This window comes from Schistocerca americana, chromosome 9, assembly GCF_021461395.2.
Source record: "Schistocerca americana isolate TAMUIC-IGC-003095 chromosome 9, iqSchAmer2.1, whole genome shotgun sequence".
NCBI lineage: Eukaryota > Metazoa > Arthropoda > Insecta > Orthoptera > Acrididae > Schistocerca > Schistocerca americana.
In genome coordinates this window covers 149,140,758-149,349,898 of record NC_060127.1, presented here as the reverse complement: position 1 = coordinate 149,349,898, position 209,141 = coordinate 149,140,758, and the positions used below count along the sequence as shown (strand labels likewise).

Sequence of the window (209,141 nt, the reverse complement as noted above, 5' to 3'; positions counted from 1 at the left end):
TTATAATGGGAAGTCCTACCCCACCTTCCGTATACTCCAGACATAGCTCCCTCTATCACTTGTTTGGATCAATGGCACATGGCTTGGCTAACCAACACTCCCGATCTTATGAAGTCACAAATTGGATCGATTTGTGGATCGCTTCAAAAGATGAACAATTCGTACACTACCCAAACGATGGAAGAAAGTAGTGGCCAGCGATGGAAAATACGTTGAATGATACATGTGCAACCAATTTGTTTCATTAAAGCCTCAAATGTTGGGGAAAAAATGATGGAAGCAAAGTTGTACACCTTGTAAACGAGTCCCTGATGAGTATTTTGATTCGTATTATGTACATTGAGAAAATTGAAGAGGGGACCCTATATTTAACTTTTACCACATAAATAGTTATTTCCCACATTTTCCAGCTTTCTACACCGTTTTTAAAAGCCCTTTAAAAGTGTAAAATAAATTAGGCATGCACGGCTACATTGTGCCAGCTGAATACACAGTGCTGGGCCTGTACTACTGCAGGTAGACAAGAGGAGGGATGCTTTATACAGTGAAGTGGGTGGGGGGGAGAAAGGAGACACGGAGCACTAAGGATGGGTGGCTGACGGCTGAAAGGCAGTAGGTGTACACAATAGGAATGAAACACACAGGTGCCAGCACCAGTCAGTTCGTGCAGTACACCATGATGTGATGCAATGGAGAAGAGAGGATGTGGGTGCAGGATGCGTGAAGTTAGGGTCCCAAGACAAGGCAGAGGTGGGTGTGGGTCTAAGGAGCTCGGTGGAGACTGTGGTCAGGGATTCTGGTGGCGAAGGACACATTGCGTGGATAATTCCCATCTATGTAGTTCAGAGAATATGATGGTGGTCAGGGGAGTACATGTTGTAAAGCAGCCACTGATATCGAGCATGTTGTGTTCAGCAGTGTGTGCTGCCACTGGATCCTTCTACGTATGAGAGAGTGAAACAAAATCATTTACAAAGAAAAGTGAATAAGGTCTGCTCTCAGATACAGTTTGGCTGAGGTCATTCATTCAGTTGGTAGGTGATCATGTCCACATAAAATTCTGTTCAGAAATGGCAGCAGTGCTGGTATATGACATGGGTGTTTTACCGTTGAGATGGTTAAGCATGTCATGTGAATGGAGTAGAATGTGGTTGGTGGATGAATTGATCAAATCTTGTCCACGGGTCTTCCACAGGGGTACGACCCAACTGGCATGGCGTGAGAGCAGGTGTGATACAGGATGAGGATATTGCATAGACTGGGTGGGAGGCCGAGTACCACCTACACAGGAGTGGGAAGGACTGTGGGTAGGGTGCTCCTCATTCCTGGGCACAATGATAGTCAAGACCATGTGTGTATCTTTTAATACAAATTGTTGGTTTATTTGACAAGTGATATTTCTGATTTTTTAGATTTGTGTGTGTAAAATTAAAGTTACACACTCGGTCCTAAATAGCAATGGTATTGCCATATAAACAATGAGCAAATAGATATTACTCCATGGAACTAAGTCGACACAAATTTCTCTTACAATATAGCATTCAGCTGTCTTGAAATTAGTGTGTCAAGATCCTTCTCTGTGTTCCAATGGGAACAGTTACTAGCAAAGACTAAAAAAGATAACTTCCATCTTGAAGATTAAATGCATGGAAGGAAATCTGAGGTTTTCACATTTGGCACCATTAAAAAATACATGTTTGTACTGTGTACTGTGCTGCATGGTGTAGTGGTTGCAAAGATGGACGTCAGGAGTGAAGTTGCGCATCATGCAGCCTATAGCACACAGTTTGAGTTGTAACATGATGTCCTGTGGCTGCACGAAAAGCATTATTCAACATGGTGGTGTTGCCGTCAGGGTTCCTCCGAGCCGTAATCTGTAGGCAGCGGCTGTCCACTGCAGTTGTAGCCCTTGGGCGGCCTGAGTGAAGCATGTCATAGACAGTTCCTGTCTTTCTGTGTCCCCTCCATGTCCGAACAACATTGCTTTGGTTCACCCCGTGACACCTGGACACTTCCCTTGTTGAGAGCACTTCCTCGCATGAAGTAATAATGCGGATGCGATCGAACTGCGGTACTGACCATCTAGGCACGGTTTAACTACAGATAACATGAGCCATGTACCTCCTTCCTGGTGGAATGACTGGAACTGCTCGGCTGTCGGAGCCCTCTGTTTAACAGGTGCTGCTCCTGCATGGTTGCTTACATCTTTGGGCAGGTTTAGTGACAGTCAAAGGGACTGTCTTTCATACAATATCCAGAGTCATCATGGAAAATCATCTCGGTCCGCATAATAGTTCTATGAAAGATTGCTTACAAAATACTAGTGAGAAAAGATCGACACAATGAGCAGTATGGCACATTACTATCTGGGATTAAGCAGTTATGAAATAACTGACTTCATACGAATACAAGATGAAGATGTTATGGTACATTTTAAAATAAGGATTAACTCTAAGAAAACATTGTACAAGACGAGAGCCCCGTTTCCGTAATTGTAACGAAAAGAAAATGCAGAAACAATGATGTGAAAGTAATATGGTCAATTTAAAAAATAAAAACAGATTTTATCTCAACTATTCATTACTTTCCAAGAGATATCAGACCATTCCCCTCCCCCCCCCTCCCTCCCCCTATTCCACCAGTGCGTGGCAGAAATCTTTAGAATCTATATGATCTTGAGAGGAAGCAAAATGTTGTATCTTCAGGAGTTCTGGGAACAGGGATGATGCACAACTTTTTTTGATGTGTGTTTTTTATACTAAGAACACAAGGAAAAATTTAAACAAAATATTGTTTCAATCATCAGAAAAATAATTCACACCTTCATTCATTTTCAAGATGAGGTTTATCATGTTTCAAGTTGTAAAAGTTGTGGTAAACAGTTGGTATATCATCCCACATGGTAGTAATAAATCTGAATTTTTTTCCCCTCTGTAACTGGTAGTGGCAATGATTATGCAAATAACTATGTATCTGGATGTTCCATACGTGACCTGCAATCACGAAAGTTATGCATTAAATGGACTGCTTTGTACTCTGCAACATATTCATATTTGGAAAATGACCCACGGTTTTATCTTTCTTCACCATCAAAACTTCATACCATCTCATTCTTTCTTAGTTTTCTGTTGCCCGATTTGTGACCTTAGATGATGCCTCTTTGAGGAAGGTAACTGATTAAGTTTATAGATTATCCACACTGAAGAGATACATGAAAAAATGGTTTAGATTCTGGCCAGCACAATTATTAGAAGAGAGAGAAAATGTCCGACAGCCATTCAAATATGCAGCATCGAGAAGTATATATATACACCTAGCTATTTCTAGGTTTCCTCTGTGTACAAACCCACATTCCACGTGAAACATTCTCCTTTGAAGTTCCCTGTGTTATGGTGGTAAAATTTTAAGTGCTAAGTTTTCATTTGTAGTAAGGAGAAGTTATGTCAAAGTATGGCATGTTACATACCTGTTGGAGATCAAAGTAAGCAAACAGGAATGTATATTCATTGTAAGCCTTTACCTTGTGAGCACATTTCTCTGCACAGGCTATATCTTCATTTGATAAATGTTTATATCTCAAACAATGGCAAGTGCAGGTAGGAATATCAACAATTTTATGAAAATAATAGATTTCTACTCACTATAAAGATGACAGATTGATTTGCAGGCAGACACAGTGAAAAGACCATTACACATTGAACTTTCGACCAAAGCATTTTTCAGGAAGGAAAACCACACACACACACACAAAAACAAGCACATCTCACATGTACACGACTGATATCATCAGCCAGAATGTAACTGCATCAAATGAAAACAGCAATGTGGAGTGGGGCAGGAAAGGTGGAGGGATAGCACAGTACAGCTTTCTCTGCACAGGCTATATCTTCATTTGATAAATGTTTACATCTCAAACAATGGGAAGTGCAGGTAGGAATATCAACAATTTTATGAAAATAATAGATTTCTACTTACTGTAAAGATGACAGATTGATTTGCAGGCAGACACAGTGAAAGACCATTACGCAATGAACATTCGACCAAAGCGTTTTTCAGGAAGGAAAACTACACACACACACACAATAACAAGTGCATCTCACACATACATGACCGATATCATCAGCCAGAATGTAACTGAATCGAATGAAAACAGCAATCTGGAGTGGGGTGGGAAAGGGGGAGCGATAGCACAGTACAGTTGGGCGGGGGGGGGGGGGTGCTGCTGGTGAATCATGCATGGATTAGATGGGGGTAAGACAAGGCTGCAAGTGCAGCATTGGGAGGCTGTGGGGGAAGAGGAATGGTAAAGATGAGGAACAGAGAAGATGACACTGGGTGCATTGGTCCAGAGCAGCATGTAATAACAATGAGGGTACGGAGGGGGTGGAAATTATCAAGCGGAGAGTATGGGGACGGTTGGTTGACCCGGAATAATTTTGGGAGCATAGAGTGTGTTGTAATGGTAACTCCCACCTATGCAGATCAGAAAAGCTGATGTTGTATGGGAGGATCCAAACAGCCCGCATTGTGAAGCAGCCATTTAAATCAAGCATGTTATATTCAGCTGCATTTTGAGCAACAGGGTGGGTTAACTCAATCTTGACCGTAGTTTGACAGTGGCCATTCGTCCTGGTGAACAGCTGGTTGGCAATCATACCAGAATGAAAAGCTGTGCAGTGATTGTAACAGAGCTGATACATGACATGGTTGCTTCCATCGGTGGCCCAGCCTTTGAATGGGTAGGATAAGCCAGTAACATGACTGGAAAAGGTAGGCTGTGTGGGTGTGTTGGGGCAGGTTTGGGGGTAGTGCCTGTCTGTGAAGGTCTTGGTGGGACCTTCAACATACTGGGCAATGGAGTTCTTGTCACTTCAGATAAGCCATCCTCGGGTAACCAGGCTGTATGGGAGCGATTTTTTGTTGAGGAAGGGATAGCTACTGTCAAAATGAAGGTATTGTTGGTGGTTGATGGGTTTAATGTGGACAAAGGTGTGGATGGAGCCATCAAAGAGGAGGAAGCCAACATCAAGGAAGGAGGCATGCACTAATGAGGAGGACCACGTGAAGCAGATGGGAGAGAAGGTGTTGAGGTTGTGAAGGAATGAGGATAGGGTGTCTTGGCCCTGAGTCAAGGTCATGAAGATGATGTCAATGAACCTGACCTGACCACAAGTTTGGGGTTTTAGGAGGCTGGGAAGGTTTCCTAGCCCATAAACAGGCCAGCATAGAAGGCCCCCATGCAGGTGTCCATGACTGTGCTGCAGATTTGTTTGTATGCCTTCCTTTCAAACGAGAAGTAATTGTTTGTTGTATAAAGTTAGAAAGATGTATGAGAAATGGTGTAGTGGGTTTGGAGTCTGAAGGATGCTGGGAGAGGTAGTGTTGAATAGCAGTAAGACCACAGGCATGAGGGATGTTGGTGTATAGGGAAGTGGTGTAAATAGTGATGAGTAGGGGTTCAGGAGGTAAACGGGTGGGGATGGCAGAGAGTTGGTGAAGTAAGTAGTTGGTGTTTTTGACATGGGAGGCTAGATTTTAAGTAGCTGATTGGAGGTTTCAGTCAGTGAGTTACTGTGTGTTGTACACAATACATCTTCCACAATCCTACTGCAAACTGACATTAGTGATGTTTGTCTGTAATTCAGTGGATTACTCCTATTTCCTTTCTTGAGTAGTGGCACAACCTGTGCAACTTTCCATTGCTTTAGTACAGATCTTTCGTTGAGTGAGTGGTTGTATATGATTGCTAAGTATGAGGCTATTGTATCAGCACATTCTGAAGGGAACCTAATTGACATACCATCTGTACTAGAAGACTTGCCTTTATTAAGTGCTTTAAGCTGCTTTGCTACACTGAGAATATCTACTTTTTAGTTACTCGTGTTGGCAGTTGATCGCAACTTGAATTCTGGAATATTTACTTTTTATTCTTTGGTAAAGGAATTTCAGAAAACTGTGCTTAATATCTCCACTTTAGTGATGCTGTCATTCATCATTAGTGAATCATAAGTGAAGTTATTAATTTGTCTTGTTGCTGGTGTACTTTACATGTGACCAGAATCTCTCCAGATTTTCTTTCAAATTAGGCATGCTTTTTTTGTTGTGTCTGTAACATTATTTTGTGTACCATGGAGGATCAGTGCCATATTTTATTAATTTATTCAGTATAAATCCTCAACTGCCTCAGATGCTATTTCTTCAATTTAAGCCACATCTGGACTACACTTACATAGTTAGTTGGGAAAGAGAGGAGACTGCATCTTAGGAAGGTGTTGATCAAATTTTTATTTGCTTTTTTAAATAAGTGTATCATGAGTTTACTTTGGTGGATTCGGATGTTGTGGTTGTCAATGTCACTAGAATGACCTTGTAGTCACCAATCCCTGTATGCATCATGGCATTCCCTATTTGCTCAGGATTATTTGTTGCTATTGGTTAAGTATTTTTTCACAAACATTTACGCTCTTGAGTGGTTTCCTGAGGTAACTGCTCAAAATAATTTTCACAGAAAGCATTTAGTACAATTTCTGACAATGTTTTATACCTACCAGTGGCTTTTAAAATATATTTTCGCCAACATTTTGAAGGTAGACTGAAGTCACCATCAGCTGTTGTTATATGAGTGGGTACCTATTTGTGACAATACTCATGTTTTCTTTGAACTGTTCAGCAACTGAATCATCCAAGTTCGGGGTTCAGTAAAAGGAGTGAATTATTAAATTATTCCAGGTGTCAAGTGTAACCTCTATCTGTACTAACTCACAGGAACTAATCTACTTCAATGTCACTGCAACATAAACTACTTCTAACAGCAACAAAGACGCCACCACCAGCTATACAGAGGGGTCCAAAAAATGTATCCACTGTTTAAAAGTTCATAACTTGCAAACTCATTTTTGGTGAAAGTGTAGCTTAACGTCCAACTTAAAGATATCACTGTAGGTGTCCGAAATGGTCGCCTTTAACATCCACACACAGACAATGCTGCCGAACTGCAGCACGAACTACTGACTGCAACATGTTCATTTGGATATTTGCACATGAATGTATGATGGATTCTCAAAGTTCATCCAATGTGCGTGGCTATTTCGATAAACGACATCCTTCAGTGTTCCTCACAGGTAAAAGTCCAGAGGAGTTAGGTCTGGGGAACATGGTGGATACTCCACAGCACCTCTACGGCCTATCCATCTTCCTGGTAGATTTTCATTGAGATACGCCCTAACACGATTTTGGTAGTGTTCTGGGGCACCATCTTGTTGAAGACAAACTCTTCCATCTCCATACAAGTCTCAGATGGCAGGTAAAATGGATGTCTGAAGCTCATTGAATGTAAGCCTTGCACCAGCCATGTTTACTCGAGTAACTAGGTGCAACTAAGAACTGTTAGATCCTTTGTAAAAGTTCCATCTGAACTTGTCTCCAAATTCAGCCAACTTTCGGTAGCTATAATGATTTGAGCTTCAATGCTTTCTATTAGTGCTTGAAGCTTGGGTTTTTCCTTAGTGCTTTCTATTAATGCTTGAAGCTCTGGTTCCTCCCCAACACAGCTACCGTACAAAAATTTACAACTACAGTATCGATTGTTGCCACGTCTATGCTCTTCTCGTATTCACCCTGCACCCTTTGAAACTGAAGCATTTTCTACACTTTTCCAAGACTCACTAACCTTAAATGCACCCAGTCCATTCCACACAGCCACTGCCACTGACATAGTTGCCTCCCGCATGTCGTGAACATCTGCTCTATTAAGAGAAACCGAAGCCCCACTACCCCGAGGTGCAAGTCAAGAAACGTGCAACCTATACAGTCGCTTCCGATTCAGACCCTTCATTTAGCTCTGTAACAAAGGTCTGCAATTGGTCCTGTTAATGATGCTACAGATTGTGAGCTCTGAATTCATCTCTCAAGCAATACTGGCAGTCTGTACCAATTGAGCTTTCCATCCAAAACTGGAGAGAATCTCTCCTGGTCTGAAGTGACACATATTGTTAGTACGAACACGAGCCACCACCTGCTAGTGGCTGCACAGCTCTTCGTGGCATCCAGAAGCACTCGTTCAACATCTGGAGTGACCCTTTTCAGTGTGCACACAAAGTGCACAATGGATTTTCCCCCTTCTTGGAAGCTATAGCCCTAAGGAATCCCATTATACACTTGACATTGAGTTCCCAGCTACTAGTAAACCCACCCTCTATTAATGTCTACACGTTGCAGGCCTAGGAGCTTCCTCTGGAACAGGGTGAGCGGTTGCATCTGGTTCAGCATATCTGTCAGCTCAGAACTGCACCTGAAACCCATTCGTCAGACAAACAGGGGTGGCCCCTCAATCGGCCCCCCAGAAAGTCTTCTGCTACCTGCCAGACCTCGAAATGACCTTCCAATTGACTGCGAGTGAGGGATCATCCTCAATGCAGGCAGTACCCGAGGTGGTCACAGTAGTGGACCGATCATGGGACACGAGGGATGTGCTGGACTTCCCTGCATCCCCACATCCGGCTACCCAGGCAACAGTGTCAAGTTACACGACCGAAGCCAGCGCCAAGTAGAGTTGTGACCGGAGGGTCACCAACTCAGCTCCCATCTGAACACAGCAATCACAGTCCCTATCCACACTACAGACAGAGGAACTATAGAATAAACTCTAATTAAAATTTGGATTTCATAAACGAAATGCCGTGCCGTGCTCTGAAGTGCAGCTGCCAGGATGGGAACTGCTGCCCAAATAACAAGTTCTACAGTTGTAATGACTGACACAAAACAGACTGTGGAAATAGACACTACACAGCAATCAAAACATGAAACTGTGGCTACCAGAAACACAAATATGCAAGTAATTTTAGATTTTAGACTGAAATGCACACAGTAAATAAAACTGTAAGTCACTTCTTATTGTTTGGAGCTTGTGCTCTCAACTACAGCTGTCTGGACAGAAGCTGCTGCCCAACTAAGCTGTAACTGCTGTGCTGCATTATGGGTGGTCATGAAACTAACAAGCTGTGTGTCTGCAGGAAAGGTCACCAACAAATTGTGGCCAAGAGACAGCTGGACCACCCAGTTGCTGAATGTGCTGTCCAATGCGATGTGCTTCTCTTCAATAACTCCTTCACAGCCTGCTAGCACCAGCTTTCTTGAATTTCTTAGTCTCCCTACAATATATCTTACATTCCCTTAACCCCTCTGGCCTCAGCTTTCACTAGTCCTTGTCCTTCATCCACTTGTCTCCTTCCTCACTCCCACTCTATCACTACACAACCTTCTATTCTATCAATGCAACCGCTAATATTTTTTACCCTTCTCTCATTTGCCACTCCCCTTCCACTCCCTCCCCCCCCCCCCCCCCACCAATCCCCACCTCCACTCCACCCTATCCCCAAACAACCCAACTACACCTTACAGCCGTACACTGTACCCACCACATCCCTGCGTGCTCACATAAGCAACACTACACCTTCCCTCACCCCTATCCTGCTATATCTACTGCTCCCCACCCTGTGACTCCTCCTTAACCTCCTACCCCCACGCCGTTCACCTTGTCAAGGGCAGTTGCAGTTGACTCTCCACTACAACAGCTGGAGGCTCAGAGAGAGAGAGAGAGAGAGAGAGAGAGAGAGAGAGACAGAGAGTGTGTGTGTGTGTGTGTGTGTGTGTGTCTCTCTCTCATTTTGGGAACAAGGTCTTTCGGCCAACGGCTTAAATATATAGCTGTTTTCATTGTGCCCGCCTATGACTCAGGGTCTCTTTTGTATAGTGAGCAGCAATGTATTCCTTTAACAATTTATAGTGTAAGTCTTGTTCTACAAGTATTCAGCAAGTACCTAGCTGAATTCATTTCAGCTGTAGAGGGCAAGAAAAATATATTATATTGTCAGTCGGCAGCAGAATTTATTAAAATTATACTGAGATTCTGGAAGATATTAAATGTCAAACTGGTTCATACAGGCTTTTGATGGAATGCTCTTTTCCAGGGAACAATCCCAAGTCTATATGGAGGAAAAGGGGTTTTATACAGAAACATTTCATACATGACTTGACATCTGGAAGCACAAGTCCTTTCATATGATACCAACATAACTCTGGTACACTATGTGATCAAAAGTAACTGGACATCTGGCTGAAAATGACTTACAAGTTTGTGGCGTCCTCCACCTGTAATGCTGGAATTCAATATGGTGTTGGCCCACTCTTAGCATTGATGACAGCTTCCACACTTGCAGGCATATGTTCAGTCAGGTGTTGGAAGGCTTCTTGGGGAATGGCAGCCCATTCTTCATGGAGTGCTGCACTGAGGATAGGTATCGACATTGGTCGGAGAGGCCTGGCACGAAGTCAGCATTCCAAAACATCCCAAAAGTGTTCTATAGGATTCAGGTCAGGACTCTGTGCAGGTCAGCCCATTACAGGGATGTTATTGTCATGTAACAACTCTGCCACGGGCCGTGCATTATGAACAGGTGCTCGATCGTGCTGAAAGATGCAGTCGCCATCCCCGAATTGTTCTTCAACAGCGGGAAGCAAGAAGGTGCTTAAAACATCAGTGTAGGCCTGTGTTGTGATAGTGCCTTCCAAAACAATAAGGGTTGCAACCCCCCTCCATAAAAAACTCGACCATACCATAACACCACTACCTCCGAATTTTACTGTTGGCACTACACACGCTGGCAGATGACGTTCACTGGGCATTCGCTATACCCACACCCTGCCATCGGATCACCACATTGTGTACCGTGATTCATCACTCCACACAACATTTTTCCACTGTTCTGTCATCCAATATTTACACTCCTTACACCAAGCAAGGCATCGTTTGGCATTTACTGGTGTAATGTGTGGCTTATGAGCAGCTGCTTGACCATGGAATCCCAGTTTTCTCACCTCCTGCGTAACTGTCATAGTACTTGCAGTGGATCCTGATGCAGTTTGAAATTCCTGTGTGACAGTCTGGATAGATATCTGCTTATTACACATTACGACCATCTTCAACTGTCAGTGGTCTGTGTCAGTCAACAGACAAGGACAGCCTGTACACCTTTTTGCTGTACGTGTCCCTTCACATTTCTACTTCACTATCACATTGGAAACAGTGGACCTAGGGACATTTAGGAGTGTGGAAATCTCGTGTATAGATGTGTGACACAAGTGACACTCAATGACCTGACCACGTTCAATGTTTGTGAGTTCTGCAGAATGCCCCATTGTGCTCCCTCACGATGTCTAATGACTACTGAGGTTGCTGATATAGAGTACTCGACAATAGGTGACAGCACAATGCAGTTAATATGAAAAACGTGTGTCTTTGGGGGTGTCCAGATACTTTTGATCACATAGTGTATTCAAGCTTTATGGCTTGATTGAGGTGACCAAGTACTGACTAATGAGCTCGATTTCACATACATTTTACTCAAAGTTCACATTTATACTCTGGAAACAGGATCTGTATTTATTGATCAATTTCAGGTCCTCATATCTATGAGACATATGTTTAAGGTGGAAGCCAAGAAGAGAAGGAAAAAGTTGTAACCATTCCTGATGAGTTTTGCATAAACCTGCCTGTTGCTGCCCTCGCAAGTGACTCACCTTGAGAATGGCTAAAAGTTATCAGCCAGATTATTGATACAAGAATTAATAATATCCCAGATACACTCCCAAAAATATTGGCACATTCAATCTGCCAGGAAAACTTCAAGAAACACAAGAGGTAGTAATGTTTCTCTGAGGTATAGGATTTTATTAGTCTTTTGTTTCATACTGCAAGGTTGTATAAATCAATTAAGCCTATCATTTTCATGACAATGGGTTCAGTTAAATCGTTACAGCTTCCTTTTGATGTAAAGTTTGTAGAAATAATGCATCCATGAGGGTCACATCCAAACAGCTATTAATTTTTTTCAGTTTTTCTAACAATATAAAATTAAAATATTTCAAATAAGTATTTCATTTTTATTTTAATACATTTGAACACACATTAAAAGGACACAAAATGTTGAATTGTAAACACGTTATTTAAAGATCACCACCAGCTTTCATAACAGTGGAAGGGCAATTTTTATAATGTATCAATATCTTTGAATATATCTGAAAAAAATTTTTGTGATTCATAACAGTGGAAGGGCAATTTTTATAATGTATCAATATCTTTGAATATATCTGACAAAATTTTTGTGTAGCACATAGCATGGAACTGTTTTGAGTGTGGGTGTAAAGTTCAGTTATGTGCTCAGAAGTAATATTTTATAGCTCAAATTAAATAAACTAATGTCAGTAACAAAAATTCTGGAGAAATCAATTTTTAAGAACACCAGAAATCACTTATTGCACTCACAGCATAAAAAAATGAAGAAGAATATAGGACAAAATTGGTATCTTCACATCATCAGCCTGCAATGTACTTTCAAGAAAACCAATAATATGAATGACAAGCAAAATAATAAACTGTGCGTCATGTTTTCAAACCACTTTTAAAACATTGCAATGTACCCATTATTTTGACATAATATGCAGTTAGAAATCTCTAAATATATTTAGTACTCAAGAACTCAAGCAGTGGGAGTGTTTCAGTGTACAGTTAGTTATCTGTTACTGACTCATCCCATCAGCTCACTGATACCTTGTATGGCTTCAGGATGTACGGCTACAGTCTCAGCCCATCCTCTTGTGCGCATCACCTCACACAGATTGTGTCTGATGAAAACGATAGCACGATCCCATAGCAGGTCGCAGGAGAAAACAGATGCATTGGCTGCAGTTGCTGCGGCATTGTCCACATTCAGACAGCTGGCGATGTGGGTCTCACACTGACGCTTTAGCTGGTGCAGCTGGTACTTCTCAGCAGCCATCAACAGCTCTAACGGCATGTCCTTGAGAGCTGGAGCTACTCCTGTGTACATGTACAGCAGAACCTGCTATAGTACTTCTGGCGCTACATCTGTGAAAACATCTCATCCATGGCCTTCACTATACCATCTTGTGGTTCTGATGTGCATGGCACAGGCAGCTCATCCTGAATAATGCACTGCATGCAGATTTCGCACCGGAGTACTATCTCATTTTCACTGTAGTCATGTCCAACAGCATCCACCTTCTTAATGATGTGCGTTTCTGATTTTTCTCCCTCCTCCAGATGATACCATTTGCATGGAAATACTTCACGTATTGCACCAGTGGGAAGAATCTCGTCAGCTTTCAGCTATGCTCTCAGTATCTTATTGTCTTCACTCTTTTTTAACAAAAAACACAAATGAAGTTCATTGGCTTTCTTTGTAAGTACTATGCACCATTTACTGGAATTCTGATGGGTTAAAGGAGCAGACTGAATACTTGCTGTTCCTTCAAACAGTGTCTTCAAACCCATCACAGTCCAAGTGTGGACAGATGAAAAGTCCTCAAATCTTGTAACACTTGAGTACTTGAGAACAGTTGGTATATGTGCTGCTACTCTGGCCATATCACTCATTTCTGCAACAAACAAATATCATCAAACTGTGTCGGACAAGGTAACGTGGCCACCGTCACACAAGCAATATAGCAAAGATGAAGGTAAGTATTAGGTCGGCGCGTAAGATCACAGAATTTTTCCATGAGTTTAATAAACACAACAAATACACATAACAGATTTTGGTCATCAATAATATATTCTCCTTCACTATTTATAACAGTCTGCCAATGCTGGGGTAACTTTTCTATTGTGCAACTGCAGAAATCATGTAGTTTTGAGGTGAAAAACTCATTGAGCCATGTTTGGAATGCATTTTCACCCAGAAAAAGTTCCTTGAATGTTGTTCCATAGAGAGCAGAAAAGGTGAAAATCTGAGGGTGCAAGATTAGGTGAATGTGTTGGGTGCAGAATGAATTCCCAGCCCATCTCCTGTACAGTGTTCTTTGTCAGTGTAACAGAATGTGGGCAGGTGTTATAATGGAGTAGCATCACTGCACGCAGTCTTCCTGGTTGTTGTTCTTGGACTGTGTCTGAAAGACACCTCAGTTGTTGACAATAAATGTCAGAGGTGATGGTTACACCTCAAGGAAGCAATTTGTAGTACACCACAATGTCACTGTGCCACCAGATGCGTAACAATACCTTTTCTTCATGCGCACAGGTATTTGTACCGGGAGTTGCTGCTTTGTTTGGGCTCAACAATTCCTTTCTTTCCTTATGTTAGCATAAAGATGCCTCTCATCATCCCCAGCAATGATACAGGGTAGAAATGGTTGACATTGTACACAAGCTAATTGATGATGAGCAAGCAGAGATGCATGTATTGCTACCTGTTAACTTTTGCGATTTTGGATTAGGGCATGCAGTACCCATACCCCCAATTTTTGAACCTTCCCCACTGCATACAAATGTCATATGATGGTGGGTTGATCACGGTTCACAATATCTGACACTTCTCTAGTACACTCATTTGGATCATTGTGGATTAATGTGTTTAAGCAATCTTCATCCAACCCCAGAAGATATTCCTGAATGTGCAGAGTCACCAATGTCAAAACAATCCTCCTTAAAATGAGAAAACCATTTTTTTGCTGTGCTCTGTCCAATGACATTATCCCCACACACAGCGTCAATCTTTCTGTCTGACTCCACTGCTATCACCCCTGTACTGAACTCAAACAGAAGAATATGTCAGAAATGTTCCTTTTCTCCACTCAGCACTACATTTTCTAGAATCCACAGCTTCACTCATCATCTCCAAATGAAAAAATGACAATATGTAAACTCATGTACTACATATAAAAAGTGGCAATAGATAAAAAGAAAAAAAAAGCATACCAACTGGAATACCAACAGGCAAAGCAGAAACTTAATGAGTTTGTGCGCCAGTCTAATATTTTCCAATTAAGGTATTCATACTGGGTTATTCACCCAATGCGACTACAAATAAGTTTAATGGACAAAATATTAGTTGTCCACTTAAAAATACACAATGGCAGCTTTTGAGCACCGAATGAGTGCGAGCGCCTGTGATCTAGGTGTAGCGTCTTCAATTACCAATCGAAACATCTTTGGACCTGGGTTTAAACTGCACCACTGCTTAAATTTTGAATAAAAATCGTCAGCAATGGCAGCTGAAGATTTCTGGCATAAGAAGTCATCCTCACTCAGCCAATGGGCTTGTCAAAGAGGGTGGAGGAGTGGACTGAGGTTCAGAGCACCCTCTTGCCCTCGGGGTGGGAAACTGTTCCTAAAAGGCAGAACAATCAGCAATAATAAATGGCATGAGGATGCAGAAGGTAATGGAAACCACTTATTTAAGACACATAATGTGTATCCACAGGACATGTGGCCATAACTGAAAAAGTGGCTTCATGATCTCTCTATTGGCAAAAGATTCTGGAATAGTCCCCCATTCAGATCTCTGGGAGAAGACTGCCATGGCGGGTGTGACCATGAGAAAAAGACTGAATAACCAGCGAAAGGATAATGTTCTACTAGTCAGGGCATGGAATGTCAGAAGTTTAAACATGGTAGGGAAGCTAGAAAATCTGAAAAGGGAAATGCAAAGGTTCAATCTAGATATAGTGGGCATCAGTGAAGTGAAATGGAAAGAAGACAAAGATTTCTGGTCGATTAGTATAGGGCAATATCAATGCAGCAGAAAATGATATAACATGAGTAGGATTCATTACGAGTAGGAAGGTAAGGCATAAAGTGAGTTACTGTGAACAAATCAGTGATAAGGTTGTTCTCATCAGAATCTACAACAAACCAACACAGACACTGATGATATTTCAGATATATATGCCATGGGTAATTCAATACATAAAGGGAGACGAAAATCTAATAGTCGTGGGGGATGGGAAAGCGTTTGTAGGGGAAGGAGTAGAAGAAAGGATTACGGAAGAATATGGGCTTGATACTAGGGATCAGAGAGGAGAAAGACTAATTGAATTCTGCCAATGAAGTTCAGCTAGTAATAGTGAATACTGTGTTCAAGAATCACAAGAGGGGGAGGTATATCTGTAAAAGACCAGGAGATACGGGAAGACTCCAGTTAGATTAAATCATGGTTAGTCAGAGATTCCATAATCATATACTGGATTGTAAGGCATACCCAGGAGCAGAAATAGACTCAGATTACAATTTGGTAGTGATGAAGAGTGGGATGAAGTTTAAGAGATTACTCAGGAAAAATCAATGCACAAAAAAGTGGGATATGGAAGTACAAGGAAGTGAAGAGCTATGTTTGAAGTTCTTTAAGGCTACACATACAGCAATAAGGAATAGCTCAGTAGGCAGTACAGTTGAAGAGGAATGGACATCTCTAAAAATGACCATCACAGAAGTTGGGAAGGAAAACATAGGTACAACAAAGGTAACAGGAAAGAAACTATGGATACTATGGATAATAGAAGAAATACTTCAGTTGATCAATGAAAGAATGAAATTCAGAAATGTTCCAGGAAACTCAGGAATACAGAAATACAAGTTGCTTAGAAATGAAATACATAGGAAGTACGGGGACACTATGGCGACACGGCTGCCCAAAAAATGTGATGAAATTGGAAAAGAAATGATTGTCAGAAGGAACGACACAGCATATAGAAAAGTCAAAACAGCCTTTGGTGAAATTAAAAGCATGGATGGTAACCTTAAGAGTGCAATGGGAATTAAAGTCTTAAATGCAGAGAACAGAGCAGATATGTGGAAAGAGAACACTGAAGGCTTCTATGAGGTGGAAGACTTGTCTGATGTGAAAGAAAAAGAAACAAGAGTTGATGTAGAAGAAATAGGGGGATCCAATATTAGAATCAGGACTTAAAAGAGCTTTGGAAGACTTAAGATCAAGTAAGGCAGAAGGGGTAGATAACACTCCATCAGAATTCCTAAAATCATTGGGGAAGTGGCAAGAAAATGACTATTCACACAGTTGCACAGAATGTATGTGTCTGGCTATACAGGGTTGTTCATTGATAGTGACTGGGCCAAATATCTCATGAAATAAGCATCAAACAAAAAAACTACAAAGAACGAAACTCGTATAGCTTGAAGGGGGCAACCAGATGGCGCTATGGTTGGCCCACTAGATGGCGCTGCCATAGGTCAAATGGACATCAACTGTGTTTTTTTAAATAGGAACCCCCATTTTTTATTACATATTCATGTAGTACGTAAAGAAATATGAATGTTTTAGTTGTACCCCTTTTTTCGCTTTGTGATTGATGGCGCTGTAATAGTCACAAACGTATAAGTACGTGGTATCACATAACATTCCACCAGTGTGGATGGTATTTGCTTCGTGATACATTACCTGTGTTAAAATGGACCATTTGCCAATTGCAGAAAAGGTCAATATCATGTTGATGTATGGCTATTGTGATCAAAGTGCCCAACAGGTGTGTGCTATGTATGCTGCTTGGTATCCTGGACGACATCATCCAAGTGTCCGAACCGTTCGCCAGATAGTTACGTTATTTAAGGAAACAGGAAGTGTTCAGCCACATGTGAAACATCAACCATGACCTGCAACAAATGATGACGCCCAAGTAGGTGTTTTAACTGCTGTCGTGGCTAATCCGCACATCAGTAGCAGACAAACTGCGTGAGAATCAGGAATCTCAAAAACGTCGGTGTTGAGAATGCTACTACATCAACGTTGATTGCACCTGTACCATATTTCTATGCACCAGGAATTGCATGGAGACGACTTTGAACTTCAAGTACAGTTCTGCCACTGGGCACAGGAGAAATTACGGGATGATGACAGATTTTTTGCACGCGTTCTATTTAGCAACGAAGCTTCATTCACCAACAGTGGTAACATAAACCGGTATAATATGCACTATTGGGCAACGGAAAATCCATGATGGCTGCAACAAGTGGAACATCAGTGACCTTGGTGGGTTAATGTATGGTGCGGCTTTATGGGAGGAAGGATAATTGGCCCCCATTTTATCGATGGCAATCTAAATGGTGCAATGTATGCTGATTCCCTACGCAATGTTCTACCGATGTTATTACAAGATCTTGCACTGCATGACAGAATGGCAATGTACTTCCAACATGATGGATGTCTGACACATAGCCCCCATATTTCTTTCTGTGGGGAAAGTTGAAGGATATTTGCTATCATGATCCACCAACAATGCCTGACAACATGCATCAGCGCATTGTCAATGCATGTGCGAACATTATGGAAGGTGAACTACTCACAGGTTGATGGACATCATTTTGACCATTTATTGCATTAATGGGGTATTTAAAGGTAATCACACTGTAACAGCATGCATTCTCAGAAATGATAAGTTCACAAAGGTACATGCATCACATTGGAACAACCAAAATAAAATGTTCAAACGTACCTATGTTCTATATTTTAATTTAAAAAACCTGCCTGTTAACAGCTGTTCATCTAAAATTGTGAGCCATATATTTGTGACTATTATAGTGCCGTCTATCACAAAGCAAAAAAAGTGGTCCAACTAAAGCATTCATATTTCTTTACGTACTACATGAATATGTAATAAAAAATCGGGGTGCCTATTTTTAAAATATGCAGTTGATATCCGTTTGACCTATGGCAGCGCCATCTAGCGGGCCAACCATAGTGCCATGTGGTCTCCCCCTTCCAGCTAGACAAGTTTCGTTCTTTGTAGTTTTTTCGTTTGACGCTTATTTTGTGAGATATTTGGCCCGGTCATGATCAATGGACCACCCTGTATATCATCTGACTTTCTGAAAAATAACATCCACACAATTCAGAAGACTGCAAAAGCTGACAAGTGTGAGAATTATTGCACAGTCAGCTTAACAGCTCATGGATTCGACTTGCTGACAAGAATGATATATGGAAGGATGGAAACAAAAATTGAGGATGTGTTAAATGATGATCAGTTTGGCTTTAGAAAAGAGAAAGGCAACAGAGAGGCAGTTTTCACATTGCAGTTGATAATGGAAGCAAAACTGAAGAAAAATCAAGATATGTCCATAGAATTTGTCAACCTGGAAAAAGTGTTCGATAATATCAAATGATGCAAGATGTTCAATATTCTGAGGAAAATAGGGGTAAGCTGTAGGGAGAGACAGGTAATATACAACATGTACTAGAACCAAAAGGGAACAATAAGAGTGGGTGACCAAGAACGAAGTGTTCGGTTTTTAAGGGTGTAAGACAGATGTAGTCTTTTGCCCGTACTGTTCAATCTATACACTGAAGAAGCAATGACAGAAGGCAAAAAAATGTTCTGGAGTGGGATTAAAATTAAAGGTGAAAGGATATCAATGATTAGATTTGCTGATGACATTGCTATCCTCAGTTGAAGAAGAGTTACAGGATCTGCTGAATGGAATGAACAGTCTAATGAGTACAGAATATGGATTGACAGTAAACCAAAAAAGGATGAAAGTAATAAGAAGTAACAGAAATGAGAAAAGTGAGAAACTTAACATCAGGAAGTAGATGAAGTCATGGAATTCTACTACCTATGCAGCAAATTTATGCATGACAGATGGAGCAAGGAGGACATAAAAAGTAGACTAGTACTGGTAAAAAGAGAGTTTCTGCCAAAGAGAATTCTACTAGTATCAAACATAGGCCTTAATTTGAGAAAGAAATTTTTGAGAATGTATGTTGGGAGTATAGCTTTGTATGACAGTATAACATGGAATGTGGGAAAAGTGAAGAAGAAGAGGATTGAAGTATTTGAGATGTGGTGCTACAGATGACTGTTGAAAATTAGGTGGACTGATAATGTAAGAAATGAGGAGGTTCTGCACAGAATTGGAGAGGAAAGGAATATATGGAAAACACTGAAAGAAAAAGCGACAGGATGATTGAACATCTATTAAGATATCAGAGAATAATTTCTATGGTACTAGAGGAAGCAGTAGAAGGTAAAAACTGTAGAGGTGGAGAGAGACTGAAATACATCCACCAAATAATTGAGGATGTATGTTGAAAGTGCTACAATGAGATGAATAGGTTGGCAGAGGAGAGGTATCTGTGGCGAGCTGCATCAAATCGATTACAAGAGTGATGGGGAAAAAAAGAAGAAGAAGAACTGGTCATGTGACTCTCCACTGCTGAGGTAAATCATAGTAGTGATGTGGTGTCTACTGTGAATGAAGTTACCGAATTTTTTTATGTATCAGTGTGGACTCTTCAATGTGTCTGCAAAGAATGGTGTGACACTTGTGGCCATGTAACACATTGTAAGGACAGTAGTCATGAAAAGATGACAAAGGACTGGGGCTCGGGACAAGTGTCGCTCCTTGTAAATGGCAATGGATTACAAACTGATGGAAACTGCTGCTGTCGGTGAATGCAGGTCCATCTCAACCAGTCTCAGAGTGAATATTGCAGAGGGATTGCATGTAACGGATATCTTGAGTCTGGTATTACACACACAAGTAAAACTGCACGTCTTCATTGGGCCAAGCACTCCAGTAACTGGACAGCAGCTGACAGAAAGCATTTAATATATTCCATTGAGCCATAATTTTCTCTTCAAACTACTTAAGGCTTAGAGTTGACCAACAGCCCAATGAGTCACCGAACCATCAGTCTTTGGGAACTGTAATTTAGACCATAGGAGATTCTGCGATGTATTAGGGGGATTTTTCTTACAGTGATTTGGCTCACTCATCCTAGTGCCAAACAGGAAACCAGTATGAAACTTCCTGGCAGATTAAAACTGTGTGCCGGACCGAGACTCGAACTCGGGACCTTTGCCTTTCACGGGCAAGTGCTGTGAGGACGGGGCGTGAGCTGCGTTTGGGTAGGTCAGTTGGTAGAGCACTTGCCTGCGAAAGGCAAAGGTCCCGAGTTCGAGTCTCGGTCCGGTATGCAATTTTAATCTGCCAGGAAGTTTCATATCAGCGCACACTCCGCTGCAGAGTGAAAATCTCATTCAGGAAACCAGTATGTTTATTTCAAAAATCTCAGTGACCAAGTGTTGCCCTTCTTCTATATCTCCATGATGAGTATACTCTGGATACTCCTGCTTTCCGAGATGACACCAGCAATCATTTTCCCTGGATGATGGTTGAAAGCTGAAACCATTCAGAATAAATATGTAAAATTCTATACAGCAAAGTTAACATGCATTTGCTAAAAAAAATGTGTACATCATTGGAGGGTTGCAATCAGGCATTCTTGGTTTCACCACACTATTGCACCTCTTGTGGCCAGCTAAATTACCCAGTTTTAGTCCCATTAACAATGTCAGGGACTATTTGTAACAGTGTACCAGCTGAAATGTAGCAGTCAAAATTATCACAGTTTGGTAGTTTTGTGGGATATAATTATCAATGAACAATATCAGCTGGATATGGCATTGATGAAGAGACATATGGACTCTCTTCTCCATGGAGATAAGGTCATTGTAACTGCGAAGTCTTGTGGGGTAGATTATTTTTTTGTCCAGTGAACTTATTTCTATAACTAAATTTGGGAGAGGCATTCAGTATGTAATGCAACACATTTTTTTCTGAAAGTAGATTGGTTTTATTCAGGATTCCAGTACACCACACTATTCCACACTATTTTGGTTCCAAATCCTATTTTTCAACACAGAATCCACCAATGTGATGGGCTTATGCCACGTTACTGGGAAGGCCTGTTTGCTTGTCCGGTACCACTCTGCTGATTGCCTTTGGAGCTAAAGTCTTGCTGCATTAGTAACCACCCCTTCATCTACAAACTGCTTTCTATGCAGTGCATCCTTTAGTTGGCCAAACAGATTAAGTCAGAATGTGTGAGGTCTGGGCGGTAAGGTAAGAGAGGAAGAATAGTCCAGTCAAGTTTTGCGAACTCCTACTGGGTGCGCAGACTTGTGTGAACCCTCATGCTGTCATGGGGAAGAAGCTCATTTGCATTTTTGTGACAACAAACAAACTGAAGTAGTTTCTTCAATTTCCTGAGGGTAGTACAGTACACTTCAGAGTTGGCTGTTGCATGTTGAGGGAGGACATCAAACAGAATAACCCTCCAGAGTCCCAAAAGACTGTTGCCATGACTTTACTGGCTGAGGGAGCAGCTTTGAACTTTTTCTTTGGAAGAGAGGCGGTGTGGTGCCTTTCCATGCATTGCTGTTTTGTTTGCAGTTTGAAATTATGAACCCACGTTTCATTGCATGTAATGATGTTTGACAAAAAATTGTCGCCATCAGACTGGTAATACACAAGCAATTCCTCACAGATGGTCCTTCTTTGTTCTCTAGAGACTTCTGTCGGGCACTGAGGAATCCGGCGAGCACACACCTCTGAGTACCCCAGCTGGTGGACGAGTGTGTCAGCACTACTGAAAGAGATGTCCAGTTGAGCAGTGAGATGTTTGATTGTGATTGGTCAGTCACCTAGAATGAGTGTGACCACGTGTTCCAACATTGCATAGGTCATAGCTGTGTGTGGCCAGCCAGCACATGGGATACTGGACAGGTCTGCATGATGTTGTTGCAGTGATGACAGACACCTTGCCCAACATCTCATTTTGCTTTTGAAACTTCCTGGCAGATTAAAACAGTGCGCCGGGCCGAGACTCGAACTCAGGACCTTTGCCTTTCGCGGGCAAGTGCTCTACTAACTGAGCGCGAATCATGCTTGGCCAGGAAGTTTCATTTCAGCGCACACTCTGCTGCAGAGTGAGAATCTCATTCTGGAAACAGCCCCCAGGCTGTGGCTAAACCATGTCTCCGCAATATACTTTCTTTCAGGAGTGCTAGTTTTGCAAGGTTCGCAGGAGAGCTTCTGTAAAGTTTGGAAGGTAGGAGACGAGGTACTGGCAGAAGTAAAGCTGTGAGGAAGGGGCGTGAATCGTGCTTGGGTAGCTCATTGGTAGAGCACGTGCCTGTAAAAGGCAAAGGTCCCGAGTTCGAGTCTCGGCCCAGCACACAGTTTTAATCTGCCAGGAAGTTTCATATCAGTGCACACTCTGCTGCAGAGTGAGAATCTCATTCTGGAAACATCCCCCAGGCTGTGGCTAAGCCATGTCTCCGCAATATACTTTCTTTCAGCAGTGCTAGTTTTGCAAGGTTCGCAGGAGAGCTTCTGTAAAGTTTGGAAGGTAGGAGACGAGGTACTGGCAGAAGTAAAGCTGTGAGGACGGGGCGTGAATCGTGCTTGGGTAGCTCAGTGGTAGAGCACTTGCCCGTGAAAGGCAAAGGTCCCGAGTTTGAGTATGTATAACACAGAACATTTTAGGAAGGGTTGCATGGATACAATATAAGCAATGTCCTTTGTACACTGATTGTATTTTCCCAAAAACTGAAGAATGAACCAAAGTGTGGCACCTCCTCTACCTTTGACTGAGCCTATGAGACAATTACATTTTGTGTCACTATGCATTGTTACACAAGACCTAGTTGTCATCAATTGTTTCATCCAAATTTATAGTATATGCAGGGCTTGGCCAGGAATCACATGTTAGTTCTGGAAGGCCAAACACTTAGAAAAATATAGAGTTTTCGGCCTGGGTCAGGTGAACCATGGGCCATTTATGTGAGCATAGGTTGCAGGAAGCAGTTGACAGAGTGGAAAATAGCACAGAATGGTAAGTTGAGTGTTGTTGGATTGAGCATACTGCAAATAAAATGAGATAGTGCTCAGTATATTGTATTTACTAATATTTTGATGAAAAATATGAAGAGTAGTCAAAAGCTATTAAGCTCTGTAGTCATAGGTAGATTTGTCCCCAATGGCTGATGAGCAGATTGTACCTTCACTGGGAACCTGTTGTTTGTGTGCAACTGTTGGACTGCTAGAAGGTCAAAATGGAACTAATGGAATACGAATTCCTGTATGCTTTAATTGCAATCCATTCTTGTAAAGTTATTTGCAGAGTCCTCAAGAAAGTCGTAAGCACAATTCTTTCTCAGAACATGGCTGTTTATATTACAAAATTTTATACACGCAGATCACATGAAAATACAGAATGGTTACTAATTTCAAGGCGATTCACCTGCCTCAAATCATTTGTATGGAAAAAAATTTTTACACGGCCAGTCTACTTCATTGATGTGCTCATTAATTAGAAACAACTGTAATGTGCATAAAGGAACAATTATGGAAATTTCTAATGATAATCCAACTTAAAATGGATACAAATTCAAAGTAAACCTATGTTATGGTGACAATAGTCCATAGTAAAATAATAGCTGTGTGAATAGAGCCCAATAATCATATTGAAAATACAAAAGACATGCATAAAAACCTTTCATGTTGTGTCCTTATTGATGAGCCGTATGTGGATCGTGTTCCCATCATGTATTTTACACCCTGTTTTTAATGTACTTCCACCTCACTACATTAATTTAAATTACTGCTGTCACTGAGTTGCTGCTTTGCCTGACCGTGAGCGGCGCTAGCAGCGCGTATCGATATATCCCCTCTCGTAGTATCTTTGCTCGACTGCTATTACTTCCCGGTCATTGTTAGTCATAAGCAGTTTGGATAGGCAGTTTGTTGCAATTTGTGTCGCGAGTTCAGGTCTGCCAGTCAGTTGGAACGTGCCTGGAGCACAGTCTGGACCTGCCAGTCGGCAGTTGCAATGCGGTACTAGTGCAGTCGGCTTGGAGCAGCAGTTAGGTCTGCGTCGACATGGCTCACCTGACCATTGGCACGACGCATCACTTGAGCCGGGCCACTGTCTCGGAGGATTGTCGGTGGGTCGTAATACTTGATGACGCATCTGGGCTCGCCGATCGTTCACGAGTCGACTGTGTGCGTGTGCACATCGACTCCCGATTTGTATACATGAACGGTAGATTACAACTGAAGAAACTTCAAAAAGGTGGGAATTTAAGGAGATGGGACCTGGATAAACTGACAGAACCAGAGGTTGTAGAGAGCTATGGGGACAGCATAAGGGAACGATTGACAGGTATGGGGGAAAGAAATACAGTAGAAGAAGAATGGGTAGCTTTTAGAGATGAAGCAGTGAAGGCAGCAGAGGATCAAGTAGGTAAAAAGACGAGGGCGAGTAGAAGTCCTTGGGTAACAGAAGAAATATTGAATTTAATAGATGAAAGGAGATGCAGTAAACGAAGCAGGCAAAAAGAAATACAAATGTCTCAAAAACGAGATCAACAGGAAGTGCAAAATGGCTAAGCAGGGATGGCTAGAGGACAAATGTAAGGATGTAGAGGCTTATCTCACTAGGGGTAAGACAGGTACTGCCTACAGGAAAATTAAAGAGACCTTTGGAGAAAAGTGAACCACTTGTGTGAATATCAAGAGCTCAGATGGAAACCCAGTTCTAAGCAAAGAAGGGAAAGCAGAAAGGTGGAAGGAGTATACAGAGTGCCTATACAAGGGCAATGTACTTGAGGACAATATTATGGAAATGGAAGAGGATGTAGATGAAGATGAAATGGGAGATACGATACTGCGTGAAGAGTTTGACAGAGCACTGAAAGACCTAAGTCGAAACAAGGCCCCAGGAGTAGACAACATTCCATTAGAACTACTGACGGCCTTGGGAGAGCCAGGCCTAACAAAATTCTACCATCTGGTGAGCAAGATGTATGAAACAGGCGAAATACCCTCACACTTCAAGAAGAGTATAATAATTCCAATCCCAAAGAAAGCAGGTGTTGACAGATGTGAAAATTACCAAACTATCAGTTTAATAAGTCACAGCTGCAAAATACTAACGCAAATTCTTTAGAGACGAATGGAAAAACTGGTAGAAGCCAACCTCGGGGAAGATTAGTTTGGATTCCACAGAAATATTGGAACACATGAGGCAATACTTACCCTACGACTTATCTTAGAAGAAAGATTAAGGAAAGGCAAACTTACATTTCTAGCATTTGTAGACTTAGAGAAAGCTTTTGACAATATTGACTGGAATATTCTCTTTCAAATTCTGAAGGTGGCAGGGGTAAAATATAGGGAGCGAAAGGCTATTTACAATTTGTACAGAAACCAGATGGCAGTTATAAGAGTCGAGGGGCATGTAAGGGAAGCAGTGGTTGGCAAGGGAGTGAGACAGGGTTGTAGCCCCTCCCTGATGTTATTCAATCTGTATATTGAGCAAGCAGTGAAGGAAACAAAAGAAAAATTCAGAATAGGTATTAAAATCCATGGACAAGAAATAAAAACTTTGAGGTTCGCCGATGACATTGTAATTCTGTCAGAGACAGCAAAGGACCCGGAAGAGCAGTTGAACGGAATGGACAGTGTCTTGAAAGGAGGGTATAAGATGAACATCAACAAAAGCAAAATGAGGATAATGGAATGTAGTCGAATTAAGTCGAGTGATGCTGAGGGAATTAGATTAGGAAATGACACACTTAAAGTAGTAAAGGAGTTTTGCTATTTGGGGAGCAAAATAACTGATGAGGGTTGAAGTAGAGAGGATATAAAATGTAGATTGGCAATGGCAAGGAAAGCATTTCTGAAGAAGAGAAATTTGTTAACATTGAGTATAGATTTAAGTGTCAGGAAGTCGTTTCTGAAAGTATTTGTATGGAGTGTAGCCATGTATGGAAGTGAAACATGGACGATAACTAGTTTGGACAAGAACAGAATAGAAGCTTTCGAAATGCGGTGCTACAGAAGAATGCTGAAGATTGGATGTGTAGATCAAAAAACTAATGAGGAGGTATGGAATAGGATTGGGGAGAAGAGAAGTTTGTGGCACAAATTGACTAGAAGAAGGGATCGGTTGGCAGGACATGTTCTGAGGCATCAAGGGATCACCAATTTAGTACTGGAGGGCAGCGTGGAGGGTAAAAATCGTAGAGGGAGACCAAGAGATGAATACACTAAGGAGATTCAGAAAGATGTAGGTTGCAGTAGTTACTGGGAGATGAAGAAGCTTGCACAGGATAGAGTAGCATGGAGAGCTGCATCAAACCAGTCTCAGGACTGAAGACCACAAAAACAACAACATCTTAATTGGATTTTTATCTTATTAATTCTTGTTGGAGGCCTTAAGCCATGAAAGAGTTGCATTCAGTTAAGTTTCAGCTATGTGCTGCTTTGGTTGTAAATGTTATTAAATTACAATAAATAACAATTAGAAGCAGAAACTGACCTCAGCCCTTGGCCCTTTCCACAATTCTATTACCTGTTCTGCCCAGCAGGTTTAGTGGGCGTATCACTGGTAGCAGAACGTGGTTACGCACTTGCTTACCAACCCTTAGTTGCTGTCAGTTTCACTCTTGTTTCTATCGTGTTTGTGGCATCATACTGTTTGGTTTGTATTGTTCCAGGTGTTAAGTTAATGGCAGTCAGACAGTGTCCAGGAATCAATTTGCTGAGAAGAGACCATCTCAATTACGAGTTGGCAGCAAGGCATCAACCGACGGAGGGCAGTGTTCCAGAATTGGTAGCCCGTTTGTACGCTGCCATGCTGGAGGCGGTTGATGTCACCTAGGCAGTGATCAGTGAGACAGGTGGGGCCTTCCGATTTCTTGGTGAGGCCCTTAAAGGTCTTGAGAACACTATTTGTCTTCTAGGGGAACCCAACCTGGTGACAGTCCGGTGGATTGAGTGTGGGCACTGATAATCCATTAAGTTCAGACATTACCTTCTGGTCTTAAATTTCTGGTAGCTCTTTGGTTGTCAGATTCGAATAGTAACTTCAACTTTGGTCATCTGAGACTTATTTCAGTGCCTTCTACTGTGCAGGGATGTCAGGTTACCTGGGGCATGTTTCCTATGCATTGTTGAAGTCCGAACGGGCATCTCGCTATTTTCGTTGAAGGCTTAGCAATGGCTGTGAATTGGTCGTCTTGCGACGTAGGTCGGTCTCTTCCTGGGGCAGGGATGTCGGGTAGCCAGTGGGCGTGTTTCTTCTCCAGGGGTGGGTCTGACTGAGTGTTTTGCTTGCGGCCTTTCTCGGCCACTCTCTTGCGCCTTTTTAGAAGCTGCAATTAAATGTATTTTGGCATATCACCCCTGGGTTCTTGTTTAAGAGGCGTCAGGTTGAGCCACGCGTGACTCAAGTTCCCGCCATCATGTATTTTACACCCTGTTTTTAATGTACTTCCACCTCACTAAGTTAATTTAAATAACTTCTGTCACTGAGTTGCTGCTTTGTTGACAGTAAGCGGCGTTAGCAGCACGTATCGATATATCCCCTCTCATAGAATCTTTGCTTGACTGCTATTACTTCCCGGTCATTGTCAGTCGTAAGCAGTTTGGATAGGCAGTTTGTTGCAGTTCGTGTCGTGAGTTCAGGTCTGCCAGTCAGTTGGAACGCGCCTGGAGCGCAGTCCGAACCTGACAGTCGGCAGTTGCAATGCGGTACTAGTGCAGTCGGGTTGGAGCAGCAGCTAGGTCTCCGTCGACATGGCTCTCCCGACCATTGACGCCACGCATCACTTGAGCCGGGCCACAGTCTTGTTGGATCGTCGGTCGGTTGTCCCACCGGACGACACTTTTGGGCTCGCCGATCGTTCATGAGTCGGCTGTGTGTGTGTGTGTGTGTGTGTGTGTGTGCATCGACTCCCGATTTGTCTTCGTGTGTGCTTAGTTACTGTTGGGTATCATTCAGGTCTTTGTGCCAGTGATTGTCAGGTTGTGTGTGTAGTTGATGTTACGTCCTCTGACGACTATTTCAAATGTCGTCGGCATACTGCTTCTGAGAGGTCGGTCGTCTCATCGGGCGACATGTAACTGGTTCTCTGAGCACTTCTGGGCCCCTTCAATTAACACCTTGTGGAACCTGGGTCAGTTCTTTCCTGGTGTGGGGATGTTATTTAGCCAGTGGGCATGTTTCCTCTGCATGGCTGAGTCCGAGCCAGTATTTCTGCCGTCGTTTGTCTGGAAGTGAGTCGGACACACATCAGCAGTGCAGCTACGATGCAGCAGCACTCGCGGACCTATCAGCAGGCAACCGGTCAGTTGGTGTGGACCAGGGAGTATATCTCCATGTGGGGCAGTTGGCTGGGTCCGCTGCCGGTCCCTGTGCAGTGTCAGAGCATGTGTGGAGCTGTCCGATCGCTACGAGTTTTGTGCTTCTCCGACCCAGGACGTCAAGTTTCAAGTACTGATTGATGGGAAGCAAGTCGTTATGTCGGTCGGTCGGTCCCTGGCTGTCCCCTGGTTCAGTTCCAAAGGATCAATTATAGTTGGGCTCACCACCTGTCTCACCTAAGTGAATGAGGGCAGGCTGACCTCCCTGGAGGCCTTCTGAGTGCCACCGGTGCTTAATTATCTGTTCTCAGCTATTTTAAATTTTAGGCTTATGGTTATTTGTTGTTTTCTTAAAATTTTGCAAAATCAATTATTAAATTTATCCTTCAAGCTTAAACACTGCAGCCTTCTGCCTTTAAAGATTATGGTAATATATTTTAAAATTTTGAAGTTTGATTGTACTCCTCAGCCATTGGTATTGCACCTTGCATATGTTGCTTCTTTAAATTATTCTATTGCTATCTTAATTGGAGTTTTATCTTGTTGATCTTTAAAATTTCTTGTTGTTAAACATGCTGGCCTTCTGCCTTTAAAGGTCTATGGTAATATATTCTGAAGTTTCGAAATTTAATTGTGGCCCTCAGCCATTTGTACTGCACCCTGAATATGTTGCTTTTTTGGTTTTAAATTATTTTATTGCTATCTTAATTGAATTTTTGATTTTTTAAGATTTCTTGTTGGCCTTATGCCTTTAAAGGTCTATGGTAATCGATTTTAAATTTTGGGATTTAATTCTCGCCCTAAGCCATTTACATTGCACTTTGCGTATGTTGTTTTTTTTAATTATTTTATTACTATCTTATATGGATTTTTATCTTGTTAAGATTTCTTGTTGGAGGCCGTCAGCCATGAAAGAGTTGCATTCGGTAAAGATTCGGCTAAGTGCCACTTTAGTTGTAAAGGTTATTAAATTACAGTAAATGACAATTAGAAGCAGAAACTGACCTCAACCCTTGGCCCTATCCACAATCCTATTATCTGTTCTGCCCAGCAGGTTTAGCAGGTGTATCAATTGACATCTAATAGGGAACTTACAAGGCAATCAATGGAATACATTGTGTTTAAGGTACCATCAGATGGGAACAGTCTTTGACAATGTAAAGAATTTCATATTTTTTATATTCTTTATACATATAAAGACCCAAAAGAGCAAAAGTGTATGTACTTGGTTTTCTAAATGTATATGTCAAAAGAATAACTACAAAAAAAATTTACTGTATCTGATATCAGTGTTATGGTTATTGTTACCGGATACATGAAATAGTAAACTATAAACATTACAATAATAATATCTTGGTACATAACAAATAAAGATATCAAAATGGTGCTGTGTGACTTAATAACATGCAAGTGTAGGGTCTCGTATAATAATTTGTCTTCAATGATCAGCTGATGTGTGCTGAATAGCTTGAGGTCTTGATTATGTTACAATGTATTAAGTCCATTATCTATGTCATGGTCAAGGTTACTGTACATATTACATATTGACTCATTTATACAAAAGTTTCAGACCAAACTCTATCTTCAAATTAAAAAGAGAGAGAAGGGCTGCACAGTGGAACCAGAGAAACATCAGAGATGGCATGTCGTTATTATCTATAAAACACACTGGTGAGGTCTGTTTGCCCACAGTACCAGGTGTAACATCAATAAAAGAAGCAACTTCACAGAATATGCCAAGCAATAATAGTTACAAGTAGTATTACCATTTCACAAAGTGTACTATCAGTGCCTCCTAAGACACGGTAGTGATAAAGTAGCCCATGGAATACAGCAAAGCTCAAGATCTAAGTGTAACATGACACAATAAGTCCCTGCCTAAGTGAGTGTGAAGGTTCTACTGTGGCTGTATGTAACAATCCATAATGTAAGCACAACTACCACTAACATCTTAACTAGCCCAATGGTGGTCAACATTTATATTAGCCTACCACCTATCAATATTACAAATCTTAGTCAGAATAACTTAATAGGTATAACTACTGAAAGAGAGCATTACAGGAGCATCTAGACGGTAAATGAGAAATCTCTTAAATTAATTCTTGGGATTACTACAATATACTATGTTATATAATATTCAGCACAAAGGCGAAGTTGAAGTTGCTAAAGCATAAATGTTTGTTTTTTTTTTTTTTTTTTTTAAAAAAACTCCTTTCTTACTGAAGGAACATAATGTAAGAACGTATAAACAGCAAAACCTTTTACAGAATGTTTTAGTTTTTATGTAATATACTATGATGATGTGCTACAAATTTGTGTACATTTTATGATGGGTTGACATTGGAATTTTCCATAATTATTCCTTTATGCACATTAGAGGTGTATCCAAGTAATGCAAACAGTGGATGATATGGATTGGCCTTGTAAAATTTTTTTTCTGTACAAATGATCTGAAGATGGCAATTTAATTTTGCTGAAACTAGTAATCATTGTGTATTCTTTATGCAATCTGGGTGAATAAACTTTTGTAATAAGAACAATCATGTTTAGATTCTGAGATCTCCTCCAGTACAGCTGACATCAGGTAGGTTATCTTTCTTGGAAATTTATTTGCAATTTCAAATTTTCCTTTTCTTCCCTTTTCATGCATTTTCTGATAGTATTAATAAATACAGTACACTGAAAATTATTTTGGTTAATGTGCTGCATAAGTAAATTGGAAAAAAATAAAAATAAAAATAAAATCATCTGGGCATATGGACTCGATCCCACAATACTTTGTTTACCACTCTGTACCATTTCCAACACGCCAATCACTGTTTGGTAACAATGCTAACATAAATGGGTGATACAATGCCTAACCCACACCATATATGCTATTTTTTTATCTGAAGCTTTGTCATCTGGAGTTTCCAGTTTTGTCACTTTAATTTCTGGCCAAACCCTACGTATACCATAAATTTGGACAAAATCAGCTATGACAAGTAGGTGCTGTCTGCTTGTTAGTTAACTGATTTCATGTATGACTGATTGATATTATAGTTATTAGTGAAGTACGCAGTATCTATAGCGTGCTTCAAACACAATGACCAAATTTTAAAACTCCATATTTATTGATAAAAGCATATTACGAACATTAGATACATTGCAAAATATCCAGAAAATCTTAAAGTTCTAGCTATGCTTTTGCAAATACTCTATGTAATACCAGCAGCACAAACAACATCTGGACAATAGCTAAATTAGTCATAAACTTTACACAGTGTATCTGCATCTACAGAAGTTATGGCAGCTGTTATTCTGGTCTTTACTTCTTCTATGTCATGAGGTAAAGGGGAGATGAAAACACCTTCTTTCACATATCAAAAATGGCTCTGAGCTCTATGGGACTTAACTTCTGAGGTCATCAGTCCCCTAGAACTTAGAACTACTTAAACCTAACTAACCTACGGACATCACACACATCCATGCCCGAGGCAGGATTCGAACCTGCGACCATAACGGTCACGTGGTTCCAGACTGTAGCGCCTAGAACCATCTTTCACATACCCCCACAATAAAAAATCGCATGGGGTCATGTGTGGAAATCTTGTAGGCCAAGAATGCAGGGCAGTGTGTCGACGTCCTTTGTGCCTTATCCAGTCATGAGCTATCTTCAAATGCTGCAGAATTGGTGTTTTCCACAACTTTTGGAGGACTCTGGTGACTTCATTTTCCTACAGGAGGGAGCTCTACCAGATTGGCACAACAACATATGTCAGTTTCTCAATGACACTCTGCCTCAACAGCGCATGGGGCTGATGGGACCCTGACACACTGCCCTATACTCTTGGCCTCCAAGATTGCTAGACATTACTCCATGCAATTTTTTCTTATGTGGACGTTTGAAGGAAAGTATTTTTATCTCCCCTTTACCTCGTGACATACAAGAAGTGAAGAACAGGAAACAGCCACCAAAACCTCTATAAAAGCAGATACACTGTGTAAAGTTTATGACGATGCCATTTGTGCTGCTGCTTGTGGACACACAGAGCATTAGTAATAACATAGCTAAAACTTTAAGATTTTTTGAGTATTTTGCAATGCATCCCATGTTTGTAGTATGTTTTTATCAATAAATATGGAGTTTTGAAATCATGTCATTCTTTTTGAAACACCCTGTATTTCTGAACACTTAAAGCGAGTTGCCAACCTTTGCACCACATTTAAATCTTATCAATATCTGACTGAATATGTATACATGGATCTTTCGCAACCCACAGTTGCTTCATCAGGAAAGAGGGAAGGAGAGGGAAAGACGAAAGGATGTGGCTTTTAACGGAGAGGGTAAGGAGTCATACACATACACACACACACACACACACACACACACACAAAGATGTTGTTGAATGACAGGTGAGGTATGAGCGGCAGCAACTTGAAATTAGCGGAGGTTGAGGCCTGGTGGGTAACGGGAAGAGAGGATATATCGAAGGGCAAGTTCCCATCTCCAGAGTTCTGATAGGTTTTATCCTGCCTATATATATATATATATATGTCAGTCGAGGTGGAAGTACAGAGGCAAAGATGTTGTTGAATGACAGGTGAGGTATGAGCGGCAGCAACTTGAAATTAGCGGAGGTTGAGGCCTGGTGGGTAACGGGAAGAGAGGATATATCGAAGGGCAAGTTCCCATCTCCAGAGTTCTGATAGGTTTTATCCTGCCTATATATATATATATATATATATAGGCAGGATAAAACCTATCAGAACTCTGGAGATGGGAACTTGCCCTTCGATATATCCTCTCTTCCCGTTACCCACCAGGCCTCAACCTCCGCTAATTTCAAGTTGCTGCCGCTCATACCTCACCTGTCATTCAACAACATCTTTGCCTCTGTACTTCCACCTCGACTGACATCTCTGCCCAAACTCTTTGCCTTTACACATGTCTGATTGTGTCTGTATATGTGCGGATGGATATGTCTGTGTGTGCGAGTGTATACCAGTCCCTTTTTCCCCCTAAGGTAAGTCTTTCCGCTCCTGGGATTGGAATGACTCCTTACCCTCTCCGTTAAAAGCCACATCCTTTCATCTTTCCCTCTCCTTCCCTCTTTCCTGATGAAGCAACCGTGGGTTGCGAAAGCTTGAATTTTGTGTGTGTGTTTGTGTTTGTTAGCGTCTCTATCAACATACCAACGCTTTTGTTTGGTAAGTTACATCATCTTTGAATATGTATACAGTTTTTTTTGCATAGTACACTATTGTGGTCAACTGAATCAAGTTTGAGTTTACTATAAATATTGTCTGCTTGGTCATCAGTGTACAACATAAACAGCAAGGAAAGAAACCCACTTCCCTGAGGCAGTCATAAAGTTATTTCTGCATGTTTCGATGACTGTCCATCCCAGATAACATACTGTGTCCTGTCCACTAGGCAATCCTCAATGCAATCACAAGTTTTTTATATACTCCATATGATTGTCTTTCATTGTTAATGGTTTAATGGTATTGATTCAAATCATTTCCAGAAATCAGGAAGTGCCATACTTGCCGGAATGGCTTGTTTGATGTGTTTCATGACCTCATGTGAGAAATGTTCAAACTGAGTTTTCTGTGATCGATGTTTTCAGAATCCATGCTGGTTGGCATAGAGGATGCCACTCTATTGTAGATAACTCATTGCATTTGCATTTGGAATATGTTGTAAAATTAAACAATAGATGTTTGGAAAAGATACTGGATGAAAGTTCTGTGGATTACTGCTATCTTTCTTGTAGTGGGGTGTGAGTGTTTCCCTTCCCAAATACCAGGTGCAGAGTTTTGTTAGAGTGACCTATGTTACATTTTGGTTGAAAGAGAGGCTAATTCAGTCAGAAATTCTGAGTAGAATCTGAGCCAGGTACCATTGAGACTTGAGGCTTTGTTCAGCTTTAATGATTGCAGCTGTTTCTCAGTGTCACTGACAGATATTTTATCACTCATCTTTAGACTTAAGCAAGAAATAAACTAGACCTGCACTCCTGGATTTTCTGTAGTAAAGAAACATTTAAAAACAGTGTTAAACATTTATGCTTTTGCTTTGATATCTTCAATTTCATTTCTTGTGTTAGATGTGAATGTAAGGAACTGTGCTCGTTAAACTGGGCCCGTGGGCCACATGCATGTTCAGAAAAAACAAAATACCTTGAATGACTAGAGATAGGATGTTCATATTCACAGGATATGTACATTAGTATGTTCGCAGAAATGATTAATGATTGAACCATGTCAGCCCTCAACTTTGACGTCAACATTGATATCACACGTAACACCACCTACTGGTAAAATGGGCCTGCAGCTCTTATTGTTGCTACAAACGGAAGGTATTGGATCAGTGTGACTTGAACATATATGTCGGATGCCTCACAGATGGATGTATGAATTGTACCGCCAAATCAGTGAGTTTGAAAGAGGGCACATTATTGGTATGAAAGAATGTGATGCACCCTTCTCGGAAATTGCTGCTCGTGTGGCACAAAGTATTTCAGCAGTGCAATGGATGTGTGCAGAATGGCTCACGGAAGGCCATAGATCACGACTACATGAGTCATTTTGCACCACCCAGACCACCACCTGAGAAGATTGACACCTCATCCAAATGGCACTGCAGGACAGATCTGCATCGTCCGCTTCTCTGGGTACCTTTGACGAATGAGCAGAAACATGCTAGACCGCAGTGGTTTATGGAATGACGTCATTGTGGACAAGAATGGCATCAGATAGTGTTTTTGGATGAACTCAGGTTCTGTTTATTTGAAAATGATGGCTGCATTTTGGTTCACCGCAGACAGGGGAGCGGCACCACAGTGACTGCATTCGCACAAGACATACAGCGCCAACTCAAGGTCTTATGGTGTGGGGTGCTATTCGATACAACTACAAATCACAGTTGGTGGGTGTCCATGGCACTGTGGCCATTGTGGCCTATGTGAATGACATCTTGCGTCCTATAGTCATACCCTTACTGCACTACACCCCAGACGCCATTTTTCAGCAAGACAATGCACGAGCACATGTTGCTGCATGAACACATCCCTACTGGCTATTACAGGATGCCAACCTTTTACCCTGACCCACCAGATCTCCAGACTTGTTGCCAATCAAAAATGTGTGAGATATGGTGAAAAGACGGGTGCAATGTTGTGACCACTACAGGTGAATGCTGGAGTCAGGTAAATGCATCATGGACGGCTATGCCACAGGACGTCATATTTGCGCCTTATGTGTGTCAATGCCATCATGTATGGAACAAGTAATGAGGGCCATGGTAGAGCCTGTGCTCACTAGGCAACAGGACACATGCTGAAACATGGTGACTGAAACACTTACCATTTTAATCGTTTCTGCAGAACATACTAACGTACATGTCCTGTGAATATGGACGTCCTTTCTCTAGTCGTTCAAAGTGTTCTGTTTCTTTTTTCTTTTTTTTTCTGGACACGAGTGTATTAGTGTGCCCAGCGGTTGTCAATCGTACCTTATGATAACATGCATCTAGCAGCTAAGAGAGGAATCCAGAAATGGTACATAACGTTTCTTAAGAGTATAATTTTCCTACTCAGTAACAAACAAAAGTACTACAGAGACAGTAATATTTTAAGACGTGCTTAAATTCAATTGATGTTGGGGGTTTCAGTCTTGAGCAAAGTGAAGCTCGCCGATTACTTCAGGGGCAGATGTGGAAGTAGCACAGCACTGTGGAGTTAGAAGACGTGAGAGGGGGGAATGTTTCATTGTTTGTCTTCCGGTGAAAATGAAATGATCGTGTGGCATTTATTGGCCAGGATATCCCCTTCGGTGTTCGGCCGCAGTATTACAAGTCATTTCAGTTGACGCCACTTCGGCGACTTGCATGTCAGTGATGAAAAAAATGATGACGAAGGACACACAACACCCAGTCCCCTGCTGGGAATCACACCCTTTTTTTTTTAGGAAAGAATTAAATGGAACCAACAGCACCTTTTTTTGTAACCATATATATTTATTTAAATTATTAACAACAATACATTTTAAACATTTCTTTCTATTAAGCTATTATAGTCCACAGTTGGTTAACATTACCATTGTTTTATAGGTTTTTGTTTGTATATTCTTTTCTTTTGCATTTTCCTCTTGCTGTTATTCCTTGAATCCTTTTCCATGGCTATTTGCTGTCGGTTTTTTTTTTTTTTTGTTTTTTTTGCCTGGGCCGCCTTGCATGGTAGGCAATAATGCTACTGCTGCACTACAGAGGCAGACTGTCTTCTGGTGGCTGACAACTCACTGGCGTGCCCACCTCAGACCTTTCAATTGCTAAGGTATAAGTTTTGACACGGAAGTATCATGGATTTGTGAATGCTCATTACAGAGGTGATCATCCTCAAATGTGGTATATTATTGTAGAAGAAAACTGGCCTGGCCTTTTAAATCATTTATTGAATTTTTGTGTTGTGTCTCATATACAATAGTCAGTTTAAATAAAATAACAAATACTGTTATTAAGGGCATTCACACATAGTTAAACAAACAACAATTCGTCTCGCAGCTACACTGACCAGCCAGAACATTAATGACCACCTACCTAATAGCTGGTACATTCACCTTTGGCACGGATAACAATGGCGATGCATCACGGCATGGAAACAATAAGGCCTTGATGATTGCTGGAGGGAGTTGGCACCACATCTGCACACATAAGTCACCTAATTCCCATAAATTTCAGGGAGAGGGGCAAGGAGACCCGATGTCACAATCCGTCATATCCCAGATCTGTTCGACTGAGTTCAGACCTGGCTAGTTGACGGATGAGCACATCAATCGGAACTCCACACTGTGTTCCTTGAACCATTCCATCACACTGCTGGCCTTGTGACACAACGCATATGTTGAAAAATTGCACTGCTATCAGAAAATATGATTGTCATGTAGGGGTGTAAGAGTACATGGTCTACAACCAGAGTATGCCACCTTGGCCATAATGGTGCCTTGCACAGGCTCCTCTGGACCCACAGATGCCCAAGTGAATGTTCCCCAGAGCATAATGGAGCTGCCATCAGTTTGTCTCCGTCCCACAGCACAGGTGTCAAGGAGCTTTTCCCCTGGAAGACGACAGACTTGTGCCCTACCATCAGCATGGCGAAGAAGGTATCAGGATTCATCAGACCATGCAATGCTCTGCCACTGTACCAACATTCAGTGCCAATGGTCATGTTCCCATTTCAGTCATAGTTGCTGATGTCATAGTGTTAACATTATCACATGCACTGGTCGTTGGTTGTGGAGGCCCATCGTTAAGAGTGTTTGGTGCACACACTTGTTTTCTGGCCAGCGTTAAAGTCTGACATTGGTTCCACCACAGTTCGCCGCCTGTCCTATTTTACAGTCTGCCCAGCCTACGACGTCTCACATCTGGGATGTGGGGTGGCTACCCAACCCCATGATGTCTAGATGTGGTTTCACTTTGGTTTTGCCACATGCTGAAGACACTTACCACAACACTTTTCGAACACCCAAGAAGTAGTGCAGTGTAACATTACGAGTCAAGATAGCTGTAACAGAAATTGAATAGCGTAAAGTTATCATTAAAAATGCACGCTGCGCGATTTGCGACGATTTGGTTGGTCATAATAGTAGTAACATGCTTTTGAATACAATTAAAATATAACGGCGATACCTGTTTAGTGTTATTGGAAATAATATGTAGTAAATTAATGAGTAAGGTAGCCGATCCTATAAGAAGAGGTGAAATTGGGCATATTAAGGTGTTTTGCTTTATGTCGACTAAGCCGATAATACGGCGTCTTTTTTTCCGTTTACTCTTAAAAAAAAAAAAAAAAAAAAAAAAATGAAAACAGGTAACGAAGTGCTAATTGTGCGTTGTGAAAAATATAGGAGCGAATTTTAAATTGCTACAGTGTATAATCAGACTAACAAATGGACATTCAGTTACGCGAAATAGCGGACAGCGAAGTGTGGTCATTAAATTGAGTTCACCTACAGGGTGGTCAATTCTGGGATAAGTCTATTCGCATCTCACGAGGGACACAGTAGTGAGACCGGTTTTTTTTTTTATTATATCACGCAGAGCGGGCTTCAATTTATAAAAAGGAGAAAAGCTGTATCATTATCATTGACTGTTGGTGTTAAGCAACCAAAACTGTTCATCAAAGGGTTTCGGTGAATGAGTGGTGAATGCGAAATGAAACTGTGAATGAAGTTATGTTAAATAAAGCAGAAGAGACAAGACAGTTTGGTCGTATCTGTTATTATTCCATAAACCGTAACATTTCTTCTCATTGTACGAAGCCTTTATAGACGATCGTTATGACAATTTGCTTTGAAGGGATCTCGTTACGAGTTAAGCTTTGGGGACCTGATCAACAGGGGATAGTTCGTAGATCTTAACTACTGCAGCTATTCTGGAATCAGGTGCTACCGTGACCGTTGTGTGTTGTCAATGGCTTAAGGTCATCATATCTCATGCTCTAATATCGACGCGCCTTTCCTCTTGGTATAACGGTGTCTCACGGTAACAACGACAATGCCGACGGCCAGGAAGATACGGTAGAAGTGGCGCCCAACGTGGGGCGCAATCGAGGAGGATTGCTTCATCGAGTCGAGTGTCATCCGGATTCACGAACCCTAGAGTTGGAAAATATTGTAGCAGCCAGTGAGTCTGTCCAATGAAAGAGGTATTCTTCAATAATCGCTAAAAGTGAGCGATACTACCAGGTATGATTAAAATAACTGTATAATTATAAAAAAAAGGAAGTTGAGACTTGTGATTTCGGTAGATAAATATATATAAATACATAGTGAAAATAAGTGTATGTCTTGGTAGTGAATAATCATGTCAAAACGAACGAAAAGAATACAGGATAATGTGCAGTTGAGTAGAGTAATGAGTAGAGGGAGAGAGGAAAGTGAAGAGGATAGGGATGATGCACCCCATGAGTTCAATGTGGGACAGGAGACATGTACAGAAAATAATACAGTTATTGATTTAGAGCCGTTAGGAGACTCAAATACAATGATAAGTAAGGTAAGCAGCGTGGGAGAACATAAAGATCTTGAGGTTTCGGAAGTAGATCAGCAAGTTGATCCTCAAAATGGAAATATTAATCAAAAAATGTTTGATATGCTGGTATCAATAAATACTCAAATGGGTGTAATGAATGGAAGACTTGGTTCACTAGAAAAAGATAATAAGCAATTAAAAGAGGACAATCAAAAGTTAAATGAAAAATTTGAGGCCAAATTTGGTTCATTAGAAGTTAAAATGGATTCTTTGGAAAGCAAACTGAACACCTTTGATTATAAACTGAAAAATACTAAGAAAGAATTAAAGGCGGACTGGGAGACTCAATTAAATGCGAAATTTGGAGAACTAGATGTAGAGTTTTCTAACACCTTAGAAAGGCAATATAATAATTTAATGGGAAAACTTCATGACGTAGAAAAGATATATGAGGTAGTTTCGAAGAGTTATGATGGTCTGTCCAATAGCATGGTTAAGTGTGAAAGCAGCTGTTTCAATGCTAGCGCACAGATAGAAGAGCTTTCGAAACAAATAGTCGAGTTTGAGTCCGCTGCTCGTAAGGGGATTGACAAGTATTTAGTAGATCAAACTAAAAGACTTGACGAAGATCTATCTGAATGGATGGAAATAAAAGGAAATGAAATTGTAGACAAGGTTAAGACTACTATTGGATCCCAGCCAAATGAAAATATCAATGAGCACCTAAGTAGAAATGATGAATTAATTAAGCTCTTCACTAGCAAAATTCAGAAAATAAAAGAGAAAATAGTTGATGAGTTACCTAAATGGCAAAAGGAAACCAATCATAAATTGGCGGAGTTAGAACGAGAGTCATCACAAAATTTGTTGACAGAGGATGAACGTTCGGAGAATAGGTTGAAAAACAACCGAACATGTGATAATACGAAGTACAATTGTGGTGAAAATTTGCATTGGGAAGTTGATGATTCGGTTGGTAAAGATGATGATTCTTTTGGTCAACGAGGATATTTGTCTTCTTTAAAGGTGGAGAAAAGCATTTTTAAAAGTAGACAATTCCCAACATTCTCCACTGAAAAGAACAACCTGCATCCGAAAATCTTTATCAATAATTTCAAAAGAATATTTCCACGTAGCTGGTCAGAACACGACCGACTTCAATTTATAGTATCCAAAATTACCGGAGAAGCCGCATTATGGGCCGCCGAAGTAAGTGAAAGTTGCCATACTTGCGCCAAGTTTGAACGACTTTTTTTGCCTAAATACTGGTCATCGAGTAAACAAGAGAAATTAAGAAAAGAGGTTTACCAACCTGAGTATTTTAACAGTAAAAGGAGTACTTTAAGGCAATATTTTGAAAAGTACATAAATAAGACACGTTATTGGAATGATCCAATTTCTCACAAGGAAGTGATCAGAATTTTGAAGGGAAGGTTGCCCATAAATATATGTGAAAAGTTAATAAATGTTCCTGACCACAATGTAGAACAGTCCTTGTCAGTGATTGACTCTATAGATATGATTATGGAAGACGCAAGACAAATGAGTAGTAATCAAATGTCGACTCACACTCATAGTAATACGAATAATTATAATAATAATTTAACGTATAATAATAACAATACCGAAAACCAGGTCAAACCCACATCACAGGAGCGTGGACAATCTTCATCCTATGGTTGCAATAAAAACAATGATTATAATAAATATAGAAGAGATACTTACTGTGCTAGAGGTAAACCTTGGTGACGCGAATGTGCATAGTAGTGATATTAATAAGAGTAACAGATACCCAAGTGATGAACCCAATTGTATTCGACCTTGGGAAGATAATTCGAAGCATAATGTTCATCGGCAGGATGGAACAAATGCCTCGAGTCCTCATCCAGCACAAGGAGTTATACCAATGGGCGAAGGAGCCTCCAATCTGCGATGGGGTGAATACCATAACTCGGATCATACTGTACGGATTGTGGAAGTTCATGAACCCCCACCGATGACTCAACGAGATAGATTAAACTAATACCAGTCACCAAATGCCTTCCTAGGATGACTGGAAAGGAGAAGGAAGGCAGGCATCAATTTGAACTGAGAGTATTAAGGTACAATAATGATCAGGGTATAAGGAATGAATTAATTGAAGAAAAACCTGAAGTTTCTAATAAATGTGGACAAATTTTACAGGCAATAATTCCAACAAGTATAAATAATGTTGATGTTAAAATATTAATTGATACTGGAGCAACTATTAGTGTTATGATGCTGGACTGTTTAAAACAGATAAGCCGAGGGGTAAAAATGCCTACTTTTCCTATCACAGGATGTACCGTGTCTGGCGCGTTCAGCGCAAAAATGCAAAAAGTTGTGAAACAGGTACGTGTCGACATTACAATACGGGGGGCTGAAATAGAAAGTACATTCCTGGTTGTTCCTAAAATGACAGTACCATGTATCTGGGGTTTGGATTTTTTATGTGAGACCAGTGCAATCATTAATTTAGAGAAAGGTGAATGTATATTTAATACCAATGGTAATGTTTTGACAGCCACCCTGAGAAAGGGCCGAGTAATTCCAAATCAGTTGTGTATGAATCTAATGGTAAAATATGTCAATATTGATGATGAAAATGTGTTATGATATATGCCTTATTGAATGTCCTGAAGAAATGATTGATAAAATGTCATTGCAGGAAAAGGTGTTAGAATCAGAATATTTATCTGTTATCCAAAGGGACGAACTGTACTACTTGTTGGAAGCATATCAGTCGATTTTTAGTAAACGTCCGGGTATAACACAAGACTTTGAATTCCATATAAAGACGTATGCACATAAACCCTTTTGTCGTACTTCCTATTCTATCCCATGGACAAAGAAAGAAGTAGTCAGAAAGGAAATCAATAAAATGTGAGAATGGGGTATTATTGAGCCCTCAGACTCCGAATATTGTAACCCTCTTGTGGCGGTAATTAAAACCAATGGTGACATCAGATTGGTGTTGGATGCCAGAGAGATCAATAAGATCATTATACCTGTACAAACGCGACCGGAGAACCGAGAAGAGTTAGTACAAAAGTTTTATGGTGCCCGCTTCTTAACTTCTTTGGATATGCATAGTTCATATAGGCAAACTAGAATATTGAAAGAATCTAGAAAATATACTGCATTCGTTTTTCTGGGCCGAAGTTACCAGTTTCGCCATTTGGGTTGACAATAAGCGGTGGTGTTTTCATATCGGCATTGGATACCGTACTGGGCAGAGGCCTTTTGAATGAAGTTACTTTATATGCGGATGATTTGCTAATTGCTTCTGAAACTTGGGAGGAACATTTGGACTTATTAAGAAGAGTTTTTGCGAAATTTTTGGAATACGGAGTTACTGTAAATTTGAGCAAATCCAAGTTTGCTCATAACCAATTGAAATTTCTTGGACATATAATCACTCCTGAAGGGATAAAACCAAATCGTAAAAAGATGGTTGCAATTAACAGATGTGCTTATCCAAAAAATAGGACGGAATTAAAGTCATTTATTGGCTTAGTTTCATTTTTTCGACGATTTTTACCCAATCAGTTAGGAAGCCAAGACTGTTTGTTACGGCTGTTAAGAAAAAATGTCATGTGGGAGTGGAATTCCGAATGCACGCAAGTTTTTGATAACATCCGCAATGCTTTGACTAATGCTCCACTGTTACATCATCCGAGACTTGATCAAGATTTTTATATTGCTGTGGATGCTTCTGAAACAGGGTTGGGTGCCACTCTTTTCCAGATGGACAATCCAGAAGATATCAGTACCATCAAAATAATTGGGTTTGCCAGCAGAACACTCTCTAACTGTGAACGTGCATATTGTACTACTGAATTGGAAGTACTGGCAGTGGTCTGGTCCCTTAGAAAGTTTCACTATTTTGTATATGGAAAGAAGATCATTGTATTCTGTGACCACAAAGCTTTATCTTTTATTTTAACAGGAAGGATGTTCCATTCACGTTTAACCCGGTGGGCCTTGCTACTGCAAGAATATGATATTACGCTCAAATACATCAGAGGGAAAGACAACATCATAGCCGATGCTCTTTCAAGACTACCGAAAAGAAAGAATGATGATGAGTGTGAAGAACGGACTATTGACTTTAAAGTCACGAATTTATCAAGGCAATATTGTGAGAGGCAGATTTCACAGCTATGTCGAAGTCTTCCACAACTGCAAGAAGATGATAAGTTGTGGAAAGCCATTAGGCATGCTGTTGAAAGCAAAACGCTAAGTCACTCTCAAGAACAGTATCAATTAAAATCCAGAATATTGTATCGGAGGAAGGATGAAGAAGATGTTTGGAAAGTTTGTGTTCCAAATAAATATTTAGAATCACTAGTATGGTACACTCACTTGAATTGGGGTCATTTTGGTGCCGCTAAATGTACAGCCAAAATAGCACAATACTGCTATCATCCAAATTTGGGACGTATAGCTACAAATATTCTTAGGAAGTGCAAAATATGTCAGAAGGAGAAACCCATAAACTATTGTCGGAAGATAGAATTACATCCTATCATCCCACAACAACCTTTAATGTTGGTGTCAGCTGATGTCTGTGGGCCATGTCCCATGACACGTGGACAGTTCAAATATGTATTGGCTTTCTATGATCTCTTTTCAAAATATGTGAAATTATATCCTTTGAAAAATCTCCATGTTCGACCCATGTTACGCAAATTTATCAACAACTATATAACTGAGCTTTGCAAACCTATAATGGTCTTGACAGACAACGCTGCTTATTATACAAGCAAAGTATGGAGAGACACAATGAAAGAACAAGGAATCCAGTACATTTACATCTCAAGATTTTACCCTTGTGGAAATCCGGTTGAGAGAATCTTCCGAGAGTTGAACCGATTTTTACGGATTTATGAATTTGAGAAATAGTATTTGGTGAAAGTATTGTGCCAGAATGGATGAAGAAATTACCTGCGATAGAACAAAAGATTACCAAGAAAGAAGATATGGTGAAGAAGGTCTACGAAAACCTGAAGCATCAAGCACAATTGAGAAAACCCGTTTTGATAAAAATGTGAAGAAAGTAGTCACATATGATGTAGGGGAAGAAATTTTATTGAGAAATCACCCAAAAGCATCAACCAGGAAAAGACTGAATAAGAAATGGCAATATTTATATACAGGTCCATACAAAATAATGAAAATACCTCATGAAGGGGGCTACCTCCTAGCAGATTGTGATACTGATGTAATTAAAGGCTTGTTCCCTCACATAGACCTGAAGAAGTATTATCAATAATGAGCAAAATATAGATTCAAGAAACACTGAGTGATACCAAGACTACACTCGGTGGACTAAATAAAAGCACCAGTGGATAAATACGTACTTATACTAACTTACAAAGAAAATTAAAGAATGTACCGACAATTTCCATGAGATACCTTCTTGGTATCAGCAACAATGTCGACGCTGAAATACGATTTATCCTCTCACTGAACAGCGAGGATGGATGATTTAAAAGTGGAATTAAGAGGAAAAGAAAAGGACCAAATCCTCTCTGGTTAAACAAGTGGCCTAATAAGGGTTTTGGCCTAGGATGCCAATCATCGAACCCGGCTGTGATCCCTGCCTTGCACAGTCGGTTGAAGAACTGAGGGCTTCATCCAAGAAAAAAAATGTGGTGTGAATATGAAGTGATTAGTGCGAAGTGTTTCTAAGACAACCTATAAACAAATGTGGAATTTAGTTAAGGGCATTTTGTCTAGGCCCATTAACTCAACTTAAATACTGTAGAATGCATGTACTGACTTGTTGAGTGAATCTGAGAGTGAATGTATTCGCCGAAACAAATACCCTCTCCTGTCACTGTACAAAAAAAAAAAAAAGCCTGTTCTGTCTGGAACCCTCTTCAAGACATCACAGTCTGGGGGGCCGTGTAACATTACGAGTGAAGATAGCTGTAACGGAAATTGAATAGCGTAAAGTTATCATTAAAAACGCACGCCGCGCGATTTGTGACGATTTGGTTGGTCATAATAGTAGTAACATGCTTTTGAATACAATTAAAATATAACGGCGATACCTGTTTAGTGTTATTGGAAATAATATGTAGTAAATTAATGAGTAAGGTAGCCGATCCTATAAGAAGAGGTGAAATTGGGCATATTAAGGTGTTTTGCTTTATGTCGACTAAGCCGATAATACGGCGTCTTTTTTTCCGTTTACTCTTAAAAAAAAAAAAAAAAAAAAAAAAAATGAAAACAGGTAACGAAGTGCTAATTGTGCGTTGTGAAAAATATAGGAGCGAATTTTAAATAGCTACAGTGTATAATCAGACTAACAAATGGACATTCAGTTACGCGAAATAGCGGACAGCGAAGTGTGGTCATTAGATTGAGTACACCTACAGGGCGGTCAATTCTGGGATAAGTCTATTCGCATCTCACGAGGGACACGGTATTGAGACCGGTTTTTTTTTAATTATATCACGGAGAGTGGGCTTCAATTTATAAAAAGGAGAAAAGCTGTATCATTATCATTGACTGTTGGTGTTAAGCAACCAAAACTGTTCATCAAAGGGTTTCGGTGAATGAGTGGTGAATGCGAAATGAAACTGTGAATGAAGTTATGTTAAATAAAGCAGAAGAGACAAGACAGATTGGTCGTATCTGTTATTATTCCATAAACCGTAACATTTCTTCTCATTGTACGAAGCCTTTATAGATGATCATTATGACAATTTGCTTTGAAGGGATCTCGTTATGAGTTAAGTTTTGGGGACCTGATCAACAGGGGATAGTTCGTAGATCTTAACTACTGTAGCTATTCTGGAATCAGGTGCTACCATGACTGTTGTGTGTTGTCAATGGCTTAAGGTCATCATATCTCATGCTCTAAAATCGGCGCGCCTTTCCTCTTGGTATAACAGTGTCTCACGGTAACAACGACAACGCTGACGGCGAAGGAAGATACGGTAGAGCAGTTTTAGAAATGTTCGTGCCGAGCCTCTGAACCATCACAATCTGCCCTCAGTCAAACTCAGATAGATAGTGTCTCTTCCCCATTCTACACATAGACAGCATGCTCACTGATAATCCATGTACCATGTGTGTGTCTGACTAGCAGTCATTCTTCGTCAGCTGACAGTGCTATCACCTGGACAGTTATATATCGATAGTAGGTTGGTGGTCATAATGTTCTGGCTGATCAGTGTATGGTGTCAACTTTTAGATGGCTGAGGTTGGCGGAGCACAGTGAATACAATGTATTCCAAGAGGTTCCTACTTTTAACGATCAGTACAGGGTGTTATAAAATAATCTTTACAGCTTTGGTCAAATATGTTTCAGAAATGAGGTAGGAAGGTGCAGTTTGTGGCACATTGTTCCCCCCCCCCCCCCCCCCCCCCCCCCCACACACACACACACACACACACACCAAGAGTTTTTTTGCAGGTTAGTTACTGATGCCAAATGCCACCCCCAGCAGATGGCATAGTGTGTGGAATGATTGAGAGAGCATGTCTAACAACTACTTCCAGGAAGACATCTGGACATGTTATAGAAGCACACCATCAGACTATGGTACATGAGTTTCAAGGGATACAGAAGTATCATGAAGAGGATGTGTTCTGGACATCCAGGCATGAGAAACCATGGTAGACAGGGTGCTACGCAACTTTAAGGAGGACATGGTAGCTTGGCCATGGGAGGTGCTGGAACATGCATATTGTTAGACATACTGCATGCAACAGATGCTGCACACATTCAGCTCTGTTAAATGGCTACCAACACTTTTAAGTTTGTGGGAATATTTTGCCTCAAACTGCACCTTTCTACCTATCCTCATTCCTGAAATATATGTGATCAAAATATTAATGATCTGTTTGGCACACCCTGTACTTGGTGGCCAGTAGCCAACTTATCACACTCTTACTGCAGAAAGTCCATAAGGAGCTCATAACACATGAATTTATGTATATTACCAATTAATAATAAGGTCAGTACATATGCGGCCTCATGTGCTGATCCATAACGTCAGTATTGGGTCTTGAGCATCTACATCTGCATCTACACCTACATCGATACACCGCAATCCACTTTACAGGACATGTCACAGGGTACGTCATACTACTAGTAGTCATTTGCTTCCCTGCTATACCCGCAAATAGAACAAGGGAAAAACGACTATCTATATGCCTCCATATAAGTGCTTATAAGCGCTAATTTCTCGTTTCTTATCTTCGTGGTCATTGCGTGCAATGTATTTATATATGTTGGAGGCAACAGAATTGTTCTGCAGTCAGCTTCAAATGCTGGTTCTCTAAATTTTGTCAACATTGTTCCTCGAAAAGAATGTCGCCTTCCCTCCAAGGATTCCCATCTGAGTTCCTGAACCATTTCCATACCACCTGCATGTTTTTCAAAGCTACTGGTAACAAATCTAGCAGCCCACATCTGAATTGAATTGCTTCCATGTCTTCCTTTAATGTGACCTGGTACAGATCCCATACACTCGAGCAGTGCTCAAGAACAGGTCGCACTAGCGTCCTATATGCTGTATCTTTTACAGATGAACCAAAGTCAACCCTTCATCTTTCCTACCACAATCCTCACACGCCCATTCCATTTCACATAGCTTTGCAAGGTTACACCCATATATTTAAATGACATGACTGTGTCAAGCAGAACACTACTAAAGCAGTAACCGAAAATATTTGGTACCACTCGCAGCTTTTACATATTTCTTTCAGTTTTATGATAAATTTTTCGATACATTTCTGCTATTGAAGTCTTCAAGTCTTCACACATTACCCTTTTCACAGCTGGACCATTTACATTTAGTATCTCACTATCTGTACTCCTATGCTTTGTTTTAAACTTATTGTGTTATAAGCACTATTTCTTTAAAAATTGTTTACCATAGATTGCTACCACGAAATGTCTACCTCATCGCAAACTGTTCTACTATGTAGCTATCTGTCTACAGTTTGGTCAACTGTTCTGATAGGGTGTTGGAGACGGAGTACAAGTTCAAAATGAAAGGGGTTCCGAAGGAAACCTACTCTAACAAATGGTTAGTTGTTTAGAGAAATTGCAGGATTGCAGCTGCACCACATGGTATTTGAACTGGCAGCTGCCACTCATCCTCAGGGGAGTCATCGAAAATTGATGAAGCTGTCCACCATTCCGCTATTTATTAGTGTGCCGTGTGTGTTACGTGGAAAAGTCAGTTGTTCTCAGCGCTACTATTCGTCAACTTCATTGGCATCCTCTGTCATCTTCCATTAGAGCATTTTACTGAAACATGCGAGCTAGGGTTCCACAACACATTACCCAAGTAGCAGCTTCTAGCATGGTTTATTAGATACATATTTCCACAGATTCTTTAATAATGGAGTTCCAAAAAGATGTTGCTGCGGTAAAATTATTGCTTTATCATTATTAAATGTCTGGTGGAGATACAAATTTTTGGCAACAGCAGACTAGCTTTGTAGCAAAAGAAGAGTAAAGCAGTTATGTTCAGTGCAGCATTCTTCCACAGTGTGCATGGTCTGCACTATGCAAGCCATACTGTTAGGTTGGTGCATACGTTCCTAGCGAACGTGAAAAGAAACCTACACTCCTGATTTCTTGATTCAAATGGTTAAGCACAGAGGTGGAAGTATGATGGTGTGGACAGCCATATCATGGTATTCTGCTGCTACCATCATTACTCTCAAAAGCTGTGTTACAGCCAATGAACATTTTAGGTGATCTGTTTTAAATGTTGTTCTCCAACAATGATGCCATATTTCAGGACGATTTTTCCATAAGTTTATTAAACACAGCAGACAACATAACAAACACTTTAGTCATCAATAATATAATCTCCTTCACTGTTTATAAAAGTCTGCCAATGCTGGGGTAACTTTTCAATTCTGCGACTGCAGAAATCACACAGTTTTGAGGTGATGACCTCATCGACCCATGTCAGGAGCACATTTTCATCTGGGAAGGAAGTTACTTGAAGGTTGTTTGATACAGAGCGAAAAAGGTGAAGATCTGGGGGTGCAAGATTGGGTGAATAACGTGGGTGCTGTACTTCTGTATAATGCTTCTTGTCAGTCTAGCAGAATGCGAGCAGATGTTATCGCGGGGTAGCATCACTTCACACAGTCTTTCCGGTGTTGTTTTCTGGATTGAGTCTTCAAGGCGTCTCAGTTGTTGACAGTAAATATCAGCAGTGATGGTTGGGGAGCAATTTGTAGTACACCGCACCGTCGCTGTTCCACCAGATGCATAGCATTATCTTTTGTGCATGCGTGCCGGTATTTGTACTCGGAGTTGCTGGTCTGTTTCGGCTCAATCATTCCTTTCTTTTTGTTAGCAATAAAGATACAGTTTCTCATATCACCAGTAATGATACGGGATGGCAATGCTCGGTGTTGTTCAAGAGCCAACTGATGACAAGCGAGCAGAGATTCACACTGATTGTGATTTTGGCTTAGGGCATGCAATACCCAAACACCAAATTTTTTAACCTTCCCCGTTGCATTCAAATGTCGCACTGTAACATTACGAGTCAAGATAGAAAGGAACTTGAATAGCGTATTTGCCTCTATTGGTTACGGTAGAGAGATCGATATTTCGGTCCTGTCTGTATATTTATATATAATATTGCCTGAATAAAGGCTGGGCGAGTGTAAATATATCGTTAAAAACGCACGCCGCGCGACTTGTTACTATTTGGTTGGTCATAACAATAATAACACGCTTTTGAATACAATTAAAATATAACGGCGATACCTGTTTAGTGTTATTGGAAATAATATGTAGTAAATTAATGAGTAAGGTTGCCGATCCTATAAGAAGAGGTAAAATTGGGCATATTAAGGTGTTTTGCTTTATATCGACGAAGCCGATGATACGGCATCTTTTTTTCCGTTTACTCTTAGAAATAAACAAGTAAAGAAGTGCTAATTGTGCGTAGTGAAAAAGTGTAGGGGCGAGTTTTAAATAACTACGGTATACAATCAGACTAACAAATGGACATTTAGTTACACGAAATCGCGGATACCGAAGTGTGGTCGTTAAGTTGAGTACACCCACAGGGCGGTCAGTTCCGGGATAAATCTATACGCATCTCATGAGGGACGCGGTATTGAGACCGTTTTTTTTTTTTATTATATCGCGGAGAGCGGGCTTCAATTTATGAAAAGGAGAAAAACTGTATCGTTATCATTGACTGTTGGCGTCAAGCAACCAAAACTGTTCATCAAAGGGTTTTGGTGAATGCGAAATAAAACTGTGAACAAAGTTATGTTAAATAAAACAGAAGAAACAAGACGGCAGTTTGGTCGTATCTGTTATTATTCCATAAACTGTAACATTTCTTCTCGTTGTACGAAGCCTTTAAAGACGATCGGTATGACAATTTGCTTCGAAGGGATCTCGTTACGAGTTAAGTTTTGGGGATCTGGTCAAGAGGGGGCAGCTCGTAGATCCTAAGTACTGCAGCTATTCTGGAATCAGGTGCTACCGTGACCGTTGTGTGTTGTCAATGGCTTAAGGTTATCTTATCTCATGCTCTAAGATCGGCGCGCCTTTCCTCTTGGTATAACGGTGCCTCACGGCAACAACGACAACGCCGACGACGAAGGAAGATACGGTAGAGCACGATAGTGGGATGATCACAGTTCATCACATTTCCCAATTTTCGAGTACACTAACATGGATCATTGTGGATTAATGCATCTAAATGACCTTCATCAAACTTCGAAGTTCTTCTTGAACGTGGAAAGTCATTGATTTCAAAACGATCCTCCTTAAAACGAGAACACTATTTTCTTGCTGTGCTGTGTCCAGTGGCATTATCCCCATAAACTGCATAAGTGTTTCTGGATGCCTCTGCTCCTGTCACACCGTCCATAATGGTACGATTTCTCCACTTGATGCTCCATTTTCTAGAGTCCGCAACTGCACTCACTACCTCCAAATGACCAAATGGCCAAATATACACTGACATAGCAACAGTGGGCTACAAATAAGAAACAACAATCGACAAATAAACCCATAACAATGGGAATATCAACATGCAAAACAAAAACGCTACGAACTTATGCACTAATCTAATACATTGGCAAGGTAGTTTGTAAATTCCAGTCTTCCACAATAAAAGATTACCCTTCAATGATTTCAGAAGGTTTACAATCTTATACGTCAGGTGAAAAATCACTTTCACCTGAAATTTACAAATGATTCTTGCTCTTAAATATTACCAAGAAAGGGAAGAAAAGCTAGAGATTTTGCTGGTGTGCTCTCCTTTTTATCTACAGGAGATAGGCAAAATAATATGAACAGTGGTAGTAATGGGATGGTAATGTTTAATGGTCCACAATGCAGTTAAGTCATGTGTCGCACAGGACTATACTTGTTCAGTATGGACTAGGCATCAGTGCAGGTTGTTTACAAGTAGGGCACACTTCGTATTTGCATTCAGAGGCGGAGGTCGACGTCCAGTGAAAGACCTAACAGAGTTCCAAAGAGGGCAGATTGTGGGACCCCGTTTACCTGAAGCACCAGTGACCAAGACAGCCAACTTATTGAATGTGTCAAGAGCAACTGCTTCAACAGTCATGACAGCCTACACAAAACATGAATGACATCATCGTGTAAACATAATAGTGGGCGCAAATCTAAACTAAATGACAGTGAGCTTCACACACTAACACGAATTGTATCAAAACAACACAAAACTATGGTGGCTAAAGTGACTGCAGAGCTCAATAGCCATCTTCGAGACCCTGTATCCATCGAAACTGTCCGCCAGAACTCGATAAAGTGAAACTTCACGGACGAGCTGCTATACCGAAACCATTAGTGATGACAACTAACGCAAAAAAAGCGTAGTGTCTGGTCAGTGGAAACACGTCATGTGGCCCAACAAGTCAACGTTTTCGTTATTTCCAATATTGGGCAGGGTTTACATCTGGAGAACGCAAAAAGAAACCTACACTCCTTATTGCTTGATTCAAATGGTTAAGTACGGAAGTGGAAGTGTGATGGTATGGACAGCCATTTCGTGGTATATTGCTGCTACCATCATTACTCTCAGAGGCTGTGTTACAGCCAACGATTATATGAACATTTTAGGTGATCAGGTGCACCCCATGGTTCAAATATTGTTCTCCAACAATGATGCCATATTTCAGGACGATAATGCACCCATTCACACAGCCAGGACAGTACAGTCGTGCTATGAGGAGCATGCAACTGAAATGCAGCGCCTTCCCTGGTTATTATTGTCCCCGTGGGCGGTGTTGGAGAGCAAACTCCGGAGCAGATTTTCGCCTCCCTCATCATTACAGGAGTTAGAAGAGGTTCTGATCGAAGAGCGGCATAACATTCCACTAGAGACTATACAGTCATTATATGCCAATATTCCAAGAAGAATTGCAGCTGTATTATGGGCAAATGGAGGCCCTGTTAATAAACCAGTCCCAAGTAAGTAGAGGTATTCACATTATTTTGCCTATCCCGTGTATCTCCTGATTCGTGGCTTAGCAGACTATCTCGATCTGGGACTGTGTGAGATCTGTGAGTAAGTATTTTAATTACAAAGCTTATACTTTTTATTGAGATGTCCGTGGTCCCGACATCTCAGTACAAAGTTGATAGAACTTAAAACTTTTTACTGAAATGTCAGGACCAGGTACAACACCAAAATTTGCCTGTGTGACACATTTCATTACAACTGCTGCTACTTAGTTTTGTGTCTTCCTTAGCATGCTCCCCCTGTGGATCTGGGAGTTAGAATAGGCTCAAGGTATTCCTGCCTGTCGTAAGAGGTGACTAAAAGGAGTCTCCCACTTTTCAGCTCTATAAGTTCAGTTTTCATTTTATGGTTTGACCTGCCATTTTCCAAATTCTACAGAAGCGTGGGCCATATGGGGAAGGACGCCTTACATGGTGCACTAGTTCTCTATAGTGCCCTTAGATTCAATCTCCTGAACCTCTTCTCGTCATGGCTTTGCATCGCCACCTGCAATTCAACTATTTGGGCGGGGATATTTTCTGGGGTATGTCATCTTCTTCTGTTGTCTCCTGTCACCTTTCGCACTCATGACAATATCAGATTTTCTTGTGCCCAATATCCAGCACAGTAGACAGTCCTTTGTCGTGGGTCCATCATGTACTCATTTGGTGGTAGCCTCCTGACAACACAGGGATCACACTGTTTATTCCTGAGCTGTAAACTTCCCACGGATGCCAAGAAGCTGATGCCCATCATCGTGGGGCATCCAGACTCCCGCCAGGTGGCCTTTGCTGTGGCTGGGTGGCGCCCGTGGAGAGAGCCCCTGATCGGAGTGGGTGGATTCAGGGCGGATGACCCGCAATGAAGTGGATCAAATCATCTCTCGCTGGTGACCGAACGGCGCCAGCAGTCTCTAAGAAGAGTAAGATCGAATACAATGCTGGCAGGTATGACCCTAAACCGTTTCCCTCCCTCACTACACCACGGGAGGAACACAGGGCTACAGAAAGAAGAGAGTCATATTCGCCTTGGTATTTAGTCTGTACCAGAATGGATGGGGACTCCTTCCTACCTTCGAAGCCTCAATTTTTTGTTGAACATCTTAAGGATATTTTCAAATAACTTCCGGGAATTCAGCCAGGTAACACTTTCAGCGACCGCCGATATTTCGGCGGGAGAACACCCCGCCATTTTCAAGGCAAACTGAAACGGACAGGCGACGTACATGCAAATTTAATACCTCGGTTCTCGGACCCAAGCAGAAAAGATAACACACACACACTGAACACTAGTGCCACCAAAGATGGCCAAAGTCAGAGCTATCGATAGTGAGACTATGAATTCGCAGGTGAGGTAGCATTGAGTCTGTCCCTCTGTTTCTTGACAAGGGAGAGAGCCGGATTCCAAACAGAGTTTAAACAGAAACCTCCATCCCTGTTAACAAGATTGCTCGCTAATTTAATCTCAACTGCCTCCCGAATCACACTGTCCCAATAGCTGGACGTGCATGCCAATATCTCGGTGTTATTATATAACATGGAGTGACCAGTATCCAAGCAATGTTCGGCAATAGCAGATCTATTTGGCTGCTGTAATCGTGTGTGCCGTTTATGCTCAGTACATCTGTCCTCCACGGTCCTGATAGTTTGACCAATATATGCCATGCCGCAGCTAAACGGCACACACGATTACAGCAGCCAAATAGATCTGCTATTGCCGAACATTGCTTGGATACTGGTCACTCCATGTTGTATAATAACACCGAGATATTGGCATGCACGTCCAGCTATTGGGACAGTGTGATTCGGGAGGCAGTTGAGATTAAATTAGCGAGCAACCTTGTTAACAGGGATGGAGGTTTCTGTTTAAACTCTGTTTGGAATCCGGCTCTCTCCCTTGTCAAGAAACAGAGGGACAGACTCAATGCTACCTCACCTGCGAATTCATAGTCTCACTATCGATAGCTCTGACTTTGGTCATCTTTGGTGGCACTAGTGTTCAGTGTGTGTGTGTTATCTTTCCTGCTTGGGTCCGAGAACCGAGGTATTAAATTTGCATGTACGTCGCCTGTCCGTTGCAGTTTGCCTTGAAAATGGCGGGGTGTTCTCCCGCCGAAATATCGGCGGTCGCTGAAAGTGTTACCTAGCTGAATTCCCGGAAGTTATTTGAAAGTTGTATACGCCAGGAGAAACTCAGGTCTCACATCTTAAGGATATGTTTGGGGAAGTGACAGTGCTGTCCAAGATGAGAAACGCTGCAATCTTGATTCAGACAACATCCCCAGCTCAATTCCAGGCGTTAATCGCCTGTGACACAGCTGGGTGATATACCTGATTCTGTCACTCCCCATAAAAGCCTCAGTATGGTCCAGGGGATTATTTTCCATCACGACCTCCTCACGGAGTCTGACAATGAGCTCCGGGCCAATTTAGAACGGTGAGGTGTTCATTTCGTCTGGCGCATTTAAAGGGGACCCAAAGACAACAGGGTTGCTATTAGTGCCTTCATCTTGGCCGTTGAGGATGATTCATTATCTGAAAAGGTCACGGTGATGGTTTACCGTTGTGACGTTAAACCGTACGTCCCTCCCCCTGTGCAGTGCTTTAAGTGCTGGAAATTTAGGCCCGTCTTCCTGCTGCACTTCCAGCACCACATGTTGAGACTGTGGACGTCCACTAAATCCAGATACTCCATGTGTACCTCCTCCCTCTTGCATCATCTGTGGAGAGCACCACTCCCCCTGCTCGCCAGACTGCCCAGTACTCCAAAAGGAGCGGAGAATCATGGAGTAGAAGACCCTGGACCGGTTGACTTACCAAGAGGCTAAAGGTAAATTTGAACGGTTACACCCCATTCTGTTGATGTTCACATATGCAGCAGCTACTTCAACATCGCTGGGTCGAGTGCCAGTAGTTCCACACTTTGTGCCACGACCAGTGGGCCCTCTGGGCCGCCAGAATACATCCAGCCCCTTGGTGGTAGGGGGCAGATCTTCTTCTGTGGCTCCCAAAGCACCTACTTCGGGAGCAGTGCCCCCCCCCCCCCCAACGCAGGTAGAAGCAACAGCCTCCTCCTGCTCCTCTCGGAAGGGGTCCCTTGGAACCCTCTCTTCCAAGGTCTCCACTAATACCACAGCAGACACCTGCCAGCGGTTAAGGGAGCCAAAATCTGCTGGACAAAGAGCTTCACTGTCTTCCTCCATGCCTGAAGCTACTTCGGAGAAGTCCTCTGAGCAAGTCCCTAAAGTGAAGCGAGAGGTCGAGCAAGCCGAGGAAAAGACTGCTAAGAAACAGGAGCATCAGGTGGCCCAAACACCGCCTCTCCCTACCAGTTCTGCATCTCAGGATGAGGTGGAGATCTTAGCGTCCCCTGAGGACCTGGATCTCACTGATGCCTTATATGCAATAGGACTGGCAACAAATACTCAATCGGTGGCAACAGGTGACCCTGAGGCATAACCTGTCTCCTTGTGTGCTTCATGCCTCACGATAACATCATCCTCTGGTGGATTTGCTGCGGTTTTTTCCACCATCTGGCTGAGATATGGCAACTGTTAAGCTTTACACCTGCTTTCTGCATTGCCCTCCAGGAAACCTGGTTCCTGATATTGTGGACACTGCCCTCCGTGGCTATAGAGGATATTACATGAACCATAGAAAATATAATAGAATGTCAGGTGGAGTTTGCATCTATGTTCTGAACTCGGTATGTAGTGAACCTGTGCCCCCTCAAACTCATCTTCAAGCTGTGGCTGTCAGGATAAGGACGCCACAGGAAATAACTGTCTACAACATATATCTTCCTCCAGATGGTGCAGTACCCCTGAATGTATTGGCTTCACTGAGTCATCAACTCCCTAAACCTTTCCTACTTTTGGGAGATTTTAATGCCCATGACCCTTTTTGGGGTGGCATTATGCTTAATGGCCGAGATAGAGATGTCGAAACTTTACTGTTGGTTCAAATGGCTCTGAGCTCTATGGGACTTAATTTCTGAGGTCATCAGTCCCCTAGAACTTAGAACTACTTAAACCTAACTAACATAAGGACATCACACACATCCATGCCCGAGGCAGGATTCGAACCTGCGAATAAAGCGGCCGCACGGTTCCAGACTGTAGCGCCCAGTAGCGCTCGGCCACTCCAGCCGGCGAAACTTTACTGTCTCAACTCGACCTCTGTCTCTTAAATACTGAGCCCCCCCACACATTTCAGTGTGGCTCATAGTACTTACTTGGCCATTGATTCATCGCTTTTCAGCCCAGAACTTGTCCCACCTGTCCACTGGAGAGCCCAGATGACTCGTGTGGTAGTGACCACTTCCTCATCTTCCTGTCACTTCCCCGGCATCATGCCTATGGACACCTACCCAGATGGGCTTTAAAGAAGGCAGACAGGAAAGCTTTCACCTCTGCTGTAACCTTTAATCTCCCCCACACGGTAACATCGATGTGGTGGTTGAGCGAGTCACCAGGACGATCGTTTCTGCGGCGGAAACCAGATCCCTTGTTCCTTAGGGTGCCCCTGGCGAAAGACAGTACCTCGGTGGCCGCCAGAAATTGCTGTGGCCATTAAAGAGCATAGGCAGGCTCTGCAGCGACATCAGTGACACTGTTCCCATGAGCACCTAGCTTTTAAACGGCTCCGTGCCTGCGTTCACCAGCTTATAAAAATACGGAAACAACAGTGTTGGAAGAGGTATGTCTTGACCATTGGGTGCCATACATCACCTTTCCAAGTCTGGACGAAGATCAGACATGTGTTTGGGTGCCAGACCACGACAGGCGTACCTGGCATGAACATCAATGGAGTGTTATCTACCAACGCAAACGCAGCTGCCGAGCGCTTTGCTGAGCACTATGCTCGAGCCTCTGCATCGGAGAAGTACCCTCCAACCTTTTACACCCTCAAACGGCGGATGGAACGGAAAGTCCTTTTGCTCACTGAACGTCACAGTGAACCCTATAACACTCCATTTACGGAGTGGGAGCTCCTCAGCGCCATTTCACATTGCCCAGACACAGCTCCTGGGCCTGATTGGATTCACAGTCAGATAATTAAACATCTCTCATTGAACTACAAACGACATCTCTTCGTCATTTTCAACGAGATCTGGTGTGATGGCGTCTTTCCATGGCAATGGCAGGAGAGCACCAATATTCCAGTTCTCAAACTCCGTAAAACCCCGTTTGATATGGATAGCTATCGGTCCATCAGCTTCACCAATGTTCTTTGTAAGCTATTAGAACGTATGGTAAGTTGTCGGTTGTGTTGGCTTCTGGAGACATGTGGCCTACTGGCTCCATACCAGGGCGCTTTCCGCCAGGATCGTTCTACCACACCTGGTTGCCGTCTTTTTGATTTACAGAAAACTTATGACACAACCTGGCGACGTCATATCCTCACCATTTTATATGAGTGGGGTCTCTGGGGCCCACTGCCAATTTTATTCAAAATTACCAGTGACTTTCCGTGTTCAAGTTGATGTCTCCCACAGTTCCCCATATCCAGGAGAATGGAATCCCGCAGGACTCCATATTGAGTGTGTCTCTATTTTCAGTGGCCATTAATGGCCTAGCAGCAGCTGTAGGGCCGTCCGTCTCACCTTCTCTGTATGCAAACGACTTCTGTATTTCGTACTGCTCTTCCAGTACTGGTGTTGCTGAGCGGTGCCTACAGGGAGCCACCCACAAGGTGCAGTCATGGGCTCTAGCCCATGGCTTCCAATTTTCAGTCACAAAGTAGTATGTCAGGCACTTCTGTCAGCATTGTACCATTCATCCAGAACTTTACCTTAACGACGATCCACCCACTGTAGAGGAGACATATCGTTTAAGAACTGATATGTCTCCTCTAAAGTGAGTGGATCGTCATTAAGGTAAAGCTTTCGATGCTAAATTGACCTGGCTTCATCTTCGTCAGCTTAAGCTGAAGTGTTGGCAACACCTCAATGCCCTCCACTGCCTGAGCAGCACCAACTGGGGTGCAGATCGCTCTACGCTGCTGCAGCTTTATAAAGCCTTTGTTCAATCCCGCCTTTACTATGGGAGTCTGGTTTATGGTTTGGCGGCGCCCTCAGCATTGCGTTTACTCGACCCAGTGCACCACTGTGGAGTTCGACCAGCGACAGGAGCTTTTATGATGAGTCCGGTGACCAGTGCACTCGTGAATGCTGGAGTCCCTCCATTGCAGATGAGATGTGCACAACCAATCGCCAGTTACACTGCACACATTCGTAGCTCTCCTGAGCATCCGAATTTCCGTCCCCTTTTCCCACCCACTGCAGTTCATCTCCCACATCGGAGGCCTAGGTGAGGACTTACGATTGCGGTTTGTGTCTGATCTCTTCTGTCTGGAGTCCTAGACTTTACCACCTATACTCGAGGTCCATTCACGTACACCCCCATGGTGTAAATCTAGATCGAAGCTCTGTGTGGAACTTTTGCGTGGCCTTAAGGACTCAGTTAATCCCGCAGCTCTCCACTGTCACTACCTCTCGATTCTTGTCATGTCCCGGGGCTCTGAAGTGGTTTACACCGATGGCTCTAAACCTGATGGCCTCATTGGCTTCGTCTGTGTTCACAGAGGACATATTGAACAGCACACCTTGCCTCATGGCTGCAGTTTTTTCACTTTAGAGCTGGTGGCCATATCTCGTGCTCTTGAGCACATCCGTTCATGCCATGGCAAATCGTTTCTTCTCTGTACTGGCTCCTTGAGCAGTCTACACGCTATTGACAGTGCTACGCTCATCATCCCTTGGTAGCGACCATCCAGGAGTCCATCTGTGCCCTGGAACAGTCCAGTGGTTCAGTGGTGTTTGTCTGGAACCCAGGTCACATTGGAATCCCAGGAAATGAACTTGCTGACAGACTGGCCAAACAGGCTACACATAAACCACTTCTGGAGATTGGCATTGTCATAACTGACATGCATTCGTTATTACATCCCAAGGTTCGTCGCCTTTGGGACACAGAATGGCAAAATTTTAGTATGCACAACAAACTACATGGCATTAAGGAGACTGTGAATATGTGGCAGTCCTGCAAGTGGGCCTCTTGCAGAGACTCTGTGGTTCTCTGCCGGCTCCACATTGGCATTGGCATTGGATCATGGGACAGCTATCTCCTGTCCCATGAACACCCACCTCAGAGTTGGTGCGGGGCCCAGTTGACAGTGGCCCATATTCTGTTGTGCTGTCCTACTTTGGCTGCCCTGCAGCGAAATCTTCGTTCACTGGACTTGTTACGGCTATTAGCTGACAACGCCACATTGGCTGCATTAGTTTTACGTTTCATACGTGATGGTGGGTTTTATCATTCTATCAAATTTTAGCACTTGTACGTCATCCCTCTGTGTCCTCCACCTTAGTGCTTTTATTCTGGAGGTCTTAATGTGTTGCAGAGTGGCTGGCTTATCCCTTTTATTCTCCTGATCAGCCAGCCATGGTCATCAGCTCTCTTGTTTTAATTCCTTCTACCCATTTCTTGCGTCTCTCTCTGGTTTTCCTGCCTTATTTTGTTCATTTTAGTGTTTGTTGCCCTTCTGTCACTCTTGTGGTATTTTCCTGTCTCCAAATTTTGTGCTGTGAGTGTCATTCTTTATTCTTTCTCTTGTGGAATTATTTTAATAGGAACAAGAGACTGATGACCTAGCAGTTTGGTCCCTCCCCCCTCTTTAAACCAACCATCCATCCTTAGCATGCTATGTGGTTTCTCAGTGGATACAGGAGCGAGGAACAGAAGCTGTTCATGAACAGAGGATTCAGACATCAATTTATTCTACATCTAATATAAAAATAATAAAAATAATACTTAACTTTGTTGCTGAAGCAGCAGCATCAGTTGCTAATAGTGGATTTGAATGTAGAAATATATATAGTGTAACATCCACGAGATAAATTTTAGCTACAGTGCGACGAGAGGAAATTATGCCTGTAACAGTTATAAACATTATCTGTTCGACATATGAAAAAATAGTGAAAACGATGACAAATATTAATTATTTATACAATATTCTATGATGTAATTGGACATATCGATGTGCATCATACAAAGACAATGATAATTGTAAATTGCTTTTATGATCTGCATTTGTCTTTCTTTGTTTTTACCTTTTGTTGGTTGGCTTTTGTAGGTTGCGAACACATATCAAATTGAGGTCTGTTAAGAAATTGTAATTATTTGTTAATTATTACTTGAAAATAGAGTTCATTATTATTATAAATATGAGTGAACAATTACTTGTAACTTTAATTCCTCTCTCAGTAAGCATTCTCTGTGTTAATTATTTCTTTCCGCTGCAAGGAGCGCAGCAATTGATGATAGCGATTTGTATCGCGTTTTGTCTGTGTTTTCCTTAGAAACAAATCAAATGTTTGCTTGATGAAGTCTAAATAGTGCACAATACGAAAGTAGAGTAGAGTTTAATAAGCATTTCAAATACTTACTTATTTGGTCTAACAATAGAAAATCTCTATCAATTGTCTGCCCCCACCTTAACAATTATCTCAGCGGAAAATTCAAATTACCCAACTCTGCAGACATAAATGCCGAAGGTAATACAAATGTGTAGAAATAAATGTGCACAGGTGGTTCTGAACTCATTTTAATGAAAATAATTCGAATCAGATTGGTTCTTTAAAAATAGTGCTTATAGCACGATCGTTATAACAAATTAATTACGCACGAGTTACGAAGAATATTGTTTCAGGTAACATACGTTGGTGCTGTGCGCGGCTGATATTCGGTGGTTTTAATGATCATTTTGTTGAAGATAACTATTCCCATCATAATCAATAGTTGTATAGAATCTGTTGTATGAACTGTGATTTAGTGACACTTACACAACTTACAGACAACACTTCAACACAACGTTAACTTGGAGTTCTTTAGCAACTTGACCATATCTTTAGCCGGGAGAAAAATTATTTAGTAATTACTCAATGTAATAAAATAAGATTATCATTTTCATTTACAAATTAGTTAAATACCAAACCACTGAATAACACAGCGAACGCCACCATAGATACAAAAGATTTATAAATCTGTCACTTTTCAGTATCAGTACTATTAGAAGATATCAAGCCCTCGCCACTATGAAAGTTTGTAAATGTTATTCAACTGGCAAACACACAAAATAGGGTCAGTCCATGAATGTTCGAACTTAAGTACACCCGCCTCTGGAGCTCTGGAGAGGGGATGCTTGCACCTCATTGGCAGCGGCGTAATCACTCGCGACAGCGCCCTTGTGCCATGGTGGCGGGTGTAGGAAACGCGGTGGCATAACTGGCGGCGCGCATATTTGAAAGTGCGGCCGACAGGATGGCGACTGATACTGCACTTAGAAGATTACAGAGGAGGTTAGTCGTGCTGTAATCAAAGAGAGGAACTGCTATACGAGACAAAGGTTGGGTGCTTCTGGCATTGATCCACCTACATCTAAAGGTTGTAGCACATCTCTCTCTTGTATCACGGGATGGGTTGCTGGAGAGAATACAGTCGAGTTCAACTGGATCCATAGGCATGCAAGTTCTCGGCAGATGTCAAAATTTGATCGTTCGCTGCCACAACAGTGATTGTCGACGAGGATAATTGGTCAACGCTCTGTTGTCAACTTAATGGAGGAAAATTTTGATGGTACAGTGCCATATGTATTATGTAAATGACTCCGTTTTGCAACTACACCTAAAATACCACATTTGATAAGTTCTGTGAATGGTACTGAAGAATTTGTATGTACGACGCCTTCCTTTCGATGCTGCAGAAGAAATAAGAAGGGAATCTTACTGTTCTCTTTCGAAAGCTCCACCTTGACACAGTGACTTAACCTCTGCAGAAAGGGCTGCAGTACAAAAACTCCTAGTGTAGGGTGACCAAACGTCCCGGAAAACCGGGATTGTCCCGGTTTTCATCCCTGTGTTCTGGTGTCCCAAAAATTTGTTTCGGGACGCTCAAAAGTCCCGGAATTCAGTTTTTAAATACATTTCTTGAAACTTTCTCATATTTTTGGGATTTCGCTATATTAAAGGAAATACAACACAAGAAATTAATATATTTTAGCTTATTTATCTAAAACCTCCATTGTCCCATACTAGTAATCACAGTACCCGTATTGATACACTCAGGCAATAATTTACTTTGAGCAGTACTTTGGCCAACAAGTAATAAGTTGTATTATTGTAACAGAGCTATGAAACCGTCCGATTGTTGCGCCACTTACTCACACACTCATTGTCAGAACAGTGTAGTAGTTGATGTTTTGTCAGACAAACTGCAGTAGTTTTTTCTCATATTAGTGGTATTATTGCTGCAGTATTGTGAAACGCAATGCCGAAACGTGCCTGCAAGTTCAGTGTCTGTTATTCCAAGGAATGGAATTTCATTAAGAAAGGTCGTTTTGATTACGAAGTAGTGTGTTCCGTATGTAACTGTTTTATTACTATAAGTCATGGTGGACGTTCCGACATAGTTGATTACATCAGGTCAAAGAAACACATTAACAGATACAGTGCACCGAGCTACAGTAAAACTCTACAAAATTGTTTTGTGAAACATCAGTCGAGTGAAGAGACGAAAGTTCGAGCACCCGAGGTTACACTAGCCTACCACACGGTAAAACACCACCAAACTTATAGATGTAGTGATTGTACTAATAAGCTTAACAGCATTATGTTTGATGATTCTTCCACTGCAAAAAGGTTTAGTTCAGCAAGGAGTTATTGCTCCCCAGAGTATAAAGGAAAGCCTTGAATACATCAAAAAGTCTTCTTTCTACAGGATATCCACTGATGCCAGCAATCATAAGGCCACTAAAATATTTCCGTTTGTTGTTCAGTTTTTCGATATTAATCAGGGAATTCAGACCAAACTTTTGAAGGTGAGTTCCCTACCTAATGAAACATCTGACGAAATTTCAAGATTTTGTATGAATACTCTCGAAATGTTTGATCTTGAGAAAAATAAATGTGCGGCATTTTGTGGAGACAACACCAACACAAACTTTGGTGGTTTAAAAAGACAAGGCAAATGCAACGTATTTACCAAATTAAAGGCAACATTGCATGAAAACATTGAAGGCATAGGGTGCCCTGCACATGTTTTACACAATAGCGTGCAGACATCTGTTGACAGTTCAAGCTGTCATATTGAAACTATCGTCATGAAGGTATACTCTCACTTTTACATATATACTGTTAGAACAGAGAGGCTTAAGGAGTTCTGTGATTATGTGGGAACTGAATATATGAATGTAATGTGTCACTCGAAAACTCGCTGGTTATCACTGTTTCCAGCGGTTGAAAGAGTAATCCGCCTGTTTGAACTGTTAAAAGATTTTTTCCTAAATGAAGGCGAAGCCCCCAAAATATTGGTTCAGTTTTTCACTAACCCTTTAAGTGAAGCCTACTTATGGTTCATTCACGGTCAGCTTAGCACTTTGCATCATGGGATAAAGGAAATTGAGGGAAGCACGAAAAGTGTAAATGATCTTTTGAAAAATACTCTGGAAACTGTTATTAAGAGGAGAGATAAGCAGTTCATTTCTTTCAATGTTAAATCTGTCCTTAAAAGAGCAGAAGTATCAGGAGCAGCGGAAAGGAGTTTTAGAGAAGAAGTTAACAGGTTTTATGACACTTGTGTAGAATATCTCAGCAAGTGGAGCATATTTACCCTCATGGCCGGTGTTTGATTGGATGTTACTGAAGAGCGTGCCAAAATGGGAAAGTGTTGAAGAGACAGTTTCTTATTTGAAGAGTAAAGAGATTGAAATCGATGATTCCATTCTCTTTGATCAGTTCGGCATACTGACAAATTTTGTTGAAGAAAGTCTTCACAAGTGGAATGATGGAAAAAAAACACCATTGGAACGTCATGAGAAGTGGGTGAGTTTTTTTAAAAGCTGTGACTGTCTTCAGCATTACTCTGAGTTGGTAATAATTGCAAGGTATTTATTTGCAATCCCAGCCCATAATGCCAATGTGGAAAGAATATTTTCGTTCATGAATATCCAGTGGACTGATGAAAGAAACAGACTGGAGGTGGACTCACTTGAAGCAATCCTGCAGATCCTGTACAACTACAAAATGGATTGTGCCGAGTTTTATCACTGTGTCTCAGAGAACAAAGACATGATCAAGAAGGCGGAGGCAGTGAAAAATACCCTTTTCTCTAAGGACAGTCAATTCCATTTACAAGTGCTCTGTAATATTAAAGCTCATGTTAATATTAATTGATTAAAAGTTGAATGGCTGTAAAATTTTGTAAAATCGTAATACATTTCTTTATTACTGTATACGTTTATTAAATGTCATTAATTATACAGATAATCTAGATTATATCAATCTTTTGTATCCTCTTATTAGTTATAATAATCAGGTTAACAAAATATATCAACAAAACATTAATATTTAAAATTAAGAGTCCTGGGTACATGTGGAATTAGGTGTCCATTGGCACCCGGGTGAATGTGTCCCAGTTTTCACCGAAAATAATTTGGTCACCCTATCCTAGAGGGTCTTGACATAATGATACTGAAGGTCAACAAAGGTAATGCAACAGAACTGTTACCTTGTCATTTGTATGTTGATAAAATGTATGATCTACTAAGTGATTCTACCTGTAGGAAGATTGATTATGAGACTACAGAACGCATACAATGGAAAACTTCTGCACTGCTAAATTCTTATTTGTTATCTTGTGATAAATGAGGGCTCCAGCCCAGTTCAGTTAAGAACGAGGTTTCATGCTTTCACCACAACAATACACTTGCAAACGTGGAACTTAGAATTCCTTTCAACAACGTCAACTTAACTGACAATAAAACTCTTAAGTATCTAGAAATTACTTTAGACAAAATGTTGAACTGTAAGAAACAACTGAAAAAGGTAGCTGCAGAACTATGTACAAAGAATAGCATCATACAGAAGTTATATAGCACTACAAGGGGCTCTTCAGTATCTACATTACAAACAACAGCTTTAGCTTTGGCTCATTAAGGAGCACAATATTGCTGCCCCATTTGGCTTAACAGGCACTGCACTAAGAAAATAGACTTCAAACTAGTTCATGCAGTGAGAGTGTGTTGGGACACAGTTAAGAGTACTTTCATAGTCAAGCTACCAGTCCTAATATCTCCACCACAACTGCAACAACAACAAGGCTCCTTAGAGAATTTAGAAAAATTTTAAATGAACGCCAACTTACTTTTCATTTATTCTATGATAACAAACATCAAATGACTCCGCTCTAGAAAACCATAATTTGAGGAATCCGTGCACTTAGAAAAAACCTTAGATTTTGTGCAATAATGGAAGAATGTTTGGGAAGATATTGTAATTACGGATCTCAAGAAATCTCTGAAAAACCGACTGGCCTTGGCCGCCCACAAAAATCTTACCTAATTCTAAAGCGAATTGGGATAACCATCGTTCAGTCTCCGAACTCACTACATAAATGGAAACTAAACATATTTCTGAAGAGTGACAGTGGAGCAAAAAGACAGAATATCCAGCATATAGTGCAGACACCTAACACTCTGACGACTTCCTGAATAAGAATGATAGTGTCGTAAACTAAATTTTAACCTAGATTTTTTTCGTAGATGTTATTCTTAGCTTATATGCGTTCATGTGATTTGTAATAGTGCTATACGATAAATAAATCGCAAGAGGCGACAAACAATGGAAATACCAGATTGGAATATCAACAATACAAGGAAAAGGACAGATTGCTACTCACCATAAAGATGACACCCTGAGCTGCAGACAGGCACAACGAAAAGACTGTTACACATTTTACTTTTGGCCAAAGCCTTATTCAGGAAAGGAAACGCATGCACATATTCATTTAGACAAGCAAGCACACCTCACGCTCACATGACTGCCATCTCAGAACTGTCTGAGCTGCCAGAGATAGAAGTCATGTGTACCTGAGGCACGCTTGCTTGTGTGAATGAATGTGTGTTTGTTTACTTTCCTGAACATGTCTTTAGCCAAAAGCTAAGTGTGTAACAGTCTTTTCGTTCTGACCTGTCTGCAACTCAACATCTCATCTTTATGATGAGTAACAATCTGGTCTTTTCCTTATATCATCAAGACACCATCAAACTGTTAAGGCCACATGGTTGCAAACCACCAAGGTAGTATGGCCTTTTAAAATTCATATGGATGGTCTACCTTTATGGCCAATAGTAAACAACATTGGTGTTCTCACGTATGATTTAGCCAAACGTCTAGTTTCCTTGCTAGGGCCATTGGTGGCAAATGCTCACATTACATATATAACCCCACCAATTTTATCAACAGACTGGAGACTCTCCATCTTAGCAATTCACTGGTTAGTTGGCTTTGAAGTGGTACAACGTTTTATGAAGGTCCTTCTCGAGAATTCTTTGGCACTAACTGGTAATAAGTTTCAGATGGACATCACTGTTTTGTTTCAGCATGCTCTTCCTCCACCTATTTCATGTTCAACCAATAATAGTTTTGTCATACTAATGGTATGGCCATGGGTAGCCTTCAGTATCCCCTGATAGTCAACTTTTTTTTAGGAGGACTTTGAGAAGAGTGTGCCTGAATCAATAGCTAATAAATCATCTGGATTTTGGAGGTATGTGGAGGAAACTTTCATAGTGTTGCCTATACCTAAACAGAATTCACAAAAACATCTGGTTCACTTTGGAAACAGAAAAAGATGGTTGTCTGCTATTCTTGAATCTTTTAATTAGACAGGAGTGTGATGGCTCTAGGGGAATTCTGTTTATGGGACGCCCACTCATACTGATTACTGTTTACAATCATCGCACTGTGATCACGTGTTGGAAACTATAATGTGTTGAAAGAACTTGCACACAGAGCTCACAGAGACGCAGATCCAGATTTTTGCTACATAGCTAGCCTGCCTAAAGACAGCGTCCAGGGAAAACAAATTTTCCACCCTGCAGGTTAACAGGACACTATCAGTTACACTTCTGATGTTAAGCCTATTACTTCAGAATCATTCTTAACTGAATCCAGGTACCTTCTACTTGGTCTACCCCGACTCCTCCTACCCTCTACTGCTGAACCCATGAGTCTCTTGGGTACCCTTGCTTCTCCCATGCGTGTAACATGACCCCACCATCTAAGCCTGTTCGCCCTGACTGCTACATCTATAGAGTTCATTCCCAGTTTTTCTTTGATTTCCTCATTGTGGACACCCTCCTGCCATTGTTCCCATCTACTAGTACCTGCAATCATCCTAGCTACTTTCATATCCGTAACTTCAACCTTACTGATAAGGTAACCTGAATCCACCCAGCTTTCGCTCCCATACAACGAAGTTGGTCGAAAGATTGAACGGTGCACAGATAACTTAGTCTTGGTACTGACTTCCTTCTTGCAGAAGAGAGTAGATCGTAACTGAGCGCTCACTGCATTAGCTTTGCTACACCTCGCTTCCAGTTCTTTCACTATGTTGCCATCCCTGTGAGAATATGCATCCTAAGTACTTGAAACCGTCCACTTGTTCTAACTTTGTTCCTCCTATTTGGCACTCAATCCGTTTATATCTCTTTCCCACAGACATTACTATCGTTTTGGAGGTGCTAATCTTCATACCATAGTCCATACATTTCTGATCTAGCACTGAAATATTACTTTGCAAACTTTCAATCGAATCTGCCATCACAACTAAGTCATCCGCATATGCGAGACTGCTAATTTTGTGTTCACATGTCTTAATCTCACCCAGCCAGTCTATTGTTTTCAACATATGATCCATAAATAAGATGAACAACAGTGGAGACTGGTTGCAGCCTTGTCTTACCCCTGAAACTACGATAAACCAAGAGCTCAAATTACCGCCCACTCTAACTGCTGCCTGACTATCTATTTAAAGACCTTTAATCACTTGCAAAAGACTAAAATCCAGCCGAAATTACTCCTCTGTCTTTTCCCACATTATGTGGGAGTCCGTTGGTACGCATCTGAAACATACAAGTGGTTAACATTAGTTTGGACAGCATTGGGACCATCATGTGGTTCTATTTTATAGCTATTCTTCACATAGAGGGACATACCTATGAGTCCAATGAATTTTCACTGTTTAAAGCAGCATCACAATGTGCTGTGATGTCCGATACAGTCACGCACTTGGTTTCTTTCGACTTTTGCACACTGTCTGTTAGTCGGTTTTGTACCCATCTGAAACATCAAAGTGGATACCATTAGTTTTTACAGCACAAGGATGTAAATGTGTATCTGGTTGACAACTATTGTTCAGAAAAGAATACTTACCTCCGTGTCCAATTCATTCTCACTGTAAGAACACTCACATTGTGTGGAGTAGTATTTTAGATGTTTTCAATCAGAAAAACAGTACGAATGCCGTCCTTTGCTATCCAGAGTCTACCTCAAATCAATTTTGTGAACATCTGAAATACAAAAAAATTAATAAGATCGGTTTCTGGACGATGAGATATATAGAGTGATTTGAGTCTTCAGTAGTTTGAGACACTATATGGCTTACCTTTGATTGCGGTTGGATTCCACTTTTTAATTAGTCTTGCAGTGTGGTAGAAAAGCTTCAAAATTGTGCTGCCTTCATTTCAATCTACGAGTTAAAGTGATCTCTTCGACATTTTACCAACTTCTGCAGTCAAGTTTGTACCAATCTGGAAAGTGAAACATGGTTTAATTAGTATCAAGAGCATAATCAACTACAAGCCATTTTACATGGCAGCTGTATGAAATAAAGGTGTACTCCCTTCTGGAATAACTCATTCTTCCTCTTTCTTCGTTCTCAGATAGTGCTGAGGAGTATGTAAATAGCTGAAAGAATTTTTTTAAATCAGTAATCTTCAAAATTACATCATTTTACCGGTTCTGTATGTGCTACAGTAATTTCTTAATCACCTGAAACAAACAAAAACAAATAAAACAAATAAATTAGTGTCAAGTGCATGGGCAATATCACACGGTTTTCACTTTGTGTTACAAAGCAGGATTAACCTTATTGTCCGATATATCGACAGAGTTTAGTTGATCATGCATTGTGGTAGGGGCTGTTATTAAAATTTCGCTGCCTTTCCGACTCAAATCCAGACGATTTCAATTCGCTGTCCTTTCTCACATTATTTGAGAGTCGTTTCGTTCCCATCTGAAACATACAATTTGTTAACATTAGTTTGTACAGCATTGGGACCATCATGTGGTTCTATTTGAGAGCTATTCTTCACATAGCGGGACATACCTATGAGTCCAATAAATTTTCACTGTTTCCAGCAGCATCAGACAGAGTTTAATTGATCGTGTATTGTGATAGTGGCTGTTATTAAAATCTTCGCTGCCTCTCCAACCAAAATCCAGACAATTTTATATCTCTGTCTTTTCCCCCATTATTTGGGAGTCCTTTGGTTCGCATCTGAAACATACAAGTGTTTAACATTAGTTTGGACAGTACTGGGACCATCACGTTGTTTTATTTGAGACCTATTCTTCACATAGCGAGATGTACCTATGACTCCATTGAATTTTCACTGTTTAAAGCAGCCTCACAATGTGCTGTGATGTCCGATACAGTCACACACTTGGTGTCTTTCGACTTTTACACACTGTCTGGTAGTCGGTTTTGTACCCCTCTGAAACACCAAAGTGGATACCATTAGTTTTTACAGCACAAGGTTGCCTCCGGTATGGATGTGTGATGTCCTTAGGTTAGTTAGGTTTACGTAGTTCTAAGTCTACGGGACTGATGACCTCAGATGTTAAAGTCCCATAGTGCTTAGAGCCATTTGAACCATTTTTTGAAAAAATCACAAACAGATAAATCTGGCTCTCTGGGGGCCAGGGAATGTTACCGAATCGTGAGATCACAAAGTTGCCAAACAATTCTCTCACATATGGCACTGATTGCCGCGCAGTGTGTGATGTCGCACCGTCCTGTTGAAACCAGGCCTCTTGAACATTTGGAAAGGTTGTTCAATGCATGCGTAACGAAAGTTCGTAACACCTCCACGTAACGATCGGTACTGACAGTTATTGTGTCTCCCTGTTCATATGCGTAAAATACGGTGTGATAATCCCATGTAATGAAACACCACACCATACTGTCACTTTACTAGCGTGTAAAGGACACTCATGAATGTGATTAGGATTTGTGTTTGCCCAGTAATTGTAGTTCTGCCTATTCACAGAACCTGTGAGATGAAAATGTGCCTCATCTGACATCCACAGTTTGTTTAGAAATTCATCCGTCATAGTTTATTTTTTTTATCATTTGTTGACAGAAGCCGGCCGGGTTGGTCGAGTGGTTCTAGGCGTTACAGTCTAGAACCGTCTAGAACCGCGCGACCGCTACTGTCGCAGGTTCGAATCCTGCCTGCGGGCATGGATGTGTGTGATGTACTTAGGTTAGTTAGGTTTAAGTAGTTCTAAGTTCTAGGGGACTGATGACCTCTGAAATTAAGTCTGATAGTGCTCAGAGCCATTTGAACCATTTTTTGTTGGTAGAAATCTATTCGTAACCGGTAATCGTTGTCCTTCAATTGTTGCACCATCTGTAGTTTGTAGGGATGAAATTTTAAATCAAGGTGAAGAATTGTGCTAACACTCTTCCGGGACATTCGAACCATTGCTGCTTGCTTACGAATCCAACGCCGTGTGTTCCGTAAGCCACACTCGCATGCAACATCAATGATCGCTGGAGAACGCCAGTTTATTGGACGCCCTGTTGCTTTCTTCTTGAAGGCAGATCAGGTCTCTTCAAAGTTATTAACCGAACATTTTGTCCCGTCTTTCGACGGAACGGCATCATGATGTCCTGTATTAAAGAACCGTAGAAACTTCCTCTGCGCCGCTACCAAACTATCATTGTTTTTACAAAACATTTTCATGGCTAACGCACATAGAGTAAATATCTCTGGAGTGAGCATTGCGTTCTGCGCATGCTGTCAACATTGTAAAACAGGATTGACACGTGTTTTCGGGACTTCGCCGTGCGTGTGTGCTTTCCGCAGCATTTGAAGTTTATAATATCAAGAGTTTTCGTTGTATTTCACCGTTTGTTGATAGTGTAATAGCGATGGTGAATTACTGTTGTTGCTACGGATGCAAAGAAAAATATATGGAAAGAGGGATAGTAACTTTTCATGGGTACATACCATGTAGCTCTAATTATAGTTCTCATATTAGTAAGAGACACTGTATACGTTAAAAATTTCGAGACGCATTATAATTAAGGCTTGATTCTGTAGACCTGTTTTTCAACGATTTTATGACTATATAATAGATGTTAAAGCTCGTACAAAAGTTTACAAACAATCGCTTCCTCTCGTAAATTTGCTAGTGGAACAGGAAAGGGAATGGTTAGTTGTTTCAGCAAATACTATCCTCCATGCTTTTATCAGTCACTTGTCGATTATATATATAGATTACTCAGTCTACTATTTATTTAATAAAGTGGGAGCCATTACGTTCAATGCGTTAACTAAATACTTCAAAGTTTCACAAGTAAGAAAAATTGTGCTTTAGGTCGCAAAAACGAGAAAATAAATAACCGGAAATAACAGAAAAAAGGACGAATTAGCAGGGATATAACCATTAATGTGTGGCAAATTCGGTGTTTTTCGGACACTTGCAAAAGTACTAGCGTACTGTCAAGTCATTTTGCAAGACTATCACAGCAAAAATGTACGTCAGGCTCTGTAATACTATAAAGTGCCGTATCATACCGAAAACTACGGTACCAAAAATCGAGTCCATCTGAACTGTGACACCTATCGCAAAGAAGCAAAATGCAATATCACTTGCCCTTAAAAGTTACGTAGCTGGTTTATTCCCGGTATCAAATGGATACTGTTAAAATGTCTGCGCAACATATATAAATAATCCACGACACGTACGAAAAGAACCAGTCTGTACTAGGGATGTAGTGACATTCTAAATATACGGACAAACACACGACGTCCCGAGAACACGTGACCAGGCCGGCAATGTATGATGACAACACAAAATCTGTTCTGCGCATGTGAATGCTCACTCCAGAGAAATTTACTCTATGCTAACGCACGCTGTTGTCCGTCCCACTGATCCACGATTACTGAAATTGCGAACTGTTTGCTCGCTGTCACGAACCCGCAGTGCTGCCAACTGCCTATGGCTGCCATTACTCATTTCAAACATTCCCGTCATTCTGCGTCACCCTGGCAAGTGATACTTACAGCTGTAAATAATTTATCACCAAAATGTACTGTCCGGCGTATTGCGAACAGACCGTGTGATAATCAAAACTGGCAGCGAGAGGAATCGAAATATTAGCAGATCGGTTTATCAACGACCTTTACCGATTCAGTATCAGGGAGACGAGGAATCAAGCACAGGCCTACACGAGAGAGCTGTACTAGGTTTGAGAATAAGAGATGCCGAGGCGCAAGGAAGATGAAGCTGATCCCCCTTCTTTAATTATACGTTAGTGGAAACAATAGCTTCAAATCGCAACAATATAAAATTACATTTCATACCGTTAATAGCTACAGTTTTTAGGACTCATTGAATTCGAAAATTAGTAGAAACGAGCTTAAAGTATGAAATCCATCTGTTATGCGTCAAAAATTCTTATAAAAGGTATGATTTGGAGAATAGAGCACTCTCCGATTCCACTTTCACCTATGACGGCATTTTTCGAGTAGATAGCACAGTTTACAAGAAATACGAAGACAGACAGACATTTAACAAGTGACCGATTACACCCTTCAAGATGACGAGCGCAAGACAGACTATTACGGTCGAAAACAAACATAAAAAAACATGCGAAATATTTCAAGCAACTAACGAAATCACGTGAAATCATGCTATTGGATGGATGGAGAGGGTTTTAAGGGCGCACGACGGCAATGTCTTTAGCGCCCGCTCAGTAACAGATTGAGATGGGTGGGAAGAAAAGACTCAGAACAATAAGATAAAACAGAATGTAAGACACAGGAAACTAGCTTGGAAAAATATGTGCCTACCCCCACCGAAACGTGGGACGAAGCATGCCGCCAGCAGTAAACCATGGACAACCCAGGAAGAAAGTGGTAGAGGGAGCTAAAACAATATAGCAGATGGTAGTGGCTGGCTGACCGCAAGGAAAAAGGGAGGAGCCAGTCACTTTGCAATACACTAAAACCTCCAGCCTAAAAGTTTAGGCCAGAGTCCAGACAGATCACAAAACTTTAAAACCCTAGTCACACACGTCTCATCATTAGCTAAAACACAGGGCAGATCTCCATCAACTTGTGCTTCTGCCCTTGCATCACAGTATAAAATGCAGTCTGTTAAAATGTGCCGGACAGAGATGTGCACACCACAAGCATCACAAATCAGGGATTCTCCCGCCGTAATAGAAAACTACGTGTGAGAGGACAGTGCCCAATCCGAAGACGCGTGGGGGTCACTTCTTCCCACCTGAGCACCCGGCAGGAGGTACGCCATGACCGAGTTGTTGACTTCACCAACCGCAGTTTATTGGCCATCACCGCCACCCATTCTTCCTCCCACAACTCCGTGCACTTCTTGTGGAGTGCAGAGATGACCGACTGCAAGGGAATAGGACACTGGACCACATCCTGCTCTCTGCAGGCCTCCTTGGCAGCCCGATCGGCCTGTTCATTGCCCCATATTCCTACATGACCAGGCACCCAGCAGAAGGACTCCTCCTTACCCAACCGTTGGAGCAAGTACAGTTGCTCATATATCAGCTGGACCATCTCCTCCGTTGGGTACAGATTCTGCAATTATTGTAAGGCACCAAGAGGATCGGAGCAGAGGAGAAATCGATTGCCCCAAACACGATTCATCTGCTCCAGTGCCTTCAGGATCGCGTGGAGCTCCGCTGAGAAAACGGTATATTCATCAGGAAGGCGAATCCGGGTAACATTATCAGGGAACACTACAGAACAGCCAATGAAATTTTCCTGTTTGGAGCCATCAGTGTAAAAGACGGTAAAACCGTGATGCGCATCTAAAATGTTAAAAAACTGAGATTGGAATGTAAAATCTGGTGTACTATCTTTCTTAAAATTAGACATCTAAAATAAGTCTGGGTCTCCGGAGGAGCCAAGGTGGAAATCTGTTCCAAACGCGACGGAAAACATGAAAACCAGCCATATCCATCGCAGAGAGGCAATCCTGTGCGCGAATCCCATAGGGCCGCATCGCTCGTTGCCGGTTATGAAATAGCCGTGCCAGAGGAAGCTGAGCAACGGTATGGTATGCAGGCGTGTATGGTGTGGACAAAGTTTTATATGCCTGGCGCACCGTAAGTAGCCGCCGCCGCATTTGAAGTGGCGGTTCACCAGCCTCTGCACAGAGGCTTGGTATGGGGCTAGTTCTTAATGCCCCAGTGGCCAACCGAAGCCCTTCATGGTGCACCACGTCCAACATCTTTAAGTAAGAAGGCCTCGCAGACCCATACACCATACACCCATAATCGAGCCGAGATCGCACAAACGCCCCATAAAACTGGAGCAGACAAGTCCTGTCGGCTCCCCATGTACTGTGGCTAAGACACTTTAAAATACTTAAAGCCTTAAGTGACCGTAGTTTCAGGTCTTTAAGATGAGGTAACTACGTAAAATGAGCCCCAGAAATCTCACCGTGTCTTTAAAAGCAAGGACACTGTCCCTCATTCTCAACTCAGGAAAGGTTACAATCGAACGAGAACGGTGAAAAAGAACACATACGGACTTCTCGGCGGAAAACTTAAAACCACTCTTCTGCGTCCAGTCATCCAAACGTCTAAGAGTAAGTTGCAACTGACGCGTTGTCGTTGCAAGGCTTGACGAAGAGCAAAACAAAGAGAAATCATCAACAAACAAGGAACACTGGACAGGACTTTTCACTATGGAGGTAATGCTATTAATAGCGATGGCAGAGACAGTCGTACTTAAAACGCTACCCTGAGGGACACCGTTCTCCTGCTCAAAGTGATCAGACAGGACGTCACCAATTTGGTATCTAAAATATCGTGGCGAGAGGAGAGACTGAATAAAAACAGGAAGACAACCACGAAAACCCCATTCGTGAAGCTGCTCCAGGACGAGACGCCTCCAAGTGGTATCGAAGGCCTTCTCGATGTCAAAAAATACACCTAGAAGGTGTATAGCCGCCTCCAGGAGGGCAAGGTTATCAAAGGTGGAGCGAAACCTCCTGAACCCACACTGAAAGCGACTAAGGAGTTGCCGCTATTCTAACATCCAGACAAGTCAACGGTTGACTATCCGCTCCAAGGTATTTCCGATGCAACTAGTGAGGGCAACACTACGGTAGCTACTCGGGCTCGTGCGGTCTTTCCCAGGTTTTAAAAAAGGAATTAAAATTGCCTCATGTCACGAGTCAGGAAAGTGACCTGACGCCCGAATGGCATTAAAAAGTGCGAGGAGGATTTCTTTGTTGGGCCCTGTGAGGTGCCATAGCATATTGTAATGGATCCTGTCGTGACCAGGGGATGTGTCACGAGCTGCAGACATTACAGAATCCAGCTCCCACACAGAAAATGGACAGTTGTAAACTTCATGAGAGGTGGACTGGAAGTCCAGAATACACCTCTCAACAACCGCTCTATGGCGCTGGAAACCCGGATCCTGACTGGTTGTTGCAGTAACCATGGCAAAATACGCTGCCATAGTCTGGGCAATGTCTCACGGATCCATGTGCAGAGTGCCGTTAGCCATTACAGAAGCCATGGGGCACCTCCCTCCTCTCTCAGGAATTCTCCTGATGGTCTCCCACACAATGGAACTTTTGGTGGAACGATTAATGGTGTTCAGGAACTGTTGCCACAACCTCTTCTTGCTCTCTCGAATAATGCGGCGACATTTCGCCCTCGCCAGCCTAAAGGCTGCTAGATTCTCAGCAGTCGGCCGACACCGGAACCGACACAGAGCCGCACGCCTGGTCCTGATTGCAGAGCGGTATTCGACACTCCACTAAGGGACAGGTTGCCTCTTCCAGTGGCCTGTGGACTGTGGAATGGATGCTTCAGCGGCGAGGTGGACCGTTTTAGTAATATGATCCACCCCTCAACATTCACACAGTGTTCAAACTGGGCCAACTAGCTATAAAGTGTCCAGTCGGCCCCACTGAGCACCCATCTTGGTGGTCTCCTTTCGGGGCCCACGCCATCTGGCAGGTGAATCCAGATTGGGAAGTGATCACTGCCATGCAAGTCAGCGACCACTTCCCATTGAGCACTGGCAGCAAGGGCTGGGGAGCAAAGCGAGAGATCAATGGCAGAGAATGACCCAGTCGCTGTGCAGAAGTGAGTGCTCTGTCCTCCATTGAGCAAGTATGCACAGGATGACAGGAGAAGCCTCTCAATTGCTCTACCCCTGGGACAGGTAATTGCAGAGCCCCAAAGCACATTGTGGGCATTAAAATCACTGCGAATAATGAATGGCTGAGGGCGCTGTGTAAGAAGGTTGGTGAGGGTCGCTTCATCAAGTGCATTATGCAGGGGTAAGTAAAGTGAACACACAGTCAGTGGATGACGCATGTGCACAGACGCAGCAACGGCCTGTAGAGTCATCATAAGCAAGAGAGGCGAGGAATGGTAGTCCATCCTGACGAAAATTCCTACGCCTCCTCTAGCTCTCTCTCCACACAGGTCGTCCTTTTTGTGGAGTGTATAGCCTCGTAAGTCAGGGGAGTATGATGGATGGAAATAAGTCTCCTGGAGACACAGACACAATGGCCTACCCTGAGAGAGTAGACGAAGTTCCTCCACATGCATCCTGAATCCCTGCAAGTTCCACTGAAGTACGGGAGCCATCTATGTTGGGGGTAGCACCTTCATCCTGTCTCTCCGACTGGGTGGGGAGACCGCAACAGGTGGAGGGGCAGGCGTGGGGCGAGATGATTGCCCCACACATACATTGTACTCCATCAGCTCTGGGGAAGAGTCAGATGAAGCCTCACATAGAACGACATCTGCATGGTCAGACGGTTTACCACGTGATTTGATCTGCTGTTGCTGCAGTATAGAAGCTTTCTGCGGTTTGGCGGGCGTTGGGCGAGCCGACGTGGGATGGGTAATGGCCATACTGGGCTTCGGAACAGCCTCAGCCGTTGGAGGCGCCAGCGGCTGGCCCAAGTTCGCCACTGTAGCTTTGTCTGCCGTTCGAGTAGGGGCTACAGGCTCTGAAAAACCGGCTGCGTTGCAAGTGCACTGACATCTGCAGGTGTTAGTGCCAACACTCACCACCTCTGTCTGCGTAGAGGCATCGGCTTTTGGAGTAGGCTTCTGAACCATGGATGCAAAAGACACAGCAAATGTGGGAGGGTGCATCGACTTGTAGATCTTTTTGGCCTCACCATAGGGGATAGGCTTGGTTATTTCCTGGACTTTGCGTTCCTACAAAAATATTCGGCAATCCCTACTCCATACAGAGGGGTTCCCAGAGCAATTGATACATTTGGCTGGAGACGAGCAACCAACTCCTTCATGAGCAGCCTTACCGCAGTTGCCACAAGTCGCTTCGCCTTTACATCCTAAGGTGGTATGCCCAAAACGCTGGCACTTAAAAAGCGCATTGGGGTCGGGAAATAAGGCCTCACACTAAAGTGAAGGAAGCCAGCTTTAACATGTTCAGGATGTTTCGTGCTACTGAAGGTCAGGATAAAGGAGTCGGATTTGACAAGATTGCCGTCAACCCTCTTCATGATTTGTTGTACATCAATGATACCTTCCAGAGCCCACTCACGTCGCAGTTCTTCTCTGGGAATGTCGACTAGATCCCAGCATGTCACAACACCTTTGCTATAATTCAAAGTGCTGTGCAGCTCAGTGTCTATGGCATACTCCCCAAGGCATTTTGCAGACTGGAGGTTAGTTGCTTGCTGGGAAGTAGAAGTTTCCACTAGCAAGATCGCATTACGCAAGTGCTTCACTGATTTTAAGGAGCCACAGATTCCCTCCAAACCCTTTTGTATATAGAAGGGCGAAACCTTCTCGAAACTACCCTCCTTCCGTTTCACAATGAGAAACACGTTCTGATTGCCAGAATGCATTCTGTTACCAAAGAGTTTACTTGTGAACAGAGTCAGTGGGACTGACTGCATGAGCCCTCTTCAGAGACTGGGTGTTAGAACCTTCCAGCGGCCCACCCTTTCCGCTGGGAGGAGAAAAAGAGAATTTCGAAGGATCCATCTCGGTCCCACGAACTGCTAGAGAACTAGAAGTCCACCTAGACAGAGCCCCGCATGCCTTGGTAAGCCTTATACAACTGAGGTGCGGCAGGTACCCCAGAGGTTGCCCGCTAACGACTGTTCCACCTCAACAGCCATCCATCTCATCAGCGCGCAGCGCACCTTGAGATTGAGGGGTTGTTTATAGAGGTTTATTCCATCCTTGCGATCCGGGCGGTCAAGCCAAGATCCCCATTCCCTGAGACACACAACGTTCCACTGCCGCGCCGCACGGTGGTCGCTGAAGTATGCCCAGAGGTTACGGTGACAGGGGACTGGCGGCGCTTACCAGTCCCCAGATCAGGAACCCCAGGGTCGCCAAGCCCGTACCTGGCGCCTGAATGCCGAGCCCCTGGGGGCAAACCATGCTATTGCCAATGTGGAGGTTGTACCATGTATTCACACCAGCTGCCCCCTCCCCCTCCCCCACGTACACACACGTACAAAAGAAACTCGTAATCGTAAAACAACAAAGGGCTTCTGTGGTGTTGGCAGAAGAGCCAACACCATGTTACGATTGGAGGCCAAAATGCACGCGTTTTAGCTCACGCAGGCTGGCGTGAAGAGGGAAGAACTACACTGACGTGAGGTCTGGAACATGACAAGGAATGAGAATTCAGAAAGAGGACATAATTGTTTTGATACTTAACTTTAATCCATTAATGATGAACGTCGCTCTTGACAGTACATGATTCACAATATTATCTGTTCAGAATTCATTCTAATTACTGAATATGGCGCTTTGCTAGGTCGTAGCAAATGACGTAGCTGAAGGCTATGCTAAACTGTAGTCTCGGCAAATGAGAGCGTATGTAGACAGTGAACCATCGATAGCAAAGTCGGCTGTACAACGGGGGCGAGTGCCAGGGAGTCTCCCTAGACTAGACCTGCCGTGTGGCGGCGCTCGGTCTGCAATCACTGATAGTGGCGACAAGCGGGTCCGACGTATACTAACGGACCGCGGCCGATTTAAAGGCTACCACCTAGCAAGTGTGGTGTCTGGCGGTGACACCACAGCTTCCTCTGGGATAATAGGAACAACAAAATCATAAAAGTAAGCAACTGGAATCGAATATTTCGCTTGACCTGAAAAAATTTTAAAATGCTTATTTTAAAAAGATTTCCGTTCCACAAACAAATTGCAACGCCACAATAAATGAATAAGCTCTTAAAACCATACATACAAACCACAGACAACTCCAAGTTAAGAAGGGCGGGTGCAAAAATACTAAACACACACACACACACACACTCACACACACAAACACGTTCAGAAATCAATCGTACTGCAGACAACAAAATAATGAAACACAACACAAAGAAAACGACATACATTCAGCCTAAAATGTAACAAACTGCAAAGAAAAATAACAGCTCAAAAAGCAAAAAACAAATAAATAACCAATAACTACCAAAGATTCGACCCATTCAACTGAACCATTACAACAAACCGTATTACAGACACAAACATCCGTCACGATTAGTGAGCCACCGCTAAACAACATGGCCCCCATAAAAATAATCGAGCCACTGGAAACCACAAGAGCCTAAGCCGGCCGAAGTGGCCGTGCGGTTAAAGGCGCTGCAGTCTGGAACCGCAGGACCGCTACGGTCGCAGGTTCAAATCCTGCCTCGGGCATGGATGTTTGTGATGTCCTTAGGTTTAACTAGTTCTAAGTTCTAGGGGACTAATGACCTCAGAAGTTGAGTTCCATAGTGCTCAGAGCCATTTGAACCAATTTGAACCACAAGAGCGTAAAGCACGCCATTGCTAATGTTGAGAATGTCCCCAGAGGCTGATCAGAAAGCCTCCCCGGTGCGTCTGACAAACAGGTGTCAGGTACTGTCTCTGGCTGAGCCAGATGCAGCTGCCTGCCCTGTTTCAGAGGATGATTCTCAGGCTTCAAGGTCCAGGCAATCGCAGAGGGTGGGCTTATTGGTAGTTGGGAGCTCCAATGTTAGGCGCGTAATTGGGCCCCTTAGGGATATGGCGGCTAAGGAGGGGAAGAAATCCAGTGTGCACTCCGTGTGCATTTCGGGTGGAGTCATTCCTGATGTGGAAAGGGTCCTTCCGGATACCATGAAGAGCACAGGGTGCAGCCAGCTGCAGGTGGTGGCACATGTCGGCACTAATGACGTGTGTCGCTTTGGATCTGAGGAAATTCTCTCTGTATTCCAGCGGTTATCTGATTTGGTGAAGGCTGTCGATCTTGCTTACGAGATGAAGGCAGAGCTCACCATCTACAGCATCGTTGACTGAACCGACTGCGGACCTTTGGTGCAGAGCTGGGTGGAGGGTCTGAATCAGAGGCTCAGACGGTTTTGCGACCGTGTTGGCTGCAGATTCCTTGACTTGCGCCATAGGGTGGTGGGGTTTCGGGTTCCGCTGAATAGGTCAAGAGTTCACTACACTCAGCTGGCCGCTACACGCGTAGCGGAGGCTGTGTGGCGTGGACTGGGCGGTTTTTTAGGTTAGAAGGCCTCGGGAAAGTACGGGGTGGGCTGCAATCTCAAAGGGTGCATGGTAAATACAGGACGTGCTTGGATCAAGGAACAATCGGAATTGTAGTTGTTAATTGTTGTAGTTGTACTGGGAAAGTCCCTGAGCTTCAAGCGCTAATAGAAAGCACAGAAGCTGAAATCGTTATAGGTACAGAAAGATGGCTAAAGCCTGAAATAAGTTCTGCAGAAATATTTACGCAGTCTCAGACGGTGTTCAGGAAAGATAGATTCGGCAGAATTGGTGGTGGAGTGTTTGTGTCTGTCAGTAGTGGTTTATCTTGTAGTGAAGTCGAAGTAGATACTCCGTGCGAATTGGTATGGGTGGAGGTTATAATTAACAGCCGAACTAAGTTAATAATTGGCTCCTTCTACCGACCCACAGACTCCGATGATATAGTTGCTGAACAGTTCAGAGAAAATTTGAGTCTCGTAACAAATAAATACCCCACTCATACGGTTATAGTTGGTGGGGACTTCAACCTTCCCTCGATATGTTGGCAAAAATACTTGTTCAAAACCGGTGGTAGGCAGAAAACATCTTCCGAGATTGTCCTAAACGCTTTCTCCGAAAATTATTTCGAGCAGTTAGTCCACGAACCCACGCGAATTGTAAATGGTTGCGAAAACACACTTGACCTCTTAGCCACAAACAATCCAGAGGTAATAGAGAGCATCATGACTGATACAGGGATTAGTGATCACATGGTCGTTGTAGCTGGCTCAATACCGTTTCTTCCAAATCCACCAGAAACAAACGCAAAATAATTTTATTTAAAAAAGCGGATAAAGTGTCACTAGAAGCCTTCCTAAGAGATAATCTCCATTTCTTCCGAACTGACTATGCAAATATAGACGAGATGTGGCTCAAATTCAAAGATATAGTAGCAACAGCAATTGAGAGATTCATACCTCACAAATTGGTAAGAGATGCAACTGATCCCCCATGGTACACAAAACAGGTCCGAACGCTGTTGCAGAGGCAACGGAAAAAGCATGCGAAGTTCAGAAGAACGCGAAATCCCAAAGATTGGCTAAAATTTACAGACGCGCGAAATTTGGCACGAACTTCAATGCGAGATGCCTTTAATAGGTTCCACAATGAAACATTGTCTCGAAATTTGGTAGGAAATCCGGTCGTATGTAAAGTACACAAGCGGCAAGACGCAGTCAATACCTTCGCTGCGCAGTGCCGATGGTGCTGTTACCGACGACTGTGTCGCTAAAGCGGAGTTATTGAACGCAGTTTTCCGAAATACCTTCACCAGGGAAGACGAATGGAATATTCCAGAATTTGAAACACGAACAACTGCTAGCATGAGTTTCTTAGAAGTAGATACCTTAAGGGTTGCGAAGCAACTCAAGTCGCTTGATACGGGCAAGTCTTCAGGTCCAGATTGTATACCGATTAGGTTCCTTTCAGATTACGCTGATACAATAGCTCCCTACTTAGCAATCATATACAACCGCTCGCTCACCGATAGATCTGTACCTACAGATTGGAAAATTGCGCAGGTCGCACCAGTGTTTAAGAAGGGTAGTAGGAGTAATCCATCGAACTACAGACCTATATCATTGACGTCGATTTGCAGTAGGGTTTTGGAGCATGTACTGTATTCAAACATTATGAATCACCTCGAAGGGAACGATCTATTGATACGTAATCAGCATGGTTTCAGAAAACATCGTTCTTGTGCAACGCACGATGTGATGGCCGCTATCGACAGGGGATCTCAAATTGATTCCGTATTTCTAGGTTTCCGGAAAGCTTTTGACACCGTTCCTCACAAGCGACTTCTAATCAAGCTGCGGGCCTGTGGGGTATTGTCTCAGTTGTGCGACTGGATTCGTGATTTCCTGTCAGGAAGGTCGCAGTTCGTAGTAATAGACGGCAAATCATCGAGTAAAACTGAAGTGATATCAGGCGTTCCCCAGGGAAGCGTCCTGGGACCTCTGCTGTTCCTGATCTATATAAATGACCTGGGTGACAATCTGAGCAGTTCTCTTAGGTTGTTCGCAGATGATGCTGTAATTTACCGTATAGTAAGACCAGTATCAGTTGCAAAGCGATTTAGAAAAGATTGCTGTATGGTGTGGCAGGTGGCAGTTGACGCTAAATAACGAAAAGTGTGAGGTGATCCACATGAGTTCCAAAAGAAATCCGTTGGAATTCGATTACTCGATAAATAGTACAATTCTCAAGGCTGTCAATTCAACTAAGTACCTGGGTGTTAAAATTACGATCAACTTCAGTTGGAAAGACCACATAGATAACATTGTGGGGAAGGCGAGCCAAAGGTTGCGTTTCATTGGCAGGACACTTAGAAGATGCAACAAGTCCACTAAAGAGACACCTTACACTACACTCGTTCGTCCTCTGTTAGAATATTGCTGCGCGGTGTGGGGTCCTTACCAGGTGGGATTGACGGAGGACATCGAAAGGGTGCAAAAATGGGCAGGTCGTTTTGTATTATCACGTAATAGGGGAGAGAGTGTGGCAGATATGATATGCGAGTTGGGATGGAAGTCATTAAAGCAAAGACGTTTTTCGTCGCGGCGAGATCTATTTACGAAATTTCAGTCACCAACTTTCTCTTCCGAATGCGAAAATATTTTGTTGAGCCCAACCTACATAGGTAGGAATGATCATCAAAATGAAATAAGAGAAATCAGAGTTCGAACAGAAAGGTTTAGGTGTTCGTTTTTCCCGCGCGCTGCTCGGGAGCGGAATGGTAGAGAGATAGTATGATTGTGGTTCGATGAACCCTCTGCCAAGCACTTAAATGTGAATTGCAGAGTAATCAAGTAGATGTAGATGTACCATGTATTCACGCTCCTGACATTTGTTGATATTATTGTGCATTATGCTTATCTGTGCTGTCGGCCTACGTTGTGTATATGAACATTCAAGAAAATCTGTCTCATCAATTATCCGATATTCACTTCCATATCGGTTAGACGACAGTGTGCTTTAGGCCAATATGGTTCTCGGCGCCTCACTCAATTTCAATACACCGCGCCTCCTCGACGTCACATTCGAAATGTGTTTTTGGAAATTTCCCTCGTTTCACTCGCAAATACACTCCTGGAAATGGAAAAAAGAACACATCGACACCGGTGTGTCAGACCCACCATACTTGCCCCGGACACTGCGAGAGGGCTGTACAAGTAATGATCACACGCACGGCACAGCGGACACACCAGGAACCGCGGTGTTGGCCGTCGAATGGCGCTAGCTGCGCAGCATTTGTGCACCGCCGCCGTCAGTGTCAGCCAGTTTGCCGTGGCATACGGAGCTCCATCGCAGTCTTTAACACTGGTAGCATGCCGCGACAGCGTGGACGTGAACCGTATGTGCAGTTGACGGACTTTGAGCAAGGGCGTATAGTGGGCATGCGGGAGGCCGGGTGGACGTACCGCCGAATTGCTCAACACGTGGGGCGTGAGGTCTCCACAGTACATCGATGTACTGGTGGAAGGTGCACGTGCCCGTCGACCTGGGACCGGACCGCAGCGACGCACGGATGCACGCCAAGACCGTAGGATCCTACGCAGTGCCGTAGGGGACCGCACCGCCACTTCCCAGCAAATTAGGGACACTGTTGCTCCTGGGGTATCGGCGAGGACCATTCGCAACCGTCTCCATGAAGCTGGGCTACGGTCCCGCACACCGTTAGGCCGTCTTCCGCTCACGCCCCAACATCGTGCAGCCCGCCTCCAGTGGTGTCGCGACAGGCGTGAATGGAGGGACGAATGGAGACGTGTCGTCTTCAGCGATGAGAGTCGCTTCTGCCTTGGTGCCAATGACGGTCGTATGCGTGTTTGGCGCCGTGCAGGAGAGAGCCACAATCAGGACTGCATACGACCGAGGCACACAGGGCCAACACCCGGCATCATGGTGTGGGGAGCGATCTCCTACACTGGCCGTACACCACTGGTGATCGTCGAGGGGACACTGAATAGCGCACGGTACATCCAAACCGTCATCGAACCCATCGTTCTACCATTCCTAGACCGGCAAGGGAACTTGCTGTTCCAACAGGACAATGCACGTCCGCATGTATCCCGTGCCACCCAACGTGCTCTAGAAGGTGTAAGTCAACTACCCTGGCCAGCAAGATCTCCGGATCTGTCCCCCATTGAGCATGTTTGGGACTGGATGAAGCGTCGTCTCACGCGGTCTGCACGTCCAGCACGAACGCTGGTCCAACTGAGGCGCCAGGTGGAAATGGCATGGCAAGCCGTTCCACAGGACTACATCCAGCATCTCTACGATCGTCTCCATGGGAGAATAGCAGCCTGCATTGCTGCGAAAGGTGGATATACACTGTACTAGTGCCGACATTGTGCATGCTCTGTTGCCTGTGTCTATGTGCCTGTGGTTCTGTCAGTGTGATCATGTGATGTATCTGACCCCAGGAATGTGTCAATAAAGTTTCCCCTTCCTGGGACAATGAATTCACGGTGTTCTTATTTCAATTTCCAGGAGTGTATTTGAGGTATGCACTTGGGTTCCTGTGTAGCTTCACCCTCAACAAACGTGTCACAATACGGAAAGAGTCGAATGACACGAAACTACATTTTAATTATGTTGTACTTTTGTTTCCAGCCTAACATTACCCTATGAAATCTTGCAAAATAGGGAAAGAACCAGGCAAATATTTTTCAGAAACAAGAATATAACTATAATGGCTAATAATTTCGCTAGCAACAGTTTAAGCTGTGCTCTCAGTTTCTACCCTAACCACACGCTCGTAAGCCACGACATACTTGGAGTAAACATCATAGTTTACATTAATTACTAAGACAATTACTAAGACATTTAATAAAACTCCGTTTACATCTTTCCCATCGTAAACTCATGTCGTCACGTGACGTGGGGCCAAAGCAGGCGTGTGGAATCGGTTGGTCTCCTTGACTCGTGGGTTGTTGTGGCATATTTCAGAAAAACGTGTGTTTAAAAATACCATACTGACAAGGTCGATTTTCCCTACTGTACTTTAGCAATATTAATGAATGCAGAAGCGCGGGTGGCATGGAAAATTCGTAGAAGAGTGTCTAAATTTCGATTTTCTTGCAATTACAAGATCAATAAATGTTCAGGCATCTCCAACACAAATTACTTTACACAAGGACGATATACAGTTCGGGCAAGTGGTCTGCAGAATCAAATTACTGTGCGTGTAACTGCCGTGTCGAATATCTCCATATTCATTACACATATGTGCTTCTAAGAACTTATATTATTCGTCCGCTGAAAGGCACAATGGATCAGTGTTTAGCTTGGTTGGTTGGGGGGGAGGAGACCAAACAGCGAGGTCATCGGTTCCATCGGATTAGGGAAGAGTGAGGAAGGACGTTGGCCGTGCCCTTTCAAAGGAACCATCCCGACATTTTCCAGAAGCGATTTAGGGAAATCACAGAAAACCTAAATCAGGATGGCCTGACGCGGGTTTGAACCGTCGTCCTCCCGAATGCATGACCAGTGTGCTAAACACTGCGTCTCCTCGCTTGCTGGATCTGTGTTTAGGACGCCACGAATTGGCAGAACTCAAATGTTTGTTGGTGTCTTACCTTCAGACCTCTATCGCTGCTCCGTGCTCTTACTCCACCACATACTGACTGGATCCCAATAAATTCTTGTTGCGCACCAATCGTCTCGTCTCGAACTGTTGCTAGGCAACGCTATGGAGCGTTGTTGGGGCTCTTGCCGCTGTATTGTTGAGAAATGCGGCACGTCTCGGTTCACATAGTAGAAGTATCTCTGGAGTGAGCATTCATATGCGCAGAATTGATTTTGTATCATCAACATACATTGCACCGTGATAACGTGATCTCGGGATGATGTAGGTTTTGTCCGTAACGCGTTCTATGAATTTTGATTGTCAGTAGGTGGCTAGTACAGACAGATTCGCTTCGTAGGTGCTATGATTTGATATTAAAGTTTTGTAGACACTGTAAGAATTTTTATTTGATACCTGGACAGTGTCTTGACAGGAGGATATAAGACGAACATCAACAAAAGTAAAACAAGGATAATGGAATGTAGGGTATAAGACGAACATCAACAAAAGCAAAATGTGGATAATGGAATGTAGTCAAATTAAATCAGGTGACGCTGAGGGAATTAGATTAGGAAATAGACACTTAAAGTAGTAAATGAATTTTGCTATTTGGGGAGCAAAATAACTGATGGTCAGACAGGATATAAAATGTAGACTGACTGTGGCGTTTCTGAAGAAGAGAAATTTGTTAACATCGAGTATACACTACTGTCCATTAAAATTGCTACACCAAGAAGAAATCCAGATGATAAACGGGTATTTATTGGACAAATATATTATAATAGAACTGACATGTGATTACATTTTCACGTAATTTGGGTGTATAGATCCTGAGAAATCAGTATCCAGAACAAGCACTTCTGGCCGTAATAATGGTCCTGATACGCCTGGGCATTGAGTCAAACAGAGCGTGGATGGCGTGTACAGGTACAGCTGCCCATGCAGCTTCAACACGATACCACACTGTTCATCAAGAGTAGTGACTGGCGTTTTGTGACGAGCCAGTTGCTCGGCCACCATTGACCAAACGTTTTCAATTGGTGAGAGATCTGGAGACAGTGCTGGCCAGGGCAGCAGTCGAACATTTTCTGTATCCAGAAAGGCACGTACAGGACCTGCAACATGCGGTCGAGCATTATCCTGCTGAAATGTAGGGTTTCACAGGGATCGAAAGAAGGGTAGAGCAACGGGTCGTAACACATCTGAAATGTAACGTCTACTGTTCAAAGTGCCGTCAATGCGAACAAGAGGTGACCGAGACGTGCTACCAATGGCACCCCACACCATCACGCCGGGTGATACGCCAGTATGGCGGTGGCGAATACACGCTTCCAATGTGCATTCACAGCGATGTCACCAAACACGGATGCGACCATCATGATGCTGTAAACAGAGCCTGGATTCATCCGAAAAAATGACGTTTTGCCATTCGTGCACCCAGGTTCGTCATCGAGTACACCATCGGAGGCGCTCCTGTCTGTGATGCAGCGTCAAGGGTAACCGCAGCCATGGTCTCCGAGCTGATAGTCCATGCTGCTGCAAACGTCGTCGAACTGTTCGTGCAGATGGTTGTTGTCTTGCAAACGTCCCCATCTGTTGACTCAGGGATCGAGACATGGCTGCACGATCCGTTACAGCCATGCGGATAAGATGCCTGTCATCTCGATTGCTGGTGATGCGAGGCAGTTGGGATACAGCACAGCGTTCCGTATTACCCTCATGAACTCCCTTTTTTGTTGTCGTGGTCAGTCAACCAGTCTCCGGCCATCTTCTTTTCTTCTATTTCTTTCTGTCTGGTGTTCGTCTGTACTCTTCTTTTCTGTAGTGTTCGTTGCCTAATTTGTGTTCTTTAGCACCTGGAGGGGGGGGGGGGGCAGTCTCCTTCCCCTTGGGGTTTTATCTGCTCTGCGACTTTGTCTCGCTTGTTTTTGGAATGGGGGACTGATGATCTTAGCTGTTTAGTCCCCCTTAAACATCCCAACAACCACCACCACCACCACCGATTCCATATTCTGCTAACAATCATTGGATCTTGACCAACGCTAGCAGCAGTGTCGCGATACGATAAACCGCAGTCGCGATAGGCTACAATCCGACCTTTATCAAAGTCGGAAACGTGATGGTACACGTTTCTCCTCCTTACACGAGGCACCACAAAAACTTTTCACCAGGCAACGCCTGTCAACTGCTGTTTGTGTATGAGAAATCGGTTGGAAACTTTCCTCATGTCAGCACGTGGTAGGTGTCGCCACCGGCACCAACCTTGTGTGAATGCTCTGAAAAGCTAATTATTCGCATATCACTGCGTCTTCTTCCTGTTGGTTAAATTTCGCGTCTGTTGCACGTCATCTTCGTGATGTAGCCATTTTAATGGCCAGTAGTGTAGGTTTAAGTGTCATGACGTCTTTTCTGAAAGTATTTGTACGGAATGTAGCCATGTATGGAAGCGAAACATGGACGAGAAAAAGTGTATACAAGAAGAGAACAGCTTTCGTAATGTGGTGCTAGAGAAGAATGCAAAGGATTAGATGGGTAGATCACGTAACTAATGAGGAGGTGCTGAATAGAATTGGGGAGAAGAGGAATTTGTGGCACAGCTTGACTAGAAGAAGGGATCGGTTGGTAGGACACGTTTTGAGGCACCACCAATTTAGTATTGGAAGGAAGCGTACAGGGAGACCAAGAGATGAATACACTAAGCAGATCAGAAGAATGTAGGTTGCAGTAGTTATTCGGAGATGAAGAGGCTTGCACAGGATAGAGTAGCATGCAGAGCTGCATCAAACCAGTCTCTGGACTGAAGACCACAACAACATCCTGCAATAAACTGGACTCTTACCTTTGAAGAACATAATGAACGGGCATCACGTCACTGCACCGTCACGTTATTGTTTGTTCACACTGTCCATCACGTCTCATCAAGTCAGTTCCCTTAGCCCAGTACCGAACGGCGAAAGTGAGGATATGAGTCGCTATCTGTGATACATAAAGACCATGTATAGTATCAGAATTGATGACGAATGTATATTAAAGGCCAAAGCAAACTTCGTAACGTTTATTCTTGATCAGTTTTGTTTGGTAAAGTGCTGACAATAGCATTTTAAAACACGAATATTTACTTGTTATAAACAACAGCTATAAAGAAATACGATTAATTGAATCCTGTGAGCCTACTCCATTATGTTTTTTTTTCTTATGCAACTAATAGCTAATAGCGCTGTAAAAAACTACATTTTGCTCTTTCTTTAAAGCTGATCTCATCACTAAAAATATTATGCAATAGAAACTGCTTCGTCAACTTATGTTCTTATTTGAATGTAATGTGGGCGTCAGCTCTGTTCTATTACTCTAGAACCTAAATAATTTTTGGCTTCAGATATCGGAAGCCGCATTTTTAAGAATAATGAATGGAAAAAAATCCAAGTCGTCATGGAACATTTGCAATTAGACGCGAAAACAAAGCATAATAATAAAATAAGGATCACAAAAACTGAAAAGCACAAAATCCACTACAAAAATACGAGTGAGCGCGGCGAAAACAGGTTAACTTACGATGTTAGCATACGACGATACCAAGAAGCTTTGACGTGTCGGGCAGTTACGTGACACGACGCTCCGATGACGACCTTTGTGAATGCCATCGTGTGAAATGCACTGCCGAATGTTTTGACGTGACGTGACGGTTAAATATATAGCATCGTCCCGAGACCTCGCGACAATTCCGATTTAGTGTTGACTACATGCGCAGAACACAAATCTGCTCACTCCGGAGATGTTTATACTCTCTTATACAAGATACTAAGACAACCAGAGATAACATGTAGTAACAGACCGATTACATCCTTCAAGATGGCGAGTACAAGATAGGTCACAACTGTCGAAAACAAACATAAAAGAACACGTGGAATATTTCGAGCAGCTAATGAAATGAAAATAACGCAACAGCTGCGGAAATTAGGGGGTTTTGGGCGGAGAGAAACTAAGGAATCGACAATAAATCTAAGATTCCAACCAAAAGTCCGAAAAATTACGGTCACGAATTACTCCCGATTAAACCGAAGGAAAAAAATACAAAAACACAAGAGTGGAATCGAATATATCACTTGACCTGTGTAGCTGAAACAATGACAGCAACACCAGAGTGCCCCCCCACCCCCTACACATAAAACAATCACATAATCGAAAAATACCACCCACAGCTTCCTCCAAGTTAAATGGAACAAAAAATCAATAAAACACACTACTGGAATCGAATATTTGCTTGACCTAACACAAATTCGAGAACCTTCCTTTCAAACAATTTCGCTTCCACAAGCTAACTACAATCTCACGATAAATGATAAAGCTCATGAAATCAAACTTACTAACCACAGACAACTCCAAGTTAATCAAGGCTGCACACACACACACACACACACACACACACACACACACACACACACATTCCGTACTGCAAACAACAAAATATTCAACACAACTCCAAAGCGAACGAAAAGACAAACATTCAACCAAAAAAACTAACAAACTGCACAGCAAACTAACAGCTCAAAAACCAAAAGGAAATAAATAACCCGGGTCAACAGAAACCTTCGATCTTACTCGTCGGCTTTGACCCGTGACGTAAGCGTGTTGTGGTGTGTGACGTCATTACGGCGCGGAGTTTGTTTTGCGATTGTGGCGTGTTTGTAGATGTCTTGTTTTTGTTTGTGGTGCTCTCTGGTGGTGTGTTCATGGTTTTCGTTTGTTTTAATTTAATGCTCATTGCTGCACGTCGGGTGAGTTTGTTATTGAGTGTATTTGGTTGTGGTTTTTTGTTCAGGAATGGATATGAAAGACACCGTTAGAAGTTATCAAGTTCTTACAACTATTCGGTTTAATCGCCGAAGTTGTTGATCGGACGCTTCTGTATTTCCCGCGTGCGTGCGTGCGTGTGTGCATTTGTGTGTCATTGTGGTGGCCAATCTAGTTTGTGGGGCTGGAACTTTTTTGAGGTAAGTTCCTTTTTTTTATTTTTGATGTATGTTTTGTGTCAACAGAAACATCCGATCTCACGCGTCGGCTTTGACCCGTGACGTTAGGGACCTACACATTGATCTGTAGCGTAGCCCTGAATACGAGGTTAGGTTGGGAGGTTTTTTTTTGGCGGGGGGGGGGGGGGGGGGGGGGGGCAGGGGGGGCGCAGCCCCCCCCTGCCTGGCCTCGAGTACCACTTGTTTATTATTATCTTTGTTCGATCGTAATTTATGTGATTGGGAGCTGTTGTAGATGTATGTAGGTGTAAGGGAAGTGTTGGTTTTTTAGGTTGGTGTTGGGGGATGTGATCGGTAGGTTCTGTTGAGCTATATAGGTCAACGGAAGTGTTCGATCGTAATTTATGTGATTGGGAGCTGTTGTAGATGTATGTAGGTGTAAGGGAAGTATTCGTTTTTTTTTTTTTTGTATTGGAGGATGTGATCGGTAGGTTCTGTTGAGCTATATAGGTCAACGGAAGTGTTCGATCGTAATTTATGTGATTGGGAGCTGTTGTAGATGTATGTAGGTGTAATCGAAGTGTTCGTTTTTTTTTTTTGTGTTGGAGGATGTGATCGGTAGGTTCTGTTGAGCTATATAGGTCAAGGGAAGTGTCCGATTCTGGATAGGAATGTGTTTTTTGGTATTTGGTCAGTTTTGTGATGTTGATTTATTTCGTTGTTTTGCGTGGTTTTGTATGGCGGTCGGTGGCTACATTTGTGTATATTTAGTTTGTCCCCACCCAAAAACCCCCAATTTCCCACGCTTGTCCCGTTAGAGTCATTAGGCTTTTTGTGAAACTTGTGTATTTCAGTGTTTATAATACGTATGTGATGTTTTTATATCCGCCATATTCGATAATACGTATGCGATGTTTTTATATCCGCCATATTGGAATTGTCGTTTATAGTCGTTTCCGCTACATTTGTGACGTCATGGGTCAAAGCCGACGGGTAAGATCGGACGCTTCTGTATTTCCAATAACCCTACTAGCAATGACTCGATCCCATTAAAAGGGACCGTTACTACAAACTATATCGAAAACAAAAATATTCACCATGATGAGTGATCCACCACTAACAACAACGCGACCCCTCTAAAAAAATAAAATAAAATAAAAATTAAAAAGAAAAGAATTACACCGCGCCTCCACGGCGTCATATTCGAAAAAGAAAGCCAATATTTGTAAGCACCGAGATTATGGAAAAGATCACTACTCATTTCACTTGCAGCCATTTGAGCTATGCACTTAGGTTCCTGCCTAACCTCATCCTCAACAAACTGCCGCATTGCGGAAACAACCAAATAATATGAAACAACGTTGTAATTATAATCACGAAGCGTTTCACTCGCAAGTTGTGCTCTTAGATTCCATCTTGCCGAATGCGGAATGAAACATGTAAATATTTACGCTGTTGCTAAGACAATCGTAGATAACATTTAATAATAGGCCACTTTTATTTTTCGCATCGTAAACTCAAGTTATCACACAGGACGACTTGGGTTAATGCAGATGGGTGGACTCTGACCATTCCCTTGATCCTTGAATTTCTATGGTATATTTGACCGAAAACATTGTTTCAAAACACCACACTGATCCTTCTGTACTACCCCAATATTAGTGAGTGCTGGAGTGCCCTCGGCAATCGGCATGGAACATGCGTTGGCAGTGACACACAGTTCGAATGAGTGGTTTGCAAAATCGTATTTCTCTGAATGTAACTGCCGCGTCAAAGATCAAATTCTAAGAATTTGTATTGTTCGTTCGCTGGAAGGTAAAATGGATTTGTGTTTTGGGTGCTACGAAATGGCAGAACTCTGATGTTTTTTTGTGTCTTACCTTCTCCCTGTTGTCGTTTCTCCGCGCTCCTACTTCACTATACGGTTTTCTTAATGTTTCGGTGACTGGGTTCCGATAGATTCATGTTGCTCGGCAAGCGCCTCGTCTCGAACTGTTGCTACGCAACGCCGAGGGCAGCTGCAGGGACTGCTCTATTATTAAAAAATGCGGCACTTCGCGGTTCGTTATTCAATGTTAGAGAACGTGCGGAAAATAACTACAGTTTATAAAGGTAATTATCCAGCGATATAGGAGGGCGTAAATAGGATGGGGCACCTCGTGCAAAGCCCTGGGATCCCCGACGGCAAAGAGAACGAAGGAAGAAAAGGAAAAATTAAAATGGAAAGGAAAAGTGAAAAATCAGTGAAATCGATCAGTCAAGTGACCTCTTTTGTTACGCTCAGGTAATAAAAGATGGTTCTACAAATTCAGAGGTAAAGACACTGAATCATTTACCTCCTCCTCCACCTAGGTCAAAGATCATAGCACAGTTGGGTTCGAACAGTACTTCATTGATTTGCTAGAACTCTTTCATTTCTAGTTCAAGCATACTTAGATATTAAAAAAAATTCAAGGAAGATCATTAGAGCGTGTATATAAATAGTTTTAGCGTCTCATTCCTAATTAAATGCCCCCCAGGGGCTCAGCATTCATTTGCTGAGTACGGGCTTGGCGACCCCGGGGTCCTGAGCTGGGGACTGGTCAGCGCCGCCAGTCTCCTGTCACCGTAAACCCCGGACGTGCTTCAGCGACCACCGCATGGCGCAGCGGTGGAATGTTGTGTGCTGCGGGGAATGGTAATCTTGGCTTGACCCCCTGGATTGCGAGGAAGGTAAACCTCTATAAAAACCCCTCAATCTTACGGTGTGCTGCGCGCCTATAAGATGCATGGCTGTTGGGGTGGAACAGTCGCAGGCGGGCACCCTCTGGGGAACCTGCCGCACCTCAGTTATATAAGGCTTACCTAGGCACGCGGGGCTCTGTATAGGTGGACTTCTAGTTCCCTAGCTGCTCGTGGGACCGAGATGGAACCCTCGAACTTTTGTTCTTCTCCTGCCAGCGGAAAGGGTGGACCGCTGGTGGGTTCTAACACCCAATCCAACAAGAGGGCTTGTGTAGCCAGTCCTCCTGATTCATCCTGATTCAGGTAGTAGTAACAGATCGCATGCTGCTTCGCAGAATGTGTTTTTCATAATTAAAAGAAAAGATGGGAGTTTTGAAAAAGTTTCGCCATTTTATATACAGAAGGGCTTAGAAGGTATTGCTGGCACATTAAAATCTGTAAAGCGCTTGCGAAATGGCACCTTGTTGGTTGAAACATCTAGCTTCCAGCAAGTCCAGAACCTTCAGAAGGCACAATTTCTTGGGGAGTTTGCGATAGAGACTGAATTTCACAACACCTTGAACTACAGCAAGGGTGTTGTGACTTGCAGAGATCTCGTTGACATTCCCCAAGACGAACTGAAGGCTGAATGGTCCCGGGAAGGAATTGTCGACGTGCAACACATTATGAAACGGGTGGATGGTGCTCTCACAAAGACTGACTCATTTATCCTTACGTTTAACAGCGCCAAATTGCCAGAGCATGTGAAGGCAGGTTTCCTACGTCTCAGTGTATGGCCTTATTACCCCAACCCCATGCGGTGTTTTAAATGCCAACACTTTGGACACACTACTCTCGGCTGTAGAGGGGAAGCCACTTGCAGGAATTGTGGTAAAGCCGCCCATGAGGGAGTTGGTTGCTCCTCTCCTCCCAAGTGTGTCAACTGCTCTGGGGATCACCCTGTGTGGAGTAGGGAATGCAGAGTTTTCCTTGAGGAACGGAAGATCCAGGAACTAAAAACTACAAAACGCATCCCGTATGGTGAGGCGAAGAAAATCTACAAGTCCATGCAGCCGCCCACGTTCGCTGCTTCCTTTTCTTCCGTTCTCAAACAACCAGTCTTGAAAACCGATGCCGCTACACAAACGGAGGTTGCTACTGTCAGCACTAGCACCTGCGCTTGTCAATGTACGTATGCTGCTGCCGTTCCTGTGAAGCCTGCTGCTCCCCCCCGGCCTTCTGACCAGGCCGTGGTAGCCGACATCATGGAGCTTCCTGCCCCTTCCCGGGTCCAGTCTTGTGCACCACCCAGCACTGCTACACCCCCTACTGCTTCTGAGGTTTTGGCTCCAATGCCACCTCAGGCCAGAACATTGAAGCCAAAGACAAAGGTGAAGACTCGCCCACTAAAGGAGACTGCAGTTATACAGTCTCCTGATGTGGATGTCATTCCCTCTGACGTCTCTCTCGACTCCTCTTTTGCGGCGATGGAGGTTGATGTCAGACTGGGGCAATCATCTCGCCCCAAAACTGAGCCTCCACCTGTTGTGGGCTCTCCTCCCCAACAGAAAGTGAGAATGAAGGTACTCCCACCCTGATAGATGGCTCCCATTATACAGTGGAACATGAATGGATTCCGGGCACATGTGGAGGAACTGACCCTCCTAGCACGGCAACGCCCCCTGTGCTTGTGTTTACAGGAAACGCATTTAAAACCGTCTGATGCTCCTGTACTAAGGGGCTATACGTCATATCGCAAAGATGACCTGACTGGAGAAAGGGCCAAAGGCGGAGTCGCTGTGTTTGTCAATAATGACCACCACTCCTCTGCTCTCCCCCTGGATACTGACCTGCAAGCAGTTGCAGTTGAAATTTATTCCCGTTGGAGGCTTACCGTTTGCTCCCTTTATTTATCCCCTTTATCCCCTCTGGATGCAATGACCTTAGACGCTCTCACAGATCTTATCGACCAACTCCCCCGCCCATTTCTTCTCCTGGGAGACTTCAATGCCCATCATGTCCTGTGGGGCTCCACTTCTCTTTGCGCTCGAGGTCGAATTTTGGAGAGCCTCCTAACATCTCAAGTGTTGTGCATCCTCAACACAGGTACTCCGACTCATTTCTCTATGGCTACAGGGTCATTCTCAGCCATTGACCTATCTTTCTGCTCTCCAACCCTCACCGACTCTGTTCACTGGGAGGTCATTGACGACCTTCATTCCAGCGATCACTTCCCTATCCGCATTCATCTCCTGGATGGTGTATTGCTGGAGCCGCGACCACCATCGTGGATGATTGGCAGGGCTAACTGGCCACTGTTCACTTGGTTGGCTGTCTTTGACCGCCACAATAACGTACAGGAATGGGTGGATCACATCACGCTTGTGGTCCATCATGCTGCTGACCTGTCCATACCACAGACTTCTGGCACTCCTAAGCGGCGCCTTGTGCCTTGGTGGACAGAAGAGTGCCGTTCAGCCATCCGGGACAGGCGTGCAGCTCTTCGCCGATTTAAATGCCGCCCAACAGCGGTCAATCTTACCGCCTTTCGAATCGCGAGAGCCAGGGCACGGCGTGTCATTAAAGAGAGCAAGAAAAGGTCATGGCAGGAGTTCCTGGACTCCGTCAACCGTTCCACTTGTTCCACAAGAGTATGGGAAGCCATCCGGAGGATTTCCGGTAAACATAGCCGTTTACCAATAGCAGCAGTCCTCAACCAGGGATGCCTTCAAACGACACCCAGAGCCATCGCTCAGACACTGGCAGAGCATTTTGCACAAAGTACTGCCACTGCAAATCAGGATCCAGCGTTTCGTCGCTACCGTGCGACTATCGAAAGAGCGACCTTGGACTTTCGGTCGAACAGTTCTGAGGCCTACAATTCCCCTTTCTCCATGTGGGAACTTGAATCGGCACTTACTGAGACTTCTGACACTGCACCAGGTTACGACCGCATCCGGTATTCCATGCTTCGACATCTGCCAGCGGCGTCAAAGGAAATCCTCCTCGAATGTTTTAATCTCATATGGCAGACAGGAGTGTTCCCCACCTCGTGGAGGGAGGCAATTCTCATCCCTCTCCTCAAACCAGGAAAGGAGCGCACATGTCCCGGTAGTTATCGTAGTATCGTCTTGACAAGCTGTGTCGGAAAGACCCTGGAACGGATGGTTAACCGGCATCTGGTCTGGCTGTTAGAGACCAGACAGCTCCTTAGCCGCTTTCAGTGTGGATTCCGAAAATTTCCGTCCACGGTCGACAACCTGACCCTCCTACAGGCGGCTATTCAGCAGGCTTTTCTCCGTCAGCATCACTGTATCGGTATCTTCTTTGATATCAGTAAGGCATATGATACTACTTGGAGACACTGTATTCTTGCACAAATGCATCAATGGGGCTTTCGTGGCCGCCTCCCCATTTTCATTCGGTCTTTCCTGTCTCAGCGGTTTTTCCGGACCCGCGTTGGTAACACACTGTCTGATCGCTTTGAGCAAGAGAACGGTGTCCCCCAGGGCAGTGTTTTAAGCGTTACCCTCTTTGCCATAGCCATCAACAGTATAACGTCTACAGTGAGGAGTCCAGTACAGTGCTCCTTATTTGTGGACGACTTTGCTGTTTTCTGTTCCTCCTCCAGTGTTGCAACCGTGAGCCGTCAGTTGCAGCTAACAGTGCGGCGGTTAGAGGAGTGGGCTGCAAAGACGGGTTTTCAGTTTTCTGCCGAAAAGTGTGTTTGTGTTCATTTTAATCGTTCTCGTCATCTTTTTACTTTGCCTGCCTTGCATATGGGGGATACTGTACTACATTTTAGAGACACAGTGCGGTTTCTGGGCCTAATTTTTGACTCCAGGTTGTCATGGCTGCCACACCTACGTGACTTGAAAGCCAGAACGCTGAAGGCACTGAACATCCTCAAGTGCCTCAGCCACAGGTCTTGGAGCGCGGACAGGGCGCGTCTCCTACAGTTTTATGGAGCTTTTGTGCGTTCACGGCGGGACTATGGGTGCACAGTATATGGGTCAGCGAGGCCATCTTATTTGCGGATCCTTGACGCTGTTCACCATGCTGGGATCCGACTGGCCACGGGTGCTTATCGGACCAGTCCCGTACCCAGCCTCTGTGCTGAGTCTGGCGAACCGCCACTTACCATCCGGCGGCAGCTCCTGCTGGTGCGCCAGGCTTGTAAGTTTCTTGCAGCTCCCAGATCGCCTGCTCACCATCTTGTTGCCCATCCACCTCTGGACCGCCTTTTTTCCCGCCGTCCCCGGGCTACGTTGCCGTTTGGGATCCGTGTGCAACGTGTACTAGAGTCCCTCGGTGTGGAGTCTGTACAACCCCAAATCCAAGGTTTTAACCGCCTGCCACCCTGGTTACTGAAGAGGCCCAGAGTGATTTTAGATTTATTGCAGTACAAGAGAGATTGCACTCCTGCCACCGTTTTTAATGCAGCATTTTCTGCCATTTTATCTGAGCACCTCGACTATGTAGCTGTTTTTACGGATGGGTCTAAACAAGGGGATTCTGTTGGTTGCTCAGTTGTTTTTCCATATCGTGTCCTGAAGGTCCGACTGCCTCAGACTTTTACTGTCTTTGATGCAGAATTGTCTGCGATCTTGCGGGCAATGGAGCACATGAGACATTCTTCCTCTCCTAAATTTCTTGTCTGTTCCGATTCACTCAGTGCCCTTCACTCATTGCAACGTTTGTATCCGGCAGACAAAATTGTCCAGACCATCCAGGATGCCCTCCTCCGACTACAGCGACTGGGGAAGGTTGTAGCTTTCTGCTGGGTTCCGGGGCATGTCGGCATTGCTGGGAATGAAAGGGCGGATCTCGCAGCCAAGGAGGCGTGTCTCGCCCCACAAGTATCTCAGTGTGCTATCCCCTTGCACGCACTCACCTCGCTGTTGAGCTCACGGGTCATGCGTCGGTGGGAGGATGAGTGGCTGGAAGTGACTGACAATAAGCTCCGTATAGTCAAGCCCACAACGCGTGTGTGGTGTACTTCCTTTCAGCCCCGTCGACGGGACGAGGTTCTCCTCACTCGGCTTCGAATAGGCCACAGCCCTATGACGCACGGCTTCCTGCTCCGGCGAGAGGACCCTCCAATGTGTGGTGCTTGCGGCGTCCAGGTCACTTGCGCCACGTTTTATTGGACTGCGTTTTATTTTCTGACCAGCGGGTCGCGGCTGACCTGCCAGGGGACCTGCCATCTCTTTTAGGCAACACTCGGACGAATGTGGCTAAAGTTTTAAAGTTCTGTGCCCTGTCAAATGTTTTTACAAAGATTTTAGGGAGAGGATTTTAATTTTCTCACTGTGTGACTAGCTCGCCCATATTTTATGTAAGTGTCCAGCCAATAACAATTTCCTGTGACATTCTTGTTGCTATGTTTCCCCTTTCCGTAGGTTTTACTTTCTTAGGTAGCATTTTCCTTCTTTTCCTGCTTTGTTTGAGTGTGTGCTTTAGTTTTCTTAGGTCTGTCCACATTCGTTCCTTTTAATGTGTGTCAGGGCGCTGATGACCTCGATGTTGAGCGCCCATAAGCCCCAACACACCACCACCACCTAATTAAATTCTCTAAAGCGAACGTAACAACTGGCGTTGCCTTTGACCACGAGGCTCAAATTAGCAATAATCTTTGGCGCAGTTTTTAAGGCAGTATCCGGAGGCAAAATATTTAAATATAATGACGGATCCAAAACCAGTGACCCTGTCGGAAGCGTGTATTGTATATCATGTTTTCAGAAGTCTGGGCTATTCAAGTTACCAGCAAAGGTGAGTATCATGACGGCGGAACTTGCGATACTGCCGGTCGCCTTCAAAAAGCAGTGCAACACTTTTTTTTGTCTCGGCCAGTTTCGGTTGACAAAATGTGGAATTTGTTGTGGAATATTCTCGCTTCAGCCACTATAGTTCCATGAAGTTCCGATCGTGGTGGCGCTACACGCAGCCTTCGAAATGGCGTCTGCAGAGAGCTGTCATTGAGTTTCGTTTGGCGGAAAACCATAGCATCGCAGATATTCACAGGTTCATGTGGTATGAATATGGAGACCTGACAGTGAACAAAAGCAACGTGAATCGCTGGGCGAGGCGTGAAAACCTGGCCGATCCTCCACGTGCCGGCCGCCCGCACACAGCCTTGACTCCTGCAATGCTGAGACGTGCGGACACTCTCACTGGACGTGATTGATGGATCACAATAAAACACTTCGCTGCACAATTGAACGTCCCTGTTGGTAGTAGTGACACACTTATCTACCAGTCGGGGCTCTCAAAGGCATGTGCCTGCTGGGTTCCTGTCAGTCTAACAGAAACCATAAATACACTACTGACGATTAAAATTGCTACACCAAAAAGAAATGCAGACGATAAACGGGTATTCATTGGACAAATATATTATACTAGAACTGACATGTGATTACATTTTCACGCAATTTGGGTGCATAGATCCTGAGAAATCAGTACCCAGAACAACCACCTCTGGCCGTAATAACGGCCTCGATACGCTTGGGCATTGAGTCAAACAGATCTTAGATGGCGTGTACAGGTACAGCTGCCCATGCAGCTTCAACACGATACCACAGTCCATCAAGAGTAGTGACTGGCGTATTGTGACGAGCTAGTTGCTCGGCCACCGTTGACCAGACGTTTTCAATTGGTGAGAGACCTGGAGAATGTGCTGGCCAGGGCAGCAGTCGAACATTTTCTGTATCCAGAAAGGCTCATACAGGACCTGCAACATGTGGTAATGCATTATCCTGCTGAAATGTAGGGTTTCGCAGGGATCGAATGAAGGGTAGAGCCACGGGTCGTAACACATCTTAAATGTAACGTCCACTGTTCAAAGTGCCGTCAATGCGAACAAGAGGTGACCGAGACGTGTAAACAATGTCACCCCATACCATCACGCCGGGTGATACACCAGTATGGTGACGACGAATACACGCTTCCAATGTGCGTTCACCGCGATGTCGCCAAACACGAATGCGACCATCACGATGCTGTAAACAGAACCTGGATTCATCCGAAAAAAGGACATTTTGCCATTCGTGCACCCAGGTTCGTCGTTGAGTACACCATCGCAGGCGCTCCGCTCCTGTCTGTGATGCAGCGTCAAGGGTAACCGCAGCCGTGGTCTCCGAGCAGCTGTAAAGGTCGTCGAACTGTTCCTGCAGACGGTTGTTGTCTTGCAAACGTCCCCATCTGTTGACTCAGGGATCGAGACATGGCTGCACGATCCGTTACAGCCATGCAGATATGATGCCTGTCATATCGACAGCAAGTGATACGAGGCCGTTGGGATCCAGCACGGCGTTCCATATTACTCTCCTCAGCCCACCGATTCCATATTCTGCTAACAGTCATTGGATCTCGACCAACGCGAGCAGCAATGTCGCGATACGATAAACTGCAATCGCGATAGGCTACAATCCGGCCTTTATCAAAGTCGGAAACGTGTTGGTACGCATTTCTCCTCCTTACACGAGGCATCACAACAACGTTTCACCAGGCAACGCCGGTCAATGCTGTTTGTGTATGAGAAATCGGTTGGTTCCAAAAATGGTTCAAATGGCTCTGAGCACTATGGGACTTAACATCTATGCTCATCAGTCCCCTAGAACTTAGAACTACATAAACCTAACAAACCTAAGGACATCACACAACACCCAGTCATCACGCGGCAGAGAAAAATCGGTTGCAAACTTTCCCCATGTCAGCACGTCGTAGGTGTCGCCACCGGCGCCAAGCTTGTGTGAATACTCTGAAAACCTAATCATTTGCATATCACAGCATCTTCTTCTTCCTGTCAGTTAAATTTCGCGTCTGTAGCACGGAACTTCGTGGTGTAGCAATTTTAATGGCCCCGATAGAGATAATTTTTTGTCGAACATCCTCACAGGCGATCAAACATCGATTCACCACTTCGAACCGGAAAGAAAAGGGCAGTCCATAAATTGGCGCCGCTCCATGTCTCCCTCTGAAGAAAATGTTCAGAGCTACACACCTCAGCCGATGATGTCATGGCGACGGTCTTCTGAGATTCTAAAGGTCTTATTCTGTTTGACATGTCCCCTCATGGTGCAACGATCGAGTCTGAAGTGTATTGTGCTTCCATCAGGAGATTAAAGAAACGACTCCTGCTGGTTCTTCGCCACGAAGATGCCATGCCAACGCAAGACTTCGCACAAATGTGCACGCTGGAGAGGAGCCCACAAAACTTTATTAGGCTGTTCTTCATCGTCCACCCTACAGTCCAGATTTCTCGCCTTCCAGCTTCCAACTGTTTGATTCAATGTAGGATGGTCTGTGCGGGAAGCAGTACGTGAAATGGGAAAGTTCTTGATGCAGCAAAACGTTGGCTCCGTCGTCGACCAGTAGAGTGGTACCACGCGGGCGTACAGACTCTCCCAGTAAGGCGGCGTAGGGCCGTCGCGTCGGCCAGAGATTACGTGAAAAATAGGTTTTTGTAGCCAAAAAAGTGGGGAATAATGTGATGTATTGGGATACTGAATAAAACCAACCTGCTTTAGAAAAAAATGTCGCATTATTTATTGAACGACCCTCATAGAAGCACTTCGTTTCTGCTCGCGGGCAACAAAATTTCTGTCCACATTTCTTACCCAGTGACTCTTAATATGCACTAATCAGGGGTCTCCAAACTACGGCCCGCGGGCATAAACCGGCCCGCGTTAGCTGGTCGGACATCCCCGGTATCTGGCCCGCCAAATATTTGAGGAGGTACCTATACTGCCAACAATTGAGTTTCGAGGCCTATCGCAACCAATACACCGCGGCATTGTCGGAGCTCTATCTATGCAAAGCGGAAGGTCATGGTTAAACTTGTGACTATCCACAATAAACAGACAGACCATTCTCCATGTGATAGTGAAAAAAAAGAACGGTTAACAGACTAGTTTGGCGAAAACATTTTAAGTAAAAGAATTCTTTGCATTTTAGTCTACTCACGAGTCTGGTGCAAGCCTTTCAAATGGACGCCACTTCGGCGACTAGCATTAGTAATCAATCATTGTGGAAGATGCTTCTTAAGTAAGGTTTCACATTCTTTTGATTACGTTGTCTTGCAGTTATAGTGTTGCTAACAATGATTTTGAGTTTTCTGTTAACTCTGCAGGACACTTTCGTGAAGAATGTGCAGTGAATACTTTTTTTGTCGGCGAAATTCGCCAGAATAAAATACGCCAGAATTTCGATCAGGTACGTCCACCAATCAAAATTACGTAATTAAATAAAAATCATCGTTCGTTTCAGTGCTAGCTATTCCCACAGATTTTTGCGATTTCATCTTTCCATTAGCCTTACATTACGGTGATCATGGCGTGCTAGGGTGCTTTAATCCCACTAGGTAGATCTTGGCCCTTATGACTTCGTGGAGGAGTCAATGTGGCCCGCGAACTAACAATTTGGAGACCCCTGCTCTAACTGTAGTTAAAAATTTTAGCACGTGTTTGGCTGACAGTGCCATTGTAATTGCCGATGTGGAGGAATCGATGCGTGAGGAAGGCTTTCCGTTAATCTAGCTTGGGAGAAATCAAACTGTTGGAGCACAGGTAAGGAATCTGTAGGCTGCTTAGGCAAGGTCTCGCTGATGTTTAGTTTGTGTGTGTGTGTGTGTTGGTGTGTGTGTGTGGGGGGGGGGGGGGCGAGGGGAGGCGGGTAGAATGAATGACGACTCTTCTCAGATAAGAAAGCTAAAATCCACAGTGAGCGTAGACACTTGCTACTAAATATACTTCCCCTCCATTGTGGCAGGTGTTTGACGCGCATACGCCATTTAAAATTAAACAGGTTCAAATGTGTGCACTATACTTACTGTCCGTGAACCACTCGACTGTTGGACCCCTTATTTCCGAACTGGCACAAATTGGACGACTTCAGGCTGTTAAAGCCTTGTGTCTAACCAGTCTAATAATAATAATGATAACAATAATAAGAGTATATATTGTCTATGTAATAACACATACAGCATTGTGTAGTCACTGCAGTGTCGTGCTGCCAATAATTCATTTATCTCTTTCTAACCAATTTCTGGACGACTGCAGATGCTATCTACAAGTTGGAGAAGACATTTCCTTGAGATATTTAGCATTTGTTAAGTACAGGGTGATCAAAAAGTCAGTATAAATTTGAAAACTTAATAAACCACGGAATAATGTAGATAGACAGGTAAAAATTGACACACATGCTTGGAATGACATGGGGTTTTATTAGAATAAAAAAAAGAAATACAAAGTTCACAAAACGTCCGACAGATGGCGCGTGAAAGATCTCTTGCGCGCGTCGTTTGGTGATGATCGTGTGCTCAGCCACCACTTTCGTCATGCTTGGCCTCCCAGGTCAGACCTTAGTCCGTGCGGTTATTGGCTTTGGGGTTACCTGAAGTCGCAAGTGTATCGTGATCGACCGACATCTCTAGGGATGCTGAAAGACAACATCCGACGCCAATGCCCCACCATAACTCTGGACATGCTTTACAGTGCTGTTCAGAACATTATTCCTCGACTACAGCTATTGTTGAGGAGTGATGGTGGACATATTGAGCATTTCCTGTAAAGAACATCATCTCTGCTTTGTCTTACTTTGTTATGCTAATTATTGCTATTCTGATCAGATGAAGCGCAATCTGACGGACATTTTTTGAACTTTTGTGTTTTTTAGTTCTAATAAAACCCCATGTCATTCCAGCATGTGTGTCAATTTGTACCTCTCTATCTACATTATTCCGTGGTTTATTCAGTTTTCAAATTTATACTGACTTTTTGATCACCCAATATATGCCTCTTGTTTACCACCAGCAATGTACGAGACAAAGCACAACATATGCGTGTAGTGGGTGGACTATGTGAAGAACTTGTCGCTTCCACCAGATTAATGCTACTAGTTGAGAAAAAGTAATTATTGATAAGTTATATAATCAATATTAGACTCACAAGAGAACGCATTTCATCCTTTCTTTGAATGCCAAAGACTATATAGAAGTACTACAATCCTTTTACGGGAACTTGTGCAATCTGGTCATCCGTTGCCAACCTGTGTGACGGCTTAGCAACAAACGATCACAAACTTTTGTAGGCGAAGTACCGATTCACTGTTGCCGTAGCTATCCGCAACTAAGAACGACAAATCACTGAAAATGGACGCTACAAAACTGTTTATAACTACAAGGTTAGGGGTTAGTAACTACAGTAGAAGATCGCTAATCCGTTCACTACGGGACTGGTAGCGTAGTCGGAATGGAAAAATCGCCAGATTGTCAATGTTCAAATGTGTGTGAATTCCTAAGGGACCAAACTGCTGAGGTCATCGGTCCCTAGACTCACGCATTACTTAAGCTAACATGCCAGGAACAACACACACCCATGCCCGAGGGAGGACTCGAACACTTATTGGCCAGGAACTTCACAATACCTTATGGTACAACTTCAATTTTCACCTGGAAATACTGTCTGAAATATTGCGTCATGTTGAAACAATAAAAATGAAAAGAAAACATCGATGCACTAAAAAATCTTACACGAAAGTGTAATGTACAGTAGTGTCTGTAGTGTAAAATACGTCTGTTTCTTTCGGTAAGATAATGTTATTGTGCGTGGATGTTTGATAACTCTACATTCCTTTATTATAGCACTGCACTGAGGCACAACTGACTCATTTCGTGCTGCAAGAGTTCTTGTAAGGGAGCATTTTGTGGTTTCAGTCAGACTCATGAACATTATACACTTGATCGGTGAATAGCTTAAGCTCTTAAACTGTATTGTCAATTTCCGGAACAAATTCATTTGCATCTGTTTCTCCAGCAGACAGCTTCTCGCTGGAATTAATTGTATATCGAATGACATGTCGTTTTTTTTCCATCGATTCGACCAGTTCTCACTTGCTGTAAACTTTTCATTTTCCTTGTCTCCATCTAATTTTTCGTACAAAATCAGTGCCTTTCCTTTTGTCATCGATCCGAATGGCGGAATTTTTCCTTCTCTCCTGCACAAACCACACCAACAAAGCACTGTCTAGAGTTCCACTAATATGATTCTTCAGTCTTGCACACTTTCAGTTCTTTCTTACAGTCAGTCGACCTTGTATGACTTTCAAGGGTTTTCATAATTTTTCTAATGTTTTGAAGAGACTCACCTTTGCCTAACTTTACGATTACTTTCAGCTTCTCCGTCAAAGACAGCGTCACATGTTTTCATAAACTTGATGCCATAATTTAGTTTTACACAGTTTAATATGTAAGAAAGATACTGTCATTAATTAATAAAACAAGGGTGAGCACAATAACAGTTATTGATGGAGATATAAATAAGTTATTTCATACTAAAATTGATCGAATCGCAGCGCCTATCACCGGTAAACTGCCTGCCCATACCGATTCATATTGCAAACGAAGAGTCGCTGACGAGTCCAGAACTAACACTGGAAATGGGATGGTCAGACAAAGCCGGTAGCGGGACCACCAGACGCGTTAGTGAGGTTGTGCAGTAATAATATTCAGTCGTTAGTCACAAATTTTATTTTCTAATTGCTCTCCAACGCGTTTCGGAACTACAGGTTCATTTTCAAGAGCTATGTGGATATACTGGGCTTTTTCAATTTTCACCCAACAGTGATAGAAAGACACAGTTGTTAGATTTAATGAGGTAAACTACACCTCAGCCGGGATTAATGATATAAAGCTAGGAAAATGAGAGAAATAAAATCTGGTTACATACTACCAGCATTTGACAACACGACTTTCGTCTTCAGCATTGGTGCCAAACTTCTACATTTGCGCTTACGTTTTCAAACTGTTTAACAAGTTCATTACAATACTACATGAATAAAATTGTGCATATTATTCTATGTTACAGAGGTGTGATGGAGGTTTACATTTATGTTATTTTCATTTACATAACTTTCGAAATAAAATAAATTAATAAATGGCCTAGAGGTGTGACAGTTAACAATTTTAGTGTGCCATACTTGCATATGCAGCAGCAAATTTGATATTCTTATTTACGTACAGAGTGACTTAGTAATCGTTTCAGTTTACCACCTCTGTTGTTCACGCTTCTTGCAATTTTAACTTCATGTTATTTTAGTTATCCGTAACTGAAATTGCCTATTAAGCAACAGCCAGTGCATACGGAGTTGGGTGGGAGGGAGTGGAGGGGGCGAGAGTGGAGAGAGAGAGAGGGAGAGAGAGAGAGAGAGAGAGAGAGAGCGCGCGAGGAAGGCAGACAGAGAGAGACAGACAGAGGGGGAGGGAGAGCTAGATGTATATATTTTTGAGCCAGGAATGAGGAAATTGTGTTCATTGCTTCTCGAGAAATTGTTACACTACTGGCCATTAAAATTGCTACACCAAAAAGAAATGCAGATGATAAACGGGTATTCGTTGGACAAATATATTACACTAGAACTGACATGCGATTACATTTTCACGCAATTTGGGTGCATAGATCCCGACAAATCAGTACCCAGAACAACCACCTCCGGCCGTAATAACGGCCTTGATACGCCTGGGCATTGAGTCAAACAGAGCTTTGATGGCGTGTACGGGTACAGCTGCCCGTGCAGCTTCAACACGATACCACAATTCATCAAGAGTAGCGACTGGCGTATTGTGACGAGCCAGTTGCTCGGCCACCATTGACCAGACATTTTCAATTGGTGAGAGATCTGGAGAATGTGCTGGCCAGGGCAGCAGTCGAATATTTTCTGTATCCACAAAGGCCCGTACAGGACCTGCAACATGCGGTCGTGCATTATCCTGCTAAAATGTAGTGTTTCGCAGGGATCGAATGAAGGGTAGAGCCACGGGTCGTAACACATCTTAAATGTAACGTCCACTGTTCAAAGTGCCGTCAATGCGAACAAGAGGTGACCGAAACGTGTAACCAGTGGCACCCCATACCATCAAGCCGGGTGATACGCCAGTATGGCGATGACGAATACACGCTTCCAATGTGCATTCACCGCAATGACGCCAAACACTAATGCGACCATCATGATGCTGTAAACAGAACCTGGATTCGTCCGAAAAATGACGTTTAGCCATTCGTGCACCTAGGTTCGTCGTTGATTACACCATCGCAGGCGCTCCTGTCTGTGATGCAGTGTCAAGGGTAACCGCAGTCATGGTCTCCGAGCTGATAGTCCATGCTGCTGCAAACGTCGTCGAACTGTTCGTGCAAATGGTTGTTGTCTTGCAAACGTCCCCATCTGTTGACTCACTGATCGAGACGTGGCTGCACGATCCGTTACAGGCAAGCGGATAAGATGCCTGTCATCTCGACTGCTAGTGATAAGAGGCAGTTGGGATCCAGCACGGCATTCCGTATTACCCTCCTGAACCCACCGATTCCATATTCTGCTAACAGTCATTGGATCTCGACCAACGCGAGCAGCATTGTTGCGATACGATAAACCGCAGTCGCGATAGGCTACAATCCGACCTTTATCTAAGTCGGAAACGTGATGGTACGCATTTCTCCTCCTTACACGAGGCATCACAACAACGTTCCACCAGGCAACGCCAGTCAACTGCTGTTTGTGTATGAGAAATCGGTTGGAAACTTTCCTCATGTCGGCACGTTGTAGGTGTAGCCACCGGCGCCAACCTTATGTGAATGCTCTGAAAAGTTAATCATTTGCATATCACAGCATCTTCTTCCTGTCGGTTAATTTTCGCGTCTGTAGCACGTCATCATCTGTGGCGACACCTACAACGTGCTGACATGAGGAAAGTTTCCAACCGATTTCTCATACACAAACAGCAGTTGACTGGCGTTGCCTGGTGGAACGTTGTTGTGATGCCTCGTGTAAGGAGGAGAAATGCGTACCATCATGTTTCCGACTTTGTTAAAAGTCGGATTGTAGCCTATCGCGATTGCGGTTTATCGTATTGCTGCTCGCGTTGGTCGAGATCCAATGACTGTTAGCAGAATATAGAATCGGTGGGTTCAGGAGGGTAATACGGAACGCCGTGCTGGATCCCAACGGCCTCGTATCACTAGCAGTCGAGATGACAGGCATCTTATCCGCACGGCTGTAACGGATCGTGCAGCCAGTTCGACGACGTTTGCAGCAGCACGGACTATCAGCTCGTAGACCGTGGCTGCTGTTACCCTTGACGCTGCATCACAGACAGGAGCGCCTGCGATGGTGTACTCAACGACGAACCTAGGTGCACGAATGGCAAAATGTCCTTTTTTCGGATGAATCCAGGTTCTGTAAAAGCATCATGATGGTCGCATTCGTGTTTCGCGACATCGCGGTGAACGCATATTGGAAGCGTGTATTCGTCATCGCCATACTGGCGTATCACCTGGCGTGATGGTATGGGGTGCCATTGGTTACACGTTTCGGTCACCTCTTGTTCGCATTGACGGCACTTTGAACAGTGGACGTTACATTTCAGTTGTGTTACGACCCGTGGCTCTACACTTCATTCGATCCCTGCGAAACACTACATTTTAGCAGGATAATGCATTACCACATGTTGCAGGTCCTGTACGGGCCTTTGTGGATACAGAAAATGTTCGACTGCTGCCCTGGCCAGCACATTCTCCAGGTCTCTCACCAATTGAAAACGTCTGGTCAATGGTGGCCGAGCAACTGGCTCATCACACGACGACAGTCACTACTCTTGATGAACTGTGGTATCGTGTTCAAGCTGCATGGGCAGCTGTACCTTTACACGCCATCCAAGTTCTGTTTGACTCAATGCCCAGGCGTATCAAGGCCGTTATTACGACCGGAGGTGGTTGTTCTGGGTACTGATTTGTCGGGATCTATGCACCCACATAGCGTGAAAATGTAATCACATGTCAGTTCTAGTATAATATATTTGTCCAATGAATACCCGTTTATCATCTGCATTTCCTCTTGGTGTAGCAATTGTAATGGCCAGTAGTGTAAATTATATGATTTTTAGTTTGTTTCATTTAAAGCATTTGCTATAGGTTTTGACATTCCTATCTAAAGTTTTATTACTACACGTTATTTCAATGAAAGAGGACAGTATTAAGTTTCAAGATATAAGAATTAAATGGAAGCTTTTAATTTAGGGAATACACTATTTAACAGTTTATATGTTGAACGAATTTGTACTTACAATACAGATGAAGACGAAATCGAAAAAGACGTTGTGAAAAGAGCTGGCTGGTCTGTAAAGTGTGACGAAGATAAAAAAAAAAATAGAAAAGGTATAAGAACTATTGTTGATTGAGAAGTCATAGTCGAAACCCCACATTTTCCTGTTCTGAGGTTTTCTGAAACTTATTTGTCATCCCTAGGACAGACACTGATATTCTGTTGTATGTGAAGAATATAATAACCAATGCCGTTTACGCAGCAGCACAGAATTTTAATGCACAGTATACAGATCAGGTTCCTATAATAATCTATTTTCCTTCTCACTGATGACACTGAGAGGAACAACAAAAGTATCAGAATCTATATAGTGAATACAGGGCCCCACTGGACGAAAAAGTATTCTTTAACACCGACTAATTGGTTTCAGTGAGTCCTTCATACCTAGGTTTTCTGCATCAGCCAATGTCTGAAGCTAGGACTAGTCAGGTTAAACATTTTCCGCAAATGGTCAGAACTAAAAGTCGAATAGTACGTAACAGAATTTATGAAGATGTCAACTGTTGTTCTAGTAGGTGGAATGGTACTTGAATTACGTAACCATTACGGCACCTCAACTCAACCTCTCGATACCAGCAATATTCTACTGTGTTTCTGTAAAATAGTTAACATATTTCTGTGACAACATTCAGATTTGATTTCACTGATGTAGAGGTACTTCGGTACATCGATATGTATATATTGCAATGATATTGTTCTTATGTGTATTCTTTCTTTTGTCACTATAACTCTAATTTTTGGGCGCGTAAGCGGTTATTAGAGAGTCAAGCTTTGGTCGTCATGTTAAAAAGACGCAAATTGTAGTCAGTTTATGAAATGTGAACTTTAACAGTGAGGAAGATATTTTCAAGTATGTTTTATATTGTGGAGTGATGTTTTGTAACGATATTGCAACAAAAGTAATAAAAAAAGAAGTGTAACTTAAATTCGGAATGCTGATTACTTTTTTACATCATCATTGTCCTAACTTGCAAAAGTTTAATCTTTAAGAATGGTTTAAGAAACACATCTATAAAACTTTTGAATATCACAGAATAACACCTAGGCCTCTTGGCATCCGAACTTGGAATCATCACTACCTAGATTTTCGACGATTGAGCCATGAGTTCACAACGAGACCAGCGTGGGAAACACGAAAAGATGAGTGCCTAGTTTATCCATTATGTCAAGAAATGACTTTATTAACTGTGCTCTAATGACACCTGCCACATAATATAACTTTGTTGTTGCCCGAAAATACAATATTTAGGAGCGTGAGCAACACTACAATCATAATTAATTTTGGACCTTTGTTGTGGTAGGGTTGTTAGACAGCCCAGAGAGAAAGAAAGCAAAGCTGAACAGTTTCACAGCAGCAAATCCCGTAAAGTTCTTGACCGATTGATTTGAAATTTTGACACAACTTTGCCCTGGAACACGCCTGTGGTTTCAGATACTCTTTAAATAAGCATGCGAAAAGGGTTTGCGAATAGCTTTAGTAGCGAAGAAGTAATAAAACAAAACGTCATGCCTGACACAATAGTTTTTAATGCATCTCAATGTTTATGACGTTCTGTCTCCAGAAAATAGACTTCGACATTCAATATCAAATGAAACGGAAAAATTATGCAAGCACTGAACAATTTTGTTAGAGTGCATTATGTATGGTAGATTTGGCGGTGGAAAACATATGAAAGTGCGCAACTGCACATTTACCATCGTCTGCTTTTCTCTCTGCTTTAGGAGTGATACACTCATTTTTTCTTGTGAATCCAGGATTTGATCTATTACTCCGTCATGCCACTATATTAGATTTTTACCCGCCATACCTCGACATTTTAGTGGTACTCCTGAAATTCTAGTTTATATGATAGCTGAAAGGACGTAATACAGTCTATCTGAGGACAACACTGCGAGGTATCTTGCGTTTTCTTGACAGCTTGAACAAGGTAGTTTTGCGTTCAATTTTAGTTTTTTTTAAAATAAGCTCTCTCCGCAAACCGAACAGCCCTGGACAGGGCCGTCACCTGGCGTCCCCACATTGAGGACATCCGGCGCAAGGCCTTGGAGCGCCTCGGTCAGCTCTATCCTTTCATCAATCCGACGTCCTCCCTTCCCCAGCATCTTGGCGTCCTCCTTTACACGTCCCTGATGCGCCCCATCCTCGAATATGCTTCGGTTGTGTGGGGCAATGCCGCCCCTACACATCTCCACCGTCTCCAGACGGTGCAGAACCGTGCTCTCCGGCTTGCCCTCCGCCTCCCGTACCGTTTCCCCAACCGCGAACTACACTTGCTTGCTGGTATCCCCCTCCTTCACGACCGCGTATGCTCCTCTGCCGTTTCCTTTTACCACCACTCCCGCCAATCTGCCAATCCTCTCACCCTTTACCTCGGCACTCGCCTCCATCGCCTGGCCACCACCCGATGGCCTGACCTCCTTGCCCACTGATCCCTGTTCGCCCCTTCTCCCCTCCCTTCCTCGCTCACCATGTTCCCTTCCTTTCTTTCTCCCCCCCTCCCTGCCGGCTGCTCCACGCCTCTTCCACGTCCTCTCATCCTTCTTTCCCTCCTTGTTCTAGTCCTCCACTAACTCCATAGATTCTCCCCGCCAGGACCCCTCCGCTCCCCCTTAATAGGTTCTCCCACCTCTCATTCTGCTCATGTCTGCCTCACCGTCAGTTGTCAGCGACTGGCTGGGTTTGCCTTCGTTTTTCTGATCTTTCTTCTTCTATCATTCTCTCTTCTGCTTCTTCTCTCCAATCTCATTCAAAGACCGGCTTGTCAGTTGAGCCTTTCGTTTTCCTGCTTCTCTTACTGTCCGTTCTACTATCCTCTTATCTTTCAAAAAAAAAAAAAATACCCACCACTGGGCCAGCCACATGAGGCCTTTCCTTTTCCTCCACTTCTACTGTCTCTCTCTCACTCTCCTGGCGTCTTTGGGTATTAAAAAAAAAAAAAAAAAAAAAAAGCATATGCACACCGCCATGCCATTCCATACCACCACGACTCCACTCGCCACACTGCCACGAGGAAGGCGAAGCGCACCAGCGCTAGAAGTTCCTACCCACGTCGAGGGTCCACCCTCGCCTGTGCAGCGTCAGCGTCAGCGAACAGCATAAGCGTGCAATTCATTTGAATTCTTCAGTGGTGTAATCTGCTGTCGGTTTGCAACTTTCCCTTGGACCAGCTCAGTATGAAAGCACGTCAGGACATTCGTACGTCAGGTCCTCCAGCTTTCTTGGTCTTTCATCTTGCAGGCACGACTGTCCAGTCCGAACTCCACCGCCAGTCGGAAACTCTGCTACTGCTCCATCGAGCCTTAAGCCGTCGGCACACGGACCGTGCATCCGAACGTTGAGCGTTGAGCGTGCCGAGTTTCTGACGCCATAGCGTGGAATAGCACGGACGGGAGTCTCCGAACGTGCACAGCAATTCGGGCATGTCAGATATTCTGAGCGTGCGTCTGAGCGTTCACCAATGAGATGGCCAAACGCCGCCTACGTCACATGCACGCCGTCTCCCTTCAGCGCAGAGTTGCGAGGCGCCGTATTAGCATTCATTTCAAGCCTATATGTATAAATATTAGGGTGTCCATTCGTCCCGTTTTTCCCGGGACAGTCCTGTTTTTTACCAAAATGTTCCGCTGTCCCGAAAGTATTTTTGGGGACGTTCAAATGTCCCGTTTATTTTATGATTCCGGTTGGCTAGAGTATTTTACGTTACTGGTTGTTTGACTTGCTATTAACTGCGCAATTATTTACTTTCAGCATACCCCAAACATGTACCGAACTGTCAAAAATCGCAAGTAATTTTAAACGCACTATAGGTTACGAATAACAACGAATATATAGAATGAAATTTCTACTATACAGCGGACTGTGCGCTGATATGAAACTTCCTGGCAGATTAAAACTGTGTGCCGGACCGAGACTCAGTCGGTAGAGCACTTACCCGCGAAAGGCAAAGGTCCCGAGTTCGAGTCTCGGTCCGGCACACAGTTTTAATCTGCCAGGAAGTTTCAACAACGAAGATTCTTCTTTTCTAAATCGACCCACTGAATCCGTCCTTTCGGTCCAGAGATACTCTACACCACTGATACTTGCTCTCTGGCCTCCGTCATCACACTGTCAATGTTTTGCACTGTGCAGTCACTGTTTCATTATGCCAAACCGAAAGTGTAATTTTAACAGCAGTATAAAAAGCGAGTTTCCTTTTATCACTGTTAGTGGAGAAACTGTAGAATGTACGTTGTGCAGATCAAAATTTGCTATTGGTCATGGTGGAAGGTCTGATATTGTGAATCACATTAAGACGAAGAAACATCGCATCAGTGATCAAACGAAAAGAGCAAATAAATGCGTGAGTGACTACTATGGAAACTTAAAATCAGTAACAGAAATGGATAGGCAGTTGGCAGCACAAGAAGCTATCGTGTACTGACTTTTATGGTACAATTTCAGACGAAAATGCACTTGTTGATAAAGTACATAAAAGTGAAAAGTACGGTGATAGTGTGGCAGAATAATTGTAAAAAGTGATTTGCGATCATCTGAGTGCACGTTGTGAAGGTAAACTCTTATGTGTATTAAATTTAGTCAATACAATATTTATGTCCCGTTTTTTTTTCTTCATTGTCCCAGGTTTTTCTCTAATTTATTTTAAATGTCCCCTTTTTCAATGAAAATGAAATGGACACCCTAATATATATGCCGTTTCTGAGCGCCAGCAAATTGAGAATCACTGGAAAACTCGTTGTTACTTGTGTGATTCGTTCCAATAAAATAATGAGTAACATCATATTCATGGCAAAAGAATTACTGTAAATTGCGTATTATGAGAGTAGGCTATTTGAAGGCAGCGACACACTGAAGATCCACCCAAAACGCATTGTTCTTGGTACAATTTGTTATAATTAAATTTCAATTAGTAACATAATAATCTACGATTAACGTTTTTAGCAAAGGGTAACACAATATGTTTACATCTGCAGAGTTTAATGGTGGTCTAGCGTAATGAGTAGCGTCCCTGTCTGGTAAGGAGTCTTCATTTACACGGTGGTTCGCGTCTTAACACTTCCAATGATATTTTTTCCTCAGATTCGCGTATTTATTAGGTTCTGATACTTTATTATTAGTTCAATATAAGTATATGCTATAATATTTGATGTCATGGAAATATAAGTTCACCTTTTTTTGACTTTGTTCGATTTGCTTAATCTACACGACAGCTTGCGCTACTGGTATAAAAATATTTTGCTCCTTTCTCTTTTACGCTTCCTAATTCACATGTTACAATGATTCTGCTTGTGGGTAGGAACAGTGATCAAGTAAGACTGACCTTGGGGTTTTACTAAGATCTGGGAATGATGAAATAATGTTTATCTTATGCGGAGAAGTATTCCAAATTTGTACCGCACTGTTTGTAATGGAACTTTTATAAGCCTGTGTCCTTATTGATTGGACATGGTACTTTCCTTTTCGTGGACGATGGAGGAAATGTGCGTTTTAACAGAGCTAACGTGGGAATTTTACACGCGCCCATTGAGTAAACAGTGTGATTTACGAACTAGAAACATCCCTCAACTGTCACTGGGGTGCGTTGCGACCGCGTATACCACGTTGGGGCCCCACGTACCGTATGCACAAGTCGCATCGTTCCTGAGAGTTCAGCAGCACGTTGAACTTGGCACGCTCAACGTTAACGTTCGACAGCACGGTCCGTGTGCCGACGGCTTTAGACCAGCGTCTGGTAGCGCAGCTCTCCTGAGGGCTGCCTGAAGCAGGCTGCGTATAGCATCCAGGACGTCGCTAGCTGCCCACAAAGTTCTTCACATGGCTAGTGCAGTAGCGACGTGCCACCACTGCAGACTATGTTCGACGTTTCTATGTTAGTTCACACACTTTCGGGGTTTTAGCTGAGTGATCCCACACACTTATCGTAATATTCCAGAAGATTTCGGGATTGCAGCCGGATCTCGTCGACTTCTTTCCACGATATTTCGGCTGACAACCTTACAGTAATCTTCAGGCGAGTGTTTGACACTGGAGATTGCTAGCGCAAGTCGCTCTATCTATACGTAAAAGTGCCGCAAGACGCGCAAACGCAAGTTACCGTTGCATGCGCGCCACTTGTCGATTCCAAGGCCCTCTACAATATTACTGCATCTATGGAGCGCAAACGAATGCGTGATACAAGTAAAACATGCAAGCAGACGTGTCCAAAACAATAAAATGCAAAATTTCAATATTAAAATTAAAATTGCTTGTCGCTCGACATGTCAGAAGCCATAAAAAGTTTTCTTTTGGTTGATATTAAAGAAATCAACGGGTCCCAGGCCTTATTCAATTGAAAACCGCCATCACGATTAATGAGATTTTCCGCCAAACGTATTTCCACGGATTCTTTAACAACTGAATCCCAGAAGGATCTCGATGGGGCCAAGATTTTCGTGCCAGAATAATCCATAGTATGTCCTGTGGAAATACAATGTTTGGCTATGGCCGACTTACTGGGCTGTAAAAGGCGAGTGAAGCGCTCATGTTCAACGCAGCGGTCGTGTACTGTGCGTGTGGTCTGACCAATGTAGGCTTTCCCACACTCGCAAGGTATTTTATAAATTCCAGCCTTTCGTAATCCCAGATCATCCTTGGCTGAGCCCAGAAGAGCACGAGTCTTTGTAGGTGGCCGGAAGATTGCTTTCACACGATGTTTCTTTAAAATTCTGCCTACTTTCGATGAAATGTTACCGACATATGGGAGAAATGCTCTGGACTTAAACACCTCCTTATCCTCTTGATCTTGTGGGTGGTCACGTTTTTTCATCCTTAAAGCAGTACTGACCTGATGTGCAGAATATCCATTATGTTGAAATACAGATTTCAACTGCTCTAATTCGTCTGCAAGGCTGTCTTTATCAGACACGACATGTGCCCTATGCACCAACGTTCGAAGGACGCCCATAGTTTGTGACGGGTGATGACAGCTTGACGCCTGCAGGTACAGGTTCGTATGCGTGGGTTTTCGATAGACGGAATGCCCCAATGACCCGTCCACCCTGCGTGTAACCATGACGTCCAGAAATGGTAGGCAACCATCCTTTTCAACTTCCATCGTAAACTGAATGTTTGTGTGGATGGAATTCAGATGTTGTAAAAACCGTGACAGCTCTTCTTCACCGTGAGGCCACACTACAAAGGTCTTTAAGACAATCATCGAAGTTCGACCGACTCTCAGCAACGTCACGACAAGAAGATGTTTTTCGGCGCTCTGTGGTAAATTTCACGGATAAGGATTTAGACAACGTGACACTGACTGTACTTGGGAAAGGTCTGAACTTCGCACCGACACCTAGGACCTTACCTTTAACAGATTTTATTAGTGCTGTTGAAGAAGCTGTCAGGCCTCTATCCAGTGAAGCAGCAGAAGAAATCAGGCGGGAAACATGTCGCGCCCCTACGAGAAATCGGCCTCAGAAGAGCAACATTTCTTCAATGGAAAGGGCTGCGCTGCGCAAGTTACTTTGAGGAGAGGGCTCTCGATTCGGCGATGTTGAAACCAACAGTCTTCTGGCGGTACGTGGACGATACCTTTGTAGTGTGGCCTCACGGTGAAGAAGAGCTGTCACGGTTTTTACAACATCTGAATTCCATCCACACAAACATTCAGTTTATGATGGAAGTTGAAAAGGATGGTTGCCTACCATTTCTGGACGTCATGGTTACACGCAGGGTGGATGGGTCATTGGGGCATTCTGTCTATCGAAAACCCACGCATACGAACCTGTACCTGCAGGCGTCAAGCTGTCATCACCCGTCACAAACTATGGGCGTCCTTCGAACGTTGGTGCATAGGGCACATGTCGTGTCTGATAAAGACAGCCTTGCAGACGAATTAGAGCAGTTGAAATCTGTGTTTCAACATAATGGATATTCTGCACATCAGGTCAGTACTGCTTTAAGGATGAAAAAACGTGACCACCCACAAGATCAAGAGGATAAGGAGGTGTTTAAGTCCAGAGCATTTCTCCCATATGTCGGTAACATTTCATCGAAAGTAGGCAGAATTTTAAAGAAACATCGTGTGAAAGCAATCTTCCGGCCACCTACAAAGACTCGTGCTCTTCTGGGCTCAGCCAAGGATGATCTGGGATTACGAAAGGCTGGAATTTATAAAATACCTTGCGAGTGTGGGAAAGCCTACATTGGTCAGACCACACGCACAGTACACGACCGCTGCGTTGAACATGAGCGCAACACTCGCCTTTTACAGCCCAGTAAGTCGGCCATAGCCGAACATTGTATTTCCACAGGACATACTATGGATTATTCTGGCACGAAAATCTTGGCCCCATCGAGATCCTTCTGGTATTCAGATGTTAAAGAATCCGTGGAAATACGTTTGGCGGAAAATCTCATTAATCGTGATGGCGGCTTTCAATTGAATAAGGTCTGGGACCCGTTGATTTCTTTAATATCAACCAAAAGAAAACTTTTTATGGCTTCTGACATGTCGAGCGACAAGCAATTTTAATTTTAATATTGAAATTTTGCATTTTATTGTTTTGGACACGTCTGCTTGCATGTTTTACTTGTATCACGCATTCGTTTGCGCTCCATAGATGCAGTAATATTGTAGAGGGCCTTGGAATCGACAAGTGGCGCGCATGCAACGGTAACTTGCGTTTGCGCGTCTTGCGGCACTTTTACGTATAGATAGAGCGACTTGCGCTAGCAATCTCCAGTGTCAAACACTCGCCTGAAGATGACTGTAAGGTTGTCAGCCGAAATATCGTGGAAAGAAGTCGACGAGATCCGGCTGCAATCCCGAAATCTTCTGGAATATTCGATACGCCGGGAAAACTTCAAGAGTCACTTCTCGTAATACTCTTTCCATGTCGATGAGGTAATCTGATTAGTCACTATTGCCGATATAATCATCGTGAGAGAACAGCAACTGTGTTGATATTTAAATCAAGTGTCACACACTATGTGGACAAAAGTATACGGACACCCCCAATAACATACGTTTTTCATATTAGGTGCATGTGGTGCCATCTACTGCCACATATCAGCGACCTCAGTAGTCGTTAGACATCGTGAGAGAGCGGAATGGGGTTCTCCGAGGCACTCAAGGACTCCTATGATGATGATGATGATGATGATGATGATGATGATGATGTTTGGTTTATAGGGCGCTCACCTGCGTGATCATCAGTGCCCTTACAAAGATCCAAGTTTTACACAGTCCATTTTCTTTTCACAATCCAATCTACTCACTCTCACAAATGATGATGATCATGAAATGATGAGGACAACACAAACACCAAGTCCCCGGGCAGAGAAATCCCCAACCCGGCCGGGAATCGAACCCAGGACCCCGTGATCCAGAGGCAGCAACACTAGCCCCTAAACCACGAGCTGCGGACACGGACTTTGAATGTGGTCAGGTGATTGGTTGTCACGTGTGTCACACGTCTGTACGTGAGATTTCTACACTCCTGAACATCCCTAGGTCCAATGTGTCCAATGTGATAGTGAAGTAGAGACGTGAAGGGATACGTACAGCACGAAAGCGTACAGGCCGACCTCATTCATAATTTAATGAATAGTAATTCCTCACACACCTTTTTTCAAAACAGATCAGGCATATAAAAAGCCAAGGATGCCCTCCCATTACTCTGGCCAAACTGCGAGAAGACTCAAGATCTGATTCAAGAATCTATGGTCACCATTTGTTCACATAGTTCCTACCTTGAAACATCACACACCATGCTGCTAATTTAAGTAACCAACATTCCATAAGTTAATACAATTTTCAATAACAGTCACAACGCTGACAGAGTATCCACTGGCATAATATTTATGTACGTAAACTGTGTCTAATCATTTGTCTGTTATACAGTATACGATAGAAATGGAAATGAATATACGGCTTGTTGGCCTGGAGACCCCATCTGCAGTTGTTCACCTGGCTTTTCTATTTGACGCCACTTCAACGATATGCACTTCCGTGTGAAGAGGATGATATGAAATGATTAGGACAACATGAACACTCAGTCCCACAACAAAAGAGATCTCCAACTGAGCCTGGAATCAAACATGAGACCCAGTGGTCTAGAGGCAGTAATGGTGACCATTAGACCATGAGCAGTAGACACTAATGACTGCACTGCAAGTTACCAGCAATGTCATAATGTCTACTGTCACAATGTTTATATATGCAGGCCTGTCCCTTATAATAATTTTTAACTGATTTTGTCTTTTACAGTATTTAAGAGAATGCCAATTTCCATAAAACTTTTGTAAAGAAATGTTTTTCTTCGTTTGCTTATATTAGTTATGAATAATACTTACTCAATATGTACTGCATGTACTGAATATATATATTGTAACGTTTATGTACATATTGTAACTTCTGTAACTATTGTAACTTATAGAGTTGTATGCGCTTTTTGTGTAGGCCACCACCACCTTAAGGAATTTTCTCCGCGACGAAAAATAGCCAATATCACATGCAAAACATAAGCCATAGGTGAACAGCCTTCTGATGACAAACGTATATGATCGAAAGCAGTAACACTGCTATTCTTCCTTAACTGATGGATATATATTCGTAAGTATTAGTTTTAATGAAGAGAATGATGTTTTTGCGCTTGTGTGTGTTAGTGAAAGATTTAAATCTTTGCAGGAAATTGATTATATAGATTTTTTGACGATCCTTGTTAAGTAAAAAGGTTGCTACAGCTGCATATGTCTTCATGAAACAATCATTTTTGTCTTCTTTTAAAGAAATAGTTCATTTTCTTCCATAGAGAAACCAGACAGCTGAAAAATTTTTTGTATATAAAGGACAAATTGTGTGGTTTACAAAATATTTGATTTATCGTTACTTGTGTAGTGAGTAACAATGCTGCAATAAATTAGAAGTGTATGACATGTATTAGCTCATTCCAGAACATAGTGCAGTTTACCCTGTCTCACTCAAGCCAGCCTCTAATCTTTATAACTGAGTCTGTCAACATTATATGTGCGCATTTAATAATTGAGTTAATCAGTCAGACTATCACATGTGACTTAAACACTCTAAATTTGATGAAAGCAGTAATATGTGTAAGATGTTACTGAGGTCTCTTGAAGCACTGAGATCACTCCATATGACAAAATTCAGTGCTCTGCTAAAAAAAACATTCATACCGTCTTTTTCTGAAATCTCTGTATCAGTCTTTTTTTGAGAAATATTTCGTGAGCCTAATTCTGTAATAATTTAGTGAATACCTTCGAACTGTAGGAGGCCAGAACGAAATGTTATGTTCTGAGTCATCTGCAGAATTTATTACAATTGTACTGAGATGGTGAAAGATAGTAAATGTCAAAATATTAGTGTTTGATGGAACGCTCATTTTCAGTGTACTCTCCCCTTACATACAGAAGATGAAAAACTAGTTTTTAAGCAAAAATGCCATGTGTGACATGACAAAAGGAACAGTTGTCTAAAAGGATGGTGTCCATTCCTAGGGCACCCACCTTGCTCTTACATACATACACTTTGTTTCAGCTGCCAAGACACCGTACTAATGAGCTTGATTTCAAGCACTTTTAGCTTGGAAAAGTTCAAACTACTTCTCAAGAGGCAACATCTAGCAATTGCCCATCAATGGCAGGTTCCCTTATCTGTGAGACATACTTTTCAGGTGGAAGCCCAGATATGGATGCAATGCTTGTTGCAAATGATGTTGAGTTCAAGTACTTTTGGTAACCCTCCTTTAAGTGAAGGATTTGCCTCTAAATGCTACAGCAGTGAAAATACAAAATATTTTCTGTAAACAGAACTCCACAGGATTGTTTCTGTGCTGATAACAGCTATGTACTTAACGTCAACCAACTTTCATTTAACCTGATGTAATGGTATCTCTGACTCCAAGATCCTAGCTTGACCGAAACTGGTTGTCGATAAGTAAACACATATTACAGTTGCTTCTGATAGTTTCGTGATGCCGTTCGTGTGGAGAAAATAGTAGCAGCCTCTGGGTGTATGTGTTGTTGTTGTGGTCTTCAGTCCAAAGAATTGTTTGATGCTGCTTTCCATGCTACTCTATCCTGTGAAAGCTTCTTGATCTCCCAGTACCTACTGCAACCTACATCCTTCTGAATCTGATTACTGTATTCATCTCTTAGTCTCTCTCTACGATTTTTACCATCCGCCCCCCCCCTCCCCTATCCCCCCCCCCCCCCCCCCCACACACACACACACTTCTCCCTTGGTGTCTCAGTTGTGCCACAAATTTCTTTGCTCTCCAGTTCTGTTCAGTATCTCCTCACTAGTTGCGAGATCTACACTCCTAATCTTCATGGCCGAGCGGTTCTGGCGCTACAGTCTAGAACCGCGCGACCGCTACGGTCGCAGGTTCGAATCCTGCCTCGGGCATGGATGTGTGTGTTGTCCTTAGGTTAGTTAGGTTTAAGTAGTTCTAAGTTCTAGGGGACTTATGACCTCAGCAGTTGAGTCCCATAGTGCTCAGAGCCATTTGAACCTAATCTTCAGCATTCCTCTACATTACTTCGCTTCAAAAGCCTGTACTCTCTTGTCTAAACTGTTAATCGTCCATATTTCACTTGAATACATGGCTACACTCTGTACAAATACTTTCAGAAAAGACTTCCTGGACCGAGCGGGGTTGCGCAGTGGTTCGACACTGGACTCGCATTCGGGAGGCCAACGGTTCAATCCCGCGTCCGGCCATCCTGATTTATGTTTTCCGTGATTTCCCTAAATCACTCCAGGCAAATGCCGGGATGGTTCCTCTGAAAGGGCACGACCGACTTCCTTCCTAATCCTTCCCTAATCCGATGAGACCGATGACCACGCTGTCTGGTCTCCTTCCCCAAACCAACCAACCAACCAAAAGACTTCCTGACACGTAAATCTATTCTCGACGTCAATATATTTCTCTTCTTCACAAACACTTTTATTACCATTGCCAGTCTACATTTTATATCCGCCCTGTTTCGTCCATTATCAGTTATTTTGCTGCCCAAATAGCAAAGCTCATCTATAATTTTTAGTGTCTCGCTTCCTAATGTGATTCCCTCAGCGTCACTTGATTTAATTCGACTACATTCCACTATCCTTGTTTTGATTTTCTTAGTGTACATCTTATATACTCTGTTCAAGACACTGACCATTCCACTCAACCGCTCTTTCATTCCTTTACTGTCTCTGACAGAATTACAGTGTCATTGGCAAATCTTAAGGTTTTTATTTCTTCTCCCTGGATTGTAATTCCTACTCCAATTTTTTTCTTTTGTTTCCTTAACTGCTTGCTCAGTGTACAAATTGAATAACGTAGGCGATATCATACATCCATGTCTCACTACCTTCTCAACTACTGCTTCCCTTTCATGTCCCTCGACTCTTATAACTGCTATCTGCTGTAAACAGCCTTTCGTTCAATGTATTTCACTCCTGATACTGTCAGAATTCCAAAGAGAGTATTCCAGTCAACATTACCAAAAGCTTTCTCTAAGTCTACAAATGTAGGTTTGCCTTTCCTTATCCTATCTTGTAAGAGAAGTCGTAAAGTCATTACTGCCTCATGTGTTCCTACATTTCTTCAGAATACAAGCTAGTCTATCAGTTTCTCCATTCTTCTGTACAGAATTCGCATTAATATTTGGCAGCCATTACTTAGTGAAATGATCGTTCGATAATATTCACACTTGACAGTATTGGCTTTTTTCTGGTACTGAAATTATCACATTCTTCTTGAAGTCTTACGGTATTTCGCCTGTCTCATACAACTCGCTCACCAGACGTAAGAGTTCTGAGACGGCTGGATCTCCTAAGGCTGTCAGTAGCCCTTATGGAATGCTGTCTACTCCCGGAGCCTTGTTTCGACTTAGGTCTTTCAGTGCTCTGTCAAATTCTTCTAATAGTATCAAGTCTCCCATCTCATTTTCATTTACCTCCTCTTCCATTTCCATAATATTGCCCTCAACTACATCTCCCTTATGAAGGCCCCCTTATACTCCTTCAACTTTTCAGCTTGCACTTCATTGCTTAAGACCGGTTTTCTATCTTGGTTATCTTTCCTCCAAAGGCCTCTTTAATTTTCCTGTGGGCAGTATCTGTCTTTTCCCTGGTGATTTACGCTTCTATATCCTTACATTTATCCTCTAGCCATTCCTGCTTAGGTTTAAGCACTTACTGCCAGTCTCATATTTTAGACGTTTGTATTTTTTTCGCCCACTACATTTAGTGCAGTTTTGTATTTTCTTCTTTCATCAATTAAATTCAATATCTCTTGTGTTCCCCACGGATTTCTACTAGGCCTCTGCTGCCTTCACTATTTCATCCCTCAAGGCTACCATTCTTCTTTTACTGTATTCTTTTCGCCTATTTTTGTCAATCATTCCCTAGTGCTCCCACTGAAACCCTCAACAACCTTAAATTTCCTACGTTTTTGCAATTTCTTCAGTTTTAATCTATAGTTCATAACATATAATTGTGATCAGAGTCCACATCTGCGTCTGGAAACGTCTCACAATTTAAAACTTGGTTCCTAAATCTTTGTCTTACCTTTATATAACCAATATGAAACCTTCCTGTGTCCCGTGGCCACTTCCACGTACACAACCCTCTTTCATGATTTTTAATGCAAGTGTTATCCGTGATTAAATTATGCACCGTGAAAAATTCTACCCTGCGGCTCCCTCTTTCATTCCTTTCCCCAGTCCATGTTCACCTATGTTTTCCTTTTCCTACTATCGAATTCTAGTCCCCGTGGCTATTAAATTTTCGTTTCCCTTAACAATGTAATTTCTTTTATCGCATCATACAATTGTCCCATCTCTTCATCACCTGCGGAGCTAGTTGGCATATAAATTTGTACTACTGTGGTGGATGTGGAATTTGTGTCTATCTCGGCTACTGTAATGCATTCACTGTACTGTTCATAGTAGCTTGCTTGCGTCCCTAGTACCAGTACAGCAAGGCTGTTTGGTTCATGTTACGAGGGCAGAACAGTCTATAATCCAGACTGTTGCCCCTGCAACTACTGAAAAGGCTGCTGCCCCTCTTCAGGAACCTCTCGTTTGTCTGGCCTCTCAACAGACGCATCTCCATTGCGGTTGCTCCTACGGTGCGGCTATCTGTATCTCTCAGTCATGCAAGCCTCCCCATCAATGACAAGGTCCATGGTTCATGGAGGGAGGGGGCGTATGTATATGTAATAAATATGCAGTGTAATTAGGAGATTTGATGGGGTAGTTGATATTGTGGGTATTGTCAGTTACAATTACATTACTGTACAAAAATTAGTATGATCATCTATTGAAAAGAATTTTCTAGTGCAACACCAAGAATATTTTTGTAATCAAACTATTAATTTTATACAGACAAAGACGTTTCTTCTTAAAAGAAATTGTACCGTGGGCTTCCATTCAAAATGAAGAACATTTCCTCAGTCAAGCCATGGCTTATCCCACCATTTTAATGTGAGCTGTGGTTTGTATGCTCCAGAACTTTCCAACAATGCACTGGAACAAATAAATACCGGGTGATCAGAAAGTCAGTATAAATTTGAAAACTTAATAAACCATGGAATAATGTAGATAGAGAGGTAAAAATTGACACACATGCTTGGAATGACATGGGGTTTTATTAGAACCAAAAAAAGTTCGCAAAATGTCCGACAGATGGCGCTGGACAGCAAAACGTCAGTGACTGCGCATGACAATCGTGTATAAAAGGAGCTGTAATGAGAGAGAGAATCAGATGCGCCAGCAGTCGCAGCATGTTGACGTTACCTGAAAAGGCGTTTTTAGTGAAGCCGTATTATCAGAATGGGGAATGTGCTAGTTCAGCGTTACGATCCTATCGCCATAGGAAGGGGACTCGAACGAGTAAAGGTCCGTTGACAAATGCAGCTGTGGCGAGAATGATTTCGAAGTTCGAAGCCACGGGTTGTTTAGACGATAGACCCCGTAGTGGCCGACCGAGCACAAGGCGTAATGCTGCTGAGACAGTTCAGGAAGAAATGGAGACTGTAGCGGGTTCGTCTACGCGCGGGGAATTCAGCGCTCGTGCAGTCGCACGTCGCACCAGCATTCCATACACTACTGTTTGGCTGGCACTTAGGCGTACCCTCCGATGCTATCCGTACAAAATCCATCGGCATCATAAACTGTTACCTGGCGATTTAGTGAAGCGGATGGCATTTGCGGTGTGGGCGTTTCAAAAATGGAGGAAGATGACGATTGGTTGAGTAACGTGTTGTGGACCGACGAAGCTCATTTCACGCTCCGAGGGTCTGTCAACGCCCACAACTGCAGAATTTGGGCTACCGAAAATGCTAGAACTGTCGTGGAAACTCCACTGCACGACGAGAAAGTCACGGTATGGGTTGGATTTACCACATCTACCGTTATCGGCCCTTGTTTCTTCGAGGAAATGCGTGCTTCTGGTTTTTGTAACTGCTACCATGACGGATGAGAGGTACGGCGATATTTTACAGAATCGCATCATTCCCAGCCTGGCTGATAAACACCTGCTGGAACGTACGATGTTTATGCAGGATCGCGCTCCACCCCATATTGCTAGACGCGTGAAAGAAAGATCTCTTGCGCGCGCCGTTTGGTGATGATCGCGTGCTCAGCCGCCACTTTCGTCCTGCTTGGACTCCCAGGTCCCCAGACCTCAGTCCGTGCGATTATTGGCTTTGGGGTTACCTGAAGTTGCAAGTGTATCGTGATCGACCGACATCTCTAGGGATGGTGAAAAACAACATCCGACGCCAATGCCTCACCATAACTGCGGACACGCTTCACAGTGCTGTTGACAACATTATTCCTCGACTACGGCTATTGTTGAGGAATGATGGTGGACATATTGAGCATTTCCTGTATAGAACATCATCTTTGCTTTGTCTAACTTTGTTATGCTAGTTATTGCTATTCTGATCAGATGACGCGCCATCTGTCGGACATTTTTTGGACTTTTGTATTTTTTTGATTCTAATAAAACCCCATGTCATTCCAAGCATGTGTGTCAATTTTTACCTCGCTATCTACATTATTCCGTGGTTTATTAAGTTTTCAAATTTATACTGACTTTTTGATCATCCGGTATATTATGGCAGAGAAAGTTTAGATGCTGAATGATGCAACTGTTGTTGCAGAAAAGTTCAAATAACAGGCAAAGCTCGATTCTTGTTACTGATTCACCCCATCAGCTCACTGAGACGCTGTATGGCTTCAGGATGAGCAGTTATAACCAAAGCCCAGCCAGGAGTGCGCATCACCTGGTAGAGATTGCTTCTGATGAAAAACACCGCACGGTCCCACAGCATGTCGCAGGAGAACAGCAAGGCGTTGGCTGCAGTTTCTGCGGCGTTGTCCACATCCAAGTGGCTGGCGATGTGGGCCTCGCACTGTCGCTTTAGCTGCTGGAGCTGGAATTTGTCAGCAGCTATCAGCAAGTCCCACGGCATGTCCTTGAGAGCCGGCGCCACACCCGTGTACATAAACAGCAGAACCTGCTTCAGTGCTTCGGTCTTCACATCGGTGATCTGCACAAAGCCTTCCTTTGCTTCCTTCGTGTGAGGCTGCAGCAGGGCAGCGAAGTAAGGGCTCCGTACAGACAGTAGTGACTTGTGTGCCTTCAGAACCGAGCCTTCTGTGTGCAGCTCGAAGTCTGTGTGGACTTCTTCACTGTACATCTCACCTACAGCCCTCGCAACATCAGACTGGTGTTCTGCTGTGTCTGCCGTGGGCAGCTCGTCGTGAACAATGCATCGCATGCAAACTTCACACTGCAGTGTTATCTCATTTTCGCTGTTGTCCTCTCCTATACAGTCTGCTTTCCTAACGAGCTGCTCTTCGGAGGTGCTTCCTTCTTCCAGTTCGTACCATTCAGATGGAAACACTTCCCGTTTTTCACCACTTGGAAGAATCTCGTCAGCTTTCAGCTTCGCTCTCAATAGCTTTCCCGGTTCACACTTTTCGAGCAAAAACTGCAAAAAAAGTTCATTGTTTTCCTTTGAAAGAACCATGCACCATTTACTGAAATTCTGGTGGGTGAACGAAATGGACTTAATTCTGGCTGTTCCTCCTAGTGTCATCAGTCCCCTCACAGTCCAGGTTTTAACAAAAGTGTAGTCCTCAAAGTTTGTACCACTCGAGTCCTTTAGAACGGTTGGTGTACCAGTTGCTACTTCTGCAATATCAATTGTTCTGTAACTTCCTCCTGCAACAAACAGATGTCATCAAATAATTTTGAACATTTTATCATGTCCTCTGTCATAAGTATCTATTATAATGCATCTCTACGTAATTATTTCCCAATTAAGACATATACAGGGTGTTACAAAAAGGTACGGCCAAACTTTCAGGAAACATTCCTCACACACAAATAAAGAAAAGATGTTATGTGGACATTTGTCCGGAAACGCTTAATTTCCATGTTAGAGCTAATTTTAGTTTTGTCAGTATGTACTGTACAACCTTCCACCTACGCTCAATGGAGCACGTTATCATGATTTCATACGGGATACTCTACCTGTGCTGCTAGAACATGTGCCTTTACAAGGACGACACAACATGTGGTTCATGCACGATGGAGCTCCTGCACATTTCAGTCGAAATGTTCGTACGCTTCTCAACAACAGATTCGGTGACCGATGGATTGGTAGAGGCGGACCAATTCCGTGGCCTCCAAGCTCTCCTGAACTCAACCCTCTTGACTTTCATTTATGGGGGCATTTGAAAGCTCTTGTCTACGCAACCCCGGTACCAAATGTAGAGACTCTTCGTGCTCGTATTGTGGACGGCTGTGATACAATACGCCATTCTCCAGGTCTGCATCAGCGCATCAGGGATTCCATGCGACGGAGGGTGGATGCATGTATCCTCGCTAACGGAGGACATTTTGAACATTTCCTGTAACAAAAGTGAAGTCACGCTGGTGCGTTCTGTTGCTGTGTGTTTCCATTCCATGATTAACGTGATTTGAAGAGAAGTCATAAAATGAGCTCTAACATGGAAAGTAAGCGTTTCCGGACACATGTCCACATAACATATTTTCTTTCTTTGTGTGAGGAATGTTTCCTGAAAGTTTGGCCGTACCTTTTTGTAACACCCGAAATATTTTTATAATGAAACATGCAATTCTTTCGTTATTTCCGCACACATTCCAGCTGTACAGCTAAATTCAGTAGTGATGAAAAAGTTATTCAATAGCTGCATCAGCTCATTTCGTAAATAAAACCCTACGTCATTTATGAAATTAGTGTGTACTCTGTGGTGTCACCGCCAGACAACACACTTGCTAGGTGGTAGTTTTAAATCGGCCGCGGTCCATTAGTACATGTCGGACCCGCGTGTCGCCACTGTGTGATCGCAGACCGAGCGCCACCACAAGGCAGGTCTCGAGATACGGACTAGCACTCGCCCCAGTTGTACGGACGACTTTGCTAGCGACTACATGGACGAAGCATTGCTCATTAGCCGAGCCAATAGTTAGAATAGTCTTCAGCTAAGTCAATGGCTACGACCTAGCAAGGCGGCATTAGTAACATTGCATGTATCTAAAGAGTCTCACTTGTATCGCCACAATCTCCAGATGTACCAAAAGGATGGATTAAAGTTAAGTATTCCAGAAGCTACGTACTTTTCTTTATAGCATTCATTACGTATCCTGTTTCAGACCTCACGCCATCCTGCTTTAGCTTAGCGCGTGCCTTTCGGCTTCCTCTCATTGTGTCTAGGCTGTCTTGTCTAGACACAACATACTCCATGAAGTTCGTTGTGTCCTATAAGCCACCAGTCTCATTGATGAGTCACTGAATGCCAATAAATATGTCAACTTTCTAACTTGTCGATTTACCACTTTATTTCATACAGCTAAACACCTTTCGCACGTGCTATTGATGAAGGTGAATATATGTACTGCTGTTTTTGTAATTCATTAGCATCATGAAAATTTCTACTATTAGATGTTGGTACACTGTGTGAGAGGCTGAATGCTAGTCAGTGTATGTATTGTAAAATTGTATGCTGTATGTAACTCCTTAACTTGTGAAGCCTGTTACTAACAAGGGAACCTCCCCATTGCACCCCCCCTCAGATTTAGTTATAAGTTGGCACAGTGGATAGGCCTTGAAAAACTGAACACAGATCAATTGAGAAAACAGGAAGAAGTTTTGTGGAACTGTGAAAAAATAAGCAAAATATACAAACTGAGTAGTCCATGGCCACATAGGCAACATAATGGACGATCTGAGCACAGGAGAGGCGTGGTCTCGTGGTAGCGTGAGCTGCTGCGGAATGAGAGGTCCTCGGTTGAAGTCCTCCCTCGAGTGAAAATTTTACTTTCTTTATTTTTGCATAGTTATTATCTGTTCGTTCGTTCATTGACGTCTCTGTTCACTGTAATAAGTTTAGTGTCTGTGTTTTGCGACCGATCGCAAAACCGTGCGATTAGTAGACGAAAGGACGTGCCTCTCCAATGGGAACCGAAAACATTTGATCGCAAGGTCATACGTCAACCGATTCCTCCACAGGAAAACACATCTGATATATTCTATACGACACTGGTGACGGCATGTGCGTCACATGACAGGAATATGTTGTTGACCCACCTAACTTGTACACTTGGCGAATGGGTAAAAAGATTCTTCTACCTTGCCCGATTTAGGTTTTCTTGTGGATGTGATAATCACTCCAAAAAAAGTGATGAAAACATAAGAGTTTGTCACATAAACTGAAAATAAAAAATTAAAGATTTCACTCGATGGAAGATTTGAACCAAGGAGCTTTCGTTCCGCAGCTGCTCACGTTACCACGAGACCACGGCGCTCCTGCGATCTAAATATCCTTGATATTGCTTATCTTCCCATGAACTACTCAATTTGTATATTTTGCTTATTTTTTCACAGTTCCACACAACTTCTTCCTGTTTTCTCAATTGATCTGTGTTCAGTTTTTCAAGGCCTATCCACTGTGCCAACTTATAACTAAATCTGAGGGGGGTGCGATGGGGAGGTTCCCTTATAAGTCACTTGAGTTGAGGTAGGAAAACTGTTCAAACATAGTTCTTTAGATAAACTGGGTATTTTCTGGATACTATTCAGTCATTTATACGACAACCTATTCTTCTACAAATATCGAAATTGTTTTAAAATGAAAATAAAATAAACTTTCCTTCGAAAAAACTACTTTCAGAGCTCGTTGCTACCACAGTTTACATAATTTGGGAAGTTATCTACTAAGCTACTGTTGGAAAATTTCAGTCATTACTGCTCATCTTGAACTGATTTAACGGTCTAAATGAATGGTCGTACCTAAGTAACTCGCCACACAGTATTAAACACACATGGCGTTATGAGAAACATTTAACAGAAATTTGCTCAACTGTTACAGAATAGAGTTTTTATTTGCCATTCATCTGTATAAATTATATTTATTTGACCAGTTTCGGTTGTTTCAGCATTCATCAACTGGAGCCAAAAAATATGAGATGTTGGTTTAGAAATGCACATTTCTCATAGAAGACGTTTTCATGCGCCGAATATAGCATTGGCTAAACGTAAAATGCAACATAATAAGATTTTGACAAATTCTTAAAAAGAACTCTTGCACTCCTCCAGTACTTCATCTCCTACCTTCCAAGTTACAAGAACTTCTGCTGCATTCCTTGCCGAATTAACGCTCCTGGTAGAAAGGGTATTGGGGAGTCATGTGCTAGCTACAGTCTAGGTGATTATTTTCAGAATGAATTTTCACTCTGCAGCGGAGTGTGTGCTGATATGAATCTTTTTGGCAGATTAAAACTGAGTGGCGGATCAGGACTGGAACGTGGGCAAGTGCTCTGCCTACTGAGCTGTCCAAGCACGACTCCTGATCTGCCATTACAGCCTTACTTCCACCAGTACCTTATCTCCTACCTTCCAAACTAGGTTGGAGTCCTGGCCCGGCACACAGACTTAATCTGCCAGGAAGTTTCATGTCAGCGTACTTTTCCCCACAGGGTGACGACTGATTCTGTCACAGCGTTGTTCCAAATCTAAGTCCTGTGCTTCTCACAATGAAAATATTTATAAAGTTTGCGGCCGGCCGGGGTGGCCGAGCGGTTAAAGGCGCTACAGTCTCGAACCGCACGACCGCTACGGTCGCAGGTTCGAATCCTGCCTCGGGCATGGATGTGTGTGATGTCCTTAGGTTAGTTAGGTTTAAGTAGTTCTAAGTTCTAGGGGACTGATGACCTTAGATGTTGAGTCCCTTAGTGCTCAGAGCCATTTGAACCATTTTTTATAAAGTTTGCCACACCTGTGGCGTGGACGAATTGTCTACTTACAGGCTTGACTCCACTTTCAGTGGTCCACAGTGGCGGATTGCGTTCAGAACCCCCTGCTGTGAACAGCTGGTGCCCGCATCCGCCTTGAGTATCTATACCCATCTTTTTAATGCGTTTCCAATCAAGATTTTGCAGTGACCTGATAATTTTCCACTGCGAAAGGATCTTTTCCTAAGTAAAGCGCAGTACAAGTGTCTCCTTAACTATTGAAAAAAAAAAAGAAAAACCGATCTAATTTTTTGAAAGAATTGACTCGTGCGCCTGTGTGCTCCAAACGGATAATTCAGAAATGGATTGTGGCTGAAATGTTTATGATACAATAGACAAAAGATACACCATACCTTCAACTTCACGCCGGCCGCGGTGGTCGTGCGGTTCTAGGCACTTCAGTCCGGAACCGCGTGGCTGCTACGGTCGCAGGTTCGAATCCTGCCTCGGGCATGGATGTGTGTGATGTACTTAGGTTAGTTAGGTTTAAGTAGTTCTAAGTTCTAGGGGACTGATGACCTTAGATGTTGAGTCCCTTAGTGCTCAGAGCCATTTTTTGAACCTTCAACTTCTAGGTTGTACAACATACTAAAAATGCAAGACTATAAGGCAACACAGATACACAATCTACATATTTCCTGCAACATCATACACAACTTTGCTTTTTACCAAAATAATACAGCCAGTATTTTAAATAAAGGAAGGTGACTCTACTGAAATCATACTGCACGTGTAATTTCAGAGGTCTCTGCCAAGTTCAGACCTTCTATCTTTATTTCTTGTCCCTTATTAAAAAAGGAAAAATATACAATAACAGGAAAAATATTTCCAATTCCTTTCTGAAAATTTTGTAAATATTATTTATTTCCATACACTGCAATACAGTGATTGTAAAGTTATTGCAAAACAGTTATAATTACTAGGTCTACAACTTTGCTTCCGCCGTTTTTTCTCGAAGTTCGAGAGTTCAATGTGAAAAACTTACAGAATATTTATGATTCAAGTATTGACCGTCGCTGACCACCGCTTTCTCCTAGCTTTCTGGCAGCATACAAATCCCGCAGTGTATAAATTGGGCATCATTTGAGAGGAGCCATGAATTGATCCAATTTTGCACTTGTTCTTATGACCAGAAGTGCTAGTCAGCTAGGTCGTATGCCACAGATCGAGGAAGGTGGCAGTCTGAGGGAGGAATATCCGGAGAATACGGCAGGTGGGGTAGAACTTCCCATTTCAACGTTTCCAAGTATGGTTTGACGTGATTTTCGACTTGGCGTCGTGCACTGTATAAAATGACTCTTATCTTCATAATATGAATATTTATGTATGTGTTTGGAGAGAGAGAGAGAGAGAGAGAGAGAGAGAGAGAGAGAGAGAGAGAGAGAGAGAGAGAAATTGATTTTTTATTAAGGTACCTGAATTTTGGTTGCTGCCTCCTTGAATGATCAGCTTCTGCACCAGTTGGTGATATTATAATTTGGAGGAAGTAATTGTTCTTTAAGGCTTAAAATACGACTCTTTTAGTTATTTTAGTTATTACGGATGGCTTTGAGCCCACGTTTTCGTAGCTTTTCATACCTAAGGGACCACTGTTGTGAGTGAATAAGATCAAACAGCAATCTGATATTCGTGAGAAAAGGAGATTGATTGACACACAAACTTCCTTCAAACTACATGTCCTGCTACATCAAAATTGGTCAGTGGAGTTCAGCACTATACTATTTTACAAGAACATAATCCAATTACTGTAATTAAGAAATTATTAGAGGTTGTTACTTATTGAATGAAAACTATAGAGAATGCATTTCTATTCCTGTGTTTTAGTGAACTTTGTATACTTACAATTCTGTCGATTGATAGACAGCAACGACAGTGAAGTTCACCTCCTTTTACAAAAACAAGATATTTCTATTCTTCACTTCCAGAAAATTTGTAAACAGAAATTTTTGGCAACTCTTACACATACTTTACTCGGTTTTATCACTAAAATATCAATTTTCATTAAACGCAACAATACGTTCTGAGCGACGGCCTAACAACACGTTCTGTTTCCACAAGATACATATTAACAGTCCTCTTCTTTTTTTTAATAAATCAGTTGTCTTTTTTCAGAGTCCATACTCAATGATTCTCTAATACTATCGTTGCGGAGATTGCACGCTAAAGAGTTTCTTGCTGTCCAGCTGCGCTTCCCTTCACTTCAAGTACTTTTTGAATCACATTTACATTTGCGGTATTTACATACATTACTGAGCTTATCAGAATAAAATCAGGCACAAATAGTTTTAAAAAAAAGCAGTGAGGCACACATAACATTACAACTGTCTTGCTGCAAAATCGTCTTTTCACGTCTATCGCTGTATTGTGGCCGTTTGTCTTCCAGTGATCGGCTCACACACGTCAATTGCTTTCGATAATGATCTCCTGTGATTGTTCCCGTCGGTTGCAGTAGCATCGAAAGCGTTCTCTCTTTCACAACCATGCCGGTCTTCAACGTCAACTACGGTCGCAGGTTAGAATACTGCCTCGGACATGGATGTGTGTGATGTCTTTAGGTTAGTTAGGTTTAAGTAGTTCTAAGTTCTAGGGGACTGATGTCCACAGAAGTTAAGTCCCATAGTGCTCAGAGCCATTTGAACCATTTTTTTTTTCAACGTCAAAATCACCGTTCTTGAAGCACGGAAACCATTTTCTGCAAAGTTCTATCACTAAAAGGCGTCTCATCATAGGCCTTGCCCGTCTTTTTATGAGCGTCAGCCTCAGATTTCTTCATATCAAGAAAGAAAATTAACACCTCCCGTAGATGACGAGAATTGGGCTCGTAAGTTGACATATTCAGCCGAGAACAACTTTGAGATACAAACAAAAATCGACTAATATTTTGATGGCGTTATGTTCTCAAATGCATAAGCTTACTGTATGACACTTACGACCAACGACTTACGCCACTACTTTCCACTAATGCCGTCTACTGCAAAACGGCGGAAGCAAATTTGTAGACCTCATATTTGGGAATGACTGCAAAGTGAAAGAGACATTACACAGGTGCACTTGGGATGGGTGACTCGTGAGAGAGCTACAACCACAACCATTCGGCGACGCTGACTGATAACGGAGCGCTTTATTGCGTAGGGACTTCAGAAAGTTACTCATGTAGTCCGCACGCAAAGACCATTGCGCTACAGTGTGACGCATTGTCGGCAGAGAGTACATGTTTCGGGTTTACTGCAGGGACGGTGTACTTTGGTACGTATAGAACGAGCATCATAGTGTGGGCATGAAATACCGTGGCAAACGGACACTTCTTTACTTCAGAGATGAATTACCGCAGACTATGCGATTCTTGTGGACAAAATGTCTAAACTGCAGAAGATTCACCGTGAAATGGACCAAATAAAATGTCGCGTTGTAGCGAGCTGGTGCCAGAAATATGACTGAGACGGCGCGGACTTGGGAGATACTTTTCGTAAAGTCCAGGTCTTGCACCTTGCGATCTCCATGTTTCCGGCAACCTCGAAGAATAACTGGCGATAAAGAGAGTTTCCACCGACGAAGAGCTTCAAACAGTAGTTGTCGAATGGCTCCGTGACCACATTTATATCGTCGAAAATCTAAAACAACTGATAGGACTTCCCGACCATTCTTTACAGAGACTTGATGAGTATGTTTAAAAGCATGGTCATGTATCTGTGTGACTTTGAAGTATGGTGCAGCATTCAATAAAACGCTATTTGGCGTGCCATAATACTAAAAGCTTGAATACCCAGTACTGATGTTTCGCAATAATATTTCTTTAATAGTTAGTTATTATCGCATAATCAGCTTAACAGCTCATGCATCGAAGCTGCTTACAAGAATAATATACAGAAGAATGGAAAAGAAAATTGAGAATGCGCTAGGTGACGATCAGTTTGGCTTTAGGAAAAGTAAAGGGACGAGAGAGGCAATTCTGACGTTACGGCTAATAATGGAAGCAAGGCTAAAGAAAAATCAAGACACTTTCATAGGATTTGTCGGCCTGGAAAAAGCGTTCGACAATATAAAATGGTGCAAGCTGTTCGAGATTCTGAGAAAAGTAGGGGTAAGCTATAGGGAGAGACGGGTCATATACAATATGTACAACAACCAAGAGGGAATAATAAGAGTGGACGATCAAGAACGAAGTGCTCGTATTAAGAAGGGTGTAAGACAAGGCTGTAGCCTTTCGCCCCTACTCTTCAATCTGTACATCGAGGAAGCAATGATGGAAATAAAAGAAAGGTTCAGGAGTGAAATTAAAATACAAGGTGAAAGGATATCAATGATACGATTCGCTGATGACATTGCTATCCTGAGTGAAAGTGAAGAAGAATTAAATGATCTGCTGAACGGAATGAACAGTCTAATGAGTACACAGTATGGTTTGAGAGTAAATCGGAGAAAGACGAAGGTAATGAGAAGTAGTAGAAATGAGAACAGCGAGAAACTTAACATCAGGATTGATGGTCACGAAGTCAATGAAGTTAAGGAAAACATGGACTGTGGGAAAACCGGAACAGAAGAGAATCGAAGCATTTGAGATGTGGTGCTATAGACGAATGTTGAAAATTAGGTGGACTGATAAGGTAAGGAATGAGGAGGTTCTACGCAGAATCGGAGAGGAAAGGAATATGTGGAAAACACTGATAAGGAGAAGGGACAGGATGATAGGACATCTGCTAAGACATGAGAGAATGACTTCCATGGTACTAGAGGGAGCTGTAGAGGGCAAAAACTACAGATTGGAATACGTCAAGCAAATAATTGAGAACGTAGGTTGCAAGTGCTACTCTGAGATGAAGAGGTTAGCACAGAAAAGGAATTAGTGGCGGGCCGCATCAAACCAGTCAGTAGACTGATGACCAAAAAAAAAAAAAAAAAAAAAAAAAAGAACTGGCTTTTGGCTTCCTAGGTCATCATCAGATGACTTATTTAAGTAAAAGGTAGCCCCCAGGAGAGGGGTGTTAATCATTTTCTTTATTGCTGGCTTTTCTTTGCATACCCTCTAGTGTTGTGGGTCCACGATGTGCTCATCTAGGAATCTGGTCTCTTCTACAGCCAAGATCTAATTTCGTGGTGGTGCAGCAGTGTTTCCAATTCCTTCTGTTTTTCGACTCGGAGAATGGAATTTACGTTTACGGTCCCAGTGAAGAACTTCTTCCTGAATTTCAGTTTGGATGGTCTTTCAGGACGCTCCGACTCATCTTGTATGCAGGTGGTGGGACTGCCCAGAATCCTAGGTCGCGATGCATTGTGCATAGCAATGGTGGATTCCTTTTTCAAGTTACCAGCTGGGGTAGCGCTCGCATTTAGCGACGTTTCCATTCTGCATATGAAATTGTTTTGTGTAGGTGCAGGAAATAAATTCCGAAGTAAGATCGGTTTGTTAGTCCGAAATGATTGTTTTTCGTGGTTCATTGCACTAGGTTCTTCCGCTCTCTCAGTCTTTGGGAACTGAGATTCCTCTTCCGCCTTTGAGACCGCTGACCGGGTTTCACCTAGTAAACCTAGGCAGGGGCTCTTACTGGGTGCTACCTTCCGAAGTCAGATGGCCGGCCGGTGTGGCCGAGCGGTTCTAGGCGCTTCGGCCTGGAACCGCGCAACCGCTACTGTCGCAGGTTCGAATCCTGCCTCGGGCATTGATGGCTGTGATGTGTTAGGTTTAAGTAGTTCTACGTTCTAGGGGACTGATGTTAAGTCCCATAGTGCTCAGAGCCATTTGAACCATTTTTTTAAAGTCAGATGGACCCAGGTTCTTTTAAGAGGTTGTTACTACTCCACCTCCTCCTTGCTCGTCTCTTGCAAACGAGGCTGTGGGCTTGGGACTGGACTAGCGGAGTTCTTCATCTCATTATTACTTTAATTTTAGTTTCCTTTTTGATGAAGATACTTAGGAGAGAAATGGGATCCGTGATCATCTGTTGGGATTACTGTCTATTATATGATCAGTCAGAGTAAACAGGGAGTGGTTAGCCATATTCACTTAGTCATTTGGTAGAAGCTTCTTTTCAGCCGTTCTTCTGTATATGTGATAATGTTCCTATGAGGTTAGAAGGCGTCTTTCACTGTTTATGCTATTTCATGTCTTTCTCTATTCTGTATTTACATTTAAATAATATTCCGCAAGCCACCGCATGCTGCGTGGCCGAGACTACCCTTTGCCGCTAATAGTCATTTCCTTTTCTCTTCCACTCGCAAACAGAGCGAGGGAAAAATGACTATCTACTGACCTCTATAAGTGCCCTAATTTCTCTGATCTTATCTTCAGGGTCCTTAGGCGAAATATAGGGTGGCAGCAGTAGAATGCTTCTGCAGTCACTTTCAAATGCCGGTTCTCTAAATTTTCTCAATAGTGTTCGTCGCAAAGATCGTCGCCTTCCACCCAGAGATTCCCATTTGAGTTCCCAAAGCATCTCCTTCATACGTGCATGCTGTTCGATCCTACCGGTAACAAATCTAGCAGCCCACCTCTGAACTGCTTCGATGTCTTCCTTTAATCCGACCTGGTGCAGATCCCAAACATATGGGCAGAACTCAAAAGTGGGTCGTACTATAATCCGTTCATCATAAGAAAAACCTGATGTAAGCATTGTACTATGTATTCTCCCGCATTTGCTGGAATCTCATTGGATTTCCGTTTTACGTGGGACTGCAGCGAAGCTGTCTCGAGTACAGTCAAGTACGATAATAAGGGTACTATCGTGCTGTGCGTTACACGTACATCGACTTAGCGATAATACGGGACAACAGCTTTACCGGCGCATGTAACTTGGACAGCACTGGCCGGTCAGCTGGTACAGCTAGCCTGCAGTGACGTGGCCAGCTGCAGTTCACACGTAAAAAGAGGAGAGCAGAGGAGCAATGCGGCTACGAACGTCATTTAATTTTTAAGCAGAATGAAATAATACACTGCAAATCTCCCACTATACGCTCCTTCGACGACTAGACGAAAACCGGAACACGTTATCGTTTTTAGCTAACGTACTATTGTAATTAAAAACAAGAATGATGAAAATTCCCGACTTAACCATAGGGTGATTTTTCTGCATAAGCTGTGTGTAACGTTAGAGAGTATTGAAGGATTTCATCGTATAGTTAAATATTGAAGGTATTAGTTACAGTCAGTCGTCTAGCAATCTCGTAGCTCCTTCCTTATCCGAATCCGAGAAATAGATTTCAGTTCTTGAAGTGTCACCCGCTACGTTGATAAAGAGCCTATCAAATACAAAATCCAGGAAGCCAATCAAGCGTAGCATTATCTATTCTTCTTTTATGACGAGACGTGCCATATCCCACCAGCGTTCGGAAGTGACTTGTGAAATAACTGCGTGCGTTAGTTCCAGTACGTCTGGCAGCTTAACAGTCTGGTTACTTGTCTGGCCAAATCCCGCAGCTTGGCTCGAGATCAGTTCTGTTGGGTTCATATTGTAATTATACAGTAGCAAACGTAAAAATGAACCATTTGTATGATGCGATCGATGCTATGAAAATAATGTTTTTCATACTGAAGAAACTGCAAAAAGGTGGGAATTTAAGGAGATGGGACATGGATAAACTGACTAAACCAGAGGTTGTACAGAGTTTCAGGGAGAGCATAAGAGAACAATTGTCACGAATGGGGGAAAGAAATACAGTAGAAGAAGAATGGGTAGCTTTGAGGGATGAAGTAGTGAAGCCAACAGAGGATCAAGTACGTAAAAGGACGAGGGCTAATAGAAATCCTTGGGTAACAGAAGAAATATTGAATTTAATTGATGAAAGGAGAAAATATAAAAATGCAGTAAATGAAGCAGGCAAAAAGGAATACAAACGTCTCAAAAATGAGATCGACAGGAAGTGCAAAATGGCTAAGCAGGGATGGCTAGAGGTCAAATGTAAGGATGTAGAGGCTTATCTCACTAGGGGTAAGATAGATACTGCAACAGGAAAATTAAAGAGACATTTGGAGAAAAGAGAGACACTTGTATGAATATCAAGAGCTAAGATGGAAACCCAGTTCTAAGCAAAGAAGGGAAAGCAGAAAGGTGGAAGGAGTATATAGAGGGTCTGTACAAGGGCGATGTACTTGAGGACAATATTATGGAAATGGAAGAGGATTTAGATGAAGATGAAATGGGGGATACGATACTGCGTGAAGAGTTTGGCAGAGCACTGAAAGACCTGAGTCGAAACAAGGCCCCGGGAGTAGACAACATTCCATTAGAACTACTGATGGCCTTGGGAGAGCCATTCCTGACAAAACTCTACCATCTGGTTAGCAAGATGTATGAGACAGGTGAAATACCCTCAGACTTCAAGAAGAATATAGTAATTCCAATCCCAAAGAAAGCAGGTGTTGACAGATGTGAAAATTACCGGACTATCACTTTAATAAGTCACAGCTGCAAAATACTAACGCGAATTCTTTACAGATGAATGGAAGAACTGGTAGAAGCCGACCTCGGGGAAGATATTTGGATTCCACAGACATATCGGAACACGTGAAGCAATACTGACCCTACGACTTATCTTAGAAGCTAAATTAAGGAAATGCAAACCCACGTTTCTAGCATTTGTAGACTTAGAGAAAGCTTTTGACAATGTTGACTGGAATATTCTCTTTCAAATTATAAAGATAGCAGGGGTAAAATACAGGGAGCGAAAGACTCTTTACAATTTGTACAGGAACCAGATAGCAGTTACAAGAGTCGATGGACATGAAAGGGAAGCAGTGGTTGGGAAGGGAGTGAGACAGGGTTGTAGCGTCTCCCCAATGTAATTCAATCTGTATATTGAGCAAGCAGTGAAGGAAACAAAAGAAAACTTTGGAGTAGGTATTAAAATCCATTGAGAAGAAATAAAAACTTTGAGGTTCGCCGATGACATTGTAATTCTGTCAGAGACAGCAAAGGACTTGGAAGAGCAGTTGAACGGAATGGACAGTGCCTTGAAAGGAGGATATAAGATGAACATCAACAAAAGCAAAACGAGGATAATGGAATGTAGTCGAATTAAGTCGGGTGATGCTGAAGGATTTAGATTAGGAAATGATACACTCAAAATAGTAAAGGAGTTTTGCTATTTGGGGAGCAGAATAACTGATGATGGTCGAAGTAGAGAGGCAAGGAAAGCGTTTCTGTAGAAGGGAATTTTGCTAACATCGAGTATAGATTTAAGTGTCAGGAAGTCGTTTCTGAAAGTATTTGTATGGAGTGTAGCCATGTATGGAAGTGAAACATGGACGATAAATAGTTTGGACAAGAAGAGAATAGAAGCTTTTGAAATGTGGTGCTACAGAAGAATGCTGAAGGAGATGGGTAGATCACATAACTAATGAGGAGGTGTTGAATAGAATTGGGGAGAAGAGGAGTTTGTGGTGCAACTTGACAAGAGGTTGGTAGGACATGTTCTGAGGCATCAAGGGATCACAAATTTAGCATTGGAAGGCAGCATGGAGGGTAAAAATCGTAGAGGGAGACCAAGAGATGAATAACTAATCAGATTCAGAAGGATGTAGGTTGCAGTAAGCACTGGGAGATGAAGAAGCTTGCACAGGATAGAGTAGCGTGGAGAGCTGCATCAAACTAGTCTCAGGACTGAAGACCACAACAACAACGATGCTTATCTACCTCTGTGGTACAAGACAATGGACATAGTCCAGATAAAGAGGATTTGGTTTTTCATTTCTGCCTTAAAAAATTAAATTGTTATGTTTTCTTAATTTAATCAACTTTTATGAACCGGAACAGTCTTCCATGAAACATCGATCATTAAGAATTTGTATTTGAAATGGAAACAGGAATTTCGCGTCCAATATGTCATTAGAAACAAGAAGATGTGCATTATTCATAAAAAATGATGATGAGTTTTGTAATTCCGAGATGTAGGTATTTCAAATCGAACGAGAAAAAAGATTTTAGTGAGGAGATGTGAACCAACGCACGAATATCCACGGGTTGGTCTTAATCTGTTATACTACCAACTGCGCTACAAGTTCAATTTCAGATTCTTTATAAATTACAGTACATGCCGGAAAAGTTCAAAGCCGATTATCTCTGTAAATTTATGAAAAACTTTAAGAACAACCAGTTTCTCGGCACTTTTTAATAGTGTTCCACGCGCGTGTTTCACTACGAAACAGAAAACAGCCTCAGCCATTTTCATTCTGCGCATTAACAGATCGACAATCAGAGTACAACGCTACAGAGACTGTGATTTTAGACGATTATTGAAATAAAAACTACGTAGCTAAAGCGTGATTAAGAAAAACGTTGATAGCTGTTAATACATTTGAACATCTTATATTTTCATTTAACGCAGCTTAAGTAGGATCTACTTCCAAGAGCGTAACAACACCAGTGTACATGTTCTACGGCTTCTGACCAATCATCGCGTTTGTATTTGTTTACATCAGGTTTATTCATATGATGAACGGATTATAGTGTGCTCTTGTAGTAAATTTGTGATTATTTTCTCTTTTGAGTGGCTTGATATGATCTTTGTACTGGGTGGCGAATGTTCTGCTGGTTTGTCCTATGTACCTTCCATCACATGTGTCGCTTTGTGATAATGTAGTCGTGCTATCTGGTTGACATTTGTGTCTTTAATTATTTTTGGAACGTATTTTTAGATTGAACTGTGTTTTAAATGCTATGTTTATGCATCTGCTGAAAATGTTTGTCACTTTATACGTAGGTTTGTGCTTGTATGTCATTGTGTACCATCTTGAATCTTCATCCTTGTCCTATTTCTCTCCTAAATATATAAATGAATAGCGACGAAAGAAAAGAAGATGAAAATAATAATAACGAGAAGAAGAAACAGCAAAAAATAAAAAAATAAGAACGAAAGAATAAACAAATAAAAAATAAAAAGGTACACATACACTCGCTCACTGCGTTTACATGCGACTCATTTTCCGAAAGACGAAAACTTAACTTCAGAACCGTTTTTCGCTGTCGTGTTTATATGTTAAGGCCTGAAGCGGTTTTGGTAGCCCAGTTAAATATGGCGTCTGGAAACCAGTTGCTCCAGTTCCTGTTTCAGACAACACAATCGTTACATCTCTTCACTTAAACATTACAAGTAGCGTCATGCTCAGTCTATTGTTTCTGATTCTCATTCACTGCACAATAAGTCTATATCAATCGAATAGAAAACAAGACGTAACTTGACAACCCAAGCACTTTTCAAAACTGGTTCCGTTTCTACGAGAACAAAAATCGATAGCGACATTGGAAGACTGGTAACTAGATTTCCAGAATGGATTCTGATGTCTTTACGTTACCGTCCAGAAGCGGTATTGGAAAATCGGTTTACATAATACTGTTTTGGGAGCCCCACGTGCAGGGGGTGGCACACACACACACACACACACACACACAGAACGACAGGACTTACATCAGAGCATAAAACTACAATGAACGAAACTTGTCTAGCTTGAAGGGGGCCCGCTAGATGGCACTGCCATAGGTCAAACGGATATTAACTGCGTTTATTTTTTTTAAATAGGAACCTCCATTTTTATTAGATATTCGTTTAGTACGTAAAGAAATATGAATGTTTTAGTTGGACCACTTTTTTCGCTTTGTGATAGATGGCACTGTAAATAGTCACAAACGTATGACTCACAATTTGAGACGAACAGTTGGTAACAGGTAAGTTTTTTAAATTAAAATACAGAACGTAGGTACGTTTGAAAATTTTATTTCGGTTGTTCCAATGTGATACATGTACCTTTGTGAACTTATCATTTCTGAGAACGCATGCTGTTACAGCGTGATTACCTGTAAATACCACATTAATACAATAAATGCTCAAAATGATGTCCGTCAACCTCAATGCATCTGGCAATACGTGTAACGACATTCCTCTCAACAGCGAGTAGTTCGCCTTCCGTAATGTTCGTCCATGCATTGACAATGCGCTGACGCATGTTGTCAGGCGTTGTCGGTGGATAACGATAGCAAATATCCTTCAACTGTCCCCACAGAAAGAAATCCGGGGACGTCAGATCCGGTGAGCGTGCGGGCCATGGTATGGTGCTTCGACGACCAATCCACCTGTCATGAAATATGCTATTAAATACCGCTTCAATCGCACGCGAACTGTGTGCCGGACATCCATCATGTTGGGAGTACATCACCATTCTGCCATGCAGTGAAACATCTTGTAGTAACATCGGCAGAACATTACGTAGGAAATCAGCAGACATTGCACCATTTAGATTGCCATCGATAAAATGGGGGCCAATTAACCTTCCTCCCATAATGCCGCACCATACATTAACCCGCCAAGGTCGCTGATGTTCCACTTGTCGCAGCCATCGTGGATTTTCCGTTGCCCGATAGTGCATATTATGCCGGCTTATGTTACCGCTGTTGTTGAATGACGCTTCGTCGCTAAATAGAGCGCGTGCAAAAAATCTGCCATCGTCCCGTAATTTCTCTTGTGCCCAGTGGCAGACTGTACACGACGTTCAAAGTCGTCGCCATGCAATTCCTGGTGCATAGAAATATGGTAAGGGTGCTATCGATGTTGATGTAGCATTCTCAACACCGACGTTTTTGAGATTCCCGATTCTCGCGCAGTTTGTCTGCTACTGATGTGCGGGTTAGCCGCGACAACAGCTAAAACACCTACTTGGGCATCATCATTTGTTGCAGGTCGTGGTTGACGTTTCACATGTGGCTGAACACTTCCTGTTTCCTTAAATAATGTAACTATCCAGCGAACGGTGCGGACACTTGGATGATGTCGTCCGGGATACCGAGCAGCATACATAGCACACGCCCGTTGGGCATTTTGATCACAATAGCCAACATCAACACGATATCGACCTTTTCCGCAATTGGTAAACGCTCCATTTTAACACGGGTAATGTATCACGAAGCAAATACCGTCCGCACTGGCGGAATGTTACGTGATACCACGTACCTTTACGTTTCTGACTATTACAGCGCCATCTATCACAAAGCGAAAAAAGTGGTCCAACTAAAACATTCATTTTTCTTTACGTACTACACGAATATGTAATACAAAATGGGGGTTCCTATTTTAAAAACCGCAGTTGATATCCGTTTGATCTATGGCAGCGCCATCTAGCAGGCCAACCATAGCGCCATCTGGTTTCCCCCTTCAAGCTAGACGAGTTTCGTTCTTTGTAGTTTTTTCGTTTGATGCTTATTTCGTGATATATTGGGCCCGGTCACTATCAATGGACCACCCTGTATACAATCTAACAAAAAAACAACTGAAAGCAAAACCTGAGGAAGTTGGCAACGAATGACACTGTAGACACAGTAAACGGGAGTTAGAGTGCTATATTTTGAATCCATGACCACAAGAAAAACTGCAAGTTTTTAATCACTTTGCCACATGAGAGAAAGCTGTTTGGCTTACAAATAAAGAAGGAGACAACTTCAGTGAACTGTTTTAAATCTCTAACCTATACAGGGTGTTTCCGTAAGATCGTGCAAAAATTTAATGGGATATAGATAAACAATTTGAGATAGGGAACCTAGGGTCAGAGAAGCTACATTAAGGAGGTAGTAGGAATGAAATCAAATAACAATGTACTTTTTTATTTACATTAGTTAACTGCAAATATCATCATTGACACAATTAACGTACCACTTGATCTGTATCTTACAAAATGTGCTGAAACTGACGGCCATCAATCTCAATTCAAGCATAGCATTGGCGAACTAGACTCTGATGCACCCTGACAAATATCTCTGATGTCTTTCGAATCAAATCACAGGCAGATACAATTCTGGCAACTAATTACATCTCCGTATCCACATGGATCTCAAACACGAGTGACTTAAGATCTCCCCATACGAAATAACCAAGAGGATTCAGGTCAGGTGACCTCATAGACCATGGAGTAGGACCTCCCTTCACAATCCAGCGACCAAGAAATACTATACCGGTACTGCTTCATCGTATTGTACTGTATGTCTTTGAATAGCAGTGAATAATTAATGGGTCTGTTGTTGATTGATAGCACTTTCTGTAATGGGACGACAGACCCTTCTTATGGACAAATAAACAAAACCTGCATCATGAATTCCTGGTAATCAGTCTCGTCTTCCTTGTTTCCTTGCAGTAAATAATTTATGTGGTGTCACCGCCAGACACCACACTTGCTAGGTGGTAGCCTTTAAATCGGCCGCGGTCCGCTAGTATACGTCGAACCCGCGTGTCGCCACTGTCAGTGATTGCAGACCGAGCGCCGCCACACGGCAGGTCTAGAGAGACGTCCTAACACTCGCCCCAGTTGTACAGACGACTTTGCTAGCGATGCTACACTGACAAATACGCTCTCATTTGCCGAGACGATAGTTAGCTTAGCCTTCAGCTACGTCATTTGCTACGACCTAGCAAGGCGCCATTACCAGTTTATATTGAGATTGTAATTATGTATCATCAAGAGCGATGTTCTCCAATTATGGATTAAAGTTAAGTATTCAAGCAACTACGTACTTTATTTAGTAGACTCAACTCGTTTAACTGTTCCAGACCTCACGCCAGTCTGCGTGAGCTTAAACGCGTGCATTTCGGCCTCCTCTAGCAACACGGTGTTGGCTCTTCTGCCAACACATCAATTTACATGAAAATAGACAGCACAGAGAAATTTGTTAACATCGAGTATAGATTTAAGTGTCAGGAAGTCGTTTCTGAAAGTATTTGTATGGAGTGTAGCCATGTATGGAAGTGAAACATGGACAATAAATAGTTTGGACAAGAAGAGAATAGAAGCTTTCGAAATGTGGTGCTACAGAAGAATGTTGAAGATGAGGTGGGTAGATCACGTAACTAATGAGGAGGTGTTGAATAGGATTGGGGAGAAGAGTAGTTTGTGGTACAACTTGACTAGAAGAAGGGATCGGTTGGTAGGTCATGTCCTGAGGCATCAAGGGATCACAAATTTAGCATTGGAGGGCAGCGTGGAGGGTAAAAATCGTAAAGGGAGACCAAGAGATGAATACACTAAACAGATTCAGAAGGATGTAGGTTGCAATAGGTACTGGGAGATGAAGGAGCTTGCACAGGATAGATTAGCATGGAGAGCTGCATCAAACCAGTCTCAGGACTGAAGACCACAACAACAACAGACAGCACAGTACGTGTACATTTGTACGCATGTTAGTTGTAAATAAGCTGGAAAACAGAAATGCTAGACAAAGTGGTAGACAAGTTTAATTCCACATCTAGCTTCTTCGACCCCAGGTTCCCTATCTCAAATTGTTCAGTGGAGCATTCTCTATGTTCTGTTACATTTTTGCACGCTCTTACAGAAATACCCTTCACGTACAAACGATAACCTATAAGCACAAACGATAAAAATCGAGTAATATTTCAGGTCATCCATTGGAAATGCCTTGTAAATAAGGCGGAACGAGTCTGGATGCACAAGTTAAACAAAAAGGTTAAAATGCAGCACGCAAAAGGAGTTTTTCTTTTAAACTACTGCAATTTCTCCCACTGTAGTTCGTTGGGCAGGTCTGTCATACATTCGCACTGACTAAACACACCCATGATCGTAATCTCCCAGCATACAGAGCAATTTGTCGAATGTTACCATCCAAAACATGCGTCACATATTATCTCCCTCACTCTCCAGAATCACCAACATATCATGGATAAGAATATGCCAAAGAACGTTAGAAAAACTCAAAAGTAATGATGTACAACCCTTGCATTGCACAACAGTGACTGTAGAGATAAAATATTGTAGGCATACGTGACTTTCTAATAACTTCAGAAGCTAGGTAGTCACACTTTTAAAATATGTGTGGAGAAATAGAAATATGAACAATAATGTAAATAGGCAATATTCATACTGCAAACACCACAACTTAAACAGAAAAATACTGAAAGTATGTATGTTAAACGCACTCCACATACAACATATTCTAATGCACTTGTACAAATAACACAAAGATAACAACAAAGAAACTGACATAGTGTCTTTTCACATACAGTATTCTCTCAAAAGGACACTGCAACACAAGGCCAGTGTTCTGTGTAGAAATTTCATACAGCTATAATTTCAATACAATTTTCTGTATTTTTTTTTAATTTCTTACTGGTGTATACAACATAATAAATAAGAAAAATCTAGTACCTGGAAACCCATAGTTAACGGATCTTGCGTTAAAGCTCATGGTGTCAGCAGAGAGGTTGGGACTTGAGTAATGCAAAATTATCCTCTCCCTGCAAGAGAAAAACCATATTTAATTTGTCATCACTTGGTAAGATAATCACATAATCAGCCAAATGTCAAAGATTTCACACATTTCTAAACAACTGGCAGTGTGAAAGACAGATAATATATAAATGGAATCTTAAATGACAGTCCTAAAATATTTGTAATAGTTGGTATACATACGTTACATCATGGAAATATATGGATCTTAATAGAAACACGACGACAGTGTATGCAGTCCAAAAGCCTGTGAGATTGTTTAGACATTTCTGAACAGAAATGTTAGTGAATAAACAGCTCACATAAAAAGAAACTAGTTTGGCACTGGGAGAATTTGGATATCTTTTGATCAAGGCCACAGTTACAAGGTGAACATGAAGTCCTACACAGCATCGACAAAGAATGGATACTGAGCCACCTTGAAATACCGGAAATTAATTAACACATGGCACTTTGCCAAAACTCAGTACTGTAAGTTCAGATATAGTTACCATATTCACCACTTAAAACATCAGATACTGTAAGTAAATCAATCCAGACCACACTGTAATTTATTCCTCCTGCTCATATGCCCAATATTTTACATTATGTCAGTTACTGTAGTTTAAAATACCCTATAATTTTACTTTGTGTAATTACTGTAGTATGATTACAATTGTAATATTCTACTTGTTTAAGCCAATATTATCTTGCTCAATGATACACTTAAAACATGACAACAAAGTCTATTTTATGTTGTTCTATTCATTTTTTTCTTTTCTGAACAATTGTTGTAATTGTTATGTAGTTCATTAATTCAATGGAGTCTAATATTTTAACGAAGGTAAACAGTTTTTATTGTCATTTTTGCTGAAATAGTTCTTGTCACTTTAGTCTTACAGCGAACATTAATAATTGTGGTCTTTGACAGCCAGATGTGAGACAGTTTTGATGTATCCAGATTACAACATTTGATCTCACGGAATTCACAGTCATACATAGTTGCGTCTGATAGCCGAAAACAAGCTAGGTAAATAATAAATAGAATATTATACAAGTTTATTTTTCATCCTCAATATAAACAATACCCTACCATGAACCAATGGTGTACTGATTAATGCAACATAGACTGACTGCATTTGTTGCAGCTTGGCGCTATTTTCAAGTTTGTTAATGATCATAACCGCTGAAAACGCAAAATTTCCAGACTTGAAGCTTCAACTCGGTTCAGGAAGCCAGGAAATTTTATCTGATATTTTTGTCTTGTTATAACAGAAATCGTTTTCTTGGTTGTTAATCGGTACCGTTTATACAGGGAAATTGAAACTCTTGTGGCTAAACAGATCCATAAAATATATGGGCATCATTAAGTTTACTTTAAAGATATTTGTTTACTGTTCTGTGACACTTTGCACCATCAATAGCGCAGCCTCACTGCGAGTGCTGCTTATGGGCGAAGGTTGAGTTAGTTGATGTCATTAAACAGCTGGAAGTCGACCAGGCCACCGTCAAAGGATTGGAAGCTGCTGCCAATGAGTGTCTTGAGGAGGCTACCAAAAAGACATGTGCCGGAGATACCAAAGGTACACCAAGAACTATCCTCTGCTGGGATTGCAGTTACGTCTATAGAATGTACAAAATCTGTCACTACTGGTCCATTTGATTGTGAGTGGTGTGTCTATGGTAGATCTAGACGTCCTCTGCAGGGAAGACAAGGACCAGGGAGAACTCAGGGTGTTAGGTCGTCGCCCCTTGTAAGGTGGCTATAACTTTGCACCTTACAAGCACTCATCTACATACTTTTCCGTGATTTACAACCGGAATTCAGTATCATTCGATAGGTTGTACATCGTATATATGAATATTTAAAGAAGACTGACATTGTCACGTACACATTGTAAATAGTTGATAACGCTTATTGCATGAAAGGTGATGGAGTATTTTTATTATCAAAATGGTGTAATGAATGATTGCCTATACTAGTAGAGGTTGGAACGCCAGTGAAAAGTAAATGACATGCGTAACTCAGGCCCTGAGTGGAAAAGTCCGCACAGATGTGTTGGTTCTGCTTAACACTCTAAGCAACCCAAGACGGACAGTAGGCGCCCGGGTTCCCGGGTTCGATTCCCGGCGGGGTCAGGGATTTTCTCTGCCTCGTGATGACTGGGTGTTGTGTGATGTCCTTAGGTTAGTTATGTTTAAGTAGTTCTAAGTTCTAGGGGACTGATAACCATAGATGTTAAGTCCCATAGTGCTCAGAGCCATTTGAACCATTTGAACGGACAGTCAGGGTATCTGAGTGCTGAAGCACAACACAGCGACGGCCGGCCGGGTTGGTAGTGGGGTCGGAAGGATAACTGGATAATACTTCGGAAACTCTGAAAATCTTGGACGCAGCAGAGAGGAACGAGGAAGCGCTACCTCTGAATCACGCAGGCTAGGGTATTTCCGAGGATTTTTACTCCGAGAAGAAGAATTTGTAATTAACGGGTAGTAGTGAAGGGAGACGAAAATTTAATAGTCATGGGTGACTGGAATACGAGAGTAGGAAAAGGGAGAGAAGGAAACATAGTAGGTGAATATGGTTGGGGGAAAGTAATGAAAGTGGAAGGCGCCTGGTAGAGTTTTGCACAGAGCATAACTTAATCGTAGCTAACACTTGGTTCAAGAATCGTGAAAGAAGGTTGTATACCTGGAAGAATCCTGGAGATACTAGAAGGTATCAGATAGATTATATAATGGTAAGACAGAGATTTAGGAACCAGGTTTTAAATTGTAAGACATTTCCAGGGGCAGATGTGGACTCTGACCACAATCTATTGGTTATGAACTGTAGATTAAAACTGAAGAAACTACAAAAAGGTGAGAATTTAAGAAGATGGGACCTGGATAAACTGAAAGAACCAGAGACTGTACAGAGTTTCAGGGAGAGCATCAGGGAACAATTGACAGGAATGGGGGAAAGAAGTACAGTAGAAGAAGAATGAGTAGCTCTGAGGGACGAAGTAGTGAAGGCAGCAGAGGATCAAGTAGGTAAAAATACGAGGGCTAGTAGAACTCCCTGGGTAACAGAAGAAATATTGAATTTAATTTATGAAAGGAGAAAATATAAAAATGCAGTAAACGAAGCAGGCAAAAAGTTATACAGACGTCTCACAAATGAGATCGACAGGAAGTGCAAAATGGCTAAGCATGGATGGCTAGAGGACAAATGTAAGGATGTAGAGGCTTATCTCACTAGGGGTAAGATATATACTGCATACAGGAAAATTAAAGAGACATTTGGAGAAAAGAGAGACACTTGTATGAATATCAAGAGCTCAGATGGAAACCCAGTTCTAAGCAAAGAAGGGAAAGCAGAAAGGTGGAAGGAGTATATAGAGGGTCTATACAAGGGCGATGTACTTGAGGACAATATTATGGAAATGGAAGAGGATGTAGATGAAGATGAAATGGGAGATACGATACTGCGTGAAGAGTTTGACAGAGCACTGAAAGACCTAAGTCGAAACAAGGACCCGGAAGTAGACAACATTCCATTAGAACTACTGATGGCCTTGGGAGAGCCAGTCCTGACAAAACTCTACCATCTGGTGAGCAAGATTTATGAGACAGACGAAATACCCTCAGACTTCAAGAAGAATATAATAATTCCAATCCCAAAGAAAGCAGGTGTTGACAGATGTGAAAATTACCGAACTATCAGTTTAATAAGTCACAGCTGCAAAATACTAACGCGAATTCTGTACAGACGAATGGAAAAACTGGTAGAAGCCGACCTCTGGGAAGATCAGTTTGGATTCCGTAGAAATATTGGAACACATGAGGCAATACTGACCTTACGACTTATCTTAGAAGAAAGATTAAGGAAAGGCAAACCTACGTTTCTAGCATTTGTAGACTTAGAGAAAGCTTTTGACAATGTTGACTGGAATACTCTCTTTCAAATTCTGAAGGTGGCAGGGGTAAAATACAGGGAGCGAAAGGCTATTTACAATTTGTACAGAAACCAGATGGTAGTTATAAGAGTGGAGGGGCATGAAAGGGAAGCAGTGGTTGGGAAGGGTGTGAGACAGGGTTGTAGCCTCTCCCCAATGTTATTCAATCCGTATATTAAGCAAGCAGTAAAGGAAACAAAAGAAAAATTTGGGATAGGTATTAAAATCCACGGAGAAGAAATAAAAACTTTGAGGTTCGCCGATGACATTGTAATTCTATCAGAGACAGCAAAGAATTTGGAAGAGCAGTTGAACGGAATGGACATGGTCTTGAAAGGAGGCTATAAGATGAACATCAACAAAAGCAAAACGAGGATAATGGAATGTAGTCGAATTAAGTCGGGTGATGCTGAGGGAATTAGATTAGGAAATGAGACACTTAAAGTAGTAAAGGAGTTTTGCTATTTGGGGAGAAAAATAACTGATGAGGGTCGAAGTACAGAAGATATAAAATGCAGACTGGCAATGGCAAGGAAAGCGTTTCTGAAGAAGGAAATTTGTTAACATCGAGTATAGATTTAAATGTCAGGAAGTCGTTTCTGAAAGTATTTGTATGTAGTGTAGCCCTGTATGGAAGTGAAACATGGACGATAAATAGTTTGGACAAGAAGAGAACAGAAGCTTTCGAAATGTGGTGCTACAGAAGAATGCTGAAGATTAGATGGGTAGATCACATAACTAATGATGAAGTATTGAATAGGATTGGGGAGAAGAGGAGTATGTGGCACAACTTGACAAAAAGAAGGGACTGGTTAGTAGGACATGTTCTGAGGCACCAAGGGATCACAAATTTAGCATTGGAGGGCAGCGGGGAGGGTAAAAATCGTAGAGGGAGACCAAGAGATGAATACACTAAGCAGATTCAGAAGGATGTGGGTTGCAGTAAGTACTGGGAGATGAAGAAGCTTGCACAAGATAGAGTAGCATGGAGAGCTGCATCAAACCAGTCTCAGGACTGAAGACCACAACAACAACAACAGGTATTTCCTCGCAAACTTTCCGCACTGGACTACAAAAGACTAAAATATGGTTGGTGGGCGTTCGGAAGAATCCGTAGAGTGGGAGAATATTCCGTGGTTTCGAGAATATGATTCGCTTTTTACAGTTACGAGGGAGGGGAGCTGAGCTTTGCTGGGAAGCCAGCGGTGGAGACAAAGAGGTCTTCCGTTTTGAGCATCCGTGTCTGACGGTCGATCAGTATCAGTTTTGTTGTTAGAGACAGACTTGCTGTCTTTGCTCTCAGGAGATTTATAGTTAGGACAATTAGGCACTGTACTGTTGCGAACTTATACGATTCTGGACTTCGCCTCCGGGTTGGGAGTCGTCGTTGAGTAGGTAGCGTTCAGTGATTGAGAGCACTTCCTCTACCTATACTTACGTTGAGACGTTATCTGAACTCCGTCCTTGTGGCTGGGAGTTCGCGTTTCTCGTCTGTAGAACACAGAATGGAGAACACCGTATTAGATTATATTAGTCAGAGGACCGTCTTCTGCCGTCCTAGTGTTTGAATGAGGTTTCTTTTTAAATACTTTGTGGGTGGAGTTCTTCTGTCGTCACAGACGTGTACGAGAACCATCACTCCGACGCACCGGATGCAGTACATATGATGATACTGCTAACTGTCTCGGCTCATTAGGGCTGTAAAGCTAAACAGCTGTGATCACGTAAATTGTATTTCCACTGAGGTTGCACACCGCTGTAGATCTTCTTTAAAAGTAGTGTTTTGTAGTGTTTGGTACGTAGATGGTGTCAGTCATCTCGCGTTATTTATGTATTATCGCATAGCCATAAAAAGGGGCATATTTGGCCAATTGATCAATCATATTACCTGGGAAATTCATTTGTATCTCTTTATGTCCATTGGAGATTGATATATAAACATTCGTAATGCATAATGGGGTTGTAATCCACAATAAATGAATAAGCAGAAACAGCATTTATCACTTTGTAGTTACTAGATCACTTAATCATTCATTTACGTTTACGTTGCAATTTATGTGTTAAAGAGCAAGAAGGAGGACATAATATCACCATTAAGAGATCCTAAGATCTGCTTCATTGGGTAGTCAGACAGGGCCAAATCTTCATTTTCCCATTCAGTACTTTCCGTTGCGCGCATCTTGGGCCCTAACCAACGACTTGTAGGTGCTGTCTTCTACTGAAAACGAAACTGAACCAGTGAGATTAGCTTCAGCTGTAGGAAACCTACTGTAGTCTGTGTAAAGAGGGAGGAAACTCAAAAGGGTAAGGGACTATTAAACGTCGGCAGTTCTAACGTAGGGCGAATAATGGTATTCCCTAGGGAAATGCCAGCAAGGAATTGGGAAGGAATAGCAGGGTTCAGAGGTCATTCTTGGATCATTCCAGTGACTAGAAAAGATGGTTGAGAAGACACGGAGTTTCCATGAAGTTCACAATATGCTGCATTGTCCCCCTGAAATGATCATGGTTCCCTGATCCTGAGTCTAGTGGAAGAATTGACGCTGCGACTTCCTGAACTCTCTCCATTGGGTTGGAACTGTGGGGTCTCCCCAAATAGGTGCACTACACTTGAGGCTGACTGTGTGTGCTGTGCACACAAGGGGACTTCAATTGGAATAACTGTTGGGGATCGTAAAATGTTATTTTAAAACCCAAAGAAATGCCTTTCACATATGAGACAAGTAAAACCTAAATAACCATCTCCCAAAGGATTCACAACAAACCAACAAACTGCATAATTTGTAGAGCTATTAAAAAATAAATAGATCTAACATACCACAGCTTACAGAAAACCGACTGCAACTTAAAACTGATTGGAGTGAGATTCTTACAGTTAGTCTATCATTTGCGTTTATCGCGTATCTGTCGCCCAAGGCATAGTCCCAAACGACTACAAAAAAGTACAGGTGGATCCTGTGTATAAGAAGGGTAAAATGATGGACAGGCACAATATCCATAACATGGTTTTGCTACAGAATTCTTGAATATATTCTTAGTTAGAATACAGGATGATTCAAAAAGAATACCACAACTTTAAAAATGTGTATTTAATGAAAGAAACATAATATAACCTTCTGTTATACATCATTAAAAAGAGTGTTTAAAAAGGTTTTTTTTCACTTAAAAGCAAGTTCAGAGATGTTCAATATGGCCCCCTCCAGACACACGAGCAATATCAACCCGATACTCCAACTCGTTCCACACTCTCTGTAGCATATCAGGCGTAACAGTTTGGATAGCTTCTGTTGTTTCTCGTTTCAAATCATCAATGGTGGCTGGGAGAGGTGGCCGAAACACCATATCCTTAACATACCCCCATAAGAAAAAATCGCAGGGGGTAAGATCAGGGCTTCTTGGAGGCCAGTGATGAAGTGCTCTGTCACGGGCTGCCTGGCGGCCGATCCATCGCCTCGGGTAGTTGACGTTCAGGTAGTTACGGACAGATAAGTGCTAATGTGGTGGCGCTCCATCCTGCTGAAATATGAATTGTTGTGCTTCTTGTTCGAGCTGAGGGAACAGCCAATTCTCTAACATCTCCAGATACTGTAGTCCAGTTACAGTAGCACCTTCGAAGAAAAAGGGACCAAAAACTTTATTGGCTGAAATGGCGAACAAATGTACAACTAAATGAAACTTTATAGCTCCCTTAATTTGCCGACAGATAGTGCTTAGCTCTGCCTTTTGTCGTTGCATAGTTTTAAATTCCTAAAGTTGTGGTATTCTTTTTGAATCACCCTGTATAATAAATTTCCTTAAGACCGAAAAGTTAATGTCCACGAATCAGCATGGTTGTGCGAAACTCAACTTGCTCTATTCTCACATGTTATACTGCGAACAGCGCATAAAGGGTAACAGGCAGATTTCATATTTCTAAATATCGAGAAAGCGTTAGATACGTTGCAGATTTTTAGCTGAGGTACGAACATAAGAAATAGGTTCCCAGATTTATGAGTGCCTCGACTTCTTAAGTAATAGAACCCAGTGCGTTGTCCTCGGAGGTGAGTGTTCATCAGAGACAAGGATATCATCAGGAGTGCCCCTAGGGAACTGTGCTAGGGCCGCTATTATTTTCTATATACATAAATCATCTGGTTGGAAGGTGTCGAAAGTGAGAACGATACAACACAACTGGACAAAATTTCCACTTTGTGTGACAAATGTCAGCTAGCTCTTAATGTATAAAAATGTTAGTTAATGCGGATGAGTAGGAAAAACAAACCAACATTGTTCGGAGACAGCATTAGCAACATCCTGCTTCACGCTGTCACTTCGTTTAAATATCTGGGCGTATCGTTGCAAAGTGGTGTGAAATGGAACGAGTATGTGACGATTTTGGTAGGGAAGACGAATGGTCAATGTCGGTTTATTGGGAGAGTTTTGGGAAAGTGTGGTTCATCTGTAATACAGGATGCTAATTGGGTCTATTCTTCAGTATTGTTCTATGTTTAGGACCCGCACCAGATCAGATTAAAGGAAGACGCGGAAGCAATTCAGAGGCGGGCTGCAAGGTTTGTTATCGGTAGGCTCCAACGACACGCAAGTATTACTGGGATGCTTTGAGAACTCAAGTGGGAATCCCTGGAAGGAAGGCGACGTTCTGTTCGAGGATCATTACCAAGAAAATTTAGAGAACGGACATTTGAAGCTGACTTTAGCACGATTCCACTGCCGCCAACACACATTTTGTGCCGGCCACTGTGGTCGAGTGGTTCTAGGCTCTTCAGTCCGGAACCACGCTGCTGCTACGGTCGCGGGTTCGAATCCTGACTCGGGCATGGATGTGTGTGATGTCCTTAGGTTAGTTAGGTTTAAGTAGTTCTAAGTCTAGGGGACTGATGACCTCAGATGTTAAGTCCCATAGTGCTTAGAGCCATTTGAACCATTTTTGAACACATTTGTGTAAGGACGACGAAGATGAGATATGAGAAATTAGAGCGCGTACAGAGACACATAGAGAGTCATATTTTTCCCTTGGTCTATCTGCGAGAGAAAAAAATGACTAGTAAGCAGATGTAGTAAGACTCGATGAGCTAATGGGAAATGGAAGTGATATATATGGCACAGTCGACAAGACATTCAAATCCTCTGTGTTAGAAATTGAAGCTGCATGTGATATCAATTGGACCGTACTCAATAATAATGGCGGGGTTAAACTTGTAACTGGATCTTTCTATCGACTACCTGATTTGCACCAGATGCAAACAAGACATTAGTGAAAATAACAACAGCTCGCTAGCCTTTATGTTTCCAAATCACACTGTATTCAACAGTCGATTAGAATAATTACAGTTTTGTACATGATGGATATGACTAGACATCATGTGAATCAACACTTAGTGTCTCGCCTGAAAGACGATCTAGAACACGTGGTTTGGAAACCAACTCATGAGGGAAGTATATTTGATATCACAGGAAAAATAGATCTGGTCTCTTTGAAGAGGTGGCAAAATATGGGAAGGAAGACCGTTTGCACTCAGTGTGTACGCTGTTAAAGAAGCTATTACAGCAGCCATTGAAGGAACAGAATGCAACCAACGGCAAATTATAGAGCATTTAGGGAGAAACGATGCCTATGGTAACATGTGGATCATTCCAGTGACTGGCGGAAAAGGCTGAGAATGCCAGCCTCTCTCGTAGCTGACTATCTGCTGTATTTTCCCCAGAACATCATACTGCCCTGGTTCTGAGTCAAGTGCAAGGCTTGAACCAGAGACTGAGAAGATTCTGTGACAAGCTACGGTGTGACTTCTTAGACTTGCGCCGTAGGCTTCAGAACTGTAGAACTGTAAGGTCCACTTAAATGGGTCAGATATGCACAAAACAGGTGTATGACTGCGTGTCGGGTGCACACAAGGATTTTTTTAGATTAGGTGACGCTTCGTTCAATCCAGATAACGTTAGTTATAGTAAACCCGGAAGAGTCAATATATAAGATCCATAGAAATGCCTCCAGCAGACAAAAGTATTAAAATCCCAGTCATTAACTGTCGAAGTTTTAGCAACCAAGCGGCAGAGTTTGGAGCTCTCTTACAAGGAAGTGATTCTCACATTACACTAGGTACAGAACGCTGGTTAAAACATAAAGTAGAGAGCAGCGGATCTCTTGGGGAAAATTTAAGCGTATATCGAAAGGATGGGCTAATCAGAAGTGGAGGTGGTGTATTTGTTGCAGCAGAGATGAATCTACTCAAATCCACCGACGCAGGAATTGAAGCAGTGTGTGAGATTGTTTGGGTAAAACTCTTTCATGGATGAACAAAAACTAAACGCTTATGCCTTGACCCAAGCATATTTGGAAGGCCAAGTGAACACACGAAAACGAGATAACGCAAGACTTAGACAAGTTGAGTTCTACACTATTGCCACTGCAAGACACGACCTAGCATCAGCTGACTCACTAAGACTAGCAAGGTCATATTGGCATTTTAATAGATGAACACAACAGGCTGGGAGTTCTCGTAGGAGGGTTTGAGTTAGAAGAATTCCGATTAGGTGAGAAAAACGAGAAACTAAAGACGGAAACCGAAAATCTGAAGATAGAAACAGAGAAACTGAAGCCTCATTTGCTGCAATAGTTGCAAGCAGCAAGGGAAGAACACAGCAGAGAAGAAAATTGAAACTGCCAAAGAAAAACAAGCTACAGGGTTGTTTGTCAAATCGACAATGAATAAGGATCCCAAACAGGCCGGAGAAGGACTCAGGACACAAATCAATCCACACGAAGAAAAACTGTAAAAGCAGATGAAATCCCAATTGCGAATCATGACTATCATCAGCTGTAGAATGGAATGATGACAATGAAAATTTGTGCCTAGTCAGGACTCGAACCCGGATTTCCCGCTTATCGCGAGCGACTGCCTTACCATTTGGCTATCAGTGCACTACTAAGGTCAGACCTAAACTTCCGTTTGTCGTCACCCACACGAATTCATCTGACGTGTTTAGTAACGGCAGTGGTCGCCGCAGTGCATCGTCATCAGAATTCCACCGCCACTGCAATATCGTCGCATGCCAACAGCGGTGATCATTGAAACTGAAACCCAAAGAGACAATTGGAAATTACAGGCAAAAGCCATTCACATCGAGAACAATAAAATGCGAAACAACGAAGAAACGCTGACCACTTCAACATATTCCAGGCACACACACACTGAACAAGTATTACCAGAAGAGATACACGATTTAAGCCTGTCTGTACACATGACCAAAGAACAATAAAAACAAGAGGACAAATTCAGATTCAGGACTGGCCCAAAGGCAACAGAATTTTCAAACAAGGTACTCGAAGTCAGCCCTCGTGTGTGTGACATTCCATTTGGTCAAGGCAGGATTGCCAGCCAGGGTGCCCGAACGGTTCTAGGCGCTACAGTCTGGAACCGCGCGACCGCTACAATCGCAGGTTCGAATCCTGCCTCGGTCATGGTTGTGTGTGATGTCCTCAGGTTAGTTAGGTTTAAGTAGTTCTAAGTTCTAGGGGACTGATGACCTCAGAAGTTAAGTCGCATAGTGCTCAGAGCCATTTGAACCAAGGCAGGATTTTCCTGGGTTTCCAATCGCTATACGTCAAAGACTTCATGGCCATATTCTGGTGCTGCGATCTTGACCACAACACCACACATTAAACAGGAAAACAATTAGTTTGCGCCAGCTATGGGGAAAAAATGATTCAAATGGCTCTAAGCACTATGGGACTTAACATCGTAGGTCATCAGTCCCCTAGACTCAGAACTACTTAAACCTAACCAACCTAAGGACATCACACACACCCATGCCCGAGGCAGGATTCGAACCTGCGACCATAGCAGCACCGCGGTTCCGGACTGAAGCGCCTAGAACCGCTCGGCCACAGCTGCCAGCAGCTATGGGGAAGATGGACGTAAAATCTCAGAGCTTCAGTAAGAACAAAACGCCATTGGCTGCACACACAACACAAGAAAGCGCCAACAAAAATCGTGCAGCAAAAACGGAGGAGTAGACTGTAAACGACCATACCCCAATCAACTTAAAAAAAATAGATTATGGTTGTTATTGTGGTCTTGAGTCCTGAGACTGGTTTGATGCAGCTCTCCATGCTAATCTATCCTGTGCAAGCTTCTTCATCTCCCAGTACTTACTGCAACTTACATCCTTCTGAATCTGCTTAGTGTATTCATCTCTTGGTCTCCCTCTACGATTTTTACCCTCCACGCTGCCCTCCAATATTAAATTGGTGATCCCTTGATGCCTCAGAACATGTCCTACCAACCGATCCCTTCTTCTGGTCAAGGTGTGCCACAAACTTCTCTTTTCCCCAATCCTATTCAATACTTCCTCATTAGTTATGTGATCTACCCATCTAATCTTCAGCATTCTTCTGTAGCACCACATTTCGAAAGCTTCTATTCTCTTCTTGTCCAAACTATTCATCGTCCATGTTTCACTTCCATACAAGGCTACACTCCATACAAATACTTTCAGAAATGACTTCCTGACACTTAAATCTATACTCAATGTTAACAAATTTCTCTTCTTCAGAAACACTTTGCTCGTCGTTGCTAGTCTACATTTTATATCCTCTCTACTTCGACCATCATCAGTTATTTTGCTCCCCAATTAGCAAAACTCCTGTACTACTTTAAGTGTCTCATTTCCTAATCTAATTCCCTCAGCATCACCCGACTTAATTCGACTACATTCCATTATCCTCGTTTTGCTTTTGTTGGTGTTCATCTTATATCCTCCTTTCAAGACACTGTCCATTCCATTCAACTGCTCTTCCAAGTCCCTTGCTGTCTCTGACAGAATTACAATGTCATCGGCGAACCTCAAAGTTTTTATTTCTTCACCATGGATTTTAATACCTACTCCGAATTTTTCTTTTGTTTCCTTCACTGCTTGCTCAATATACAGATTGAATAACATCGGGGAGAGGCTACAACCCTGTCTTACTCCCTTGCCAACCACTGCTTCCCTTTCATGTCCCTCAACTCTTACAACTGCCATCTGGTTTCTGTACAAATTGTAAATAGCCTTTCGCTCCCTGTGTTTTACCTCTGCCACCTTTACAATTTGAAAGAGAGTATTCCAGTCAACATTGTCAAAAGCTTTCCCTAAATCTACAAATGCTAGAAACGTAGGTTTGCCTTTCCTTTATCTTTCTTCTAAGATAAGTCGTAACGTCAGTATTGCCTCACGTGTTTCAGTGTTTCTACGGAATCGAAACTGATCTTCGCCGAGGTCGGCTTCTACTAGTTTTTCCATTCGTCTGTAAGGAATTCGTGTTAGTATTTTGCAGCTGTGGCTTATTAAACAGATTGTTCGGTAATTTTCACATCTGTCAACACCTGCTTTCTTTGGGATTGGAATTATTATTTTCTTCTTGAAGTCTGAGGGTATTTCTCCTGTCTCATAAATCTTGCTCATCAGATGGTAGAGTTTTGTCAGGACTGACTCTCCCAAGGCCATCAGTAGTTCTAATGGAATGTTGTCTACTTCCGGGTCCTTGTTTCGACTCAGGTCTTTCAGTGCTCTGTCAAACTCTTCACGCAGTATCATATCTCCCATTTCATCTTCATCTACATCCTCTTCCATTTCCATAATATTGTCCTCAAGAACATCGCCCTTGTATAGACCCTCTATATACTCCTTCCACCTTTCTGCTTTCCCTTCTTTGCTTAGAACAGGGTTTCCATTTGAGCTCTTGATGTTCATGCAAGTGGTTCTCTTATCTCCAAATGTCTCTTTAATTTTCCCGTAGGCAGTATCTATCTTACCCCTAGTGAGATAAGCCTCTACATCCTTACATTAGCCATCCCTGCTTAGCCATTTTGCACTTCCTGTCGATCTCCTTTTTGAGACGTTTGTATTCCTTTTTGCCTGCTGCATTTACTGCATTTTTATATTTTCTCCTTTCATCTGTTAAATTCAACATTTCTTCTGTTACCCATGGAGTTCTACTAGCCCTTCTCTTTTTATCTACTTGATCCTCTGCTGCCTTCACTACTTCATCCCTCAAAGCTACCCATTCTTCTTCTACTGTATTTCTTTCCCCCATTCCTGTCAATTGTTCTCTTATGCTCTCCCTGAAACTCTGTACAACCTCTGATTCTTTCAGTTTATCCAGGTCCCATCTCCTTAAATTCCCACCTTTTTGCAATTTCTTCAGTTTTAATCTATAGCTCATAACCAATAGATTGTGGTCAGAGTACACATCTGCTCCTGGAAATGTCTTACAATTTAAAACCTGCTTCCTAAATCTCTGTCTTACCATTATATAATCTATCTGATACCTTTTAGTATCTCCAGGGTTCTTCCATGTATACAACCTTCTTTCATGATTCTTAAAGTGTTAGCTATGATTATGTTGTGCTCTGTGCAAAATTCTACCAGGCGGCTTCCTCTTTCATTTCTTAGCCCCAATCTATATTCACCTACTACGTTTCCTTCTCTCCCTTTTCCTACACTCGAATTCCAGTCACCCATGACTATTAAATTTTCGTCTCCCTTCACTATCTGAATAATTTCTTTTATTTCAGCATACATTTCTTCAATTTCTTCATCATCTGCAGAGCTAGTTGGCATATAAACTTGTACTACTGTAGTAGGTGGCCACAACAATGCGTTCGCTGTGCTGTTTGTAGTAGCTTACCCGCAATCCTATTTTCCTATTCATTATTAAACCTACTCCTGCATTATCCCTATTTGATTTTGTGTTTATAACCCTGTAGTCACCTGACCAGAAGTCTTGTTCCTCCTGCCACCGAACTTCACTAATTCCCACTATATCTAACTTAAACCTATCCATTTCCCTTTTTAAATTTTCTAACCTACCTGCCCGATTAAGGGATCTGACATTCCACGCTCCGATCCGTAGAACGCCAGTTTTCTTTCTCCTGATAACGACATCCTCTTGAGTAGTCCCCGCCCGGAGATCCGAATGGGGGACTACTTTACCTCCGGAATATTTTACCCAACAGGACGCCATCATCATTTAATCATACAGAAAAGCTGCATGCCCTCGGGAAAAATTACGGCTGTAGTTTCCCCTTGCTTTCAGCCGTTCGCAGTACCAGCACAGCAAGGCCGTTTTGGTTATTGTTACAAGGCCAGATCAGTCAATCATCCAGACTGTTGTCCCTGCAACTACTGAAAAAGCTGCTGCCCCTCTTCAGGAACCACACGTTTGTCTGGCCTCTCAAGACATACCCCTCCGTTGTGGTTGTACCTACGGTACGGCTATCTGAATCGCTGAGGCACGCAAGCCTCCCCACCAACGGCAAGGTCCATGGTTCTTGGGTGGAGGGGGGGGGGGGGGGGTAGATTATGGTAACGGCTGCTAAACCAACTAGTACCTCAATACCAGTTGGCTACATAACTCTCATAACTCTTGACCAAAATTACACAACCCACTCACAGCAGAAAGAAACACAAATCAACCTCCGCAAGGTCCAGAAGATGGTGACCTACACGTTACTGATGCAGCCTGATTGGCCCCTTCCCAGAAACGCCAGACACCGAAGGCAGTACAATTTCCACGCCAGTCTTCCAGCACATCGTTCGACGTAACTCCTTTAACGCAATGGACTTGATACAAGGTGATCCTTATTAACGTTTGAAAACACCGGAAGCGACGTCGACGGTGCTGTGACAAGTAACTCAATATGACATACATGGGGCCGCAAACGTCAGGAAATACCCCAGATTGGATGACAAAATAATGTAGAACATGTGGCGTCACCTGATGACATACATCGCCGCTCGTGCAGCCTCGGAGTTTGTCTGTCCTCCATTTGCTACACATCGCTGCACAACGATACAAATGTCGAACGCCGTTTGTAAATGTCGTCTGTTGTAAACATAAAAGTCACAAAATTACTGTCCTTGTTATAACAAGCAAAAGCTGTTCTCATTTTGTGCTTCTTTCTTTGGCCCTTCCTTTTTTTTGTTTGCAGATGTTATTCAGTAAAGAAAACGTAGGGCCGGTCGAAGTGGCCGAGCGGTTCTAGGCGCTACAGTCTGGAACTGCGCGACCGCTACGGTCGAATCCTGCCACTGGCATGGATGTGTGTGATGTCCTTAGGTTAGTTAGGTTTAAGTAGTTCAAAGTTCTGACTGATGACCTCAGAAGTTAAGTCCCATAGTGCTCAGAGCCATTTGAACCAACTAAAACGTAGGTCATTTACTAGAAATGACAAAATTCGGTAGTATGTGCTCTTTTACTTGTGACGCAATATGCTAGTTTTCATTTACATTGTACTTTGCGATAAACCAGCATAGAACTCGAGACCAGTAAACAAAATAATAAATCTTACCACAATGCAAACACACAATTGACGAACTGAACGAAGAAAATTACTGCCTGCGAGACGCAAGACTCGAACCCTGAGCACCACGCGTTAAATTTGTGCACGTAGGCCTGGAGTCACACCCACTTGACTGCCTGACTCGGGTTTGGATGATCAGGTGCTAAGACCGATAGGCTCAACCACTGCACGTAGGCAACGTACTTCATTCGGAGACATCACATGTTCAACATTTCTCATACAGTTTTAGGGTATTTCCCGATATTTGCGACCCCACGTATCTGATACCGTGCGTCCGCAAAGTCCTTCCACAGTGGCGAGCCTCGCGTGTCGTGTTCTGTGGGGCCCTTAAGAACAGACACAGGGAAAACGCATTCTCGTACTTTAACACATATATCTCCAAAAAATATTATAGCTAAAATACACTACTGGCCATTAAAATTACTACACCAAGAAAAAATGCTGATGATAAACGGGTATTCATTGGACAAATATATTATACTAGAACTGCCATGTGATTATCTTTTCACGCAATTTGGGTGCATAGATCCTGAGAAATCTGTACCCAGAACAACCACCTCTGGCCGTAATAACGGCCTTGATGTGCCTGGACATTGAGTCAAACAGAGCTTGGATGGCGTGTACAGGTACAGCTGTCCATGCAGATTCAACATGATACCACAGTTCATCAAGAGTTGTGACTGGTGTATTGTGACGAGCCAGTTGCTCGGCCACCATTGACCGGACGTTTTCAATTGGTCAGAGGTCTGGAGAATGTGCTGGCCAGGGCAGCAGTCGAACATTTTCTGTATCCACAAAGGCCCATACAGGACCTGCAACATGCGGTCATGCATTATCCTTCTGAAATGTAGGGTTTCGCAGGGATCAAATGAAGGGTAGAGCCACGGGTCGTAACACATCTGAAATTTAACGTCCACTGTTCAAAGTGCCGTCAACGTGAATAAGAGGTGATCGACACGTGTAACAATGGTACCCCGTACCATCACGCCGGGTGATACGCCAGTATGGCGATGACGGATACACGCTTCCAATGTGCGTTCACCGCGATGTCGCCAAACACGGATGCGACCATCATGATGCTGTAAACAGAACCGGGATTCATCCGGAAAAATGACTTTTTGCCATTCGTGCACCCAGGTTCGTCGTTGAGTGCACCATCGCAGGTGCTCCTGTCTGTGATGCAGCGTCAAGGGTGACCGCAGCCATGGTCTCCGAGCTGACAGTCCATGCTGCTGCAAACATCGTCGAACTGTTCATGCAGATGGTTGTTGACTTGCAAACGTCCCCATCTGTTGACTCAGGGATCGAGACGTGGCTGCACGATCCGTTACAGCCATGCAGATAAGATGCCTGTCATCTCGACTGCTAGTGATACGAGGCCGTTGGGATCCAGCACGGCGTTCCGTATTACCCTCCTGAACCCATCGATTCCATATTCTGTTAATAGTCATTGGATATCGACCAACGCGAGCAGCATTGTTGCGATACGATAAACTGCAATCGGAGTAGGATACAATCCGACTTTTACCAAAGTCGGAAACGTGTTGGTACGCATTTCTCCTCTTTACACGAGGCATCACAACAACTTTTCACCAATTAACGGCGGTCAACTGCTGTTTGTGTATGAGACATCGGTTGGAAACTTTCCTCATGTCAGCACGTTGTAGGTGTCGCCACCGGCGCCAACCTTGTGTGAATGCTCTGAAAAGCTAATTATTTGCATATCATATCATATTCTTCCTGTCGGTTAAATTTCGCGTCTGTAGCACGTCATCTTTGTGGTATAGCAATTTTAATGGCCAGTACTGTAGTAAACCTTGAGATTGTTATGTACAACATAATGCTTGATATTCTGTGAAATTTTTGTTTGAAAATGCGTATCGACATACATATTATAAGGACTTGAATTTTTAATTACCATTGTTTCTATAACGTATCTTCTCTCGTAAACTACTCAAGCAATGAAACGGAATTTCACGGTTTACATTTTCTACTTTTGTGATACCCGGGACCGCTCTGTTTTTCCCAAATTTTAAAGGAGGACTTTTCTCAGACAAAATATAATGGAAAAGTGCTGCACAGGATTATTTCGTAAGTAATTGTTAAGAACTATGCCAAATTTCCAGATGTTAGCTTTTGTAGTTCCTGAGGAAAGGTACCTTACGACAAAAAAGTCAGTCCACCGCAATTCGCATTTAAAGTTTTTATTTCAATTTTTGACAATATTGCTATACGTCTAGTGATTAATGCTATCCTTATCCGTAACCTTTGTTCTATTCCTCATCTTCCTGGAGTAATCTCATCCCCTTCCTCCTTTGCCAAGCCAAGTTTTGTGTTTTTTCTTCTGCTGCTTGAGCGTTGTCCAATCGCGCTTCATTGATGCTCCTGAGTATCTTCAGTGTGAATGTGCCTGGATGCAAGCCTAGTCTGTGCAGGCACTTAATCCTACATACATTTCTACTACTGAACACTAGACAGGCGCCACATGCAGCTATCTTCACAACAACTGAGGAAACAAACATTGTATTTGGACAACGCATCCATTTAAGATGATCGTGGCTCTTATTTGTATTCTGCGTTTTCACATGTACACATTTTTTTCTACTCTGAATTTCTTTTGTTTCCTTTACTGCTTGCTCAATATACAGATTGAATAACATCTGGGACAGGCTACAACCCTGTCTCACTCCCTTCCCAACCGCTGCTTCCCTTTCATGCCCCTCCACTCTTATAACTGCCATCTGGTTTCTGTACAAATTGTAAATAGCCTCTCGCTCCCTGTATTTTACCACTGCCACCTTCAGAATTTGAAAGAGAGTATTCCAATCAACATTGTCAAAAGCTTTCTCTAAGTCTACAAATGCTAGAAACGTAGGTTTACCTTTCCTTAATCTGTCTTCTAAGATAAGTTGTAGGGTAAGTATTGCCTCATGTGTTCGAATATTTCTACGGAATCCAAGCTGATCTTCCCCGAGGTCGGCTTCTACCAGTTTTTCCATTCGTCTGTAAAGAATTCGTGTTAGTATTTTGCAGCCGTGACTTATTAAACTGATACTTGGGTAATTTTCACATCTGTCAACACCTGCTTTCTCTTTGGGATTGGAATTATTACATTCTTCTTGAAGTCTGAGGGTATTTCACCTGTCTGATACATTGTCTGTCTCATTAATTGTATCGCAGTGAGTGCAACCTCGTTTAACGAGCACCTCCCATAAAGCGCAATTCGCATAACGAGTAAAACAAATTCTAAAAAAATGACTCGCTTAGCGACCGATGTTTCGCATAGCGAGTGACGAAGATTTTTAGTGTGACGTCACCAGCCGTTCGCACGTGGTGATTGGAAACGTTCAACAATATGAACACCTTTCATTGTCGGCATCGGCATATAAACAATGTCTTTGGTGCGTACTGCAGTCTGGGTTTAGCGCTCTTTCTGCTGCCAGTGCAGCTTGTGATCACACATTTTTCTAAACTTGTTTTCACGCAGTGTTTTTTTTGTGCGCAAATTTTAATAACTTTCGTAGAAATGTCGCCGAAGATAAAACCGCAAGAAGACGACCACAAGAGAAAAGAAATTATCTTAGAAATAAAACGTAAAATCATAGAAAAACGCGGACGTGGTATTAGCGTTGCGGATTTAGCACGCACATGCAGTCGGGCTACATCAACTGTTTGCACTATCCTCAAGAACAAGGACAAGATGGAAATGGAAATGAGCGTTTGGCGTCATTGGCCGGAAGGCCCCTTACGGGGCAGGTCCGGCCGCCTTCGTGCAAGTCTTATTACTGTCGACGCCACATTGGGCGATCTGCGTGCCGGATGGGGATGTAATGATGATGAAGACAACACAACATCCAGTCCCTAAGCCGAGAAAATCCCAGACCCAGCCGTGAATCGAACCCGGGCCCATAGGACGGCAATCCGTCACGCTACGACTCAGCTATATGGGCGCACGACGACAAGTTTAAGCAGATAGGTGCTTCAAAGGGAGTGACAATATCTAAACAACGGTTTCGTATTCTGGACGATGTCGAAAGGCTGCTCCTTATATGGATAAATGAAAAACTATTGCAAGGCGACACTATTAACGAGAGCATCATTTGTGAGAAGGCGTGGATGATTTTCGTCGATCTCGCTAAGAAGACGGCAGGATCATCAGCGGCCAAAGAAGCGTTTAACCTTTCTATTGTGTTCCAAACAGAAACACACATATTGTGCCACTAAAAAAATTATATATTCTTAGATGATTCTTCAAAATGTTTTGTATTCAGTTTTTTATGTAGAAAAACAGAAGTTTGAACTTTTCCAAATGTTCATTCATGGTACATCAAAATAGTGTTTGTAACAGGCCTTTCGCCTATAAGCGCATGTTGTAGCTTAAATTTTATTATACAAAATAATTATCTTGAAATTTAAATTTAATTATTTTCTCTTCCGATCTTTCTTCGGTCCAAACTCTCTCCTGAACTCATTGCAGCAATATTTTCCAACCTTACTTCGATTTTGTTAGGAGTATTTTTAGTCATTCTTTCCTCTCGCATTGGTTTTGTTAGCTCATATCCAAGTCCTCTTAGAAACAGTCGTCTTTTGAGCAATTTGTTTTGTTTGTAGCCAGGATCAGTGTGTACATACAACACATAAGCATTTATTGCAGAAATGTCTAGCACGTTATAGAACAAATAAACAGGCCATCTTTTTGTACACCCTTTACAGGAATAAGTGCTGACAAGTTTGTCTGTTGTGTCAACTCCTCCTTTGGTTTTGTTGTAATGTAGTATTACTTCAGACTTCTTGTGCTCTTCTGAAGACAAGCTACAGTCACAGTGGATCATAGAGAGTTATACTAATGCTTTATTCTTTTTTGGCACGTACGTAACTAGTGTTGCATCCCTCTGAAATCCAAAGATGGTTGATAACTCTGGTCTGCTATTGTTTGCCAGAATTTCCTTCGAAATTTCAGCTTTGTTAGATTCTTCTTTAGAAGTTCTTTGGCCAGGGTGTAATCCGTAAAGAAATTACACTGTGCAACAATGAAAATGTAAATCGAATGAAAACAGTCAACTCCTGTCAGTTCTAATGTGCTGATTGCGAATATCACAAAGACAATTCAAAATTAGCTCTAGTTTTCGTTATACGCTGTTTTATTACGTTGAAATAATTATATACGGATTTTTATGTTAAGCTTAAAATCAAATATTATAATGGTTTGTCAGAGTCATAATAACTGGTAACAAGTGATTATATTATTGTGCTTGGTCTTACTTGTGTGCGACATTTTGGATATAAAAATTTTGATACCAATGTTAGTGATTTTTTTATCTCCCTCCTCTTCAACTTCACTTACTTTATTTATGCATGTAATAATTTTTGAACATTTGTTTCCAGATTAACTACCAGTTGTTCAAGTTGACTGCTATTGAAGGGAACAAAAATGCCACGAGTTTGTGTTAACAGTTCAGACACGTTTTGCTATGTGTGTGGGGAAGTGACATTTGCTTTACAAAAACATCAAATAACTCCATTGAATAAAAAAGCTTACAGTAGTTATTCTGGGTGCAAAATAGGCGTGGGAAGGAGTTACCAAAAGAACTCTCAGTTCTGCTTGGAAGAAACTTTGGTCGGAGTGCGTTCTCGAATGTGACTCTGAGGCATTTGAGTCAGTACCTGTGGAGGTCGTAGTCAACGACATGGTGTCCTTGGCCAAGGGCATGGGGCTAGAAGTGGATGACATCGATGAGCTTGAGGAAGATCACAACCAAGAAATGACCACCGAAGAGCTTAAGGAGTTGCAGTCTGTTACACAGCAGAAAATTGTGGAGAGGAATTCTTCAGAGGAGGAGGAGGAGGATGCGGTAACAGCAAAGCAGCAATCTTCTGGAGCAATAAGAGAAATGCTGAATATACGGGAATCGGTTGTATCGTACATAACCCCAATTAAGCAGTGGCTATGCACGCTACAAATTTATTTGACGGTGCTCTGTCACATTTTCGCCAAGAATTGAAGCGACAGCAGAAACAAACGACTATAGATAACAAACAAACGACTTTAGATAGCTTCCTAATAAAAAATAATTACTTATGTATCGTGAATAATAAAGTACATAACACTGTATGTTTAATTTACTTTGAATAAACGGCACTAATAAGATAAAACTTGCAGGACTTTTTGTGCATGGAACGCTTTATCGTATTTTACAGTGATTTATATAGGATAAATTGTTTCGCTTATCGAGGGTTTCGCACTACGAGTAAGATTCTAGATGAATTACACTCGCTATGGGAGGTTCCACTGTAATGTTGAATCCCAAGATGACTGCAGCCGCCTGCAGTGAATCCCGGCCTCCAGTTTATACAGTAACGTGGATGTACTGCCAACCTTACGTGCTCCACAAGGCGACACACGTGGAGCTCGTATCTGCAGAGAGACTTGACTGACGCACTGTATTACACTGAAGCGCGAAAGAAACTGGTATCGTCACGCGTATTCAAATACAGAGATATATAAACAGGCAGAATACGGCGCTGCGGTCGGCAACGCCTACATAAGACAAGTGTCTGTCGCAGTTGTTAGACCCGTTACTGCTCGTGCAATGGCGGGTTATCGAGATATAATTGAGTTTGAACATGGCGTTATAGACGACGCACGAGTGGTGGGGTACAGCGTAACTGAGGTAGGGATCAAGTGGGGATTTTCCCTTTACGACCATTTCACGAGTGTACCCTGAATATCAGAAATTCCGTAAAACAACAAGTCTCCAACATCGCTGCGACTGGGAAAGGATGCTGCAAGAACGGGGCCAACGACGACTGAAGAGAATCGTTCAACGTGACAGAAGTGCAACCCTTCCACAAATTGCTGCGGATTTCAATGTTGGGCCATCAACAAGTGTCAGCGTGTGAATCATTGAACAAAACGTCATCGATATGGGCTTTCGGAGCCGAAGGCCACTCGTGTACCCTTGATGACTGCACAACACAGAGCTTTACGCCTCGCCTGGGGCCGTCAACACCGACATTGGACTGTTGATGATTGGGAACATGTTGCCTGGTCCGACATGTCCCGTTTCAAATTGTATGGACGTGTACGGGTATGGAAGCAACCTCTTAAATCCACGTGCCCATGTCAGCAAGGGACTGTTCAAGCTATTGGACGCTCTGTAATGTTGTGGGACGTGTGAAGTTGGAGTGACATGGGACCCCTGATACGTCTAGACACGACTCTGACAAATGACGCGTACGTAAGCATCTTGTCTGATCACCTGCATATTCATGTCCACTGTGCACTCCGACGGACTTCGGCAATTCTAGCAGGATAAAGCGACATTCCAAACGTCCAGAACTGGTGCAAAGTGGCTCCAGGAACGCTCTTCTGAGTTTAAGCACGTCCGCTGTTACCAAACTCCCCAGACATAAACATTCTTGACCATATCTGAGATACCTTGCAACGTCCTGTTCAGAAGAGATCTCCACCCCTCTTACTCTTACGGATTTATGGACAGCCCCGCAGGATTCGTGGTGTCAGTTCCCTCCGGCACTACTTTAGACATTAGTCGAGTCCATGCCATTAGTTCTCGCGGGGGCTCTACACGAAATTAGGCAGGTGTGCCAGTTTCATTGGCTCTTCAGTGTTAATTACTTGTCTCAGAGGCATTTGCAACGCCTCAGAGTTTTTTAAACGTTAATAAGAATCACCCTGTTGAAAACACATACTATGAAGGACAAACAGAACATAAGACAGGACGTCAGTTAAGACATGCGCTATAGTAACGGGCCATGCTGGAGAATACGCTCACGCTAAGGAGAGAAGACCTAGAGAAACAGCAGTCTGAATACGAAGTTACTAGCGGAAGAGAGAATATCTGATGGAAACTACCAACCTATCAGCACACTACCTCAAATCTGAAAGATCCGTACAAGCCTGTAGACAAATTCCGAGGCCAACACTCCATGTAGCAGACACCAAGTGACCTCAGACAGATCCGACAGGTGGCGTCGAATAGCCTCCTGACGTCACCAACAAGGATTATTTATGCAAGAACCAGTAGCTACAAAACATAATAACATCATTAGTTGTAGCGTCCTACACATTTACAGATTATGTAGAGGACGTGGAGTAGCGCAGCACTTGAAACACTGGTTATGTCAATGGGCAACTTTGCAGACCACCCTCATGTCCAGAATACAAGAACTTGGGTACCAACAACGAGGTAATGAATACGTCAGAGTAGGTGTAGGGAAACGAACACGTGACAGAAACTCAGATACCGTCAACAGGTCACGAAACACCGACGAGCATTCACCACAAAACAGAACCACAAATCGTAACAACAAGATACTGTGAAAGATACCTGTTGATTTAATCTGACTACTGGTAATATAAATGTTTGGAAATATCTAAGTCTTATGTTTAATAAAGACTTGCATATTAGTAACAACTGATTGTTCCTGAACTAATAGAACGCATACGGAACTTCTCTCACCAGATATCCCACCTTTTTTAGATTTCATTGGACATCACCCATAAGTGCAGAGGCCATACCAGGTTCTACCCAAAATGAAACATGTAAGCCCTGAATTTAAGATTGGTTAAAATGGCTATGAGCACTATGGGATTCAACGTCTGTGGTCATCAGTCCCCTAGAACTTAGAATTACTTAAACCTAACTAACCTAAGGACATCACACACATCCATGCCCGAGGCAGGATTCGAACCTGCGACCGTAGCAGTCGCGCGGTTCCGGACTGAGCGCCTAGAACCGCTCGGCCACCACGGCCGGCTGAATTTAAGAGAGAATTCTCAATCTAATACTGCTCACAGTAATGCAAACTCGTTACAACGTTATGGAGATGACACTTGAACACTGAATGTAATTTGTACTTTTCTGATTTATTCTGTCGACTATGATGATGTTGGTACTAGGAACCTGGTAATTTAAAAAGGATTACTGAAAACTATGACATTTATTACCATTCTCTAGAACGCCTGACACTAGATTGGACTGTAAAATTGTGTAAAACCACTACACACTACTGTCCCGTACGAATTCGTGTCAGAGTGAAGGCTGAGGGGAAGACAGATCTGCGTGGGGCAGACTATGTGCCATAAGGAAGCTACATATGAGTGGAATGTTAGACTTGCAAGCACAATGCATGCTCATTTAAATGAATTACGGAAATTTACCTAGAACACTGATACTTTAGAAGAAAATACTACAGAGCATGTAAGAAACAATCGGGGATTGGCTAGTCAGAGCACCGCTAATTAAAGGTTTGGCAGATAATAACAAGATGGACCGTTGCAGGCCCTCACTTTTGTGAAAGAGCAAACTGGACGCTGACGCGAGCTGAAACAATGACGCTAAATTCACTCAATATTGGCGTAATCTCCCAGAGAGAAAAGCTGATATACCGAGTAAGATATTAATTAAACCGTTACCTAAAACTCCCAGTTAACCAAGCTCGCAATTACGTTTCTTAGCATTTCAACTTGCAGAATGAAGCAGCATCGTACGCAGCAATCTGTGTTGCCTTCCATCAGCCGCCTACTGCACCTGATAAATATCTGATATATCCAGCGCCCAATATCTACCTAATACTCTCAGCGTCAAAACTACTCCTTGTTAATTCTCACTGTTATCTGACTTTACACTGCATCAAGGTTATTCATCAATATCTCTAATGCTTTCCCAACACACTCTGACTGAACTTTACACGGTAACACAGCTGTCTGAACGCATCATCTGAGACTCTGTGGCTATCTGAACTACTCTGTCCAACACCCCAAAACTATCTGGCTTCTCGCCAGCGAAAAAAACGGCTCCACGCCCGTATTTTCCACAGTCCATACTGACCAATCCCCCGTCACGATGTACTGTGTGAAGGTCTAGTCCAATCAGATTTCGAGCAGAGTGCGTAGGAATACGCCGTTCTGGCGCCCTTGCGCTAAGAGAAAGCTACTAGATACATCTAGGAGCTTCTACCGAGAAATATGAAGAGCCAGGGAAACGCCTCACATAGAAATTTGGCAGGAAGGGCCGTTATTCGATCTGGGGACGCTATACAAGACATGTGGGCCACGCAGGGACGTGTCGTTCATTTCTTCAGTTTCTTTTTTTTCTTTTCTTTTTTTTTTTTTTTAAGCCCGCCCATCCTGTCATTGTGCCAAGAAAGCTAACGGACATCTTGGCCTCTTCCACCGACGCAGAGCACAAATATATCTCAACACTCAGCTAAACTTATGTTCTCATCCAATCGTACATGAACGGGAACACATCAGAAAGGGCGCTTAAAAATAAAGTAAAACGCAGGTTACGCAGAAACGTCCTCTGAGCGTCTGTGTTAGACAGTTGAGTTAGAATCAGACACCAAGTAACATATTACCTAAATCAACATGTATTTCAATGGACCAAACGTATGATATATGATACCGTAAAAAGCCAAATGTACATTAAACCAGTGACTTTCGTATCTGATGGGTATCTAAGCTTGAAAACACTCAACAGATAAAAACCACAACAAAGGGAAGACTAATGTGTGTGACAAAACGGATGTTGACATAAAACTCAGCAGAAGGGTTAGTGATATGCGTGACGATGAAGCGTGCGACAAACAATAGCACAGAGAACAAGAACGACAAGACCTATGCATTTGCTCAAGTCGTAAAAGGAGGGACACGTAGGAGGAGCTTCATTCCTGTTGGTCCAGAGAGGAACAGGGAATACTAGGAGTGACCTTGAATGTACCACATACATTGCTCAGGTGCATATGCAGAGCACTTCATCGCCGGCGGCTGCGGGGGCAGGATGGAAATGGTGGATGACCTTGAAGGTATCCCAGAAGACATCACCAGAAGTGACCCTGAGATAAGATGGTTATCTTGGCTTGAACTGGCAGTGTCCTGCTAGTCTACACATGCCAAAATATAACAGGAATCACAACAGAAACCCTTCAACACTCTCCCAGTGGGTTGCACGAATGGGGACAACTACGTAAGATGTTGTGATAATGATTAAAACCAAAGTACGAGTGTGCAGTAAAGCACTGAACACGACAATGAGCAACTTGAAGCATTCAGCTCTGGTCAAGGGCTTTTTCCCCTGACGGAGACAGCTGCAACTCGGTCGGAAAGTCACTTTATTTTAGAATGAAATTTTCACTCTGCAGCGGAGTGTGCGCTGATATGAAACTTCTTCGCAGATTAAAACTGTGTGCCGGACCGGGACTCGAACTCGGGACCGTTGCCTTTCACGGGCAAGTGCTCTACCACCTGAGTTACCCAAGCACGACTCACGCCCCGTCCTCACAGCTTCACTTCTGCCAGTATCTCGTCTCCTACCTTTCAAACCTCACAGATGCTCTCCTCCGAACCTTGCAGAACTAGCACTCCTGGAAGAAAGGATATTGCTGAGACATGGCTCAGCCATAGCCTCGGGGATGTTTCCAGAATCCACATGGTAGAGCACTTGCACGCGAAAGGCAAAGGTCCCGAGTTCGAATCTCAGTCCGGCACACAGTTTTAATCTGCCAGGAAGTTTCATATCAGCGCACACTCCGCTGCAGAATGAGAATTTCATTCTGGAAACATCCCCCAGGCTGTGGCTAAGCCATGTCTCCGCAATACCCTTTCTTCCAGGAGTGCTAATTCTGCAAGGTCTGCAGGAGAGCTTCTGTGAGATTTGGAAGGTAGGAGACGAGATACTGGCAGAAGTGAAGCTGTGAGGACGGGGCGTGAGTCGTGCTTGGGTATCTCAGGTGGTAGAGCACTTGCCTGCGAAAGGCAGAGGTCCCGAGTTCGAGTCTCGGTCCGGCACACAGTTTTAATCTGCCAGGAAGTCTCACTTCGCCATACAGAAAATTACTGCCTGTTTACAGTAGGCTCTCACGTCGAGAACTTCGTTTGATTTCTTGAACTACTTATGCACTCATTGACCGTTCGTCATATACCAACGGGAAAAAAGTCGCAACACCAAACAATAATTAAAGTAGGGAAACTAAATCTCGCGAATACGTTTGTCTAGCCAACTTATTTAAATGATTAACACTGCAAGATCACAGGCTAACGTGATATGCCACTGCAAATGTAAAATGCTAGTACATTCATAACCAGTGAAAACGCCAGAATGTTGAGTGCAAGCGTACAAACGTTGTACAGGTGCCAGATGTCAGTTTGTGGGCTGGAGTTCGAGGCCTGATTGATCGATCAATACAGGGACGGTTAACACTGTTTGTGGATGGCGACGGAGTTGTTGTCCGATGATGTCCCATACGTGCTCGATTAGAGACAGATCTGGTGATCGAGGCAACGTGTTGACACTCTGTAGAGCATGTTGGGTTACAATAGCGGTATGTTGACGAGCGTTATCCTGTTGGAAAACACCCCTTGCAATGATCACGAATGGCAGCAGAACAAGCCGAATCACCAGACAGACCTACAGATTCTCAGTCAGAGTGCGGGGGATAACCACCAGAGTGTTCCTGTGGTCATACGAAATCGCACCCCAGACCATAACTCCAGGTACAGGTCCAGTGTGTCTAGTTCGCAGACAGGTTTGTTGCATAGCCTCAATTGGCCTCCTTCTAACCAACACACGGCCATCAGTGGTACCGAGGCAGAACCAGGTTTCATCAGTGTTGTGTACATAGTTCCAAATGGTCAGCACGTACACAACTTTCCCACTAGAGTGCGCCCCGCTAAGCACAACAGCGCACGTGCAGCACTCGTCTGTCTCCACACTACGAGATGGCGCTGCCTTAGAGACGGACCAAATTCTGCTTCCGCCGATCCGCGTATTAATATGTAACGCAGCCAATGACATTGCTGCCAACGTAGAACCTTTTCTCCTCGCGGATCACACTCGCGCAGTGATACATGAACACGCGAGGTATCATAGCGAGTGTACAGACCTCCGATTAGTCAGTCTGCATTTGTCTGCACCAGTCTGTACCAGTCTGCGTTAGTCTGTACCAGTCTATAGTCAAGTTTCAGTCTGCACCTAATAAGATTACCATATTCCTGTACATAGCCATGAAGAGAAATGTATAGACACTTTGTCAAGTATCAGAGATATATGTGAGAATAAGATTAACGTACCAAGACCAAAGGAACTTCAGATTGTCAATTGTAAATAGCATCCAGAATCAAGTTACATAATGTCTATGCTTTTTATTATTTTAATAAATGTGTGTGAAAATTAATCAAGTTCTGTTTAAAGTTGGTCATCGTCAATCTGCTATTCTAAGCGTGCAAGTGGCATTTCTATCGTCTGACCTAACGGCAGAAGATAAACACGCCACGATAAGACCACGAGACATATTGCTGACACTCGTCTACTTCGTTAGAGCGACAAGTCAAATAATCTGATGGTGTGTGTACTGAAGGTCTTACAGTACGCACACCACAATCAGAAAACACAACAGACCTCCTCCCTGCCCTCCAATGGGCTCTTGCTTGACACCACTGAATTCGCAAATGGCTGTGGCGTAGGGTCAGTGGAATGCACGCTACAGTGCATCTGGCTCGGATCTCTCCTCGAAGTAACCGATTTGTAGCAGTTTGTTGTGTCATTGTGGTGCCAGGGTATTTATGAAACCCTGTCTAAATGTTTGTCGTAATGAGCATTTGCGTTCACAGTTACGTACATTGGTCTACGCTTGGAAACGAGAATGTCAGTTATTCGTATCAAGATACATAGGTAGTACATAAAGCTGCACTCTTGCTTGGAGCGCAGATGTTAAGTATCCATAGCTAAGTCCACAGTTATAAATGTATTGCTAAGATGTACAGGGTGTTACAAAAAGGTACGGCCAAACTTTCAGGAAACATTCCTCACACACAAAGAAAGAAAATATGTTATGTGGACATGTGTCCGGAAACGCTTACTTTCCATGTTAGAGCTCATTTTATTACTTCTCTTCAAATCACATTAATCATGGAATGGAAACACACAGCAACAGAACGTACCAGCGTGACTTCAAACACTTTGTTGCAGGAAATGATCAAAATGTCCTCCGTTAGCGAGGATACATGCATCCACCCTCCGTCGCATGGAATCCCTGATGCGCTGATGCAGCCCTGGAGAATGGCGTATTGTATCACAGCCGTCCACAATACGAGCGCAAAGAGTCTCTACATTTGGTACTGGGGTTGCGTAGACAAGAGCTTTCAAATGCCCCCATAAATGAAAGTCAAGAGGGTTGAGGTCAGGAGAGCGTGGAGGCCACGGAATTGGTCCGCCTCTACCAATCCATCGGTCACCGAATCTGTTGTTGAGAAGTTTCGACTGAAATGTGCAGGAGCTCCATCGTGCATGAACCACATGTTGTGTCGTACTTGTAAAGGCACATGTTCTAGCAGCGCAGGTAGAGTATCCCGTATTAAATCATGATAACGTGCTCCATTGAGCGTAGGTGGAAGAACATGGGGCCCAATCAAGACATCACCAACGATGCTTGCCCAAACGTTCACAGAAAATCTGTGTTGATGACGTGATTGCACAATTGCGTGCGGATTCTCGTCAGCCCACACATGTTGATGTGAAAATTTACAATTTGATCACGTTGGAATGAAGCCTCATCTGTAAAGAGAACATTTGCACTGAAATGAGGATTGACACATTGTTGGATGAACCATTCGCAGAAGTGTACCTGTGGAGGCCAATCAGCTGCTGATAGTGCCTGCACACGCTGTACATGGTACGGAAACAACTGGTTCTCCCGTAGCACTCTCCATACAGAGACGTGGTCAACGTTACTTGTACAGCAGCAACTTCATTGGGGTTATCGTCAATTGCACGAAGAATTGCCTCGTCCATTGCAGGTGTCCTCGTCGTTCTAGGTCTTCCCAGTCGCGAGTCATCGGCTGGAATGTTCCGTGCTCCCTAAGACGCCGACCAATTGCTTCGAATGTCTTCCTGTCGGGACACCTTCGTTCTGGAAATCTGTCTCGATACAAACGTACCGCGCCACGGCTATTGCCCCGTGCTAATCCATACATCAAATGGGCATCTGCCAACTCCGCATTTGTAAACATTACACTGACTGCAAAACCACGTTCGTGATGAACACTAACCTGTTGATGCTACGTACTGATGTGTTTGATGCTAGTACTGTAGAGCAATGAGTCGCATGTCAACACAAGCACCGAAGTCAACATTACCTTCCTTCAATTGGGCCAACTGGCGGTGAATCGAGGAAGTACAGTACATACTGACGAAACTAAAATGATCTCTAACATGGAAATTAAGCGTTTCCGGACACATGTCCACATAACATCTTTTCTTCATTTGTGTGTGAGGAATGTTTCCTGAAAGTTTGGCCGTACCTTTTTGTAACGCCCTGTAGTATCAAGACAAGATGTAAACAGTACAGTGAAATTTCTTTATGAAACGATCACCATTAAACCACAGGAGATTCAACTTACCACGTCCTTCAGAAACTGTTTCCCAGGCGTCCAAGCCAGCTGTTGATCAATGTCGCAGTCCAAAGCAGTTGCTGCCACAAACAGTTTCTAGGTCGCCAGCTGATCCTGATGATTACGGAGTTTCGTCGCCTGTTCACATCTGGCGATATCAGACACCACCTTAAGGTATTGGCTGTGAGCACTATTGGACTTAACATCTATGGTCATCAGTCCCCTAGAACTTAGAACTACTTAAACCTAACTAACCTAAGGACAGCACACAACACCCAGCCATCACGAGGCAGAGAAAATCCCTGACCCCGCCGGGAATCGAACCCGGGAACCCGGGCGTGGGAAGCGAGAACGCTACCGCACGACCGCGGGATGCGGGCCCTTAAGGTATTCTCAAAAGCTTTTCAAACTGCGAATATCACTCCATACAACGTGACCCTCTATCTCCAGCTGAAGATAGCGATAGCTGCAAACAGATAACTGTGATACGCCCATTCTGACACTGGTATGTTTCCTATCTCGCCAAAATTCCTGTCGGCATTCTACAGGGAACTGCACTTATCACTGTTTGGGCACGGTAACTTACAGTGGTTACATACCTAAAGAATTTGTTTTTGTGTCATGTAGATGAACCCAGTGTCAGAGTACTGTTACACAAACATATCCGCAGCACACCGCATATTAATCTGTCACGGCGACATTTATACGCTTCAAGTGGCAGCAGCGATAAAGCGTCATAAAATGCACTGACTACAAGGAATAAACTTTCACATTTATTACAAACCATTTCTGTTTTCTAAAACGTGAACTTCCATGGCCAGAAATGTCACACTTTATTACCTGAGGAGACACACAAAAACAGCTTTATTTATGCCAAGACCCGTTTGGTGCTTTCATCCATCTTCATAATTATGGCGTGAAACTAAGAGTGTTCATGCTGTGCTGTGCAGGCGGAAAGAGAAACCACAAATTACAGAGCAAAAGGCAGCTGCAGCGTTCAGCACGGTGTCGATAAAAGTATTCACTATGTGATGAAGATATCCGGACATCTGCCTGAAAATGACTTACAAGTTCGTGGCGCCATCCATCGGTAACGCTGGAATTCAATATGGTGTTGACCCACGCTTAGCCTTGATGATACATCTACATCTACATCTATACTCCGCGAGCCACCTTACGGTGTGTGGCGGAGGGTACTTATTGTACCACTATCTGATCCCCCCTTCCCTGTTCCATTCACGAATTGTGCGTGGGAAGAACGACTGCTTGTAAGTCTCCGTATTTGCTCTAATTTCTCGGATCTTTTCGTTGTGATCATTACGCGAGATATATGTGGGCGGTAGTAATATGTTGCCCATCTCTTCCCGGAATGTGCTCTCTCGTAATTTCGATAATAAACCTCTCCGTATTGCGTAACGCCTTTCTTGAAGTGTCCGCCACTGGAGCTTGTTCAGCATCTCCGTAACGCTCTCGCGCTGACTAAATGTCCCCATGACGAATCGCGCTGCTTTTCGCTGGATCATGTCTATCTCTTCTATTAATCCAACCTGGTAAGGGTCCCATACTGATGAGCAATGCTCAAGAATCGGACGAACAAGCGTTTTGTAAGCTACTTCTTTCGTCGATGAGTCACATTTTCTTAGAATTCTTCCTATGAATCTCAACCTGGCGCCTGCTTTTCCCACTATTTGTTTTATGTGATCATTCCACTTCAGATCGCTCCGGATAGTAACTCCTAAGTATTTTACGGTCGTTACCGCTTCCAATGATTTACCACCTATGGCATAATCGTACTGGAATGGATTTCTGCCCCTATGTATGCGCATTATATTACATTTATCTACGTTTAGGGAAAGCTGCCAGCTGTCGCACCATGCATTAATCCTCTGCAGGTCCTCCTGGAGTACGTACGAGTCTTCTGATGTTGCTACTTTCTTGTAGACAACCGTGTCATCTGCAAATAGCCTCACGGAGCTACCGATGTTGTCAACTAAGTCATTTATGTATATTGTAAACAATAAAGGTCCTATCACGCTTCCCTGCGGTACTCCCGAAATTACCTCTACATCTGCAGATTCCACTGTTGCAGGCATACGTTCAATCAGGTGTTGGAAGGTTTCTTGGGGGATGGCAGCCCATTCTTCACGGAGTGCTGCACTGAGGAGAGGTATCGATGTCGGTTGGTGAGGCCTGCCACGAAGTCGGCGTTCCAAAACATCCCAAAGGTGTTCTATAGGATTCACGTCAGGACTCTGTGCAGGCCAGACCACTACAGAGATATTACTGCCGTGCAACCACTCCGCCACTGGCGGTGCTCGATCGTGTTGAAAGATGCAATCGCCAGCCCCAAATTGCTCCTCAACAGTGGGAAGCAAGAAGCTGCTTAAAATATCAATGTAAGCCTGTGCTGTGATTGTGGCACACAAAACAAAAGCCACGCGGAGTAGCCGCGCGATCTAAGGCGCCATGGCACGGACGGTTCGAGTCCTTCCTCGGGCATGGGTGTGCGTGTTGTTCTTAGCATAAGTTAGTTTAAGTAGTGTGTAAGTCGAGGGATCGATGACCGCAGCAGTATGGTCCCTTACGAATTCACACACATTTCAACATTTGCACATTTGCAAAACAACAAGGTGTGCAAGCCCCCTCCATGAAAAACATTACCACTCCATAACACTACTGCCTTCGAATTTTACTGTTCGGACTATACACGCTGGTAGATGACGATCACCAGGCATTCGCCATACCCACACCCTGCCATCCGATCACCACATTGTGTACCGTGATTCGTCAGACCACACAACGTTTTCCCATTGTTAAATCGTCGAATGTCTACGCTCCTTAGACCAAGCGACGCGTCGTTTGGCATTTACTGACGTGATGAGTGGCTTGTGAACAGCCACTCGACCATGAAATCAAAGTTTTCTCACCTTCCGCTTAACTGTTATAGTACTTGCAGTGAATCCTGATGCAGTTTGGAATTCCTGTGTGATAGTGTGGATAGATGCCTGCGTATTACACATTACATCCCTCTCCAACTGTCGGCGGTCTTTGCCAGTCAACAGAACTAGGTCGACCTGTGAGCTTTTGCGATGTACGTGTCCCTTCACGTTTCCATTTCACTATCACATCGGAAACAGCGGACCTAGGGATTTTTAGGAGTGTGGAAATCTCGGGTACAGACGTATGACACAAGTGACACCCAACCACCTGACCCCGTTCGAAATCCCTTGACTTCCGCGGAGTGCCCAGTTCTGCTCTCTCACGATGTCTAATGACTACTGAGGTCGCTGATATGGAGTACCTGGCAGTAGATGGCAGCACAATGCACCTAATATGAAAAACGTGTGTTTTTGGGGGTGTTCAAAACTGGTTCCAATGGCTCTGAGCACTATGGGACTCAACTGCTGTGGCCATCAGTCCCATAGATCTCAGAACTACTTAAACCTAACTAACCTAAGGACATCACACACATCCATGACCGAGGCAGGATTCGAACCTGCGACCGTAGCGGTTGCAGGTTCCAGGCTGTAGCGCCTAGAACCGCTCGGCCACTCCGGCCGGCTTTTGGGGGTGTCCGGGTACTTTGGCTCACATAGTATCGCGTACACAAGATAGGGCAGTGTCTTGTAGAGCTGTCATGTGTACTCCGGTGATACATGTGAAAAGGTTTCTGACGTGATTATAACTTCACGACGGGAATCAACAGACTTTGGACGCGGGGTGATAATTGGAACTAGACCCCTGGGACATTCCTTTTCAGAAACAGCTAGAGAATTCGATATTTCGAGAGCGTGCTGAGAACTCCAGATTTCAGGCATTTCCTCGCACCATGGGCGATACAGTAACTGACGACATTCACTTAACGATCGACAGCAGCGGCGATTGCGTAAAATTGTCACTGCTAACAGATAAGTATAACCGCTTGAAATCAATGTCGGACGCACGACAAACGTATCCCTTAGGACAGTGTGGCGGAATTTGACGTTAATGTGCTATGGCAGCTGACGCCCAACGCGAGTGAGTTTGTTGACAACATCGCCTGCAGTGCCTCTCCAGGGCTCGTGACCATACCGGTTTGACCCTATACGACTGGAAAAGCGTGGCCTCGTCATAGAAGTCCCTATGTCAGTTGTTGAGAGCTGATGGTAGGGTTCGAGTGTGGCGCAGAGCCCATGAAATGGTTCAAATGGCTCTGAGCACTATGGGACTCAACATCTGAGGTCATCAGTCCCTAGTTCTTAGAACTAGTTAAACCTAACTAACCTAAGGACATCACACACATCCATGCCCGAGGCAGGATTCGAACCTACGACCGTAGCAGTCGCGCAGTTCCGGACTGACTTGCCTAGAACCGCTCGGCTACAACAGTCGGCAGAGCCCATGAACCCATGGACGCAAGTTGTCAACAATGCACTGTGCAAGTTGGTGGTGGCTCCATAACGGCGCAGGCTGTGTTTACTTGGAATGGACCGGGTCCTCTAGTCCAACTGAACCGATCATTGACTGGAAATTGCTATGTTTGATTACTTGGAGACCATTTGCAGTCAGACTTTGTTCCCAAACAACAATGGAATTTTTACTGTCACTGTGTCACAGTCGTTCACGGCTGGTCTGAAGAACAATCTGGACAACTAGAGCGAATAGTATGGCCATCTAGCTTGTCCAACATCTGTATCATCGAACATTCGAGGGATATAATCGAGCGGTTCTCCAGGGCTCGTGACCATATGGGTTTAACCGTAGACGACTGGAAAAACGTGGCCTCGTCAGTTGCGTCCCGATGTCAGTTACTAAGAGCTGATGGTACGGTTCGAGTGTGGCACAGAGCCCATGAGTTACTAAGAGCTGATGGTACGGTTCGAGTGTGGCACAGAGCCCATGAAGACATGGACCCGTCAACAAGGCACTGCGCAAGCTGGTGGTGGCTCCATAACGGTGCAGGCTGTTTTTACATGGAATGGACTGGGTCCTCTGAACCGATCATTGACTGGCAATGGCTACGTTCGGTTACATGGAGACCATTTGCAGTCATTCATGGACTTTGTTCCCAAACAAAAATGGAATTTTTACTGTCACTGGCTCACAGACGTTCACGACTGGTCTGAAGAACATTCTGGACAACTAGAGCGAATAGTTTGGCCACGTACATTGTCTGACATGTATACCTTCGAAAATTTGAGGGATAACCGAGCGGTCAGTTTGTGAGCAAAATCTTGCACTGGCAACACTTCCACAATTATGGAAGGCTATATACGCTCTTACGGTGTTCGCTTATTTCCAAGTCCGTATCGATCTTAGAGCTGCGTTTTCACTCAGATGGCGCTTTGGCGTTTGGCGGTTGTTTCCGTGTGTGATCGGTGGCCGGGGCTTAGCTGGAGGCGTGTGAGGAGATAAGAGGTAGCTGCCTTGGCGTGAAGACAGTTCGGCTCGGCTGGGGTTGTTTGCGTCTGGACGCCGAGTGGGGCCCGATGGGAAGACCGGACCGTGATTTTACGGTTAATAGTGTGGACCTGAGTCGAAACAAGGCCCCGGGAGTAGACAACATTCCATTAGAACTACTGACAGCCTTGGGAGAGCCTGTCCTGACAAAATTCTGTCATCTGGTGAGCAAGATGTATGAGACAGGCGAAATACCCTCAGACTTCCAGAAGAATATAATAATTCCAATCCCAAAGAAAGCAGGTGTTGACAGATGTGAAAATTACCGAACAATCAGTTTATTAAGCCACAGCTGCAAAATACTAAAGCGAATTCTTTACAGACGAATGGAAAAACTAGTAGAAGCCGACCTCGGGGAAGATCAGTTTGGATTCCGTAGAAATATTGGAACACGTGAAGCAATACTGACCCTACGACTTATCTTAGAAGCTAGATTAAGGAAAGGCAGACCTACGTTTCTAGCATTTGTAGACTTAGAGAAAGCTTTTGACAATGTTGACTGGAATACTCTCTTTCAAATTCTGAAGGTGGCAGGGGTAAAATACAGGGAGCGAAACGCTATTTACAATTTGTACAGAAACCAGATGGCAGTTATAAGAGTCGAAGGACATGAAAAGGAAGCAGTGGTTGGGAAGGGAGTGAGACAGGGTTGTAGCCTATCCCCGATGTTATTCAATCTGTATATTGAGCAAGCAGTAAAGGAAACAAAAGAAAAATTCGGAGTAGGTATTAAAATCCATGGAGAAGAAATAAAAACCTTGAGGTTTGCCAATGACATTGTAATTCTGTCAGAGACAGCAAAGGACTTGGAAGAGCAGTTGAACGGAATGGACAGTGTCTTGAAAGGAGGATATAAGATGAACATCAACAAAAGCAAAACGAGGATAATGGAATGTAGTCGAATTAAGTCGGGTGATGCTGAGGGAATTAGATTAGGAAATAAGACACTTAAAGTAGTAAAGGAGTTTTGCTATTTGGGGTGCAAAATAACTGATGATGGTCAAAGTAGAGGGGATATAAAATGTAGACTGGCAATGGCAAGGAAAGCGTTTCTGAAGAAGAGAAATTTGTTAACATAGAGTATAGATTTAAGTGTCAGGAAGTCGTTTATGAAAGTATATGTATGGAGTGTAGCCATGTATGGAAGTGAAACATGGACGATAAATAGTTTGGACAAGAAGAGAACCGAAGCTTTCGAAATGTGGTGCTACAGAAGAATGCTGAAGATTGGATGGGTAGATCATTTAACTAATGAGGAAGTATTGAATAGGATTGGGGAGAAGTTTGTGGCACAAATTGAGTAGAAGAAGGGATCGGTTGGCAGGACATGTTCTGAGGCATCAAGGGATCACCAATTTAGTACTGGAGGGCAGCATGGACGGTAAAAATCGTAGAGGGAGACCAAGAGATGAATATACTAAGCAGATTCAGAAAGATGTAGGTTGCAGTAGTTACTGGGAGATGAAGAAGCTTGCACAGGATAGAGTAGCATGGAGAGCTGCATCGAACCAGTCTCAGGACTGAAGACCACAACAACAACAGTGTGGATAGCTGCGTGGTGTGCCGTTCAACTTGATTCGCAAGGGGAGCACAATCACGGCTGTTGTGTTTGTCGAGCCTGAGTTTGAAATACCTTCTATGTGCGGCGGGATGTCATTTCGTCCTTCTGTCTCTCCGTTGCTGGGATTGCTATCCTCGTTTACCGTCCCACGGATGTATATCGATGGGGTACGCTGCTCTCCGTACTCTACTAGACGCTGGTGATGGAAGTGCGTCGTTCAGCGGCACGTTAGTCTGGGTGCTTTATGTTTGATCTTCAAGTCCATAGTCTTCGAGTGGCACTCCTTACAGTTTGGCTTGCGCAGTTAGATAGGAGTTTATTTTTGTCTTGTGGTGCTTCTGCTTTCCGTCAATGAAGGTTAAGCTTGATTCGGCAATCCGTACGACGCTTGGCACTTCAGCAGGCGGCTCGGAGCCACCTTCGCGACTAAACGGAAGCCTTTGAACTGAGAGGTTTTGTGTTTTGCATATTGTTCCAAAAATTGTTGTTTTGGTATTAAGTTGGCTGAGGTTTCTTATGGATTTCCCGGCATTTGGTCTGTTGACCGGCCCGGGCTAGGTCTCGTTATTTTAAAGGTCGGTCCTTGTTTTGGCTTCGTACGATTTTGGTTTACTGCCTGGTGGTTCTGGTAGTACGCCGGTTCGCTGTGGTTGTGTTGCATTTTGTATGGCGCTGTGTGCTCGGAGCCGTGGAGTACCACCTGTGTGAACTGCTTCACTGGGGAGTACTGATCGGGCCGTTCTTGGTCCTCTGCTGCATGAAAACATTTTATTATTACTTCAAAGTAACATTATCGCTTAAATGATTTAATTCTTGTTGCGTTAATTGCAACTTGGGTACTGAGAAATTTAGTGGTGTAATTACGCAAGATTTAATAGTGCCACATGCCCCTTTACCTTTCGTAATCTGTTAATTACCGAAAGACCTTAAGCTCATACTCTTATGATGTGATTTTCTTAAATTATTGTATTTTTATGTCATGTTATTGTTTTTTTTTAATTTGCTGATCACTGGTGTACTGTTCCAAGTATTAAAATGTTTCAGGTAGCTGTTACTTGGGTGGAACGCGCGGAACCGCAACGGAGAGAGTAGTCGCTTGCCTTACGTGTCCGTTGTTGGCGCGGCCTGGTGTCCGTTGTTTGTTTTGGTGCACCTGAGTTAAGTATTGTGTCGCCTCCTCCCTTGCGGCCCCGTCGTGTTCCTCTCATAGACATTTCCTTCAAGGCCGCTATCGACAGGGGATCTCAAGTTGATTCCGTATTTCTACATTTCCGGAAACCTTTTCACACCGTTCCTCACAAGCGACTTCTAATCAAGCTGCGGGCCTACGAGGTATCGTCTCAGTTGTGCGACTGGATTCGTGATTTCCTGTCAGGAAGGTCGCAGTTCGTAGTAATAGACGGCAAATCGTCGAGTAAAACTGAAGTGATATCAGGTGTTCCCCAGGGAAGCGTCCTGGGACCTCTGCTGTTCCTGATCTATATAAATGACCTGGGTAACAATCTGAGCATTTCTCTTAGGTTGTTCGCAGATGATGCTGTAATTTACCGTCTAGTAAGGTCATCCGAAGATCAGTATCAGTTGCAAAGCGATTTAGAAAAGATTGCTGTGTGGTGTGGCAGGTGGCAGTTGACGCTAAGTAACGAAAAGTGTGAGGTGATCCACACGAGTTCCAAAAGAAATCCGTTGGAATTCGATTACTCGATAAATAGTACAATTCTCAAGGCTGTCATTTCAACTAAGTACCTGGATGTTAAAATTACGAACAACTTCAGTTGGAAAGACCACATAGATAATATTGTGGGGAAGGCGAGCCAAAGGTTGCATTTCATTGGCAGGACACTTAGAAGATGCAACCAGTCCACTAAAGAGACACCTTACACTACACTGGTTCGTCCTCTGTTAGAATATTGCTGCGCGGTGTGGGATCCTTACCACGTGGGATTGACGGAGGACATCGAAAGGGTGCAAAAAAGGGCAGCTCGTTTTGTATTATCACGTAATAGGGGAGAGAGTGTGGCAGATATGATACGCGAATTGGGATGGAAGTCATTAAAGCAAAGACGTTTTTCGTCGCGGCGAGATCTATTTACGAAATTTCAGTCACCAACTTTCTCTTCCGAATGCGAAAATATTTTGTTGAGCCCAACCTACATAGGTAGGTGTAATATCCTAGCCAGTAATGCCACCCGAGCCCGCTGCCAAAAGGTTGGCAGCATCGAAGTCCGGACGCCGTCCGCATAAGCAGCGCCAGCGATACAGGAAATCGCCGCAAGTCTGCGCGCGCCACCGCTGGCTTCTGGCTTCTTAAGCGCTGGAGTCGCGAGCGCTAGGACAGTTCTGTATTCGCCGCTCAGTTGTATACTCGCCACCGAATTGTGTACTTGCTAGTCAGTTGTGTGTTCATCGCAGCAGAGTTGTTGTTTGTCGTCAGCCGACGCTGACCTAGCCGCTCCGACTCGAACTAGACAGATTTCTGTAGACACCGAGTTCACTACTGTGTTCTGTATCTTCGTTAATAAAGATAAGTACCGACTTTTATTTAATCAGAGTGTTTGGGTTTTCATCTTTCTGTTCACTGTTCCAGCGGACCGGTCGGCCCGCTCTTAAAGGTGTGGCGGTGACTTCGTAAGCCGTTTCTACAGCGAATTGCTTGTCGCTACGAACGCCGCCACAAAACTGGCGACGAGGATGGGATCCGAACTCGTGTGCAGGGCTGGTTGAACTTGTTTCTGGTTATACTAATTATAGCGATAGAATTTTGGGGGCTGGTTTAATTTGTGTTCACTATGTCTGCCGAATTACAACAGTTGATCTTGTTACAGAGTCTGCAAATACAATGTCTGGTGGAAGCAATCGCCAAACAAGCGGCTAATCCTCCAACACGAAAGGAACAAGCACAGGCAGCACCACCTTTCCGTGCTTTTGATGCATCAAGAGAAGAATGGCGAGAATATTTCGCGCAGTTGCAGGCGCACATGACAGTCTACAAAATCACGGGTATTGAGCGGCAGCTTTATTTAATTTCCACTGCAGGCGTGGAAGTCTATCGACTACTTTGTAAGTTGTTCCCGGAATCCAAGCCAGAAGCTTTAGACTATGACGTTGTTGTTAACAAGCTTGCTGAGTATTTCGAGTCGCGAGTTCATGTGGCAGCAGCCAGATTCAAGTTCTTCAGATTAAAGAAACTGCCACATCAATCTAATAAACAATGGTTAACAGATTTACGGGGCCTCACCCGTCAGTGCCGATTTAATTGTGTGTGTGGAGCTTCCTACAGCGATGTCATGTTACGAGACGCTATTACTCAAAACATTGCAGATTCTCGTATTCGTGCTGCTATCTTAAAGTTGCCTGACCCGTCATTAGAGACTGTGATGAACATCATTGAAGCCCAAGATACTTTTGACTATGCTGAGTGTGAGTTAGATCAGCCATGTATTTCTCAAATTGCCTGTGCTAAGTAAGTTATGTCACGCCCGCGGCCCCACCGGCAGAGTCAGACTGTAAACACTAGCCGGCCGCGTCATGTTAAACACATTCGTCAGCCGCGTGTGCAAAATGATAGAGTTAAGTCTTGCCCTAAGTGTGTTCTTGCTCATCCTCGTGAACGTTGCCCGTTGAGAAACGCGGTTTGTCACTTTTGTCAATGGAAAGGACACATCCAGACTGTTTGTTTGCGTAAACGCAAGAACAATTCTAGTGCTGCCCAGCCCATGGATACTCATGTTCTTCAAAGCCAGCCCGCCCAGAAAGTCGTGTTTAAAGACTCTTCCACGGTTCGTGCGGGTAATAAACTTGTTCGCAATAAGCCACCCACCCAGCCCTCTGCTATGCGACCCAAGCGTAATTCAAACGCTGTAAAACGTAATGTACAGACTGCCAGTGAAGCGGGAGTTGTTCCACCCGCCCAACCCACGAGTTGTCGTAAGCAGCGAACACGCGCTAAACGCGCTGATTTTGTGTCTTCCGCCTCCACTGCACCGATCCAGAGACAGTGTAATAAACTATTTGTGAAGCTACGCATCCAGGATAAGACCTTCAATTTTCAATTAGACACTGGTGCGTCTGTGACTCTCATAAATAGTGCTACGTATGCGGCTATCGGTCGCCCTAAACTTTCAGCGGCAAAGCATTCTTTGGCTACTTATAGTGGAGAACAAAATCCTGTGTTAGGTGTATGTAGCGTGCCGGCCACATTCCGTGGCAATACAAAAACAGTTTCATTCACAGTGCTCCGCGCCACAGACAGTGTAAACATTTTCGGATTAGACTGTTTTGACTTGTTTGGCCTGTCTATCCAAGACAATGTGTTGCAAATTAATTCTGTTGTTGTTCCTCAAGACAGCATAACCGATTTGTGTAAACGATACAGTGACATATTTAAAGACGAACTAGGTTGTGCTGCGAACTTTGCCGCTCATATTACGTTAAAAGATACTGCTCAGCCTCGATTTTTTCGTGCTCGTCCAGTGCCTCACACCCTCCGGGCACCTGTAGCAGATGAACTTCGTCGTTGGCAAAACAACGGTGTTATTCAACCCGTTTCAGCGAGCCAGTGGGCTTCTCCCTTAGTTATTATAAAGAAACCGTCTGGCAAGTTACGTTTGTGTGCTGATTTTAAGTCGACAGTTAATCCTCAGACTGTCATTGATTCTTTTCCTTTGCCTAGACCGGACGAGCTGATGGATAAGTTAGGGGAAGCTCGTTTCTTTTCCAAAATTGATCTCCGTGAAGCATATTTGCAATTGCCCCTCGACGAGCCATCACAACAGTATTTTGTCATAAACACGTCGTTGGGGTTGTTCCGTTTTCTGCGTTTGCCTTTTGGTTGTGCGTCAGCTCCAGCTGTTTTTCAGCGTTTTTTGTCACAACTTCTGGCTAATGTGCCATCGTGTTGCAACTATTTAGACGATATTGTTGTGTCCGGTCGGACGCCTGCTGAACATTTCCGTAATTTGGAGTGTTTGTTTACAGTGTTGTCTCAGGCAGGCCTACGTTGCAACATCGATAAATGTTCATTTTTCCTTACGGAGATGGAGTATCTGGGACATGTTATTAATGCTCAAGGCATTCATCCCTCCCAGTCACATTTAGCAGCTATTCGTGATTTGCCCGCCCCTCGCAATCTGCATGAATTGCAAGCAGTTCTTGGCAAATTGACATATTATATTAGGTTTATACCTAATGCATCACAGATTGCTGCACCGTTGCATCGTCTCCGCCGTAAGAATGTTCCGTTTGTGTGGTCAGCTGATTGCCAATCAGCCTTTCAGCAGCTTAAAGAGGCTTTATTGAATGATCGTTGTCTGGTCCATTACGACCCTAACAAGCCTCTGGTGTTAGCTTGTGATGCCTCTTCTTTCGGCCTCGGTGCTGTGTTGTCTCACCGAGTCGGTAACACCGAACGTCCTATTGCGTTCGCATCTAAATTGCTAAACAAAGCTCAGTGTAATTATAGCCAATTGGACAAGGAAGCGTTGGCTATTGTGTTCAGTGTCACAAAATTCCGTCACTACCTCTATGGTAGACCATTCTATTTAGTAACAGATCACAAGCCCCTGACGTCACTGTTTCATCCGTCTAAACCAGTTCCTCAGCGGACGGCTCAGAGACTACAACGTTGGGCTCTTTTGTTATCACAATACCAGTATGAGATACTGTATCGCCCTACAGCTCAGCATGCAAACGCTGACGCGCTTTCTAGATTGCCGATTGCTGCGGATGATGTCTTCGATTCCTCTGACGACTCTTGCCATCAGATTGACGCCGATGCGCATCAATCCCTCCGGGATTTTCCGATTGATTATCGTCAGGTGGCACGTGAGACAGCTACGGATCCTCATCTGAGTTTACTATTACGTTTTGTTCAACGTGGTTGGCCGTCCAAGGCAAAGGACATATCGGATCCTGTGGTTCGTCGCTATTATCCGCAACGTCATCTGTTGTCTGTTTCGCACGGAGTTTTGCTGTTACGTTACCGAGAATGACCAGCTTCGTGTAGTGGTTCCCCAAGTGCTCCAATCCAAGGTCCTCGACTTGTTGCATCAAGGTCATTGGGGAGTGGTCCGCACCAAGCAGCTTGCCCGCCGTCATTGTACATGGATCAGCATTGATAAGCAGATTACGCAGATGTCTACAGATTGTTCGACGTGTACCGAACACCAAGCTGCTCCGCCTCAACGCTATTTTGAGTGGGCACGCCCTGCCGGTCCCTGGCAGCGAGTACATATTGATTTCGCTGGTCCATATTGGAATTCTCGTTGGCTCATCGTGATAGATGCATTTAGCAACTTTCCGTTTGTTGTGCCCATGCAGTCTACAACGTCTGCACAAACTATACAGGCGTTGATTTCAATTTTTTGTATTGATGGTCTTCCAGAAGTTTTAGTGTCTGACAATGGTCCACAATTTACCTCTGCTGAATTTGAAAGTTTTTGTTCTGCCAATGGCATTCGCCATGTTCTTACTCCGCCGTTCCACCCTCAATCGAATGGTGCAGCGGAACGTTTTGTACGCACATTCAAGGATCATATGGACCGCCTTCGTGCTACGCACTCTCGTCAGCAGGCCCTCATCACGTTCCTGTCGTCGTACCGGACCACGCCACGCGACGGCCCTTCGCCTGCGGAGCTTCTCCACGGCCGTCGTCATCGCACCCTACTACGGTTGTTGCACCCCCCGGATCGACCCGCCGCTTCTGAGCATCGCACGCGTTTTCAGCGCAACGACGCCGTTTTTTTCAGAGTTTATCACGGTCGCCGTCGTTGGGAACGTGGTATCGTGATAAGTGTCCAGGGTCGCGGTTTTTATACTGTTCAAGGTGCTACTGGGGTGCACCGGAGGCATCAGAACCAGTTGCGCCGCGCTGGCCGCCCGGATTCTGCCGCTCGTTCTTTGTCCACAGATTTGGTCCGCGGCGGGTTCCAGCCGCGCCTTCCGACTTCGCTGCCGCCCCCAGGGCAGCAGCAGCAGCCGTCGCCGCTACCACGCCGACAGCCCGTCCCGTTGATGCCTCCCGCGCAGCTTCATCCGGGAGCGCCCCAGGTGGTCGCTCCGGCGCCTGCGGTCCCTCTTCAGTCGCCACCGCCTTCGGAGCTGATGGACGTCGACCCCTCAGCCGGGCCGCCTTCCCAAGCGGTGGCTGTGCAGCCTGTCCTGCAGCCGCTTACCTTGGGCACCCCCAAGGAGTCTGACACCGCAGCGCCTTGTCCGGCGCCCACTCAGCAGCCGTCGACGCAGCGTCAGGAGACGCTGCCTCTCTTCGTGGGTCCCGACGCCCCGTCGCGTCCAGTACCAGAAGCTGCGCCCGTGGTCACAGGCGTGCACCCTGACCTCGGTTTTCCGTCGGTGTTTCCCGAGGCTCCGCGCAGCCAATGCTGGGGTGCGGACCGGGGACTGCCACCGACAACAGTCTCCGCCCCGGTCTCTTCTGCTACGCCTGCGGCCAGACCCCTCCCCCGCCGTCGACGCTCGCCACGTCATTAGTCAACGACGGTGCGGCGATTTGGAGGGGGAGGAGTGTTATATCCTAGCCAGTAATGCCACCCGAGCCCGCTGCCAAAAGGTTGGCAGCATCAAAGTCCGGACGCCGTCCGCATAAGCAGCGCCAGCGATACAGGAAATCGCCGCAAGTCTGCGCGCGCCACCGCTGGCTTCTGGCTTCTTAAGCGCTGGAGTCGCGAGCGCTAGGACAGTTCTATATTCGCCGCTCAGTTGTATACTCGCCACCGAATTGTGTACTTGCTAGTCAGTTGTGTGTTCATCGCAGCAGAGTTGTTGTTTGTCGTCAGCCGACGCTGACCTAGCCGCTCCGACTCGAACTAGACAGATTTCTGTAGACACCGAGTTCACTACTGTGTTCTGTATCTTCGTTAATAAAGATAAGTACCGACTTTTATTTAATCAGAGTGTTTGGGTTTTCATCTTTCTGTTCACTGTTCCAGCGGACCGGTCGGCCCGCTCTTATAAGTGTGGCGGTGACTTCGTAAGCCGTTTCTACAGCGAATTGCTTGTCGCTACGAACGCCGCCACAAAAGTAGGAATGATCATCAAAATAGAATAAGAGAAATCAGAGCTCGAACAGAAAGGTTTAGGTGTTCGTTTTTCCCGCGCGCTGTTCGGGAGTGGAATGGTAGAGAGATAGTATGATTGTGGTTCGATGAACCCTCTGCCAAGCACTTAAATGTGAATTGCAGAGTAGTCATGTAGATGTAGAAGGCACTTTAGTTAATTTTATGCTAGTATTATTTTAATTTCTTACATTGGTAAAATTGTGTGGCCTTCATTATGTACACTGTTGGTCATAATGTCTCGTATATCATGACGTGCGTGTGTAATGGTGCAATAAATGGATGACTGTTATTTCTGTTTTGGCGCCCTTCATGCCTCCTTTCTTGTCCCTATTGGTACGCTATCCTTGTACTTGTGTTGGTAAGCCACATCAGTGGTAGCGGCGCACCTTCCTTCCCGGACCTTGGGTGCCTTAATTTGTGTGGCTGGAGTGTGAATGTGATATTTTTTTGTACTTTTATGCTCTTGTTTATTGAGAACGTTTTTTTGCTTGTAGTTTCTTTTGTGTGCTATACAGGAACACCGAGCGAGCATGGCACGATCAGTACCAGGTTTAGACTTACTTGCGAAAGCCCAGCTGCAATATGAGCCTAGAATCAGAAGTCAAAGTGTTGACGGTACGGTGAATGAGTTGATTCCATGGCTCCGGGCGGCGTTGTTAGCTCCAGTAACGTTGCTTCCAGATCTTTTCCCGGATCAGGGTAAGTGGATATCATCAGTTTCCACATTCATAGCTACTGGGACTGCTACCGTGTCAGTCTTTGAGCGTGATCCTCCCACGTTAAAACAGCTTCGTCGAGCACAAGCTCAATTGGCTCATTCACATCACTCTTTGTTAGATTTAAAATCAGTTGGGATCCAAGACGCGCATAGAGCAGCTTTTAATCAGGCCTTGGCGGGGGTGGAGGGCCTGAATTCGCGCCTCCTGGCGCTTGCCTCGGGGGGAGAGGAGAGTAATATCGATCTTGGGGTCGTCATGATGTAAGGGAGCGTGCGTCCCAGCGAGTCGAATTAGAACAGTCTAATTCGTTTGCGAAATTGCCTCACCCTTTATTGAGATTGTTGCATGATGTTACTGACATTACTATTGAGTCGGTAGATCAAGTTATCAAGGTGTTGGAATTAATTGTTCGTTTACGGCGACATACGGAGGCTCTATCTCTCCCACATGCTACGGTATTGACGGCGATGTATTCAATGGCCCGCGGCAGTTTAGCTTTGATAATAGCCGGTTCGCTCACGCACCTGAGGGATAAGATTTTGAATATTAAGCTCACTGACCGCGCGCGTAGAGCGTTGGAACAGGAACAATTCTGGCGGGTGCAAGGAGATAGGGAACCACTACTGCAATTTGTGGAACGTGTTAGGCTTGCGGTAGAGGCTCTCGACATACAAATTTCGGAATGCGATTGTGTCACCCATATGGGGTTTCTACATCAGAGAAGGGAAAATTTATCTTTGTCGAGAGACCGCGAACGTATGCCAAGTTGTTGGCGGTTGTTGACAAATTAGATGTCCGCCAATTTCCGGAAGTTACGCAGCAGTGTTCTCATAATAACATGCCTTCGGAGCACTGCCTACTGTTGTTCCCCGGAACGTCCCTAACCAGCGCCAATGTTATCGTTACGGATCCCCGGATCATTTGGTCCGGTCCTGTCCGGTTCTTCGCTCGCCCCGTTATCAAAAATAACGCCAGGAGAAGGGGGGAAGAAGGTGGGGGAAAAGAAAAGCGAAACTGGTCGGTAAATTGTCGTGAAATTCGAGCTGGGTCGATCCCTTCTCCCCCCTTTATTTGTGCGAAATTAGGGCAGGAACCGATTTGTGCCTTATTAGACACAGGTAGTGCCCGGTCTTTCATTAGTAAGACGTGATGTTTGGAATTTGGTAAAACAGCTCGCTTGTCTTGTGTGCGTTCTGCCGGAAGTAGATGTCGGACTGCTAATGGTCAAATGTTGCCTATTCTGGGAGAGAGCAGAGTAAGTTTGTCTATTGGCACCTTTTCGTGGCCTGTTCAGTTGTTGGTTGCGGAGAATTTAAGCACGCCTTTCATTTTGGATTGGGACTTTATTAGTAAGTCGGGTCTAACTGTCGATCCTTCAAGGGGTACCTTCTACTTTCAATTCCGACCTACTACTAGAATTGCCTTTTGTGTGTGGCAGGGGAGGAGGAAGTACTGATTTGGCGGTAACACAGGATTATCCGGATGCATCACGTGTCCCTTCCGATCAAGAAGCAAGGTTAAAGGATTTGTTGTCTGACAAGGGAACCTCCCCATCGCATCCCCCTCATATTTAGTTATAAGTTGGCACAGTGGATAGTCCTTGAAAAACTGAACACAGATCAATCGAGAAAAGAGGAAGAAGTTGTGTGGAACTATGAAAAAAATAAGCAAAATATACAAACTGAGTAGTCCATTCGCAAGATAGGCAACATCAAAGATTTTGAGGGTTCAGGAGCGACGTGGTCCCGCGGTTAGCGTGAGCAGCTGCGAAACGAGAAGTACTTGGTTCAAGTCTTCGCTCGAGTGAAAAGTTTGACTTTTTATTTTCAGACAATTATCAAAGTTCAGGCAATCACACATAATCAACTTCGCTCTCCAAAATTCCAGGACATGTTCAGATTTGCTTGGACATATGCAGGATTTGACGGTCTACACACGGAAAATTTTTAAAACGTTAAATACATATGTTTTGACAGAGCACTGGGAAAACTGTGCATTCATTTGTTGCAGTTTATGTGACAAACTCTTATGTTTTCATCGCTTTTTTGAGAGTGATTATCACATCCACAAGAAAACCTAAATTGGGCAACGTAGAAGAATCTTTTTGCCCATTCGCCAAGTGTACAAGTTAGGTGGGTCGACAACATATTCTTGTCATGTGACGCACATTCCGTCACCAGTGTCGTATAGAATATATCAGACGTGTTTTCCTGTGGAGGAATTGATTGACCTATGACCTTGCGATCAAATGTTTTCGGTTCCCATTGGAGAGGCACGTCCTTTCGTCTACTAATCGCACTGTTTTGCGGTGCGGTCGCAAAACACAGACACTAAACTTATTACAGTGAACAGAGACGTCAATGAACGAACGGACAGATCATAACTTTGCGAAAATAAAGAAAATAAACTTTTCACTCAAGGGAAGACTTGAATCAAGGACCCCTTGTTCCGTAGCTGCTCACGCTAACCACGGGACCACGGCGCTTCTGAGCTCAGACTATCTTTGATGTTGCCTATCTTGCGCATGGACTACTCAGTTTGTATATTTTTCTTTTTTTTTCCACAGTTGCACACAACTTCTTCCTGTTATCTCGACTGATCTGTGTTCAGTTTTTCAAGGCCTATCCACTGTGCTAACTTATAACTAAATCTGAGGGGGATGCGATGGGGAGGTTCCCTCGTGAGTACCCGCAAGTTATTACGGACAGATTAGGAGTAACCAATCAGATCGAGTATGAAATTCTTCTTAACGATCAGGTCCCGGTGCGGAAGGCTCCGTATAGGTTGTCACCTCCTAAAATGCGGGTGCTGCGGGCCAAAATTGAGCAGATGTTGAAGGATGGGGTAATCCGCTATTCCACCTCGCCCTACGCTTCGCCTGTTTTCCTCGTCCCTAAGGGAGGCAAGAATGACTATCGCCTTGTAATCGATTACCGGCTGCTTAATCAGAAAGTGGTGTTGGAATCGTTCCCGCTCCCCGACCTGCATAATTGTTTTACCCGGTTTAAGGGTGCGAGCTATTTCACCGTATTGGATTTGAATCAGGCCTATTTTCAAATACCTATGGTGGAGAGTTCCAAGCGAGTCACGGCGTTTACTACAGATTAGAATCTTATAACTGCGTAGGCTTCCGCGGCCAGAGTCAGTCGACATAAAAGTTTTCTGGGTTTGGTACCGCGTCATAATGTAAAAACTACTGCTGCTACAGGAAAGCCAACGTTTCGGCCACGATTGCAGCGGCCTTTTTCTGGGTCTAATGGTGCGTCCTAGCTATGCAGTGTCCTTTATGTTTTGTTTTCACTGCGCATGCCATTACTTCATAATTTTATAAAGGTAGTTAGTTTCATTGGTCACTTAAGGAAGAAGGAGAGGGAACTTTATTTTAATAGGTTATTGCGGTGGAGGGAGAACGTGACCTCTGTTGTCCATTGGCTCTTGTTATGCACCCTGATTGGTGGTCACCGTCGAATGAGAAGTTTGCTGCTGTTTACCAACCGCTGGACGTCGGCCGCGCGGCGGCAGTTACTCGCCGGCAGTGCTCGTGCCTCGTGTTGACAGTGCGGTCTGTTGGGCTCTGATTGCTGGCAGCCAAGATGAGGCAAGCCTGAGTCCATCCTCCCTGTTCATGTTGTTAGGGTGTTTAAGTATTTCGTTGGCCTCTCTGATTTTGCGTTTCGTCATAATTGGCTGCTTGGCCAACACACAGGCTTCGCTGAATTTTCTTTTCCGCAGTCTTGGTGATGTTCTGCCTCTGCGGATTTGTTGTGTTGCCCTAGACGAATGTAACGCTCGTGCTCCCGAATGCGCGTTGCTATTGGCCTACCAGTCTCGCCGATGTATGCCTCTCCACATTCGCATTCCACCTTGTAAACGCCTGCAGTGTGTAATCCATCCACCTTGTCCTCGGTGGAGCCTAGCACGTCCTCGAACCTACGACCACTATAGAAGACAGGCTGCACCCCAACGCGGCGAAGGTGTTTGCCTATTCGGTCAGTGACGTTTTTCACATACGGTAAGCGTACTGTTGGCTGCAGTTTGTCTATTTCCTGCTTATCTTTCTTGCTTATGTTGGTCGACAAGGCTGTGTTTATCGACTTATGGCTGTAGCCATTGGCTACAAACGTTGTGCGTAACCTTTTAAGCTCAGGTGTGATGTTTTGAGCATCACTTAAGGCGCTGAGCACGCATTGCCAAAGAGCGGATGACAGAGTTCTGCGCTGGGTGGTGGTAGGAATGGGCGTGCAGATACCTGTCTGTATGTGTAGGCTTGCGATATACTCTGTGCCCCAGTGTGCCCTCCGTTCTCCTGTACACTTCGACGTCTACAAACGGGACTGCACCATTCTTTTCTACTTCCAGCGTGAACTGTATCTTCCCGTGCATACTGTTCAGATATTCGTGGAACTTGTGTAGCTTCCGTTTCACCACGAATTTAACCGGGTCCCGTTTGGTTTGGCGACGGTTTTGAGTAGATTGTTAGATCGAGTGCTGGGTGACTTTAAGTTTAATTGTGTGTACAACTATTTAGATGATCTTCTTATGTATAGTAAATCATTCGAGGACCATTGGCAGCATCTTCGGTTGGTGTCAGAGCGGCTGCGACTGACGGTGCTCACGGTTAGGCCGTCTAAAATTAGTTTGTGTAAGAGAGCTGTGTCCTTTCTGGGGCACATTGTCGCAGATCGGAGTACGCTATCCTTGTACTTGTGTTGGTAATCCACATCATAGGCAACACGGCTCAATATTTCTGAAGGGGACTTCCAACGACTTGTTGAGTCCATGCCACTCTACGCCGGACAAGAGGAGGTCCAGTACGAGACTACGAGGTGCTTTTCTACTCACAATGACGGGTCTATTTTGCTTTTTATCTTACGCTTGGATGGATACATATTTTTATGACAGTATGGACAACCAAAAATGTCTCTACTCTTCTGCTGTTGCTCTTACGATTTTGTAGTAGCTTTCCAACGGTCCAATTCGATCCGATAACACTCAGGCCCTGGCTGCCACGAGTTGGTACTTTTTAGAGTCTATGTGGAGAGGCTGCAGAGTGTAATGGTACTTGAATTACGTAACCATTACGGCACCTCAACTAAACCTCTCGATACCAGCAATATAAAGCAGTTGACATATTTCTGTGACCACATTCAGATTTAATTTCATTAATGGCTCTGAGCACTATGGGACTTAACTTCTGAGGCCATCAGTCCCCTAGAACTTAGAACTACCTAACCTAAGGACATCACACATCCATGCCCGAGGCAGGATTCGAACCTGCGACCGTAGCGGTCGCGCGGTTCCAGACTGTAGCGCCTAGAACCGCTTGGCCATTCCGGCCGGCGATTTCATTAATGTAGAGGTATTTTGATACATCGATATGTTTATATTGCAATGATATTATTCTTATGTGTGTTCTTTCTTTTGTGACTATGATCTTTGACGTACTTGTAACTCTTGATTTTTGGGCGCGAAAGCAGTTGTTAGTGAGTCGGACCTTGAAAAAGTCTTGGATGTCATGTTGGAAAGACGCATATTGTAGTCAGCTTATAAAATGTGAACTTTAACAGTGAGGAAGGTGTTTTCAAGTATGTTTTGTATTGTGAAGTGATGCTTTGTGTGTTACGTGATATTGCAACAAAAGCAAGTGTAACTTAAATTCGGAGTGCTGATTATTTTTTTACATCACCATTGTGCTGACTTTGAAAGGTTTAATCTTCAAGAATAGTTTGTGAAGCGCATAATAAAACCTAGGCCTCTTTGTATCCGAGCTTGGAATGATCACCACCTAGATTTTTGACGATTGAGCCATGATTTTACAATGAGACTAGCGTGGGAGACACGAAAAGATGAGTGCCTAGTTTATTCATTATTACATGAAATGACTTTATTAACTGTGCTCTAATGACACCTGTCACATAATAACTTTGTTGTTGCCCGAAAATGCAGTATTTAGCAGCGTGAGCAACACCACAATCATTAAATTTTGACCTTTGTTGTGGTAGGGTTGTTAGAAGAGACTGTTAAACACGGCAATAATTTTAATTAGAAGGAGGACGGTGTGAAGCAGTGATTATGTTGATTCCGGCGCTGAAGAAGACGTGTGCCAGACTTCGACCGTGGAGCAACAGCAGTAGTGCACGACGACGAGCGACAGCGGCCGACAGCACTAGCTTTGCAGGCAGTGACATAACGCTTCTGCGCGGGAGTACGCGGAAATGAAATTTTTACTGCAGTCGCTGGCGAGGCACTGTGAAAATGGACGTTCGTAAAGCTATAACTCCCTTTGAAGATATACTCCCCAGATGGGTACGAAACGCTGGAATTCTTCGAGTTTCTTTCTTCCCGGACATTACAGCCCGGTGGGTCTATATTGTAGTTAGTGTGAATTTGTGATTTATGAAGCAGGGTCAAAATACCGCTTTGGTGACGTTACGTCGCAAATTTCACACGAAGAGTCTATGTCCAGTTCAGAATGTTAGGTGTCTGAGACATTGTATGGCCACAGCAGAGGTAGTCCTCCCCTACGCAGATTCCACAGTTCTGGCCTTTCGGAAAATCTTGTTGAGCATTTATAGTGATTAAATCAGATAAGATGTTTGAAGTACTCAAAAAAGTAGGAATAGACTATAAAGACAGAAAAACGATATAGAACCTGTACAATAACTTGACAGCAGTTATTCGTGGACGGACAAAACAAGAAGACGTGCAGATACGGAAAGGTGTCCGACAAGGTTGCGCACTATCCCCTGTTATCTTTAATGTATACATTGAAGAGGCGCTGACAAAATTAAGGGAAAATTCATGTAGGCAATGAACTGCTTGAACAAGTTGATGAATTTACTTATCTGGGCAGTACTATTACCAAGGATGGAAGGAGCAAGGGAGAAGTGAGAAGTAGAATTGCTTAAGCAAAGGCCACTTTTAACAAGAAGAAAAACATCTTAACATCTAAGAGCATAAGCCTCGAAATCAGTAAAAGATTTTTGAAATCATATGTGTGGAGTGTGGCATGCTATGGGTGTGAAACATGGACCCTCGGGACAGAGGAAGACCAGAAGCTAAATTCTTTTGAAATGTGGTGCTATAGACGCATGCTCAAAATAAAATGTATCGACAAGGTGACAAACGAAGTGGTTCTGGAAACAGCAGGTCAGAAGTTTCTGGAGTTTCATCGTTAAAAGAAGAGTCCTATTTACAGGCCATCTATTAAGACATAAAGGACTCCTGAACACAATCATAGAGGGATATGTCGAGGGAAAAAGACCAAGAGGAAGACCACGACTGAGGTACATGGATCAAATCGTGAAAGATGTGGGATGTAACACCTATAAAGAAATGAAGAGAAACGCTGAAAGACGTACAGGATGGAGACAAGCTGCCATTGTAGCTGTTGCAAACCAATCCTTGGATTGACCACTACAGAAGAAGAAGATGTGTTTTCCATCTTCTTTCTTATACACTACTGGCCATTAAAATTGCTACACCAAGAAAAAATGCAGGTGAGAAACGGTTATTCATTGGACAAATATATTATACTAGAACTGACATGTGATTACATTTTCACGCAATTTGGGTTCATAGATCCTGAGAAAACAGTACCCAGAACAACCACCTCTGGCCGTCATAACGGCCTTGATACGGCTGGGCATTGAATCAAACAGAGTTTGGATGACATGTACAGGTACAGCTGCCCATGCGGCTTCAACACGATACCTGTGGTATGAACGATGCCACGGCATAGTTTCAAAGGTTGGCACTAACACGATACGGCGACGACAGCGCCCTCTAGCTGGTGCAGTGCAGCTCTATGAGTATCGTTACAGATTCAGGACATTTCATCACGTGCAGACAGCCAGGACACTTCGCTTCAACTTCGCACCACCTTGCAAGTTATGTAATATGTTTGCATATGTTTATCCACTAGTAAAGGAGCTTAAACCGTTTTTGCAGTACCGAGAGATTAGTACCTTTTCTTGTTCCTGTTCCTTACCCACGCGCCGCCTCCCAGGCGGGATACAAAAATATCACAGTTCATGAAGAGTAGTGACTGGCGTATTGTGACGATCCAGTTGCTCGGCCTCCATTGACCAATTGGTCAGTTGTTGAGAGATCTGGAGAATGTGCTGACCAGGGCAGCAGTCAAACATTTTCGGTGTCCAGAAAGGCTCGTACAGGACCTGCAACATGCGGTCGTGCATTATCGTGCTGAAATGTACAGTTTCGCAGGGATCGAATGAAGGGTAGAGCCACGGGTCGTAACACATCTGAAATTTAACGTCCACTATTCAAAGTGCCGTCAATGCGAACAAGAGGTTACCGAGACGTGTAACCAATGGCACCCCATACGATCACGCCGGGTGATACGCCAGTATGGCGATGACTAATACACCGCGATGTCGCGAAACACCGATGCGACCATCATGATGGTGTAAACAGAACCTGGATTCATCCGAAAAAATGACGTTTTGCCATTCGTGCACCCAGGTTCGTCGTTGAGTACACCATCGCAGCGCTCCTGTCTGTTGATGCAGCGTCAAGGGTAACCGCAGCCATGGTCCCAGAGCTGATAGTCCATGCTGCTGCAAACGTCGTCGAACTGTTCGTGCAGATGGTTGTTGTATTGCAAACGTCCCCATCTGTTGACTCAGGGATCGAGACGTGGCTGCACGATCCGTTACAGCCATGCGAATAAGATGCCTGTCATCTCGACTGCTAGTGATACGAGGCCGTTGGGATCCAGCACGGCGTTCCGTATTACCCTCCTGAACCCACCGATTCCATATTCTGCTAACAGTCATTGGATCTCGACCAACGCGATAGCAATGCCGCGATACGATAAATCGCAATCGCGATAGGCTACAATCCGACCTTTATCAAAGTCGGAAACGTGGTGGTACGCATTTCTCCTCCCTACACGAGGCATCACAACAACGTTTCACCAGGCAACGCCTGTCAACTGCTGTTTGTGTAGGAGAAATCGGTTGGAAACTTTCCTGATGTCAGCATGTTGTAGTTGTCGCCACCGGCGCCAACCTTGTGTGAATGCTCTGAAAAGCTAATCATTTGGATATCACATCATCTTCTTCCTGTCGGTTAAATTTCGCGTCTGTAGCACGTCATATTCGTGGTGTAGCAATTTTAATGGCCAGTAGTGTATATAGACGGAAGAAAACGCAACACCAAAATATAACTGATGCAGAGAAATGAAATTTTGGGAATATATTCGTCTAGGTAATTTACTTAATCGATAACCAGTGCGAGATAACTCATTGCAAATGTGAAATGCTGGTATATTAATAACCACTGTAGCCACCAGAATGTTGAATGCAAGCGTGCAAACGTGCTTGCACTATGTTGTCCAGGTCCCGTATGTCAGTTTGTGTGATGGAGTTCCATGCCTGCTGCACTTGGTCGATCGGTACAGGAACGGTTAATTTTGTTTGTAGATGGCGCTGGAGTTGTCGCCGCATGATGTCCCATACGCGCATCATTGGAGACAAATTTGATGATCGAGCAGGTCAGGGCATCATGTCGACACACTATAGAGCCTGTTGGATTACAACGGTACATGTGCGAGAGTTATACTGTTGGAAAACACCCCATGGAACGCTGTTCACAAATGGAAGATCAACAGGTCGAATCAGAAATGGTTCAAATGGCTCTAAGCACTATGGGACTTAACATCTGACGTCATCAGTCCCCTAGACTTAGAACTACGTAAACCTAACTAACCTAAGGACATCACACACATCCATGCCCGAGGCAGGATTCGAACCTGCGACCGTAGCAGTCCCGCGGTTCCTGACTGCAGTGCCTAGAACCGCTCGGCCACAGCGGCCGGCGTCGAATCACAAGATTGACGTACAAATTAGCAGTCAGGGTGCATGGGATAGCCGGCCGCTGGTGGCCAAGCGGTTCTAGGCGCTTCAGTCTGCAACCGCGCCACTGCTACGGTCACAGGTTCGATTCCTGCCTTGGACACGGATGTGTGTGATGTCTACATCTACATCTACATCCATACTCCGCAAGCCATCTGACGGTGTGTGGCGGAGGGTACCTTGAGTACCTCTATCGGTTCTTCCTTCTATTCCAGTCTCGTATTGTTCGTGGAAAGAAGGATTGTCGGTATGCCTCTGTGTGGGCTCTAATCTCTCTGATTTTATCCTCATGCTCTCTTCGCGAGATATACGTAGGAGGGAGCAATATACTGCTTGACTCCTCGGCGAAGGTATGTTCTCGAAACTTCAACAAAAGCCCGTACCGAGCTACTGAGCGTCTCTCCTGCAGAGTCTTCCACTGGAGTTTATCTATCATCTCCGTAACGCTTTCGCGATTACTAAATGATCCTGTAACGAAGTGCGCTGGTCTCCGTTGGATCTTCTCTATCTCTTCTATCAACCCTATCTGGTACGGATCCCACACTGCTGAGCAGTATTCAAGCAGTGGGCGAACAAGCGTACTGTAACCTACTTCCTTTGTTTTCGGATTGCATTTCCTTAGGATTCTTCCAATGAATCTCAGTCTGGCATCTGCTTTACCGACGATCAACTTTATATGATCATTCCATTTTAAATCACTCCTAATGCGTACTCCCAGATAATTTATGGAATTAACTGCTTCCAGTTGCTGACCTACTATATTGTAGCTAAATGATAAGGGATCTTTCTTTTTGTGTATTCGCAGCACATTACACTTGTCTACATTGAGATTCAATTGCCATTCCGTGCACCATGCGTCAATTCGCTGCAGATCCTCCTGCATTTCAGTACAATTTTCCATTGTTACAGCCTCTCGATATACCACAGCATCATCCGCAAAAAGCCTCAGTGAACTTCCGATGTCATCCACAAGGTCATTTATGTATATTGTGAATAGCAACGGTCCTACGACACTCCCCTGCGGCACACCTGAAATCGCTCTTACTTCGGAAGACTTCTCTCCGTTGAGAATGACATGCTGGGTTCTGTTACCTAGGAACTTTTCCAATCACACAATTGGTCTGATAGTCCATATGCTCTTACTTTGTTCATTAAACGACTGTGGGGAACTGTATCGAACGCCTTGCGGAAGTCAAGAAACACGGCATCTACCTGGGAACCCGTGTCTATGGCCCTCTGAGTCTGGTGGACGAATAGCGCGAGTTGGGTTTCACACGATCGTCTTTTTCGAAACCCACGTCCTTAGGTTAGTTAGGCTGAAGTAGTTCTAAGTTCTAGGGGACTGATGACCTGAGATGTTAAGTCCCATAGTGCTCAGAGCCATTTGAACCATTTTTTGCATGGGATGACGACGAGAGTGCTCCTGCTGTCATATGAAATCGCAGTCCCAGACCAGAACTCCAGGTGTAGGTGTAGCACACAGACGGGTTGGTTGCAGATTCTCAACTGACCTCCTTCTAACCAACATACGGCCATCACTGGCACCGAGACAGCACCAAAAAACAGAACATACGTCCACCGTCCCGTCCTACGAACTCTCTTTTGACACCATTGAACTCACAAATAGCGGTGGTTTGGGGTCAGTGGACCGCATGCTACAGGCCGTCTGGCGCGTAGCTGTCCTGTCAGTACTGACTTCTAGCAGTTCGTTGTGCCACTGTGGCGCCAACTGCTCCTCAAATTGCTGCTGCAGATACAGTACGATGCGAACACGACGGTCTTCCCTCGCACCAGTGCCACGTGGCTTTCCGGACCCTGGTCTTCTTGCGGCCGTATGTTCTCCTGACCACCGATGAC

General features: G+C 43.4%; 1 protein-coding gene and 1 long non-coding RNA gene across 2 annotated transcripts; both read right to left on the bottom strand.

Moving 5' to 3' along the window:
• Positions 1-69,140: 69,140 nt before the first annotated feature.
• On the bottom strand, positions 69,141-70,463 carry LOC124551174. The gene is made up of 4 exons (XR_006967790.1): positions 69,837-70,463; positions 69,605-69,741; positions 69,388-69,511; positions 69,141-69,294 (listed from the first exon to the last, which is right to left on the bottom strand). It is a non-coding gene; the product is annotated as an uncharacterized LOC124551174 (long non-coding RNA).
• A 124-nt stretch (positions 70,464-70,587) lies between these two features.
• On the bottom strand, positions 70,588-181,926 carry LOC124551173 (speckle-type POZ protein-like). The gene is made up of 6 exons (XM_047126163.1): positions 181,868-181,926; positions 181,622-181,760; positions 149,862-149,950; positions 128,694-129,637; positions 70,824-70,947; positions 70,588-70,730 (listed from the first exon to the last, which is right to left on the bottom strand). Exons 3-5 carry the CDS (start codon positions 149,899-149,901, stop codon positions 70,861-70,863), a joined length of 1,071 nt encoding a protein of 356 aa, XP_046982119.1. The 5' UTR covers positions 149,902-149,950; positions 181,622-181,760; positions 181,868-181,926; the 3' UTR covers positions 70,588-70,730; positions 70,824-70,860.
• Positions 181,927-209,141: the final 27,215 nt, after the last annotated feature.

Bases quoted from the DNA above. Each gene is read 5' to 3' on its own strand.
- LOC124551173 (XM_047126163.1), bottom strand. From the start codon at position 149,901: ATGAGCTTTAACGCAAGATCCGTTAACTATGGGTTTCCAG. The intron at 129,638-149,861 runs GTACTAGATTTT...TGTTTGTTGCAG, and splicing joins CGTTAACTATGGGTTTCCAG to GAGGAAGTTACAGAACAATT. The intron at 70,948-128,693 runs GTGATGCGCACT...TTGGTGTTTCAG, and splicing joins TCAGAAGCAATCTCTACCAG to AGGGGTACAAAACCGACTAC.